We start from the raw sequence: 288,358 nt of genomic DNA, 5'->3' as shown, positions 1-288,358 counted from the left end.
TCCATCCCTTGGCTTTTAGTCTGTCCATGTTTTTGGGTTTGAGGTGAGTTTCTTGTAAGCAGCATATAGATAGGTCTTGCTTTTTTATCCATTCTATTACTCTGTGTCTTTTGATTGGTGCATTCAGTCCATTTATATTTAGGGTGACTATTGAGAGATATTTACTTATTGCCACTGCAGGCTTTAAATTCGAGGTCACCAAAGGTTCCAGGTTAGCCTCTTTATATCTTACCACCTAACTTAGCTCGCTTATTGAGCTGTTATATATAGTGTCTGGAGATTCTTTTCTTCTCTCCCTTCTTATTCCTCCTCCTCCATTCTTCATATGTTGTGTGTTTTGTTCTGTGCTCTTTCTAGGAGTGCTCCCATCTAGAGCAGTCCCTGTAAGATGCCCTGTAGTCGTGGTTTGTTGGATGCAAATTCCCTCAGCTTTTGCTTGTCTGGGAATTGTCTAATCCCGCCATCATATTTAAATGATATTCGTGCTGGATACAGTATCCTTGGTTCAAGGCCCTTCTGTTTCATTACATTAAATATATCATGCCATTCTCTTCTGGCCTGGAGGGTTTCTGTTGAGAAGTTTGATGATAGCCTGATGGGTTTTCCTTTATAGGTGACCTTTTCCTCTCTAGCTGCCTTTAAAACTCTTTCCTTGTCCTTGATCTTTGCCATTTTAATTAGTATGTGTCTTGGTGTTGTCCTCCTTGGATCCTTTCTGTTGGGTTTTCTGTGTATTTCCATGGTCTGTTTATTTCCTCCCCCAGTTTGGGGAAGATTTTAGCAATTATTTCTTCCAAGATACTTTCCGTCCCTTGTCCTCTCTCTTCTTCTTCTGGTACCCGTATAATATGGATATTGTTCCTTTTGGATTGGTCACACTGTTCTCTTAATATTGTTTCATTCCTGGAGATCCTTTTATCTCTCTCCATGTCAGCTTCTATGCATTCCTGTTCTCTGGTTTCAGTTCCATCTATGGCCACTTGCATCTTATCCATTCTGCTTATAAATCCTTTCAGAGTTTGTTTCATTTCTGTGATCTCCTTTCTGGCATCTGTGATCTCCCTCCAGACTTCATCCCATTTTTCTTGCATATTTCTCTGCATCTCTGTCAGCATGTTTATGATTTTTATTTTGAATTCTTTGTCAGGAAGACTAGTTAGGTCTGTCTCCTTCTCTGGTGTCTCTGTGATCTTGGTTTGCCTGTAATTTTGTCTTTTCATGGTGATAGGAATAGTTTGCAGAGCTGGGACTAGTGACAGCTGGAAGAACTTCGCTTCTTGTTGGTTTGTGGCCTTCCTCTCCTGGGACAGTAGCGACCTCTAGTGGCTTGTGCTGGGTAGCTGCGTGCAGACAGGGCTTCTGCTTCCTGCCCAGCTGCTATGGAGTTTATCTCCACTGTTGCTCTGGGCATGGCCTGGCTCAGGCTGCTCCTCCAAAGTAGTGGAGTTGCATTGGAGGGGGAGTGGCCGGGAGGGTATTTATCTCCATAAGTGGCCTCTATGCTCCCTGCAGCCCAGGGGATTAGAGTACCCAGAGATCCCCGGATTCCCTACGTCAGGACCAAGTGTCCCGCCCTGACTCTTTAATACTTCCAAAAAGCACCCACCAAAACAAAACAATGACCACAAAAAAAAAAAAAAAAAAAAGATGGCCGCTCGCTTTCTTTTGTCCTTCAGCACTGGCCTTCAGTACCCGCTCACCGTTCTCTAGTATACAGGGCCCCATGCTTGTGCTGTGTCTGCACTCTTGTCTGAATGGCTTGGTCTGGGTGTTCAGTAGTCCTAGGCTCCTTCTCCCTCCCGCTCAGACCTCTCTCCTCCCACCAGGAGCTGAGGGGAGGGCCGCTCGGTACCCGCCGGACCGGGGTTTGTTTCTTACCCCCTTTGTGAGGCACTGCGTTCTTGCAGGTGTTGATGTGGTCTGGATGTTGTCTTGTGTCCTCTGGTCTCTATTTTAGGAAGAGTTGTCTTTGTTATATTTTCATAGATATATGTGGTTTTGGGAGGAGATTTCCACTGCTCTACTCCTGCTGCTATCTTGGTTCCGCCCCCTCATTATGTATTTTATAAATGAGTTTGTTCAAAGAATACTCTACTACTGAAAAAAATAATTTCATTATTCTCAGGTGACTTTTGCTGAGAATGTTTGTCCTCTTTTATGGAAACAAGGTACAGGGAGAGCAGGGAAGACACCAAGCAGGTACAATTGCTGATAACTAAATCCATTCCTCCAAAATGGTCAAAAGGCAAGTTCCCTTCCTTAGCCCAGTACTCCTCCCACATAGCATTGACATCAGGTCCAAAAGTAGCCACAACATTGAGTTTATTTATACAAACCAGAAATAGATACAAACTTTGGCAAAACTCAAGAGATTCTTTATCTCACAGGCTGAGTACAGTCTCTTTTCTTACCAAAAGATACTATTCCACCCTCTTGTGATAGCATCTGTTCCTTGAAGATAGCACAGATCTATTTAAACTTTTTCTTCTGAATGCGTGTGGCTAATTGCTGTTTACTTTATTTGCATGTAGGGTTTTTTTTTTTTCATTATATTTAGCTAACTAGGGAAGGAAGACCTGTAACCACGGCAACCTGGAGAGTTGCCTGTATGTTTCAGTCTTGACTTCACCCTCTGTTCAATTTCCTTGAACTCTGAATGTATTCTTGGCTTTTATTTCTGAAGCTGCTAGGACATACATGCTCCTCAGTCTTAGCTTTCTCACTATACCAGTTCCTTTTAATACTCTCCCCCTTCAAATTAAGCGATTTAACACTCTACTTATTAAATTTAATACAGTTCTGTTCTTCAATACAGTTTATTCTATGCAACATTTTTGTCAGTATCCTAAGCCTCAGTTTCCTTATCTATAAAATCAGGTTTTGACAAGGATAATCTTTCAGAACCTTTCAATATCTGAAAATCTATGATATTTGTAATATATCAATCCCTAAGGTGCTACTCAAGCTGAAAGAATACTGCATGTCATTTTCCCATTTTCATGTGAAGATGGGGATAGTCGGCATATCCTCTGCACAGGAAGCACCTGACGAGTGAATCACACCTCCACTATATTGGACATACCATTTCTCCCATCATATTTCACGTCCACACTGACTATATCTATACAGAAATTATAGGTAACAAATTGCAGAAAAAATATAACATGGTTCATTTTAATATGGAAATATGAATAAAGTAGCTGTAGTTTTCCAAAGCCAAAATAAAGATTTTGTTTTTAAGCCCTGGTTTGAAATATTGATGAGTTGGAAATTGATAATTCCTTGTATAGATGACAGAGAAGCCAGCTAAAGTTTGTTCCTGGTTGCAGGTGATGTAGTAACAGGAATGGTGTACATCAGCAGTGACAGAGGTACTGGGGTGGTTGTCTGGTGATGGAAGTGGGGCCATGGTGAGGGTGGTGGTGGTGACAGTTAATATTTACTGAGAATGTAGTATAGGTCAGGCACACAGCTAAGGGCTCTACATGCAACATATTTCTTAGTACATGAAATAATCCCATAAAGCAGAGTTACTAATATTCCCGTTCCATAGAAAGGCATACTGAAAGTAAAAGTTTTAGTAACTTACTCAAGAGACAGCTGGTGAACAGGACTTCTGACTCAAAGATAAATCAGCCTGACACCAAAACCCAGGCTTACAACCACTGTAAACAAAAATGAAGAACCTAAAATAGATTCATTTTTTAGGGACCATTATGAAGTCTAGAAGCAAGTATAATTCTGCTAAATAATGGTGGTCTGCTTTGCTCTTCCCATTAAGAGAAGGAAAAGCCCTTTCAGATGATGTTATAGCTGTTGCTACTGAAACACCAGCCATTTTCTCCTATATTCATGAAGAAAAAGACATTGCAATAGCCATTTTGATCATTTCAACAACAGCATCATGTCATAATTATTTTATTGAATGGTAGAAAAATTACTAGTAGATAGCAGAAAATCAAAGAAATAGCAGAAAATAGTAGAAAAATTCAATATTCTTGTAAATTTCTTAACATAGGCTATGTACAATTACCAAAGAATCCTGCAGGTTTCTTAGTTGAATTGTAATATATATTCAATTCTAACATTATGTGTAATACAAAGCTCTTTGCTTAACACTTTACCACCCTGCCTTCAAAGCCCAATGCTTCATAATCTTACATTCAAAGAATACACACATATAGAGGCAGAGCCAATATGGCGGCATGAGTAGGACAGTGGGAATCTCTTCCCAAAAACAGATATATTTTTGAAAATACAACAAATACAACTAATCCTAAAAGAGAGACCAGAAGACACAGGACAACAGCCAGACTACATCCACACGTGCGAGAGCACAGCGCCTGGTGAAAGAGGTAAGAGACAAGCCCCGGCCAGGTGGGACATGAGCACCCCTCACCCCAGCTCCCGGCAGGAGGACAGGATTCGGAGGGGGGAGGGAGAGGGAGCCCAGGACTGCTAAACACCCAGCCCCAGCCATCCGCACAAGAGCGCAGACACAGTGCATGCGTGGAGGGCTGGAAACAGGGCAGGAAGACCTCTGAGCGGGTTCCGAAGCTGATGCCCCTGTGACAAAGAAAAGGGAGTGCTTTTTGAAAGTCTTAAAGGGACAGGGACGCAACAGCTGGATGGAAACAACATAGATCACAGCCCAGCAGCTGGAAATTACAGGGAAACCTGGGTGCACTAACCCCCTGGGCAACTGCTCTGAGACCACTCATGGAGGTAAACAGCCAAAGAGCCCCCCGTCCATTACCCCTCCAGGCGTGGCAAAAGCAGAGAAGCAGCCTAAGGCTGGCCACACCCTCAGCAAGGGAGCTTCCTCCATACCGGCTGGGCAAGACACAAAGACCCAATCTACATGCAATTACCCAACACAAGCCACTAGGGGTCGCAGTTGTCCCAGTAAAGAAAGGCAAGGAGCAAGTGAAAAGTTTGGCCCTACCAGCTGAGAGTCAGTAGCACCTATCAACATGAAAAGGCAAAAAAATATGATCCAGACAAGACTAACCCAGACAGCTTCGGCATCTGCTACATCTTCCCCTGAGAAGGAACCTGGGGAGATAGATTTAACTAGTCTTCCTGAAAAAGAATTCAAAACAAAAGTCATAGCCATCCTGACAGACTTGCAGAGAAATATGCAAGAACTAAGGAAGGAGAATAAAGAAATAAAACAAGCTCTGGAAGGATTTCAAAACAGAATGGATGAGATGCAAGAGACCATTAATGGACTAGAAAACAGAGAACAGGAACGCAGAGAAACTGATGCAGAGAGAGATAAAAGGATCTCCAGGAATGAAAGAATTCTAAGAGAGCTGAGTGACCAATTGAAATGGAACAATATCTGCATTATAGGGGTACCAGAAGAAGAAGAAGAGAGAAAAAGCGATAGAAAGCATCTTTGAAGAAATAATTGCTGAAAAATTCCCCAAACTAGGGAAGAATATGGCCTCTCAGACCACAGAAGTACACAGAACCCCGATGACAAGGGATCCAAGGAGGGCAACACCAAGACACATAACAATTAAAATGGCAAAGATCAAAGACAAGGACAAAGTATTAAAGGCAGCCAGAGAGAAAATAAAGGTTACCTACAAAGGAAAACCCATAAGGCTATCATCAGACTTCTCAAAAGAAACCCTACAGGCCAGAAGAGAATGGCATGATATACTTAATGCAATGAAACAGAAGGGCCTCAAACCAACACTACTGTATCCAGCACGATTATCATTTAAATATGAAGGAGGGATTAAACAATTCCCAGAAAGGCAAAAGTTGAGGGAATTTGCCTCCCACAAACCACCTCTACAGGGCATCTTACAGCGACTGCTCTAGATGGGAGCACTCCTAAAAAGAGCACAGAACAAAACACCCAATATATGAAGAACGGAGGAGGAGGAATAAGAAGGGAGAGAAATAAAGAATCATCAGACCATGTTTATAATAGCTCAACAAGTGAGTAAAGTTAGACAGTAAGATAGTAAAGATAACCTTGAACCTTTGGTAAACACAAACCTAAAGCCTGCAATGGCAATAAGTACATACCTTTCAATAATCACCCTAAATGTAAATGGACTGAATGCACCAATCAAAAGACACAGAGTAATAGAATGGATAAAAAAGCAAGATCCATCCATATGCTGCTTACAAGAGACTCACCTCAAACCCAAAGACATGCACAGACTTAAAGTCAAGGGATGGAAAAGGATATTTCATGCAAACAACAGAGAGAAAAAAGCAGGTGTTGCAATACTAGTATCAGATAAAACAGACTTCAAAATAAAGAAAGTAACAAAAGATAAAGAAGGACATTACATAATGATAAAGGGCTCAGTCCAACAAGAGGATATAACCATTATAAATACATATACACCCAATAAAGGAGCAGCAAAATATCTGAAACAAATATTAACAGAACTAAAGGAGGAAATCAAATGCAATGCATTTATTCTGGGAGACTTCAACATACCACTCACTCCAAAGGACAGATCCACCAGACAGAAAATAAGTAAGGACACAGAGGCACTGAAAAACACACTAGAACAAATGGACCTAATAGACATCTACAGAACTCTACATCCAAAAGCAACAGGATACACATTCTTCTCAAGTGCACATGGAACATTCTCCAGAATAGACCACATAGTAGGCCACAAAAAGAGCCTCAGTAAATTCCAAAAGATTGAAATCCTACCCATTAACTTTTCAGACCACAAAGGCATAAAACTAGAAATAAACTGTACAAAGACAGCAAAAAGGCTCACAAAAACATGGAGGCTTAACAACACGCTCCTAAATAATCAATGGATCAATGACCTAATCAAAACGGAGATCCATAAATATATGCTAACAGATGACAACAACAACACAAACCCCCAAATACTGTGGGATACAGCAAAATCAGTCTTAAGAGGAAAGTATATAGCAATCCAGACATTTTTAAAGAAGGAAGAACGATCCCAAATGAATGGTCTAATGTCACAATTATCGAAATTGGAAAAAGAAGAACAAATGAGGCCTAAGGTCAGCAGAAGGAGGGACATAATAAAGATCAGAGAAGAAATAAATAAAATTGAGAAGAATAAAACAATAGCAAAAATCAATGAAACCAAGAGCTGGTTCTTCGAGAAAATAAACAAAATAGATGAGCCTCTAGCCAGACTTATTAAGAGAAAAAGAAATCAACACACATCAACAGAATCAGAAACGAGAAAGGAAAAATCACAACGGACCCCACAGAAATATAAAGAATTATTAGAGAGTACTATAAAAACCTATATGCTAACAAGCTGGGAAACCTAGGAGAAATGGACAACTTCCTAGAAAAATACAACCTTCCAAGACTGACCCAGAAACAGAAAATCTAAACAGAACAATTACCAGCAATGAAATTGAAGCGGTAATCAAAAACCTACCAAAGAACAAAACCCCCGGGCCAGATGGATTCACCTCGGAATTTTATCAGACATAATACTCATTCACCTTAAACTTTTCCAAAAAATAGAAGAAGAGGTGATAGCCACAAACTCATTCTATGAAGGCAACATCACCCTAATACCAAAACCAGGCAAAGACCCCACCAAAAAAAAAACTACAGACCAATATCCCTGATGAATGTAGATGCAAAAATTCTCAACAAATTTATTAGCAAACTGAATGCAAAAATACATCAAAAGGATCGTACACCATGACTAAGTGGGATTCATCCCAGGGATGCAAGGATGGTACAAAATTTGAAAATCCATTAACATCATCCACCACATCAACAAAATGAAAGACAAATCCACATGATCATCTCCATAGATGCTGAAAAAGCATATGACAAAGTTCAACATCCATCCATGATAAAAACTCTCAGCAAAATGGGAATAGAGGGCAAGTACCTCAACGTAATAAAGGTCATATATGATAAAAGCACAGCCAATATCATACTGAACAGCGAGAAGCTGAAAGCATTTCCTCTGAGATCGGGAACTAGACAGGGATGCCCACTCTCCCCACTGCTATTTAACATAGTACTGGAGGTCCTAGCCACGGCAATCAGACAAAACAAAGAAATACAAGGAATCCAGATTGGTAAAGAAGAAGTTAAACTGTCACTATTTGCAGATGACATGATATTGTACATAAAAAACCCGAAAGACTCCACTCTGAAACTACTAGAGCTAATATCGGAATTCAGTGAAGTTTCAGGATACAAATTAACACACAGAAATCTGGCCTTCTTGTACACTAACAATGAACTAATAGAAAGAGAAATCAGGAAGACAATTCCATTCACAATAGCATCAAAAAGAATAAAATACCTGGGAATAAACCTAACCAAGAAAATGAAAGAACTATACCCTGAAAACTATAAGACACTCTTAAGAGAAATTAAAGAGGTCACTAACAAATGGAAACTCACCCCCATGCTCCTGGCTAGGAAGAATTAATACCGTCAAAATGGCCATCCTGCCCAAAGCAATATACAGATTCGATGCAATCCCTATCAAACTACCAACACCATTCTTCAATGAACTGGAATAAATAGTTCAAAAATTCCTACAGAAACACCAAAGACCCCGAATAGCTAAAGCAATACTGAGAAGGCAGAATAAAGTGGGGGGATCTCACTCCCCAACTTCAAGCTCTACTACAAAGCCACAGTAATCAAGACAATTTGGTACTGGCACAAGAACAGAGCCACAGACCAATGGAACAGAATAGAGACTCCAAACATTAACCCAAACATATATGGTCAACTAATATTCGATAAAGGGGCCATGGACATACAATGTAGAAATGACAGTCTCTTCAACAGATGGTGTTGGCAAAACTGGACAGTTACATGTAAGAGAATGAAACTGGATTACTGTCTAACCCTGTGCACAAAAGTAAACTCAAAATGGTTGAAATATCTGAATGTAAGGCATGAAACCATAAGACTCTTAGAAAAAACATAGGCAAAAACCTCTTAGACATAAACATGAGTGAACTCTTCTTGAACATATCTCCCAGGGCAAGGAAAACAACAGCAAAAATGAACAAGTGGGACTATATTAGGCTGAAAAGCTTCTGTACAGCAAAAGACATCACCAATAGAACAAAAAGGAACCCTACAGTATGGGAGAATATATTTGAAAATGACAGATCCAATAAAGGCTTGACGTCTAGAATATATAAAGAGCTCACATACCTCAACGAACAAAAAACAAATAATCCAATTAAAAAATGGGCAGAGGAACTGAACAGACAGTTCTCTAGAAAAGAAATAAAGATGGCCAACAGACACATGAAAAGATGCTCCACATGGCTAATTATCAGAGAAATGCAAATCAAAACTACACTGAGGTATCACCTCACACCAGTAAGGATGGCTGCCATCCAAAGGACAAACAATAATAAATGCTGGCAAGGCTGTGCAGAAAGGGGAACCCTCCTACACTGCTGGTGGGAATGTAAATTAGTTCAACCATTGTGGAAGGCAGTATGGAGGTTCATCAAAATGCTCAAAACAGACTTACCATTTGACCCAGGAATTCCACTCCTAGGAATTTACCCTAAGAACGCAGCAATCAAGTTTGAGAAAGACAGATGCACCCCTATGTTTATCACAGCACTATTTACAATAGCCAAAAATTGGAAGCAACCTAAGTGTCCATCAGTTGATGAATGCATAAAGAAGATGTGGTACATATACACAATGGAATACTACTCAGCCATAAGAAGAGGGTAAATCCTACCATTTGCAGCAACATGGATGGAGCTGGAGGATATTATGCTCAGCGAAATAAGCCAAGTGGAGAAAGAGAAATACCAAATGATTTCACTCATCTGTGGAGTATAAGAACAAAGGAAAAACTGAAGTAACAAAACAGCAGCAGAATCAGAGAGCTCAAGAATGGACTAACAGGTACCAAAGGGAAAGGGACTGGGGAGGATGGGTAGGTAAGTAGGAGTAAGCAGGGGGAAGAAGAAGAGGGGTATTAAGATTAGCGTCTATAATGGGAGGGTGGGAGAAAGGGGAGGGCTGTACAACACAGAGAAGACAAGTAGTGATTCTACAACATTTTGCTATGCTGATGGACAGTGACTGTAATGGGGTTTCTCGGGGGGACTTGGTACAGGGGACAGCCTAGTAAACATAATATTCTTCATGTAAGTGTAGATTAATGATAAGAAAAAAAAAAAGAAAGAAAGAAAAGGGGAATTACTCCCTGATAGGATAAATCTAACTGTAAATCAACGATTAATGCATGCTTTAAATATCCTTAATGTTGATCACTTAAAGGGTGTCAGAAGATGGGCTATGGAGGTATATTTTTCTCATAATATTCCTTTCTCTTTAGAAAAAAAAAAAAAGCAGTTCCTGTGTTGTGACCTCCAAGGAGTTCTACACAATGGTATAAAGGGCATATCAAAGTGTAGGCAAAGGGTCTGTTTGTCTTTATACAGAGGATCAAAGCCTAATTTGGCTACCCAGAAAATGAACTAAGATACGATATGAAGAAGAACTTCCAACATTCCAACATCAGCACTCTCTGGAAGAGTCATTCCAGAAGATGATCATCAAAAAACTTCAACAAAGATTCAGGTGCTGCTACAGTTGTAGCTGCATTCATCCCACTGGTTCCTGGAATTGCCATTGAAATCAAGAAGGAGATATCTAATCTGGCCTGTGCATACCGTAAAAGAACAAATTTGACTGTATCTATACTGTTGGAACTCAACCAAGAATTTGGAGAAGTGCAAGTTGTAGCGCTCCAAAAATCTTACAACTACAGACTATCTACTGTTAAAAGAACATATGGGATGTAAACAGTTCCCAGGAATGGGTTGTTTTAATTTGTCTGATTTCTCTCAGACTGTTCAAGTACAGTTGGACAATATCCATCACATCATAGATAAATTTTCACAAATGCCTATGGTGCCTAACTGGTTTTCTTGGTTTCATTGGAGATGGCTGGTAATTATAGATCTGCTTTGGTTATGTAACTGTATTCCTATTATGTTAATGTGTGTGCACAATTTAATTAGTAGTTTAAAACCTATACATGCTTATATTACTCTACAAGAAGATATGTCAAAGAAATAATCACTCTTACCATGTTTACTTCCATCTGCTACCTCTATAGCTTTTCTTTTCCTTCCTAATTACAACCCTTAAATAGAATTCGTGCCTCATATAGAATTCACCAAGTATCATAATTCCCCCAAGTGGTAAAGATACCTCAAGACAAATGCTGGGCATAGAAGCCACAGGGCATAAATCTGCAAAGAAGTAAAAAGCTAACCTTTTCAAACAATATGGCTTCTCTCTCTCTCTCTCATTTACCAACTTTACATTTCCCTGTATGGCCCCGGAAGATGACTGGTTAGCCAGAGATGGGTAAGATTCCTCAAGAGAGGAACAACCTAAGACGGGCACAGTCACAGGGGGGCCATCAGGTGAGAAATTGCGGATCAACAGAGGTGAGGCTTAGAACCTCACGCCCCCCCCCCCCTGTTCTGAGAGAAATCTTCTGCATCCGTGGATGTTTTATTGCCCTTGTCTAGCTTGGATTAACATATAGTCTACAGGCACACACCTGATCATCTACATTTGCTCTCTTACAACACTAAACTATGTTTTCTACCTTTATCTTGCATCTACCTACCACTTCAGCATTTTATTAAAAATAATAACAATAATAATAATAATAATAATAATGTTAAAGGGAGAAATGTGGTATCCTCATATAAATCAAGTATAAAAATCAAACAAATATTCATATTTGAAGTGATTGTTTATAGTTCATAATGCGTGATCAAATCCGAAAGTTTCTGTGATGACTGCCCTTGCACTGTTCACCATGTAAGAACTTATTCACTGTGTAAGAATTTGTTCACCATGTAAGAACTTGTTCGTTATGCTTCAGAAGATTGGAGACTGATGAAAATTAGGCTTGGTGTGGATTAATGATTGTGCATTGAGCATTGACTCCCTTACACAGAATTTTATTGTTGTTAACAACCATTTGATCAATAAATATGAGAGATGCCCTCTCAAAAAAAAAATCCTTAGCTAAACTCAAGAATTTGTCTTGTGCCCACATAAACAACATTGAAAGACAGATGTAATAAACAATTGGCATATTTAAAAAAACAAAAATAGACACATATATATGATATAATGTATGTATACAACTGTGTGTGTGTATGTGTGTGTGTGTGTGATACACTTTAGCAATGCTGTATCTCAGACATGCTCTACAGTATAGTTCATGGAATCCCCTTTACTTGGACTGACCTTTCTATTCACCTAGATTTTATGTCTGCCTCTGCCATAGGACTGAAACACAAACAACTAACAATAATATAATGTAAAATCCCTCATGTTATATTGCATTTGAGGTAAGACATCATGAATCTATGCATCCTTATAAACACAGGCTCTATATAAGTACCTTGTAGGTGGAGAAGGTACTCAATAAATGAATAAATTTAAAAAAAATTCTGGAAAAAGATAATTTGGGTGTATCAGGAACACAGACACATTTTCCTCTACTGAAAGGAAATAATTTAACTCTTAATTCAATAATATAGGAATATACAAAATATGTAAAGGAAGTTTAAAGAGTATGATGCTCATGAATAGATGAAAAGGTGTTTGCCCAATTCTTTATTGTGAATATTGTGTTCAAAGTTGCTTCATTCCAAATAAAATGAATTGGAAAATCTGAGTCATTCCTTTTATATGGTGAGGCAATTTACATGGGAATACACTATTAAAAATCTTAAATTATGTTCAGTGAGCACATACTGTATTCCAGATCCAATTCTGGGTATGAAGATTCAACAATAAATAAAACAGGTAAAATTTTTGCTATGAAGCCTAAATGTTGTAGCACAAACCTAATTATAATACAAATTGGATTTTAGAAAAGACTAATGGGATCTCAATGGTAAAGCTGTTGTGATGGTGGTTGTAGTGTGTGTGTGTGTGTGTGTGTGTGTGCAGGTGTGTACATATGTGTGCTTTAAGTGGCAGTGTTTCTTTTCCTTGTGCTATAAAAGCAAAGCGTGAATAGCTAATATGTGCAATTCACTAATCAGACATACTGTTTGGGAAGCCATTTGCACATAAGACCACAATATTACAATATTGAAGGTAAGAAGACCCTTTTAAATTACATTTTTCAAAGTTATTTGTTAGAATTCCAGGGGCAACATAGAATAGCCATTCACCAGCTTTCCTTCAATGCTAACTAGTGAAATTACAAATGGAAATATCTTTACAACTTCTAAGAATTACAATGTAGAAACTTCAAAATGGATAGTATATATATACAAACACATACATATATAGTTAGAGAGGATAAATAATATAGAGTTCTAAAGATACAGAATAGTTGGATTGCATTTTGTATCATGCATTTTCAATTTTCATATTAAGCAAAATATCCATATTTATTTTTTTAATACTAATTATTGTGATAATTCCCTATTCTTTATACATGCTTTGAAATTACTGCTTTTCATGAGACTCACATATGAGACTCACATTTTTAATAATTTCCTCATTGTTGGAAATTTTAGTTGTTTTGAAATTTTAGTATTATATATAACAAAGTGATAAGTATGAAGTTAATACTGATAGAATAATAGGTTCCCATTTTTCACCTATCAAGTGGTCAAATTTTTCTAGAAAAACAAAGTAACATGTAATGCTGCTGAAACTTAGAGCAAACACTCAAACTAGATTCATGGTGTGCAAACTGAAAATAATTTGATGGGAGAGGTATTAGAAACAGAAATGTTAATAACCACAAAATAAATTGCAAGTTACAAAATTATTGAAAGGTAGCCCCATGACCTAGATGATTTTCTTACAAATAATTTAAAAATGTAAGGTATGTGAACAAATGTAGTGCAAATTTTTACTAAAAATGTGATATTACTTTATGCCCCAAAGCTTCATAAATAAAATTAAACATGAAAAATAGTTAGGAATTACTAGATGTTGACTTGATAGATGAGTGCCTGAATGCCAGATTGAACGTACAACAGCATCTATAGCAGAATGTTACTTTCCTTGCCCTTACAACCACTTTCATCCCCATCATTTTGTTTTACATTCGAATTCTGCCACTTGTTACCATCAGAAAATCTTAAATCCTGTATGGCTAACTGCAAAGAGGTGAAGCCATTCTGGCTAGTTTAAGTTGTAAAGGGGTTTATTAGTTTATCAGGTCATTCAACAAATTATTGGGACAGTTGGAGAAACAGGATTAAGTTTCAGGAGAGGTCCAATGAGATGACTGCTCCCTCCAGGGCCATGGTCATTCCTGAGTCAGAAGTTTGACCATGAGTCCTTGCTGCCCATCACGGATAAATGTCTCTGCCTCCGCAAAGGCCAGTAAAATGAAAGCTCTGCACAGTCGCCTTCCTTAGGTATCTCACTTCAGATAGAAGCATCTTGTAGTGTGCAGCTGGTTGGAAGGCCAAGACATAAATTAATGGGCATTTCCCTAAATATAGTTGGACTGTTAAAGTAAATTATGGGTGGTCATGGAAAAGACCAATATTAATGAAGAGGCCTTAATTTTCTAACCTGAAAAGTAAAGATAACAGTATATACCCTTTCCTGAAAGGGTTGTTAAAATTGTCAATTGAAATAATTAATGTAAAAGTAATTTGACAAGGTTAAATGCTTTACAAAATTGAAATGTTAGGTTACTCTACCAGATAGAATATTTTCATAAGAAAGGAAGGGATGGAGAGAGAGAGAAGGAATAACAGTAATTTTTGGTGCATTAGTATCTTCCAAAAACTTCTAGTGATAATGATTATGTAGTTTGGAGAAAACAATTTCCAGAAATCTGAAGACTTATTTAGGTTCAAGCTTAACTACTGACTAGCACTGTGACCTTGATGATACTATTTTAATTCTCTGAACTTTAACAGCTTTTTATATAAAATGAAAGTATATAATCATATTTATATTTAAGAGAACTTTTAGCTCTAATTATATGAGAGCAGGCCACCCTGCTCAACAGTATCTAAACCTTTCCCTTTTATCAATTTAGTTAACAGGGCACACTCCCCAGGATGATTCATCGTACTATTCTAGATGCAAGGGTTCAGGCACCTATAAACAATACATCCCACTTGACAATAGTTTAGGGGGCTTTGGTTAACTAGTTCATATTGCCCTCCTCTTCAGATCATTGACTTCAATTCATCATGAAAAATGGTTCTGCTGCCAAGAGTACATGATTTTTCAAGTACCATATTATTTTAGCAAAGAAAATCTCTTTCTTTACATATCTTACCAGAAAAGCAACTCCACACTCAAATATAAGCTGAATTTTAAAACATAATTTTCGGTTACTATTCTATAACTTAGGGAAAGACATAATTCCTTTTAAGCTTGTTTCCATATTAACCTAGCTTATGCAAACATACAAATATTTTTATAGAAATAAATATAATAGTTTCTCCCTTTTCCATGTACAATGTAAAAGGAATTATCTAGAAGGAAAAAAAAATCCTTGAAAATGAATTAGATCTGTATATGCATAGCATATAGAAAAACAAAACATGTAAATGCACTTTTAAGTGAGAAAATGTATAAGAACCCCTTTAAAAGTGTTTGCCAGTCTTGGGACTATAATAAAATAATTTGCAAGCATGTAAATATGTTGGCTATGACTTTTTAATGCATTATTTTCATAGTTTGGATGAAAGATAGTAAAGCACATTTTACATTTACTCAGATATTTGAAGCCATGCTATTTTCCTCTCCTTTGTTTTAGCTCTCCTTGTCTTTGAAGATTCATGCTCATAGAAAAGGGAGCCCTATGCACTGCTAGTAAGAATGTAAACTGGTGCAGTCACTATGGAAAACAGTGTAGTTTCCCAAAAAATTAAAAATGAGAAATGCCATGTGATCTAGTAATTTCACATCTGGGTATTTTCCTGAAAAAAAGAAAATCATGAATTTGAAGATACATGCATCTCTATGTTTATCACAGCATTATTTATAATAGCTGGAATATGGAAGCAACCTAAGTGTCCACTTAGATAGAGGAATGGATAAAGAAGATATGGTACATAGGCACAATGGAATATTACTCAACCAGAAAAAAATAATGAAATCTTGCCATTTGCAACAACATGAATGGACCCAGTGGGTATTTTGCTAAGTGAATTAAGCCAGAGAAGAACAAATACCACATGATTTAATTTACATGTTGAACCTAAAAAAATAAAACAAATGAACAAACAGAAATAGATTCAAATAGGGAAAACAAACATGGTTGCCATGGTGGGGGTTGGAATGGCTAATATAGGTGAAGGTGATAAAGAAAGACCAATTTCTAATTACAAAATAAATAAGTCATGGGGATGAAAAGTAGAGCATAGAAAAGTACTCAGTAATACTATAATATTTCTACAAAAATATTTATGTGTTTGCATAACCTAGGTTAAAATGGAAACAAGCTTAAAAGGACTTATGTCTTTCCCTAAGTTATAGAAGAGTAACCAAAAATTATGTTTTAAAATTTAGCTTTTATTTTATTGTGGAGTTCCTTTTCTGGTAAGACATATATTGTATGGTGATAGCTGATGACCACAGTCATCATGGCAAGCATTTCACAATGTGTATAATTTTTGAATCAGTATGCTGTACACCTAAAATCAATATAATATTGTATATTTATATTTCAATAAAAAATAAAATTCATCCTCATAAATGTCCTTGATAATCAGTAAAATACATTAAAGCCAAGTAAACTATATATTATCAAGATTCAAAGCTGGACTATGTGATCATACAAATTCTAAATTAGTGCTTTCTAAAGTAAATTAGAATACTGTAACAAGTATAATAATGTTACTAAAAGTGAGAAAAGATGCAAATTAAAAAAGGAAGGTGATTTAGAGAAAATATGAACAAATTGTAGCTAAATTTCTTCTTGACTCACTGTGTCTAAGGAAAGTGGTTTAAATATCCATCCAAAAGTAAAGAATGAGCTCTAATAGACAATTGTATGAAATGAAATGAATCAAACTTACCACCTGTCACTATGATGAAATAATTGGTACCAAAATAGACCTCCCACCTGAATAAGAAAACTGGACAAAGTATGTGTAATAACTTTTTAAAAATATTAGACAAGAGGAAATACTTTATTTTATGAGAAAAGGAAGTACATGAGGTGAGCGCTAAGCTCTCTATGGCTTTCCAGCTGAAGGAAATTTACCAGACTGGAGCATAACAGATGGCTAAACTCATCTGATAAGTCAGAGGTAGGAGCCCAGAAAAGATGAGGCAGAAGCAATAGGAGTAAAGTAGAAGAAAAGCTCCAGCAATCTTCCCAGGTGCCCCTTGAGTTTTAATTGAATATAGCATATGGTTCAGATGAAACTTCATGAAGCTGGACAAAAATAATGAGAAAGTTACAACACCAAGAGCTCACACAAGGTTAAAAAACACTTAAGTTCTCAACAGAAGGAGTAAAAGAGCCTTGTGAAATACCTGGATCATTAAAAATAGATATCAAAAAGCAAACTATCACCGAAACAACAAAGAAAACAAAACAACACAAATCCTTAAGAGTAAGGCTACTCTAAACTTTGTTAGAAGTTTAGAAACAAGCCTCAAAGGAACCAGGCCAATTTTCAAGTAAACTGAAGATGCCAGGGAAAATTTCAAGATGCAAAACTATTAAAACAGAGATGTCAAACCTAGATGCACAACAATGTAACATCATAAAGTTCAGAATGCAATAAAAAACATCTAGACATGAAAAACCCAAAAGTAGGAGATATATTTCTCAATATAAATGTACCCATAAATAACATAATAAAATTAGCACTCTTTAAAAGAGCTATTAAAAGTATATTCTAGAGGGCGGAGCCAGGATGACGGCATGAGTAGAGCAGTGGAAATCTTCTCCCAAAAACACATAGAGCTATGAAAATATAACAAAGAAAATTCTTCCTAAAATAGAGACCAGAGGACACAGGACAACATCCAGAACACATCCACACCTGCAAGAACTCAGCGCCTTGTGAAGGCGGTAAGATACAAGCCCCGGCCCGGTGGGACCTGAGCACCCCTCCCCCATCTCCCGGTGGGTGGAAAGAAACCGGAGCAATTTTTTTTTGGCGAGTGCTTTTTGGAAGCCTTAAAGGGACAGGGACCCCGTTGCTAGGGAGGCAGGGCGGTGGGAGCGGTGAGCAGGTGCCTGGGACCGGCACCTGAGGACAAAGATTATCGCGCGTTTTTCCCTACGGGACCGGTGGGCGGGTGCCTGAGACCGGCACCTGAAGAAGGAGGAAATCACGCGTTTTTCCCCTTTTTTTTCTCTTTTTGGTGAGTGCTTTTTGGAAGCCTTAAAGGGATAGGGACCCCGGTGCTAGGGAGGCAGAGCAGCAGGACCGGTGAGCGGGTGCCTGGGACTGGTGCCTGAGGACAAAGAATATCGTGCATTTTTCCCTGCGGGACTGGTGGGTCGGTTCCTGAGACTGGTGCCTGAGGACGGAGGAAATCGCGCGTGTTTCCCCTTTTTTTTTCTCTTTTTGGCAAGTGCTTTTTGGAAGCCTTAAAGGGATAGGGAACCCAGTGCTAGGGAGGCAGAGCAGCAGGACCGGTGAGCGGGTGCCTGGGACCGGCGCCTGAAGACAAAGAATATCACGCATTTTTCCCTGCGGGACCAGTGGGCAGATGCTTTTTGGAAGCCTTGAAGGGACAGGGACCCCAGTGCTAGGGAGGCAGGGCAGCAGGACCAGTGAGTGGGTGCCACGGACCGGCGCCTGAGGAAAAAAAAAAGAAAATCGCATGTTTTTTCCTTTTTTTTTTTTTTTCTGTTCCCTCTCTCATTGTTGCTGTTGTTGTTTTGGTTTGGAGAGTGCTTTTTGGAAGTCTTAAAGGGGCAGGACAGGACACTTAGACCAGAGGCAGGGAATCTGGGGATCTCTGGGCACTCTAACCCCCTGGGCAACAGGGAGCACAGAGGCCCCTTACGGAGATAAATAGCCTCCCGGCCGCTCCCCCTCCAACGGGGCTCCACCACTTTGGAGCAGCAGCGCGAGTCAGGCCACGCCCACAGCAACAGCAGAGATAAACTCCATAGCAAATGGGCAGGTAGCAGAAGCCCTGTCTGCGCACAGCTGACAAGCATAAGCCACTAGAGGTCGCTATTCTCCTAGGAGAGGAAGGCCACAAACCGACAAGAAGGGAAGCTCTTCCAGCGGTCACTCGTACCAGGTCTGCAAACTATCTCTATCACCATGAAAAGGCAAAACTACAGGCAGACAAAGATCACAGAGACAACACCTGAGAAGGAGACAGACCTAACCAGTCCTCCTGAAAAATAATTCAAAATAAAAATCATGAACATGCTGACAGAGATGCAGAGAAAAATGCAAGAGCAATGGATGAAGTCCGGAGGGAGATCACAGATATCAGGAAGGAGATCACTGAAGTGAAACAATCCCTGGAAGGATTTATAAGCAGAATGGATAAGATGCAAGAGGCCATTGAAGGAATAGAAGCCAGAGAACAGGAACGTATAGAAGCTGACATAGAGAGACATAAAAGGATCTCCAGGAATGAAACAACACTAAGAGAACTATGTGACCAAGCCAAAAGGAATAATATTCATATTATAGGAGTACCAGAAGAAGAAGAAAGAGGAAAAGGGATAGAAAGTCTCTTTGAAGAAATAATTGCTGAAAACTTCCCCAAACTGGGGGAGGAAATAATCGAACAGACCATGGAATTACACAGAACCCCCAACAGAAAGATCCAAGGAGGACAACATCAAGACAGATAGAAATTAAAATGGCAAGGATCAAGGACAAGGAAAGAGTTTTAAAGGCAGCGAGAGAGAAAAAGGTCACCTATAAAGGAAAACCCATCAGGCTAACATCAGACTTCTTGAGAGAAACCCTACAGGCCAGAAGAGAATGGCATGATATACTTAATGCAATGAAACAGAAGGGCCTTGAACCAAGGATACTGTATCCAGCACGACTATCATTTAAATATGATGGTGGGATTAAACAATTCCCAGACAAGCAAAAGCTGAGGGATTTTGCTTCCCACAAACCACCCCTACAGGGCATCCCACAGGGACTGCTCTAGATGGGAGCACCCCTAAAAAGAGCACAGAACAAAACACACAACATATGAAGAATGGAGGAGGAGGAATAAGAAGGGAGAGAAGAAAAGAATCTCCAGACAGTGTATATAACAGCTCAATAAGCGAGCTAAGTTAGGCAGTAAGATACTAAAGAAGCTAACCTTGAACCTTTGGTAACCACGAATCTAAAGCCTGCAATGGCAATAAGTACATATCTCTCAATAGTCACCCTAAATGTAAATGGACTGAATGCACCAATCAAAAGACATAGAGTAATAGAATGGATAAAAAAGCAAGACCCATCTATATGCTGCTTACAAGAAACTCACCTCAAACCCAAAGACATGGACAGACTAAAAGTCAAGGGATGGAAAAACATATTTCAGACAAACAACAGTGAGAAGAAAGCAGGGGTTGAAGTACTAATATCAGACAAAATAGACTTCAAAACAAAGAAAGTAACAAGAGATAAAGAAGGACACTACATAATGATAAAGGGCTCAGTCCAAAAAGAGGATATAACCATTCTAAATATATATGCACCCAACACAGGAGCACCAGCATATGTGAAACAAATACTAACAGAACTAAAGGGGGAAATAGACTGCAATGCATTCATTTTAGGAGACTTCAACACACCACTGACCCCAAAGGATAGATCCAACAGGCAGAAAATAAGTAAGGACACAAAGCACTGAACAACACAGTAGAGCAGATGGACCTAATAGACTTCTATAGAACTCTACATCCAAAAGCAACAGGATATACATTCTTCTCAAGTACACATGGGACATTCTCCAGAATAGACCACATATTAGCCCACAAAAAGAGCCCCAGATAAATCCAAAATATTGAAATTCTACCAACCAATTTTTCAGACCACAAAGGTATAAAAGTAGAAATAAATTCTACAAAGAAAACACAAAGGCTCACAAACAAATGGAGGCTTAACAACATTCTCCTAAATAATCAATGGATCAATGAACAAATTAAAATCGAGACCAAGGTATATATGGAAACAAATGGCAGCAATAACACAAAGCCCCAACCTCTGTGGGACACAGCGAAAGCAGTCTTAAGAGGAAAGTATATAGCGATCCAGGCACACTTGAAGAAGGAAGAACAATCCCAAATGAATAGTCTAACATCACAATTATAGAAACTGGAAAAAGAAGAACAAATGAGGCCTAAAGTCAGCAGAAGGAGGGATATAATAAAGATCAGAGAAGAAATAAACAAAATTGAGAAGAATAAAACAATAGCAAAAATCAATGAAACCAAGAGCTGGTTCTTTGAGAAAATAAACAAAATAGATAAGCCTCTAGCCAAACTTATTAAGAGAAAAAGAGAATCAACACAAATCAACAGAATCAGAAATGAGAACGGAAAAATCACGACAGACTCCACAGAAATACAAAGAATTATTAAAGACTACTATGAAAACCTATATGCCAATAAGCTGGAAAACCTGGAAGAAATGGACAACTTCCTAGAAAAATACAACCTCCCAAGACTGACCAAGGAAGAAACACAAAAGTTAAACAAACCAATTACGAGCAAAGAAATTGAAACGGTAATCAAAAAACTACCCAAAAACAAAACCCCGGGGCCGGACGGATTTACCTCGGAATTTTATCAGACACACAGAGAAGACATAACACCCATTCTCCTTAAAGTGTTCCAAAAAATAGAAGAAGAGGGAATACTCCCAAACTCATTCTATGAAGCCAACATCACCCTAATACCAAAACCAGGCAAAGATCCCACCAAAAAAGAAAACTACAGACCAATATCCCTGATGAATGTAGATGCAAAAATACTCAATAAAATATTAGCAAACAGAATTCAACAGTATATCAAAAGGATCATACACCATGACCAAGTGGGATTCATCCCAGGGATGCAAGGATGGTACAACATTCGAAAATCCATCAACATCATCCACCACATCAACAAAATGAAAGACAAAAACCACATGATCATCTCCATAGATGCTGAAAAAGCATTTGACAAAATTCAACATACATTCATGATAAAAACTCTCAACAAAATGGGTATAGAGGGCAAGTACCTCAACACAATAAAGGCCATATATGATAAACCCGCAGCCATCATTATACTGAACAGCGAGAAGCTGAAAGCATTTCTTCTGAGATCGGGAATCAGACAGGGATGCCCACTCTCCCCACTGTTATTTAACATAGTACTGGAGGTCCTAGCCCCGGCAGTCAGACAAAACAAAGTAATACAAGGAATACAGTTTGGTAAAGAAGAAGTTAAACTGTCACTATTTGCAGATGATATGATACTGTACATAAAAAACCCTAAAGACTCCACTCCAAAACTACTAGAACTGATATCGGAATACAGCAAAGTTGCAGGATACAAAATTAACAGACAGAAATCTGTAGCTTTCCTGTACACTAACAATGAATCAATAGAAAGAGAAATCAGGAAAACAATTCCATTCACCATTGCATCAAAAAGAATAAAATACCTAGGTATAAACCTAACCAAAGAAGTGAAAGACTTATACTCTGAAAACTACAAGTCACTCTTAAGAGAAATTAAAGGGGACACTAATAAATGGAAACTCATCCCAACATTCTTCAGTGAATTGGAACAAATAAGTCAAAAATTCATATGGAAACACCAAAGACCCCGAATAGCCAAAGCAATCCTGAAAAAGAAGAATAAAGTATGGGGGATCTCACTCCCCAACTTCAAGCTCTACTATAAAGCCATAGTAATCAAGACAATTTGGTACTGGCACAAGAACAGAGCCACAGACCAGTGGAACAGATTAGAGACTCCAGAAATTAACCCAAACAAATATGGTCAGTTAATATTTGATAAAGGAGCCATGAACATACAATGGCAAAATGACAGTCTCTTCAACAGATGGTGCTGGCAAAACTGGACAGCTACATGTAGGAGAATGAAACTGGACCTTTGTCTAACCCCATATACAAAGGTAAACTCAAAATGGATCAAAGACCTGAATGTAAGTCATGAAACCATTAAACTCTTGGAAAAGAACATAGGCAAAAACCTGTTAGACATAAACATGAGTGACCTCTTCTTGAACATAACTCCCTGGGCAAGGAAAACAACAGCAAAAATGAGCAAGTGGGACTACATTAAGCTGAAAAGCTTCTGTACAGTGAAAGACACCATCCATAGAACAAAAAGGAACCCTACAGTATGGGAGAATATATTTGAAAATGACAGATCTGATAAAGGCTTGACGTCCAGAATATATAAAGAGCTCACATGCCTCAACAAACAAAAAACAAATAACCCAATTAAAAAATGGTCAGAGGAACTGAACATACAGTTCTCTAAAAAAGAAATACAGATGGCCAACAGACACATGAAAAGATGCTCCACATCGCTAATTATCAGAGAAATGCAAATTAAAACTACAATGAGGTATCACCTCACACTAGTAAGGATGGCTGCCATCCAAAAGACAACAAACAACAAATATTGGCAAGGCTGTGGAGAAAGGGGAACCCTCCTACACTGCTGGTGGGAATGTAAATTAGTTCAACCATTGTGGAAAGCAGTATGGAGGTTCATCAAAATGCTCAAAACAGACCTACCATTTGACCCAGGAATTCCACTCCTAGGAATTTACCCTAAGAACGCAGCAATCAAGTTTGAGAAAGACAGATGCACCCCTATGTTTATCACAGCAATATTTACAATAGCCAAAAATTGGAAGCAACCTGAATGTCCATCGGTAGATGAATGGATAAAGAAGATGTGGTACATATACACAATGGAATACTACTCAGCCATAAGAAGTGGAAAAATCCAACCATTTGCAGCAACAGGGATGGAGCTGGAGAGTATTATGCTCAGTGAAATAAGCCAAGCGGAGAAAGAGAAATACCAAATGATTTCACTCATCTGAGGAGTATAAGAACAAAGGAAAAACTGATGGAACAAAACAGCAGCGGAATTACAGAAGCCAAAAATGGACTAACAGGTACCAAAGGGAAAGGAACTGGGGAGGATGGGTGGGCAGGGAGGGATAAGGGCGGGGAAGAAGAAGGGGTGTATTAAGATTAGCATGCATGGGGGGAGGGAGAAAGGGGAGGGTGGGCTGCACAACACAGAGAGGACAAGTAGGGATTCTACAACATTTTGCTAAGCTGATGGACAGTAACCGTAATGTGGTTGTTAGGGGGGACCTGATACAGGGGAGAGCATAGTAAACAAAGTACTCTTCATGTAAGTGTAGATTAAAGATTAAAAAAAAAAGAAAGAAAGAAAAGGGGGATTACTCCTTGATAGGATAAAACTACTGGTAAATCAAAGATCAACACATGCTGTAAATATCCTTAATGTTGATCACTTAAAGGGTGTCAGATGATCAGCTATGGAGGTACTCTTTTCTGATAATTTTCCTTTCTCTTAAAAAAAAAAAATGCATTCCCTGTGTGCTGACCTCCAATGAGTTCTGCACAATGGTATAGAGGGCATGTCAAAGTGTGGGCAAAGGGTCTGTCTGTCTCTATGCAGAAGATCAAGGCCTAGCTTGGATACCCAGAAAATGAACTAAGATACGATATGAGGAGGAGCTTCTGGCATCAGCACTCTCTGGAGGACTCGTGCCGGGGATGATCATCAAAAAGCCTCCACAGGGATCTGGGCGATGCTTCGGTTGTGGCTGCGTCCACCCCATCATTTCCTGGATTTCCAGGACTTGCCATTGGAATGAGGAGGGAGATGTCTAGGCTGGCATGTGCATACAGTGAGACAACGAATTTGACCGGATCTGTACTGTTGGAACTCAACCAGGAGTTGGGAGGGGTGCAAGGTGTAGCACTCCAAAATCTTATGACTATAGACTATCTACGGTTAAAAGAACATATGGGAGGTGAACAGATCCCAGAAACGGACTGCTTTAATTTGTCTGATTTTTCTCAGACTGTTCAAGTACAGTTGGACAATATCCATCATATCATAGACTAATTTTCACAAATGCCTAGGGTGCCTAAATGGTTTTCTTGGCTTCACTGGAGATGGATGGTAATTATAGATTTGCTATGTTTATGTCACCATATTCCTATTATGTGAATATGTGTGTTGAAATTAGTTAGTAGTTTAAAACCCATACATGCTTAAGGTACTCTACAAGAAGATATGTCAAAGAAATAATCAATCCTCCCATGTTTCCTTTTATATGCTACATCTGTAGCTTTTCTTCTTTCTTCCTAATTACAACCCTTAAATAGAATTCGTGCCTCATATCGAATTTACCAAGTATCATAATTCCTCCAGGTGGTAAAGATACCTCGAGACAAGTGCTGGGCATAGAAGCCACAGGGCATAAATCTGCAAAGAAGTAAAAAGCTAACCTTTCAAAACAATATGGCTTCTCTCTCACTTACCAACTTTACATTTCCCTGTATGGCCCCGGAAGATGACTGGTTAGCCTGAGACGGGTAAGATTCCTCAAGGGAGGAACAACCCAAGACAGGCACAGTCGCAGGGGGGCCATCAGGTGAGAAATTGGGGATCAACAGAGGTGAGGCTCAGAACCTCACCCCCCCTGCTGTGAGAGAAATCTTCTGCATCCGTGGATGTTTTGCTGCCCTTGTCTAGCTTGAATTAATACTTAGTCCATAGGCACACACCTGATCATCTACATTTGCCCTCTTACAGCACTAAACTATGTTTTCTACCTTTATCTTGCATCTACCTACCACTTCAGCATTTTATTAAAAATAAAAATAAAAATAATAATAAAGGGAGAAATGTGGGATCCACATATAAATCAAGTATAAAAATCAAACGAATATTCATATTTGACCTGATTGTTTATAGTTCATAATGCGTGATCAAAACCAAAAGTTTCTGTGATGACTGCCCTTGTACTGTTTACCATGTAAGAATTCATTCACTATGTAAGAATTCGTTCACCATGTAAGAACTTGTTAGTTATGTTTCAGAAGATTGGAGACTGACGAGAATTAGGCTTGAGATGGATTAATGATTGTACATTGAGCATTGACCCCCCTATACTGAATTTTATTGTTGTTAACAACCATTTGATCAATAAATATGAGAGATGCCCTCTCAAAAAAAAAAAAGTATATTCTAATGTTAAAAGAAATATGAACATACAAAAGTAGAATTGAAAGCTATAGGAAAGAAACAAATGGAATTTGAGAGAAAACAGTATCACATGTGAAAAAATTCACAGGAGGAATTTAATATAAATTCAGATATTAAAAAAGAAGACATTGATGAAATTAAGCATATGGCAAGGACTCTACCCAAACAAAAGTAGTAAAAGAGATAAGGAAAATAAGCAGATTTAAGAATCTATGAGACAAACTAAAGTAGTCTAACAAACATTATTGGAGTCTCAGAGGAGAGAGAGAAGGCAGAAAAATACTTGAAGAAATATTGACTATTTTTTTCAAACTTAATAAGAACCATAAAGCTACAAACTAAAAAAGTTCAATGAACTTTAGATAAACAAACATACTACACCAAATATCTTAGATTTCTGAAAACCTGTTGTAAAGAGAAATTTTAAAAGTAACTAGAATAAAAAAATTTACCTTACATACAAAGGTACAAAAAACACCACTGACTTCTCACCAAAAGTAATTCAAGATGCAGTCAATGTACACATACATAAAGTAGAAAAGAAAAAAAGTTCAACACAGATATGTAGCAAAATATCTTCCAAAAATATTCTCAAGAAAAAAAAACCCTGAAAGAATTCATTACCAGTACATTTGCAGGTCAAAAATTATTGAAAAAATAATTTCTTTATGGTCATAGAAAATTATTCCAGATGGAAAATTTGAGCTATAGAAATGTATGAATAGTAATGGAAGTAGTTTGCATCATGGTTTAATATAAAATATATTTTTATTATTAAATGTTAATAATTTGATTAAAGCAAAAATACTACATATATTATGGGGTTTATAATATCTATAGAAGTAAAATGTATGGCAAAAATAGTACAAAGGATGGAGGATGGTAAAAATGGAAATATTTTTATAAGTTTCTTCTTTTATGTGTAAAATGCTATAATATTGTTTGAAGGTAGAATGTCATAAATTAATGAGATATAGTAAACTCTAGATTAACTCCTTAAAAAAATAAGATTATAGCTATTCAGACAACAGAGAAAATAAAATACTAATAAATGATTAATCCACAGTCAAAATGGAAAAACAAAACAAAACAAATATGACATGGAATAATTTAAAATAATAAAAGAATATTAAGATGGTAGGCTAAATACAAATATATCAATAACCATGTTAAATGTAAATGGCTTAAACACTGAACTAAAAGACAGAGAAATGAGAAGCTATGTTTATATCAAACAAATTAGAGTTTGGGCAAAGGAATACGTAGAATTAAAATTTCTCTTATTGAAGTAGTAGAAGTCTTCTATGTATCTCATTCCCTTCTGTCTACCCGGGCAGTTCAAAACATTTTAGATTTGCCTGTGTGTATATATACATACAAATATACCCACCACCACTACTACACCATCATAAACACATGTTTTATAAGGAATTTCTTTTACTTTAGAAAATACTCTAAAGTTAGAGTTTATGTCCACTTATATCAGCTGGGGCTTCTTTTTTTCTAAATAAGAATAACCACTGACATTGATTGCTGATTCATTGGTTCTCAAATTTAGAATTACCTGATGAGTTTTGAAAAACACTTATGTCTGGATTTACTAGATGTACCAAATTTTGAGAAACCCTGAGGTAAAATGATTGATGAATAATATGAAGTAATAAATCTTACAAGAATCTTTCAAATCTTTATCCCACTTAAGGATTGAAAATTCTGAAAATAAAAGTTTAACTTAGAATTCCTGAATAATGCTTGAATACTCCAACATGTATTCAGAGGTATAAGAGCAATCAGGTTATTAGACTATATAATCTCTAAGAACTGCATGCATTGATGTAAAGAGAGTAATTCATTTGTGCAAGAACACATTGATAATTAATGGCAGACCTGGGCAAGGAACCCACACCTCCTGGATGTTAAGACCAATGATTTTTTCACCATATCTGTTATTCTCTCAGTTGATTGGATATACTTGACATTGAAACTCATTTGTGCAAAGCTGCTTATGCTTGGCATTGTCATATAAATTTCACACTTCAGAATTTTTATTACTTAACAGTACATTTATTTCAAGTTATCAATCATTGTCCCTTTACTGTGAATGCAACATAGTGAAACACTTCTCCACAATCCAATATAATGCCATTCAAATTTTTCAATTGCTTTCAGGCAACTATGTAAATTATGACAATACATTGAAACAGGTAAACTAATTTCTTTATTCAATATAAAGTATTTATCAAAGATCATTATACATAGCTCTACTTGCAAGATAGGTCTAAAAAACGAGGCATTGTCACATTGTGTCTTACAAAGTATGCTCTTTGGAACATTAATTCTTAAAAATGTTTTACAAAGGAATGTTCCATGTTGCAGTATATTTAGCAAACAATGCATATTCTATTTTCCTTCTTGAGATTCATGAAAAATATTAAAGTCTCTGAGAAGCCACGCAGTAAAGGATCCCACTCTTATATACAGAATTTCCCAAACTTAGTTAATCCCAGAACCTGTTTTTTAATGCAGAACCTATTATATTGAAGGCAAACAATGTTCTATGGAAAACAATTGCATTGCATCTTTCTAGATTTGCTGTAGAAATCTAGCAATTATGAAGGTTCTAAGTTACCACACGTCCAGGTAATGTCCCATCTGTCAAAATCACATTAGCATCTCATTTCCCTCTGCTACCAGACAGGGTCTATTCCTGAGACTTCTCTTCAATGTCACTGTCAGTCCCATTTATACTACACAGAGAATGAATATCTGTGTCACCTATGAACTTGACAAAAACTTGCTTCCTGCCACTGCTCACCTCCACTGTCCATCTCCATCAAGTGCTCCAGTGATGCACTATCATTGCTTGTACATAAAATTACTTACATTTCTACTCTACTGTACTGTAATTTCTGTAAGAGCAGGGGTCATTTCTCTCTAGTTGTCAGCATGTTCTCAGAACCTTCTATTATTTCTATCATGTATTTTGTAATTACTGTTTAAGGTATCCTTGGAGAAAGAAGACTTATAGGTAGGAATTGGGTCTCTCATTTTGCAGTCCCACTAGCCTTAACACAATATCTACATAACAGTTTCTTCAAAACTATTATTTTTATAACTATTGTTATCCATATATATATTACTGAAAGTATAAATGCTGTCCTAAATTAAAAGGTAATAAATCAATTTTTAAGTAGAAAAAATCACATTAAAGGATAGGTATATGACAGAAATACTATGCACTGACTTTAGGCCCTCCTTAAGAAACATTAGTAAACACAACTTTTAAACTTGCTCAAGGTCCATTCCATTCTTTGACATCCCTGTAAGTCACGTTCTTTGGGGACCCTTATTCTGTAGCCTCTACTCCACCCAAATCAAATGTTCAGCACCTCATGGTTTACTGCACTCTAACCTATGTTAGAATTGACCATTCTCTCCCCCAGTGATTATATAGATGGTCCCCAATTTACAATGGTTTATGATTTTTGACTTTATAATCGTGTGAAAGCAATACATATTCAGTACAACTGTACTTCGAATTTTGAATTTTGACCTTTCCTAAGCTAGCAATATGTGGTATGACACTCTGGTGCTGTTGGACAGTGACAGTAACCATAGCAACCAGTCAGCCACGCGATCGTGAGCACCAATATATTATAATCATTCTCTACCCATTCTGTGGTTTACTATCAGTAACAGTATTCAATAAATTACATGAGATAACATTTTATTATAAAATAGGCTTTGTGTTAGATGATTTTGCCAAACTGTAAGCTAAAGTGCTCTGAGCACATTTAAGTTAGCTTAGGCTAAGCTATGATGTTTGGTAGGGTAGGTGTATCAAATGCATTTTCAACTTACAGTATTTTCAACTTATGATGCATTTATTGGAACACCACACCATCGTGAGTCAAGGAAGATCTGTACTAGTAAATTTAATTTATGCTAAAGTGTTAATGGAATATACTCCGTTACTCCTGCCAAACATTAACAATTCAACATAAACCTTTATATGAAAAGTCAGGATTGAGTATGGAATCTCAGAAACAACAATCGGGGTCTGCAATTCAGCTCTTAGGTTTAAAGATTTCATGTGAATGAATTGCTTCCTTGAACTGATTGAATATACTTGAAAAAAAAAGAACTCTTTGCTCTTAACAATTGTGAATTATATTCAGGTCGATCCTCAGTGTGTTTCTAATGATCACATCCTTCAATGTGCAACTTTTATACACATAATACAGCAAAGCCCAAAATTCATCATCAGTCAGTAAGAGAAGCCAAAGCTCCTGACAACATGGTAATTCTCCTCCTATACCAAATGTAGGACAATAAGTGCTATTTCAGTGCTCCAGCCAGTATTATTAGAGCCCCTACTATATTAAAAGCAGTGTATTAGGTTATATAGGAGGTAGAGTGATAACAAAAAAATAATCCTTAACTTCAGGAAAATATACTTAGCACTGCCAATGTCTGCCAAACAAGCAAAATACCATTTTAGATACAATGTGTTAGCTCTATCCAAACCAACATCTTATATGCTGCAATTTCCAAATTGGGAATGTATACATTATTTAAACCTTTCTAACATTAGACCCTCATAAAATGTCCCTGCATACATTACCCCAGATTCTCAATGATATATGATGCACTATATTGAAAAAATTGAATACTTTGTATTTTTTAAATGCAAATATTTTTGGAAGTATTAAATTACAATTGTTATGCATTTTTAAGATGTTAGTGTAAAAACATTTTAAAAACTTAGACAATGCTGAAAGCTATGTATTACAGATTTTTTTCCTCTTTGACTTCTCTTGGATTTATTGAATGCTTTATTGTTCATTTTTTCTCCATTTCCTTTTTTCTATTAGCTTATAATGTAAACAATACATTTTAATTAATTGAATTATTTCAGTGTTAATACGTGACTTATAAGATTTAAAGTTACATTTTTTGAGGATGATTGAAATAAAAAGTAAGGAACTAAGGATGATGAAACATTGATTACCAAAAGGTGGCATTCTCCAAATTATAGTGTATACATTTTTATCTCATTTGATTCAATCCTTACAATTAGTCATCAGTTTTATTATCTTAAAAGTCAATGGTAATTTAGATTTATCACACATGGATTAGTAATTTGTTAACAATAAATTATCTCACTTCATTCTGGATGATTATCCTTCCTTATAAATGGCATCCATTATTGTTTCTTTGTTCTGAAAATGTCTTCACTTTGCTCTTGTTCCTCAGTGATAATTGAAGGTGTGAAGAATTTGGGGATGGGAATGATTTTCTTTTAATACTTTATGCTTGTTTCAGTACTTTGTTGGTAAGAAGCCCACTGTCATCTTAACTATCATGGTAATTTCTTCTTTTCTCTTATCACTTTAAAGATCATTCCTTCTCTTTGGCGCTCTGCACTCTCTGCTACATTCTGGATACTTTCCTCAGATTTATTTTCCATATTGTTAGTTACGTCTTCAGCTGTGTACAATCCAATTTTTAACTCATCTGCTATTTTTAATTTCACTGATTTTTATTTTCATTTCTAGAAATTCATTTTAGTTTCTTAAAAATATTTCTGTTCCTCTTTTCATATTGTGATTCTTTTTATAGATTTTACTTTTTATTGTAAATCTCTATCTACAGAAGTCCTGCATGATCTGGTTTGTGCACTTTTCTTCAGAGAGTAGGTTTACATGAGCTTCTAATAATCACCCAGTGTTTTCACTAGTGTCATTGTTTCATTTCTCAGTTGGAATTGTTCAGTAACTAGGGGAGAGTAAATTTGGATGCCACATGCATGACAGGCAAGGGTTTAGAGCTTCGATTTCTCAGAAGGCATTTTATCCTCCAGGTGTAAAAGCCTAAGAAGACACCATCTTTCTTGCCGTATTCATGGCATAGGGAAAAGCTTTTCCAGCCATTTACACGGACAGGGCAACTCTTCCAGAGCCCAATTTTCCTGACAAGCTGTCTTTTCAATTGTTTGGCTAAATTATTTAATATATCTTACATTCTCCAACTGATTATAGGAAATAATAATTCTAATTTATTTTATGAAGTTCATTGATCAGTATTATATAAGGTTAATTTTTTATAATGTGAAAAGCACTTTGTAAACTTTAGAGCACTATATTTAAGTATTTTGTTAAGCCTTGTGAAACAAAACATTTAAGAAAACTACTGATGTCCTCTCTTTTTTTTTAATTAATTTTATTTTGGCATCATTAATCTACAATTACATGAAGGACATTATGTTTACTAGGCTCCCCCCATCACCAAGTCCCCCCCACATACCCACTCACAGTCACTGTCCATCAACATAGTAAGATGCTGTAAAATCACTACTTGTCTTCTCTGTGTTGCACAGCCCTCCCCGTGCCCCCACACACACTATACATGTCAATCATAATGCCCCCTTTCTTTTTTCCCACCCTTATCCCTCCCTTCCCACCCATCCTCCCCAGTCCTTTCCCTTTGGTCACTGTTGGTCCATTCTTGGGTTCTGTGCTTCTGCTGCTGTTTTGTCCCTTCAGTTTTGTTTTGTTCTTATACTCCACATGTGAGTGAAATCATTTGATACTTGTCTTTCTCTGCCTGGTTTATTAGAGCATAATACCCTCTAGCTCCATCCATATTGTTCTGAATGGTAGGATCTATTTTTTTCTTATGGCTGAGTAATATTCCATTGTGTATATGTACCACATATACACATTCATCTGCTTTATCCATTCATCTGCTGATGGACATTTAGGTTGCTTCCATATCTTAGGTATTGTAAATAGTGCAGCGATAAACATAGGGGTGCATCTGTCTTTTTCAAACTGGAGTGCTGCATTCTTAGGGCAAATTCCTAGAAGTGGAATTCCTGGGTCAAATGGTATTTCTATTTTGAGCATTCTGAGGAACCTCCATACTGCTTTCCACAATGGTTGAACTAATTTACATTCCCACCAGCAGTGTAGGAGGGTTCCCTTTTCTCCACAACATCGCCAACATTTGTTGTTGTTTGTCTTTTCAATGATGGTGATGCTTACTGGTATGAAGTGATATCTCATTGTAGTTTTAATTTGCACTTCTCTGATGATTACTGATGTGGAGCACCTTTTCATTTGCCTGTTGGCCATTTGGATTTCTTCTCTAGAGAACTGTCTATTCAGCTCTTCTGCCCATTTTTTAATTGGATTATTTGTTTTTTGTTTGTTGAGGTGTGTGAGCACTTTATATATTTTGGATTTCAATCCTTTATCAGATCTGTCATTTATGAATATATTCTCCCATACTGTAGGATACCTTTTTGTTCTGTTGGTGGTGTCCTTTGCATGCCAGAAGATTTTCAGCTTGATATAGTCCCATTTCTTCATTTTTGTTTTTGTTTCCCTTGCCTGGGGAGATATGTTCAAGAAGAGGTCACTCACGTTTATGTCTAAGAGATTTTTGCCTATGTTTTTTTCTAACAGTGTTATGGTTTCATGCCTTACATTCAGGTATTTCAAACATTTTGAGTTTACTTTTGTGCACAGGGTTAGACAGTAATCCAGTTTCATTCTCTTACATGTAGCTGTCCAGTTTTGCCAACACCATCTGTTGAAGAGACTGTCATTTCCACATTGTATGTCCATGGCCTCTTTATCGAATATTAGTTGACCATATATGTTTGGGTTAATGTTTGGAGTATCTATTCTGTTCCATTGGTCTGTGGCTCTGTTCTTGTGCCAGTACCAAATTGTCTTGATTACTGTGGCTTTGTAGTAGAGCTTGAAGTTGGGGAGTGAGATCCCCCCACTTTATTCTGCCTTCTCAGGATTGCTTTAGCTTTAACTATTTATTCCAGTTCATTGAAGAATGGTGTTGGTAGTTTGATAGGGATTGCATCGAATCTATATATTGCTTTGGGTAGGATGGCCATTTTGATGATATTAATTCTTCCTAGCCAGGAGCATCGGGTGAGTTTCCATTTGTTAGTGACCTCTTTAATTTCTCTTAAGAGTGTCTTAAGTTTTCAGGGTATAGGTCTTTCACTTTCTTGGTTAGGTTTATTCCTAGGTATTTTATTCTTTTTGATGCTATTGTGAATGGAATTGTCTTCCTGATTTCTCTTTCTATTAGTTCATTGTTAGTGTACAAGAAGGCCACAGATTTCCGTGTGTTAATTTTGTATCCTGCAACTTCACTGAATTCCGATATTAGCTCTAGTAGTTTCGGAGTGGAGTCTTTAGGGTTTTTTATGTACAATATCATGTCATCTGCAAATAGTGACAGTTTAACTTCTTCTTTACCAATCTGGATTCCTTGTATTTCTTTGTTTTGTCTGATTGCCATGGCTAGGACTGACAGTACTATGTTAAATAACAGTGGGGAGAGGGGGCATCCGTGTCTTGTTCCTGATCGCAGAGGAAAAGCTTTCAGCTTCTCGCTGTTCAGTATGATATTGGCTGTGCTTTTATCATAGATGGCCTTTATTATGTTGAGGTACTTGCCCTCTATACCCATTTTGTTGAGAGTTTTTATCATGAATGGATGTTGAATTTTGTCAAATGCTTTTTCAGCATCTATGGAGATGATCATGTGGTTTTTGTCTTTCTTTTTGTTGATGTGGTGGATGATGTTGATGGATTTTCGAATGTTGTACCATCCTTGCATCCCTGGGATGAATCCCACTTGGTCATGGTGTATGATCCTTTTGATATACTGTTGAATTCTGTTTGCTAATATTTTATTGAGTATTTTTGCATGTACATTCATCAGGGATATTGGTCTGTAGTTTTCTTTTTTGGTGGGGTCTTTGCCTGGTTTTGGTATTAGGGTGATTTTGGCTTCATAGAATGAGTTTGGGAGTATTCCCTCTTCTTCTCTTTTTTGGAAAACTTTAAGGAGAATGGGTATTTTGTCTTCTCTGTATGTCTGATAAAATTCTGAGGTGAATCCATCTGGACCGGGGGTTTTGTTCTTTGGTAGGTTTTTGATTACCGCTTCAATTTCATTGCTGGTAATTGTTCTGTTTAGATTTTCTGTTTCTGGGTCAGTCTTGGAAGGTTGTATTTTTCTAGGAAGTTGTCCATTTTCTCCTAGGTTTCCCAGCTTGTTAGCATATAGGTTTTCATAGCAGTCTCTAATAATTCTTTATACTTCTGTGGGGTCCATTGTGATTTTTCCTTTCTCATTTCTGATTCTGTTGATGTGTGTTGATTCTCTTTTTCTCTTAATAAGTCTGGCTAGAGGCTTATCTATTTTGTTTATTTTCTCAAAGAACCAGCTCTTGGTTTCATGGATTTTTGCTATTGTTTTATTCTTCTCAATTTTATTTATTTCTTCTCTGATCTTTATTATGTCCCTCCTTTTGCTGACCTTAGGCCTCATTTGTTCGTCTTTTTCCAATTTCGATAATTGTGACATTAGACCATTCATTTGGGATTGTTCTTCCTTCTTTAAATATGTCTGGATTGCTATATATTTTCCTCTTAAAACTGCTTTTGCTGTGTCTCACAGTAGTTGGAGCTTTTTGTTGTTGTTGTCATTTGTTTCCATATATTGCTGGACCTCCATTTTGATTAGGTCATTGATCCATTGATTTTTTAGGAGCATGTTGTTAAGCCTCCATATATTTGTTTGCCTTTTTGCTTTCTTTGTACAATTTATTTCTAGTTTTATGCCTTTGTGGTCTGAAAAGTTGGTTGGTAGGATTTCAATCTTTTGGAATTTACTGAGGCTCTTTTTGTGGCCTAGTATGTGGTCTATTCTGGAGAATATTCCATGTGCACTTGAGAAGAATGTGTATCTTGTTCCTTTTGGATGTAGAGTTCTGTAGATGTTTATTAGGTCCATCTCTTCTAGTGTGTTGTTCAGTGCCTCTGTGTGTTCTTACTTATTTTCTGTCTGGTGGATCTGTCCTTTGGAGTGAGTGGTGTGTTGAAGTCTCCCAAAATGAATGCATTGCATTCTATTTCCTCCTTTAATTCGTTAGTATTTGTTTCACATATGTTGCTGCTCGTGTATTCGGTGCATATATATTTATAATGGTTATATCCTCTTGTTGGACTGAGCCCTTTATCATTATGTAATGTCCTTCTTTATCTTTTGTTACTTTCTTAATTTTGAACTCTGTTTTTTTTCTGATACTAGTATTGCAACACCTGCTTTTTTCTCTCTGTTGTTTGCATGAAATATCTTTTTCCATCCCTTGACTTTAAGTCTGTGCATGTCTTTGGGTTTGAGGTGAGTCTCTTGTAAGCAGCGTATGGATGCGTCTTGCTTTTTTATCCATTCTATTACACTGTGTCTTTTGATTGGTGCATTCATTCCATTTAGGGTGATTATTGAAAGGTATGTGCTGATTGCCATTGCAGGCTTTAAGTTTCTGGTTAACAAAGGTTCAAGTTTAGCTTCTTTACTATCTTACTGTCTAACTTAACTCACTTATTAAGCTATTATAAACAGAGTCTGATGATTCTTTATTTCTCTCCCTTCTTATTCCTCCTCCTCCCTTCTTCATATTTTGGGTGTTTTTTTCCTTGCTCTTTCTAGGAGTGCTCCCATCTAGAGCAGTCGCTGTAAGATGCCCTGTAGAGGTTTTTTGTGGGAGGCAAATTCCCTCAACTTTTGCTTGTCTGGGAATTGTTTATTCCTTTCTTCATATTTAAATGATAATTGTGCTGGATACAGTATTCTTTGTTCGAGGCCCTTCTGTTTCATTGCATTAAGTATATCATGACTTTCTCTTCTGGCCTGTAAGGTTTCTGTTGAGAAGTCTGATGATAGCCTGATGGGTTTTCCTTTGTAAGTGACTTTTTTTTCTCTCTGGCTGCCTTTAATACTTGTCCTTGTCTTTGATCTTTGCCATTTTAATTATTATGTGTCTTGGTGTTGCCCTCCTTGGTTCCCTTGTCATGGAAGTTCTGTGTACCTCTGTAGTCTGAGAGGCCATATCCTCCCCTAGTTTGGGGAAGTTTTCAGCAATTACCTCCTCAAAGACACTTTCTATCCCTTTTTCTCTCTCTTCTTCTTCTGATATCCCTATAATGCAGATATTGTTCCATCTCAATTGGTCACTTAGCTCTCTTAGAATGCTTTCATTCATGGAGATCCTTTTATCTCTCTCTGCATCAGCTTCTCTGCGTTTCTGTTCTCTGTTTTCTAGTCCATTAATGGTCTCTTGCATCTCGTCCATTCTCCTTTGAAGTCCTTCCAGAGATTGTTTTATTTCTGTATTCTTCCTCCTTAGTTCTTGCATATTTCTCTGCAAGTCCACCCGCATGTTTATGACTTTTGTTTTGAATTCTTTTTCAGGAAGATTGGTCAAATCTATCTCCCCAGGTTCCTTCTCAGGGGAAGATGTAGAAGATGTCGAAGCTGTCTGGGTTACTCTTGTCTGGATCAAATTTTTTTGCCTTTTCATGTTGATAGGTGCGGTGGTATGCTATTGACTCGTCTGTCAGCTGGGAGAGTCAAGACTCTTTCCACTTGCTCCTGGCCTTTCTTTACTGGTACAACTGTGACCTCTAGTGGGTTGTGTTGGGCAATTGAGTGTACATTGGGTCTCTGTATCTTGCCTGGCCGGTATGGAGGACACTCCATTGCTGTGGGCGTGACCAGTCTCAGGCTGCTGCTCTGCTATGGCGGGGTCCGGAGGGGTAATGGACAGGGTGCTGTTTAGCTGTTTACCTCCATGAGGGGTCTCAGAGCTGTTGCCCAGGGGGTTAGTGCACCCGGAGTTCCCTGGAATTTCCAGCTCCTGGACTGTGACCTGGGATGCTTCCGTCCAGCTGTGGGGTACCTGTCCCTTTAAGACTTTCAAGAAGCACTCGCTTTTCTTTGTCCCAGGGGCACCGGCTGTGGGACCTGCTCACAGGTCTTACTGTCCTGCTTCCCTAGTTTCCAGCACCCCATGCATGCACTGCATGTCTGTGCTCTGGTGCAGATGGCTGGGGCTGGGTGTTTAGCAGCCCTGGGCTCCCTCTCCCTCCCCGCTCCAACTCCTCTCCTCCTGCCGGGATCTGGGGTGAGGAGCCTCGGGTCCTGCCGGGCTGCGGCTTGTATCTTACCCCTTTCACCAGGCGCTGGGTTCTTGCAGGTGTTGATGTAGTCTGGCTGTTGTCCTGTGTCTTCTGGTCTCTCTTTTATGGATAGTTGTATTTGCTGTATTTTCAAAAATATATGTGTTTTTGGGAGGAGATTCCCACTGTCCCATTCACACTGCCATCTTGCCTCCACCCTCCTGATGTCCTTTCTGCTCTGTTAAACTACTTAGATGTTTAAAACTTGTTACATTATTGGTATTCTATTATTAATGCTGATTATATTATAGAAGCAGTATTTGAAAAGAAATTCCCAGAGAATCAGTTCATTTTATAAAGTGGTCTATGTAAAAAACACTTGAGTAACAGGTAACTTAGTTTTGTCATTACTGTCATAAGATGGAAGAAATGTTTTTTTAAAAATCCAGTGGTTTCTTTTAATATTCTTTATTCTACTTTTCCTATTTTAATGTAATGATTATGCATTTTGTGAATTTTTTATTTAGTTATGTCTTTTGTGTGTTTCGTAGAAGGCACTATTTTTCAATAAAACTTCAAGAAAAGTTCACAGTAAGGAGTTAGGGGAAATATTGTATGCATAGACATCATGACATTAGAAACCTGATTTTAAGTACCCATTCACTAACTATTAACTGTGACTATGGTGTAAATTACTGCAGCACCTTCATTTTCCTCTTTAACAGTAGAAGAGATCTAATTATTACTGAGTACTTAAGAAGTGCTGGCTGTGTGACAAGTGCTTTCAATACATGGACTTAATTAAATGTCACAATATCACTATTGAGTTTTATCCATATTGTGACAGAGTTGAGAAACTAAGTTGGTTTTATATCAAATTCATATGTGCATTGCTCAGTAACACACTGACCGAAAAGACAGTATGAATTCCCATATCTCAATAGGTAACTTGGGTAGAGAATTTCTGGTTTCCTAGGCTATCATTTTCAATGTCAAAAATAAACAATTAAAAACAATGGAGTTCTATTTTTGACAAGACACCTAAGATATAATGTTTAAAAAGATCCTCTTCATAAAAAAATTCAATAGCATAATATATACAATGAGAACAAATTTCACTACTAAATTTTGGCAAACTTTAAAAGTGAAGTTTATTAAGTCCTAATCTAAAGCAAAATTTAGATGTTTTGTATTTATATGAGAGTCATAAGAAATACATATAGTGTTTAAATCATTGTCATGACCAAGATGCTGAGTAGTTCCTATATGCGTGTCCCCCAAACCTCTCCAACATCCTTCAATCCCTGTCACTGATCCAAGCCCCTTGGCAACCACTGAGCTCTCTTCAGTCTGGAATATTTTGGCTTTTCCAGAATATCACAAAAGTGGAATCACACAGTATATATTAATTAGTATACAGTATGAGTATGGCTTCATTTGCTTAGCATAATGCATTTGTGATTCATTCATGTCATTGCGTATATAAGCAGCTGCTCTCCATTTTCTTGTTGGTTACTATTCTGTTCTTTGATATACTGCAGTTTATTTATACTTTCACCAATTGAAGAATATTTCAGTTGTTTTCAGTTTTGGGAGATCGTGATTAAATCTGCTATAAATAGATGTACACAAGATTTGTATGAATACCAATTTTCATTGCTTTCAGGCAAAAGCTTAGGAGTGAAGTTGCTAGGTTGCATGGTGATTTTGACTTTATAAAAAACTGCTAATCCAGAGTGCCTGAGGGTATCACATTCCCATGAGCAAATATGAATATTCTATTTTGCAATATGGATACACCAGGAGTTATTAATTTCCACTTATGGTTTTTTGTTTTTTAATTTTAACCATTCAAATATATGTGTAATAGTGACTCGTTGTAGTTTTAATTTGCATTTTCCTAATGAACAACACTGTTCAACTGATCTCGTGTGCTTGTCATGTACATATTCTCTCCAGTAAGGTGTCTGCTCAGATCTTTTTCAAATTTATATTACTTTTTTAATAATAGAATATGTCTTTTACCAGATGTTTTACCTGTTCTATTATAATACACACTTAATCTTTTCATATTCTTAATACTGCCTTTTGAAGGGCACATTTTAAAAAATTTTTTTATCATGGTAAGAAAACACCACTAGATTTTTGCTCTTGACAATATTTTAAGAGTATAATAAAATAGAGTTAATGATAGGCACATGTTATATAGACTGCTAGAACTCATTCATCTTAACAAGTAACTGAAGCTACACAACGAAGTTGCTGAAGGTGAACAGCAACTCCTCATCTCCCCCTCCACTCACTCTCCTGGCAACTACTATTCCACAATATGTTTCTATGAGTTTGATTATTTTAGATACCTTGCACAAATAGAGTCATGAATCATTTACTCTTTTTTGACTGGCTTATTTCACGTGGCATAATATCCTATAGGTCCATCAATGTTGTAACACATTGCAGAACTTTCTTCTTTTTTAAGGTTGAAAAATAGTCCATAGTAGGTTTATACCACATTTTCTTTATTCTCTTATCTGTCAATGGAAATTTAGGTATTGTGAATAATGCTATAATGAACATGGGTATGTGGACGTCCTTTGAGATACTTAATTATCTGAATATTTACCCAGAAGTGGAATTGCTGGATCATATGGTAACTCTAATTTTTTCAGGGACCTCTATATTTTTTTCCTTAGTGGCTACACCATTTTACATTCCCACCAAGGTGTACAAGGATTCTAGTTTCTCCACATGCTTATCAACATTTATCTTATTTTATGTACATAATAGCCATCCTAATAGGTTGAGGTGATATCTTACTATGGTTTTGATTTGCATTTCCCTGAATGATTAAAAATATAGAACACCTTCTCATACCAGTTGACCATTGTATATCTTTGGAGAAATGTCATTCAAGACCGTTGCCAATTTTTTAATTAGTTTATTTGGGCCTTTTTCCCTATTGAGCTGTATGAATTCTTTATATATTTTAGATATTAACCCCTTATCAGATATTAGTATTGCAAACATATTCTACCAAAGATTATCTCTGCACATTGTTGTTTCCTTTGTTTTGCAGCTTGTTAGTTTGATATATTTCCACTTGTTTATTTTTGCTTATGTTGCTTATGTTGCTTATGCTTTGGCTGTCATATCTAAGGAATTAATACTGTGCCCAAAGTCATGAAGATTTTCCCCTGTGTTTTCCTAGCAATTTTATAGTTTCAAGTTTTATGTTGAAGTCTTTAATCCATTTTGTGTTGATTTTTGTGCATGGTATAAGGTAACAGTGTAATTTTGTTTCTTCTTTGCATGTGATATCTAGTTTTACCTACACCATTTGTTGAAGAGATTGTCCCTTCCTCATTGTGTATTCTTGGCATCCTTGTTGAAGATCAGTTGGCCATATATGTGTATGTTTATTTCTAGGCTCTTTGTTCTATTTGATGGCTCTATATGTCAATTTTTATGCCAGTACCATATGGTTTTAATTACTGTAAATTTTTAATTTATTTTAAAATTAAGAAGTGTAATAGCTACAGTTTTGCAGTTCTTTCTCAAGTTTGCTTTGTCTATTTGGCATCTTTTTGGAAATACATATGAATTTTAGGATTGTTTTATCCATTTCTATAAACAATGCCATTGGGATTTTGACAGAGGTTACCTTGAAGCTGTAGATCATTTTGGATAGTATGAACATTTTAGCAATTAAAATCTTCCAACCTATGAACATGGGGTTCCTTTGCATTTATTTGTGTCTTCTTTAATTTATTCATGAATATTTTATAGTTTTTGGTGTACAAGTCTCTAAACTCCTTGGTTAAGTTTACCCCCAAGTATTTTATTTTTTCTGATGGATTTTTTAAAATTTCCTTTTATAACAGTTTGTTGTTAGTGTATAGAAACAAAATGGATTTTGTATGACTTTATATCCTGCAACTTTACTGAATTATTAGTTCTAACAGGTTTTTCTGTGGAGTCTTCAGGGTTTTTTAAATGTAAAATCATGTCATCTGCAAACAAAGACTGTTTTTTAGCATTGTTTACATATATATTTTTTGCTTTTTAAAAAAAATTTTATTAAGGTATTATTGATATACACTCTTATGAAGGTTTCACATGAAAAAAAAATGTGGTTACTACATTTCCCCGTATTATCAAGTCCCCAACCATACCCGAATGCAGTCACTGTTCATCAGTGTAGAAAGATATCACAGATTCACTATTTGCCTCCTCTGTGCTACACTGTTTTCCCCGTGATCCCCCACACCAAGTGTACTAAACATAATGCCCCTCAATCCCCTTCTCCCTCAATCCCATCCACCCTCCCATACCACTCCCGTTTGGGAACCACTAGTCCCTTCTTGGATTCTCCGAGTCTGCTGCTATTTTGTTCCTTCAGTTTTGCTCTGTTGTTATACTCCGTAAATGAGGGTAATCATTTGGCACTTGTTTTTCTCCATCTGGCTTATTTCACTGAGCATAATATCCTCCAGCTCCATCCATGTTGTTGCAAATGGTAGGATTTGTTTCTTTCTTGTGGCTGAATAGTATTCCATTGTGTATACGTACCACCTCTTCTTTATCCATTCATCTACTGATGGACACTTAACTTGCTTCCATATCTTGGCTATTGTAAATAGTGCTGCAATAAACATAGGGGTGCATATGTCTTTTGGAATCTGAGAAGTTGTATTCTTTGGATAAATTCCAAGGAGTGGGATTTCTATTTTTGGTTTTTTAAGGAACTTCCATATTGCTTTCCACAATGGTTGAACTAGCTTACATTCCCAACAGCAGTGTAGGAGGGTTCCCCTTTCTCCACATCCTTGCCAGCATTTGTTGTTCTTAGTCTTTTAGATGCTGGCCATCATTACTGGTGTGAGGTGATATTTCATTGTGGTTTTAATTTGCATTTCCCTGATGATTAGTGATGTGGAGCATCTTTTCACGTGCCTGTTGCCCATCTGAATTTCTTCTTTGGAGAACCATCTCTTCATATCCTCTGCCCATTTGTTAATCAGGTTATTTGCTTTTTAGGTGTTGGTGCATGTGAGTTCCTTATATATTTTGGATGTTAACTCCTTGTCAGATATGTCATTTATAAATATATCCTCCCATACTCTAGGACACCTTCTTGTTCTATTGATGGTGTCCTTTGCCATACAGAAACTTTTTAGTTTCATGTAGTACCAGATGTTTATTTTTGCTTTTGTTTCCCTTGCTTGAGGAGAAGCATTCAGGAGGAAGTTGCTCATGCTTATATTCAGGAGATATTTGCCAACGTTGTCTTCTAAGAGTTTTATGCTTTCATGACTTACATTCAGGTCTTTGATCCATTTTGAGTTTACTTTTGTGTATCGGGTTAAACAATAATCCAGTTTCATTCTCTTGCATGAGGCTGTCCAGTTTTGCCAACACCAGCTGTTGAAGAGGCTGTCATTTCCCCATTGTATGTCCATGGCTCCTTTATCATATATTAATTGACCATATATGATTGGTTTTACATCAGGGCTCTCTAGTCTGTTCCATTAGTCTATAGGTCTGTTCTTGTGCCAGTACCAAATTGTCTTGACTGCTGTGGCTTTGTAGTAGAGCTTGAAAGTGGGGAGCATAATCCACCCAGCTTTATTCTTCCTTCTCAGGATTGCTTTGGCTATTCAGGATCTTTTGTGGTTCCATATGAATTTTACAATGATTTTCTCTAGTTCGTTGAAGAATGGTTTTAGTATTTTGATAGGAATTGCATTGAACCTGTAGATTGCTTTAGGCAGGATGGCCATTTTAACAATATTAATTCTTCCTATCCAAGAGCAGGGGATGTGTTTCCATTTATTGGTATCTTCTTTAATTTCTCTCATGAGTGTCTTGTAGTTTTCTGAGTATAGGTCTTTCACTTCCTTGGTTAGGATTATTTCTAGGTATTTTATTCTTTTTGATGCAATTGTGAATGGAATTTTTTTCCTGATTTCTCTTTCTGCTAGTTCATTGTTAGTTTATAGGAATGTCACAGATTTCTGTGTGTTAATTTTGTATCATGCAACTTTGCTGAATTCAGATATTAGATTTGGTAGTTTTGGAGTGGATTCCTTAGGGTATCTTATGTACAATACCATGTCATCTGCAAACAGGGACAGTTTAACTTCTTCCTTGCCAATCTGGATGCCTTTTATTTCTTTGTGTTGTCTGATGGCCATGGTTAGGACCTCCAGTACTATGTTGAATAAAAGTGGGGAGAGTGGGCATCCTTGTCTTGTTCCTGATCTTAAAGGAAAAGCTTTCAGCTTGTTGCTGTTAAGTATGTTGTTGGCTGTGGGTTTGTCATATATGGGCTTTATTATGTTGAGGTACTTGCCCTCTATACCCATTTTTTGAGAGTTTCTGTCATGCATGGTTGTTGAATTTTGTCAAATGCTTTTTCAGCATCTATGGAGATGATCATGTGTTTTTTGTCCTTCTTTTTGTTGATGTGGTGGATGATGTTGATGGATTTTCAAATATTGTACAATCCTTGCATCCCTGGGATGAATCCGACTTGATCATGATGGATGATCTTTTTGTTGTATTTTTGAATTTGGTTTGCTAATATGTTATTGAGTATTTTTGCATATATGTTCTTCAAGAATATTGGTCTGTAATTTTCTTTTTTTGGTTTGTCTTTGCCTGGTTTTGGTACTAGAGTGATGCTGGCCTCATAGAATGAGTTTAGAAGTATTCCCTCTTCTTCTACTATTTGGAAAACTTTAAGGAGGATGGATATTAGGTCTTCACTAAATGTTTGATAAAATTCAGCAGTGAAGCCATCTGGTCCAGGCGTTTTGTTCTTAGGTAGATTTTTGACTACCAGTTCAATTTCATTGCTGGTAACTGTTCTGTTCAGATTTTCTTTCTTTCTTTCTGGGTCAGCCTTGGAAGGTTGTACTTTTCTAGAACATTGTCCATTCCTTCTAGGTTATCCAGTTTGTTGGCATATAATTTTCCATAGTATTCTCTAATAATTCTTTGTATTTCTGTGTTGTTTGTAGTGATTTTTTCCTTTCTCCTTTCTGATTATGTTTATGTGTGTAGACTCTTTTTTTTCTTGATAAGTCTGGCTAGGGGTTTATCTATTTTGTTTATTTTCTCAAATAACTAGGTCTTGCTTTCATCTATTATTACTATTGTTTTATTCTTCTCAATCTTATTTATTTTTGCTCTAATCTTTATTACATCCCTCCTTCTATTGACTTTGGGCCTCATTTGTTCTTCTGTTTCTAGTTTCATTAATTGTGAGTTTAGATTGCTCATATGGATTGTTCTTCTTTCCTGAGGTAGGCCTGTATTGCAGTATACTTTCCTTTTAGCATGGCCTTTGCTGCATCCCACAGAGTTTGTGGTGTTGAATTATTGTTGTCATTTGTCTCCATATATTGCTTGATCTCTGTTTTTATTTGGTCATTAATTTATTGGTTATTTAGGAGCATGTTTTTAAGCCACCATGTGTTTGTGGGGTTTTTCATTTTCTTTGCATAATTTATTTCTAGTTTCATACCTTTGTGGCCTGAGAAACTGGTTGGTACAATTTCCATCTTTTTTAATTTACCAAGGCTCTTTTTGTGGTCTACTATATGATCTATTCTTGAAAATGTTTCATGTGCATTTGAGAAGAATGTGTATTCTGCTGCTTTTGGGTGTAGAGTTCTGTAGATGTCTGTTAGGTCCATCCATTCTAATGTGTTATTCAGTGCCTCTGTCTCCTTATTTATTTTCTGTCTGGTTGATCTTTCCTTTGGAGTGAGTGGACTGTTAAAATCTCCTAGAATGAATGCATTGCATTCTATTTCCCCTTTTAATTCTGTTAGTATTTGTTTCACATATGTAGGTGCTTCTTTGTTTTGGGTGCATAGATATTTATAATGGTTGTATCTTCTTGTTGGATTGACCCCTGTTTCATTATGTATTGTCTTTCTTTGTCTCTTGTGACTTTCTTTGTTTTGAAATCTATTTTGTCTGATACAAGTACTGCAACTCCTGCTTTTTTCTCCCTATTAGTTGCATGAAATATCTTTTTTCCATCCCTTTACTTTTAGTCTGTGTATGTCTTTGGGTTTAAAGTGAGTCTCTTGTAGCAGCATATAGATGGGTCTTGGTTTTTTATCCATTCAGTGACTCTATGTCTTTTGATTGGTACATTCAGACCATTTACATTTAGGGTGATTATCAATAGGTATGCACTTATTGCCATTGCAGGCTTTAGATTCGTGGTTACCAAAGGTTCAAGGTTAACTTCCTTACTATCTAAGAGGCTAACTTAACTCAATTAATATGCTATTACAAACATCACCTAAAGGTTCTTTTTTTCCCCTCCTTTTTCTTCCTCCTCCATTCTTTATATGTTAGGTATCATATTCTGTACTCTTTGTCTTTCTCATGATTGACTTGGGTATAGTTGATTTAAATTTGCATTTGCTCTGTAATTAGCTGTTCTACTTTCTTTATTGTGGTTTTATTTCCTCTAGTGACAGCTATTAAACTTTAGAAAAACTTCCATTTATAGCAGTCCCTCCAAAATACACCGTAGAGGTTGTTTGTGGGAGGTAAATTTTCTCAGCTTTTGCTTATCTTGAAATTGTTTAATCCTTCAAATTTAAGTGATAATCGTGCCAGATAAAGTATTCTTGATTCAAGGCCCTTCTGCTTCGTTGCATTAAATACATCATGCCTCTCCCTACTGGCTTGTTAGGTTTCTGCTACGAAGTCTGATTATAGCCTGATGGGCTTTTCTTTGTATATGATCTTATTTCTCTCTCTGGCAGTTTTTAATAGTCTTCCCTTATCCTTGATCTTTGCCATTTTAATTACTATATGTCTTGGTGTTGTCTTCCTTGGGTCCCTTGTGTTGAGAGATCTGTCCACCTCCATGGCCTGAAAGACTATCTCCTTCCCCAGATTGGGGAAGTTTTCAGCAATTACCTCCTCAAAGACACTTTCTATCCCTTTTTCTCTCTCTTCTTCTTCTGGTACCCCTATAATGGGAATATTATTCCATTTGGATTGGTCACACAGTTCTCTCAATATTCTTTCATTCTTAGAGATCCTTTTTTCTATCTGTGCCTCAGCTTCTTTGTATTCCTCTTCTCCAGTTTCTATTTCATTTATCGTCTCCTCCATCATATCTAATCTGCTTTAAAAACTTTCCATTGTATGTTTCATTTCTAAGACTGTGTTCTGTAATGATTGGATCTATGACTGAAATTCATTCGTGAGTTCTTGAATATTTTTCTGTACTTCTGTGAGCATGTTAATGATTATTATTTTGAAATCTCTTTCAGGAAGATTCATGAGGTCAATGTCATTTGAATCTTTCTCTGGAGTTGTATTCTTAATTTTACTTTGAACCATTTCTTTGGCATTTTATATTTGTATATGGTGCCCTCTAGTTCCCAGAAGCTCTACTCTCTGAAATTGCTCAGCCCCTGTGGCAATGTCGGGGGTCACAGGGGAGTGGCATTGGTGCCTGTGGGGTGGAAAGGGCTGTTTCCTGCTTCCCAGCTGCTATGCATGTCTCCATTGCCAGAACCAGTGAGCCAAGCACACAGGTATAATCTTCTATGCTTTGCATTTGTTGTTGCTGTAGATGCATCTTCCCTCTGGCTGGCCTAACGCCAGGGTATGGTTTGCTGGTTTGTGAGCCAGGTGGGGCTGGCTGGGGGAAGAGCAAAGCAATACTCTATGCAGCACAGTAGGCTGCATATCACGGAGGGGATCCTTGGAGCTGTGTAGCCAGCCAGGGAGCTGGAGCACCTGAAGTTCATGAATGTTTCCAACCTGCTGGGCAGAGTGCACCTGGACAATTTTTTCTACCTGTCCTTTGCATTGAGAGTGGAGTATTTTACTTTCATGTAATTAAGATTTATAACATACCTTTATAAAATATTTTCTTAGATATGTGATCAACAGTTTTGAGACTTCTGATGAAATATTTTGGAGATTCTAGTTCCATTTAACCTGAGGGAAAGATACTTCACCTGTCTTCCTCACACTGAAAATGAAGTGATAGATATTAACTAAACATATATGGTAAAGATTTTACAACATATATCGAATTGTTATGCTGTACAACTTAAACTTACACAAGTTTACACATTAATTATATCTCGATAAAGTGAGCCCATTTTTAAGATTTACTGCTCCACTGTGACTGGCTTACTATAGCGGTTAGAAAACTCCTGGTATTTCTAAATTTCTTCTATCTGAGCATAGTTCTCCATAATATATTCAGTATTTTTCCCACCACTAAATGAAAAATTCTTGAGGAGTCAGATTTTAAGAAACAGTGTATTCATTCAAAATACCATACTACTTAAAAACTCTAGCCAAGACCCTCGTAAGTGCTGTGGAGAATAGAAAGAAGAAAAATTTTGTCATGATATTGGGCAAAGTTATAATCTTGTAGAAATGGTAGGTAGCTAGTAAGGGATTTTCTCTAATGTGGTACCCAATAAAGGTAGAGAGTTATGGGAAGGTTGTAGAGAAATCAAGCACAGGATTGAGAAAGGATTGATGCAGAAAGCACATTTGAGTTAAAGGAAAAGGGTAATTGGGCAGGAAGAGAAAAAGGGCATGGGATTTCAAAAGAAATTCAGTGAGGTGAAATGTGAAGGTAGAAAATTATAGTTTCTCTTGATAACACTATGAACTACTTATTTAAAATGTGTTACTTACTTAACAATATACATGACAAACCACTGTTAACATTCCAAAAACATTTACCTATAGCAGCATTGTGAAGCAGATATTAGTGAAGATTTAGCTTCTCTTTACAGTAGGAGAAACTGAATATTTAATTAAGTTATCTCAGGTCACATAACAAGAAAGTGGCAGAGCTGAAATTTGATCTCAGACAGTTGGTTTCACACTCTGGTTATTGGTTATAATGAAATTATATGGTTTAGGAGTGACCATATAATTTATTTTTCAAACTGGGACATTTTAGAGAACAAATCAATACTCTACCAATGCTAAGGAAAATGCAATAGATGTAAATAAGGGCTGTTCAGATAAATAAGGCTATAAGGTCATTCCAACTCTAAAACCAGTAGAACAGATAATACAAAGAAGGCTTTTTTTCTCTCACCATATCTCTGATGGAAATGCCACACATTAACAGCCAAGTGCAAAAGTGAATCAATCCTTCTTAGTCTTTCTTGGGTCAAATGTGTATCTGATAATTTAATGAAGTCCCTTATCAGAAAATGAACATGTGTATATGCATGCATAAGATTTCTTGATTTCCAGGACTCCTCAAGTTCACTGTTCCTCAGAGGGGCCACAGATATCACATAGAGATTATAAATCTCTGATTTAGACAGAGAAAGTAATATAGATTTGACCATTTTATCTATTGTTAATAAACAATATCTCATTAGTTGTTAAACATGAGATTACTGAACTGACTAAAAATATCTGACTTGCAGTTTGCACACTTGTAGTATTAAATATTTTAGATTGAGATTTTTCTTGAAGAACTGTAGGTAGTGAAAATATGTAATAGATTTTCTTTAAAATATGTATCATTTTGAATATCTGAAATTCATGTACAAGATTTTTTAAAAAAGGGATTCAAGTTTCTATAATCATTATCTCAATATTTATTCTTAAAAAATCAATGCCTTTTAGAGCCCCTAAATAATCTTCACTCTCCAGTGTGAAAATTTTTATTTTTGGATATTTTAAGAGATTCATAAGTATTGCCAAAAACACAAATGGGTAGTTCAAGGAAAAATGACTGCCTACTAAGCCAATTGTTTTGGAGTACATCACCAACTCAAGATATATTATCATACATTAGTGACATATTTATTAGTTTCCTCTGTATACAGCCACTTTTAAAGGAACATAAATTGGCTGATACTACCTTTGAGACCTAAGTAGTGATAAAAAATTACTAACACTGAAATTGAAAATGATCTTTTAAATTTGATGGATATCAATGTCTATATAGAAAATGTCTATGAGGAAAATGAATTAAGACCATTGGACTAAACTCAGATTCAGAATAACTAAGTTAAAATTAGAGACTATGATTAAATGAACTTTCCATAATTCTAGAAAGCTGAAGGTAGGGCTGTTGCTCAGGAGCACCAATTCTTCTTTCTTCTCTGGATGATGTGGCTTTCCTGATGCCGAGTTTAGCTTCAGAGGGTCATGGATGCCCGTTAACATTTCCTATTAATGGAACAGGTGCATAGGTTGTGACAGTTCTTCATGAATATGAGTTACTTAGCCCTGTGTTTTGAAGGGCAATGGCACAGTTAGGACGTATCTGGCATTTATCCTTTCATGGGCAACTGCCACCCTCCTTAGCATCGTCATTGAGAAATGCTCCACTGAGCGATGCTGCCTCTGCTTCTGATGTGTGTGGCTATTTCACTTCCAGTAGAAGTCCGTATTATAGCCTTAAAGGAGGGGTTAATTTTATATAGATAGTTGCTTATGATCTCTTCCTGTCATATTACAGTTGGAAAGTGTAGTAGCTCCAAACACTGCAAACATTTAAAAAATCCTTTATTTCTTTAAAAATATTACTGATAAAATAATTTTGAAATATACATATCCTTTAAAGATAGTTTTCATTATAAGATAAAAAAGTGATTTTAATTAGCCATAATGCTATTAAAGTTCTAAAATAATTTCTTTTATGTATGCTAAAAATGTCCCTTAAAATCTTATATGCTTGAGTGCATTTTAAGGCTTTTATTTTTTAAAAGTACAACAGTAAACATATACTCAATCTAGATGAAATCTCAGCAATTCCAATTTAGGAGAATTGAATTTCTGGCTTTTAAGATACAAACTATTTCTATATTGCTATAAATGTTTTAAAGTTATAATTTATAATTTCCTATTTATAGTATTAGTCATCACTATAAAATAATGAAACTACTTTAAAATATATTGAAACTTGAACATTACCAAAAGTACTGGTCCATCTGAAACAGCTACCTCAGGACCCTGCTATCATGGCACAAAACACCTTTATAAATGCTCTTGGGGATTGCTGTTTCCTTTTATGCCTGTAATGATAGCAAGACTTTACCACCTCAGGATAAATTTACATTTTTAAAATAGTCAAAAATCATTTAGAGCTCATTATGTTCAATGACAATTGTGATCAACCAAAGTAAAATTGCAGTATTATTTGAAGAGCAGTTTTAAAGATAGCACATCATGAGCCAGCATGGTTTAATGATGAAAATACCAATCAATTAGACCCCAAACAAGACCAGGACTAAAAGCACAAAATAGGATGAAAACCAACTGATCTCCACTCCAGCTGCACTGAAGAATTAGGTGAATAGTACCTAAAATATATAGCTACTGGGACCATTCTTTATTTTTAAAATTTAATCTTAAGTGTCAGTATATTTTTGAAAACTCTTATTACTCTGCATAAAAAGGGTTACATTTGGGAAAAGTTTTGTGAGGCTAAGTAATCTCAACATTGAATGTGAAATTCTAGGAGTTAAATCTGCTGCAATGAGATATCTGAGCAGACTGGTCAATTACAGCACTGTTCAGTTTCAGGTACAAAGAAGGCCCTGATGCCACCATTTCATTCCACCCACTTTCCCATTTTCTAGAGAATGCCTAAACAATCATTAACATTTACTCACTTAACTCACTCTTTAAGATTTTGATCCTGTTTAAGAAACAGTACATCATTGAGGATAGGACATGCCACTTTCACCTATTATTAGGATACACATGCATACATACACAAGCACATGTATAAACAAGTTGTATGAATGGAGCAACTGAGAAGCACTTCTGCGGAATGAGCATATATTGAGATAAAGAGCAAATTAAAATGAAAATCTCATGAGAAGAAATTGATAGTAGGAAAATTTGGCACCAAAGGGAAGAAAGAATTATAGGAGGCTGTGGACTTCTACAACAAATATGCTTTAAAATTCTTCCCTACTTTTGACTGTGTATATAACATTACTTTTTAAAAATGTGTACTTAAAAAGATTTTGGAATATGATCAAATAGTAGAAAAAAAGAGATCAAAGTCTAATAAATTCTTCTATCTTTAAGATGACAGATCAGAGTACATACATGTTTTACTTGTCAAAATTTAGTCAATTTGTGCTCCATGTGTCCTTTTAAATGTTTTTCCATCCATGTTTATTACCTAAGCTTCACCTTGCAAAATGAAAATTCACTTTTACCTGAATATTTAATATCTCTAATATTTTATTTTCATAATTAAGATGTTTTAAAAGTTATAAGCCTGACAATATCTAGTCATTTAATTTCCACATACATTATTAAAAATCTATAGGTCTAATTATGAATTTTTGTGACATTGCATTTTATTAATTTCTATCTTAGATGATAATAAAAAATATCCCCCTTTATTCCTTCTGTGCCATCCCTGTCTCATATATAGAGGAATTATCTTATGTCTACTTGGAATCACAAGAATTAAATATTTCATTTCACTTCCTCTTCTATCCATAACTGAGTAGCAGGTGTCAAACTTGCCCTTACCATAAGCGATCAAATATCTGGACAAAAATTTGCATGGTAATTGTTCTTAATTATAAAATAACAGGTATCAAAGACTATGATAATATACTGGGTATGTGTAGTCTGTTTATCTTGATGTTTTAAAAACTCTTATTCCATTTCAGCAAAACTTAAGTTTTCTCTTCTTTCAAACTTATGTATGTTATAGAACTTTAGACTGACCTTTTGTTTGGACTATGTCCTCCTTACTAGTTCCATCTTATGGTCTGAAGAGCATGGGCATCAGTATGGTTTTGGTTGTTATCACCTCTGTAAACATGTAATACTTCCCACTGTTTGCAAATAATATAAACTGCCTTTCTAATTACAAAATTAGAACATTGTATGTCCAGAATCTTTAGTGATTTAGTTTATTTGTTCCTCTTACATCTGGAGTTAAATATACATTGGCTTTCATACAGGTTTTACTCTTTAACAAAATATTTATATAAAAATGAAATGTATACCATGGTTTTCACTTTCATGGAAAGCCCATTTAGTATTTATCTCATTGTAACATGTTTTTCACATTAAAATAATACATGAACAGTTTGTTAATATTAAAAGACAGTTTCTCTTCACCATTATTAGGTCCATTCAAAATGAAAAACAAATATGAAAATGATGTGTCTAGGTCTCCCCTCTATAAGCCTTTGAGTGTCTACAGTGAAGAACATTTTTAAGGCAAAATAAAAATGCCAAAGGATATTACTTTTAGAAAACTAAAACAGTCTTAATTGTCCTGTGTTTATATTACTCGATACACCTTAAGTCTGGCATATATAATGTAGGTTAATCCTGAGCATTCTAGAAGGTGGAGTTATTACCCAATATCTCTGTATTTAAGACAGGAGTAACTTTTATATGAAAATACAGTTAATCTGAAGCACTGATGTTTTGATGTTTTCAGTTACCCCAGAAAAATGTTTTCAGTATATTTTTAGAATGAATTGTATTTTATTTAGTGTGAAACCTTTGAAAATATTTAATTATCTCTCAAATAACTGGACACCCTGATTAAGTACCTAACATTATTAATGCTTATTAACAGAGTATATTAGATAATTCTCAACACTCTAGTAATTGCCAGTATCATTTAGAGCTTCACTTATTCAGGGGTATTATAATTTATAACTAATGATCATATATATATACATATGCATATACATATATATTTTTGCTCGATTTAACTCATTTAAACATTTCTCTTCAGATACACATATATGTATATATGTATGCATATGCATGTGTATATAAGCATATGTGCCTGTGTGTACATAAAATACACAACGATGAAACATACATGTTATTTTCAGTATGCCTTTAGAATCATGTGCATTTTATCAAAATATGCATTTTAGTATAGTTCATATACATAAAAACACAATTCACTATCAAGAAACCTTTTACAAACCCTAAGAATGAACTATAATACTTTGATTTTTATAGAACTCTAAACTTTACAGAACCCTTCCACATAGATGTGCCATTTAATTTCTTGGTATTTTACAAAACAAAGAAGATGTAATGTGCATTTCCAGTCACCGATGCAGTTATTTGCATGTTTTAGCATTCTTTTGGAAAGAAAAGCGGCACCCTAGGAAGCCACATCACATACGTCAGGTAACAGAGATCATTTAGTAATTCGAAGCATTTGTTTTTCAGTCTGTGTCATCATCTATCCCACGAACCAAGAAACAATATAATTGAAACAAAATTAACCATCTTTTATTCTACTAATTTCCACATCCATGTCAATCATGTGATGATCTAGATTACTTACAAACACATCTTACAGGAGTACACCAATTGCAACAGGATTCTTCATGTCTCTATAATTGGTACTTCTCTCACCAACTATCAATCCTAATCCAGTATTCTACTGGTAATTCTAATACATTATTTAAGAACAGTATGAAGTAATTAGCACCATTTGCATTCCTAAAAAATTGGACTAGCAATCCATCATGATGATTTGGGGATACATTTGAAAATATGATGGAAGCGATATCGGCCTTCAAGAAATATTACAAACTATAATTTGTATGAACTACAAAGAGTTTAAAGATCCCCTGATGCCCCTGTAATAATGACAGAGGGTGAAGGGGTTGTCCTGTCCGCTGAGCTTTCAAGATGAGTGGTGTATTTACGCTGAGCTATATTTATCCAGTCAAGTAATATTTCAGAAATATGTTCCTCCCAGAAAATTTAGCCTTCTCTTAAGCCAAAATTAAACTGAATCTTTTGACGGCTTTCTACTTCCTTTTCCTACACACGTTTGGATTAAATGGAAGCTGTACAAGAAGCAGATGGTCACACACCAGTGTTTTAGGAGAATTAAAACTCACTCCCTAAATTACTGGAGACAAAATAATGAAAACAAAACAGAGAAAACCTGGTGAAATTATCTGGTGAGAACTGAAAGTTTAACTTCTAGGGAAGAATGTTATCTGTGGGATAGCCATTTTTACACTAACTTCAAAGGTAGATTGGGTAACAGACCCCAGCAGAGAAAAGGTGATAGAGATGTCATTTAAAGTACACTTCCTGGAAAGAGATTGGTAACTATTTCTTTTGCTTGTGGGATTTATGTTTTCCTGAGGAATGTATAATACAGAAAAGAGGATAAAACACGTAGATGTTGAAGAATGATTATGAAGTAAAAAACCTTGTAGGTGTCCCTCAATTAAGATATCGATTATTGCTGGTATTAGAGTTGTCCACAGAACGGAACCATGAAAGAATATTACCGATATTGTCTATATATTCTATATTGGTACAGAGAGAGATTGACATTTATTAGAATGAATTGCCTTACTGATTATGGAGGCTGACAAGTATCAAATTCTGCAGTCAGCAAGCTGGGTATTTAGGAGAGCTGATGGTGGAATTTCAGTGTGAAAACTGGCTGGCTTGAAATCCAGAAGAGCCAGTGTTTCAGTTTGAGACTGAAGGCAGGAAAACACCCATGATCCAGATCAAAGGTGTCAAGGCCGGAGGTCAGTCAGTCTTGCTCTCATCAGGGCTACACACAGTAGAGGAAAGCTGCTTTGCTCAGTCCACCGGTTCAAATGTTACTCTCCTCCAAAAAAGCACCCTCACAGATACACCCAGAATAACGTTTAATGCAATAACGGGGCACCCCATGGCCTCAGGCTGACACATAAAATTGACCACTACATGCTCAGTAACTTCACGTATTCTGACGTGTTCCTTTGTGACTGTATTTCTCTACCTAACACTGACAGAAAACTAGTCTAAGATTTTTAAAAATAATCTCGCCTATTTATTAACTTTATAATATATATATATATTCTGTAAATTCATTTTTCCCAATATTTGTAAGTTTCATACATATTGATTCTTGAAACTGTAGTTAATTTTCATTGCTGCATATTATTGTATTGCATTAATGTATCACTTTTTACTAAGAATTCTGCTGCTGATATACACTGGAAAATTTTCCAGATCAGCGTTATTATGAATAAATCTGCCATCACTGTCCTTGTACCTGTTTTCTGATGTACCTGTTTTCTGATGCACATGTAATTGTAAGGTTGTAACTAGGAGATGACTTAACTAGGTCATAGGCTATACAAAAAATCATACAAACATGATAGCCATGTGTGTGTGTAGGTCTTTTTCTGGATTATTCTGTTAAAATTATCATCTGTTATCAATACTGCACTTGTTTAACCTTCATATATAGTTGAAATATTAGTATTAACAGCTGAAAGTATGAATATTTCAACTTTGTTAATCTCATTAAGGATTATTTCAGCTATTATTTATTATTTTCATATACCCTTTAGAATAGTGTTCAAAATGTTGTTGGAAATTTGCTGTTTCATTGACTCTATAGATTATCTGGATACAATTGTTATTTATAGTACTAATGAATCCAATCCATAAGCACAATAACATCTGTTCTTTTCTTATGCTTGTCAAATTTTCTTGTGCAAATACTTTCTTAGGTTTATTTCTTGGTACCTCATTATTTTGGTGATTTTATTCATTTTACTTTCATCTTTGAGATGCTTAATAATATTCAGAAATCAATCATTTCTGTATACTTTTTTATGGGATAAATTTGACAAGCTTGATTATTCTAATGATTTATCTGTTGATTCTTAAGATTTCCAATGTTCTACAATATTATTTTCCTTCCTGAATCTTTAAATATTTTATTTTCACTGCCTTATTTCACTGACTAGTTCTCCAGATATAATACTGAAGAGATATGAGAGTAATAGATTTGCCATATTAAAAATTTCAAAAGAAAATTTCTCAACACTGTATATTAAGTAGGTTGTTTGGTAAAGACATTATGAAGTATTTTTAATAGCCATTTTGGAAAGTGGCCTTTCTGATGCAATAATTGGTAAGGTCTCAGGTGCGTACATTTTTAACTTCAAAACTGCATGCCTGTAGTGTATAACTCACATAACCACAGATTAACATTACACCATCAATGCTGAACATGTGCCTTTGGGTTTTTCAATCAAATGTCCCTATTTTAGAGCTAAGAGATTTACAAAGAACATTCTCAGTGGCATGTCAAAACTGGGCAAAGACTGAATTTCTGGTGCCAAAGTTTCAGGAGTGCTACACTGGCATATAGTGTCTAATTCTACCTCTGTTGATAATGTTTAGTGTCATTTGGAAAGCACAACACCTTGCCTGGGCCAATTATGCTATGCTAGTTTATTTATTTATTTTTCTGCCTGCTTAGCCATAAATCCAGTTCTCCATGACTCCAATAATATTTTGAGTTAATTGATATGATTTTGTTAAATTTCTTTATGCCTGTACTAGTTTGTTTCTGTGATTTGTAACCAAGGTACCCTGAACTGATATACCTTAGCACTTCCAAACACTCTAAACTATCTGGATTCCTATCTCTGTATATTGTAGTAGTCACTCTCCTTCCTCCTGAAACCCTTCTGGTTTTTTCTGAATCCATACCACCTACAGGTTGGCTCTTGCCAACAGACTCTTTGCTATAATCATCTATTTTATCTCCCTATTGCACAAGCATTACCTCATCAGATCAAAATCATGTTTTCATTAAAAAAAAAACTAAATTATGCCACCATATCCCTAACCAGCTACTTTACTATTTCTTTTTGCCCTCATAACAAAGGCCTTCAAACTTTTTCTGTACTTGCTATATTCACTTATTTATCTCCCAGTTGCTCTTCAACCAACTTGACTCAAACTTTCATATACAGTTTGAGACCTCTCTCCAAGGTCACCAATGATTACCCTATGGTGAAGCCAATGAAAAATTCCCTGGTCTCTTCTTAGGGAATATATCAGCAGCATTTGATTTGAGTAACCACTCCCTTCGTGAGATATTTTATAATAAATAAATTTTGGTAATAAATTTTCCTACCTCAATGTTCATTTTTCTTATCTTTTTTTGTTACTCATTCTCTTTTAAGTGATTTCTAATTTTTGTAGTTTTGTCTGGTACAGGTTTTGCTACATAGCTGTGTATTTCTATATGCCTTTTTTTCATTATCGGTTTCTAATATCATGGGTTATGCATCAATGTGATTATTAGTGATAATTAGAATATCATTTTCAACAATATTTTCCAATTTTATTTTCTTCATATAACTTAACAGTATCAGAAATTTTATTTTCTTCATATAACTTAACAGTATCAGAAATATTTTTAATTGTTAAACTTACATGAGGGTATATTTAATCATTGTCTCCTATTTCTAGAAGTTAATGTCTTAAAGAGCAGAGGTTTTGATAGCTTTATCATTTGTATTTGTAGGGACTGTTAAACTGCTGGCACACAAAAGCCAAACTATGTATGTCAATATCAAAAAAATCAAATTCTGTGTCAGCTGTTTGTGATTAATTCATCTTATGCCCATTTGAGCACATGTAAAACTAAAAATAAAACTGAGTGAAAACTCAGCTATTACATTTTTAGAACTAATATTTCATCCAACCAATTTTTTTTCCTGAACATGAAGCAGTAATACTCATATCTGACATATATTCCTCTAAACATTTAGTTTACATGACCAAATAATTTTGGAAATGCTGCATAACATATACTCCTTTTAGAAAATTCCAATCCAAATAAATATATTACAATATCTACAGATAAATGAATTAAAGAATCTTATTTAATTATCTTCTTTTAGATTACTTTAAAACTTTATATAGTATTCTATTTTAATTAATTTCTTGGCTTTTGGGTCATATATCTTTGTATTTCTTGTAGTGGTTTTAGGTATTACAAAATATATATGTATCTTTTCAGACTACTTAATTTATAACACATTAAGTGAAGAAGCCTTAAAATCATTTATTTCCTTTTATTTTCCCTCATTTATGTTGTAATTTTCATATGTACACCACCTATAATCATTGAAGTTCCACCACAAGTGTTATATATTGTGCATTCAACAATGCGTATTTTTTTTAAAGTTAAGAGAAAATTCTAAACATACCCAGATATTTACCGTTTTCTCTCTTTGGCCTTCATTCTTGATGTTCCAATGTTCCTTCTGGTATCATTTCATTCCTGCCTGAAGAACTTGCTTTAGCATATCTCTTACAGCATGTTTGCTACTGAAAAATTATAGTTTTCCTTCATTTGGAATGACTTTCTTTTGTCTCATTCAGAGCATGCTTAACAGCTACAGAAAGCAGGGCTGACAGTTTTCTTTCAGCACTTTTTAGATGGTCCACTGCCCTCTGCCTTCAAGGTTGCTGGTTTGCAAACCCGTCTGTGTACACGGAGGGCAAGGAGAGACTGAAGGAAGGCAGGCCCCTACAGGCAAGCTAGTGAGCAAGGGAACTTACTTAGGAGCACCTGCCTGCAGAATCGTAAGGTTACCTAGGGGCCTTAACTGGATTCAGCCACAGGTACCATCCAGGTGGTCTCAACACACATTAATCTCTTGAGGCTCTGCCCTTGAAAGTGGCTCAAGCTGTGGGAATGGAGGGCAGAAACCCCTTAATTCCAATTAAGGGAAGGAGAGAAGCCTCTGATTACACTTCATCAATCAGAGTCCATGTCCGTCCTCTTGAGGATGTCTTCCAATAATGGTTACTGATGAGAATCCATAGTTATTTACATTTTTGTTTTGTTGTAAGTAATGTGCCATTTTTCTCTGGCTACTTTTAAGAATTTTCTTTATTTTGGTTTTCAGTTTTCAGTGCTTTGTTAGTATTATCTGAGCATGATTTTCTTGAGTTTTTCCTGTGGAGTTTGTTGAGCTTCTTGACACTTAAATTTGTCTTTCACCAAATTTTGGAGATTTTGGCCAGTATTTCTTCAAATACATTATCTGAAGCATTTTTCATCTCCTTTCCTTCCGGGACTCTGTTGACATGAATGGATATAGACCTCTCAACATTGTCCCACAAGGTTCATGACTCTTGGTTTATTTATTATTTTTTTTCAAACTTTATTTTCTCTGTGCTTCAGATGAGATAATTTCTATGCTAAAGTCACTCTCTCTCCTGTCTTCTCCTTTGTGCTCTTGAAGCCATACAGTGACATTTTTATTTCAGATATTATATTTTTCATGTCAAAACTATCATTCAATGTTTATAGTTTCTATTCCTTCCTGAGAACTTCTATATCTTCATCGATTTCAAGAGCCTAACATTAACTTATGGAGCACAGTTATAACTGCTTTATAGTTTTTGATGTTTCCAACATCTTAGGGATCTCAGGGTTGGCACCTCTTGATTGCTTTTCCTTAGAAAAATGGTTTATTTTCATTTTTCTCTCACATTGCTCTGATTCTTTGCAAGCCAAGAGACTTTTTTTAAAAGACTATTATTTTACAGTAGTTTTAGGCTCATAGCAAAATTGAGAGGAAGGTACAGAGATTTCCCATATACCCTCTAGCCCCATACATGCCTAGCCTTCCCCATTACCAACATCTCCCACCAGAGGGGTACATTTTTTACACTTGATAAATCTATGTTGACACACGAGGAAATACTCACCTAAAGATCGTAGTTTACATTAGGGTTCACTCTTGGTATTGTGTATTCTGTGGATTTCGACAAATGTATAATACTATGTTTCCATCATACAGAGTATTTTCACTGTCTAAAAATGTTCTGTACTCCACTTATTCACCCCTCCCTGTAGCCAAATTTGGCAACCACTGAATTTTTTACTGTGTTCACAGTTCCCATATTTGAAATCATACAATATATAGCCATTTCAGATTGGCTTCTTTCCCTTGGTAATATGCATTGAAGGGTTCCTCCATGTTTTTTCATGGCTTGGTAGCTCTTTCTTTTTAGCTTTAAATTACATTTCTTGGACATACCACAATTTATCCATTCACCTACTGAAAGACACCTTAATTGCTTCCAAGTTGTGGCAATTATGAACAAAGCAGCTATAAACATCCATGTGTAGGTTTTTGTGTGGACATAAGTTATCAACTCCTTTGGGTAAGTACCAAGGAGCCAGCTGCTGGATGGTATAGTAAGAGCATGTTTAGTTAAGAAATCATTAAACTATCTTCCAAGGTGGTTATACCCCTTTGCATCCCCACCAGCAATGAATGAAATTTCCTGTTGCTCCACATCCTCACCGGTACTGCATGTTGTCAGTGTTCACTAAGTTCATTCACTTTGCTTTGTAATAACCATTTCACAATCATTTTGTAGATAACCTACAATTAGATTAGTTGCCTTGATTCTTAATAATCAGTAAGGGACAGAGTGGGATGAAAATACCTATTTTTTTGTTTTACTTGATGAATACTCATGTGAAAAATCATGCTTTGCTTCCTTCTAAAATCAAGGGCATGTGCTGTAACAGCTAGTATAGCTACCTACAAGAGTAATGAAAGGCTATGGGGTAATAAGCGATGAAAAATTTCCTCACTGTCAAGAAATGCAAAAGTTTCTCCACAATCCTGACATAGGCCATTAAGATTTACATATTTATGTATTTATACACTTATTCATTCATTCACTATGTCATTCATTAAAAAAATGCAAGCATTTTCATACTACACTTGGTAGTATAACAAAATGTATGGTTGTTATTAACATGGGTTAGTAGGACAGAAGGACCACAAAAAGATGTATTAACTGGAGATAAGAGATAAGGGAGGAAAGCTGGAAATCAGTGATGTATAGTCATCCCCCCTTATCCACAAGCAAGGGATACATTGCAAGACCCCCAGTGCATGCCTGAAACAGAAAATTTTACTGAACCCTACATAGACTGTCTTTTCCCATACATATGTACCTACGATAAAGTTCAATTTATAAATTAGGCACAGTAAGAGATTAACAATAACTAAAAATAGAACAGTTATAATAATGTGCTACAATTAAAATTATGTGAACGTGGTCTACTTCTCTCTCTGTCATCTTATTTTACTGTACTTACCCTTCTTGTGATGATTTGAGATGACAAAAATGCCTCTGATGAGATGAAGTGAGGTGAATGATGTAAGCACTATGGCATAGCATCAGGATAATTTTTCCAGACTGCAGTTGACTGCAGGTAACTGAAACCAGAGAAAGTGAAACTATGGTAAAGGGTGGGTTGGGGGGTTGGGACAAGGCTACTGTAGCTGCAAAAGAGATGTTGCCTGGGTCTAGGGCTTAAATTGGAGCTGGTGAAGTTGGGAGGTAGCCTTTGGAATTAGAAACCACCAATATAGTCTGGAGTTAATTACCTTTCTGAGAGTCAATTGAGAGGGAGTCTTTTTTTCCACAAGTTTTTTTTTTTCTTGGTCCCATTAAATGTGAAACAGAGAAAATAATATTGCTTATTCAGGGTTGTTCTGAATATTAAATGATCTTATAGTGACTAACATATAGTAAGTTCTCAATAAATGGCATTTATGATAGTTCTTAAACTTTTTGTGTAAACACTTGTACTGAAATGTGGATATTAGTGCAAATTTTAAGTGTACATTGAACATCTGTGAAACAAGCCTGCAAATGTCAATATGAAGCTTATAGACACCAAAGACTTCAGATTGGGGCTTTTTAGGACTCTGTTGGGGTACTATTTTAAGATTAGACTTCAAATAATATGGGAAAATAGTTAGCCACCTATTATATGGCATGGATATTCAAATAAGTATAGACTTACATTTTGTTTGGTCTTGGTTGTATGGAAACATCACAAATGGCAGCCTGCTCACTAGATCTATGGTTGTTGTTCCACAAAGTGTTAGTCCAGATAGTATTTTTTTTGCTTTTGCTTTTACATAAAGTCAAGTTAATTTCAATACATACAATTGGGTACCTTTGTGCAAATCTATTTCCATATCCTGAAAAATCTGAAGATCTGGTAAGTATGAAACTGCATTCTTAGATGACTCTGATTTGAACGGGCTGTGTCAGAGGCCTCCTTGAAGTGAAGCTTGAAAACTCCAAATTTCCTATTAATTAGCAGTCGACCCTCTGTTATTTCCGCTACACTGAACAAGAGTGTAGGTTTCCTATTATCATCAACTTTTCAATAATTTATTTTGTCCATATGTGACCTTAAGATAATGAAATTTGCACAATATGCACATGTGTGCACATGCGCGCGCACACACACACACACACACACACACACTGGCACTAAGGCTTTCAATTGTGAAGTTAGGAAAAAGAAAAAAAAATCTGTTATATTTCTTTTCCTTCTACTCTATTTGGTCAGAAGATCTCTCTATAAGCATCCAAGTCTAATGCTGAATAATAGGCCATTGTTTCTCAAAGTTCAATGGGCATGTGAACATCCCAAGGACCTTATTAAAATGCAAATTTTCATTCCCTATGTCTGGAGAGGGCCTGAGACTCTGCATTTCCAATCAATTCTAAGATGATGCTTATGTATCCCAGGAAGCCTTCAGGGTCTTCCTCAAACAGTAGTGGTGTTGTTCAAAATAAACCAAATGAAAAAGCTCTCTACCCTATGAGAGACTTTAAGAGGACTTAAATAAAAGCAATTTTTTTAAAGGATCATTTTGGATACAAATAAGATACTTTCTTAACTATTTGTATAAATATGATTATTTCTAGCAGATCTTGATGGATGTACATTGACTGACAACTACATGGGGATCTAGAAAATAAAGAATACACAGTAATGAATCATGAAGGACTTAGAATTTACTATATCAATTTATGATTTTCCAATTACTACATCTGTCACAACTGAGGACTTCTACCCTAGATACTGGTTAAAGTAGGAGACAAGTGAGAAAGCTCAATCTTTGAAGCTAGTGGATTCTGAAATTTTCTTTTTGTTTTCAGTTACTAGGTCTAATTTCCCAATCACATGGTAGCTAGATGAGCCCTACCATGAGCATAAACACTAGTTTCCAGCCTTGGTAGTAACCTCGATTACGTGGGCCTGGTCTATATGACTTAGGGCCTGTCTTTGTTTACTTCATCACCTATTCTTTCAAATATTTGACAGGGACTGCTGTGTTCCAGGTACTGAGAATATAAAGCAGAGTATGACATAGCATTTTTCCTTTGACAACTTCCAGCCTGGTTTCCAAGTGCAAGCTGAGCTCTGCTAACCACCTGCCTGGAGTTGGTAATGCTGCCTCTGTCTCACCAGGCCCTTTCTCTAGGATCTAGTCTTTTGTATTTGATCTTCTTGGAATTCCATTTCACCTAATATGGACCATTTTGAACATTAAAACTCTTACCTTGAATATTTTCACCACCTGGGTAGAGACATCTGTTGCCATTTACTATCTCTATATAAAATCTTTTGGAATAGAAATCCTGACCCCAATCAGATAAACATTTTAATAACAAAATCTGCTTTGAATTTCTATTTGGGGCCAATGGCACCCTTCTCAGGCATAGCTTTAGAGTCCAGTTAAGCTTGGCCTTTACTATTCCTGACTAACTCTTTCTTCTTACCCCTCTCTACCATAGCTAACCCATGCAATACAAAGCGAGTGTGAAAAACTAACCTTTTTAATGTTATCCCATCTCTGGACAGTTTATCATCATATTGGATAGGAGTCATAATGGTTCTCTCTCTCCCTTTTCCTTCCCTGTTTTATCTCATGATAAATGAAAAAATCTTGCTTCCTCAACTGTACATAGAATCCTGAAATGAAACACACTATGCTGATTAATAGCCATGATTATATCTAGATTGCAAAATATGCACATACATGAAGCAAAAATAATATGGGTAAAAGGGATGGGGTAGATTGTTTTTATCATAATTAGGTTAAGCTCTTCCTACCTGAGCCACTTGACTACTGTTACATATGCACCATTTTCTCTATCCTGGTCCCAAAAGTTATATGAATATATTTTAAACCTGGTTGCATTTTAATACCATTAGTCAAGTGCTACAGAGTGAAACAGGAGCACTTGGGAAGTTTTGGAATAGGATGAATCTGGTGCTTGTTCAGCATATTGAAAGCAACATTCCTAAAACACCGAAAGAAATAAATGAAGTATTCAGACAGCAAAGTAAAGACCTTAAAGTTGGTAAGAAGAAGAATATTTGAGCTATGTATAAAGCATAACTTACACATACGTGCTCTTGAGTTTTGAGGGAATGAATCGTTATATACAACATTTCCTTACCCAGAGTTTACTTTCCCCTTGAGCCAAAAATAAGAATGAAAATGAGTGTTCATCATTTTCTTTCTTTAATTTTTTCCCTATCAATTCTTTATATTATTTTCTAATACTGTTCTGGGCTTTCTAGACAATAATCAAGATTTTGATGTGAATAGGTCATTTTAATGTCAGCTCCTTACCAAACCATTATTACATTTTTTTTTTTCACTGTTGTCTCCTTCCTCAAGTAAACCGACAGGAAGCATTTCCACAAGAGCCTATTCCTAGAGAAATTAAGGTCAGTGAAGGGCCAAATCAAGTGGTAGCAAATTTGGAAGGAAGGATGAATGATGCATTTCTCAACTACAACAGGGGAAGCAAGTTGCACTAAATTTTTTGTTTTTTTACAGAATTTTAAAAAGTATAGTGCTTACATATAACAGGATGCAAAATAATCTTTAATATGCAGTTTGTTTTAATAACATATGTATTTATGTTGAAACTGGTTAATTTTTCTGAGAAACATAGATGGCAAACAGGGAATTTGAAAGAACCACAATTGAGTAATTGAATTATTAACTTATTGGAAAATAAAATTCAAACAAAATCAAAATTCGATGATGGAGAAAAGTGACAACCATATAAACAAGGAGCCATATTATCTTATAAGAATGGTCCTCCTTCTACCAATGACATCATCATCTTATAGTCACTCAGGTGTGAAACCTAGTTGACTCACCTAACTTCTCTACAATCCACCTAGTCCAGTTGATAAAGCCCCAAAGCTTCTGTCGTAAATGTTCTTCCTTGCTCGAAATCCTTCAGTATTTCCAAACAATGATAGCAGAGATTCTTCATCTTTATACTACATAAATATCACCTAGTTACTTGATTTAAATGCAGATACCAGACACCGTAGACATTTTTTTTGAGAAGGATTGGAATCAGGGTCAATATTGTGTTTTAAGTAGTACTATCTGGTAATTCTAATGCAGGTGGTCCAAAGTTTACACTATGGCTAGTGTTTTTCTACAGTATACAGTTCAAGCACAGCCTTCCCCAATTCAAGGTAGAAAGGCCATCTCTAACCATATCTCTGAACCGAGCATAAGCAAGGTGTTTTTTTAAAAAATAATGTTGGGATTTTCAAATATACAACTAGTGGCTCACCAGTTACCCATATTATTAAATTCTCACTCCCTATAGTGTGGTCACTATCTATCAACATAGTAAGATGTTACAGAATCATTAACTGTATTCTCCATGTTGTACTACCATCCCTGTGATCAACATATATTGTGATTGTGAATTACAGTGCCCTTTTATCCCCTCCACCCCCACCCACCACAACCATGCCCCCTTGGTAACTACTAGTCCCTTCTCAGTGTCTATGAGTCTAGTGTTATTCTGTTCCTTAATTTCCATTTCACTTACAGCTTCTTCAACCTGTGATGATCTGCTATTAAATCCCTCCATTGTATGTTTCATTTCAGATACTGTATTCTTCAGCTCCAAGTGACTCTTTTGCAAGTCTTCTATCTTTTTGTTGAAGTCTTCCCTGAGATCTTGAATATTTTTCTGTGGATCTATGAGCATGTTTATGACTTTTAGTTTAAAATATCCATCAAGAAGCTTGGTGATTTGTTTCATTCAACCCTCTTTCTGGTATTTTGTCTGTTGTTTGGTTTGAAACATATTCCTCTGCCTCATTTTGTCAGGGTTGCTGTGTGTCATTCCTTTGGAGTAATAGCTTTATGAAGGAGGTGCCCTCTAGTGCCCAGAAGCTCAAAACTCTTTACTTTCCAATGCAGGAGCCCCAGTTGTTGGCGTGGAGTGGGCAGGGCTGCCTTTCTGTCTGGCCTGTAGTGGTCTGATTCAAGGCAAGCAGTTTTCTTTGGCTTCATCTTTGTGATCAGTGCAGAAGTCTCTGCTGGTGTTGCTGTGAGAGGGGCCATCCTCTGCCTGGCCTGCAGCAATAGTGGTGACTGCAGTGTTAATGGTGTAGGCGTGCTGATGTGTGGCTCTGCCCAGGCCCATTGCACAGGACCTGGAACCCACAGGGAGGAATGACCTCTTGGGGTTAGCTCCTGCAGGTATCTCCTGTGTTGGGCTGAAACAGAGCTCAGAAAGCTGGGACATTCTCCCTTTGCCTACCTGGCAGGAAAGTAAGACACTACTTCCAGGCTAAGTGGTTTGTCTGCTGGCCATGCATGCAGGGAGAAGCCTGGGGCTGCATTGCCAGTGAGGGGGATGGAGCGTCGGGGGCTTCTGAGAGTTCCTGATATGTTGGGCTGAGGGCATGCTGGGGAGGTATAATCCACCTGCCCTTTCTCCTGAGAAGAGAGCTCTGTCCAACACTTGCCCTTCGGGCACCCCTCCGACCGCTGGGAAGTCTTTCAAACTGTCCACTTTGCTTTCATCTCAGTGCCACAGGTGGAGCATGCCTGGTCTCCACAAGTGGCTGGAATCTCAGCCTCCCTGAGTCTTCCACCTGTCTTTGTTGTCTGTTCCCACTAATCAACAGAGCACCATGTAATGTGGGCTTGTGATCCCTGAGCAGCTCTCCAGGGCCAAGTGTTCAGTGATCCTGTGCTCCCACCACCACCCTGATCCATTTTTCTTTCTCCCACCTGTGGGCTGGAGTGGGGGAAGGTCTTGGGTCCCACTCAGTTGGCTTTTCTACTTTACCCTTTTCTGTGAGGTCTGTAAGCAAGTTCTTTAGCTAAATAATTCTTTTCACTCTGCCCAAAACACTATAGCTTTGATTCCAAAAATCTTTGCTGTGTTCAGCTATAGTTAGAGTACCATGTCCTCAATTATTTGCCTGCCAAATTCCTGGTCACCTTTATGGGTACAGATCAATTCCTATAATCCCCCATAGATGTTTTTATTGACATTAGATCCTATGATGTTTATTTCCATTATATATGTTTTATATATTTTAATGTTTTATAGCTTTTAATATATTTTGCATCAGTAGTTTTCATGGTAGTACATGCATCATAATCAGGTAAATCAAGTTTCTAAAGAGTACACAGCAGGAGAGATTTTATGGAGTCATTGCTTGTATCCCTAATATACTTAATTGTTTTATATATTGTATATTGTTTTGCAAATTAATCTTATTGAGAACATCATTGTGTTTTATATTTGTACTGGTTCTTCTCCTACTCTCTTTTTAATAATTGTCTTCCCTTGCTTTAAGAATTAAAGTATGACTCTCACTCATCAAGAATCTTCCTATAGGCCAATGAGGGGCAAACAAAATATAAGACTAACTATTGTTGTCCAAGAAGCCTGCTTTAGGGAAGGCACCATCCCTCTGGGAAGGCCTCATGACTTTCTCTGGCTCTTGCACGTATCTATTCAGGGTGGGGCATGGTACATAGACTGGGATATGTAAAATGTAGTTAGAGTGTTTTCAATTAAATTCAGTTATACAGTACTGGAAAGTGGGATAGTGGGAACATTCACAATTCTATTTTCATGACATTAACAATGCATCTACTAGCAATTGTAGAAGAGTGGCTCATTTATGAGATAGCCTCAAAGTTACTATAAGATTATTCCTCTTCATTTTTTAAAAATCAAAAAGTTTTATTAAAGGCATTCCCTGTTTTATGCTGCTAACAACTACAAAATAATTTAAGTTGTACTCCTAAAAGCAGAATAGCAAACCAAGTCACTTAGAAAAACTCCTAAAACACTCCTATTTTTATGGGATTGTTTTAAATGTCTATTTTGGCTAATTTCAACTCCATAGACAATTCATCTCTAAGAGACAGAGTACTGGATGTGATTCTAAGATATTAGTTTCAATAAAGCATATATATATATATGTATATATATATATGACATTGCCACATCGGGTGGCCTGCCATGTTTATCTACTTGTTTATATATAGAAGGCTTTCCAGCACTTCAAATATGTGCCAAAAATATAAAAAAGAAATTAAATTGATGGTGAGCTATTCTCATTCTAGCAGTAAATCATATTCCTATATTGATATTGAAAAGCTACAAAAACATTTTTAGTCTCTAACAGAATTATTTCTAGTATTTTCTTTTTACATCTACTAATGAACAAAATTTTTAATAGCTGTGCTTTTGATCAGTTCTATTTTAAAAACCATTGTATCAATAATAAAATCCAAAATTTTTACCTTGGAATATCATTGTCATAGCAGACAAAAGGTTAAATATTATATATGCATAAACATAAAAGCTTAAACTATTTATAGTTAATAAAAAATTAGGTAATTGAAAATGTGTAATGCATCATTATCAAAAGTCCTCTTTTTGGAGTATAGAGCAAAAACACTATGAGCACTGCTTTATATATTTTTTTAAATATTTATTCATACACATGTCTCTATTATTTTAAGTTACTCATATCCATTTTTCTCTCTTATGTTCTATTGCAGTAAGGGAATTGCAAGCTATTGATGGGTATGGATTTTCTTTCATATTTTAGGCTTTTTCACTGATAATGAAAAATGTATATTCAATAAATTATTGTTAAATTGTAACAAATATTGACCTTATTTCTAAGAGCAAATACAACTCATCTTTACCCATATTGAAGACATAAAATATTGAAAACAGACCTAAGCTAAAAAAAAAATGAATAATGCTCAGAGAAAAAGCAAACTTTCCTTCCAGTGGCAGCTAAATTTTGAAACAAAGTTCCAGTCAAGCAAGTATTTACTTCTTTCTAGCAAATCTTACATCTAAAACTACAAAGAGACTTTCAGAATCAAGAACACTATGAAATAGAAAACATGAGTTTAAGTCCTAGCTCTACCACTTATGTGGTGTGACCTTAAAAAAGTCAATCTTCTGTTTCTTGAATCAAAACAAGTGAACTGTTATATGTAACTAATTAAACATATTTTAGGTTAAAATGCAAAGAAATGTTTTCACTGTGAGGAGTTATCATTATAGTGTAGAGCAGAGCACACTGAACTCTACCGAAGGCAAGTCAATTTCCTGGGCATCGTTTGAAATACATCTTTTTTAGGTAGGAAAAAATGGAAAACAAATGGGCTTTAAATTAATCTACAAAATTCAGAGTTGGGAAGGGAACATTATCTATTCTTTTAAGCCTTAAGAAATGAGTGCATTAGAGATCCGATTGTATATAGTGCAAAATAACATAATTATGGATATTTTAACATTTGATGTGTGACACATCTGGTATGACCACTAAATTTACACTGAGCCTGAAGATTCATAAATGAGCAGATCTGCTATGCTTCTGTCTATTCTGGAACCTTCTATGAAAGTTTGGACTCAACACAGTACAAACTCTTTGTAACTATGCCAAAATGTAGTAAAAAAACATGTGAACTTTAATCTGTTCTCATAGATATTTGTAATCTTTCTGGTTAACTGCCATTGGAAATGACATCCCATTTTCATTTCCCCTCCTGCCACATTATCAAGTAAGCTTGTTCAACCTCAAATTCATCACATCATGGCAGCAGAAAGATTTGTTCCCACGTTTTCAACCATCATTTCCTGACTTCTCAGTGAGAAATTAATATATTTGCCTATACATTTTTGGCAATATCATTTTTCAGAAGTCATGCAATTACATAATTCTTTTGGCAATGTTAGCAGAGAAAAATACTTAGCAACTCAGATGTAATTCAAATTCAGTTTGGGGGCTTTTACCCTCTTGACTGATAGCTTGGTAGGATTCTTCTAACAAAAGCCAAAACTAAAGTGTCATTGGAATATATTTGAGCTTGGTTCATTATACTATAAGGTTTTGAATAATATTAACATTGTGATATTTATCATTATGTTTAACATTTTACATTTATAAGAGTGCCATGAAACCTCATGCTTAAAAGAGGAGACAAATCATGTTATCTATAAGGTTAAAAAAGGGAAATCACTCATTATCTAATATGTTTATAGTTGTTAATTATACATTCTTTTTCTAAAGACCAATCATGGAGAGAACCTCTGAATATTAAGGATAGGAATTTTCAAGACTCTATTGGAATTCAATGAACTCTACTAGAAGTCACAAATTTGTAGTAGCAGAGGGCAATCTTCTCTAGCAGTGTGTGTGTATGTGTGTGTGTGTGTGTGTGTGTGTATATATGTTGTACATATATACAATATATATATGGCAAAAACACTGGCCATAGTAGTAGTTCCTTCTCTGATAATATTTTTTTGTCACATTTCTCTGAATTTTCTGTATACATGGATGGATTTTGAGCATATAGATTACCTTCTGCAGTAATCTTTTATGTTTGAAATATTATTATTATTACTATTTTAACTGAGCTGTTCCACAGTAAACCAGAAGGGGCAGGATGAACAGATCTGTTATCAAATCATTCTAAGGGTAGTGCCCCATATAATGAAGGTTCAGTGTCTTGGAGACAGAATATCCATCAACTAGACTAAAAAAACACTAATAAAGATATGGTAGCACCAGGATGTTCTATATTCCATTCATATACTTACTTAAATTGGGATGAAAGCTCATCCATTATAACCAGAAGACAACTGACAGTCTAATAAACTTAAGAACAAATCCAGTAAGTAATCACCTGCTACTAATGGTAAGCGTCTGTCTTTAGCACAACTTGACCCTAATTTTTAAAAGTCAAAATGATGGATGCATCAAAAGTGAAAATTATATGGCAAGAAAAAAGAAATACACCCAGGAGAATGCTTGGGAATTCAGGCTGAACCTGTTGATCATGGGAGGAAGATTTCAGAATGTAACCTGAGCTGAACTCAAATTCTCTTTGGCAGAGTTTTCAGCAAATAAGAGTGAATTTGCTTCAATACAGCTCCATTTACTAAAACATGTGGAAGCTACTACTTTTAATGACTTGATTAGAATTTTATCTAAGGTCCTAAAAATGTGAGAACACTCTCTTTCTAACCATTAATGCGCCCATAGCTTAGACAGCTTTTTTATGTCAAGTATCAAAATATTTTAATTTTTATTTATTCTTACTTCCCTCCCATGTTTTAAATTTCGTATGAGGGAACTGAAAATTTGATTTTCTATTCACTACTAGTGAGGCAATAAAACCCAACAGCCAGAGCAAGCCTAATTTGGAAGGAGGCAGGAGAGAAATTGAGAGCACATGGCTTCTTAAAGCTGCAGAAGGATATTAGGATTGAGGATCAGTCATATTTCTGCCAGACACATTCATGGATTGCCTCTTGGTATTTCTCAGTGTGGCTCAGCCCAGCATTGAAAGTAGTAGAAACCCATGGCAAATAGCTATAGTTGTTTCTTCGCATCCCTGAAGCTAGCCTCCCATTTCAGAAAAAGGCATGTATTCAGACACTCCATAGAGATTTGTTAAGGAATCTCTGAGGATAAAGGCAGCAGGGAACTTCTTAGGATCAGGCAGCAGGGAAGACGAACCTCATATTCTGCATGTCTCTGGAGAGAGCATTTAGAACCCCTCTCAACGCAAAGGGAGGACTGGACTCTCTTTAGTGAATCTGATAGTGACAGGCAGTTCTGTGAAATAAGGAAATTTAGAATTAGAGGGAAGAAGCCAAATTAGGATTTTCATTTATTACATTTTATAGAGGCAAAATACTTTAATTATAAAACTAATTTTGTGTAAATATATTGCATGCTGTTTGTGACGTAGTAAACTGAAGAAATTTTTCTGTACTATATACTATTATGTCATGTAAATATATATATATATACACAAATGTATAACATATGTTATTCTCTAATATATATTGTTTATTAGCATGTATGGTTCCCTCTCTTGGAGTACTTCAGCATTCTGAGGTAACAAAGAAGACAGAGCCTATTCTATCTCACTGCATCTTAGAAAGTTTTCTTGGTCTTTTATTGCTACAACTATTATGGGAGCAGAGGCAGCAATTTCTCAAGGCTAGTTCCAAAAGGATTAAATGTGACCAAAATTTATTTAAGTCAAAATTTCCATATTCTGTTATAACCATATAACAGCATCTTCTCAAGCGTACCTCCCATCACTCGAACAGAAACTAGTGGGGCTATTACTACAGAAAGACCTACAAGGAGGCATGCTTGCCTTGCTATTTTGACTGCAAAACTGGAAAAGAATTTCGATAGGGAAGGTCTCACATAGCAATTGATTGTTTTGTGGGTGCTTGGTATACTTTCTTTACAAAATAACCAGAACATTACCTGAAATACTCAGTTACTCTCCCGCTTTCAGCCGCAAGGGTGAAATTTGAGTTTTTTTCTGTGGCCTGTATCAGGAGAGCGAATGAATCTCAATCTTAAATTTAAAATAAGGAAAAATGTTAAAGGAAATTTATGACAAGAGAATGAAATTTCTCTGATGTAGAATCTATCACTGTTATCCTTGCCCTGTCCCTCCACTGTATTTTGGGAACAGATATCTTGATTCTTGTGTTTCACAGGTCCACAAATTATGCCCAGGGTAGATAAGACCCCAAATCTCACTCATACCTGATATACTTGATCTAGGGGATTTAGATGATAGGAAGTGGGACTGTTGAGATGATGACAATTAAATGAAAGTTTGGATTGATGCTGTAAATGGATTGAGAGTTGAGAAACCTCTTGATGGGATGAATAAATATATATACACAGAAATGCATAGTGTATGTTATTCTCTAATATCTATTATTTATTAGCATGTATGGTTCCCTGTCTTGCAGTACTTCAGCATTCTGAGGTAACAAAGAAGACAGAGAATGTTCTGCTCACTGTATCTTAGAAAGATTTAAGTATACATCTTAGAATGTATTTTTCATTCTGGATGGACACGAATGGCTGGGATCCAGAAGGCAGGTTGTGGTAGGCAGAACAAAGGCTCCAAATAACATTCATATGCTAATTATCAGATTTTAGGAATGTGTTACTTATTTGGCAAAGAGACTTTGAATGTGTGATTAAATGAAGGAACTTGAGTAGAGGAGATTACCCTGGATTTTTTGGGTGGGCTCAATAGGTCCTTAAATATTTAAAAAAAAAAAAAATTCTGGCCAGAGTTGGAGGAAGATGTGATTGTGCAAGAATGGTCAGAGATGCGATGTCGCTGGCTTTGAAGATGGAAGGAGACCATAAGCCAAGGATTGTGGAGGACCTCTTAGAAGCTGGAAAAGACAAGAAATGGATTCTGCCCTAGAGCTTCTAGAAAGGAACATAGTCCTACACATTAGTTTTAACTTGGTAAGACCCATGTCAGACTTCTAACACACAGAACTTTCAGAGTAAATCTGAATACTTTTATGCCACTAAATTTGTGTTAAATTGTTACAACACAAATTGAAAACTACTACAAATAATAATAATAGAAACGAGTCATAGAGATTATATATATATATATATACAGTATATGCAGAGACATGCCATATATAATCATTTTTAGTTGACATTCCCCAACTTATCCAATATACCTTTATCATATTTTTTCCTAATTCCATCAGGAATATATGATTTTACCCTTCCCTGTACTCCATCTACTTTGTTTATAATAAACTTTGAATAGCCTTTAACTTCCCTGTTGAATTATATACTTGCTAATGGCAGAGTTGAAGCTTATTCATCTTTGCTGCTATTTTAAATTCTGGTATATACTCTTATTCACTCAATAACTATACAGAAGAAATATATTTTACACTCTATGCAATCTATACAATCTTTTTCTACTTTTTTCTTTTTTTTATTAAAGTTCCATTGATATACAGTCTTATGAAGGTTTCACATGAACAACACTGTGGTTTCAAAATTCACCGATATAATCAAGTCCTCACCCCCCATTGCAGTCACTATCCATCAGCAAAGTAAGATGATACAAAGTCATTACTTGTCTTCTCCATGTTATACTGTCTTCCCCGTGACCTACCTATATTGTGATTGCTAATTATAGTACCTCTTAAACCCCCTTCTCCCTCCCTACCCATCCACCCATCCCAATCCCTTCCCTTTTGTAGCCACTAGTCCCTTCTTGGAGTCTGTGAGCCAGTCGCTGTTTTGTTCCTTCAGTTTTGCTTTTTTATACTCCACAAATGAGTCAAATCATTTGGTACTTAGCTATCTCTGCCTAGCTTATTTCAGTGAGCATAAATCTTCTAGATCCATCCATATGGTTGCAACTGGGAGGACTTGTTTTCTTTTTGTGGCTCAATAATATTCCAGTGTGCATATGTATGTACCACTTCTTTATCCATTCACCTATTGATAGACACTTACGTTGCTTCCATATCTTGCCTATAATAAATAGTGTGATGATAAACATAGGGGTGAATGTCTTTTCAAATCAGAGATCTTGTTTTCTTTGGGTAAATTCCTAGGAGTGTAATTACTGGGTCAAATGGTATTTCTATTTTTAGTTTTTTGAGGAATCTCCGTATTGATTTCCACAATGGTGGAATTAATTTACATTCCCAGCAGCAGTATAGGATAGTTCTCCTTTCTCCACATCCTCGCCAGCATTTGTTCTTCCTTGTCTTTTGGATGTTGGTAATCCTAACTGGTGTGAGGTGAAACCTCATTGTGGTTTTAATTTGCATTTCCCTGATGATTAGTGATGTGGAGCATCTTTCCATGTGCATGTTGGCCATTTGAATTTTTTCTTTAGAGAAGTGTCTGTTCAGACGCTCTGTCCATTTTTTAATCCAGTTATTTGTTTTTTGAGTATTGAGGTGTATGAGTTCTTTATATACTTTGGATGTTAACCCCTTGTCAGATATGTCATTTATAAATATATTCTCCCATACTGTAGGATGCCTTTTTGTTCTGCTGATGGTGACCTTGGCTGTACATAAGCTTTTTAGTTTGATGTAGTCTCACAAGTTCATTTTTGAATTTGCATTCACTGACCAAGGACATGTGTTCAGGAAAAAGTTGCTCATGTTTATATTCAAGAGAGTTTTGCCTATGTTTTCTTCTGAGTTTTATGATTTCATGACTTACATGCAGGTCTGTGATCCATTTTGAGTTTACTTTTTTGTATAGAGTTAGACAATAATCCAATTTCATTTGCTTACATACATGTAATTGTCCAGTTTTCCCAGCACCAGCTGTTGAAGAGTCTGTCATTTTCTCATTATATATTCATGGCTACTTTATCATATGTTAATCAACCATATATGTGTGGGTTTATATCTAGGTTCTCTATTCTATTTCATTAATCTACACATCTGTTCTTTTGCCAGTACAAATTGTTCTGATTACTGTAGCTTTGTAGTAGAGCTTGAAGTTAAGGAACATAATACACCCAGCTTTGTTTCTTCTATCTCAGGATTATTTGGCTATTTGGGGTCTTTTGTGGTTCCATGTGATTTTATAACTATTTGTTCTAGTTCATTGAAGAATGATGTTAGTATTTTGATAAGAATTGCATTGAATCTGTAGATTGCTTTAGGCAGGATGGCCATTTTGACAACATTAAGTCTTCTTATCCATCAGAATGGGATGTATTACCATTTATTGGTATCTTCTTTAATTTCTCTCATGAGTGACTTGTAGTTTTCAGGGTAGGTCAAGTAGGTCTTTCACCTACTTGGGATTTTATTCTTTCTGATGCAATTGTAAATGGAATTGCTTTCGTGATTTCTCTTTCTTATAGTTCGTTGTTAGTGTATAGGAATGCAGCAGATTTCTGTGTATTAATTTTGTATCCTGCAACTTTGCTGAACTGAGTTATTAGTTGTAATAGTTTTTTGGTGGAGTCTTTAAGGTTTTCTATGTACAATATGATGTCATCTGCAAACAGATGGTTTAACTTGTTCCTTACCAATCTGTATGCCTTTATTTCTTTGTGTTGTCTGATTGCTGTGGCTAGGACCTGCAGTACTATGTTAAGCAAAAGTGCTGAGAATGCCAATCCTTGTCTTGTTCTCAATCTTAGAGGACAAGCTTTTAGCTTTTTGCTGTTAAGTATGATGTTCATTGTGGGTTTGTCATATATGGCCTTTATTATGTTGAGGTACTTGCCCTCTATACCCATTTTGTTGAGAGTTATATCATGAATGAATGAATTTTGTCAAATGCTTTTTCAGTATCTATTGAGTTGATCATATTATTTTTGTCTGTCTTTTTGTTGATGTGTTGTATGATGTTGATTAATTTTTGAATATCGTACAGTCCTTGCAATGCTGGAATAAATCCCACTTATCAAGATGGATGATATTTTTAATATATTTATGAATTCAGTTTGAGTTTGGTAGTATTCCCTCCTCTTCTACTATTTGGAATACTTTAAGGAGGATGAGTATTATTTCTTCTCTAAATGTTTGATACAATTCAGTTGTGAGGCCATTTGGTCCAGGAGTTTTGTTCTTGGGTAGTTTTTTTATTACCAACTCAATTTCATTGCTGGTAATTGGTCTGTTCAGATTTTCTGTTTCTTCCTGGGTCAGTCTTGGAAGGCTGCATTTTTCTAGAAAGTTGTCATTTCTTCTAGGTTGTCCAATTTGTTGGCATTTAATTTTTCATAGTATTTTCTATAATTCTTTGTATTTTCATGGTGTCCACTGAAATTTTTCTTTTCTCATTTCTGATTCTGTTTATGTGTATTATAGACTCTCTTTTTTTCTTGATAAGTCTGGCTAGGGGTTTCTCTATTATGTTTATTTTCTCAAAGAACAAGCTCCTGGTTTCACTCATTCTTTCTTTTTAATTCTTCTCAATTTTAGTTATTTCTGCTCTGATCTTTATTATGTCCCTTCTTCTACTGACTTTGGGCCTCATTTTTTCTTCTTTTTCTAGTTTCATTGTGAGTTTGGACTGTTCATTTGGGATTTTTCTATTTTTTTTGAGGTAAGCCTATACTGCTATATACTTTCCTCTTAGGACTGCTTTCACTGCATCCCACAGGTTTTGGGTTGCTGAGTTGTTGTCATTTGTCTCCATATATTGCTTGATCTCTGTTTTTATTTGGTCAAGGATCCATTGATTATGTAGGAGTATTTTGTTAAGCCTGCATGTTTTTGTGTGCTTTTTGTTTTCCTTGTATGATTTATTTCTAGTTTCATACCTTTGTGGTCTGAGAAGCAGGCTGGCACAATTTCAATCTTTTTGAATTTGTTGATGCTCTTTTTGTGGCCTAGTTTGTGATTTATTCTGGAAAATGTTCCATGTGTACTTGAGATGAATGTGTATCCTGATGATTTTGGGTGGAGTGTTTTGTAAATATCTATTAGGTCCATCTACTTTAATGCATTGTTCAGTACCTCTGTCTCCTTAGTTATTTTCTCTCCGTTGGATCTGTCTTTTGGTGTGAGTAGTGTGTTGAAATAAGAAGAATGTGCTGCATTCTCTTTCCCTCTTTAATTCTGTATTTGTTTCACATATTTAGGTGCTCCTATATTGGGTGCATAGATATTTATAATGGTTATATCCTCTTGTTGAACTGATCCCTGTTCCATTATGTAATGTCGTTCTTCATTTCTTCCTACTTTCTTTGTTTTGAAATCTATTTTGTCTGATACAAATACTGTTACTCCAGTTACATTTAGGGTGATTATCAATAGATATGTACTTAATGCTTTGGTAGGGCTAGATTTGTGGTTACCAAAGTTTCATGGATGCTTCCTTACCATCTAACAGTCTATCTTAAATTGTTTATTACTCTTTTTCAAACACAATCTAAAGGTTCTTTTTTTTCTCCCCTTCTTTTTCCTCTTCTACTTTGTATATATTAAGTGTCATATTCTATATTCTTTTTGTATCCCTTGACTAACTTTGTGAGTAGTTGATTTAACTTTATATTTGATTAGTGATTAATTCATCTTCTACCTTTACAGTGAGTTTCTCTGGTGACAGCTACTTTGCCCTAAGAGTGTTTCCAACTAGAGCAGTCCCTTTAAAATTTCTTGTAAAGCTGGTTTGGTGGTGTGAATTCTCTCAATGTTTGCTTATCTAGAAATTGTTTAATCCCTACTTCAAATTTAAGTGATCATCTTGCTAAGTAGAGCATTGTTGGTTGGAGGCCATTCTGTTTCATTACACTAAATATATCACACCACACCCTTCTGGTCTGTAAGGTTTTTGCTGAAAAGTCTGTTGATAGCCTGATGGGGTGTCCTTCATAAGTGATCTTTTTCCTCTCTCTGGCTGCTTTCAATACTCTCTCCTTGTCCTTGATCTTTGTGATTTCAATTATTATATGTCTTGGTGTTGTCTTTCTAGGTTTCCCTGTGTTGGGAGATCTGTTCACTTCCATGACATGAGTGACTATTTCCATCTCCCAGTTAGGGAATTTTTCAACATTTACTTACTCAAAGAGATTTTCCATCCCTTTCTCTCTCTCTTCTTCTTCTGGTACCCCTATAATGTTAATATTCTCCCATTTGGATTGGTCACAAAGCTCTCTTCATATCCTTTCATTCCTAGAGATCCTTTTTTCTCTGGGCCTCAGCTTGTTTTTCTGTTCTTTAATTGCTAGTCTATTTACCATCTCCTCTACCTTATTTAATCTACTTTTAAATCTCTCCATTGTACATTTCATTTCATACACTGTATTTTACAAAGTTTCTATCTCTTTGTTGAAATTCTCCCTGAGACCTTGAATATTTTTCTGTAGTTAATGGAGCATGTTATGACTTTTATTCTGAAATCTGTATCAAGAAGATTGGTTATTTTAGTTTCACGAAGCCCTCTTTCTGTTTTCTTCTTGTAATTTTGTTTGGACCAAATTCCTATGCCACTTCATTTTTTTTGTTTCTTTTTTTGTATTGCCCTTTTCTGTGAGTTCTTCTCTTTTCCCCCAGGGGTAGGCTGTCTATTCTGCAGTCTTCAGGTCACTTTTTCAGGATTAGTTGTATTTGCTATATTTTCATGTTTTATGTTATTTTTGGGAGGAGGTTTCTCCCTCACTTCTCATGCCGCCATCTTTTCTCCACCCACAATCTATACAGTCTTTACTTAAATAGTCAATAAGTTAGACTCTGTCACTCTGCACCCATTCATTCTTCATCTTAAACCTATAGTTTCCTTTTGAACAAGTGTTCTCAGATGGAAAACTGATTAAAATTTTACTTCCATATATTCTCATATCACTGCTGGTTACTTTTATTAGTGCCTCTTTGTTTTAGAATTAGGAAATATTAGTGCTTTTAAGCTCACCCTGCTTTAATTTTATGTATTTGCTTTTAAGAATAATGGCATTATTTTTCCTGGAAAAATATGAACATTTAAAAACATTTAACAATATAAAAAGCATAAAAAACAAAATTAAAAACTCTGTACCCATAATGAAGAGTATTCATCATTCATCATTACCATTTGGTGAACACCAGTTTGGATGTCCTAAAACAGAGAGAAATCAAGAAAAAAATAGATAAAATGATTTTATAATGAGACCATAGTTTGCATTTTATTTGTAAAAATGTTAATATTGTAAGTATTATTTTATATCATATATTTTTATAATTCAAAGTGTGTGCTAAACATTATATAAAACCAAGTATAATTGAGAGGATTATTGATATTCTTGGCTTTGCTTTTGGTTCTTTAATAATTTTACCTTTCCTGAATATATGTGAATTTGAAGTTTTCCAAGGGTGACTCTCTGAGATCTTTCCAGACTTCATGCTTATCTTGCTCCACTCCTTTTCTGTCAAGTAAACGTGTAAAACAACTCCTTAGAGGTAATCTACTTTTTATCTCCTCACCCTGCATTTCGTTATCAGAAACTTTACTTGTGTAGGCAGAAAAAATCAACACTGCTGGCATGAGTACACTTGAGATTTTGCTACTGTAAACAACCTACTGCTTTTATTTCAGTGGCTGCTGCTTAATGCTCAAAGGCTGAAATGCTGACTAAGGACAGATGACTTCACATTGACACTAAGAACACTAGAAAATATGAACCACTATGATGCACAACACTCTGAAGTTTTTATCCTCAGGTGAATAACTTTTCTCTTGCTTATCTGTATAAGCCAGTGAGACAGAAAAATATGTCCACCCTCATCAGATCCATGCTTGAGAGAAAAAGTATTCCTTAAAGTTTCATGTAATTAGACCTGCTTCCTTAAAAGAATATAATTCCATTTTCATCCATTCAGTCATTTTGTCAACAAAAATAAAAAACAAAAATAAATCCTGAGCACCTAAAATTTGTCTCTATTATAGATTCTTGTCATATAGGAGAAAAACAAAAATACTTAAAGCACTTGTCTTCATCGAGCTTACAAATGTAATGAACAGGCAAAATAAATAAATTATCATCTATGTTAGACTGTAATAAATAATAAAACACCAGTGAAACAAAAAAATGAAAATGAAACAAGAAAAGGAGATTGCTTAGAAGGTGTTGTGTTGTTTATAATGAAGTGGCTAAGGATTAAACTATTTAGCAGACCCTGTAAATATGGTTTGCACTAGTCTAATTAATTAATCCTAACACTAGCTCAATCATTAAATGGTTTTTCTACAGAGAAAAATTTCCAACATTTTTCTAGGATTTTAAGTAAACTCAATACCAGACCATATTTATTTATTTCCTGGAATAAAAAATCCCAGATAAAACTTAATGAAGTTTCCTCCTACATTTAACCTGAATATATACAATTATGTGTGGTATGTGTACACACACACACACACACACACATGCATATGTAATACATACAATGTTTATATTTCTTATATAAACATATGTCTAGTAGAGCATATATATTTTTAAATAGTATATGTATAATATACAAAAATATAATACATGTATATATTAGAGAGACAGAGAGTGAATGCCTACAGTTTCTGTACTGATTTTATCTGCTTATCAAATCAATCAATTCAGGCCATCAGACTACAAGTGCTATTGAGTGGCAAGTTAGCAAGCCTGGGTTTGAATGCCTTTCCTATGCTAACTGCAATAAATTGAGTTACTTATTTAATCTCAATGGCTTTCAGATTCTTCATTTTTAAAATGCGTAAAATATCACTTCACACAACTGTGATGGAAATGAAATATCACGTAAAAGCATTTGGCTCATAGGAGGTAGATCCTAATGTTTGTTGAATCTGAAACTACAGTTAGCAAACACTTTATAGACTGCTGAGTAGCAACAGGAGCACTATTCTTAGACAATACTTCCAGGTTTTCTGGGGTAGAGACATGAGTATAAAATTTGTAATGTATTTAATAAGAAGAGTTTAAAGTACAACTTATTAGGTTATCTTAATTGGTGAATTCTTTCCTTTCTCAAAACAAGTTGGAAAAGACTTTTTAAAAGTTGGTTTGGCTGCTGATCTCTGGTCAATTGTCTTTTTTTTTTAGAACTCCACCTGTCAACATTTACAAGGGAGTTACTGCTAGGAGAAATATAAAGGCAAGAGTAGACTCATCCATTATACTTGGAGAAATTCACAACTGAATGTGAAAGATCAACATTAAGAAAACATTTTTAAATGATAATATAAGGTGAATAAAATAAAGCCAACTCAGACATACTGGGCCTCACAGAAAAATCAAAATCCTATTAGACATCTTGTTATAACAGATCATATGTATGAATTATCTTTTTGTGAAAACTATGTGCCAATCATAATTTTATAGTAGCTAAAATTTGCAAATCTCTATTTTCACGTCATGAGTGATATATTTTAAGAATTGGCAGGGCTTTTTTCATGTTAGTCTAGACTGTTATTTTGCTTGGTTAATCTGTTTTGCTAAGTGGATTTTATCATACTTATTAGTCGGCAGTTGAGATTTTGATTTTGTGTGTACACAATATTGTGCTACAATACTGTAATAACCATCTGAATTGAGAACTTAAAACATGGTTAGGCTTTTGATACTTATAATGGGCTCAGGAATTTCCCAAAATGCCAAGGACAGGATATTAGAAGGAGAGTCTATGGAGGATACTCTAGAAACCCCTATGGAAAAATAAAAGTACATTCTGGAGTAGAAATAAACAAATGCTGCCCCAGTTTACACTGAAGTTTAGCACCCACCAAGCTTAAAGCAGTTTTTACTGGAAATGGGTAACTGGAGTGTTAAAGAGAATTTGAAATAATCAGTTTGGGCAAATAAAAAGCTTATGTTTATTACCCTGGATGATACAGCAAATGATATATGTGTTTAGTTTCATTTTCTAAATGTTCATTGCTATTGCATGGAAATTGCAATTGATTTTTTTCTATTGATTTTGTATCCTGCAACTTTGTTAAATTCACATAATTTAGTAAGTTTTTAAAAACCATTTCTTAGAACTTCCTACATGTACAAGCATGTCACAAATAAAACGGTTGTATTCCTTTCAATCTGTATGCATTTTATTTTCTTATTCTTGCCTATTGCACTGGCTAGGACTTCAGGTATTTAAGTCATATGAGCAAACATTCTTATCTTTTCCTAAATCTTATTAACAAAACTTTCCTTGTTTCACTATTGAGTAGTATGTAAGCTGTAGATTCCCCTTATGAAATTGAGTAAGTTTTCTTTTACCCTAGGTTGCTAAGAAATTTTCTCTAAATTAATGACTGTTGAAATGTTAGTTTTTTTTGCATCTATTAACATAGTCATAAGGTCATAATTCACATTTCCCTGGTGACTAATGATGTTGTGTTATATTTCATGTGCTTATTGACCATTTATGTATCTTATTTTTTAAGTGTTTGTTCAAGTTGTTTGCCCTTTTTTAGTAGTCTGATTTGATATTATTGTGTTGTAACTGTTTTTTTCTATATTCTAGAGTTGAGTCTTTTGCAAGAAGTATATTTTAAAACTAATTGCTCCTAATTGTGGCTGTCTTTCCAGTTTATTAACTGTGTGTTTTGAAAAGAATGTGTTTTTAATTTTGGTGAAATTTATGTTTGTAATAGTTTGTTCTTTCTGTGCTCCTATTAAAAACCTTTGTTTATCCCAATTACAAAAATATTTCTCCCATATTTTCACATAAAGTTTAATAACTTTAGTTATGTGTAGATCTATGATTTTGTTTTTCTATACACAGTTTTATGTAAGGGTTGGGGCTTATTCTCTACTCCCACCTTCCCCTTCCCCTAGGCTATTCAATTGTCTCAGAATAATTTATTGACAAACCTTTTTTTCTCTATTGAATTTTGCTGGTAATTTTGTAAAAAATCAATTGACCATGTAAGTGTAGGTCTATTGATGGACTGTTTTCTCCCATTTTTCTATTATATCAATGCTTCATCTTGATTACCTTTTCTTGATTACTGTACTTTTGAAATATCTTCTAAATTGTTCTTTTAGAAAATTGTTTTAACTTTTCTAGATCATTTGCATATATATACATTTATTATTTTTTCACAGTGTAGAGGTTTTTATTTTTAAATGTTTATATAAAGATGACATTCAATAAATACAATTCCAAAAGCATGATCCTTTAGATATTTCCCCACATTGTAGTAATGGTGCCAGATATGTGCTGTCCAATATGGTAGCCATTAGCCACAGGTAGTTATATAAGCATATGAAATATGATTAGTCCAAATTGAAAAATGCTGTAAAATACACATTGGAATTCTAAGACTGAGTACAATAAAAAATGTAAGATCTCTCGCTAATAATTTTGTTTAATATTAATTACATGTTGAAATGATAATATTTTGCATATATTGGGTCAAATAAAATAGATTTTTAAAATTAAGTTCACCTGTTTCTTTTTACCTTGTATAATATAGCTACTAAAATAAAAATTACCTATGTGCCTTGTGTTTGTAGTTTGCATTATATTTCTATGGGACAGTACTGTGTTGATTGAATGTTATTTTGCTTACTGATCTATACTTTTTGATTTATCCTTTATGATCTAACATCTCAATTGTATTCTAATATGATCTTTATAATATGAACTTGTTTTCAAAATATTGGTGGTTTTAGATTTTTATAAATTTTTAGCCTTTTTAAAAGAATTTACCTTGATTTACTATTTTCTTCTTGCTATGAAGATCTAACTTCAAACAAAATGCAATTAGTGTTAGTATGCATTAAATTCAACACCTATTAGTAAGTTTGACTTTTAAACTGCATACACATAATCAAATGGAATAGGATCATATGATTGTTCCCTGTTATGTATACATTTTTAAATAAGCTTGTTAATTTCTTCCAAAAAGGCTGCTTAGAATTTTAAATGGGCTTTAATTCCATCTACAAATCAATTTGGAATATCTATTTTTAGTGATATCAAATCTTTCAAACCCTAAATATAATAAATCCCTTGATTTACTTTTGTCCCATAAATTTCTCTTTACAGTGTTTTGTAATTATCCATAAATAGATCTTATACATTTTTGGCTACATTTATTCCTAAATATATTATTTTGCTGCTATTAAAAATTAAGCTTTCATTTCATTTTCTACATTTTTATCATGATATAATTTTAAATTGTGTTTTGAATGCTTATTTTGTATCCTGAAATTTATCTACATTTATATATTAGATCTGGCAGTTTTTTTTTCTTTTTTTGTAGATTCTTTACATTTTTCTATGTACTTATGTTAGCAGCAAATAAAACAGTTTTACTTCTTTTGTTTCCATCTGTAAGACCTTCCTTTTTTACCTTGCCTTATTGCACTGATCAAGAACTATAGTTAAAGGTGAATACAGATGCAAAGAGAAAACACCCATGCAATTTTTTCACCTTTCAGCATTCATTTTCTAATCATTAGGGATAATTATACACTTTTTTCTTTTATTTTTGTAGATGCCATATATCTGTTGAGTAAGTTTTGAATTATGTCAAATTCTTCTTTGGCATCTATTCAGATGATCACTTTGTTAATATGGCTAAACACAGTGATTAATACTCTAATGCTAATAGAATGTTTTTGAATGTTTGAGATAAACCGCATTGGTAAAGCTGCATTATGCTTTTAATGTAATTACTGAAATTGATTTGTTAAGATTTTATTAAGGATTTAAAAATCTGTTTCTTAGGACTTTGTTCTCTTTTCTTCTAATGTCTTTGATTTTGGCATCTTAGTAATGGTAGTCTAACAAAATAAGTTGGGAAATGTTTCCTTCATGTTTATTTTCTAAAGACTTTTTGAGACTGGCATTATTTATTCCTTAAGTGTTTGACAGGATTTACCAGCGAAACTACTCTGGGCCTGGAGTTTTGGGTTTTTTTGCACTTGTTTTAAGAAAAGATTTTTTATTTTATTTTCAATTTATTTAAGTAGACCTATTCAGATTTCTATTTTGTATCTCTTCCTGAATCAGTTTTGGTAGTGTGTATCTTTCAAGAATTTCTTTTTGTCTGTTACCAAATTTGTTCATGAATTATACATAATATTCCCATATTATCCTCTAGCATTTGTCATGATCCCGTAATTCAGGATCTAACCTGTAGGATCTGTTATAATATTCTCTTCCATTCCTGATATTGGCAATTTATACCTTAGCTATTTTTTTATCAGTGTAGTTAGAGGTTAGTTCATTTTATTGATATTTGTAAAGAATCATTTCCTGATTTCATTGATTATTTTCTAAGTTCTGTTTCATTTATTACTGCTACACTTTCCTTTCCTCTACTTACTTTGTGTTTAATTTTTTTCTTGTGTTCTGAGGTGTGAACTTGTATCATAAGATGATTAATTTTTAGATTTTTCTTCTTTTCTAGTATATATTCATAACATTATAAATTTCCTTTTAAGCATAGAATTTTTGTATTTTTATCATTATAAAAATATTTCTTTTTGTGATTTCCTCTTTGACCCATGGAATATCTAGAGCTATGCTATTAGTTTTCAAGGAATTGGGGTTTTCCTACTTGCCTTTTTGCTATTGATTTCTAATTTAATTCTGTTTTGTTCAGAGAACACACTCTACATGACTAATCTTTTTAAGTTTATTATTTTTTATGGGCCACAATATGATCTATCCTGGTAAACATCCCATGTACATCCCCCCTAAATTTTTTGTTGTAGGTATTTGATGTACTGTTCTATAAATATGAATTAAGTCAAGGTGGTCATTATTATATCTCAGACCTTTCATGCCTTTGCTGATTCTTTTCTCTAGTTGCTCTATCATTTGTTTAGAAAGGATGTTGAATTAGTTTTCTATAGCTGCTGAAAAAAAATCATCACAAATTGGGGCTTAAAACAACACTCATTATCTCACAATCTCACAGTTCTGTAGGTCCTAAATCCAGGCATAGCATGGCTCAGGGGTTTCTCTGCTCTGGGTTTCACAAGGCCAGATGAAGATATCTGCAGGGCTGTGCTTCTTTCTAGATGCTCTGGGATGAACCTACTATCAAGCTCATGTAGGTTGCTGGAAGAATTAATTTCCATGCTGCCTTAGGACTGAGGTCCCCCATTTCCTTCCTGGCTGTCATTCAGAGGTTGTTTTTAGCCATTCTTTGGTTCCTCCATCTTGAAAGCCAGCAATGACATTTAAAGCCCTTCTGGTGCGTCAGATCTCTTTGTTCTCTCTAGTCTCTTCTCATTTCTGTCTTCCTTTTCTGACGTCTCTTTCTGATTGACTTTTCTGTCTGCCTCTTCTGCTGTAAGATCTCATATGATTGCATTGGGCCCACCTGGATAATTTAGGGTAGTTCCTTATTTTAAGGTTAGCTGATTAGTAAACTAAATTACATCTGCAAAATCCTGTGATAGCAGGATTAGTGTTTGATTGGTTAACCACCAGAAATTTTGGGGTATTTCTAGAATTCTATCTTCAGTGCTAACATCTCCAATCATCATATAGGTTTTTTGATTTCTTCCTTTAATTCTGTCATTTTTGCTGCATTGCCCTGAAGCAACTCTATTAGACCATACACATTTATTTCTTCCTTATGAATTAATACTTTCATTGAAATGAAATTCTGGCTTTGTCTTTAGTAAGACATTTTGTCTTGAAATCTAATTTATGTGATTTATATCCCTTCCTGCTTTTTTATTTATTTTTGCTGTTTGCATAGCCTAACTTTTTTTCCATTCATTTACTTCCAGCACCACTATGCTTTACATTTAAAATGTTTCTTTTATAGAGAGTATATAGTTGGACTGCCACTTTTTAAACCTAATCTCACAAATAGTGAGGCATCTTGTGGAAAAGTTGGCAGATGGTTCTCTTAAGGTTTTTAAAACCAATGTGCCAGCTTGTACTTGGCCTTTAAACATTTGTGAAAAATCCATTTTTCAAAAATCCTCATCAGTAGCAGCTCCTAACTTTTCCTAATGCTCCTAAAAAGGATAAAAGCAATCTTGGGCCTCTTCTCTACTAGGAGGGGCTGAAGTCTTTCTTGTTTGAATCCCTTTAGGTTTCTATGTATTAACTTTCTGATGTTTTTTTTTAAAAATTAGAAAATTATGATGTGACTTATGTTTCTAGCAAAAATGGACTAAAGGGATCAGGTTTACCCTCTTACTTCAACAGTTTTCAAGACATTGGACATCTGGCAATGGAAGACAATGATCCCTGAGAGACAGGAAACAGATGAGCCCTACAATTTCACAAGCTAAATTGCTGAAAACAGTGTCCAGATAGCAGTAGAGGTGGAAGGAATCTAGGAGAAGCCCTGTAATATACATCAGTTAAGGACTAAATTATGGTAAAAAATTAAAATATAACAAAAGAATAATAAAAATGACACATATGAAAACTGTGGAACACAGAAAATGTAATATTTTGATAAATATGTTTAGTCTTGTGCACTTATAATATAGGATTATTAATAAACTTAGAAAACTGTATAACTTAGAAAAATAACAGAACAAATTTAAAGGGGGAGAAGGAAAAATGTTGAAAAGATAATAATACAAATTAATAAATAGAACATATAGACATAATACAAAAGTTTAGTAAAAACAGAGTTCAGTATTTGAAAGGATACTAATAAGGGAACATCTGGAAAATTTGCTCACCAATATTGAGAAGATTCCTCAAATAAGGAATATTAATGTACAAATGTGAACAATAAATGATATATATACATACACACACATATATAAATTAAACTATACTGTGGATAGCTCTTGTAATAATAAAGGCTAATTTTAACTGTTTGGGGTTTTCTAGATGAAGAAGAAAATAACTCTATACATGCTTTGAGTAGAAAACCAAATTCATCAGACCATTCCAAAGTATTTTAGGAAGAAAGGAAAGATCCCTTTTATGGCATGCATCCTTATAAAAGCTGTACTGTATAAGAGTATTTGTGTTAGGAAGGGTTGGTGAAAGAGACTAAGATATTAAAATGTCCCTATGAGGTCATTTCCAGGCTACAATAACTGGATGGTCTTTTGTGTGGATCCAGTATAGCATGGAATCTTTTGAATACTCCAATATTGAAATCTCTTAGGAGGAATCCCAAGAGAGTTTGACTCATAATTAACCCTTCCCTCCAGTGAAGAGGATTGTAGGAGCATCCATCCCACTATAATTGCCCTGTAGGGTTAATCTTATTTTCATAAAGCTCTCATCCTGACAATCTTTGACCATTTTCTACCACTTAAAAACCAATTAAAGGTGCTTGCATATTTTCTCCTGCAAGTCATTTACAAATGACACTATCTGGGAGGGTATTCTACAAAGATTGGCAGTAGATTGTCTTTTATTAAAAAGCATAAATTCTCTGAAAGACCCAATTTACCCTTAGGAAAAAGCTGATGCTGAAACACTATAACTTCCTGCAGTTGACTAGAAATGACATTTAAACTAAAGGCCCAGAGAGATTTGACCATGCTCTCCTGAAAGCACTATTACAGGAACTCCTTTAGTTTTATGAATTTTATATGAACAGTATTTTTTCTCCCTGACACTGACAGTTGGAGATAGATTCTGTTATTACTGAAAAGTATAGACATGTCCTTTTTAGTTCAAAATGAAAACAGTCATTAATGCTAGATAAATGTTTCTTTTCCCTTTACTTCATCTTTTTAGAGTTACTAACCCTCAGGGTAAATATTCCTAGAATGTAAACAAGTTTTTTTTTCTATACCAAATGTTACTTATAAGAGGATGGTATGTCAGACATTCACCTAATTCACTGTCAAGAACTTGACCTATTCTGCAGATCAGTTAACACAAAGCTACCTTAGCTTATAATGATACAAACTAGAACTGTCCTGAACACACTGTATTTTTCATGTACTTCCCTAGGTGGTAACCTCTCATATATATGCCTTATAGTTCACGAAGATGTCACTTGCCAAGCACAGAAAAGAAAAAAATTAACAAAATATGTTATAATTAGAATATCTATACTAGGGATCTAAATATCCAGAAGAAATATTTTTTAGTGATAAGGATTTTTTTCCATTAAAAATAACTGGAAAACTTTCTATTAAGTAATGATAGTAGACAAAGTGGCATCGCTTTGTCTGAAATTTGCATGAATACATTCCTTAGTTACTTTTTATCATGCAAATAACTAAGGTAAAAATGAACACTCAAATAATAAAATAATAGGAATTGTCCCCTGTGGGTAGAATTGCAATATTTCCAGAATCTGTTGCCTGGATTTAGTGCATCTCCATAGCAACAGGTGTTTCCAAGGGGTGGAGAGAAGTAGTCCATCTCCTTATCAATGGGTAATTACTTGGGCAAGTGAGGGCTTATCTGGACCTGAGAGGTTGGGGAAGATTCGCTAGCTTCTGCCACAGCAAGAGAGAGAGAGAGACACAGAACAACTACTTGTAAGCAATAAACAGGTTTTAAACTTTATTTCTCCCTTTGACTGATTTCAGTTTCAAGTTTTTTGCCCCAGGAATTCCCCTCCCTGGATTAACATCTGAAGGTAGTCAGCAGGACCTCTGAACCTGAAATCTGTCTACATGGGTGTGACCCTTGGGCGGGCTGCCCCTAGAGATGGTGGGGAGATACCTGAAACCCCCACTGTGGGGAGTAGGGAGGCCCCAGTGGCTGCAGCAGCTTTACCCAGGAGCCCCCTACCTGTGGGGCTTCCAACTGGAGAGCCCCAAGTGGGGAACTGGTCTAGGGTAAAGCACCTCCTAGAGGGGTGGGGCCTTCCCCAGAACTGGGGAAGGGTGGAGACACGGGAAGCTGCAGAATTAGCCTTCGGTGAGACAGAAGACTGCTTAGAGGCCCTGAGTGGCTGTGTAGATGCTGGTATTATAGGGTCTGTTTTCCTCGAGATAGTGGAAAATATTATCGAGGAGAGAGAGAGGGCTATTGAGGAGAAAGTGAGGGTTATCAAGAGGGTTATCGAGGAGAGAGAGGGACGTTGGCAGGAGAAACACTTCAGCATCGCTTGGAGGAGTGGGGTGATAACCTATGGGATGCCCTTACGGAAGAGAGACAGTTACAAAAAACGGGTCACACTCCTGGAAGACTCCTTAGCAGCGGCAAGGGGGAGGTGGCAGGAGAAGCTGTGTTGAAGGAGGCTGTGGGGGAGGGGGAGGAAAGAGTGGTACCTTCAGCCCTGGAGATGGCAGAGGAACCAGGCAGAGAAGATGAGGAGGTGGGGCTGAGAGCCCATCTGCTGCCAAGGCTACCGCCAGAGGCACAACCTCTCCTGTATCAAAGGCCTGCCCAGATGTAATTAAAAAAATAAATGAAACAACCGCGGGCTCCTCAGGGGGAGGAGCAGCGCACCCCTTCCCTAGATGTGGAGCACTCCATACTCCGCCCTTGCACCCAGGATAAGCTGGGGGACAGAGCATCTGGTATAGGTAGATGTCATCAGAATCTGCCTACATGGCTTTTACATCCCTGGGATATGGGGGTGGAAAACACCCCCATATCCTGAAACGAGTAGATTAGCTTCTTGAGGATTCACCTGAAGAAAAAGGTCTTGAAATGAGTACTCACCCTTCCCTCTGGCAGCAGTTGCAAAGTGCCTGTCACTTCTGAAGTGACTGACAGCTGCCATCAGGGCAGTTTGGCCTAATCTGGGTGATTTACCATATTTACCCACTATCTGGAAAACATATGTAGATCTCTAACAGGTATTGCAGGAATTGGGCATGAAAAATATCATCTATAATATGAACCCTCAGGGTCCTGATGAGTTGTTCACCATAGAAATGAGAAATCTGGTGCTGCATACAGTTCCCACATCTCTCTTTGGGCCCCTAGTGACCACTCTTGCCCCCCACATAGGGCAACCCGTAAGTGAGGCTACTCGTACTTTCGCAGATCTGAGGGAGGTTAAAACATTAATGGCAGGAAGGAAGTACAGGCTACAACTGAAAGGGGAGGTGCAAAAGGCTCTGTGAAGGTCTCAAGGACCCAGATGAAGGTTGATTTGATAGAGGCCAGGGTAGTGAAAGAAAAACTTGATGAGCAGCCCAATAGGATATTGTTAGAACTGTGGCACCAATTAAAGCCAGAGCAGCAGTTCCAGCCGCTGAGGTCCAGGACACGGAAACCCGAGTCAAAGCCTCATGCCCAGCCTGTGTCCCTGAAAAACTTCCTGGGGGACAGTCTTCAGGGTTTTCCTGGGCCTTCACCCCCACAGGAGGATGACTGGGCATTGCAGTTTGACTGAGGGGGGGTCATGGTCCCCACCTTGAAGGATGTGGTGGGGACTGGAGGCCACATGTAGAATTAGCAATTCATTGCTCCCCTGTGAACGTACAATGTGTCTTGGCAGTGGTGGACACAGGAACTGAGTGTTCCCTAATTTATGGCAACCCTGAGAGTTTTCCTGGAACCCCTGCTATATAGAGATGGCTATGTGGGTAAGGCAATTAGAGTGGAGACAGCCCAAATTCCATTGGGGATAGAGAATTTACTCCCAAAGGAGTATACTGTATACATTTCTCCCATCCCTGAATATATTTTGAGAGTCAATATCCTGCAGGGCTTGTGATTACAGACCACTGCAGGTGAGTTCAGATTGATGATACATGTGGTAAAGGCATTTCTGAGGGGACATGCTAAGCACCCACCTGTAGCTCTGCCTGTACCTCGGCGGGTGACAAATACTAAGCAGTATAAATTGCCTGGGAGACAAGGAAATTGGAGAAACTGTACAGGAGTTGAAGAAGGTGGGCATCATAAAGCCCATTCATAGTCCTTTTAATTCCTGGGTGTGGCAAGTGAAAAAGCCAGATGGCTCCTGGTATATGACCATGAATTATAGGGAACTGAATAAAGTCACATCCACTTTGCATGCTGTTGTCCCCTCTATAGAAGCCCTTATGAACACCCTCAGTCATGAGCTAGGGACATATCCTTATGTTGTAGACCTTGCTAATGATTTCTTCTCTATCAACATAGCACAGGAAAGTTAGGAACTGTTTGTCTTCACATGGGAAGGCTGGCAGTGGACATTCACTGTCCTTCCACAGGGATACCTCCACAGTCCCACCATTGGTAATGGACTTGTAGCCTAGGACTTGGACACATGGAAGAAACCACAAACGGTGTGGCTGTATCACCAAATACATGATGTTATGGTCATGTCTGATCCTCTTTCAGATTTAGAAGGGACAGTTCCTAGACTGCTGCGACATCTACAGGAGAAAGGATGGGTTGTGAACAGCACCAAGGTTCAAGGACCTGGTTTGTTTGTAAAATTCTTGGGGGTTGTCTGGTCGGGTAAAACTAAAGTTATTCCTGAAGCAGTCATAGACAAGGTCCAGGCTTTCCCCACCCCTACCACTGTGGCAGTATTACAAGAGATTTTGTGTCTTTGGGGCTACTGGGGAGTGTTCATCTTGCACTTGACATGAATTCTGAAGCCCTTATACCAATTGGTACAAAAGGGCATCAAGTGGGACTGGAATGAGACATGTGCACTTGCTTTTACTGCTGCCAAGTGAGTAGTCAAGGCCATCCAGGCCTTGAATGTAATGGACTCATCAAGGCCCTGTGAACTAGATGTTCATGTTACTAAAGATGATTAAAGATGGCGTTTTTGGCAGTGGCTTGAATGGACATGCCAACCTATTGGATTCTGGTCACAACTATGTAAAAGAGCAGAGGTCCAGTATACCTTGATAGAGATACAACTGGCTGCTATGTACCATGCCTTGCTGGCTATGGAGCACATCACCAGAAAAACTCCAACCAAGATAATAACCACATATCCCATCACTGGGTAGGTGCAAGACTGGACCCAAAGGCCATGGAATGGCATGGCACAGATGTCTACACTCACCAAATGGGGCGCATATTTACAGCAACATAGTGCCCTCTCTACGAGCCCCTTAAGTGGAGAACTCCAATGCTTACTGGAGCCAGTGACCTATACCAGTGAAAAGCAGAAAAGCTTGCTTTTGAATTCATTGGTAGCCAAGAGTCCTTATCAGGAGGGAAAATCCCCTATACCTGAAGATGCTTGGTATACAAATGGCTCCAGTCATGGGCAGCTCCCAAAGTGGAGGGCTGTGGCTTTCCATCCTAAAACTGAGACAATATGGATGGAAGATAGAGAGGGGAAGAGCAGCCAATGGGCCGAGTTGAGAGCAAGAAGACTTGTGATTACCCAGGAGCCCTCCCCCATAGTTGTCTGCACTGACAGCTGGGCCATCTATTGGGGCTTGATCCTGTGGCTATCGACATGGTATCATGCCAACTGGATGGTTGGTCACTGGGCCCCTTTGGGGGCAAGAGCTGTGGCCAGACCTATAGGCCTCTGGTCAGACTACAACTGTTACTGTATATCATGTAACTGGCCATTTGCCTTTGACATCCCCCAGGAATGATGAAGCAGACACACTGGCCCAGGTGCCTTGGCTGGAAGGAAAGCCTGCCTCTGATGCAGCCCAATGGTTACATCAGTGCTTGTTGCACACAGGGCAAAGACAAGGTGGGCTGTAGCCCATTGGTGGGGCTTGCTGTTGACCTTTGTAGATGTCAGCAGAGCCCAGAAGGAGTGCCTTGTGTGCTCTAAGAAGGACTTACACTGAGTCCCACAGCAACATGGGACAATAGTAAAGGGGCTGATACCCCTTCTCTGGTGCCAGACAGACTATATTGGGCTTCTGCCCATATCAGAAGGATATTGGTATGCCATGACTTGTGTGGACATGGCTAATGGACTATTGGTTGCTTTTCCTGCACATTGTGCAGATCAGCAAACCACCAAGACAGGCCTAGAACATCTCTTTGCAGCCTATGGCTGGCTGCATATGATTTAGAGCAATCAAGCTACCCAATTTACTGGAAATGCATTATAAGAATGGATGCAGCAATTAGGAATAAAGTGGAAGTTTCATGTACCATATAACCCTATCGAGGCAGGCATGATAGAGAGGTACAACAGTTTGTTGAAATCTATCCTGAAGTTGGACACCAATAGTCCATGGGGCTGGTCAGTTTGCTTGTGGACAGTGCTACGGTGTTTGAATGAAAAGCTTTGAAAAGGAGCCTTGAGCCCTGTGGATGTGCTCACACACATTGCTGCCTCTCCTATACAACTGTGTGTGCAAACCAAAGAGGTGTTATTAAAGCCAAGATATAGCCAGCAGAGCAACATCCTCCTGCCAGCCACTACTGAATTAAACCCTGGAGACACTGTTGAGTGGAAGTGGCCCTGGAAATTTTGACACATGGACCAGCAATGGCTGGCTCTTCTGGCACCTGGGAAAAAAGCCCGGAAGCTTGCCTTGTGTGTATTCCTGGAGTAACAGCAGAGTGGCCCACAAAGATCATAGCAGTGTACCCAAAATGTCTGAGAGGTAAGAGCATCTTACAGGGAAGTTTTGTTTTATGTTTATGGCCAGTGTATGTACCTCCTGTAGCCCTGTATATTGACCCATCTGTAACTCTCACAGGGAGAGGGGTGAAGGTCTGATACACTAGACCAGGACGAGATCCCATTCCTGCCACTGTCCTATTACAGGACCACTCTTTTGCATGCATCTTACCTGATGGACAAGATTTGCCTATGCGGGTGGTATTGAAATGCGTATCTTATTGCCCTTAAGGTTATTTTCTACTGTCCTTGTGGCCTGGATGCACCTCCTGGCTGCAGCTGCTGCATGATGATTGCTCTGAACTCTATCTCTTCAGCTACTGCCTGCCTGTGGAATGGGGGAGCTATGGACTTAATCTGCCTAGGACTTTGAACCTAGCTGAATCTTCCACGTTGTGAATTACCAGGATTTTATTGCTGTTGCTATTGTATGTCATTAGTCTGGTTACAATGCTGCAGTTTTCTCTCCCAGGAACCACTGCGGAGGATGGGAAATGAGTATATTGTTAAGGAGAGATTTCTGGAGGGCTGGCCTGTGGGTAAAACTGCAATATTTCCAGAATTTCTCACCTGGCTTTAGTGTATCTCCCTATCAACAGGTGTTTCCAAGGGGTGGAGAGAAGTAGTCCATCTCCATATCAAATGTGGGTGAACAAGGGCTTATCTGGTACTGAGAGGTTGGGGGGAATCTTCACTCACCTCTGCCGCAGCTGGAGAGAGAGATGCAGAACAACTGCTTGTAAACAATAAACGGGTTTTAAACTTTATTTCTCCCTTTGACTGATTTCAGTTTCAATGTAGTTTACTCTGGGATTTCCCCTCCCCGGAATAATATCCCCATTTTGTGAATGCCTGTGCAATGTTTGAGTTCTCAGTATTCTGTATTTAAGTTCTTATGGTTTACATGAGCGTTAGGCAGACAGAAAAAATATGAGTGTGTGGAGGGAGAATAAGGCCAGTGGAGCCCACTGAAAGGAACTCAAAGAGTTAATAAGATAAAATCAGAGGGCAAGAAAGGACTCACAGAGTTAATGAGTTAATTAGTTGTAGTTCCAAAGGCCTGGAACAACTTGGAATGTCTGATATTCTCCAGGTAAAGAAAAGTATCTGAGCACAGCCCATGTCTTCACTGTACCAATTAGATCATGCCATTGTAAAATTTATTTAGCCTGCAAAAAAAAAAGAAGGCCCAGCTTTTCTTTAACTTAACCTATATGCCATTTTTCCTCTTTTTCTAGTCCCTTAATCAAATAACTATAACCCGGGTAGGAGACAGATCTCCAAAGTGTAAATAAACCTATGTGGATAAAGAATGCTAGAATCTGGACCAACACAGTCACCTAAATTAACCCTATTCTTAAGACAAAACTTAAAAGGAATTATGAATCATCTGTATACATCATGCCTTACACTGACCCTTACCCAAAAAGCCCTATAAAATCCCAGAACCTACACCCTTAAGCACTTCACTTCTCTGAGGTTGTCTGAACTCCCCTATCTTCAAGTGCGTCACTCTCTGTTCTACTCCAGATAAGTAGAAAGGGCTACTGAGAGCTCTGATTTGGGCTTGCAAGTTCCCCTCACCTGGATGATCCAGACAAGACTGCAGCTGTATGATCATGCTCCTTAGTAGCCTGCCTGAAAATCTCCTTTCTTTGTCTTTGAGAAGTTCTCAGAATATAGTCTCATTCCATCCAGTGTTCTGTGGATGATACAAATCCTGGGGTGGTAAGGGCTTAGTTTGCACACCATGCAGATTCAAGTGGACACGAGATGCCAAGTGACCTTGGCTTTAGGAGTTGGCAAGGGATTTGTCCAATGCTGAGCAGGAGTTCAGTGGGTTTCCCCTTCCTCTCTGCTTTATTCAAGTACACGTGCCTTTGTCTACCTTGACTCTGGACCACTTCTCTCTTGGAGTACATTCAAGTAAAACTCACTCTCCTTCACTATTGTGTAAAGTATTACATTTTTTTTTTGCAGCAAGGACAAGAACCAAGGAGAGTAAACTTAACCCCTAACCTGAACATTAGTTCTTCATTTTTATAAATGGAAGTAATTGTTTCTTTTCATGCCTTCCATTTTATAGTTTCAAAGCTGACTCTGCATTTTCTTATGGAGTATATGAAACCAATTTTTCTTTCTTGTTAGTAAAACTGTTGAGACATGATGAATTTCAGTGTGTGCAATATTGAATATTAATTCTAGATATTATTTTCAAGAGAACATAGGAATGGAGAAGAGGTTGAATAATTTTACTTTCAATGGATATGAAACTTTATTTTAAAGATTTTTAGTAAAGATAGTTACTCATTTGTCAATAATATTAGGAAATGGCTTTGATGATTTTAAAATGTGTTTACTTATTAATAAATTATAGACATAACTGAAATATTGATAATAACTAACAAATGTTATAGTTATTAAGGTAGCATATTCTTGAAAGCACTCAGCTACCAAATTCCACTTAGTTTTCAATTAAGAAAAAAGGCAGATGAACCTAAAATTTTCTAATGGCACTCTATTTTCATTTGATATGAGACAAATGGAAATAATCAGTAATGTAATTAATTGTGCTTATATTTTCAGAAATTAAAAGTAGAAATACAGCCATAGAAGAGATCTTGAAGAACAAAAGTTCGGGCTCCAGCCTGGTTGTTTACACACTGTTGTATTAAACTTTTGTAGAATGCAGCTAAGTTTATATACAAAATAATGTCATTCCATCATTTAACAAACAACTCTTACTTACAAAAGGGAAAATTTATGATTGAGAATATTTTAATTTAATTTGGAAAGCAATAAAATAAACATAAAGCCTAAGGCCATAATAAGGTTAGCCATACTGTGTTTACTTTAATTCTTATTATTTCTCTCTTACCATACTCTTTAAAAAATTGATTTCTTCCCATCATTAACTCCTCAAAAATGAACTCTGGGGCCTCATCATTTTCTGGGCCATAATTCGACCTGGAAAATAAATTAAGAAAAAGAAAGTTTGGCTATTAAAGATATTTTATGAAACTCAAATGAGGCATAGCCCACGAATACTGGCTGCACTGCTTAATATGTAGCAAGGAATATCAAGTGGGAGGAAATCATTATCTTCAAGGCAGGTAAAATCTATTTATGTTTGTGAGTGTGTGAAGATTGAAATAATTAAAAACCTCTGCAGGGTCAAAGTTCCTGAACTCCTGGATGAATAATCATTCTAAGTTCAAAAGATCTAAATGAGCTCTCTTTTCCTCTCTTACTCTGTCTCTTTAGCTAGCTACATACATACATCAGGTCTCTCCTTCCTAGAAAAGTAACTTTTTACACAATTCTGCTCCTAACCTTGCTGTGATTCTCTGCTCTCCTTTGGTTGTTTTGAACAAAGTTTGATACAGAGAGATTTCTCAGGTCACCAGTTGATTGGGGAAGTAGTCTGCTGTAGTGAGAGGAGCCTTAGATAGATTATCTTTGAATAAAAACTGTTTGGATTAGTGAGTAAAGAGTTTTGGAAAAAACAGGGATGAAATGGGCAGAGAATTCAGGAGTCAATATCAAATGATGAAATTACACCCAAGAGGAGGAATAAGTTACAGGTACTTAAGACTATATCGGGTCATAAAGTGGGACCCTAATCTGATAGGACTGGTGTCCTTATAGGAATAAAAGGAGACATGAGAGATCTCTTTCTCTGCACAAGCATACAATGGAAAGACCATGCAAGGACACAGCAAGAAGGCTGCTGTCTCCAAACCAAGGAGATGGGTCTCACCAGAAATCAGGCCTACTGATGCCTTGATTCTGGACTTCCGGCCTCTAGAAAAAAGATTTCCATTGTCTAAGCTACCCAGTCTATTGTACTTTGTTATGGAATCCCAAGCAGATCAATACACCATAGGACTTATATATATATATATATATATGTGTATATATATATATATATATATATATATATACTTTTTGGGTAAGGGTCAGTGTAAGGCATGATGTATACAGATGATTCATAATTCTTTTTAAGTTTTGTTTTAAGAATAGGGTTATTTAGGTGACTATGTTGGTCCAGATTCTGGCATTCTTTATCCACATAGGTTTAAGTATATAAGACTTTCTATATATGCCAATGGCCCAGAGTTCCTATTCTGGAATTGGTTTTAAAATTGGTTTCTGATGTTCCTAACAGAAAAAAATTATGTTGATGAGGAAGAACTAGACCATGGGATGGATGAATAGGGAAACCAGTACAGAGGTGTAGGCATAGAATCAGATCCCTCTCCTTTCTATGACTTGAGGACAAAAGTCACAGCATATCTTTCTGTCCTCCTTTACATCATTAAATTTTCCCTCTACCCTTGTCATTCTCATCAAGAGACATGCTACTATTTCTCTCACTAAAACTAAATATATAATATTATAAACAAGTTTTACTGAACCTACTTGCTTCTCCAACTCCCTAATTCTCCCTTCCCTTTATAGGACAAAAATCCTTTAAAAGTTTCCTATATTTACTGTATATAGTCTAATACCTTTTCTGCCAATCTCTCTTAAACCTGACATGCTCAGGCATTCTTTCCCATCACTCTACTATTCAAGGACACTAATAACCTCCAAATTATCAAAACCATTATTTATTTCTCAATTATAATTTTACTTAACTACGAAACAGCATTTACCAAGGTCAATCTATTCGACTTCTAGGATGCCGCTCTAGTTTTTCCTCTTACCTCTTTAATGCTTCTTAGTCTACTTTTCTCAATTTTCCTATTTTTGTAGACCATCTAAATTTGAGGTGCTCAAACGTTGAATTCTTAGATCTCTTCTCTTCTCTAACTACACTCACTCGTTTGTAATCTCATCCATTCTTAGATCTTTATGTCATTTGTATGCCTATGATTTCAAAATTCATATCTCCAGTGTGGACCACTCTCCTAAAGCCCAGATGAATAGGCCAAACCTACTAGACAATATCATGACCTCAATATCTAACTTGCATCTCAAACTAAACAAGCTCCAAATTGTTGTTCCCCTGAAAGCAGCTCACCCACAGACTTGCACATCTCAATCAATAACAAGCATCTTTTACAATTTGCTCAAGCAAGACTATATAGCATCTTTGATTTCCTTTTTCCTCCCTCACTCCTTTCATCTAATCCATCAGGAAATATGTTGGATTTATTTTCAAAATACAACCAGGTTTTATCACTGCCAATGTTGTTAATCAAATCTATTCTGGATTATTTAATTAGCCATATATCCAACCCCTTACATTCATTCTTGCTTACCTAAAATTTCAAATTTAAAATTATGCTTCTGAATATATTTGGTGAATACATATATGCATTCACTATATGAACATATATGCATTTATCTCTAGTATGTACCTAGGAATGGTAGATTCAACTTTAAGACATAGTGCCAGTCTTCTAAAATGGTTGTCCATATATTCTCGCTAGCAATGTACTAGATCTTCATCCTTGTCAACATTTAGTGTTATCAGTTTTTTCAATTTAGCCCTTCCTAATGGGGTATTGCATTGTTCTTTTAGCTTTCATTCCCTGATTATTAATAAATTTGAAATAAATATTTCTATAAATATTACCTATTTATATATTCCCTTTTTCTTAGTTTTGGTTCATCTTCTGCCTAATATTACTATGTTACATGCCTTTTTCTTTTTGATATGTAGTTCTATATTCTGGATATAAGTTCTTTTTAGGATTTTTTTCTTTGCAAATATCTTCTCCCATTCTGCAGCTTGCCTTCGCATTCCAATAGTATTTGTTTATGAATACACAGATTTATATATTAATTATATACTAATTATTAATAAATGAAATTACTAATTTCAATGTAGTGCAATTTATTTTTATTTCCTTCATAGTTGGCTGTATTTGTATTCTGTTTAAGAAGTCTTCACATACCACAAGGCCATGATGATATATTCATTTGTGTGATAGTCTAGAAGTTTATTATTTCACCTTTCATGGTTTGTTTAAAAAATAAATGTAATTTGTTGATTGGAATCAACAAACATAAGCCACTCTTTCAGAAGCTTTTTTCCTCCTTCTTTCCTGAAAAATGAAGCAGAGAAATGAGAAATGCTTGCTTGCTTGATTGACTGATTTTCCGTACATCAGAACCTGTTATCAAGTTATAGAAAGATATAGGAGGAAGAGAGAAATTAATGACAGAAGTAAATAAGATGCATGCAAGATTGAAGTCCTTGTGAAAATGAGGAATGAGTAGTTGAGACCTATTACCCAAGCACAGGGATTTTCCACTGACAGGAAAAAGGGTGCTTTCTTGCCTTGTAAAAGTAGTGTAAAACAGAATATATGCATGGCTATAGTGGAAAGAGAAGAAAACTTCTAAGCACTTTTATTTTTTCAATCAAGTATGAAGCAGTGTCATTACCTGAGAGATGTTGGTAAGAGCAGGATTTTAACAGAGAAAATAGATTAAATAGTTATTATAGAAAATGGGATTGTGAATTATTGCCCTCACCCACTGTTCAGAGACGCCATATTTTATGCTTCCCCTGGGGATGTGTGAGGTTGTATGTATATGTGTGTGTGTAGACTAAATCTGATAAACTTAAAAGAATTTACCATTGTTTTGATAAGTGATTTATTATCCACTGTCTAAAGCCTCACACATATATTTTCAGGATAAAGAGCACTTTCTTTTCTCAAGAGAAGATTTCTCAAAGTAAAAATAATGGGTCAAAACTTGTATGAACTTGAAGTGAAGGATGATGGTGCTTTTGACCCAGAACCATGCTGAAATTCATTGAGAACTAGTTATGAATTGCCACTACAGTGTAAATCCTCAAACCATGACCTGTGGGCCTGCCAAGTGGCAGCCGATGAACCGTGGCAGCAAGGTGATTTCCTACCAGAGTGTAAGTCCCATATTAAAAAGGATTGGGACATGCTCTGTACAACTGTACTGTAGCAAATTTGAAAGTTCTGCAGCAGATGGAAAACATTAAGAAACATAAAAAGTTTAAAACAGAATCTCCTAAGGAAATCTTACACATAAAAATTGTAAATTGCAATTCAAATGTCTCCAGGGCTTTAATATTTTGCTTGTTCTTGGAATACATCATATAGAATTGCTTCAGAATTTGTTTCAGTCTGATTTTCCTCTTTATCATTCACCATCAGACTTAAAAATTATCCTAAAATCACACAACAGAAGAGAATTTAAAAGCCTACTAAACTTTATACAAGGGAAGGCAAGAAAGATACATATTTTCCCTTTGATATAAAATTGAGTCCAGAAATTATTTTCTTTCTTTATTTGTTTACTTTGTTGGAAGTTTTCTTGACTTATCTCTCTTTCTCAGTTCTTTTCATTTACCTCCTTCCTTCTTTTTTCCTTGAATTCTTATTAGATCCTTTAAGTATAAATCTGTAGGTTAAGTTTTCAAATAGGCAGTGAAACTTGAAAATTGAAAAATCAATTTCTCTTATCACACTTTTTTCTCTTTCATCTCCTTGATTCTTCAATTTATTTACTACGGACAAAATTAATTGCATAATTATCTCTCAGACCATCTAACTAAAGGGTAAAACTGGCAGATATATTACTATAAATAATGGACCTAACACTTTATTATTTTTCAAACTCATTAATTTATTTGTCATAATAAATACTTACTGAGGGGTAATTACATGATAGAAACAATAATTGTACAGGTTTTCCCACATCTATAGCTGAGGATCATTCAGTGGTTTGGGGCAGTAGAAAATGCTAGTGATAACCATGAGATCTTGAGCTAGATTGCCTGAGTTGAATTTTGGCTTTCAACTTTATTATTTGTATGACAGTACACAAGTTACTAAAATCCCCTGAGACTGTTTCCTCATCTGTAAGTGGCTAAAACACTAGCACTTTCATTATAAAATTATGTTGGGATTTAATCAAATGATACACGAAAGGACTTATACTGATGACTGATAATGGAACAAAGGTTGAATAATGGTACCTAATGTTATTATCAAAATGAAAATATAATTACTTCTCTAAAGATTTCCATAAATTAGTAGCACCATTTTCCAATCTTTTTAAATTGGCTATGTAGTATGTAATCAATAACAGCATTTCTACATATATCATGTGATTTTATATACATATATATATTTTTAATCAACTATCTCTACATCTGTGTTGCTGTTCATGTAGCCTTCCTTATACTTTAAAGCATAAATAATGACCGTATATTACTCTGTCTGTGAAAGACTGTAAAATGCTAAGAATTTCTAACATTATAAGGAATATTATGTTACAATATGAATTAAATATAATATTCAATTACATTAAAGCATATTTTTATGTTTATAAAATTCGGGGGAAATACTATAATAAAATTACTGATATTTGTACCAATCATCTCCAACTGGATGAGAATATAAAAGTTTTGTTTCCTCTTAGTTTTAATAGTGTTTTACATTTTAGAGCAGTTTGAAGTTTACAGAAAAAGTCTGAAGTACAGAGTTCCCATATACTTCCTTTCTCCCTGTGTCTTCACAACTTCTACTGTTAACATCTTGCAGAAGTGTGGTGAATTTGCTACAATTCATGAATCAGTTTTGATAATTATTATTTACTAATTTCCATAGTTTACATTGGAGTTTACTTCCTTTTTGAACAATTATATAGATTTTGCCAAGCAGCTATCATGAATCCACCATTACAGTATCATGCAGAATAGCTTCACTGCCCTAAGGCCCCTGAGCTTCAGTATATATTGTAAAAATGAAATGGTTCTCATAGTGAAGTGAACACATCCATCACCTCACAGTTACTTTTTTTTGTAGGGCTGGGTGGGGTTAGACCTCTTAAGATCTACTCTCTCAGAAAATTCAAGTTCAAGTATACATAATATAATTAAGTATAGACACCGGCTGTCCATTAGATTCTCAGAGCTTATTCATCTCAGACTTGAAATTTGACTAACCTCTCCTCATTCCCCTACCTCCACATCCTTTGTCAATCACCATTCTATTCTCTACTTTTATGGTTCAATTTTTTTTCCTTATTTTTTTAAAGATTCCACATGTAAGTGATACCATACAATACTATACATATTTGCCTTTATCTATAGGTATCTCACCATGATAATTATTTCATATCTGGATACCCAGGAGTGGGATTGATGGATCATACAGTACTTCTATTTCTAATTTTGAGTACCTCCATATTGTTTCCATAATGGCTGTATCAATTTACATTCCCAGCAATATTATATAAGGGTTTCCTTTTCTCCACATCTTGCCAACATTTATTATCTCTTGTTTTTGGTAATAGACATTCTAACTGTGTGAAGTGACATATTTTGTGGTTTTGATTTGCATTTCCCTGATGACTAGTGTGTCAAGATAGCATCAAAAAAAAAAAAAACATACTGAAGTATCAAAATACATGAGACAAAAACTAATAGAAAAGAAAGAAGAAAGAAACAGAAAAATCCACAATTATTGTTGGGAATTTCAACATTCCTGTCTTAATAATTGATAGGTCATGCAGACTTAAAATAAATAAGAATATAGATGTTTTGAGCAGTACTATCTATCAGCTTGACCTTACTGACATTTATAGAACACTTCAAATAACAGTGAATACGCATTCTTCTCAGGCTCACACACAACATTCACCAAGATGGATCATGTTCTGGGCCATAAAACATACCTTAACAAATTTCAGGAATATAAATCACATAAAGTATGTTTAAGACCATAGCAGAGTTAAACTTGAAATCAATAACAGAAAGATAGCTGAAAAATTCTCAAGTATTTGGACACTAAACAACATACTGTGAATAATTCATAGGCAAAAGTAAGGTGACCCAAGGAAAAAAATTAGAACTAAATGAAATTGAAATATAACACCAAAATTTTTGGAATGCTGCTTTATCAGTGCTTAGCTAATATTATATAATTAAACATACATATTAGGAAAGGAGAAAGATATAAAATCAATAACCTAAGCTTCTACTTTAGGACAAAGAAGAAAGATCAGTGGATTAAAGTAAATAAAAGGAAAGTAATAAAAATTAATGCAGAAATCAATGAAATTGAAAACAGCAAAAAACAGAGAAAATTAGCAAGACAAAAATCTTGTTCTTTGAAAATAAAAATAAAGATCAATAAACCTCTAGCCAAGGAAATCCAGAAAAAAAGAGAGATGCCACAAATTATTAATATCAGAAACAAAATATCAGTCATCACAACTAATCCCATAAAAATTAATAAGATAATAAAAGCATACTATGAATAAATTTATATTCATAAATTGATAACTTAGACTTTATGGACCAATTTACCAAAACTCGTCCAATGAAGAGTAGATAAACTGATTACCATAGTAACTATTAAAGACTAGATTAATAATTAAATACATCCCAAAAATAAAACAGCAATAATGAGAAGGCACTAGGCCCAGATAGTTTTGCTAGTGAAATTCACCAAATAGTTGATGAAGAAGTCATACCACGTCTCTATTATTTCTTTCAACAACAACAACAAAAAAAACAGAAGTTATGGGAACACTTCTCAACTCATTTTATGAGGCCAGAATTATTTCAATACCAAAACCAGATAAAGACATTACAAAGAATCTACAGACCAATATCTTTTACATATATATTAGGAAAGGAGAAAGATATAAAATCAATAACCTAAGCTTCTACTTTAGGACAAAGAAGAAAGATCAGTGGATTAAAGTAAATAGAAGGAAAGTAATAAAAATTAATGCAGAAATCAATGAAATTGAAAACAGCAAAAAACAGAAAATTAGCAAGACAAAAACCACATGCTTTGAATATAGACACAAATCTCTTTAATAAAATATCAGCAAATAAATCCTGCAATATATAAAAAGTATAATAATCCATAAAGTGTGACTCATACAATTAAATTAAGGTTTATTTAACCATTCATAAATCAGTGGGTATAATATATCATTACAAGGAAAATATCTAGAGTTTCTGGAAGACTCATAAAGATTAGGGGACAAAAAGTAAAGATAAGTTTGCTGAAGAAGTTTTCTAATAAAAATGAAGAATCTCATTTGGAATTCCTTTTAAAAGGAGTATGTTCTAAGAGGAATTGTAAACTTGAAATAGACCAGATCACTCGGCCCCATCAATTAATCTTTGACTGTGTGAATATGAATTCCCATACTCCAGCTGCCTAGTAGAACAAAGTCAATACCAAAGAAAGACAATATTGTCCAAAGGCTCAAATTATCAAAATGATCACTTCAGTTTCTCATGCACTAAGTCTGGTAGATTCATATTCAAACCAAAATACTGCTCAAAAAAAAAAAAGTACTAAGGAGAGACAGTAGGTATCAGAGTGTAGAATCACTAGACAACATTGTTCACAGCCTGCTTAGTGAAGAAATTGGGACTTAAAGTAATTCTTACTGCACAGCCCATCTTTTTGTTTTCTTTACCATGTTGCTCTCCAAAGATCTCCCCAGAATGGGAGACTGACAAATAAACAAATATAATGCATGATTGTGATTATAATGACAAACACATGTGTAATGGAAAAGAGAGACTCATTCTGTTTTAGAATCAGGGAAGAATTTCAGTGAATGGAGAGTTTGCTTTATTTGATTCTGCAATTTCCCTGAAAGCTGGCTTTCTAGTAGATTCCTGTGTCATAGACTATTATAGGTTGAGTTTTAATTTTGTCCCCCCCCCAAAACAAATGTTGGAGCCCTAACGTTAGGTACCTATGAATATGTGACCTTGTTTGGAAATAGTCTTTATTGATATAATCAAATTAAGGTAAGGTCATTAGGGTGGGTCTTAATCTGATACGACTGGGGTCTCTACAAGAAAAAAAAAACACCATGTAATGACTGAGGCTGAGATCAAAATGCTGCAGCTGCAAATCAAGGAATGCCAAGGATTGATAAGCACCACCAGAAACTAGGAAGAAGCAAGAAAGGTCTTTGTCCAGAGACTCTGAGGGAGCACGGCCCTGCTGACCCTGTGACTTCAGACTTCTATCCCCCAGAAAATTAAAAGAATGAGTTTCTGTTGTTTTAAGCTCTTAGCTTGTGGTAATTTGTTATTGAAGTCCTGGGAAATGAATACATAGACTGACCAGGAACTCTAAGCCTCTGAGGCAATTTTATAAGGTTGCAGAGGAGCAGAATATCAGTAATAACCAGAATTCTGAGTGAATGGATCCAACCAGCTAGGTCAGTATAGTAGCCTGGCTACTAAACATCCTGATAGAAATCAAGCTTAATTCATGGAGAAGGTCATTAGTTCTCGAGGCAGTATGATTGCCTTAAGGAAGAGGAGACAGCAGGCTCCTGGACACAAATCACCTACTCAGCAGGCAGGTATACCTGGGAGATGGGGTTGCCATGGAGGGGTCTGTCTAAGGTAATAAGAGTGTTTCCAGCAACATAGAACTCCCAGGAGGTAATCAACTCACAGAAGACATCCAGGAAGACAAGCTCCTTTTCAGTATTCAGGAGATAAGCAAATATTGCCATTATTCCTTGAGTTACATAAAAGATTCATTTCACTTTTCAAAGGGGGTAAAAGCTATGTCTCCCTCATCCTACCTTTCGGTCATATACGGAAAAAATGAAACTGATAAGTTTGTCCCAGCAACCTAAGGATGCACAGTGACAGTCATCACAAATATTTGCTTTTCTCCTTTCCATCACAAACCCAGGGTAGTGTCTTCAGTGTCTAGCACAGTGCCTGACACTTCACATCTGCTTGATGAATGTTCACTGACATGATGGGGACTTCTGCCAACTCTAGCACTCAGCTACTCTTCACACACAACAGATATCTAGGACAACAACCTATTGATTTATCTACCCATTCTTTGCCATTTTAAATTAAACCCAGTGCATTCACAGAGAAACTGCACTGACTGTAGCTATCTGGTATTTGATTCAGATTGATTGCTGCTGCAGTCATTCATGAGTTTTGGCACTATTCGTATTTTGGTAAGCAAAACTAGGGGAATTTATTTTTGGCCATCTACATCAATCTTTATTTGGACAACTAAATGAACCACTATAAAACACCACTGTTAAAAAGGGTCGATGTGATTTGATAACACACTGAGTCAGTGATTACCTGGTCTTACAGTTCCTTTGGGTTTTCTGCTATTGCGACTATCACCTGCATCTTTTGATTGCAAGTAAGGGGTATTGAGCCAGTTCCCATTTCACTACAGAAAGCTGATCTGAGCATGCAGAAATCATACCAATCAGCACTTTCTAGAAAATGAAACAATTTGCAAGGTCCTAAATGATAGATGGCAATGATAAATTGCATCGTACTGTGTTTTTGAAGTAAAATTTCAGAGTAACTTTGCTTAGAAGTATGAGGAATGTACATACCTATGCACCCTAGAAGGTCATAGTACACTAGTTGCCTTGTGGTTAAGTATTATAGCATTCATTTTTGCTTCCCAAATTATTCCTGTTTGATTGTAAATTATATGGTCACACTTATATGTAACACCTTCCTTAGGATTTCATAAGTGGATATATTCTAGCAGCCTGGAAGAAATAACATGCAAATATTTACAGCCTTCTGGAAGAGGCAAGAAAGAAGAGAGATAGCATATATAACACAAATTTAGCTAAGGGACTGAAGAGTCAAGAATTGTGGGTGAGTTGATAGAAGGACAAACAAATATATCCAGGCAGACAACTGAAAGGAGAGATCATAAATTGGGAAAGAATAAAAAAGTATCATGGGACCAGAAGGGCTAATGAAGTTCAAAAATACAAAGTCAGGAAAATTTTGGAGCAACAATTCTATAAACTGTTGTTTATTGAACATGTACTATGTTTCAGAACCTAGACTTAATGCTTTATGCACACACAAAAAATGTATTATATCCCCATATCAACCCAGGAAACAGGTATTTGTGCCCATGTTTTATAGATAAAAATGGAGACTTGGAGAGTTTAAGTAATCCACTGAATGACTTAATATGGTTGGACCAGTTTAGGAAACTGGATCCACCTGTCCTTTATGACCCTTCTCCAGACTCTGATTGATGACTTCTGATTCCAAGGCTTTATACTTTGTGTTGCGTGAAGCCTGGCAAAATCTCACAGGATTTTGTGAGAGCGCAAAGAGAAAAACTAAGAAATGGTAGGTAAATTATTTTCCCAAGGCCTCAGTGGGACAAGGCTAGGATCAGCTAAAAGAGGTTTTAATCTAGTAATAATATTTCTAAATAGTGACAGCTCAGCAAAAAAAGATAAAGGAAATGAATATTCAAAATATATTTATTTAAGTCACAGTTTCAGAATTACACTGAAATTTATACATAGCAGTGGAGTCCTTGTCAACAATTTATTTAAGGTTCTACTGGGGAACTGCTATTTATTTGTCAGCTTTATGAAAGAACTAAAAAATTATGTCTCTAATATTTTTTGACATGCAGAATAAAAATGTAAATATTTTCAATGATCACTTATTTCTTGATTCTCCTAATGATCTTTAAGTCTGGGTGCAAACTGTCTTTGAAGTTGTCCCCAGTTTCCCCAGGACTCATCTGGAATCTGCCTTCACTTAGTTTCCGGTTCTTTTAGTGACTTCTCTTACTCTGTTAAATCCGTAGGAGCCTTCTCAGCACCTCAGAAATCACCTACCGCCAGTACCTCTACTTCAATATTCCCTGAAAATAAACAGAATTTTGTCATAGGAAGGAAGATTGTGGTAGAAATGCATGGCTCTAGAACACTTTTGAGGATGAAAGCAGTTCCCACTGGGGATAATGACACCTCTAGTTATCAGGCAAGTGCACTTATGAATTTGTCCCATCTGCAGAGCATGGACAAGTGATCACTGAATTTACTAGGAGGAAACTCCCTTTCCTCTAAGGATTTACACCACACATTATCTAAAATTCTCAGCCATTCGGAGGTACCACTGACTAGTTCAGCAATGTCTCTCGTCTGTGTGTGCAGCAGAATGCTTCGTATTTTTCCCTTCTTCACGTTGTTCCAATGTATTCAGCAAATCTTCTGAGTCTTTCTCACACAACACCATCAACCCTGCTTGCCGAAAGCATTGAAGCAGTCTCTTCATGAGTCTGCCTGCTTTTATTTTCTCTTCTCTTAAGTCAGCAAAGTTTTTCTATAAGGGGTCAAATAGTAAACATTTTCAGTTTCGCAGGCCATCTGCTCTCTATCACAGCTACTGAGCTCTGCTGTAGTAGCATGAAAGCGGTCATAGTCAATATGTAAATCAATAGGTATGGCTGTGTTCCACTAAAACTTCATTCACAAAAACAGGAACAACCAGGGAGTCCAGTCCTCATTTGATGACTACAGATTACATTAAATCATAGCTCTTCTTAGGAAAAAAAAAAGCAAGCAGATAATATTTCAAGGCTTAGAACAAAGTCTCATTGATCTGGTGCATATTATTCTGTGCAGCCCTTTGAGGCTATTTCTAACCTACCTTTCGGGCTCCATCTTCTGATACTCCCACCCAGGGAAACCAGTTACTCTTCATTTCTAATTATTACCCAAATATCTTTTTAAAAGAACTTGCATATATTGCTCCTTCTGCTGGCATGACTGTGCTTTTTCACATATTTGTCTTACTCATTGATCGAGTCTCAGTATAAATTGTTCTTTGTCTCAGTATAAATTGTTCAATTTTCCCCGGCTTAATAGGCATTTCCTCACTGAATGCTGAAAGCACTGCGTGAACATCTCCTTCATTAGCTGTCATTCCACATTCCAGTTATTTCTTTGGATCTAGAATCCTAATCTAAATGAGCTTCACAAATCAGGAAATTATCTTTGACTTCACAATAGCATAATATCTGGCATGTAACAAGTACTTCATAACAGCATTAGTTCATAAGTCAGTCATTCTGCAAAAGTACACTAAGCTTCTACCATGTATAGGCATTGTTCAAGGCTTTGGAAATAAAACACTGGACAAAACAAAATTTCTGTTCTCAGGGAGCATGTATTCTAGTTAAAAACGAAACAGGTAACGAGCAAAAAAATAAATATAGACTATGTCAGATAGTGCTAAAAATAATAAAGAATAAGGGAACAAAGAGTGAAGAAAAATGTTCTTTCATATCAAAAGATCAAGAAAGTTTTCATGTATAAGTTGACATATGAGCATACTTGAATGAAGTAGGAAATTAATTCAACACTACTACAGTAAGTGCTGAGTGAATGATTGAATTACAAAGACAGGTGTATTTAAGTGTTCCTTGGTCTTCTGCATTCATTTGACTCTTTTTTTCTCCCAGATTTTGCTTTCTCCATACTGAGATAATAAGCCAAGCATAGTTAATTATTTGGAGATGACCTTCAATATACCTGAGTGATATGACTCACTCCATAAGTGGTTACAGCAACTCAGTGTGATGATGAGGTGTTACTATCATGAGCAGTACAGTATTCCTCCTCCACCCAGAAGAGATGTATCAGAATATTTGGAGTCATACATAAAGTTTAACCCTTCCCTCCTCAAGTGATCCCAGTGTTTTACTGATTAGATCTTGATCTCCCTGAAACAACGAATTAGTTCTTCAACTCAGCTCTAAGAGCATTTTTATAATCTGCTATTATAACGTTTAGCACATTGTTTTAAAGTTAATTGCCTATACATATATCTCCTCCCTAAGAGTGGGAGCTCTTCCAAAGCACAAACTCCATCTTATTCATTTAGAAATTTATCAGGATGCCTGGCACAGAGTCTCCATTAAATAAGTGTTTGTCAAATTAAATTAATGATTTTCCAGTTCCAAATTTTCTTTGCACCTGCCAGAACATTGAACACACAAGTAAATCCAGTGGAGAAAGTTCTTTCAGTTTTCATTCAAGGACCTCTTGAAATATAACACTTAACTGAGGAATCTTTTTACATTTTCCCTTTTATGTTTTTTCTAAACCAAAAGTCTTAACAATGAAATGAATCTTACATCTAATTGGCACACAGTAATTTACAAGTTTATTTTGAGACTTGGAAATTTGAAACATTTTAATATTGCCAGACTTTAGTCAATGAAAAAGAATCTACATATTCTGAGATATTTAAAAAAGATTACACTGCCCTGTCATTTCCTTCTAGTGTACTAATAGGTTCTTAATCAAAGAGATCCTTTGAGAATATCCTTTATCCTATTTAATTCTACATGTAATATATTTGACCAATTGCTGATGGGAATAAAGGGTAACTATTAAAGAGAAATATCTTGACTGAATTATGTTTTTCTTTGCCGTTATATGACTTCTGGAAATATATCTCAGATGTATAAGACTCAGATTCCGGATGGCATATAGGAAGTTCTTTACCAATAGATACACACACAGAATTTCTAACAAATATTTTCTTACATTTTACTAACAAATCACTCAGTTTGTGTGTGCCTTTCTGATAATACATTTTGCCTGAATCCATACCATCCAAGTCAATGGTGAATAAAATACATTTTGAGAAATGTATTAATATCTCTATGAAACAGTAAAATCCTGAGCAATTGTGTTGTGTTTTCCCATTCTTTGTAAGATGTAATGGACACCTTCTTAGAATTGAAATGACAATGAAAGAAGCATTAAATTCCTATATTAAAAGCAATATGTAAAAGATATATATATAATAGATATACATATATAATATACATAATATATATATATATATAAGAGAAAATAATATATATAAAAGATATCTATCTTTTCTCTTGGTGTCAAGAGAAAGACAAATGTTGAAGGCTCAACACTACAACCATTCACCCAGGAAAGTTTTGGTGATGTGTTCCTAGAAAAGATATTCTGTGTAACAGATTAAAATTTTAAAGGATGGACTCATGACAAAGATGTCAGACTGACTGAACAGAATGGAAAATGCTTTCCTGCTCCAAATCATAGAAAATGCTGAATGGTATATATTCAAAATATTAAATATGTAGCTCCGTAAAGAAATGTCTAGGAGCCCTAAAAACAAAACAAAACAACCAAAAAGCACCTCATAACCATTTTTTTAGCCAGGAATCAAAACTGAGCAACCCATAAAGTACTACAGCCAGATATGCAGCTTCTAAGTCTAAGATCAAATGGTGACAAAAGGAGAGTAAAGGACGGTGCGCACTAAGCGGTGAGAACAGGGACCCCACTCTGAAGCCGACTGCAGGGAAGAATGGTCCCCTATGCTGATGCTGGCTAGAGTTGTATTCTGGGGGAAGTAAGGAGAAATGAAATCATGAATAACGAAGCTCTGAGAGTAAAATACAGTTCCAAGGATCAACTTGGTACAGAAACCCTAGCTCTAAAATGCCCACAGACCATCTATTTCAGAATTGGTGAACCCAGTAGTAACGAGGCAGAGGTAACCAAGAGATGTTTTCTGGGAGAGAACTGCATATGCCACCCACGTGACTCCTCGTATGAAACTTCACAGAATTGGAACTCTCTGACCACACGTGCTACAATGGACATAAATGAGAGAGTTGAATGGTAAGGCAGACAACTAACTGGGAAGTTTTATGACTAGGAATCAGAGTAACCTGAAAAGGGACTTTAAAATAAATATTTGATACGTGTAAAAAAAAAAAGGATTACAAATATCCTTGGAAGAAAAAGGGGAAAATTGGGGAGCAAGATCAGACAATTTTGTAAATCAACAAAGCAGAAATCTTAAAAGGATTATTCACTACCTATGAGACCTTAGACAAGTTACTTAACCATCCCCCCTTCAATTCTCTCACTCCCAGTCAGTAAAATAGGATAACTCAAGGTGCTGACGTGGAATTCAATACAGTTAAAGCACTTAGTGCCGGGTGCAATGAAATCAGTCATTACAAATCACCACTTACTACTATTAGAAATGATAGCATAACTATAAAATATCAGGAGGCTGAAAATTAGCATTTAAAAAGTTACTTTCTAGAGTAACATGTTTTAATAGAAAAGTTGAAAATCAGAGAAGAGACGAGGTTGAAGACCAATATAATAATACTAAATACAAATTGGAGAAATTTCAGAGGCTTTAAAACAAATAGGTTTAGAGTTGGAGAACATAAGAGAAAGCTTAAAATATGAAGGGTTAGTTTCAGCAATGCCAGTATATTACTAACATAAATATGAAACAGAAACAAAGAATGAGGAGAATTTATCAAAGAAATTTTTCTGATTTTAAAAATCACACTCAGTTCCAATGATTAATGAAATAAATCCACAATAGACCATAGATGATCAAAATACAAAATTGCATGGAAGTAAAAAGAGAACACTTACAAAGGGGCAGAAATTAAATTTTTCATCAGTTATAATACATTAGAGACAATGAGATAAGGTCTTCAAATTGCTGAAGTAAAAATAATCATTATATTTTTAAAAACAGAATGGATATAAATTATATCAGTTCTAGGCTTGAAGCAATCTAAGCGATGCCTCAGCAGCATGGAAGTTTGCCTAGTCTCCTCTGGGAGCGGCTTGGCCCTGCATTGCGTATCTGACCAAGCGTTGAAGTTACAAGGTTTTGATAATGGTTGTCATTGACAAGCGGATCAGAATATGCGCAGAAACTGAACCTTCTTGGACATCAGTGTTTGATGATCTCCATTTTTCTGAAAGTTTAGTTTAATGGTCAGAGACAGTGCACCATATTCGTATCACTGAGTATAAAATAACAACTATACTAAATACACTGGAAGGAAAAGATGAATTGGTATTAACATATAGGACAGAAAACCTACTGTAATCTGGGAGTCAAAGGTCAGAGACTAAAAGAATGTGTAGCGGTTAACTACGTGGCATTAAAATGTGAAAGAGACGTAGAGTTCCATATAATAAAATGAATTCTATCATTTATCTAAATGTTGTAATAAAAATACATAATGAATAAATGTCAAAATTAACCTAATCCACTTGTGATACAAGCTATTTCCACATTGACACTTTCATCTTTATAAGAATATAACAATGGCCTTACATACTTGAAATAGTTACTTTTTCCTATTACTATTATTAGTAGTATTTAGACAAGAATGAAAATTCCTTCCTTCCTAAGAACATAGGTAAAAAAGATTTTATGAAAATCCTCTTTGATTGAGCATTATATGCTAGCTCATCCTTGGTCCCTAATGTCTCATCTCAGACAGGCTGTCAAAACATCTAAGGAAATTTGATATCAATCTCTCCTTCTCAATGACTTCTGCATCTTAGTCTTGATATTACTTGAATAAAGCTGTCCCTAGGTTTTCAGTATCCCATCGGCAATGGGAAGATAGGTGACTTCCCTTTTAAGGAAGAAAGTTTCTTCCATAGAGTGATAACCAAAAATCCTTGATAAAAATTAATGGAGAAGAAAGACTATATAATTGTTTCATCACTATTCTATTCTGATGTGAGCTTTCTATCTTATAATTCAAGTAATCTAATATGTATAACAATAGCCATATGAACAAAGGTTTGCTGGGATTAAGCATAAGGTTTACAGTATAAAGCATAAAGATAAAAACATTTTTCTTTAGGGGTTCTTTAGGTATTTTGATGGATTGAAAAGTTATTTTTGGTAGATTTTTTTTTTGATGTTAGAGATTTTTTTCAATCAAAATCAAGACAAGAATACACACCAAAAATGGAATATAGTTGGGGGAGGAACTTGCTAATTGTACCTTTAGTGTTACAGTAATGCTGGACTTCATTCTCTACAGATTGCATTAAAACTACACAATAGCTAGTCTGTGAGCATTCAGAATGAAGTATCTTTGTGTTCCAAGGTCAAGGCAGGGCTGAGCATGGTGGGTGTGGCCAGGACTATCAAACTTTACCTTGGAACGTCTCTTACCTTCAAATGTCCACCCAATTGTCATAATATATTTAAATAGACAATGAAATATTAGCTAGTTCTGAATGTATGCAAAAGGGGATTGTCATAATTCCTGTCTCAAGTTAGAAACAAATTTCAACAAAATGTCATCATAGATGACCCAAAAAATGCCTAAGGATAAGAAAAAGTGAGGGAGTAAATAATGGCATGTTTTGACGACACACTATCTTGGGAACTACTGAGACAATTTCCTTTCTTATTATTGTTTTGTTTTCTTTATACAGTTTGTACATAGTGTGTAGAGTGGGTATAACTATACAGCACAAATTACAAGAGGTACTTCTTTCCTTTGATGGAAAATTCTGTGCACTCATATGATTGTTTACCATGTTTCTTCAACATCTGGGAGGACAATCTAGCCCAGGATTTCTAATACCAGCTGGAGCTATCCCAAGAGACACCCTGTTCTTTTTTCCAAGGCATCCACTCACATATTCTATAAGTAAATATGGAAGAATGAGTTGACATGTTGGAAGCTGGAGACTGACCTCAGGTGGCACAATGCTTAACTGAGTCCATGTAATTTCGGTTATATAAGGTTGGCAGGAGATAGTGGAGGAAATCAGAGAATAATTCCCACCTAGTCAATCTCTCATGCATGTGAACAGATGGAGTCACAAGAAGGTGAATCTGATAATTTTTTGCGGAGCAACTTTAAAGAATTTTTAAAGGTGATAAAATTTTGTCTACACACTTCTGGAGCTATCAATTTTACCTACCAATTTCAGGGCACAATATCTTAAACAGCCAGTACCTAGGTAATATTAAATTTGCTGCCAGAAAACTGAGAATCAGTTTTATTTCCCACCACTGGTGAATTTATAGGAATTTACAATATATATATTTAGTGCTTTAACCTCATGTCCATCTCCATTATAAATTGCTACCTCTATTTAATTACTTTACATGAATGTGCAATTTGCATTTATGTAACATGCCTTCAGTCCTTTTTGAAAGTTATTTCAAGACATAATATGACATATGTCCTTAAAAATTCCCACTATGAAATTATTTGATGTTCTCTGCATTCCATATGAGTTATTTAAAATGATTTAAGGCATGGACTGTGTTTTCTTCACCAAAGTATACTGAATCCCAACAAATGCCTGGGACATAGTGCATGTTCAATTAATACATTCTTTTTACTCAATTTGGTTATTGACTTGTAACTAGGCATAATATGCTATGCTAAGAATATTTCGATTTAATAAAAAAATACCCTATATAGATAATAATACTCTCAGTATGGTGGGAATGATTAAGAAAGGCCCAAGGAATATCTGAGTAAAAAGTCCATTTGTTTCTTTCTTTTGTCTTACTCAGTTTTCAGGTTTTTGTGTTTCAATATGGTTGAAATACTAACCGTTTTCCTATCAACCTTGTCTCAAAAACAGGTTCTAATTTAAATGAAGTCTATTTGAATGTATATATGTTTTCCTTTTTAGGACCAGTTCTTTTGAATTATTTAGCAGAGTATTCTTAAGGCAATTAAAGGGTCTGTTCAGCAAGATTTAAGCCAGCAAATCAGTCAGCAGTTTTTGGTCACCTCATAAAGCAGTTAAGCATTACATCCAGTCCATGTATTTGATATTTCACATGCCTCCATAACAGAGCTATCAATTTTCTGATTTGCAAGCCAGCTGACAGAGTTAATACCCCAAAGGGCTATTGCAGTGTTAAGCTCCTAAAATTGTTTTAGACTCACCCATAAATTAGACTATAGCCCAATAATGTACAATTTTATTCTTGAGCTCCTTGAAAAAGCATGAGCTCAGTGTTCTAAAAATAACACTCTTCTGAAGAATAGCCTATTGGATCTATTTATCTTATTTTTTTAACTTTTGATGTTAAATATCAGAATCACCATAAAGGGCCATAAGTTACACCATAACAAAAGGACACTGCCTGACATCTTATTTTTGAAGTTGGTGCTTTAAATATTAGCAGACCCTTACACACAGCTCAGGACCCATATGCTGTATTCAAAATTATATAATTAGGAGGGTGAATAACGATCTGTCTATGGTCCTTTGCACTGGTCTCTCCAATAGACAGGCCTAAATCTCGGCACTGTAAATAAACCACATAAAGATTTTGACAAAAGTTATCCCTCCTAAGGAAGGAAAAGCCCTGAAAAAATATAAAATATTACAGAGCATGGTTTTTAATTTTCATGTTTCACTCATAAAACTGTCCTATGTTTATTTTTGTAGTTTGTTAAAAATCAGCTCTAAGTCTGACAAGAAATTTGTTCCTGAATTAGCATGTATGGTTAAGGTTACTAACATCAGTGGTATAAAAAAAAATAAAGGAACACTTATAAATTTTATATCACTATTTAGTACATTACAAAAATATTCTAGCCCAGAGTAATTTTAACAGAACTCCTGAGGCAATCTTTCTCTGATTTAAGGGATTTAAACATAAAGAAAAATATGAAAATATGCATAATCTGTATGTCTATACACACGTGCACAAAGCTACGTAGAAAGAATGACACAGCCTTGTTCAGCCCACTTCCCCTTTCCTTCCCACCTCCCTGTCCAATTGAAATAGCTGATGCCAAGCGATTGATCAACTGGATCTTAATTACCAAATTTTAAATATGGATTTTATCTTTATTCTACTTGACAGCTCTTCAGTGCTTGGTTTTATTGGCTGATCCCCACTCCCACCAACCCACTTTCTTTTCGAGGAGCTTCCTCTTGATGCATTCCTGGGATACTATGATTTTGCAACACTTATCTCTGTCTTTTGCACCAAGCATTCCCTTCTCAAGATGCTATGTCCTAACTCTGTATCAGTTTGCTTTATAATTAGATCTTCCTCTTCTCTTTCTTCAACTTAACTCCTTTGTCATCACCACTTTTCCATCTCCTCTTCTCTCCAAGCTACTTCCTCTGGAAGTTTTCTTCCAATAGCTTCGACTACTACCTACATGAGGATTAAATCTTAGATGGAGCAGTGAATGACACCCTTCTCCAGCTGAATTCTGATCACATGGAGAGATGAGACAGAGACTTTGGTGGATGGGAATAAAAACATCATACTTACATTATTGAAAAAGCCAATGCCTTTGAATGTAGCCTATATATTTGGAAATGTGGAATTCTGAAAAACTGAACCCAGTATTAACAAGGAGCTACCTACTCCTTCATCAGCAGCAGTATACCTGCGGTCTGCTCTGTAGAAACATGATTTTTTTTTCCAAAGCACAAAATACAACAAAGAACATTCAACAGCACATACTTTCTGTAGAGAAGATGGCACCAAAGTTAAGTGAGAATGAAAGATGCTTGGTTTCACATACCCAGTTTTTCCTTTCAAATAATCATCTGAAAGAAACTGAGAAGACGGATTGAGGGGAAGGTGTTCCAGAAGTGATCTCCCTCCACTGAGAGAAAAAACCTTTTACCCCCTCAATTTAATGATAACTCTAAAATCTACATGCCTAGTTTCACTTTCCAATCTGAGATGTAGTGCCATGTATTCTATAGACTGAAGATGTATTTACTCAACTCTCTACCAAACCTTTAAATTCAACATGTTCAGAACTGAACCTGCCATAGTCTACCATCAGTCTGTTCTTGTGTCCGCATCTCAAAGAGTAATATAATATGCAATCAGTTTTCCAAATATGAAAACTAATCATACTTTCCTTCATTTCTCATATCTACCTGGTCAATAAAATGTATCAGGTCTACTTAACCATCATTTAATCTGAACCTGCTTTTTCAATGCCTTCTTTTCAATTAAGCCATTGACTTCATTGAAGTTGTCTCAACTTATTATTTGTGTACACTTAAAAACGGTCATCTATTTCTGTCTAGCTATTCTACAAAGCTTTCTGTGAAAGGTACCTAATGTGGTACTTCCAGAACAAAAGTATAAATGTAATACTTATTATTATGGTGATACTGATAATGATGGCTTCCATTTACTCTGTATTTACTATGCATTAGGCACAATCCAACATAGGTTATCTTATTGATTACACACATACATAAACACACATGTGAAGTGATATAGGTAATAGTATTATTCTTACTCTCCTACTTTCATTAAAGATGAAAAAGTTGTCACTTGCCCAAGTTCATGCTCTATGTAGTGGAAGTAGAAATCTGACTGAGAGATTCAACCTACCATTCTGTGCTGCTTGATTTCGAAAGACCAACTGAGCAATCACTTCGTTGAACAGTGTTTCAAAGTGGTTCCCCCTTTGCCTTTAAAATAACGACAGAATATTCTTGACCCAAAAACTTTGTGATTTCACTCAAATCATCTATCACTGTTATCCTCTTTACTATCTAAATACCTCATAACTAAATTTCTTTGTCACTGTGTTAAATACTACTTTCATGATTTTGCTTGTGTTATTCTCTCTACTTCAAAAATCTTTGCATGGCTTCTCTGCTTGATAATATAGGGGATTCTTGAAAGTATCTGTATAAATAACCCTACCTTCCTTCCGTCTAATCAGTGACTAATGATTTATCTTATTTTTAGATTCTATGATATAAATGGGCCACATTTCCTAGTAAGTCGGGTCATGTTCAGCACTATACTCCCACTTACCCCAATTCACACAGGCACATACACTTATTCTCTCTTTGATATTCTCTTTATTTTTGTTCTCCCTATACTTTGTGTCTGACAAAGTAGGATATTATCAGCAATTTAACACACCTACCAGAGACCCTTCATTTTATTCTCTATTCTTCCCTCTTTGCTTCCTACCTCTTATCCATCAACCCACAATGAATTAGTAACTTCACTTCCATTTGAGCAGGACTGACCAAGAAATTCTTTCTTTCTGTCTTCTAAATTTGGGTCTCATGTGTTTCCATCAGTAGTCTCTAAAAGTAGCAAAAGAATTATCCTGAATTCAGAGGGCCAGAATTTGAATCACAGTTAGCAATTTATTAATCATATATATGTGAGTCATCTAGCTTCCACACCTCCAGTTTTTTTTTAATTGTAGAATGTTTGCAGAAATAGTTCTACCCTATATAACTATTTTGAAAATTAACTGAGATAGTGTATTTAAAAGCAATCAATTCATTGCCTGGCCTATGAAAAGATCACAATATATACAAATTGTAACTGAGTATATAATACACATACATAAGTATGTAGTATTATGCACAAAATTATTCAGCGAATTATGGAAACAATTAAGTAATTTATAAGTCAAGTTCAATTTTGGGATATAGTCCATCATGTTTGTTTTCAAAATACTGAAAATCTAATTGCAATAAATGTCCTTTATGTGATGGAATAATACTCTAAATTACTTTGACTAGAACAGTGATACTTCATAAATGTGGACATAATTCTTAATAATCTTTCTCAAAAATGGTTTGCAATTTTATCATTAGGTTTCTGAAGGCAGTAACATTTTCAAGAGAAGAGAAAAAGAAAGAAATGAGAATTTGTATTTAGATCAGCCTTTCTCAAACATGACACTCCTGACATGTGAGGCCAGACATTTTGTTGTTGTGGGGTTAACCTGCACATTGCAGGGTATTTAGCAGTGTCCCAGGGCTCTACTTTGAGATACTAGCAGCAGTCAATTCCTCCATTTGCAGTGTGACAACCAAAAATGTCTCCAGACACTACCAAAAGCCCAGTTGACAACCACTGATTTAGATCAATCCAAAATTACTCAAAGTGTCCTTCATTTGGGGCATTCTTGAAGTACTGCCGACTCTGAGGTCAAGTTACCAGTATGGCAATTACGTCATTATCAGCATGCTCCAGGGGACTTTGCTCTGTTTTCTATTCCCTTTCTTATTCTGTAATCCACAAGAGTAATACTTTTATCCTCTGATTAATTTAAAATCAACATATGCTGTGCTCTAAGTAGGCTATTACTAAACTTAAAGGGATAATGTAAAGAAAATTACTTCTTGATTTGCAGTAACTGAAATACATTAGCTCTTAAGGGTCCCTGTGTATGGTACCTCTACCCTTATTAGAATTCTCACAGGGCCACTCTTGGCAAAACATCATTTAAAAATGAATACAAAGATCTTTAAAAACAATCATCTGACTCTTTCTTTTCTTTACCTTCTTCTTTATTTATTTATTTTTAAGTTATCACATGAATTCAGCACTGGACATTGGTCAGGACAAGTTTGAATAGTTAGTTGTCGAGTTAGGCATGGCCTTGGCAGATTTTACTGACACATAAATTCTGGCCAACATAGTCATTTTTAGGAAAACCTGATTTAGAATAAAACCATTTCCTATGCTTTTCCATGTAAGTAGTACACACATGTGTGCAAACAAACATGTATGAACACACACACACACACGCACACTCTCTCTCTCTCCCTCCTTCTATCCGTCTTTCTCTCTTCAGCCCCATACTCTGGTCACCTGTAGTGTACATAACTATGACAGGCAGTCCCTGGGACCATATGAATTTGAGGTTTGCATCGCAACTGGCAGTGAGATTTAATAAAGATAAAGTAAAACCCATTATCAACAAGTGAAATGAAGTAGCTGAAAACATGTAACGGAAGAGACCATAATTATGCAAAATCTAGTAGTTTACTTGACTGATTTGTAACATGGTTGCCTGAAAAACTAATACAACTTCAGACTGCACTGGAAGAAATACAAAGTCCAGTGTACGGGGAAGAATATGGCTACTATTTGGTGTCAGTCAGCACACAGCTGTGTGAATTCCTAAAGAATAATGATAATGAATCTCAGAATGACAATGACTTTTTACCCTTAGTGCCAAATTTGCTCTTTAAAATGTCTATCATTCTATTCTTCAGAATCAGTAATATTTAAGCTCCCTTTCTTAGTGTTTTGGGCAATGTTAAGCCTCTAACTTTCATTATTACCTATTAAGCTAGATTATTCTACAAAAAGCTTAATTCTGTTATTTTCCCCGATTTTTATCTTTCTTATTATATTAATTGCTATATAAGATGTGCATAATGTTGTTAATATTAATCTAATCATACTGAAAATTGATAGGATTCAACAAGCCCATAGTGTTTATATTTATAATAAAGGAAAGTATAACTATTCAGTGGTTAAAAAGAGGGGTTCAATTCCACTTCCTATTGAAACTCACATAGTGAGTAAAGGAGACCTCTAACAATCTCATCCCCTTACTATGGCAATGTTCACAATCAATGCTTCTTTTGATAATGACAGCCTCCCAATTCAACCCATCCCTGCTCACTTCCTACCTATCAAATTCCTCAGAGTGTTAGAAAAGAAAGAAGAGAATAAACTTGGGAGAGGGTTATAAAATTCTGTGCAACAAAATAGTTGTATATCAGACCATACACATCTTTTTTATTAATTTCTTCATGGTCTATAAAAAATTGGCCTTTTTAGTTGACCTTTGTAATTGACCTTTTGTTTAGGCTTTCTCTTTTGAAAGCATAAAGTCAATTTTTTTGAAAATGTTTCCTATGCCCCAGTACAGTTCAACTATAGTGCTTACAGTATAGTTTCTTCTACAATTGTTGGGTATAGAATTGTCTAAATATTCATTAGCTCAAACTTGATTATTTTACTATTCTCATTTTCTCTTTCTTTACTAGTTTTTCTTTATCAACTTCAGAGAGGTATGCAAAATTCTTCATAAATTATAATAGACTTATTAAATTTTAGTTGTAATGCTGTCATGTTATACTTTATATCTTTTGTGTTTGATGTTAATGTCTGCTACCTGGTTAATATGCATTTGCCTGGTATGCATTTTCCCATTCCATTATTTTCAACTGTGCTGAATCATGATGCTTTAGGTTTCAAAGAAAAATATATAAATTTTGACTTAACAGTTTCCATTCCAACATAAAGAGCTTAAAGGTAATCATTCCCATCCTCGCAAGAATGAAAAAGTTTAGCAAAGTGAAAATAACTTTTCTTAGATCTATCAATTAGAAAAGACTGCTTTAAAAGTATACAGTTAAAAGAGCTCATGGAAATTAAAAATGTAGTTATCCAAGGACAAAACAATTCTATTAATATACAGAATAGGAAAATAAACTGCTAAGTTCAAAATAGGAATGTCAAAGATAAAGGTAAGAAAATTTTGTAGAATTAAGCAAAAATTGAAGATGATCAAAAATGTTTGATCAAAGATGATCAAACATTAATAACATACAATAGTTGCCTAATATGACAAATTCTAATAATGGAAATAAGAGAGGGGAGTCAATAATGACCTTTCCACAAGACAAAAGAAAATGTACTTCTTTAAACTAATGAATTCTTCCAATGTTAGATATATGAAGATTATATAGGATTGCCAAATGTGGTGAAGGAAACTGCATGCACACACACATGCACACTTTCTCTTTCTAGGCTTCTTCCTCTTCAGCTGCAAGGGTCTTTTTGATCTGTAACCTTAAGATGACTGCTAGAGCTCCATGTATAAAACCCATGTTCCATCCAAATAGGAGAAGAAACATCTGTATTTGAAGGAAAACTCCCTGAAATCTAATTTCAACGGTTATTCCTTAGTCTTTTGGATATTTAAGAAGAATAATCAAAGTGGGTAAATTTACAAAAAATAATGGAATTAAAATAGTAGATATGTCCTAACTATAACCATAGAAATAAAAAAACTCAAACTAAACTCAGCTCCTAATTAGACTGTCAACTAGTGAGCTGACAGAAGAAAAGACATTTTAATTGCCAAACATGAATATTATTTAACCTCAGTTTATACTGTTCTACATATAATGCCTATTGTTCAATAAAAATTAAAGACACAAGAAAAGCAAATAATCTACCATGAAGAGACAAAAAAATCAATAGAACTATACTCTCAAGATGACCAAGATATTGGAAATACAAGCCACAGACTTTAAAATAACTATACTCTGATATCTGAAAAATGGTAGATGACTTGAATGAGCAGAAAGGAATTTTCAAAAAAGAAGAAAAATATGAAAAGGATTGGTCAAATAGAAATACTAGAAATAGAAAATCACGATGTCCAAGATGAACAACTTCCTTGATGGACTCATCAGTAGACTTAAGAAATCAGTGAACTTGAAAATAAGTCAAAAGAAAGCAACAAAATTGAACCTAAAGACAACAGCAACAAAAACTCAGAAGAGAGGATCTAAGAGCTATAGCTTGTGGGACTGAACAATGTTCAAACAGCTGAACAAAGGATCAAGGAGCTCTGGAGGAAGAACAGAGACAGATTAAGGCAGACAAAACACAATGGGCAGGAGTTTTGTCAAATAATGGAAACTACCAAACCACAGAAGCAAGAAGCTCTCACAACACCAAACAGGAATAAAGTGAAATAAAATGCTTCTAGACATCTCATATTTAAATTGCTATACATCAAAGATAAAGGAAAGATCTTGAAAAGTAATGAAGAAAAGAAAAGCATATTACATGGAGAACTAAACTGAGAAGTACAGCAGATGTATTGGCAGAAAATATGCAAACTATAAGAAAATATGTCATGCCTTTTAAAGTCTGGAAAAAGAAAAAAACAACCTGCTAATGCAGATTTTAAACCTAGTAAAAATATGCTTTAACGTGAAGGTGAAATAAATATGTTTTTAGAAAACACAGAGACAAGAGAATTCACAGCAAGGAGACTTGTGCTATAATAACTGTTAAAGGAAGTTCTTTAAAAAAAACAGAAAATGACACCAGATCAAAACTCAAATCTCCACAAAGAAATGAGGAATCCAGAAATAATAAAAATTATTAAAGAATATGCTTTTCCTTACTTTTATTACTCTGAAAGATAAAATCAAAACCATAACTATCAGCAATATGTTGTAAGATTTTTAATAAGTATAAAAGCAAAATAAACAACAATAACATGAAGGATGGGAAGGAAGAACTAGGATATATTGTAAAGTGATTACACTAATATGAAATGGTATAATATTATTCAGAGATAGACTGTGATAAATTATTTTGCAAACTTAAAGAAAACCACTAAAAGGTAGAAAAAGAGATATAATTAATAAACTAATGGCAGAAATTAAGTAGAGTAATAAGTAATGTATAATGAATCCAAAGTTAGCAGAAATAGAGGGAAGAGAGAAAACACAAGGAGTAGACAGAAAAAAACAATTGCAAGAATATAGATTTAAACCAACCATATAGATAATAACATTAATAGTAAATCACTTTAAAAAAGCAGTTGAACGATGGAGATTAAATATTGGATAAAAAAGCAAGACCCAACCATATCCTGCTTACCACAAACGCACTTAAAGTACATAAGCATAGACAGGTTAATATTAAAAGAATGAAAAAAATGTATAATGAAAACAAAGGAAATAAATATCTGCCTTAAGTTTTGTCTTTTTACACATGGGATTTTTATTATGATTCTCCTCACTTAATATCCAGTGATCATGCTTTTATGTTTTCTGGATTATAGTATTAAAAATGTTTAATCTAAGGAAATCATCTTAGTTATTTTCAATATATGTTATGAATTATATATATATACTTTCTATAACATTTTGGGGTAACAGAGTTAAACTAACAGGTAAGATGTTCTTTCTTAAAAAGATCTCTAGTTATTATATATTTAGTTTATTTTATGACATAAAATCAAGTGTATACGTGTCTGAAAATTCAATATGGCCTTTTAGCTCCAATAATTTCTTTACTTTCCCAGCAACTAATTCATGAAGCTGTTATATAGCAATATCCTAGATCTGATTTAAAAACCAATTAATCTTTCTCTTTTCTATCAGAGTTGACTTCAAGTAATTAGCATTGGTGAATTAACAAAATAACAATGGTACGTGCTCATTTTATCAAATTAAAGGTAAATCTCATTACATTTCTTAGAAAAAGTTATTTTTTGTATACAATTATCATCTTTTTTTTGTATGTAATGATCATTTAATTGTATATAATTATCATCCCATATTATAATCTCTATTACATTTTGTCCAGCCATGGAAAAGTTTTATAGAAATACAGTCTGCAAAACTTGGTAGCCTAGAGAGTTATTCCTACCTTGATATATTGCTTTGATTATAATATTGACAAACTTGGTAAGATAGGTTTTACAGGTTGTTATTGAAATGTTTTTATAGAGTTTATTTTCTAGTGTATTTCTTTCTATTAGCTCTAACTACTACAAAACACTAGAATTTTGACTGTGGTGAGGGAGTTCATAATTAAAAAAAAGTTAAAAAATATGAGGTTTTATAGAAAAGACACCATACTGGTTAGAAGTAAACATGTTTTAGCAGCTCTCAAATACCAATGAGATGGACATACCACTGGTATTTCTATTAATAATTTATAATTTCTAAAAACCCCAGAGATGACAACAAATGTAGAACTCTGCAGAGAACTTTAATCTTTTACTTAATGTGAACATTTATATTTGAAATGTAATAAAAAATGTTTAATGGATAGTAACAGACAATACTTGAATGATTGGCATGGGATCTAAAGATTCACTATGGCCTCATCATCTGCACTGTAGAATTTTTCAGGACTTATTTTAATTCATGAAGTTTTATAGGCCTTACTATTGTAATTATCAATATTAGGTGCTAAAGTGTGTGAACTCTACATCTTATTTTGAATTTTATTGAACGTGTTTGTATTTTAGCATTAGAATGCAGTTAATTGTATTTCTGAATAAAGCCTATTGTGTCAAAATTATAATTAATTAATATATAAAGCATTGAATTCAGGGGCAATTTTAAATATTATTTATATGAAATTCAGACAAAAGAATTTAGTCAGTCATTTAGTCAAAAACCAGTTAGTCAAAGCATTTGATTAGATATTAAATATATAAAGTATTTTAAATTATGCTATTTTTATAGTGAGAATTTTAACATATATTAAGAAAGGATCCCTTTTTATACAAATGCACCTTTTTCTCTATTTGTAGGGTATTTGGATCATAGATATTTTAAAGATGGTGAAAGATCCTGCTCCCTCTAGTGATCTACCATTTATCATTTCGGATAGAATTCTTGGGAGGGTTCACAGGGCTGAGAGCCATGTCTTTCTAAATCACACGTTAATCCTGATTCTCCCCTCAAATGTGACAAGGCAAAAAATGATGCTCTTTCTCTGTCCCTTGACAGCGCTTCAAATATTTTAAGACAGCTGTCATGTTTCCACTAAGAACTCTTTTCCCTGGGGAGAAAGTCTCTAGATTTTGTTTTTTCTTTTTCTTTTTCCCCACTGTGCTTCAGACATTTTCATTAGCTCACCCTGTGGGCTGACCTTCACTGTACTTGCTCATTTGTCAATTCCTCTTTTAAAATGTGGCACTCCGAATTTAACACAATATTGGTTTATGTAGTTTGACTAGTGTAGAACACAAAGGTAAACAGTTTTCTATTCTGATCTCTGTACTTTTATTAACACAACCCGAATGCACAAAAGTTACTTTAATACTCGGTTACACTGTTGGTCTATTTTAATGTTTATTTAAAAAAATGGTAAGGTAATGATAGCTACAAGTTGATAATATCAGACAAGGTGAAGCAAGGATGGAGTTTTTATAGACTAGGGCAGTACCAGTGATGAAATTGGACTAAATGACCTAAACAAAAATCACAGGAGCAGAGATTGTCAGTGACAGAAGCTGTCAGTGACAAAAGGTAGACAAGAGATAGTAAGAAAGAGAATAAATAGTTAAGAGGGCTACTGGAAACCCAATACTTTGACAAACAATCAGGCATCAAGAAATTCACAGGTACTGAAGAATCAGAATACTTTTAAGACATTTGGGCAAAGGACCATTTTTAGAGTAACTGGATGAAACCAGTATGAACAGTCAATGGTCAAACTCTTAATCTGTAATCTGGCAGTATGCAGTATCTACCCAAGATTCCTCTCACATATGTAAACAAGGAGGTGTATTCAAGCATGATCAATACTACCCTATAATGCCCCCCCACCCCAAAAAAGAAAGAAAAATGAAAACAATCTCTTTCTCAATAAATGAATAAATAGAAGATTATTAATTGGGGGTAAAATGACTAAGCTGGATCTTTATATATCAACATGGTAAAAGTGGAAAAAATGTTTGCCAAAACATGGTAGAAATGCTACCAAATATATCCATAACCCAAATACAGACTGGATAAACCCATTCTGTTAAAGAAAGAGGGACTCTCAGATTGCAAAACAGACAATTTCTCTAACAAGAACAAACATAAAACTAAAAGAAATAACATGCATTGTGAAAGTTGTGTAGGAGTCAGATTGTCCCAAATATTTAACTTAGAAAATATCATAAAATATATAATGTCACTGAGGTCTCAAAGGATAGAATATGCCAATTTCAGAGGAACCATTAGTTCCTGTGATATACATATAGATCTTTATGACTTCCAGGGTACTGAATTTGATTTAGAACAAAAGCTTTTAGATAAATAAGCTGTATAAACTAAAGAAAATGTGATTACATGCCTTCCTGTAAGGACATGTAGTTTCTAATTCATATTCCCAAAACTGTGATGTGTTTTTCAGGTAGGTTTTACATGTCATCACTGTTTCAGTAGGGCAGAAGTTGGGGAAAAGGAAAGAGGTGGACTTTCCTCGTCTATAGATCTGTTTGGCAAGGTATGCTCATTTAGACAGGGAACCACAAAGCTAGATCAGAGTGATCTCCCTGTGTTTTTTTTTTTTAACATTTTTCCTTCCTCCCATCTTATCTTACTTTTTGGCCAGGATTCAAAACAAGAGAAATAATATCACTACATGATTTTGTACTTAGAAAAAAACATTGTCTAAGAAAAATATTTTGGCAATGATACTTTTGAGGCTAAATCTACTTTCCCTGATTTGATTACTCCCATCACCAAAGAGGAGACATTTTTTTTCCTACTCTGATATTCACCGTGAGATAATAACTCAGCACTTAGTCCAATCTGGATTCTCTGTCCCAGCACCCCTCTTTCAAACAATATAGAAAAGGGAATCTGTGAATTACATTTTATATATTTTAAACACTACCTAGAATGTTTAAAACTTATGAGAAACAAATGGCATATCATATGCCCTGACAGGGCAGAGAACAACTTGCTATCTGGCCATAGGTTTAATAAGGTGAGGGGAAATGATTGGGGGCTTTTAAAATGTCACAGTAGTTGAAGAAAGCTGGCCTGGGCAAATGCCATTTCAAATACTAATGGTAATAATTATGATAGAAACCCATGCTTAATAAAATACAATTGCCTTCATGATAAGGAAAAAGAGAAGCCTATGTAAAATTATCAACTTCCTGATAAATGTATCACTTTCAGCCTGTAAATATTTCCATTGTTACTTGAGGGTTGATCTTCACTGGAAACATATCCATTGTTATCAATTCTTTTGAGTTAGATTAGTATGTGTTATATCTTGTACCAGAAGGCCTTTTTGATTGTCATGGGGAATGTCATTAGAACACTACCTTAACTCAGTGGAGACTAGTGGCATTACTTTAGCTGTCAATACCAACTCTTATTGGTAGAATAGCAACCTATTCTTATTCATAATCTGTCGACTTCTTCTGAAGTCACTTTAATCAGGCTCCGTGTGACAGAACTTCAGCAATTTCACATGAGCATGGTTGACAGGTACAACAGTCATAGGAAATGTAGATAATTTGATCAGAAAAAATGAGTTTCATTGTACAGCAATACTTTACCCCCAGTTTCACCGTTGTTGGGTTGGATATAAATTTGGTTGACTTTTAAAGGCCTTTTGCTGTCCTGAAATATTATAGAAATACTTGTACAAAATCCTCAATGACTGGAGGATGACTGTTTCATATTTATAATTTTCTTTTACCAGGAGGCTAACATATGCACCTCAGAGGGATCAAGAAAAAAAGAGAAAAAAACATTTTCAAGTGACAATTACATAATGAGTAAGGAGAGCCTCTTACTTCACAGAGAGAAATACTCTTGAGGCACACAACAATGAAACTTGCAAAATCACTATATTTATAGAAATAGTCAACCAGATTTTGCCCTAGTCTACAGTTTATGGGTATTAACCATTGAGTAGTGAAGAAACAATTATCATTACATGGTATTAGAGTCCTCACTGAATTTTAGACAGTTGGCTTGTTTTCTCTCCCTTCCTCCTTCCATCTCTCTCTACACACACAGACACACACACACACACACACACATGTACACATATCTCACTAAAATATTTCCAGCTGTTCAATTACATATATCCTATGACATTTAATAAATTAATTATAGCCAAATCCGGTTTTTTTAAATATGTAAGCTCAAGTATTGCTTAACAGTTAAGAGTGTGAACATTCAGTTCGACAACATATACTCAGATGCCAGCTCTGCCACTGCCTAGCTGAATAACCCTGAAAATGTTAATTAGCAAGTTTAGACTTGTTTCCTCATCTACAAGATGGGAATACTAGTTCTTACATCACAGCATTGCTGTTAGGATTAAATGAGCTTGTGCCCATAAGCAGTAAGTACTTACCTTGTCCTGCAGCAACTACTCAATGTGCTGCTTTGTTCTGCTGCAGCTGCTGCTGCTGCTATTTCAGTGTATGGCATGTTTACCCTTTTTTGGTATTTCAACTTCAAGGCTAAGAAATCTAGTAAATAAAATAGGCTGATCTGGCACATTGAAAAATTTAGATTTGGTTTTCAGAGTTTTGAGGTATGTAAGTCCTCATCAGTCAGAATTAATTGTTCACAATCACAGGAGGTCTGTTAGAGCTGTGTTTGAAGGTGCAGAATGTGTTTATTTGGATCCCTCGGTTTTTCAGAGTCCCTCTCTTTTTGGAGGTTTCTTATATAAGCTTCCTGTTTCTTATACAATGAATGTTGAGTATTTTGTCTTACATTCCCAAGAGTGGAATGGCATAGTGTGGAGGAAAATCTAGATTTCAATTTTAGTTCTTCCAATAAATACCTGCATTTTCATTCTGGAAGTATGGAGTCTTAAATCTCCCTTTCTCTACACATGTAAATAGTAACCTTTACTATTTTTTTTGTTTTAATTAAGAATTAAAGAATAATTATTTTAAATGTTTGAATCATCAGGCTCTGGACTCAGGCAGATTTGGGTTTGAACATAGACTCCACCATTTCTTGGTAGTATGATAATTGATAAAGTAATTGAATTCTGTAATCATCAATTTCCTCACATTATAAATTGGGATGTTAAATGTAAGTACTTCATTGCTTTGTAAAGTATTTTTTATGATTAAATAACACCTGAAAAAATTTAGAAAATGGTCTCACAAAGATATATAGTGAATAAACATTGTTATAAATAAGTAGCAGACAACTCAGTTGAAAGTAATTGACTCTGTTCCTTTCTTTTTCCATTTTTAAAAAAAGTCATATGTTTTGGAAATGTTTAAATCTAGATTGTAAAATCAGATCCTCCAATGGTTAAGATATACCCAGGAGCCCTCTTTAGGCAAGGCCAAAGATAGTTAATGTCTCTATATGTGTATAGAAAATGGAAGTTCCTATGGCCAGGATCTTCACCTAACCCTAATCTACTTGATGATATGATTGGCCTACTGTGTAAACTAATGCTTACACACCCATTGGCAGTGAACCATTACTGTCAATGTTACTATATAAAGAGCCCCACCCACTGCTCTGCCCAGAGGCAGAGATGGAGACAGACTGCAAACTTGCCAGAGGCAGACATGATTCTGGCCCTTCAGCACTCTTATACCCCTAATATTCCATTGCTGTTATCTGGTTTCACCAAATACAGAGTGAATTTTCATGGGGGCAATCTCTCTGAGGTGAGACATTTGGCTTAGTTGGCAGTATTTACTGCAGACTGAAAAAAGTTGGATAGGTTGCCCTCATGGGAGGGGTACTTCAGTGGGCTGCCCCTATGGATGAGAAGACACCTGAGTATTCCCCAGGGGGCATATGATCTGAGGTGACTGGCCTCCTAGAGGACTGAGGGCAGGTCCTTGGAGAAACAGAGTGACTGCATGGCAGGGGAACCTGTGCGCTGGCTGTTCTTCGCAGTGTTGAAGAAGGCCCATAAAGGAGAAGAATGCACTCCTGTGAGAAGAACAAGAGGTGAAGGTCAGGAAGGCAGAAAAAAATTAACTGATTGAGATGGTGTCACTGTAAGGTGCCATGGAGACGGTAAAGGATGTAATGGTAACAAAAGAAGAGACAGCACAAGAACGCAGGCTGTGAAGCGCTATGGAGGAAGTAAAAGATTTATTGAAGAATGAGACGGCATCATTGCGAGGCACTGTGAAAGAGGTAAAGGCCACGAAGTAGAAGCGTGTACCTCTGAGGGGAGCACAAGAAGAGGCAGCCTGAGAATGCCAGTTGTGAGGTATTGAGGGGAAGGTAAGAGAGCTGTTGAAAACTGAGATAGCGTCACTGCGAGGCACTGTGGAGAAGGGAAAGGATGGAGCAGAGGAGGCACTGTGCAGGACGGGAGAGCCGCCATTGGCCCCTGGAATGGCAGGGGAGCCAGAGAAGGAAAAGGAGGTAGAGGTGGTACTGGAGGCACCAACCCCTCCTCTACTGAAATCCTGTCCAGTTGTAGTCAAGAAAATAAAGACACAGCAACCATGGGTTCCTCCAGGAGAGGTGCAGCCCCTTCTCCAGGTGACAGAGCACTCTGTGCTCCATCACCTTACACAGGTGGAGCTGGTGGATTTGGGCTCCTGGTTTTGGCAGAAACCCTCAGTGTCCATATCAACCTGGCTCCTGCACCTTTGGGATATAGGGATGGATGGGCTCTATCTGTCTGGATTAGAGATGGGAAAGATGGATTCTCTTACAGCTGGGCTGTCTATAGAGGCTTGACTCTGTAGCCACTGACATGGTACCATGCCAACTGGATAAGTTGGTTACTGACCCCTCTGCTGGCAATATTTGTGGCAAAACTTATGGGCCTCTGGTAAGATATCAATAGTTTACAGGGATAGGCAGTCTTCTTCTGGATGGTGCTGTGGTGTTTGAATGAGAAGCCCCAGAAAGGTGTATTGAGCCCCATAAACATGCTAACACACATTGCTGCCTCCCCTATACAATTACAATTACAAACTAAGGAGAAATTGTTGAAACTGGGATTTGGCCACCAGAATAGTATCTTGATAATAGCACCAACTGCAATAAACTCTGAAGACTATTCCATTCATTGGATATGGCCTTGGATGTTTTGACACATGGACCAGCAGTGGCTGGCCCTCCTGGCACCTTAGGAACAAAGCCTGGAATTGGCCTCCTGTATAATCCTGGAGTAATGGCAGAGTGGCCCCAAAGATCATGGTAGTGTACCCTAAACAGCCAGAAGGTAAAAGCATCTTACTGGGGAGTTTTGTTTGATCTTTATGGCCAGGGCATGCACCTGCAGTGGCACTATACATAAACCTCTCAGTCATCCTCACAGGACTGGGGCAGTACTGAGGGGTAAAGGTATGGCATGTTAGACCTAGACGGGACCCCCTTATTACCATGGTCCTATCACAGGACCACTCTCTTAATGCATCCTACCTGATGGACAAGATTTTCCTACATTAGTGTCATTAAAACGTGTCTTATCTCCCTTAAGGTTAATTTCCTCTTATGTCTTTATGGATTGGGCACACACCCTAGCAAAAACAGCTACTCGTTGGGTCTGCATGGAGCTTCCTATCAGTTCCACTACTGGCCTCCTGTGGAAAGTGAAAATTGTGAACTGGGACTGGTTTGAAGATAGCTGGAATGATGACTTGATGGCAATCAATCTCCTCAAGTGATGACTATTATTATAATTTTTGTTGTCACAAGTTTCCAGTTTTCTCCCACAGGGACCATTATGGAAGACTGAGGGCACATAGATTGGAAGGTGAGGATCCTGAAGGGATAGAATATAGGAGAAATGGAAGTTCCTATGGCCAGATTCTAACCCTAATCTGCTTGATGATATAATTTGTCTACTGCGTAGGCTAATGCTTACACACCCATTGGCAATGAGACATTATTGTCGATACTACTACATAAAAAGTTCTGTCCAGTGCTCTTCCCAAAGGCAGAGATGGAGATAGATTGCACACTTTCCAGAGGCCGACCTGATTCCAGCACTTTACCTGCCACCATGAGAATAAAGCTTGGTATAAACCCTTTTAGCCTTACTGCTCCCTTGTTGATATTCGGTATTCGGTCTCACCGAATCCAGAGTGAACTTTCCTGGTGGCAGTCTCCCCCAGGTGAGACAAGCTGTAGGTGAAGATACCCCTGTTTACAAATACTAAACAATATACTTATTAAAATTTATTTTCTTTGTATGCTGGAACCTTTCCCTATGAAAAGATACTTTCTATAACCATGGGTATTAGTTCTGCTAAATGAAATCTCGAAAGTGATTACCAGTAGAGTCACTTCTCATTTTTTTATCGCTATACACATTTATAATGGATACATGGAGCACGTTTTTTCCCTTTTTTTTTTTTTGATGTTAATGAGGCAAGCCAGATGTTGCAGAACTGATTTTCTATCACCTGTGTTAGAAAGTAAACTTTAAAGAAAAAACATTATCTTAAATGGGATTCTTTTACTCCCTCTATATATGGTCAAATGAAAATTTTAACTGCACAAATCAATTTATTAATTGAAGGAATAAAGGTTTTATTCAAGCTAGTTTAAGACTTAAACAGGCTGTATGTCACTCAGCATGTCAAAGTTACCCATTATAGGTAACAATGGCCCCTACAGGCATCTAGAGGTACCAACTGCTGATAACTGAGGAGAGTGAATGTATTTTCTAATTTCCCCTGAGGCATCTCTGAAACTGCAAGTAAGGCATGTAGGTGACTACAAAGTACTGCAAATTGACTTATCAACATAATGTCGATTTACATTTGAGTTGCTCAAATTATACGTTCATTTTGGGTAAAAAAATCAAACCTATAATGTCAATTAATTTATCACATTTCAAGGATCTGATTTTAAATTTACATTGCTTGATATTTCTCACTACTGAGAAAAGAAACATTATACAAATACATAAATAGTTCTATTATTACAGTAAATACAATGAATGTACAGTTAGTAGTTTAGCATCAGAAACTCATATAATTAGAGGCATGATACAGTTTTCTGGAATCTCGCACAAGGTAAACTTAATTTGAAATCAAAGCTAGAACTATGTACTGACAGACGATTTCGTGTGACCTTTTGATTCGGACGTTTTCTTCAGTAGCTATTTCTCATCAAACAAAATACAGTAACGTTTATCCAGTGTTCTGATCATCTTATTTGATCTCAGATCCTTTTCCAGCCCTGATCCATACTGCAGAAAATTATATTTCCCATAATCCCTTGTCTTCTAGCTTTTAGGAAGTTTTAGTCAATGAGAGCCTTTAGCAGAAGGCAAAGTTGGGAGGTGAGGAAAGACAGTATGTTTCTATTCTTTCTTAGCCTGAGTGAAATTGAATTTCCTTCTGTCTTCCACTAGATAGCTTTATCTTCCATGATCTCAGCTCTAACCAGGAAGGCTTCATGTATTTCCAGTTTCTACCAGTTGACATCAAGTCCTGGGATCAAGTTACATAATTTCTTCTTTATCCTGTAGTCCCTTAGCTGAAGACTTGCTTTTTCTAATCTTTGGGTCACCTTATTTGCCTCACCATGGCTCCTCTGTCCTTCCAGCACCTGTGTAACCAATCTGGAAAACCTAGAGTAGATGTGCTTTCTAACTGAATCCTAACTAGAGTACAAGTTTAAAAAGAATGCATCTGGTCCTACCCACAAGAAGTTAGATTCCTTCTTTATGAAATCTTCTGGAATTTAGTTATTATGAATCATTTCCACCATGGAGCTTGTCAGAACATTTTCCAGAAGAAGAAAGTTTTAGAAGCATATTCTATCGGTTATTTCATCTGGACAAAACAATGTGAAAAATGTAGCTAAGGAAAGAGGCCACTACCAAAATAGATCATATAGGTCATATAACAAATCACATAACATACCTTGAAATTACACACTTTAGATTATTAGGCAATAATGGAATTAAACGATCAGTAATAAATGGATAATGGGAAAATCTCTACATACTTGGCAATTAAACATACTTCTGAATAATTCATGGGTAAAGAGGATTCCTAAAGAAAATTAGAAATTGTTTTCAACTACACAAGAAAACGAAGACAAAATTTACAAGCCCCCACCCCTTACTCATGGGGGATATGTTTCAAGACTCCCAATTGATGCCTGAAAGTGTGGATAGTACCAAACCCTATATATACTATGCTTTTTCTATACATTCATATCTATAATAACATTTAATTTATAAATTAGGCATAGTAAGAGATTAACAACAAAAGCAAACAATAAAGTAGAACTGTAATGATATACTGTAATAAAAATTATGTGAATATGTTTTCTCTCTCTCTAAAAATATCCTCTTGTACTGTACTCACCCTTCCAGTGATGATGTGAGATGATGAAATGTCAATGTGATGAGATAAAAGGAGGTAAATGACACAAGCTACTATTGACCTTCTGACAAAAAGTCAAAAGGAGGATCATCTGCTTTTGGATTCGGGGTGATTGAAGACACTGATCCGTGGATCCCTGGGGATTACTGTATATTAAAATTTGTGGAATTCAACTGAAGCAGGGATTAAATGTAAATTTATAGCATAAAATAGCTACATTAGACTAGAAGAAACTTCTCAAATCAAGAATCCAAACTTTCAGCTAAGGAACTGGACAAAGAAAAGTGAAACATACTTAAATCAAGAAGGAAATAAATAATAAATAACAGAAATAAATAAAATAGAAAATTGAAAATCAATAGAGAAAACACAATCAAACCAAAAGTTGCTAATAAAATTTTTTATTGACCAGTAGGTCAATAAACTCTATCAAGAATGACAAGGTATATACACAGAAGACACAGTTTACCAATATAATGAATTAAAGAAGAGATATCACTATATATCCTGTAAATATTAATAGAAAACCAAAAGAATTCTAAAAACAACATAAATTTGATCCTTAGATAAAATGGATCTAATCCTCAAAACAACAAACAAAGCTCACCCAAAATGAAGTAGATGATCTTAAAAGACCTATAACTTAAAAAATGGAACTCTGGGGCGGAGCCAAGATGGCGGCATGAGTAGAGCAGCAGAAATCTCCTCCCACAACCACATATATCTATGAAAATGTAACAAAGACAACTCTTCCTAAAATAGAGACCAGAGGACACAGGACAACATCCAGACCACATCCACACCTGCGAGAACCCAGTGCCTCATGAAGGGGGTAAGATAAAAACCCCAGCCCCGTGGGACCCGAGCGCACCTCCCCCCAACTCCCTGCGGGAGGAGAGGAGTCAGAGCAGGGAAGGAGAGGGAGCCCAGGACTGCTGAACACCCAGCCCCAGACACCTGCACTAGAGTGCAGATACATTGCATGCGTGGGTCCTGGATACTAGGGAAAGAGGGCAGCAGGACCAGTGAGTGGGTGCCTGAGGCCGATGCTAGAGAACGAAGAAACAGGAGCGGCCATATTATTTTTTTCCTCTTTTTTTTTTTTTGGCGAGTGCTTTTTGGAAGTCTTAAAGGGACAGGGACCCCAATACTAGGGAAACAGGTCAGCAAGAATGGTGAGTGGGTGCCTGAGGCCAGCACCTGGGGACAAAGAAAATTGTGAGTTTTTCTTTTCTTTTTTTAAAAAAATTATTTATTTATTTATTTATTTTATTTTATTTTATTTTATTTTATTTTATTTTATTTTTTTATTGTTGTGGTTTGGCAAGTGCTTTTTGGAAGTCTTAAAGGGGCAGGGCGGGACACTTAGTCCAGAGGCAGGGAATCTGGGGATCTCTGGGCACTCTAACCCCCTGAGCAGCAAGGAGCACGGAGGCCCCTTACAGAGATAAACAGCCTTCTGGCAGCTCCCCCTCCAATGGGGCTCCACCATTTTGGAGAAGCAGCCAAAGCCAGGCCATACCCACAGCAACAGCGGAGATAAACTCCATAGCAGCTGGGCAAGAAGCAGAAACCCTGTCTGTGCAGCTGCCCAGCACAAGCCACTAGAGGTCGCTTTTCTCCCAGGAGAGGAAGGCCACAAACCAACAAGAAGGAAAGCTATTCCAGCCATCACTCGTACCAGCTCTGCAAACTATCTCTATCACCATGAAAAGGCAAAACTAAAGGCAAAGATCACAGTCAACACCTGAGAAGGAGACAGACCTAACCAGACTTCCTGAAAAAGAATTAAAAATAAAAATCATGAACATGCTAATGGAGATTCAGAGAAAAATGCAAGAGCAATGGGATGAAGTCTGGAGGGAGATCAAAGATGCCAGGAAGGAGATTACAGAACTGAAACAAACCCTGGAAGGAGTTATAAGCAAAATGGATAAGATGCAAGAGGCCACTGAAGGAAGAGAAACCAGAGAACAGGAATGTAGAGAAGCGGACATAGAGAGAGATAAAAGGATCTCCGGGAACAAAACAATACTAAGAGAACTGTGTGACCAATCCAAAAGGAACAATATCCGTATATAGGGGTACCAGAAGAAGAAGATAGAGGAAAAGGGATAGAAAGTCTCTTTGAAGAAATAATTGCTGAAAACATCTCCAAACTGGGGGAGGAAATAATCGAATAGACCACGGAAATACACAGAAACCCCAACAGAAAGGATCCAAGGAGGACAACACCAAAACACATAATAATTAAAATGGCAAGGATGAAGGACAAGGAAAGAGTTTTAAAGGCAGCTAGAGAGAAAAAGGTCACCTATAAAGGAAAACCCATCAGGCTATCATCAGACTTCTCAACAGAAACCCTCCAGGCCAGAAGAGAATGGCATGATATATTTAATAAAATGAAACAGAAGGGCCTTGAAGCAAGGATACTGTATCCAGCATGACTATCATTTAAATATGAAGGAGGGATTAAACAATTCCCAGACATGCAAAAGCTGAGGGAATTTGCTTCCCACAAACCACCTCTACAGGGCTTCTTACAGGGACTGCGCTAGATGGGAGCACTCCTAAAAAGAGCACAGAATGAAACACACAACATATGAATAAGGGAGTAGGAGGAATAAGAAGGGAGAGAAGAAAAGAATCTCCAGACAGTGTATATAACAGCTCAATAAGCGAGCTAAGTAAGGCAGTAAGATACTAAAGAGGCCAACATTGAAACTTTGGTAACCATGAATTTAAAGCCTGCAATGGCAATAAGTACATATCTCTCAATAGTCACCCTAAATGAAAATGGACTTAATGCACGAATCAAAAGACACAGAGTAACAGAATGGACAAAAAAGCAAGACCCATTTATATGCTGCTTACAAGAAACTCACCTTAAACCCAAAGACATGCACAGACTAAAAGTCAAGGGATGGAAAAACATATTTCAGGCAAACAACAGCGAGAAGAAAGCAGGGGTTGCAGTACTAAAATAAGACAAAACAGACTTCAAAACAAAGAAAGTAACAAGAGATAAAGAAGGACACTACATAATGATAAAGGGCTCAGTCCAACAAGAGGATACAACCATTCTAAATATATATGCACCCAACATAGGAGCACCAGCATATGTGAAATAAATACTAACAGAACTAAAGGGGGAAACAGACTGCAATGCATTCATTTTAGGAGACTTCAACACACCACTGACCCCAAAGGATAGATCCACCAGGGAGAAAATAAGTAAGGACACGGAAGCACTACCCAACACAGTAGAGCAGATGGACCTAATAGACATCTATAGAACTCTACATCCAAAAGCAACAGGATATACATTCTTTTCAAGTGCACATGGAACATTCTCCAGAATAGACCACATACTAGCCCACAAAAAGAGTCTCAGCAAAATCCAAAATATTGAAATCCTACCAACCAATTTTTCAGAACACAAAGATATAAAACTAGAAATAAATTCTACAAATAAAACAAAAAGGCTCACAAACACATGGAGGCTTAACAACATGCTTCTAAATAATCAATGGATCAATGAATAAATTAAAATAGAGATCAAGGAATATATGGAAACAAATGACAACAACAACACAAATCCCCAACTTCTGTGGGACACAGCAAAAGCAGTCTTAAGAGGAAAGTATATAGCGATCCAGGCACACTTTAAGAAGGAAGAACAATCGCAAATTAATAGTCTAACATCACAATTATCAAAACTGTAAAAAGAAGAACAAATGTGGCCTAAAGTAGGCAGAAGTAGGGACATAATAAAGATCAGAGAAGAAACAAAAAAATTGAGAAGAATAAAACAATAGCAAAAATCAATGAAACCAAAGCTGGTTCTTCGAAAATAAACAAAATAGAAGCCTCTAGCCAAACTTATTAAGAGAAAAGGAAAATCAACACAAATCAACAGAATCAGAAAAGAGAATGGAAAAATCATGACAGACTCCACAGAAATACAAAGAATTATTAAAGACTACTATGAATACCTATATGCCAACAAGCTGGAAAACCTAGAAGAAATGGACAAATTCCTGAAAAATACAACCTTCCAAGACTGACCAAGGAAGAAACACAAAAGTTAAACAAACCAATTACGAGCAAAGAAATTGAAATGGTTATCGAAAAACTGCCAAAGAACAAAATCCCCGGGCTGGATAGATTTACCTCAGAATTTTATCAGACACACAGAGAAGACATAATACCCATTCTTCTTAAAGTTTTCCAAAAAATAGAAGAGGAGGGAATACTCCCAAACTCATTCTATGAAGCCAACATCACCCTAATACCAAAACCAGGCAAAGACCCCACCAAAAAAGAAAACTACAGACCAATATCCCTGATGAACAAAGATGCAAAAATACTCACCAAAATATTAGCAAACAGAATTCAACAGTATATCAAAAGGATCATACACCATGACCAAGTGGGATTCATCCCAGGGAGGCAAGGATGGTACAACATTCTAAAATCCATCAACATCATCCACCACATCAACAAAAAGATGGACAAAAACCACATGATCATCTCTATAGATAGTGAAAAAGCATTTGACAAAATTCAACATCCATTCATGATAAAAACTCTCAGCAAAATGGGTATAGAGGGCAAGTACCTCAACATAATAAAGGCCATATATGATAAACCCACAGCCAACATTATACTGAACAGTGAGAAGCTGCAAGCTTTTCCTCTGAGATCGGGAACTAGACAGGGATGCCCACTCACCCCACTGTTATTCAACATAGTACTGGAGGTCCTAGCCATGGCAATTAGACAAAACAAAGAAATACAAGGAATCCAGATTGGTAAAGAAGAACTTAAACTGTCACTATTTGCAGATGATATGATATTGTACATAAAAAACCCTAACGACTCCACTCCAAAACTACTAGGACTGATATCAGAATACAGCAAAGTTGCAGGATACAAAATTAACACACAGAAATCTGTAGCTTTCCTATACACTAACAATGAACCAATAGAAAGAGAAATCAGGAAAGCAATTCCATTCACAAGTGCATCAAAAAGAATAAAATACCTATGAATAAACCTAACCAAAGAAGTGAAAGAACTATACCCTAACAACTACAAGTCACTATTAAGAGAAATTAAAGGGGACACTAACAAATGGAAACTCATCCCATGTTCACAGCTAGGAAGAATTAATATCGTCAAAATGGCCATCCTGCCCAAAGCAATATACAGATTTGATGCAATCCCTATCAAATTACCAGCAACATTCTTCAATGAACTGGACAAATAATTCAAAAATTCATATGGAAACACCAAAGCCCCCGTATAGCCAAGGCAATCCTGAGAAAGAAGAATAAAGTAGGGGGGATCACACTCCCCAACTTCAAGCTCTACTACAAAGCCATAGTAATCAAAACAATTTGGTACTGACACAAGAACAGAGCCACAGACAAGTGGAACAGATTAGAGACTCCAGACATTAACCCAAACATATATGGTCAATTAATATTTGATAAAGGAGCCATGGACATACAATGGCGAAATGACAGTCTCTTCAACAGATGGTGCTGGCAAAACTGGACAGCTACATGTAGGAAATGAAACCTGACCATTGTCTAACCCTATACACAAAAGTAAATTCAAAATGGATCAAAGACCTGAATGTAAGTCATGAAACGATTAAACTCGTGGAAAAAAACATAGGCAAAAACCTTTTAGACATAAACATGAGTGACCTCTTCTTGAACATATCTCTCCGGGCAAGGAAAACAATAGCAAAAATGAACAAGTGGAACTATACTAAGCTGAAAAGCTTCTGTCCAGCAAAAGATACCATCAATAGAACAAAAAGGAACCCTATAGTATGGGAGAATATATTTTAAAATGACAGATCCAATAAAGACTTGACATCCAAAATATATAAAGAGCTCATATGCCTCAACAAACAAAAAACAAATAACCCAATTAAAAAATGGGCAGAGGAACTGAACAGACAATTGTCCAAAAAAGAATTACAGATGGCCAACAGACACATGAAAAGATGCTCCACATCGCTAGTTATCAGAGAAATGCAAATTAAAACCACAATGAGATATCACCTCACACCAGTAAGGATGGCTGCCATCCAAAAGACAAACAACAACAAATGTTGGCGAGGCTGTGGAGAAAGGGGAACCCTCCTACACTGCTGGTGGGAATGTAAATTAGTTCAACCATTGTGGAAAGCAGTATGGAGGTTCATCAAAATGCTCAAAACAGACTTACCATTTGACCCAGGAATTCCACTCCTAGGAATTTACCCAAGAATGCAGCAATCAAGTTTGAGACAGATGCACCCCTATGTTTATCACAGCACTATTTACAATAGCCAAGAATTGGAAGCAACCTAAATGTCCATCGGTAGATGAATGGATAAAGAAGATGTGGTACATATACACAATGGAATACTACTCAGCCATAAGAAGAGGGCAAATCCTACTATTTCCAGCAACATGGATGGAGCTGGAGGGTATTATGCTCAGTGAAATAAGTCAAGCAGAGAAAGAGAAATACCAAATGATTTCACTCATCTATGGAGTATAAGAACAAAGGAAAAACTGAAGAAACAAAACAGCAGTGGAATTACATAACCCAAGAATGGGCTAACAGGTACCAAAGGGAAAGGGACTGGGGAGGATGCGTGTGTAGGGAGGGATAAGGGGTGGGAAGAGGAAGTGGGGTATTAAGATTAGCATGCATGGGGGGGGTGGGAGAAAGGGGAGTGCTGTACAACACAGAGAAGACAAGTAGTGATTGTACAACATTTTACTAGGCTGATGGACAGTGACTGTAAAGTTTATAGGGGGGACCTGGTATAGGGGAGAGCCTAGTAAACATAATATTCTTCATGTAAGTGTAGATTAATGATAACAAAAAAAAAAAGAAAGAAAGAAATGGGGGATTACTACCAGATAGGATAAAACTAACTGTAAATCAATGATTAATGCATGCTTTAAATATCCTTAATTTTGATCACTTAAAGTGTGTCAGATGATAGGCTATGGAGGTACATTTTTCTGATAACATTCCTTTCTCTTAAAAAAAAAATGCAGTTCCTGCGTGGTGACCTCCAATGAGTTCTACACAATGGTATAAAGGGCATATCAAAGTGTAGGCAAAGGGTCTGTTACAGAGGATCAAAGCCTAATTTGGCTACCCAGATAATGATCTAAGATATGATATGAAGAAGAACTTCCAACATCAGCACTCTCTGGAAGAGTCATACCAGAAGATGATCATCAGAAAACCTCAACAAAGATCCAGGCGATGCTGCAGTTGTAGCTGCATCCATCCCACCAGTACCTTGACTTGCTATTGGAATGAAGAAGGAGATATATAAGCAGGCCTGTGCATACAGTAAATCAACAAATTTGACTGGATCTATACTGTTGGAACTCAACCAAGAATTAGGATAACTGCAAGTTGTAGCACCCCAAAATCTTACGACTACAGACTATCTATGGTTAAAAGAACATATGGGATGTGAACAGTCCCCAGGAATGGGTTATTTTAATTTGTCTGATTTCTCTCAGACTGTTCAAGTCCAGTTGGACAATATCCATCATATCATAGATAAGTTTTCACAAATGCCTAGGGTGCCTAACTCGTTTTCTTGGTTTCACTGGAGATGGCTGGTAATTATAGGTCTGCTTTGGTTATGTAACTGTATTCCTATTATGTTAATGTGTGTATGCAATTTAATTAGTAGTTTAAAACCTATACATGCTTATGTTAATCTACAAGAAGATATGTCAAAGAAATAATCAATCTTCCCATGTTATCTTCCGTCTGCTACTCCTATAGCTTTTCTTCTTCCTTCCTAATTACAACCCTTAAATAGAATTCGTGCCTCATATCGAATTTACCGAGTATCATAATTCTTCCAAGTGGTAAAGATACCTCAAGACAAATACTGGGCATAAACGCCACAGGGCATAAATCTGCAAAGAAGTAAAAAGCTAACCTTTCCAAACAATATTGTCTCTCTCTCTCACTTAACAACTTTACATTTCCCTGTATGGCCCCAGAAGATGACTGGTTACCCAGAGACAGGTAAGATTCCTCAAGGGAGGAACAACCTAAGACAGGCACAGTCGCAGGGGAGCCATCAGGTGAGAAATTGGGGATCAACAGAGGTGAGGCTTAGAACCTTACCCCCCCTTTTGAGAGAAATCTTCTGCATCTGTGGATGTTTTATTGCCCTTGCCTAGCTTGGATTAACACGTAGTCTACAGGCACACACCTGATCATCTAAATTTGTTCTCTTACAGCACTAAACTATGTTTTCTACCTTTATCTTGCATCTACCTACCACTTCAACATTTTATTAAAAATAAAAATAATAATAATAATAATAATAATAATAATAATAATAATGATAAGGGAGAAATGTGGGATTCCCATATAAATCAAGTATAAAAATCAAATGAATATTCATATTTGACCTGATTGTTTATAGTTCATAATATGTGATCAAAACTGAAAGTTTCTGTGATGACTGCCCTTGTACTGTTCACCATGTAAGAACATATTCACTATGTAAGAATTTGTTCACCATGTAAGAACTTGTTCGTTATGTTTCAGAAGATTGGAGACTGACGAGAATTAGGCTTGGAGTGGATTAATGATTGTACATTGAGCATTGAGTCCCCTATACAGAATTTTATTGTTGTTAACAACCATTTGATCAATAAATAGGAGATGCCCTCTCAAAAAAAAAAAGTGAAACTCATTGTTAAAAAACCTTTCCAAAATTTTTTCCAAGACCCAGAAAATTTAAAGTTAAATTTCCACCAAATACTTTAGAATAAATAACACCAAATCTACATAGTGTCTTCCAGAAAGTAGCAAAGAAATAGACACTTGTAATATCATGGGGCCAGTATTTCCATGACTGATACCAAGAACATGTAAATTCATTAAAATACAGGAAAAGAAAAATGAAGTATTCTTGTTATTCCCAATTTATTGTTTTAATGGAAAGTGGAAGATGAACACAGATGGAGGCAATTAAAATGTTATTTCTCTTTGCCCTACAGTGTACGTGGAAGTACATGTACTTAGAGATTTTCCTGTTATCCTTCTGTTATTGATTTCTAGTTAGGATTGCAAATAAAGAAATCAAGGTTATATATTTGACTTTGTTAATTATAAAATATATGTTTTATTGAAAATCTATTATTTTGGGGATTGACAACATAGAATGAATTTATCTGAAATAAGTAATAAGACACAAGTCTGTATAGACTATAAATAAAATCCAGGATATTTGACAACTATTCGAATATAGTACTATTTATTTCATCTTTTATTAGCCAATTTAGCTGAATTACCTCTCACTGAACAACTTAACATTTTATGAATTTTAATAAACTATGATGCTACATCTGTGATGGAATGAGTTTTAGAGTCACATTCTCATGTTTTCATTAATCTATACCTGAAGTTAGTTCTCAAACCTTCATTTATCTCAAAAGTGAAAATTCAAATTCTATTACTTATTAAATCAATAATTGGATTATATTTGGAATGTATATTGCCTTGTTTGAATAAGAATGAAATCAGTACAAAATTTCTCTTTTTTGTTGTTCTTCACTTCTCCCTAAAATTTTGTGAGTTCTAAGAGGCTTACAAATTCTAAGCACAAAGGAATCTTTTCTCCGTACAGTACGTTGGCTTCCACTAAAAAAGACAACCGCCAGTGCCTTTGGTCATTTTTAACTCATACAATGCATCTGCCGCCGACATATCTACATTACACTTTGCTTTCCAGATGGCAAATCTGTGTTGGTCACTTCCTCCTCCTAATATAAATCACACTTTCCCAATTCTCGGTAATATAATGAACAGTATCTTCTCCCATAGAAAAGCATGTGGTCAAACCTCAGACTAAATTTGCGTGGTTATGGCTTGCCAACACAAATATTTTGTTTCTGCTGTTCCATGTTGGACATGAAGATTTCTGTAATAGACATGCTAGCTTCATAGCTTTTTCCCAAGAAATAAATCCTCTCTTCTCTCAGATCCCACAAAATTCTTTCTGATTTCTGACAATCCCTAGGGATAGTCCAGGGAATGAGACCTAGGTCCTTTCATAGAGACATTCATTGAATTTCTCATGTTTCATTGAATCTCTTTTTTTATCATCTAACCAAAATGTTATCTGTCTTGGTGTGAGGTGAAATTGATTTTCCATTTTCACACCCTTCCATTCTATAGAATATTATTTTCTAAAACTTCAATATGCTTATTTATTTGTAACTTAACATATACATATATATGTATATAAACATATATATTTTACATGTTTTTTTCAGAGAAGCTTGGATTTGACTCTATAATGAGCTTCAACAAACTATCCTTGAAATCAAAGAGTGGAATTTAGATCTATTTTTCAGTCACACTAGCTCTCCCTCTGAGTGTACACAGAAAACTATCACTATTGCTTTAATATTTCATAGAGGATATTGGAATCAAGTAACTGCAGAGCTAAGAATGCTGGAAAACAATCCTGATCAATATCTGAAAATCTGATTCTTTTAAACATCTATTCAGTGGTTCACTAATATTTTTTAAATTAGGTTCTAAAATACTACTTAAGTGGCAAAATATTCATGCTATATTGCAATGGAAAATTATTAGCGATACCTATTTTGAAATGCATTTATATGCATAGATAAAAATGGGATATTAACTACAGAGTATGAATTGCCCTTACCTGAAGGCATTGGGTAATTTTTCTTTTTGTAATCTTTGCTATCTATACTATATAAAATGTTTATGTGAAAACATGTTTTTTATTTTAAATATTACTATTCAGTATGTACTGTTTAAGTGTTATTTAAATAATATTATGTATCATGTTATTCTAATTATAAATATAATAAGTTGTAGTACAAACACCATAAACAAAATACAAGAAGCATTAAAAAGATGATTAATATAATACTAAATAAATCCCTTATATGTCAGCAAAAGTGTAGTTATACTTAAACAATATGGAATAGAGAGGTTATAAATTTTATCAGAATGTCAAATGTACCTTTGATATTCAAAAGAGATTAAAGTATTTGCCTATAGACCACATTAATTCAATAATACAGATAATGAACATTTTAAATAAATAATGGTGTCTCAAATTTCCCTATATTTCACTTGAGTAATTTACCACAAATAGTGCTTGGTCAAGTAAAAGCATGATGATTTTACTTCTAAATATCTCTGCAGTCCAAGCTGAAGCAACAAGCTTTTGTCCTCACAACAACGGAGCTACAAGAGCTGTCTTTCTTTTATTTTTGGAGCAGAGCACAAACAGACCTGCTTACTCACACACATACACAGTTTCTGTAATCAGGATTTCTTTTGCCGAATTTTTCAACTCATGAAAAGCTCATGCATTCTTCAAGTCTCAGATTAAATGTCACTGCTTCACAGGTGCTGCCCTTATTACATACACAACCTAAACTCGGGCCATTCTCCATTCATTAACATAAAACCATTTTTCTCATATATTCTCTTCAAAATATTATTTTCTCAAAACACATTTTGTAGTTCCGATTTTCATATTTCAGTCAGTTTCATCCACCATGGTTTTACTGTCCATTAGATATTTGGGTACCAAAGGCAAATTCAATGTCAAGAGAATATGAATGAATTTTATAAAGATGAATTATATTAAAGTAATGAATATATTAAGATATGTACTAATTCAATAAAGCACATCAATGTATTAGCTAATATGAAGTATAACAGTGTCAACAAAGGAGGACAAAAGTATATGATTATCATAACTTCAAACAATGAACATTTTTATTTAATTCAAATTCAATACTCATTTATAATAAAAGACACAACACAGACACACAGACACACAGACACACACACACACACACACACACACCCCTAGAAACCTTTATGGTATAGTATACTTCCTGAGCATTGGGTAGCAAGATTGGGTTCAAGTCATAAGGAAAAACACTTTTGATAGTAGAATAATAAAAGTATTCCTACTAAAGTCAAAAGAAACAAAAAAAAACACAGTCTGTTCCTGTATTATACAATTTTAAGTTTTTGATTAATCCAGTATGTCTTAAAACAAAGAAGCATTTTAATAATGAATGGAACAAAGATAAAATTTTGACCATAACAATTATATAAGAAAATCAACTCCAAATAATTAGGAATAATTAATTAAATCAAATATATGCAAAACCAATTAGTAGCATATATTCCTGTAACAAGCAGTCAGAAACATAAATGGAAATAGAATTCACAAGGGCACAAGATATGAATTTTAGAACCATTCAAACAAAACAAATGCAAGATGCATGTGTGATTAAATGAAAGCAGAGTATATTCTGATCGTATAATTTAATATTGTGTGTGTGCGTGAGATTCAATGGGAGCAGAATATATTCTGATAGTATAATTTAATATGGTATGATAATTCTTCCACATATGTCCTAATATTAAGATACATTTCAGAGCTGTAATAGTATAATAATCAGATAACATATAGATTAAGTAGAGTCTCAATGAAAAGATCTTAGATGATATTATTTTAATATTTGTTAAACATATATTTCTGAATAATTTGGGAGAAATTAAGTATTTAACAAATAGTGCCATTATCCCTTTTAATATAAAAGCTATGTTAAGTTTCTGCCTTCAGATTTTTTTCTTTATATGCTTCATTTCCTTTTGGGGGATCTCTTTAGTTTTCATAGTTTCATCTCTCAACTCCATGAAGAAGGCCACCAGATTTGTCTTTTTATCCCTGCTTTCTCTCCCCTGATAATGAGATACACATTTCTAAATACAATTGAGCTAAAATACATCACATCCTAAACTATGCTCAGCCTTTTACTCACTTCTGCAAATTGTGGACCCACTGGAGACCAGCCTCCTGTTCCATTCCCATCTCTCTATAAGTTTTAACACAACTGAGAAATTTTAGATGGCCAGTGAACACATATTGAAATGGTGCGGCATGAACTGTGAAGACTTCACTCTTTCCTTCTGTGAGTCCATCCTCTCTCACCTCCAGCACCTGCGTGATTAAAAAATAAGTAGCTCATTCTGCTCTGCTAGGAGGGACAGGCCTTTCAGTAATGACCCTGTAACCATGGTTACTAACCACCTCTTCCTATTCAGGTGTTTATTATGTACAATACTGCTCTTTCTGAAAAATTTGTTAATGTATGTGCTCTTCACAGTAAGTTATCTAAATAGGTTTTTTAAAATGTAAATTTAAAAAGAGGCAAATCATACATTCTTCCCGAAGTGAACATACAAATATAAATGGTCATATTCATAGTGATGGTATTGCAAAATACCTATTTAAGTAATTTGTTATATATTATTAATACATTAGAGTACTGTATCAACAAAATTTTCCAAAAATTAATTTCTATAGAGATATGGCTTGTATTAGCATTTACAAAATTACACATTTTGATTTCTTATAAGGTTTTAGAATGTGTACTTCTTTTAAAAACTATATTCTTTAGAGATTTATAATATTTTTAGAATACTTGCAAACTTCAAAATTTTGAGGAATGCTGCCTCATTTAATAATCAAGAAAATTAGAGTTTTTACTTCAGGGTAAGATGCAGCAGCAAGCAGAAGTTTCCAACATGACAAGCACAGTAAGTAAAGTTGTAAAAATGTCAGATCAATTGAATGAAAACAGTGGAGTTAATGAGACAAGCAGGATGAGAAGAGTTTGAACTGGGGAGAGGGACAGACATTGAAGGGACGGTTTTACCAGGGGGTGACTTGCTAAGACTGGGTATGTAAGGAGGCTGAGAATGCAGGGTTTGTACAAATTTTCTCAGGGGCAAAATATTCAGCGGAGCTTTTGCTGGAGACCAGGGCTTCGAGCATGTGACCACTTTGCCTCCTGAAACTTTTACTTTATTCGAGAATTGCATGGGGTTAGGGAGTGAACATTCACACATTCAATCTTGCAAACGCAGAGTGGAGCTTTCAGAAGCATGGGGAATAAAGACAAGAGCTCTAGACCCAACAGAGGAAGAAACCACAAAGACTATATCAAGATTTCAGTTGAAACCCCTAGGAGGCAGCTGGTAACCTAGAGGTAAATTCAGCCTTACCAAAGAAAAACCCATTCTCAGCGCATAACACCTCTGTTTGAATTAATGTGGTCAGCCGTGACTGTATTGGCTTAGTAGTGGAAGGAATGGCAACCCCAGTTTCCAAGAAGAAAACATTATCTTGAACCTATTCAGTAATTTAACATATAAGCAATAAAAAATGATTAGATATGCTTGGAAGGGGAGGCAGTATCCTGAAATCTATTCTTTATTTTTCTTAGGGATATTTTGGATAAAAAAGAAGAGATGCAAATGTGTTTCTCAAAAAAAGAGGACAACAGATCTCCTGGCTATTAACAAGAGAATTCTTACATATGAAATACTGTTAACAACAGTACTTGGTCTGTGGAGGTTTTTAATCGTAAATAATACTTGAACTTGTGAATGTATGGCTAAGCTCATTTGAAAATGTCAGCTAAGCTATATAATTAAAAGGATATAAAGAAGATATTTTATAAAATAATTGGCTCACTCTATTCAAGCAATATGCTATATGCATTGCTTATACCCATCTTTAGCTTTCTGGTTAAATTTAGAGCAGAATGAATCCTTTAATGGGAAAAAGGGCCATTTTATGAAAAGTTGTACCTGATTATTTCAGACTTCTCTAAGAGAAGAATACTTGAGCTGCTATTTTAATTTTGTGAGAATCCTCTGAATCATTAGGAAACTTGGCACTGTATAAACTCTACAATTTGGATTGAGCCTAGCTTGACAATCCAAACTTTTATTTCACAAGCTATAAGACTGAACATTATTTGATTTGGGTAGTTGTTAAGTAGTATCTAAGAAACACTCCTATTTTCAGGAAATATACATTGAAATGTAGAGGAATAAAATGGAATCATGTCTGTGACTTACTTTAAATGATTCAAAAATAGTATGTTCTGTGATGTGTGCATAATTTTACTAGTGTGCATGAGTGTGTGAATGTACATATGTGTGTGTGTGTGTATGTTTGTGAGTATGGCATATGTATATGGAAAGAAAGAGTGATAGAGAAAGCAAATGTAGTCAAATTAAAGGTATCCAGGAATTATTTGTACTATTCTTGTAATGCTTAGCAAAGTCTGAATTTTGTCAAAATAAAAAAGTGTAGGTGAAATAAATATAAGACCAAAAGTAAACCCAAGATCTTTCTTGATAGCAAATATTCTCTAAAGGAAATAATGAAAGGTAGCCCTTCAAGCAGGAGGAAAATGATACCAGAGAAAAAGTGAATTTAGGAAAGAAAAGAGCAATGAAAGGGTAAATATGTGGATCAATATTAGTAAATATTGACAGTAGTCACTGTACAAAAATATCAACTGTGAGTTAAGTAGAATTAAAATGCATGAGAACATTAATGTAAAAATAACAAGGGGGCTAAATTCAGTTGATGTTTCTGGTGCTTAGTGTCAGTGCAGAAATGGCAACTCTAATGTCCTCTTATAGTATAATAAATTAAATTGACCTCTAAAAATATGTTAATTAAATACTTCAAGGCAACTAAAAAGTAATAAAGGAAAAAAGAACAATTAAAGTATTTAATTACTCTGCAAAGTATAAAAGAAAATGGAACTGAAAACAAATGCATTAAAAGGAAATAAACAATATGTATATATAATGTATATATATATACACATACATATGTAGATATATTGATAATTACTCAATTCAAATTAAACTAAAAACTTAAGCACAGTATCCTACATAGCTCAGTTGTATGCTTCTTACAAGAGATACACACCATATACAAAGGTATGAAAATGTTGAAAAGTATATCATAGTAAATCATTGAAGATGATAAACCATGGAAAAAAGAACTGAAATAAAACATAGTTATGCTGATATCAGAAAATGCGCATTTTATAAAAAAATTACTAGAGATACCATGAGATAAATGGACAAAACCACTTAAAAATTACAATTAGAAATCTGTTTGTTTCCAATAATATAGTTTAAAAAATATATAAAGCAAACATTTACAGACCTAAGGGAACAAACGGACTAAATCATAATCATAATGGAAAATTTTAATGTACCTCTATGAGTAGATAAGTGAATCGAATAAAAATTTGGGAAGAAAGTAGAATATACGTACAGCACAATGAACAAAGTTGACATAAATGTTACATTGAATACTACATAAAATAACAACAGAATCAAGATCCTTTAAAAATGTGACAGATGATTTTATTTGGGTTCAGATGCCTGAAATGGCCACCTATCTCTGCTAGATAGTTTCCACTTGTCTATGAGTGCCACTCTATTCCCCTGTTGGAGTGTGCCACCTATTTCCTGCCAAGACCCTGTCTAACACAGCGTCTCATTTAGAGGATAAACCGAAATTCTTATGATGGTCAACCAGGCCCTCCATGATCCGGATCCTTTATTCCTCTGACCTATCTCCCCTTTCTTACCCTGTTGTGGCTACCTTTTTCTTACTACCTTGATTTTCACCAAAATGATAATTATGCTCCAAACTCAGGGACTTTGTGCTTGCTGCTTCCTCTCACTGGTGCTTGTCCCTTACACATTCCATGTCTTCTTACCACATCTCTTTCAGGTGCTCATTATCTACCTCATACTCCTTTTCCCCCTCCCTATTCTATTTTATCCCAGAGATACCTGATATACATATATAAACATACACATATATACCTACATATATAAATATGTATGTATGTGTGTATGTATTTCAATAGTTCCTTCCTCATCACCACACAAGTTCCTTGAATATAATTATTTTTCTTTCTCTTCTGTTCTCTTCTCTCCTGCAGGGTCTAGAATCTTTCCTGGCACAAAACAAGCATTCAATGAATATGTATAGAATATATAAGAAAATAAGTAAATAAGTGAGTGAATGAATTTGAATGTGAAAAAAATTGAAAATTAAGATAACCTCAAATTTATGATGGCATATAAATGACTGTACAGAATGAACTTATTAAAATGTTTCTTATTTAATATTCACACTATATAACATTCTTGATTACACCTGCTAAATACTTATAGATTTATGGAACCTCTGGCTGAAGACATAGTGGAGTTGGTGACAAACTAGAATACAGACCAACTGCCCTTAGCTTTGACAAACTAGAGTAGGGAAACTCTACAAGCTAGAATGTGTCTATGTGCATGTTAGTGAATGAGCCCCAGAGCTATTTGCAACAATTACTCTGTCCGAGGGGATTAATTATACTTACTGTCCAAAAGAACTTCTGGTTTTAGCATGCCACCATATTGAAATAAAATCCAAAATAATATGGTCAGAATGTACAGTCTTTTATAATCATAGGACTGGAAATTCAGAACATGTGTCAGTTAATTGAGTCTAATCATCTGATTTTATAAATACAGACACTAAAAAAAAAAGTGACACACAAGAAAAGTGAGATTGACCAAGATCTTGTAACTGTTTTCAGACATCCAAAACAGTATCTATCCAAAGACAAGTTTCCTAAATTTCTGAAATATTTTATTACACGTCTCCCAGTGAGAACACTTTTACAAGTCCATCTAATTTTTTATGATTAGATTGTAGTCCAGATTAGATTAGATTGGATGATTGGTCCACCATATTTTTATGATCTATCCCACAATGGATTGTAAGAATATTGATGATTCATAGTTGTTCCTTGCACATATTTTTTGACCTAGTTAAGTAAAACTACCACAGATATCCAAACCAATTCCTCAAATCTAAGATACTTATTCTTTTTTGTCGATGTTGTTATTTTTTTGCTCTTGATCTTCTCCTGGGACCTCTTTAAGAATATGACTTTTTGAAGTGAAGTGCATACAATTTGTATGGTATGCTCTGTACACAGGTAGAGCAAGCAATATTCTCTCTATAGAATAAAATTTTTTAAATTGTCGGTTCTTTTAAAGTAGAACATAGAAAGTAACCATATAATCTGGAGACATAAAAGGATATATTTTTGTTTTGTAAATAATATCACTAACATGAAATTTGTACATAGAACTATATTTTGAGATGTTATAGCAAATTGTTAACTATCCATCCAATGGTGCAAGCCAAACATGGAGGTGTGACTCTTGACTCCATTCATTCCTTCACTCCTAAAATCAATTGTAGGATTTTCTCTGTATATTACCTAACAAATATCTTGAATTTGTCTATTTTAAATCTCCTCTACCACACATTAGTCCAAATTAACAAAATCACTCACTTGAAGAATTATCATAGCCTTACAGTGCAAATTCTGATTATCATGCTGCTTCCATCATTTCAATGGCTTCCTAGTGCTCCCAGAAAAATGTCAAAACCCAAAATTCAGCTTAAAACAATCTTTTTGATTTGATCCTAAAAATTTTTCAGCTTCATCTCATATCGTATTTTATGTGCATTCTTGCACACTCCCAAATTTGAAATTTAGTACCTTTATATTTGCTGTATCATCCTTTATCAATGCACTTTGTACCTCTGTTAGGTAGAGGTACAAGTAAGCATATTTGTATGAATTTGTATTGAATAATAAGCTCTTATTATTTCCTTTCACTAGTCATCTCCTAGAAATGATTATACCATAGTACCAAAGCTTAAGTACTACATCTTCAGATAGCTTTAAATTTCATAGGTACTCTTTTAGCAGACCTTTGAACATTGGAAATTTACATTTGTATTTGCAATTACATAATTAACAACTATCTATCTAAACAGAAACTAAGCTACATGAAAACATGGACTACACCAGTCTTTAACTCATAATTTTGTGCACATTGTCTAACCCAGAGTAGCCATACAAAAAAAGATCTGTGGAAAATATGAATAATCTTTGCTCTAGTTGAGATATCGTATATCACATCGAGGCCTCCAATCATTATGAACAAGCAATGTTTTAGTTAGACTTGGGCTCTGGATAACACAGATACTCTGACAAAGCGGCATACCAACCAAGGCCAAAAATCTCAGTGCCTTAGACTAAAACAATACTTTATTTCATACCTATGGATTTTTATGTGAACAACTATTTGATTAATTTCAGGTGGATTATGTGCTGGATTAGGCTAGATGGATGACTTTGAGTCAAGTTTAGGTCTGTCGCAAGTATCTTCAGTCTAGAGCCCAAGAAAAGGTTCTCTGGGCTTGCATTTTTTACGACCAAGCCTAGCAGCTCCAGGAAGGCTGGTGAAATTTTACCAAGCCTTCTAAAGCTTCATCTGGAAGATATTATTTTTGTCTATATTCCATTGTATAAAGCCCAAATTAGATGGACAGGAAAGATACTCTACCTCACCAGGAAGCCATGCCTAATATGGGGAGAAGAAGAAGAACTGTGGGCAAATAATACAATCTACACCAGCTAACAACCCAGAATAACATTAAAAATTCTTCTGAACTGATAACACTTTAGAAAATTGAAATTCTAAATTATTATTAAAAGATGACTAAAATTCTAAATTATGACTAGAAGTCATCATCGTTGAAGGCACTTTTTAATAAGATATTTACCCTGGAGAGATGTTAGGTTCTGCCCTAGAATCTGGTTATAACTTTTGCATTTACTTGAAACCTTAATTTCTGCTCAGAATACACATTTTACCTCATTTCATTCCCTTTTATTCTGTATTTGTAAACATTTCTCTCCCTACTTTGATTTACTGCACAATGTTTCAATACTCATCTCTTCAGTATGTTTTTAGCTATGTTTGAGTTCCTAGATTTGGTACAAATGGCAAAACAGTGTCCTTTGTGCCAATATCAGCAGATAATTCTTACTCCGTTTCCTGCTGGTTATCCCCAGCCCTCAAGATAAATCCACTCAGAGCACAGGTAAGGACAAATCTGCCCAGTGATCAGGAAATGTGCTTACTTAAATGTGCTCCCACTAAAATAGTAGTCTATTAATTTGGGGGTTAGAAGAGGCACTATTTAAAATATAATAGTTCTGCAATGGGTTTAGATAAAATTTGGACTGTAGCCCACTAGCATTTCCCCAAACCCTAACAGTGATGAGTTTCCAATTAGCCTTACTATGGAAATTCTAACATAACCAGTATTCTTCAGTATTCTTGGGAATCCATGCACAAATCAATCCTACTGGACAATAATACAATATCATCTAATGTTTTTCATTTTAAAAATAATCAGAATGCCTTAGAGGATGAAATTTTATTTCTTGGGCATATATGACAAAGTGGTTTCCCTGTGTTACCAGCTATACATGTTTTAGGTCTCAGAGGAAAATTTAAATTATTATATAGAATAGTGGTATAAAAATACCAAAACAACAACAAAATCCCTCTCCATATTTAAAGGACACAAAATTTACTTGTATATCAACCACCGTGTTTAAATATAGCTACCTCCTAGCCATCAGGCTTCCAGGAGACAGAGATGCAGAGAAGAGCCCAATGCATGCACGTGGCCCTGGTGGCAGTGGCCACATGAGAGGTGTGGCATTGGTGGCCCAGGGTCCCAAGTCTACTTTCAGTGCCCTGCTGGAGCTTCAGGTGAGAACACTGGCTGTATGAACTATAAAGGCCCAGTGAGGCATCAAGGGAAGGTCATGGCCAAGTATGACTGCAAGGAGCTAGAGAGGCACCTCAACTTGGAGATGTGGATCCTGAAGCAGTGCTTTCACCTGTATGAATGCAAGAAAGAGACTGTGGAGCTGTTGATGAGCTCCTGGACGTGGAATGATGATGACACCTGGGCTGCCAGGGTCAAGAAGCTGCTGGTTTACTGTTAGAAACCCATGAGGCCTTCATTGTTGGCCCACTGGACAAGATCCAGGGTGTGAAAACGGAGCACACCCCAACCCAAAGAAGTGAGGGTCCAATGCCTGACAACAATGGGTCCCATAGGACCATCCTGGCCCACCTCCACTCCTGACATGGTAGTAAGAGTGATACCTGGGGCCCTGAAGCCAGGTCCGGTGTCGTGGGCAGGGCTCACCATGCCCCTGCCTTTTGCTTGTCACCTCAGTTTTCCATTTCATTTTTTTTTAATTGTTATTAAATTGATTGGACTTTTTGTGTTTTTATATTGACTGGAGCATGGGACCTAGCATAAAGTTAGAATATGCCTCTGGTGGAGAAAAAAAGCTGATTCTTTCTCCCCTTGAATACAACCAGTAACAAAGAGATATACTATATTCATTCTAGTACAAAAATTTTAATTTAGATTGATTTCATGTTTGGGTAAAAAATAAAAACTTGGGCATCATTTAGGCTCTATCAATTAATGGTTGTGTCTCTTAGTTGCATATGTAACTAATCTAGTTCCTCCTTCATGTAACTATTTTTCCATAGTTTGAAAACAGTTTTGAGGCCCTTACCAAGGTATATGCTATTTTCCATACTAAGCATTTTCACGTATTTCTTCTTTTCTTCTATAATGATAGTTTAAGAACAATCTTCCTCCTCTATAATCCTCTACAAATGTACTTACTGGTATACATTATAAAACTGCTGTCTGCAATGAAATACAGTAATCAATATGGCCATGTGGGAGTGTGCCTAGAGGTGACTTTATGCCAAAGCAGCCACTAAAATCCCTGCAGCATTATTACTGCAGTTACACTCAATCTCCCCATATTCTTTATCCTGAGGTAAAATTTATGTACTGAAATTCCATATATGTTTGGCCATTATATTTAGATCAATGATCCACCCATTTATATAGAAAGTGAGATGGTTAAAGTTTTCTTCCCTCTTTTTAGTTACATATGGATACTGAATTGTTCCAGCACCATTTGTTAAAGGCTTTCTATTGTATTAACTTGACTGATAATTCAAAATCAACTGACAGTGTAAGGATAAGTATATCTCTGAATTTTTCAGTATGTTCCACTTATTTCTTTGTCTACACTTCAAACGATATTACATTGCTGTGATCAATGTAGCTTTGTATTTAAAAATATAGACATATTTTCTATTGCTCTTTATCTGTACACTTATTGGCTTTTATCATATATATCTTCAGCCTGGAGAATTTCTCATAGTGGAAATCTGCTGTACATAAATTCTCTAAACAATTGACTGAAAATATTTTTTACTTTGCTTTTATTTTTGAAGTATATTTTTTTCTGGGTACAGAATTCTTCACTGACTGTTTTCTTTCAGCACTGTAAATCTATCATTCCATAATCTTTGGCCTTCATTGTTTCAAATGAAAAATCAGCCATCATTCTTACCTAGTGTTTTCTAATATATATATTATATATACATTAAAGATATCCACATATTAATATATTTCTCTCTCACACTGCTTTAAAGAAGTGTTCTTTCTCACTGGTTTTAGTAGATTGACTATGATGTGCCAAGGTATGCTTCCCCACCTACCCCCTCAGCCTTAATTTCTTCTGTTCCATTCTTTCTCTCCTCTTTTTAAAAACCCAACAGTGTATATATATATATATATATATATATATACTAATATATATATAGTAGACATTGAAAGCTTTGTTCATTTTTCACTTTTCTTCTCTTCACATATCAGATTATTCTCATGTTTACTCATCATTTCTCAAGTTGGATTCATTCTTTTATTGAGCCCTTTAAGTGAGACCCTCATTTTTATATATTTTTCTAGTATTTCAATTTTGTTTTACTTTTCTAAGCTTCTCTCTGCTGCATATTTCCAGAAGTTCATTAATATCTTCCCTTTTAATACTGAATCATTTAATATAGTTACCAGAGTTACTTTAAAAGCCCTCTCTGATAATTAGAACAGTTGTGTCAATTCTGGGTCTGTCTCCATTAGCTCTCTTCTTTCTCAATCATGGGTCATATTTTTATGCTTAATTAAATGGCTTGTATAATTTTTATTGTATGTTAGACATTGTGCGAAAGAACTATAAAGGTTTGAGTAAGTAATATCTACCTCTAACTAAGGCATGTCTTCTCTGTAAAGCTGCAAGTTCAGAATGCTAAGTCAATCTAGCCTGTAGTTAAAATGAGCCTTGGCTTTGTCATATTTAATTTGGATTCATTTCACTATTAAATTCAAATATTCTGAAGACAGAATCATGAAATTTATTTTAGTAGCTCTTGAGATGTGAACATGAACAAAAATCTGGAGAATTTCTTTTTTAATTAGCAGTTCAGCTCTCAACTTTCCAAACTGGGGTATTTCTCTCTGATTTTTATGTTGAACACTAATATTCTTGATTTTTGCAAACTTCTTCATACTTTCTCATCCCTCCCATGGCTTTCTGCACCTAAAGAAATTACTTTCTGCCTTCCTGGCTTACCTTGCATTCAAAAAGTTGTTTCAGTTCAGTAAGTAGGCCCAGAGTGTCTCAGAAATATTTCTCTGGGCTCTTCTACCCTGATTCCCACATTAAGAAGGGCTCTGATTCTCACTGTAGAAAATCCATTTTGCCTGAGAGCACACTCCCTTCACTCTCTTAGTGTGCATCAAGTCTTTATAATGCTGTGTCATGCATGTGAAAAGGCCTGTGAGAAAAATTTGGCAGATACATAAAAACTTCTCTGGTACTGCTCAGGATAGTAAGTCATCATGCCAATCCAAAAACAGCTGTTAGAAATTTATTATATGTTTGCCTTTATTTATGTTTATGGTAGATTTTTCTTTTTAACAATACTCTGAACAAGATGGAAGAAGCCATGTTTCTCTTTTCTCCAGGACAGGACTTGCCACTTTCTGTAATTTAGTTGATTTAGGTATCTTTGTAAACCCAGATCTCTGATTTTTTGTTTTTTAATATCTGATTTTCTATCTTTGGCATGACAGAGCCATACAATTCAAGTGAAAAGGACATGTTCTTGGGGCTTCCTTCATGCTAAGAAGTAGCAACAGTTTAACCTTTACACTTTTACTTACCATCTGGTTTTTTATTGCAACTTGTTTTTAGATAATAAACATTTTTCACAATTTTTTCCATTCTGGAACTATACATTTGGTTTCTCTGTATTAACTCTCAACAGTCCTTAGGAAATTTAATTTCTATACACCTTTTCATCTTTGTATTTTTTTTCCACACTAATTCTGGCCTCTCCTGAGTTTTTGTACTGATAGCTTTTAATTTTTCTTGCTAGGAGAATTTTGAATGGTTTAGATTTTTGTTTTGGACACATCATAGTTTTTATTCATGTTGTGCTTAGTATTGTAAGTCATCCTGAAGGTGAGTTCTTATACTACTCTGAGAAGCAAAAAATATTATTGATACATTAAATATTCTTGATCATTATTGCTTTTGGCTGTTGGATCAGACATATTGTCTTTGCTTAACAAATCTAATCACGGCTTTGATGCTGTGCCTTCTAGGTGAGTGATTTTAGTTAAATTGAGCATCTCTTTTTACATTTCAGACTTAGACCTAGAAATGATATTTGTGCTTTTATTGTCATACTTGCAAATACTCTAATTTATTTTTTCTGAGTTAGATATAAAGCAAGATTAGTGTATTACTTTTAAAGCAGTAAAAATATAGTGACAATGTTACATTGAAATTAAATTATGCAGAGAAATCCCAAGCAAAATCATGCATAAAGACAATGTGTTAAGGATGAAAGCTGTATATGCCATAGTGTTCTATTTTTCTTAAGTTGAAATTTATTTTATTTTTAGAAGAGCTGAAATTTTAGATTCGTGTTTTTTAAATATATCAGTATTTTCATGATGAACAGAATTTTAAAAGTTATTAAACATACACAACTTTATTAAATGATTCCACATTCAACTTTAAGGTATGTTTTACAATTCTATATTGCATACTTTTCTCTAAATTAAGAAAATAGATCTATGATAAGGCTTTATCTGATCTCTATTCCTGAGGGAATTCACCAATGTACTGGACACTAATGGGCTGTAATGATGACCTTTCTAAATCAGTATACCATGAATTATAATGATATAAAGATGACTAGCGGTATTTATTTTTCTACTGTTTAGGTATACAAGTGAATAAGGCACATATAACATTCATTAAGAGGTGAGATTTTGATGAATAAGGTATCTATGTGGCTTTCTTTACATTTGCCTAATTTGGAATTCACTGAACTTCCTGGGTCTGTTGGCTTTTTTATCATATTCATAAAATTTTCAGTCAATATTTCTTTGGTCACCTGTTTTTATGCCATTCGCTTTCTATCTATGAAATTCTAATTACATTTTTGTTAGCCATGCTGACACTGCCATAGGTTGTTGAGGTTCTGTTCATTTATTTTGGGGGGAACCAAGACAGCTCTATCACAGCTATTAGGTAGTATTAGGAAAAATATGATTGCAGGAGCTGAGATTATTCTTATATCTGTTCGCACAATGAATACTATATACTTTCAACTAAGGTATGCTTGTGTATCTGTCTGTGCATTAAGTCAATTTTATTGAGGCAAACTTTTAATAAAATAGGAGGAAGTCCTTTGATAGATATATACACGACAAATATTTTCTCCCAATCTGTAGCTTACTTTTCTGTTTCCTTAATGGTATTTCAAGAAATACCTTGAAAATGTTTTTAAAAAAGAGCACATTTTAATTTTTAAGTCCTTTATGTTGACTAACTCTTTATGTTTAGTGCTCATTATGTTTTACCAAAGAAATATTTCTATATTTCAAGTTTGTCACTTTGATTTTAAAACTTGTCACTGGCAGGGCTGATCTGCCAGTTCTGAACTGCTCGTTGCTGACATCTGTTTTTTTAAATCAGCATTGCAGATAGCAATGAACCCCATAAAACATTATGTATTCCCTCCCAACCTTGCCAGGGTCTCAGAAATGCTGTGTCTGACAGTACTGAACATTTGTGGCCTAAGGGAAATAGTGAAATTGTTTGGCAAGTCTCATTTTCCATTTTGATGGTTTTTTCATCTCGCTAAAAGAAGCTGTACAAAGAGCGATTAGGTAGCAAGACTGCAGATTCCTAATTGATGCCCTGGCCTTTAAATCTGCCTTCACACAGACTGTGATGTCCTAAAGAAACACTTTACTCTAGGGGCCATTAGGCAGAAATGCTCTTTCCTGATAAACGATGTCCTGCCCTTTCAATTTGTCTTTCTCAGGGTGGCTTCTTATTTAAGAGGTACCTTAAAGAAGGAGGAATGAGGAGGAGTCTGGAAGACCAAAATGTATTCCTTATTATTATTTCATGCCTAATAACCCATTTTTTACACTTTTCTTCATCAAAGTAGGTACTTATAATAGAATCACTTTTATCTTGAGTAACTTCAGACCAGTGATGTTTGTAGTCAATGCTTTATTCTGTGTGTTCTTTTCCGGGAGAAAGATGGGTTGTCTGTGCTTATCTCAAGCCTTGTGAGAATGGCCTCATGGGAGCCGCTCAGTGAACTTGATAAACATCCCCTGGAAATATAGGAGAACATCAGAGTAGTGTTTGACATGGACCTGAGGAATCTCACATTATGAATGTAAAAATATGTTGCAATGAGTTTAAGCTGGCAGAGAAGAGAGAAAGAGACAAAGATGGAGAACACAAGAGAGAGATTCTGTTGCACTAGAAAACAGCTACAGTTCTGATGGCAAAACATGTGTGTTTCACAGAATAGAAGAGGCACATGGAGGAGAAAGGGCCTGCTAGAAATCAGTTAATATCCTTCTCCAAAGGACCAACACTAAGGGTATTTGTGGTGCATCAGCAAGGAGGGAAACGGAGTCAAGGAAGGAGCAAGGACTGAGTTAAAGATTCAGCTTTAAACACCTGTGTGGCCCAGAGAGGACAACCCACCTATAGAATTTCACAGTCAGGTGTGAACCTCACATCCCTTTTACCTCTTCTCTCCTTCCATTTGAGATGCTATTGAGATCACTCACTTTGGTTAGCAATGTGAAGAAAGAGAAGAAATAATAAGAGCAAGAAAGAAATAAAGAGCAATCACATCCTTATCCCTGAGTGAGTTACAGGAATACCTGCATAGCTATAACCAGCCCTAGCTGCCATATGTGTTATCTGTAACAGAGATGCGTATTCTGGACAGGACACTTTGGACAGCACACTGACTTGTGACTTAGAAGGTTGGCGGAATTTCCTAAAAGTGACAGGAAAATATCATGGATACATCTGAGTCTTTATCCATTGTCAAAATGAGAACTAACACAACAGAATAATTTAAAAACAAAAAAATGAATGTATTCCTCAGGTGACATGTATTTTTTTGTTTAATTAGATTGGTAATAATACACATCTCTTAGGACTATGAGATTGTGTATATGAATATGTATAACATAAAAATCATTTTTAAAAGTTAATTTCATGGAAAATTCAATGATCTAGTTATATGGAGGAATATTTTCATATTTGGGGAAGAACAAGTAAAGTGGCAATGACCCTTGGCCTTGGGTAACAGAAAAATCATAGAAAGCCATTCAGAGGATCCAGGCTTGAAGGAGGGTGCTTAGTGGTAGGGATTCTGAAGTACAAACAAGAAAAGAAAATCTGGTGAACATCAAGAGAAATAGAGAAGGTAAGTAGAGAATGATTGAAAAAGGGATTAAGAACCACAGAGAGTTGGGAAAAAGAAAATAATACAAAACAAAATCTGATACATATTCATATTCTTTTTCACAAGTAGACTGTAAAAGACTTTTTAAAAAAGGAAGAAGGGAAAAGTAATGACAGGGTCCCACTTAATGATTGAAACTAAAGATTAATTTCCCTTAATGTGTTCTGTTTAAAGTCTTCCTTTAAAGGCAAATAGTTTATTACTCATTGATTGTGGATTTTATGGAATATATTATAGATACGACAAAGTCATGTTTAACACGTGTTCTACAACTTTTCTGAAAATACTGCAAAAAGAGTTTTTATTATGTGTTTTATTATGAGAGAAAATATTTTTGTTTGAGAAATAAAGGAAATGTCAGAAGATGTAAAACATAATAATTAAATTAAATTAACATCCTCTCTATATACTACATTCAAAGCTAAAGATGTAAATGTATTTCTCCACATATTCCTACTAGACAGTGGATTTTATTAGTTTAAGAAAAAAATACCAAAATGCACATCCAGCATTTTCAGTCTAGAAAGGTAAGCAACCTGAAGACCAACAATAGAAGATGGCTGGGAAAGGAAGCACTGAAATAAAAGGTTATGTCATTTAGATTCTCTTCTATGATATAGATTTTTTCTCTCTTTGATAAAAGTCAATGTAAAAATACCACTAAGATCCTAGTGCTGAGGATTTGTGATGGTCAGGAACTTTATTGAGCCTTACAATGGGGACTACTAATAATGAAGAAACATTTTCTTAATAGTTTTTTCTCCAAGCAAGATACTGCCACAAAATCAATGAGAAGTACAGTAAGTTAACCTAGAGTCATTTTTTAAAAATCATGAACCAATAAAAGTAAATAAGATACAAATAAAACAGTACATGTAACAAAACCCATACACTTAAAACAACTCTTCGAATTAATGCCAATGGTAAATATATATTCCTAAGTGAATCTAATTCTTAGAGAAGAACAGTCTAATCACTTGTTAAATCAATTATTGTGCAGAAAGGGTCACTAAGAGACTACAGTTTTTGATGGGAAAACAGTCCCAGAAACCTGACAGTTCAAGGGGTAGACCTGTGCATATGATTTAGACTGGCAAGGCCGGAAATCATATCAGATATTGAGAGCTTAACTGGTGATCAATATTGCTGCATGGGGAACGGGGCAGATACTGTTTCCCTGAGCTCCAGAAGCAGGCTGTAGAGAAAAGTTTCTCGAAGTCCCACAACAAAGCCCTAATTCTATTAAGGAAATATAGAGATCCACCCAACACTGAGTTTTAGAGTCACTTTGTGTCCTGGGTACTTGGATAGAGTTGGATGTTTGGGAGACTAATAAACCATCCCTGAGTCTCTGACCATAAAGCAAACAACATAGTGAAAAAGCCAGAAGAGAAGAACAACACAATACATTGACAATGTTAAAACATGACTTCTGCATAAAGGGCTTAGGAAAGGACTGTGACTATCTTCTGGAAACCATTGTGAAAAAATAAGGAAATGTTCAACTGGAAGAGAAGACAGGAAAGACAAGAGACAAAAAATTGCACAAGATAAATTCTTGGATGGCAGGGTGAAGTGATTAGAAATGTTTCAAACAATTAATGTGAATAGGAATCAAAAAAATTAAATGACTATATTTGTAAGAAAAAATTTATGCATTTTCAGGGGTAATGTATATAGAAAGGCTACAATGGAAATATATGGAAAAATGATTTGGATCAGAAGTTCACTAGAAATCAGTATTTTAATCAAAATAGTCAACTATTTGTGTTTATAACTTATTTCCACAGCATTTGATCCATTGGCCACCCCTCAATACTCTAATAATATTCCTCAACAAAGATATTAATAAGGGATTTGAGAATTCTAAAATACTCAATTCATTAAAGTTAGAGACTTCCATTTTACTCCTCTTGTGAACCTATAATTGAAAAAATTCCTGAATGAAGATTTTCATTCCCCTTTTTCTGCTGTACAACATCATTAGTGTTAATTATCTGTTCAACAGTTACCTATTATCAGTTAATTATCTGTTTAGTAGTTGGTCAATTGCAAAGATAAAATTTTTCCTCTAGTATGTTAATAACATCAGTGCAAGACAGTTTCTTTGATTTGGCCCCATAAACAATATGTGAGCTATTGCAGTCTCTGAAATTACTGAAACCTAAAAAAAACTCCTTTAATCTTTGAATAATCATTAACTGTATACTTACATGGTAAGTATGCAATTTATGGATCTATACTGACTAATATGGGACAGGATTTAGGTATACTAATGCTCCTTAGGACGCACAGTTTTAGTTACCTGTGATCAACTGGGGTATGAAAGAAGTTGATTCTCCTTCTGACCCACTATCAGGTCAGTAGTAACCTACGTTATGTCGCAATGCCTGCATCATTCACCTCAATTCCTTGCATTACACAGTCATTTTATCCTTTCACATCATTGCAAGAAGGCTGAATGTAGTACAAGATATTTCAAGGGAGAGAGAGGAAGAGACCACATTTGCATAGGTTTTATTACAGTATGTTGTGATAATTGTTCTGTTTTTGTTTTGTTATTGATGAATGTTATTGTTGTTAATCTCTTACCACGCCCAATTAATAAATTAAACTTTATCATAGTTATCTATGTATAGGAAAATATAAATGTAGGGTTTGGTACTGTCCTCACTTTCAGGTATCCACTGGGGGTCTTGGAACATATCTCCCAAGATAAGGGACTACTACTGTAGTCTTATAATTAATTTACTGGTGAATACTTATAAAAACACAAAATAATTTTTAAAAATACAAAAGCATCAGTTGAGGCATTAAGAAAAAAAGTTTTCCACCAAAAATACATGCTTTGTTTCCACAAAGTTTCAAAATTTTTACTCCATAACTTTAGTACTTGATTATATTATATACTTAATGCACTGCATGTAAGACGCTAATTCTCACCATAATAATTAAAAGTAAGTTTTATTTTCATTTTAAAGATAAAGAACTTAAGGTCCACATATATACACACTGTCTACCTAATACTTGGCATAGTTGAATTTCAAACCAGTTATCAAGAATCTAAAAGTTTATTCTCTCTACACATTACCATGCTCCATCAGATGATTCTAAGTTATTTTCATTGATTCTGTTATAACTAAATGGAAAATAAAATTAGCAAGTTAATCTATTTATAATTAAGCCTCTGTTGATAAATCTTGTTTAACATTCCTTTTTCTTAACCATTTGAAAAATTGTATTGTTATTGAAAGGATGACAAATGTGATTCTTATAAAGGCGTTATTACTTACGGTCCTCATTCAGCTGCTAGTTTGGTTTTCAATATTTCAGCTGTCACTCTCACTTTCAAGGACCACAATCAGGAAAAAAATTTAAAAAGTCTTTGGTGTAAGGAAACAAAGCACATGTGACATTTCATGACACCTGTAAATTGGTAAGGGGCATTCTGTCACTTGAAGTTGGAACAGCTAATATTTTATCAAATTACTAACCTATTTCATCATAAAAAAAATGAGGAGTATCCAGAAGAAGGTATGAGTCTAGGTGAGTCTTAAGAGTAATATTATAGCCCAGGAATTTTCTGGTCATGACTCTTTGTGAAAGCTTTTAATCTGATCCTTTATGTTTTAGGGGTTAGCTTATTATGTTACCTGTTTCATTACTTTGATTCTGAAAAAAATTCAAACATTCATACATAAAGAAAACAATGTAATTAACACTCATGTACCCAAAATTCTCTTTTAATAAAACCTAATATTTTATAATTTAACATTACATATTTTGGGTTTTTTGTTTTTAAGAATTATAGTACTGCACATAAAGTTCAAAATCCCTGGATATATCCCTCCTCAATTCTTCAACAGAAATAGCCAGTGTCAAATTAGAGTATTGAGTTTCTACAGATACTTTTTTTACTCCTGTATTTGTGTAGAAAGGTAGCTTTATGTGTGGATTTTTAGACAAAAATAACAAAAGTAAATGATAAATTATATCATAATCATTTTTATTTGATCTCATATTTTTGAATTGTGCTTGATCTTGTACATGTACCTTTATTTTATTAATTTTAACTGCATTACAGTATTTTGTTTTTTAATTATTAAAAGTTTGCTTCATCTGTATGTTAATTGATGGACCCTTTTTTCTAATATATTTAATGCCATAAACATCCCTGAACCTATCTCCTTATGACTATGTGCAATGCTGTCTCTACAGTTGTGTTCCTCAAACTTCATCATGCATATGGATAACCTGTGAAATACGTACATTAAAAATATTTTTTCCAAAACTGTCTCATTGCATAAATTAAATTTTAGCCATTAATTTATCAACATATTGCCAACAGTGCATTTGGTGTTGTGTCTAAGAAACTATTCTTTAAGTAATTTATTCATGAGGTAGTTTATTCATCTGAAATTTACTTTCACTCACGTTATTAACCAGGGATCTAAAATTTTTTAGATGAATAATCAATTGTTCTGCCAACATTTATTTATAACAATTTATTCTTTGATAATATGTAATGTCCCTTCTCTTGTGTGACAAGTTTTCATAACTTTGTGGGTATATTTCTGAAACTCTACTTGATTGTATTGGTCTTTACTTGAACTAATGACATAGTAAGTAGTAGTAATAAATTATATATATTTGGTTCTTTGTTCCTAAAAGTTATCTTAGGTCTCTTTGCTCATTTACTCTTTAATTGAATTCTAAGGTTAGTTTTTTTAGTGGCATAAGTAAACTAGAAAACCTGCAGATTTTGTACAGGAATCACAGGATACCTTGAAGATACTGTGAGTTCAGTTGCAGACAACTACAGTAAAGTGAAGATTGCAATAAAGTGCACCAAACGAATTTTTTGGTTTCCCAGTGCATATAGAAGTTATGTTTATGCTATACTCTAGTCTATTTAGTGTGCAGTAGCATTATGTCTAAAAAACAATGTACATACTTTAAAAAATACTTCATTGCTGAAAAATGTTAACAATCATCTGAGCTTTTAGCAAGTTGTTAATCTTTAATGCTGGAGGGTCCTGCCTTGATGCTGATGTCTCTTGACTGTTCAGGGTGGTGGTTGCTAAATGTAGAGGTGGCTGTGGTAAATTCTTAAAATAAGATAATGAATTTTGCTACACTGATTGACTCTTTTTTTCATGAACATTTTTTTTGTAGCATACAATGCTGTTTAATAGCATTTTACCCACTGTAGAACTTCCGTAAGTGGGGTCAACCTTCTGAAATCTCACCTTAATCTTAAACATAAATGTCAAACATAAACCATAATCTTAAACATAAAAACTAAGTTTATATAATATTCTAAATCCTTCTTTGTTATTTCAACAATCTGTATCACTTCTTTGCCAGGAGTAGATTTCATCTCAAGAAACCACTTTCTTTGCTCATCCATAAGAAACAACTTTTCATTCATTTAAGTTTTATTATGAGATTACAGAATTCAGTTATATTTTTAGGGTTTACTTCTTTTCATCAGTGAAAATATTATATCTTCATATTTAAGTAGGTTCTGTTTAAATATATCTATTAAATAGTTTTATAATTTTTTCACATAATTAGTACCTTATGGTATTTGTTACATTTCCAAACTGAACATTTTAGCTATTAACTAAATGATATTTATTACTGTACAGGAATGTTTTTGAAGTCTATGCTATCTTAATTTTTTCCAAATTACTGAACTTTCTGATATTTTTTCATTTGATTATCCTGTATTTTATAGGCCATTTTCTCATGTTGCTTCTAATTATTTTAAAACCAATTTATTTCTTATATCCAAAGTTTCCATATCCAGTACAATGTTGCAGCATCAATCACTTCTTTCTGATATCAAAAGTTCTTCTAAAGTTCTCCCTTAAGTATTTTTTCTATTGAATTTAAATAGATCCTTTTCTTGAGTTTTCTTAATAAAGTTCCTATCTCTTTCTATTTTGCTGGGAATTTTCTTTACATTGCAAATCAGAATTGAACTTGATTAAGTGATTTTTATTCATATATGGAGATGGTTTTATTTCCTTCTATATGTTAACATGATGTTTCTTTTTAATTGCTGGGATAAACTCTTGGTGATTCTAATATATGATGAGGCCTTTTATTCACTGAAGAAATAAAATTTTAAACATATAAGCTGTGATTTTTCTTTGCATGATTAAGTCTCACATTTTGGTATGTTTGGTAGAAAGACTTTGTTATCTTTACTAACCATTCAAATCACAATGGTATAAAACTAGAAACAAATTACAGAGAGAAAACAAAAGCCTACAAACACATGGAGGCTAAACAACATGCTCCTAAATATTCAATAGATCAATGACCAAATTAAAACAAATCAAACAATGCATAGGGACAAATGAAAACAAAAATTCAACAGTCCAATATTCACGGGATGCTGCAAAGGCCATTCTAAGAAGGAAGTACATAGCAATAAGGGCCTACCTTAAGAAGCAAGAACAATCCCCCTCAAAACAGTCTAAACTCATAATTAAATAAATTAGAAAAAGAAGAATGAAGCCCAAAGTTAGGGGAAGGAGGGACATAATAAAGATCAGAGCAGAAATAAATAATATAAAGAAGAATAAAACAATAGAAAAATCAGTGAAATCAAGAGCTAGCTCTTTAAGAAAATAAACAAAATAGATGAACCCTATGGATAAAGTGAAGATTCCTATGGGCAAGACCCTCACCTGTATGTAAACTACTTGATGATATAACTGGTCTGGTGGAAGCAACTGCTTCCACACCCATAGGCAATAAGCTATTACTGACTGAGTCACTATATAAAGCACTCTACCCAGTGCTCTGGGTGGAGGCAGAGATGAAGGAGGATTACAGACCTGCAGACTATTGAATGCAGTCATAATTTAGTGCTTGACCTATTGTCAGAAGAACAAGCCAGGTAATAAACCCTCTCACCCTAAGAACATTCCATTGTCATTCCTCAGTCTCACTCAATCCATAGTGAACTTGCCAGGGCTGAAACCCATTGGTAAGATAAACCCCTAGCCAGACTTATCAAGAAAAAAAGAGAAAGTACACAAATCAACAAAATCATAAATGAAGAAGGAATAAACAAAACAGATACTAAAGAAATACAAAAAATTATTAGATCATACTATGAAAAATATGCCAATAAATTGGATAACCTAGAACAAATGCACAACTTCCTAGAAAAATGCAACCTTCCACAACTGATTCAGGAAGAAATAGAAAATGTAAATAGACCAATCACCAGCAATGAAATTGAATTGGCAATCAAAACATTCCTTATTAACAAAACTCTAGGACCACATGGCTACACAGCTGAATTCTACCAAACATCTAAAGAAGAACTAATACCTATACTTCTTAAAGTATTTCAAAAAGTAGAAGTTACTTCCAAACTCATTCTATGAGGCCAGCAGCACCATCACTCAAATACCAAAACCAGACAAAGAGACCACAAAAAAGAAAATTATAGACCAATAGACCTGATGAACATAGAAGTAAAAATACTCAACAAAATATTAGCAAATCAAATTCAAAATGCATCAAAAGGAACATCCATCATGTCCAAGTGCAATTTATTCCAGGGGTGCAAGGATGGTATAATAGTAAATCAATCAACATCATATACCATATTAACAAAAAGGATAAAAAAACATGATCATCTCAATATATGCTGAAAAAGCATTTGACAGAATTCAACATCTATTTCATCATAAGAATTCTCAACAAAATGGGTATAGAGGGTATGTAAGAAAGGAATGTGAGAATGGTCAAGCTCTCTTATGGTCCTGACAAAAGTATTTAATGAACACTTACTCTGTCTTCAACACTCAACAATTTTAGCTTACTGGACAGTTCATAATAAATACCTCTATGGAACAGAAACAGAAAAATGAAATAGAAAGCAATAGGTGGGGTAAAGTAAGATATGTTGTATTCCAGGTCTCAGACTGGCAATTTTCTATCCCAGCTGCACACTAGAATTAGTAGTAACTTTCAAATACCCTTAATAGTTCCACCTCTAGAACAATTTAAATAACAAGTTGGAGAAGGAGGTGTGGAACCTGAGTATTCTCACATTCTCTTCCAAAAATGTTCCTATAATGTAACACCATTTATTGAATGTCTAATGTGCACTGAGCAATATATCAGGAGCAACAGACAGAACTAAATAAGCTTTAAAATTAGAAAGGGGGAAAGATAGGTAATTTTGGCAAACACAGTAAAGTTGAATAAATACTTAAACACTAAGAGCTGTAGCAAATGAAAGTGCTTTGTTAATCATGCCTTAAGAAAATCTGGAGAAGGATGTTATTCAAGCATAAAGTGAAGGAAATCCTGTCATATGTTACAACATGGGTAAACCTCGAGGACATTATGATAAGTGAAGTAAGCCAGCCGTAGAAGGACAAATACCGCATAATTGCACTCATATGAGGTGTCTGAAGTACTCACACTCAGGGAAGCAGAGTAGAATGGCAGTCGACAAGGGTTAGGGGAGGAGGAATTGGAGAGCTGCTATTCAACATGCATAGAGTTCCAGGCATGAAGGATGAAAGAGTTCTAGAGATGTGTTTGATGATACCCCACTTATAGTTAACAATTTTATATAATACACTTAAACATTTGTGAAGGGGACATATCTTTTGCTATATGTTTATTACAGAAAAAGAAAACCTGGAGGAGAAGGAGATAGCCATGGGAAAAGTCAGAGGCAGAATCAGCCCATGGAAAGAAAGCAATATATTTAAAAAATGGAATCCTTAAAGAGCACAGGGGAAATAAAGGTACATTAGTTCGACTTGTTGGGAGCTTAGGATGCAGGCACAGGAGAGAACAAGTGGGTTCTCTCAATAAAGGGTTCAGACCTTATTCATAAATACAAAGCATTTAGAGGTTTTTAAGGAAAAGTCAGTAAGTCAGTATTTGGATCACTGGTTTTCAACACTGTTTTTGCAGTAGAGATACCTACTTCAAATAAAATCTTATGTGAAATTACGATGCATCAAACAGGTCAAACCCAAGGTGCTCCGGTTCACACTAGAAAGGACTGCCGCTGTTTCTCTCCAGGGTGAAGCCTACTCTGAGGCTACACCAAGCAAGTCCCATGCTCACACAGAGATCAGACTGAAAACCTGATACTGATTTTTTAATCTAGCATGTGATTAAAATAAAATTTACTTCATTATCTGTGAACCGTCAAGTTATCAACCAACAGTACCTTAAATATATCTACTGTTTTCTGACCCAGTGTTGGTGGTAGCTGATTCATGATAGATCAATTATTGCTAAATATTTTCTAATATTTAGCATAATATTGACCTTGTTAATAATTAAGTACACTATTTAAAATGTCATCTTACTTATGAGAATAATTAGATTCTAGTCTCTTTATAAGTGTTTATATTTTTATAGATTGCATATTAGCTTATTCAAAAAAGTTCTCATACTATTATTTAATCCTTTTATTCATAGATTTCCCATAGATAATCCATAGATTATCATAAACTTTTTCCTAGACATTTTATTTTCATGAACATTGATCAATTTTTTAATGTAATACATATAATATGTATGTATGTACATATACATATATATGCAAATACATGATATATACTTTTAAAGTCTATATTTGTGAGTAGATAAGGCATTTACATATAGGAAACACTCTTAAAATTAGTTGTAGCTTTGTTTTAAATTATGTTTAAAATTTAAATTATGTTACAAATTTAAAGAATGTTGTATCTCTTGATACAGACAGAGGTACCAATGGGTTGCATATAAAGCTGATGAGAAATGATCTTCTATGTGGATAAAAAGTATAATATACTTTTAGGGGGAATATGTGCATTGCATATCTGTTTGCTATGGGTATGAATTTATAAGCCCAGTTATTTTCTGAACATATGATTAATAAAACATACATTTAAAATTATTGAAAGTTATTGGGTCAAATTTGCAAAAGTATTCTCTCAATTTAAGTAAAGTGTCTTTTCTATATGGATTTCAGATCTTTGATTTTGGATAATTGGAGTAGTCACCACCTAAACTCACTGCCAAGAAGCATTCTGAAATTTCTCAGACAGGGAGATTGAGAGAAAGACAGAAGAAGATGATGATGAAGAAGAAGGAGGTGGGGGAGGGGGAGAGAGGAGGAGAAGAAGGTCGAGGACAAAGAGGAGGAGGGGGAGAAAGCGGGGGAAGAAAAAGTAGTGGTTAGGGAGGACTAAGTATCTAGCTTATTAAACTAAAAAAACAACAAATTTTCAATGGTGTCACCCCCACCGTGTCTGTTTTAATACACAAACTAAACATGTAAGCTTAAAAAACTTGTATGAATATACCTAGAGAAATAAAATTCCAAACCTAATCTGTCAAAAATAATAAAAATTTAAATAGGCCATTCAGTCAGCAAAGGCCCCAAGGGAGGTTAAAACAAACGAGCATATGGGAGGGGCAGAGCCAATATGGTGGCATGAGTAGAGCAGTGGAAAACTCCTCCCAAATCACATATATTTTTGAAAATACAACAAAGGAAACATTTCCTAAAAGAGAAACCACAAGATACAGGACAACAGCCAGACCAGATCCACACCTGTGAGAACACAGCACCTTGCGAAGGGTGTAAGATACAAGCCCCGGCCAAGTGGGACCCGAGTGCCCCTTCCCCCAGCTCCCAGTGGGAGGAGAGGAGTCGGAGTGGGAAGGGAAAGGGAGTGCAGGACTGCTAAAAACCCAGCCCCAGTCATCCTCACCGGAGTACAGACACACTGTGTGCATGGGGTGCTGGAAACTAGGGAAACAGGACAGTAAGACCTGTGAGCAGGTCCCTGCAGACGTTGCACCTTGGACAAAGAAAAGCGAGGGCTTTTTGGAAGTCTTAAAGGGACAGGGACCCCAAAACCAGACGGAAGTGTCGTGGGACACTGAGTCCAGCAGCAGGGAATCTGGGAATCTCTGGGTACTCTAACCAACTGGGAAGCAGGGAGCAGAGAGGCCCCTCACAGAGATAAATAGTCTCACGGCCCTTCCCCCTCCAATGCGGCTCCACCATATTGAAGCAGCGGCCTGAGCCAGGCCAAGCCCACAGCAACAGCAGAGATAAACTCCATAGCAGCAGGGCAGGAAACAGAAGACCTTTCTGCCTGCAGCTGCCCAGCACAAGCCACTAGAGGTTGCTGTTCCTCCAGGACAGAAAGGCCACAAAACAACATCCAAGAATGAAACAGAAGGAACAATATCCATATTACAGGGGTACCAGAAGAGGAAGAGAGAGAAAAAGGGATAGAAGCTGAAAACTTTGAACAGACCTGGAAATACACAGAACTCCCAAGAGAAAGGACCCAAGGAGGACAACACCAAGACACATAATAATTAAAATGGCCAAGCCATAGGCCAGAAGAGAATGGCATGATATATTTAATGCAATGAAACTGAAGTGCCTTGAACCAAGGATACTGTATCCAGCACGACTATCATTTAAATATGATGGCGAGATTAAACAATTCCCAGACAAGCAAAAGCTGAGGGAATTTGCTTCCCACAAACCACCTCTACAGGGCATCTTCGTGCTAGCTCTGCAAACTATCTCTATCACCATGAAAAGGCAAAATTACAGGCAGACCAAGATCATAAGTATTGAAACTGGAAAAAGAAGAACAAATGATGCCTAAAGTCAGCAGAAGGAGGGACATAATAAAGATTAAAGAAGAAATAAACAAAATTGAGAAGAAAAAAACAATAGAAAAAAATCAATGAAACCAAGAGCTGGTTCTTTGAGAAAATAAACAAAGTAGATAAACCTCTAGCCAAACTTATTAAGAGAAAAAGAGAATCAAAACACATCAACAGAATCAGAAATGGGAATGGAAAAATCACTACAGACTCCACAGAAATACAAAGAATTATTAAAGACTACTATGAAAACCTATATGCCAACAAGCTCGAAAACCTAGAAGAAATGGACAACTTCCTAGAAAAATACAACCTCCCAAGACTGACCAAGGAAGAAACACAAAAGTTAAACAAACCAATTACGAGCGAAGAAATTGGAACAGTAATCAAAAAACTACCCAAGAACAAAACCCCCAGGCCAGACGGATTTACCTCGGAATTTTATCAGACATACAGAGTAGACATAATACCTATTCTCCTTAAAGTTTCCCAAAAAATGTAAGAGGAGGGAATACTCCCAAACTCATTCTATGAAGCTAAAATCACTCTAATACCAAAACCAGGCAAAGATGCCACCAAAAAAGAAAATTACAGACCAATATCCCTGATGAATGTAGATGCTAAAATACTCAATAAAATATTAGCAAACCGAATTCAAAAATATATCAAAAGGATCATACACCATGACCAAGTGGGATTCATCTGAGGGATGCAAGGATGGTACAACATTCATAAATCCATCAACATCATTCACCACATCAACAGAAAGAAGGACAAAAACCACATGATCATCTCTATAGATGCTGAAAAAGCATTTGACAAAATCCAACATCCATTCATGATAAAAACTCTCAGCAAAATGGGTATAGAGGGCAAGTACCTCAACATAATAAAAGCCATATATGATAAACCCACAGCCAACATTATACTAAACAGTGAGAAGCTGAAAGCTTTTCCTCTGAGATCGGCAGCAAGACAGGGATGCCCACTCTCCCCACTGTTATTCAACATAGTACTGGAGGTCCTAGCCATGGCAATTAGACAAAACAAAGAAATACAAGTAATCCAGATTTGTAAAGAAGAAGTTAAACTGTCACTATTTGCAGATTACATGATATTGTACATAAAAAACCATAAAGACTTCACTCCAAAACTACTAGAGCTGATATCGGAATTCAGCAAAGTGGCAGGATACAAAATGAACATACAGAAATCTGTGGCTTTCCTATACACTAACAATGAGCCAATAGAAAGAGAAATAAAAAAAAAACTCCATTCACAATTGCATCAAAAAGAATAAAATACCTAGGAATAAACCTAATCAAAGAAGTGAAAGACATATACCCTGAAAACTACAAGACACTCTTAAGAGAAACTAAAGGGGACACTAACAAATGGAAACTCATCCCATGCTCTTGGCTAGGAAGAATTAATATCTTCAAAATGGCCATCCTGCCCAAAGCAATATACAGATTTGATGCAATCCCTATCAAATTACCAGCAATGTTCTTCAATGAACTGGAACAAATAGTTCAAAAATTCATACGGAAACACCAAAGACCCTGAATAGCCAAAGCAATCCTGAGAAGGAAGAATAAAGTGGGGGGGGGGAATCTCACTCCCCACCTTCAAGCTCTACTACAAAGCCATAGTAATCAAGACAATTCGGTACCGGTACAAGAACAGAGCCACAGACAAGTGGAACAGATTAGAGAATCCATACACTAACCCAAACATATATGGTCAATTAATATTTGATAAAGGAGCCATGGACACACAGTGGGGAAATGACAGCCTCTTCAACAGATGGTGCTGGCAAAACTGGAAAGCTACATGGAAGAGAATAAAACTGGATCACTGTCTAACCCCATACATAAAAGTAAATTCAAAATGGATCAAAGACCTGAATGTAAGTCACGAAACCATTAAACTCTTAGAAAAAAAACAAAGGCAAAACTCTTTTAGACATAAAGATGAGTGACCTCTTCTTGAACATATCTCCCAGGGCAAGGACAACAGAAGCAAAAATGAAGAAGTGGGACTATATTAAGCTGAAAAGCTTCTGTACAGCAAAAGACACCATCAATAGAACAAAAAGGTACCCTACAGTATGGGAGAATATATTTGTAAATGACAGATCTGATAAAGGCTTGACATCCAAAATATATAAAGAGCTCACCCAACTCAACAAACAAAAAACAAATAATCCAATTAAAAAATGGGCAGCGGAACTGAACAGACAGTTCTCCAAAAAAGAAATTCAGATGGCCAACAGACACATGAAAAGATGCTCCACATTGTTAATCATCAGAGAAATGCAAATTAAAACCACAATGAGATATCACCTCACACCAGTAAGGATGGCTACCATACAAAAGACCAACAACAACAAATGTTGATGTTGTTGTGGAGAAAGGGGAACCCTCCTACACTGCTGGTGGGAATGTAAATTAGTTCAACCATTGTAGAAAGCCGTATGGAGGTTCCTCAATATCCTCAAAATAGACTTACTTTTTGACCCAGGAATTCCACTCCTAGGAATTTACCCTAAGAATGCAGCACTCCAGTTTGAAAAAGACTGATGCACCCCTATGTTTATCGCAGCACTATTTACAATAGCCAGGATTAGAAGCAACCTAAGTGTCCAATCAGTAGATGAAATGATAAAGAAGATGTGGTACATATACATATACACAATGGAACATTATTCAGCCATAAGAAGAAAACAAATCCTATTATTTGCAACAACATGGATGGAGCTAGAGGGTATTATGCACAGTGAAATAAGCCAAGCGGAGAAAGAGAAATACCAAATGATTTCACTCATCTGTGGAGTATAAGAACAAAGGAAAAACTGAAGGAACAAAACAGCAGCAGAATCACAGAACCCAAGAATGGACTAACAGGTACCAAAGGGACAGGGACTGGGGAGGATGGGTGGGTATAGAGGGATAAGGGGGTTAAGAAGATAGGGGGTATTATGATTAGCATGCATAATGTGGGGAGTGGGGGAAAGGGGAGGACTGGGCAACACAGAGAAGACAAGTAGTGATTCTACAACATTTTGCTATGCTGATGGACAGTGACTGTAATGGGGTTTGTGGCAGGGACTTGGTATAGGGGAGAGCCTAGTAAACATAATATTCTTCATGTAATTGTAGATTAATGATAACAAAAAAAAAGAAAAAGAGAAAGAAAAAGGGGGATTACTCCCTGATAGGTTAAAACTAACCGCAAATCAACGATTAATGCATGCTTTACATATCCTTAATTTTGATCTTTCAAAGGGTGTCAGATGATCAGCTATGGAAGTACATTTTTCTGATAATATTCCTTTCTCTTAAAAAAAAAAGTTCCTGTGTGGTGATCTCCAATAGGTTCTTCACAATGGTATAAAGGTCATATCAAAGTGTGGGCAAAGGGTTTGTTTGTGTTTATATAGAGGATCAAAGCCTAATTTGGCTACACAGAAAATGAATTAAGATATGATATGAAGAAGAACTTACAACATCAACATCCTCTGGAAGGGTCATTCCAGAAGATGAACATCAAAAAACTTCAACAAGATCCTGGCGCTGCTGCAGTTGTAGCTGCATCCATCCCACTGGTTCCTGGACTTGCCATTGGAATGAAGAAGGAGATATCTAAGCTGGCCTGTGCATACAGTAAAACAACAAATTTCACTGTATCTATACTGTCAGAACTCAACCAAGAATTAGGAGAAGTGCAAGTTGCAATGCTCCAAAATCGTGCGACTATAGACTATCTACTGTTAAAAGAACACATGGATGTGAACAGTTCCCAGGAATGGGTTGTTTTAATTTGTCTGATTTTTCTCAAACTATTCAAATTCAGTTAGACAATATCCATCATACCATTGATAAGTTTTCACAAATGCCTAGGGTACCTAACTGGTTTTCTTGGTTTCACTGGATATGGCTTGTAATTGTAGGTCTGCTTTGGTTATGTAGCTGTATTTCTAGTATGTTAATGTATCTGTGCAATTTAATTAGTAGTTTAAAACCTATACATGCTTATGTTACTCTACAAGAAGATATGTCAAAGAAATAATCAATCTTCCCATGTTTTCTTCCGTCTACTACTTCTATAGCTTTTCTTCTTCCTTCGTAATTACAACCCTTAAATAGAATTTGTGCCTCATATCGAATTTACCGAGTATCATAATTTTTCCAAGTGGTAAAGATACCTCAAGACAAATACTAGGCATAAAAGCCACAGGGCATAAATCTGCAAAGAAGTAAAAAGCTAACCTTGTCAAACAATATTGCCTCTCTCTCACTTAACAACGTTACATTTCCCTGTATGGCCCTGGAAGATGACTGGTTAGCCAGAGACAGGTAAGTTTCCTCAAGGGAGGAACAACCTAAGACAGGCACAGTCGCAGGGGGGCCATCAGGAGAGAAATTGGGGACCAACAGGGCTTAGAACCTCACCCCCCCTGTTTTGAGAGAAATCTCCTGCATCCGTGGATGTTTTAATGCCCTTGTCTAGCTTGGATTAACACATAGTCTACAGGCACACACCTGATCATCTACATTTGCCCTCTTATAGCACTAAACTATGTTTTCTACCTTTATCTTGCATCTACCTACCACTTCAGCATTTTATTAAAAAAAAAAAAATAATAATAATAATAATAATAATAATAATAATAAGGGAGAAATGTGGGATTCACATATAAACCATGTATAAAGATCAAACGAATAATCATATCTGACTTGATTGTTTATAGTTCATGATGCATGATCAAAACCGAAAGTTTCTGTGATGACTGCCTTTGCACTGTTCACCATGTAAGAACTTATTCACTATGTAAGACCTTGCTCACCACGTAAGAACTTGTTTGTTATGCTTCAGAAGATTGGAGACTGTTGAGATATAGGCTTGGGGTTGATTAATGTCTGTGCATTGAGTCCCCTATACAGAATTTTATTGTTGTTAACAACCATTTGATCAATAAATATGAGAGATGCAGTCTCAAAAAAAAAAAAAAAACAAAGGAACATATGAATGCGCTTTTCTTGGCTGAGAACATTTCTGATGGTGCTAAATACCATCTTGAACACAGGTATGGCTTGGTAGTAAAAGATTTCTGGAAAGGCTGCCAGGCTCACAGACTCTGTCTTTGCAAGTCCCTGGAAAGTTTAAATAGTTTGCTCCTTCCAGGATGCCACAGGCCATTTACATGGCTGAATAAGAGTGGAGTCCCAGAATATATGTTCTGCCTCTTACATGATCATAGGACCATATGAAACACAATGCTCATGATTGTTTTCCTTACTCAAAAATTAGGCTATAATTAGATTTTTTTTTGACAAGATAAGTGCTCTTTGTGGGAATATTCCTCCGTAACCATCCTTCTTGAATTTATTTTGAAAAGCAAACTCTCCAACAAGGTAGTGTGTCTCAATGTTCATGAAGGTTATGGAGGGGTTAGTTCTTAGAACATAGGGAGGCAAGAGAAGGCAAATGAAGTAAACTATCTTTTTACTTGCATTTATGTGGGTATATACACACATACTGTGTGGCTATGTGTATGATGTATGTTAGTTTTTTGTATACAGAAAGAAAATCTCACTTACATTAAAATGAGGTATAGTATAAAGAACCCTATATTGGAGTCAGGAGGCTTGCCCTTAGTCATTGATCCAGTCCTAATCAATTATGATTCATCTGATAAGATTGGAATGATAATAGAGCTTGGGCTTGACCCTAGTTCTCCTGATTATAGGTTATAAAACAGATTCATACTAACTGCTCAACAATTCTATAGATTTGAAACGAGGGCTAAAAGTCAAAGGATAAACTTTGTGAGCCTCTTTGCTCGCTTCAGCAGCACATATACTAAGATTGGAACAATACAGAGAAGATTAGCATGGCCCCTGTGCAAGGATGACACATAAATTCGTGAAGTACTCCATATTGAAACAAAACAAAACAAAAAACTTTGTGGGCCTCTGGATTAGGAATAGTTCAGGTCCATAGCTACTTTTCAGTATGTATGATCTCAGATAAACCATACAGCTCCACTGAGTCTACATGCTAATCTATAAAGCGATGATGTTGAATATACCTAAAAAGACTGAGATATAGACTCAGATATACATGGCAATGTTTAGACACTGGAACACCAGTGTAAAAATACCCACAAGCATTCTGGCTTCCAACTTTTCATGGGAAGACAGGATTTTGGGTGGAATTTTTTTTTACAAGGCATCTCGCAAAATACACTAATACTACAGTGTAGAAAGCTGCTTCATCTCTTTAAGCACAAAGTTGGCCTTGTTCATTGGTGATACTGAAGTCTAACCAAACAACTTAGGTCACAACGTGCCCATTATTTCTCTGTCTATGAACCAGGAACCACTCTTAAGAGCTTTACAGGTCCTGACTAATTTTATCCTCACCAACAACCTGTAATATAGATACTATTAATATCAACCCCATTTTACAAATGAAGAAACTGCAACACAAAGAGAGATAACTTGACTCAGTTAGCAACTAGGGTAGGAATTTAACTTTAGGTAGTCTAATCAAGACCTGAAACACTGGAGTAACATTTAATTCTATGTTATGCATTGTTATTCTTTTTTGACCTATGTAATGCCTGTTATTTATAAACTGCTCACTCCTGGTAAACACCTTGATTTCCAACTTCTCACAGCTAACCTCTGTAGCCGTGTACCTGATCTCTCTGCTCACTTCCATTGTCTCTCCCACAATCAATTTCACACAGAGCTACCAAGTTGATCTTTTAAGAACCAGGTCTCCTCTACTCCAAAACCTTTCAGAGTTCCCTTCAATCTTCCAAATAAAGTCTGAACTTTTTCATCTAGTACTCAAAGCCTCCCCGTATGTACTCAATCTGTATTTTTCTCTTCTGCAAATCAACCAAATTATAGTTCTGAAATTGAAGTGCTTAGCAGTCCCTGAAAATGTCTTGATCTTTCGCACATTATGTCTCTGATCATGCCATATAAATACCCTTTTTTCAAACCATATTTTTGCCACTTGGACCCCATCTCTGATTCAGGATACAATTTAAATGTAATTCTGACCATCAGATTTCTCTTTCCTCTCAGCCTAGTTTCCCCATTTTTCTCTAACCACAAAGTTCATGCTTTCATAGCATACTTATAATAAAGCCACAGTACGTTTATAGGTGTGCGTGTATGTGTGTGTGTGTGTGTGTGTGTGTGTGTGTGCTCCAATGAGTTATTTCCCTGATTTTATGACTTGTATCCCACACATTTTTATACCATCCTTGCTGAATATCAATATTCATGGATCAACTAATTATCAGTATGTGTTGAACGGCTACATCAACTGTGCAGGCACTGATGATTTTCTGTCATGGTAATTTAATTCTGTGTGCATTTCAGGGATCTAATAAGTACCTGTCAGCACACTGTAGTGGTATTAAAATACTAAAAAACGTTAAAAGAGAACTTGGAAGGCAAAATAAACTAAAGTGACATTTGTCATTGATGGTTACTGCAGAAGCCACATATCTGCAGAGACATATCCTTATCCATTCTACCAAAAATTTTTGATATATTAACAGACTTGAATAAAGACACTAGCCATCAATTAAACAATCAACTCCAACACTGAAAAGAAAAAATGCCACACAGAATTCCTAAAGGCATTGATCTTTAAGAGAAATTAGTCATTTGACAAACAGTTGTTCAAGAAAATGATAGTCAGAATTCTGTGTCCTCTAAGAAAGTCCAGATCTGAACGTAATCAAGGATCTATGAATTAATTTAGGATATATTTTAAAGTCTGTTACAAATATATTTATGTTTGGATACACATAAAATTTGTAATCAAAAGTTTTGTACAAATTCCAGACGGTAAATAAACATCCACTCTGTTGCCTCCAGACAAGATGAGAACCCTTGAGACATACAAAGGGGAGCTCAAGAGGCAGCCCCTATCTGGCGTCTGATTCCTTTGTGGCTTTGCTCTGAACCTTTGGTGACAGACACTTTGTCTAAGGATGACAGCACTTCATCAGCTTCATGAGATTAAAGCTCCCTTTCCAATATTGTTCCCACACTGTTCAAATGCTTCAGCAGAGGAGAAAATTCAATAATAATCCCTGAGCGTGAGATGCCAATTAGGCCTAAAGATGCCAACATTTGCCCAGGGACAATCAGGAGGCCACTGGAGTTATGCAAATGGCACAGATTCCCAAGCATTCATTTATTCTCTGGTACTACCAAACTTTGGGGATTTTTAAATCTCCTTGTTCTTCTTGGGGATTTTGCGGGGGATGAGTTCAGTGAGCATGCATAACTCATCCCAATACATAGACTGACACTACTCAATTTATGACACTGTTTTTATTGAATAATGTGTCAATATCACAATCAGGCTCAGAAAGTCTATTTCCAGTAATTTTTACTGAGATGTTAAATTGAAGTATTCAGAACTGGAAATGTCTACTAGCTTTATATGAGAAACAGGGAATCTTAGCCTCTTACCCCAGCTCAACAAAAGAAATATATATATATAATCGTGTATATATTTGTATAGATATGTATGTTTCTTTCTAAAATGGCCTTAATCTTTTATGTCTCTCATTTCAAAATGTTATGTGGGGTATGCAACTAAGTAACGATTAGCTTTTAGTAAATTACATGACAATAATCATTATTATCTATTGGCTATGTTGGATCTATTTTAATGGGTGAAGTAGGCAGGGCTGTGGCAGGGATATGAGGGAATGGAACCAATGGCAGGGAAGTTCTCACCAGGAGGAAAGAGGAAATTTCTTCAGCAAAGCACGCTGAAATAGCAAAGCAAAGCATGCTGAAAACCTGGGAGCATCTTCAGGTGTTCGGAGGATAGCTGGGATGCAGGATCCCAACGGGAAGCTATTAAGATATACACACACCCCACATGTGTCTTGTTGTGTAAGAATGAAAGAAATAACAGCCTGACACTGTTCACTGGGTTTTGACATATATTATCTAATTTACTACAGAAGCACAGTGAGATATAGGTATTTTGATCCCTATTTTACAGATACTCTAGAACAAGAAAAAATATCCCAAATTCACACAATTTCTCCAACAGTGAGAGAAATATGCTGGAATTCCAAGTGGAAAAATAATTACTTTCCCTCTCTTTCTCTGTGTCACATACACACAAGCACAAACACACAGAAAATTTGTAGAATGGTACAAACACTAGTTGACAGAATCAGAATTTAGCTATTTTATATCAGATAAATACCACGTGTTTTATGATTTAAAATGGAGTTTAATTAAATAATATTAAATAAATACCAATACATTAAATTCAAGCAAACTTTGCAAGTATTAGAAGAGGCAGGTGTTGTTAGTAGTAAACCATTAAAGAAGGACAAGAGAGTTGTCAGGAGCTCAGAAGGATTCATGTGTAATACAACTATTGAAATGTATTGGAATTTTGGCTGCATGAAAAGCAATATAACATCGGAAGCAAGAGAGGAGTAAATTCGCTGTACATTTAATAAATTAATGATGGCCTAATTTATAGCGTAAAGTTCTCTTTGGCATATTCATGAACAGATACAGAAAAGCTGGGACACACTCTGTGGAGAACAGTATAACATTAAAAGGACTAAAAACTCTGTAAAGAAGGAGCATTTAAAGAAATCAGGAATGTCAGACCTAGAAGAAAGAACACTCAAGGTAATGTGGTAATTCTGTATTTGAATGATTGTTGTACGGTAATTATTCAGGGAAATTTTTTTGTCCATAAAGAAGAGAGGAAAATCCTTATTTCAAAATAACATAGGTTAAAAATGCAGAATGAAGACATGTAAAGGAAACAAATCAATGTATCTTCATGATTTTAGAGTAAAATAATTTCCTAAAGCATGCATATAAATAAAATACTACACATAAAAGATAGAATACATTTGACTACATAAAATTAAAATTAATTAATACTAAAATTTCTACTGTCAAAATCCAAAAAAGTAACAGATGGCAAGATGCCATTTATACAGCTTACCACTGAGAAAGGGTAAGTGCCCAAATGTAGATAGTATTTCCCTGAATTAGTAAGAAAATATCACACAGCCCAATATAAGCATTGTATGAAACAGCAACTCACGTAAGAGAAAAATCATTTGGAAAGTACATAAAAAGATTCTAACTTCACTATTAATCAGGCAAACAACATGGAGATGTTTTTCCACATTCATATGACTGAAAAATTTACAAATTACAAATTATTAGGGACAAGTGAGATTAACATTGTTGGAGGAAATAGTTTAAAACAGATATGTTATAGGGATTTTCACAATTCCCAATAAATTGAGAATACTTCTACCTCCCCAGCAATGTTATGCGTAGGAGACTGAAACATCAAGGTTCACAGCATCCTTTTTTACTCTGAAACATAATGGAAACCACCCAAGTGCACCTTCATTGTGCAGTGGATACAAAGACATGCATGCTATATAATTACATAGTAAACTACTATGTAAGAGTTAAAATGGTCAAACAAACTAGATCAATATATGTCAACATTGAGAAATGCCAAAATGAGAACAGACCATCCTTGCAAAAATATTCTTATGGTGTGAGATTTCACATTAAAAAACAAAGTAAACTACATTTATGGATTCATATGCATGTGTTAAAGTGTCTAAATATGGACTAAAATAATGTAAATCAAATATTTATAGCAACTTTTTTCCTCTGGAAATAAGTGGAGGGAGTGGATCTGAGGAGGACTAGAGAGAAAATTTCACCTTCTCTATTGTCTCTTTTGTGTTAAAATTAATTTGAAGCACATACAATAATTTATTAACATTGGCACATTCTGAGCGATGAATATAGGGATGTTTACCTTATTATTTGGTTGACTCATATTATTTGTGTTCTATAGCCAAAAAGAAATGTATAATTTAGAAGTAGTTTAACTTTGGTGAAACGATTACATTTAATAGCTTTAAGGTCAAATTTCTCAAATACTGAAAGGCCAGCCAAAAGAGACTGTGAATTCTTACCTTCAAGATTTTCAAGGCAAGTTTGAATAAAAACTTTCTGCCAAAGTAGTAGAACTGGATGGCAATTTAGACTAAATAATTTTGAGGTTCCTATGAACTCCGAATATATAAGCAAAATGTGTGGTAGATTTTTAAATCTTATGTTGATTAATTATTTATCACTTATTTTTATTATCCAGCATTAATCAATACAGAAATTTTATTTTTTTACAATTGAATTTGTATTCCAATATAAGGGAAGGATGAGATTAGAAATTTAAAACAACTACAAACCATTTTGGCCTTTTTACTTTCAACCACACTGTGACTCTTAGATTCAGCATCACAAACTGCCGCTGAATGTATAGGTCTCAGGGAGGCAGCCTCATTGTGGTGGAATTGAGAATTTTGCATTTCAACATATAAGTATGGGCAAGCAATCAGACCCGGGATTCCTTGCCTGTCACTCTTCACTGGTTTTATTTGCCTTTTCCTACTCTAAGCCCTTCCAATTCCCCTCTGAACATCTTTGGAAAATATTATTGAGGCATTCAGTCAACCAGGAGAGCTTAACTAACAGAGAGTTGGCAGTTTTATTCATAGAGATGAAAAGCAGAGCTGCATCAATGCTCATGACATGAAAGGTGTAGCTTGAGTAAGGGCACTGCCCTGGACTCATTTCTCAAGTGGCCCAGGGAGAGCTGTGGGGTCCTGCAGGCTCAGCAGTGGAAAGTGAATGCCAGTTCAACTGCTGGGTGAAGAGCAACAGAAGGGAGCAGAGGCCAGTCGTGATGTTCTTTAAGATCTCTGAGTGTCTTTTACTCTTTCCATCTGAAATGCCGCTTGTGCAAGAATTATCTACCTAGGTCTGTGTGGGTGGAAATGAACAAGGACAAATGAGAGAATATGGCAGCTAAAGAGCTGTGTTCAAGCCCTGGGACCTGGAAAGCAGGGTGAGCAGGGCACATGGGTCAGACACCCGATGCTGCCTCAGCACTTGGCTAGAGAGGAAGCAGAGAAGAGTTGGAGGGAATGACATCTCCTTTCTAGGGGGCACTGGCCCACGTCCTCGAAGGGACTTACATAGTATATCAGATCCCCTCAATGAGGCAGATGCAGGACACATGGCATCAGCTCTTCTTTAATTCATTTGACATGAAAACAGTCTGACTATAAACTAAAGGGAGTGAGCAAAACCCTAGAATCAACAAAGTGAGCACCCTGACAGTAAAAAAAAAAAAAAAAAGAAATAGTGGATTCACTTTCTATTTTTCCATTTCTATGCTTTGGCCACCACATAGCAGGCTGAGTATTTGTGCAGAAAGGTGCAGACCTCATTATATTTGTATTTTATCATATAGGAATCTTTTCAAGAGTTGTGTGAGAAAAGGGTGGAATCTATGATTTTTGTAGGACTTTATTGTCACAATTCCAATAATCTGGATATATTGGAAAAGTTAGGTGCTATTACTGTCATTTTACAGAAGGAGAAACTGAGACAGTCATACAAGGAATGCTATTTCCATTGCTGTGGACCAAACGTTTGGATCCCTAATTCATACGGTGAAGAACTAATTCCCAATGTGATAGTATTTGGAGGTGCAGCCTTTGCGAGTTAATCTGGTCATGAGGGTGGGGGCCTCATGAATGGGATTAGTGCCTGCTATGTTCTGAATGTGTGTGTCCCCTACATATTCATATGTTGAAACCCTAGCTCCCGATGGTGATATTATCAGCAGGCAGGGCCTTTGGGAAATGATTAAGTACAGAAGGTTGAGTCCTCAAGAATGGAATTAGTGCCTTATAAAAGAGGTTCCAAAGAGATTTCCTAGCCCTTCCACCATGCAAGGGCAGAACAGGACAGCAACCATCTGCAAACCAGGAAGAGGGTTCTCATCAGGAGCTTAAGCAGCCAGCCAGCACTTGATCTTGCACTTCCCAGCCTCCAGATTGTGAGACATAAATGTCTGTCATTTAAGTCAGCCAGCTGATGGTATTCTGTCATACCAGCTTAAACTAAGACATCCATGGTCATCAAACTAATTAGCAGTGAATCTGATCTAGAATCCAGACCCTGGTCAAAGACTTACTTTTTTTTCTTTTATTATACTGAGTTGTTATTACTAATTTAAATGTTAAGTATTTATCATTTGTCACAAATGAATATTTACAGGGATTGAACAGATAATATTAATGTCTTCAATGACCATGCATGAAGGGACAGGGTAGCTATATATGAACAACTGGAGGGTGAGGCCTCCTCATTACTCATTCAAATTATTTTTTAACAATCCATGAGCTAAACATATATGTACATGTATATACATATGTGAATTTCTATGGTATTTCTTATACAGTAAACTGAATAATATTTGACATCATTATATATTGCATTTCTTCCTGACACATTGTGGGAAGTTAGGACTGAATCTGTGATGACTAAAAACAAATAAACATTAACAACAACAAAAATATACCATAGTCTTGATATACCTCCAAAAATTTTTTTTGGATAGACTTCTCCACATTATATGAACTTAAACATTTTTCACCGAATGCACACTCTTATTTGACAACGGTTTATTATGAATCTCTTGTGGGCAATATGAGTTAGGTATGCACAGAATAAGAAAGAGAATGCAGATAAACTATGAGAAAATGTGAGCATGCCCTGTATTTGGAAATGCCACATTCAGGGTTCCTAAAAATACAGTAACCTTCTTTTCCAAATTAGAACATGTTTGAGAGTGAAGGGAAGTTCCCTAGGAACACAGGTATGAACTGAAGAGTATGGTTCTAAGTAGGTCATTAGTATTGTCTTGAGATGGCAACATTTCGCCATTTAAATCCAGGGGCTTGCATGTAGGAATAGTCCTTTCTGCCTCAGAGCCAGGATAATGTCAAATGAAGCCCTGTGGCAATAAAGAGTGTCTAATATCACATTTATTTTCATTTAAATATTTTCACTACAGTAAGGAGGCTAAAAAAATACAATGCCTGATATTTATAGGCTACATTAAAATCAGTTCTTGAATCCAACATGAAGCATACAAAGATATGTCCCAGCTTATTTTCTTAGGTACCTTAAACTCTTTATTATTCTATCAAATGCCCATTGTCATTTTGACAACCTACAAAGCATTCCACACTGGTCTTGCTCAGTGGCTTGTTACGTTCCTTGTTAGCCCCTAATTGTTTCTATTTCCATTTCATCCAACTTTTTCATTCAGTGAGAAAAACACTTCTTAACTTTATGAGAATTTGAACTAATACATTTTTCAGATGTCTTATTGCACTGTTTGTGAATGAGTTTTATTTACACCTGAGGACAGTCAACCAACACAACACCATGTCAAAAATTCTCTAACTCTCCATGTTCAAAATATATGCAATTTCACGAAAATGCATACTGAATATTATCTTTTCATCATAATGATGAAATTGACAGTCATAGACCATGAAAGTTGATTATATTTTTTGCAATACTATTTCATGTTTTGAATGGCACATCATTTCACAGCATGACAAAGGTCCTATTATGACCTTCCATAATCGAAGGTAGCAGCACATTGTTGGGAACTGCTGAGGTAGAATATATTTCTTAATTTACATTGATAAATTTTATTTAAGGATTAATTTTATCTCTATTTTCAGAAGTTGTGATACCACATTCAGTGCTTGTATTCACAAAAGCCTAAATAATTTTGCTCATAGTTTTGTTCCATTTAAAAAGACATAGCTTCAAGCAATCCAGGTGCACTTTTAGAATGGGACTCCATTCGCCTGATACCGTCCTTAATTAATATGTCTGGTTTATGGCTTTGCCCCTTTGTTAATGTGGGAAAGAACAAGTTGAAGACAAGAATCTTCATTTTAGTTTCTTTGATTTCATTTTTTTTCCAACAGAAAGTCATCTGAGTAATTTTTTTCCTGATTAACACATTTCTTCATCAACTATAATTGCCAACTATTACATGAGATTGCCTTCTTTTAATCTTTGCTGGCTTCAATACTCTTATGAAGGGGAATATTATAAACTTCCAGATTTGAAATATATATGTCACTCTAAGCACTGAAAAAATATTGTTTAATAAAGTGACTTTTCATCATGATGCACCTTAACGTTACACAATTATGATAATTTAAAAACTTTAGACTTGCATATAGATGGAAAATGTTTTCATTAAGGAAGAAAAGCCAAGTATCATATTAAAGCAGATGGCATTTTCAAATGCAGCCTTCCTATATTTCTATATGACTTTAAATTTAGAGAAGACCTCAGGCAAAAATGTTGCGAAGCATATAGAATCACTTGAAAGGCCAATTTATATTCCAGTATAAAGTTTATAGAGTGAGATTTCAAAAGTAGGTTGAATAACCATGAATAGATTGTATCCTTTGAGACATAATGTACATTATGACGATTCTTGATCTAAATCTTGAAAAAAGGGGGAAAAATGGACAGCAGTACAAAATTTTACACTCCGAGTGGATTCTGTTTGTATTGATTTACTAAGGTAAGGAATTGGCAATGGCCGCTGAATAAGAAAAGTATGTCTTCTGTTATTACTATTTTTATTTAGCATAGTACTTTTTCCTGATAAAAGTAACATCTAAGCATTTAGTATATAACAGATAAAACACTTGGAAATACTAACTAAATATTAATCATTTTATTTTGTTCTGTGCTCATATACATAAATTGCAGCTGTCTCTACAGAAAGCCATTGGAGGCCTAGGTTAAAAAGAAAGCTGTATTAAAGAAGGTGATCATATCGTTGTATTTCTTTGGTTAAATTTGAAGCTAAATTTGCTTATACATGTAATCACACAGCCACCATGAATTTTTTCCCAGTCAGACCACTTCCACATAAGTTGTAGTGCTGTCTTTGGCATCTAGGATTACCGCCTGTGGAGTTTCCAATTACACATGCATGCAACTCGAGAGTCGGCATGCTCCCCTTCCCTCCCCACTGCTCCCAGTCTGGCCAGGATTGTCTTCTCCCACTGTACTGAAGAAAGACTATCATTGTCTTACATCTATTACAAAGTCATTACCCAGGTTTTGTTATTCCCCACTGCTCACAGGCCAGCTCTGGCCGCTTTTCATTTAATGCTTAGCACTTACTGAAACAACTGGGCCTGAGTTCCGTATTGGTTTTTGATCCTTATATAGTATTGAGAGTTGGGAGTAAGTTAAGGAACTCCATACAGTATGGACTAAATAGAGAACTATATGATTCACATGATAGTTTTCACAGACTAGATAAAGACCTATAGATACATCTCGACTTTGTGCTGGGAATCTGCGTATACACACCTCATGACATACTCATTGCCCTCAGAATTTTCATTCATATGAGAAAGTGCCTCTTTCAAGCCTCTATTAGACAACTATCACCATCTTTTAGAAAATCCCACCTTTTCCTCACTGTGAGGGGTATTACATACTCTTAATCATCCAATTAGGAACCTCTGTATTGTTTCAAACAAGTACCCACAAATACACACTCTCTCACACACAGTGCAAAGACTGACCACATCATTGCTCAGAGACAGTAAAAAGAAGAAAATCTTTCCCAAATATAGTATCCTCTGCTAAGTATGCTACACACAATAAACTGAAATACTTACTCTTCTCAGTCTCAACATAAGACTGTAATGAGCAACGTAATGCTCATTACAAATCTATTAATGTTTTAGTTTGTACAGTCCTCATAGAATATTTGAAATTAATACTTTTCTGTGCCTAAAGACAGGTTTCAGTGTTAGAGGATGTTTACACCAAGTTAAATTTTGTAATAATGAAGGTAAGTAGGATTTACTAACCTCATGTATAAAAATCTTCCAGATTTTAATAGAGTATTAAAGTTTGCATTCAATTCTATGAGATGTTCTATTTTCTCTACAAGATAAACTTCCTTATGGGTTGGACTTTTTCTACCCATATTTGAATCTCTGCTATTTAATAATGTTTGCTTATATGAATAATGATCATAACCACACACATACATATGCACGTACATACACAATGTGCATACATCCATTGGTGACACAGGACAGAAGGACAATGGAGAGTATATTTTAAATTATGCCCTTTCTCCCCCATGAAATAATTCATTCTCTATTCATCCAATCATTTCATGTCAAACACCAGTTGAATAAAATTATCTGCAATCTAGTAGAGAAGTCATACAGGTAAAGAAATAATTATAAAGAGAGGTTTTACCACAATACTAAGTATCAGGAGAATGGAGAACAAATCTGCCTACAATGGGAGGGAATTTCCCTGCAGAAAATTTTTGTGTCAAAATGCTTTTGCTGATTTTTCAACCATCAAAACATTCTGTCAGGAGTTTAAAGAATACCTATTATCTATTTGGTATCTTCTATGGGGTTGATGATCACAGTAGTTAGGGAGATGTTTACTGAACTTTCATTACTGGGGTCTTTACTATGAACTCAAGTGTATTCTACCCTCCTATAATTTTATTTTTCTAGATACTTGGACAGGGCATTCAACTATCAAATGGGCTTCTCCCCTTGGTTCCATTTTCTGAGGGTGTCCTTCAGAAACTTCTCCATTCAGTGACCTCACTTTAGATAGATTTGTTTTTCTTTTTGTGTTACTGTGGTTGGCTTTATGGCTAATTAACTATTTGAAACTTCCACAGATGACCTTTAAATGAAGCTTATGCCTTCATACACTTTAAGCCTCTGGCCAACATATCATATTTGCATTTTCACAAATTAAATAGTTTTTGATTTTTTTATATTTGATTCACTCAGCATTCTTTGAAAAAATCAAGATTCTGAGTGCCACAAGTTGCTTTACTTAGGGTAGATTTTCATTGGAACTGTCATATATTTAAACATTTTAAGTACATTATAAATTGCAATATAATTAAAACAAAACAAAATAAGCAAACAGAAAACACTCTTGTAGAACATACTGATTGAGGCACACCATTCAGGCATCAGTTTGACCCACTGGGTAACAAGGTTCAGATGCTAAAAACATTTGTAATGAAAGTTATGGCCATAGGACCCTTGTGCATGATTATTTAGAAGCTGTCATTCCATGCTAAGATTGTGGTTACATCTCAGAATACTTATTTTAATTAATAAATGAAATTTGTTTCTAGATGTTGTTTCTTGATGAGGAAATTATAGTAGGTTCAACTGCATCATTTGATTTTACAGATTATCTTACGCAGAGAGCAGTAGACCTGCATAAATGTCAGAGACAGAATTCAGCTTTACAAGGTGAACTCGGCCATGCACAGCAACTACACAGCTTCAGTTAGCTAATCACTGGATTGAAAACATACCACACTAGTCCTTCTGGGGAAGAAACGGCACACCCAGATAAATTCTTCTAAGAACACTAGGTGTAAAACACTCTACACTTTGTGAAAGATAAGTAAGACACAATCCCTGTCCCCAGAGGCTTCCTGGTAAATACAGAGAAAGGCATATATAACTAACTGTGTCAGATGGAAAGAAATGTGTGCTATAATAGAGGATGAGCAGTATGTCAGAGTAGACTTGACCCAATACTTGAACTATTAGCTGAATCTTGGAATATTAAAACAGATGGCCATTTTAAAGATGGAAGGAAAATCCTCTCTGACATTTTAGGATATATAAAATGAGATGAGGCTACAAAATTGGCTAGTATTAGAGGGTGTTGAAAGCCAGTCAAAATAGTTTAGATTTCCTTCTACAGGTAATGCATAGACACTGACAATTTTAAGGTAGGGAGTGATGTCTTCTATCACATATTTTAGGGAGACAAGAAGAGTTGGCTTGTGAGTAAATAATTACAGAGGCAATTAATTGTAATACAGCAGAATAAAGATGATTAGGGCCTGGGAAGCTATGGTGAATACAAAGGGGCTGAGGAGAACAGTGTTAAGCAGAACAAAGTAGGACACGGTGAGTTATTGGATGCAGAGAAAGACAAAAAAGGAGCATCAAAAGTAACTCCAAACGTGCTAGTATAGTCATCAGGTAAGCCATTTAAAACTGGGAACCCAGATTAATACCAATTTTGGGGACAAAATAATTGGATTCCAACTGGGGCCTGTTGAAATCAGGGAATCTAAAATTATACTCAATACAAAATGTAAACTTGTTCATACAAGAGGGATAGAGAGAAGATGGAGAAGTGGAAACTATTTGAGGAGGAGACTGTTCAAGTCATGAAAATAAGTAATCTTGAACACAGAAAGTCTGTCTTTGTAAATTACCTTCACTTAAGAATTTAATGAAGATGGAGCCACAAATTGAAATGTAGAAAAAATGATTAAGCTTTTTAATTCAAAGACTGTAATGAAATCACTCCCTTATTTTCATTCATTAAATTATTATTTCACCTATTATGTAGTAGGTATTTTCTAGATATTGGGTATACAGTAGCAATAAGACATACAAACACACAAAAAATACAAAAATCCCTGCCTTATTGGAGAACATATTGCCCTATAATGAAACATAGAGGAAAATATGAAATTTATAATTTATAACCCTCAAATCTAAGGAAATGTAGAAAGAAGCCAAAAAATCTACTTTTTTTTTTTTTTTTTTTGTACTGAGTAGGAAAATGTGATATCTTTGCTCTGTCTCCTGTGTATTCACTTGCCAGGCAATCCCATTATTCTGTTTCATCTCTGATAATGTCCTAGAAAGGTCTGCACTGCTCGGGAAGTATCCCAGAAAGGTTTACACATGGAGTATAAACACTTAATTGAAGAAAATATTCAATAATATCCTTCAATAGATGCTCAATCTATGATAAATCTAAGTGGGGAGGGTGAGGTTGTGGACAAGCATTGGGTTCATTCTGCACAAATCCAACCGCCAGCTCTCCTTGGAATTTTTCCAAGTTCATTCTTTAGTCAAAACAAAACAGAACTATTCTTTTTACTTACAGTCATTTTTTTCTCAAACAATGTAAAGCACATTTCAACAAACATGAAAGAACAAAAATATACTTTAGAAGTAACTTTATTTTTAGCTATTGGTATAATGCAATGAAAATATCCAAAATGTGTTTAATTTTCATACATAATTTATATCCAAAAACTACTTAGAGAACACATTCTACTATATTAAAAAAAAAGAAATTCATGGAGGCATTAATTATGTTTTTATTGTGAATTTGGTTACAATGAATTTACTTCTAGAAATTATCCTTTGCATGATCTAAATCAAGTGGTGCTACCCTAACTACTCTGTATGAATTTTAAGAGTGAAACAAAATGATAGAAAATATTTAGTTATTATCATTTTGCTTTGGTGTGGTTTTCTAAAAAAGGGGATTAGAATGAGACTAAAAAAGACAAAAAGGATTAACGTAATTTACTGCTTGATGAAAGACTAATGAATATTTGAAAATCTCATTTATGGCTTAGTTCAACTTGGATTTCTGTAATTCATTGAGTGGAAATAGTTACGCAGTTAATTGGAAATAGACGTTAATCAGATACATATCTTGTATATTTGAAACAAGTCATTTCATTCTTTAATCAAACATTCATTGAGTGTCCAGTAAGTTTCTGGTGTATAGGTAAGAAGACAGACATGTTAGTGTGACAGTATTTAAGGAAAGTAAGCATAAGCAAACAGACTAGCAGCAAACAGCCACAAATTACTCTGAACGAAGAGGAGTCGCCAAGAACCTTAGGTGCACAAGGGAAAGCAGTGTAATCAAGGCAGCGGGGGGGGGGGGTGGGGGGAGGTGAAAAAAAAAGTATAAAGAGATGTTTCCATAGACCATTATAGTCAGTTACTAGCTCTATGTAATATCAGCTAAATGATATCTAAGATCCACTCCAGACTTTCTTCAAAATCTAGGAAGTCTATAATTCTAATATATTGCTTTAAAAAAAAACTTAAACTTAAAAGAAATGAGACAAAGCAGAACAAGTAATACTTTCTTTATAGTCTTAGACCATTCGTGAGTAACTAAATAATTCATTTTTCAGCATGAGAATTATTTGGGGGAAGTTTCTAGATATCTGCTTGTGGTAATGCTGGCTGGAAGAGATAATGAATTAATAAGAGACACAATAAAATTAAAGGGTTTATTGTGCCAGTGGCAAGACTCATTCTAGTTACTGAGTTTTATATTTTATTTGATTAGAAAATGTTTTACTTTTTTTCCTGAATACTACATGGTTTTCTTAGAGAATATTTTCATTCTCCCTAAACCATATTTAGAAAATACTTAAATGCAAATAACTGAAATGTGATATCTTAGAAATGATAAAGTGCATTATTTTAACCCCCTTGACTACTACAAAGGCAAACACAACACAACTGGACAGCAACAATGAGTCAATTCATGTCTGTTCAACTCATACTGTGAAATGTCAACAATATGCTAGCCTCTGTTCTAGTACCTGAGGGATAAAGAGAGACATGTAGAATTTACTATTACTACCCTAAAGAGCAGCTAATCACTTGAGAGCTAAAGCTACTGAAATATGAGACAGTGTATAATAATAACAAAGGTATAGATGTGTGGAAGGAGGGGTGTGTGGTCGTGTATTATGGATGATGTGTTGGTGAACAAGGTATTCTGGCCAGAGCTTAAAAGGTGAATAGGATTTTATCCAAGAGAAGAGGAAGAGAGGAGAATTGGAAAGAGTTGGAGCAAAAAGAGTTGAACATGTGTATGAGCTTTTATTTATGTATAGATGATCAAGTAATCATTTTTGAATGAATAATGAAAGGTGGGGTTGTAATTTGTGATGTCATTCTCCATAAAATACACACACACACACCATTCATTCATTCTCCTCACCCACAGAAACATTATTAGCACTGATTTAAACTCAAATATAATTTACTAATGACTAAAACTGAATATTCTAGGAAAGTTTGTACATGCAACATGTAAAAAATTGATCTGCTTAAAAAACACTTATAATAGGGAGCCAAGATGGAGTGTGGGTAGAGTAGCAGAAATCTCCTCCCAAAACCACATATATCTATGAAAATATAAAAAAGACAACTCTTCCTAGAATAAAGACCAGAGGACACAGGACAACATCCAGACCACATCCACACCTGCGAGAATCCAGTGCCTCACAAAGGGGGTAAGATTCAAGCCCCAGCCTGGCGGGTCCCGAGCGCCACTACCCCCAGCTCCCGGTGAGAGGAGAGGAGTCAGAGCTGGAGGGAGAAGGAGCCCAGGAATGCTGAACACCCAGCCCCAGCCATCCCCACCAGAGCGCAGACACAGTGCATACGCGGGGCCCTGGATACTAGGGAAACAGGGCAGCAAGAACGGTGAGCGAGTACTGGAGGCCGGTGCTGGAGGACAAAAGAAAAGCGAGCGGCCATTTTATTTTATTTTTTTGTTGTTGTTTTCTTGTGGTGAGTGCTTTTTGGAAGTCTTAAAGGGACAGGGACCCCAATACTAGAGAAACAGGGCAGCAAACCGGCGAGCAGGTACCGGAGGCCGGTGCTGGAGGACAAAAGAAAAGCGAGCAGCCATTTTGTTTTGTTGTTGTGGTGGTGGTTTTGTTTTGGCGAGCGGTTTTTGGAAGTCTTAAAGGGATAGGGACCCCAATACTGGGGAAACAGGGCAGCAAGACTGGTGAGCGGGTGCCTGAGGCTGGCGCCAGAGAATAAAGAAAAACAAGTGGCCATCTTTTTTTTTTTTTTTTGTGGTTGTTGTTTTGTTTTGGCAGGTGCTTTTTGGAAATCTTAAAGGGGCAGGGCAGGACACTTACTCCAGAGCTAAGGAATCCGGGGATCTCTGGGCACTCTAATTCCTTGGACTGCAGGGAGCATGGAGGCCCCTTACAGAGATAAATAGCCTCCTGGCCGCTCCCCCTCCAACACAACTCCACCACTTTGGAGCAGCGGCCCGTGCCAGGCCACACCTACAGCAACAGCGGAGATAAACTCCATAGCACCCCGGCAGGAAGCAGAAGCCCCTTCTGTGCACAGCTGCCCAGCACAAGGCACTAGAGGTTGCTGTTCTCAAAGGAGAGGAAGGCCACAAACCAATAAGAAGGGAAGTCCTTCCAGCCGTCACTCGTCCCAGCTCTGCAAACTATTCCTATCACCATGAAAAGACAAAATTACAGGCAAACTAAGATCACAGAGACACCAGAGAAGGACACAGACCTAACCAGTCTTCATGAAAAAGAATTCAAAATAAAAATCATAAACAAGCTGAGAGAGATGCAGAGAAATATGCAAGAGAAATGGGATTAAGTCCGGAGGGAGATCACAGATGCCAGAAAGGAGATTATAGAAACGAAACAAACTCTGGAAGGATTTATGAGCACAATGGACAAGATGTAAGAGGCCATTGATGGAATTGAAACCAGAGAACAGGAACGCATAGAAGCTGACATAGAGAGAGATAAAACGATCTCCAGGAATGAAACAATATTAATAGAACTGTGTGACCAATCCAAAAGGAACACTATCTGTATTAAAGGGGTACCAGAAGAAGAAGAGAGAGAAAAAGGGATGGAAAGTATCTTGGAAGAAATAATTGCTGAAAACTTCCCCAAACTGGGGGAGGAAATAATCGAACAGACCATGAAAATACACAGAACTCCCAACAGAAAGGATCCAAGGAGGACAACATCAAGACACATAATAATTAAAATGGCAGAGATCAAGGACAAGGAAAGAGATTTAAAGGAAGCTAGTGAGAAAAAGGTCACCTATAAAGGAAAACCCATCAGGCTAACATCAGACTTCTCGACAGAAACCCTACAGGCCAGAAGAGAATGGCATGATATATTTAATGCAATGAAACAGAAGGGCCTTGAACCAAGGATACTGTATCCAGCACGACTATCATTTAAATATGATAGTGGGATTAAACAATTCCCAGACAAGCAAAAACTGAGGGAATTTGCTTCCCACAAACCACCTCTACAGGGCATCTTACAGGGACTGGTCTAGATGGGAGCACTCCTAGAAAGAGCACAGAAAAAAACACCCAACATATGAAGAAGGGAGGAGGAGGAATAAGAAGGGAGAGAAGAAAGAATCTCCAGACAGCGTATATAATGGCTCAATAAACGAGCTAAGTTAGGCAGTAAGATACTGAAGAGGCAAATCTTGAACCTTTGGTAACCACGAATTTAAAGCCTACAATGGCAATAAGTACATATCTTTCAATAGTCACCCTAAATGTAAATGGCCTGAATGCACCAATAAAAAGACACAGAGTAATAGAATGGATAAAAAAGCAAGACCCATCTATATGCTGCTTACAAGAAACTCACCTCAAACCCAAAGACATGGACAGACTAAAAGTCAAGGAATGGAAAAACATATTTTAGGCAAACAACAATGAGAAGAAAGCAGGGGTTGTGGTACTAATATCAGACAAAATAGACTTCAAAACAAAGAAAGTAACAAGAGCTAAAGAAGGACACTACATAATGATAAAGGGCTCAGTCCAACAAGAGGATATAACCATTCTAAATATATATGCACCCAACACAGGAGCACCAACATATGTGAATAAATACTAACAGAACTAAAGGGGGAAATAGACTGCAATGCATTCATTTTGGGAGACTTCAACACACCACTCTCCCCAAAGGATAGATCCACAGGGCAGAAAATAAGTAAGGACACAGAAGCACTGAACAACACAGTAGAGCAGATGGACCTAATAGACATCTATAGAACTCTACATCCAAAAGCAACAGGATATACATTCTTCTCAAGTGCACATGGCACATTCTCCAGAATAGACCACATAATAGCCCACAAAAAGAACCTCAGCAAAATCCAAAATATTGAAATTCTACCAACCAGTTTTTCAGACCATAAAGGTATAAAACTAGAAATAAATTCTACAAAGAAAACAAAAAGGCTCACAAACACATGGAGGCTTAACAGTACGCTCCTAAATAATCAATGGATCAATGAACAAATTAAAATAGAGTTCAAGGAATATATAGAACTAAATGACAACAATAAAACAAAGCCCCAACTTCTGTGGGATGCAGCAAAAGCAGTCTTAAGAGGAAAGTATATAGCGATCCAGGCATACTTGAAGAAGCAAGAACAATCCCAAATGAATAGTCTAACATCACAATTATCGAAATTGGAAAAAGAAGAACAAATGAGGCCTAAGTTAGCAGAAGGAGGGACATAATAAAGATCAGAGAAGAAATAAACAAAATTGAGAAGAATAAAACAATAGAAAGAATCAATGAAACCAAGAGCTGGTTCTTTGAGAAAATAAACAAAATAGATAAGCCACTAGCCAAACTTATTAAGAGAAAAAGAGAATCAACACAAATCAGCAGAATCAGAAATGAGAACGGAAAAATCACGACAGACTCCACAGAAATACAAAGAATTATTAAAGACTACTATGAAAACCTATATGCCAACAAGCTCAAAAACCTAGAAGAAATGGACAACTTCCTAGAAAAATACAACCTCCCAAGACTGACCAAGGAAGAAACACAAAAGTTAAACAAACCAATTACGAGCAAAGAAACTGAAACGGTAATCAAAAAACTACCCAAGAACAAAACAGCCGGGCTAGACGGATTTACCTCAGAATTTTATCAGACACACAGAGAAGACATAATACCCATTCTCCTTAAAGTTTTCCAAAAAATAGAAGCGGAGGGAATACTCCCAAACTCATTCTATGAAGCCAACATCACCCTAATACCAAAACCAGGCAAAGAACCCACCAAAATAGAAAATTACAGACCAATATTCCTGATGAATGTAGATGCTATGATACTTAATAAAATATCAGTAAACCAAATTCAAAAGTATATCAAAAGGATCATATACTATGACGAAGTGGGATTCATCCCAGTGATGCAAGGATGGTACAACATTCGAAAATCCATCAACATCATCCACCACATCAACAAAAAGAAAGACAAAAACCACATGATCATCTCCATCGATGCTGAAAAAGCATTTGACAAAATTCAACATCCATTCATGATAAAAACTCTCAGCAAAATGGGAATAGAGGGCAAGTACCTCAACATAATAAAGGCCATATATCATAAACCCACAGCCAACATTATACTGAACAGTGAGAAGCTGAAAGGTTTTCCTCTGAGATCAGGAACTAGAAAGGGATGCCCACTCTCCCCACTGCTATTTCACATAGTACTGGAGGTCCTCGCCACAGCAATAAGAAAAAACAAAGAAATACAAGGAATGCAGATTGGTAAAGAAGAAGTTAAACTGTCACTATTTGCAGATGACATGATACTGTACATAAAAAACCCTAAAGACTCCACTCCAAAACTACTAGAACTGATATCAGAATACAGCAAAATTGCAGGATACAAAATTAACACACAGAAATTTGTAGCTTTCCGATACACTAACAATGAACCAATAGAAAGAGAAATCAGGAAAACAATTCCATTCACAATTGCATCAAAAAGAATAAAATACCTAGGACTAAATCTGACCAAACAAGTGAATGACCTATAGTCTGAAAACTACAAGTCACTCTTAAGAGAAATTAAAGGGGACACTAACAAATGGAAACTCATCCCCTGCTCATGGCTAGGAAGAATTAATATTGTCAAAATGGCCATCCTGCCCAAAGCAATATACAGATTTGATGCAATCCCTACCAAATTACCAGCAACATTCTTCAATAAACTGGAACAAATAACTGAAGAATTCATATGGAAACACCAAAGACCTCAAATAGCTAAAGAAATCCTGAGAAAGAAGAATAAAGTAGGGGGGATCTCACTCCCCAACTTCAAGTTCTACTACAAAGCCATAGTAATCAAGACAATTTGGTACTGGCACAAGAACAGAGCCACAGACCAGTGGAACAGACTAGAGACCCCAGACATTAACCCAAACATTTATGGTCAGTTAATATTTGACAAAGGAGCCATGGACATACAATGGCGAAATGACAGTCTCTTCAACAGATGGTGCTGGCAAAACTGGACAGCTACATGTAGGAAAATGAAACTGGACCATTTTCTAACCTCATATACAAAAGTAAATTCAAAATGGATCAAAGACCTGAATGTAAGTCATAAAACCATTAAACTCATGGAAAAAAACATAAGCAAAAACCTCTTAGACATAAACATGAGTGACCTCTTCTTGAACATATCTCCCCGGGCAAGGAAAACAACAGCAAAAATGAACAAGTGGGACTATATTAAGCTGAAAAGCTTCTGTACAGCAAAAGGCACCATCAATAGAACAAAAAGGAACCCTACAGTATGGGAGAATATATTTGTAAATGACAGATCCAAGAAAGGCTTGACGTCCAAAATATATAAAGAGCTCACACACCTCAACAAACAAAAATCAAATAATCCAATTAAAAAATGGGCAGAGGAACTGAACAGACAGTTCTCCAAAAAAGAAATACAGATGGCCAACAGACACATGAAAAGATGGTCCATATCACTTATTATCAGAGAAATGCAAATTAAAACTACAATGAGGTATCACCTCACACCAGTAAGGATGGCTGCCATCCAAAAGACAAACAACAACAAATGTTGGTGAGGCTGTGGAGAAAGGGGAACTCTCCTACACTGCTAGTGGGAATGTAAATTAGTTCAACCATTGTGGAAAGCAGTGTGGAGGTTCATCAAAATGCTCAAAACAGACTTACCATTTGACCCAGGAATTCCACTCCTAGGAATTTACCCTAAGAACGCAGCAATCAAGTTTGAGAAAGACAGATGCACCCCTATGTTTATCGCAGCACTATTTACAATAGCCAAGAACTGGAAGCAACCTAAATGTGCATCAGTACATAAATGAATAAAGAAGATGTGGTACATATACACAATGGAATACTACTCAGCCATAAGAAGAGGGCAAATCCTACCATTTGCAGCAACATGGATGGAGCCGGAGGGTATTAGGATCAGTGGAATAAGCCAAGCGGAGAAAGAGAACCAAATGATTTCACTCATCTGTGGAGTATAAGAACAAAGGAAAAACTGAAGTAACAAAACAGCAGAGGAATCACAGATCCCAAGAATGGACTAACAGGTACCAAAGGGAAAGGGACTCGGGAGGATGGGTGAGTAGGGCGGGATAAGGGGAGGTGAAGAAGAAGGGGGTATTAAGATTAGCATGCATGGGGGGGGAGTGAGAAAGGTGAGGGATGTACAACACAGAGAAGACAAGTAGTGATTCTACAACATTTTGCTATGCTGATGGACGGTGAAAGTAAAGGGGTTTATACCGGGGACCTGGTATAGGGGAGAGCCTAGTAAACATAATATTCTTCATGTAAGTGTAGATTAAAGATAAAAAAAAAATGAAGGAGGAAAAGGGGGATTACTCCCTGATAGGATAAAACTAACTGTAAATCAACGATTAATGCATGCTTTAAATAACCTTAATATTGATCACTTAAAGGGTGTCAGATAATCGGCTATGGAGGTACACTTTTCTGATAATATTCCTTTCTCTTAAAAAAATTTAAAAAAAGCAGTTCCTGTGTGGTGACCTCCAATGAGTTCTACACAATGGTATAAAGGGCATATCAAAGTGTGGGCAAGGGTCTGTTGGTGTTTATACAGAGGATCAAAGCCTAATTTGGCTACGCAGAAAATGAACTAAGAAACGATATGAAGAAAAACTTCCAACATCAGCACTCTCTGGAAGAATCATACCAGAAGATGATCATCAAAAATCCTCAACAAAGATCCAGGCGATGCTGCAGTTATATCTGCATCCATCCCACCAGTTCCTGGACTTGCCATTGGAATGAAGAAGGAGATATCTAAGCTGACCTGTGCTCTCAGTAAAACAACAAATTTGACTGGATCTATACTGTTGGAACTCAACCAAGAATTAGGGGAAGTGTAAGTTGTAGCGCTCCAAAATCTTACGACTACAGACTATCTACGGTTAAAAGAACATATGGGATGTGAACAGTTCCCGGGAATGGGTTGTTTTAATTTGTCTGATTTCTCTCAGACTGTTCAAGTACAGTTGGACAATATCCATCATATCATAGACAAATTTTCACAAATGCCTAGGGTGCCTAACTGGTTTTCTTGGCTTCACTGGAGATGGCTGATAATTATAAATCTGCTTTGGTTATGTAACTGTATTCCTATTCTGTTAATGTGTGTGTGCAATTTAATTAGTAGTTTAAGACCTATACATGCTTAAAATATTCTACAAGAAGATATGTCAAAGAAATAATCAATCCTCCCATGATTTCTTCCATCTGTTACCTCTATAGCTTTTCTTCTTCCTTCCTAATTACAACCCTTAAATAGAATTCATGCCTCATATCGAATTTACTGAGTATCATAATTCCTCCAAGTGGTAAAGATACCTCAAGACAAATGCTGGGCACAGAAGCCACAGGGCATAAATCTGCAAACAAGTAAAAAGCTAACTTTTTCAAACAATATGGCTTCTCTCTCACTTACCAACTTTACATCTCCCTGTATGGCCCCGGAAGATGACTGGTTAGCCAGAGACGGGTAAGATTCCTTAAGGGAGAAACAACCTAAGACAGGCACAGTCGCAGGGGGGCCATCAGATGAGAAATTGGGGATCAACAGAGGTGAGGCTTAGAACCTCACCCCCCTGTTTTGAGAGAAATCTTCTGCATCCGTGGATGTTTTATTGCCCTTGTCTAGCTTGTATTAACACATAGTCTACAGGCACACACCTGATCATCTAAATTTGCTCTCTTACAGCACTAAACTATGTTTTCTACCTTTATCTTGCATCTACCTACCACTTCAGCATTTTAGTAAAAATAATAATAATAATAATAATAATAATAATAATAAACAGAGAAATGTGGGATCCACACATAAATCAAGTATAAAAATCAAAGAATATTCATATTTGATCTGATTGTTTATAGTTCATAATGTGTGATCAAAACCAAAAGTTTCTGTGATGACTGTCCTTGTACTGTTCACCATGTAAGAACTTATTCACTATCTAAGAATTTGTTCACCATGTAAGAACTTGTTCATTATGCTTCAGAAGATTGGAGAGTGACAAGAATTAGGCTTGGGGTGGATTAATGATTGTGCATTGAGCATTGAGTCCCCTATACAGAATTTTATTGTTGTTAACAACCATTTGATCAATAAATATGAGATATGCCCTCTCAAAAAAAAAACCTATAATATAAAAATATACATTTAACTGATTTATTTCACTGATTTAGTTGAATCTTAATATCTGTGATCTTTAAAATGTTGCTTTCATTTGCTTATGCTACCTGCAGATTACTTCCAATCTGGAGGAGCATATCAGAAAGATATGGAAAAAGGGCAAATCAGAGAAATGGCACATAGAACCCTTCTTAGCACAGTTCTAGGTGGTTTTCACAGGAGGCCTTATTGAAATGAGATGCCGGAATTTAGATTAGTATTTATTTATCTTTAACTCATTGGATACATATTTTCATGTTTTACAATTCCCACTCCTCGACAAAGTACTGCTCATAAACTAACAAAAAGTAGTTATTGAAGACTGAAATCAACATTTAGAGATGTAAATTGTGGGAATAAAGAAGGCAGATTATCATTTTACAAGACTATCTTAAAACTTTTCTATGCCAAAAAGAAAGAATAAAATTACAGAAGTCAAGCATATCACAATCTGAGTGATGTATGCTGCTTTGATAAGTGGAAATGAAAACTGTGTCTTAAGAGAAATGGATTTTCTCACACTGTTTTTCTGTAGGGCAGTATTACTGCCAACTCTAGTAGCTAAGGTAATTGGTGATGTGTGCAGATAATTTTAGTGACACATAATTATCTCTTAATTTCTACAACATCTAAATTAGCTCATGCTGCAATTAATTGTAACCTGTGGCCATATAGCTACAAAATACATCATTGGATTGTCTGTGAAATGAAAACTGTTGACATAAGCTTTCATACAGAAACTAGGAACCTCAGTGGGAGTCTGGTGAAGAGAACCGTGGAAGAGTTGCTCAAGCCCTTACCTGCATGCAACATGACTTTGGGCAAATCACTTCTCACATCTAATCTTCATTTGGTTAGCTGCCATGTGTGAATAATAATGCCTATCTCTTCCAGTCAGACTGTGAAATCGCATCCAGTTATTCTCAAAGAGGTATAACAGGGGTTGAAATTTCCCTTGAGGATCAATACTGCAGAAAGACAGCAGTGTATAGTTGTCTGGTCCAGAATTAGACCAAAGGTACCTCACCCTAGTATGCCCACTGACTAGCTAGTTGACTTTGGACAAATCACTTTACTTTTCTCTCACCTACAAAATGAGACAGATGTCCCTTAAAATCTTGTCTGTCTCTAAAACTATGATTTAAATATAACTTAGTAGTTTGATTTTTTTAATACTTAAACATCTAATTATCTTTTTCCTCTTGAAATTCTTCAGGTATGAGAAATACACCTTTGGTATGTGCAAAGCTAAGAAATTTTTTTATGGCCACATGACCATAATAACCATGTTATTCCAATAACCAAATGAAGAAATAAGCCCCACTATTTGTGAGTAAACCAGTATGAGGATATGCTGCAAGGATTTAAAAATAGGCTCACTTTAATCATTCAGATTGGAGGTTCTGGATGTGACTGAAAATGTAATGATCCTAAACTCAGTCTGCATCACCCACAAAGCTGACTATTAATCTTAGAAGTTCCAAAATATGCAGGTTTTACTTTGCTCTCTTAACAGAAATTTTTGCTTTTAAAAATCATTTGCTCATAACTGATAAAAAGACCTGAGTGGCCACAGAATTTTCAGTGTGCTCCAAGGTGCATTTTATGATAAGGCTAAATTGGAATGTGCTTTTAGTAGACCATCTTTACATTAAGTCTTATGGGTGAGTGCACTATGTCACTATGATTTATAGTAACTCAACTCTGCCTGGGGAGAACATGGTCTTTTGAGAACCTGCAGTCTTACTGTGGAGAATCAGTTTGAGGTTGCTAATTGGAAATTGTCAAAATGTGTTGTTTCAGTCCCATTAGAACTGACCAGGCTTACTTTACCAAACCAGCATAAATAGGATAATACCTCTGACTCATGCAAAACTGCTCATTGGTTTTTAACTTGACTGAAGATAGATTGAAAGTGAGTGTCATTCCTGGTCAGAGTATCCATGAGGGTAATTATAGATGGTTCAATAAGTACATCATAAAAAATATAAGATGGTATTTATCCCGAGACAACTCATTCATCAAATATTGGGAAAAAAAATTACTAATTCTCTAGCCTTAGAAAATTTACACCCTAATACAGTAACAAGGGTCTGTAAAGGATGAAGATAAAAAGAAATCTTTTTGGTTTTCTGGACTATTAAGTTTCTGTTGCATCTATCCAGCTATGCTATTGCTGACCCCAAACAGGCATAGATAATACATAAACAATTGGGTGTAGTTTTGTTACAATAAAACTTTTTTTTAAAGATAATGAGCTAGAATGAGCCTATGGGACATAGTAAGAGTCACATATAACAGGAACATGAATTAGATTAGGAAGAAAAGCTAAGCCAAGCACAGGAAAATAAGAAAACAATCTATATAGATGAGAAATGTATAGGAATTAAGAAGAGCAAGATTCTTTATTCTTGCTAAATTATGATAGTTCACAATTACTTGTGGCTTGGACTGAGAGTTATTATTTGATGGCTATGTTAGATCTCCATATTAGAACCAATCATAAAATCATAAACAAAAGACACTATTACATAAAACTGTTTTCATGGGCTCTATCATAAGCTAAATTGATATACCTATCATACTCAAAAACTGGGAAGTTAAATGGTTCAACCTGAGAGAGAGGAATGAATCGATTCCTAATCCATTTACTTATTACTTTCAACTCTTAAAAGGATTTCATCACATTCTGTCTCAACATCAGGTGTGATTCACAGAGGAATGAATACAGCTATCATATTCTGGAAAATAATTATCTTTTTCAGTAACTGAGTCACTTATGTTTTTTCCTGCCTACTAAACCCAGATAGTTCATCTACCACACTGAAATAATATTTTAATCTCAAAATAATAAGTTGAAACTCTTCAAGTAATCATTTACCATACTGAAATACTCCATTTGAACAATGAATTAGAAATCAGTAAGTTTTTACTAGCATTACTTTACTAGCATTATTAGTGTCACTTAGAAATTTTTATCCCATCCATCATTTACAGTATTTTTTTTTAGTACCTTTTCCACTCGTTGCTGGCTTACTTAAGTATGGTCAAGCAAAGTCTTTTGCTCACTGACAATTTCTCCAAACTGTTCTCTGAAAATGACCACTCTATGTGTTTTGCACTATTTTCTTTAATATAGAACCAAGATGAGACAGCATTTTGTTATTTTCCAACTGTTTTCTGTGATTAAAGCAGTGGGTGCAGAAGCATTCAGGTGCAAAGCTTTGTGTGTGTCACAGCATCCTTCTTTGTACGACTGCCTCACCAGACTTGATTCCAAGAACACTGTGTACAACTGCATAAGAGTTTACAAATAATAAATACACACTCATCATCTATATGCCAAAAATGGATTCATACACTGCAGTTTTAGCAAAATGGAAGTTTATATATCTGCAAATCTGTACACAGATAGTATTTGCATTTCCTATTAAAAACACTTAATATTTGATGGTCAAAGATGTCATTTGATTAAAGATTTTGATTTTTGTGTTTATTGTGTTTTGCTGCAAGGATACCAACTTTGTTGGTTATTTCATAAGATACTGTGCAAGCAGCTGACTAATTTTTGTCATAAGGAAGCCAATGTCCAATGATGACTTCATAGATTTGTTATCTTCTCTATCATTAGTGACTGTATCTATCAAAATCATTCTGGACAGCGTTACTCAGTACTTGCTCAGGAAAACCTATTGGCACAACAGAGAAGTTAGTATACTTTATGTGAAAATGTCAGGAAAATAAGCCATGGCTTCAAGACACTTTGGCCAAATTCTTAACAGACAAGACATTGAGGACTAGGGGCACAATGGTTGCCTTTATTTAAAAACTAGGGTTTTCAGATATCTCTGTTGTACACCTCATTCACTTTTTGCTCTGGATATCTATGTAAAGTCACTCCACTTGCAGATTCATTTTTTTGAGCACACACAGATTAATGTTCTTTTTGAATTAATAGGATTTGTGAGCTTTCATTATGCTTATCACTGCTTGTGTGCTTTGACATAGTTTGAGCTACTAGGCATCTAATTACAATTTAGGATATCAAGTAACAAAAACAATGAATTATCAATTTAGCAAATGAAAACAGTGGCACTCAAAAGATGGGAAGACACTTTGGTTGAGATATGGAGCAATCTGTAAACTGAAAGTTATGTGAAAGGAATTGCTCCAAGCAGTCTTTGATAAAAACAGGTGCCATTGTTAAGCTTATGATGGCATTTTGGTGAAAACCTGAATCTTACATGTAATAAAATTTGTGAAATAACTGAGGACAAATTACTTCATCATTTTTTCCTCTAATGACTAAACTGTTTATAGAACATTTCATATATATATATATAATATTGAATATACATATGTAAAATTGAAAACCCACCAGTAGCCCACGGAACACACTGTAGAAATCTCTGCTTTATGGCCTTCATCAAACCCCAAAACCTAAAAGAATTCAGCAGCTCAAGTTGCTTGCCTAGTCATTTCCTATAGCAAAAATTCCACTCTCTTGAGTGACCAGGTGGAAGGCAGATAGAAGTCTTTAATAATCCCTTTTAGGCTCCCAAAGGAGAAAAGAAAAAGAAAAAGAAAACTAGTATATTGATTAAAAGTATTTCCATAACCAGATGGGAATGCACAAGCCCTAAAGGCACAGGATTCTTTGCTGAGGAAGCCCTAAATCCTATTTTCTTTGCCTGTGTCTACCTTGCAACTTCCTATTGCCCTCTGAAGACACTTTCATTTCAGTTGGGCAGGGCTTTGAAAGAGGAAGTCAAGGTTGGAGTAGTTGTAACAACACTCACATTTCTCCCTGGTTAGCACTGCCATTGTGTTCTCCTAAATATTTGAACAATTCTACAATGAACATTAACAGCAGCACTTTTAATTAAAAATTTAGAAAAATTATGATGAAATAATTAAGTGGCTAGGGTCAGTCATTGTGTCACCAACTGAATTGAGACATTTTCCCTTTCTTGGTCTGTGGAGTGAGAAAGTCAATGCACACTGAGGAAGCAGGTTATTATTACTTATACTGGCTTTGATAATTAAGGCAAGTTTGATAAAATGACTTTACTCAGTTACAATTTCCTCAAACAATGTATAACATATAGAAGTTTATACTTTACTAAGAAAAATCCTTAAATTGACAAACTAAAACACAGTCTAAGGTGCTTGATTTGTATTGATCCATGATTTAATTTCATGATTTTTATAAAGCCTCATTGTGCTTCCAACAGTAAAAAGGCCAACCCATTTACTTTTAATTCTAAGCTAAATAAAGTATAAGAGGCAGTCTGTTTATTTTGGAAAGGATTTCATTTTAAAGATATTTTGAAACAGTAAAATTATTAATGCGTTTGAACAGCATCTATCTAGTTTATGCTATATTACTGAATTTGCAGATAAATGATTGGTCAAAATTGAGTTAGGTCTAAATTGCATCATGGATGTCCTATTATATACTGTCCTTGACTCTCAAGCAGTATCTATATGTATAGAAATAATAGCTTCCCATAATTGAAAATCATGACTAGAGGGTTGAATATCTCCTTCCTGTGCATTCTTAACACTTTATATTAAAACTCTACCTATAAGAGACAGATAAAATGTCACCTCGTGAAAATTTATCTGCAATGGTATAGCTACATGTAAACAGTGAACTTTTTCATTTTCAGAATAATCATCGTTATTTAATCAGTGCTCATTCTGCTCCAGGTACTGCTAAGCCATTATATGGGTCATTCCTAACCCTAAACAACCTGGTAAAGTGGTCATCATCAGTACTCCATGGGCAAAAATACTGAGTCAGAGAAAGGAAAAATAATTTGTCCAAACCTCACAGAAAAAAAAAATCTCTGATTTTTAATTAGTGTTAGTCTGTCTTCAAAGTTTGTGTCAAGCTCTGTTGTCATGTGTATTGACATGTGTGGACACTGGTATTACAGTATAATTGTTTGTATATGTATTTTTCTCCCTTATTGAATTAGGAAATCCTAGAAAGCTGTAAACAAGCTTTCTTTGTATCCCTCAGATATATTCACATGAACTACCTGGGAATCTTGTTAAAATGTGGATTCTGATTCAGTAAGCCTGAGGCTGACCCTGATAACCTGCATTTCTAACAAGCTCCTAGGTGATGCAGATGCTTCTTGTCCCTGGGAAACATTTTGAGCTACAAAGCCTTACAGTCTTAGTAACACAGACTTGCACATAAATATTCACTCAGTAAATGTGTGTGAATGCAAGAATGTATGACTTCATGAATGAACAAATAGCCTTCTGAAAGCTAACTAGGCAAATTCCCAACACGTTAGTAACTAGGAAGGTTTCCATGGGCAACTAACTACAAACACTTCTCCTCTTGGTAAAGGTAGGGAGTCACCAGAATATTCCTTCTGCACATTTGCATGTGTGTTAAATGCCTAGGCATCCTCTGGGCAGGCTTCTGTGACAAACATAAATACTGTTCTACAATGGGGTATACTTCTGAGTCTCTGGTCACAATATCCTGTGTCTACTGTGTCTATAATGTTCTCTTCTAAGATCACCATGATCAACTCCTACAATTTTTCCTAGACCAACTTCCTCTAATAAAGACTTCCTAACATTTCCTCTGACCACATAACCATCATATGTCACATATATACACATATACACATATTTATTTTTAAATAAATATTCATTAAGTATCTGTAATGTTCCATATTTTGTAACAGGTATTTTTTCCCCTCTATGTCAGATAGAACACTTCTTTGCACTTATTTATTTATAGGTCTTGTCTAGATTTTAAGGCTATTGAAAGCAAAGAATATGACCTTATAATCTTTGTAACCCTTGTGCTATAGTATCTTGGACACAAAAACTCATGCTTGCTAAATAAAGCAAGAGTAGTTCTTTGAAATTTATCTAAAAAATGGTCTAATTATGACATAAAAACTAAAGCTAATATCATTGATATCCATGCACATCTTGATTAGAATTTTAGCCAATAGGTGAGACCACTGGGTACACACTTCATGACACTGCTACTCATCTGGTTCTTTTGACAATATGTACTTCCAATTACTCTTTCCACTCTTCCAATCTATCCACCACCCTGTTGCAACCAATCTTTAAAGATATCTTATGATATTTTTTCTTATCTTTGTTAGAGCTCTTATGCATCTCTCACTATGTATTGAAGAGGTATGCATTTCTAAATTAGGCAAAAGTTCCTCAGTTTATTGCAAAGATTGAAGTCTATTCAATGAGAAAGTGCAGATCTACTCCTTCAGATGAATGGTTGTTCATTCCACTAGTTTGTGCCAATCACAGGATACAGTGATTACACAGGATGGGCCAGATACTCAGATGATAGTGTTTGATTACTTGAGGGCCTGAAGAATATGTGGAAGCTTCGAGGAAATCAGAAATAGAATAAAAAGAAAGAGTTACATCAAGGAGTAGTGATCTGATTTAAAGCAAGCACAGCTTTTATTTTCTCCACTGGTTTAAAGCAAGACCAGAGTTGGCTTTGTGGAATTCTTGGCCTCTTCATTCCATCCATCCATACACAGTAATCTTAGACTTAATTGTTTTCTACTCTAATAGCAAAAGTAATTGCAGAAATAGTAACTTTTGATGCAAGCCCAATAATGGAATTTTTCTAAGCCACCTAGTGCTTGTCTGGGTGGGAGCAGTGATCTCAGATTAGACAATGTCAGACTTGTCATACTCTATAAATGACATGGGAAAAAAGAAAAAGCCAACTAAAAGGGTATGACGGTTTTGTGACTTGGAAAATTAAGAATCTATTAAGGGACTCCAGACAGCATTCCACATGACAGTAGATGTGTAACCTCCTTCAGGTACAATAAAAAGTTCCTATTCCTGGACCTTATCAGAGCTCCTCCTAATTAGGAGTCCTGTGTGTTTACTTGTTGGGGTTGATAGAGTGGTGGTTAATTTCTCACAAAGTTTATAGTATTTCCATAGATGTGTCATTTTTCAGTTGAGGAAACTGGCACAGAGTATGTAATGAATCACCCTAATCAATGCAGTAAATCATTAGCTAAGCCAGCAGCAGGACTAAGATCAGAAAACTCCAAGTGTGGCCCTCTGCATATAATATTATTGTACTTTAATTATATTTACAATCACAACTGTGAAATTCCATATAAATAAAGTAAAATAGTTTTTCTGACTAAGGAAGGCAGACTGTATGAACAGAATTTTTTTACTCTATGACCTTTTAAAAGTCCTTGAATAAATGTTTTAATGTATTAAGGAATCTGAGTTTCTCTAGAGGAGAGATGAAGAGACTCTGATGAAATTATTTTCACCTTGGTTGCACATCTATCTAGGTAGATAGAGAAATATCTATTAGGAGACCACTGACTGCAAATAACAGGATGCCCAACAAAACTGGCTCAGAAAATAAGGTAATTTACTATTTCAAAGAATATTCCTGGAAGCAAATGGCAGTCCCAGAGCTGTTTTCAGCAACTCAAAAGTGTAATCAGTGACACTCATGTTTCTATTGTTACATCAGCAGCCATGAACATGGCCATAATTCCTCTCTCATTGTCACAGGATGGTTGCTCCATGAGACATACAGAACATGGCCATATCCAGGCAAGATAAAAACAGGCGTTTGTTTTTTTTTCATGTGTTGTTTAGAGACAAACTTTATCCAGAAAATTGTAATGGGTTTCTCTACTCTACTTTCCAGAACTGGATCATTATAAAAGAGGTTATGAAGAAACAATCTGGCTTTTTTGGTCCCGTGAATGTAGATGAGATCTAGCAGAAAATCAGTAGTGGGGTTTAGGTCACAGAAACTGTGCAACATATAATGGAAGAACACATATTTCAATGCACATACCATCTTGAGGGCTACTATCAGCTGAATCTTTTCATTGATAGTAGTGTTTAGAAGATATGTTAAACTTTCATCAATGCAGTTGCAAAATTTTAAATTTTAACTATTAAATTTATTTTTCTGTGCTATTTATATCTTTGTAAATGAACCCAGTGGTCTATGGAAAATAAGTCAATTTCAAATAAGTCAATAACAGGCAATTGGTAGGTCGGTCAAATATATATATATTTTGTGTGTGTGTGTGTGTGTGTGTGTGTGTGTGTGTGTGTGTGTGTGTATACATACATACACATACATATATATGTATATATATAATCTTAAACTTTTTAGCTGTCTTTTGTAAACTGGTTTCTACAGACATCAAATGTACACTATGTGAAAAATAAAATAAAATAGTCATCTTAGTACTTTAAGTAAGTGAAATTAAAACTGATTTTACCCCTATGCTTCTTAAGACTGAAGGCATAAGTTATTATTTCTTTGAAATGGCTTGTCTTAGCTCATTGTAAAATTTATATGCAAAAACAAAGGAACTAGAAGAGCTTTAACATGCTACTTGATTTAAGACTTACCATAATGCCCCAGTAATCAAGAGGGTGGTACCAGCACAGAGAGAAAGACATAGATCACTGGAACAGAATAAGTAATACAGGAATAGACCCAAACAAATATAGCCACTTGATATTTAACAAAGGTGGAAAAACAGATAAATGGAGAAAGGACAGTGTTTGCAGCATATGCTATTGGAACAATTGGTCATCCACAGGTAAAAATAATAAACTTTGGCCTAAATCTCATACCTCAAGAAGATCAACTCAAAATAGATAATAAATCTAAATGTGAAACTAACAATTATAAAACTTTCAGAAGAAAACTCAGGAGAAAATTTTCTTGACCTAGGTTTAGAACAGAAGTTTTTAGAAATGATACTGAAAGCATATTTCATGATAAAAATAGTAAATAGGACTTCATCAAAATTGAAACCTTTTGCTCTGTCAAAGACACTATCAAGAGAATAAAAAGACAAGCTACAGATTGGAAGAAAATATTTGCAAATCACACATGCACAAAGTTTTGTATACAGCTTGTATAAAGAACTCTTACAACCTGACAGTATTACAATAAGCAACTCAATTTTACAAAACGAACAAAGGACTTGAACAGACACTTCACCAAAGAGGATATAAGCATGGCAAATATTCACAAGGAAAGATATCCAGTACCATTAAGCTATTAGGAAAGCACAAGTTTAAACCATAATTTCATAACACTACCCAAATATAGGATAGCTAAGATAAAATCATGGACAATGCCAGTTACAGACTGGGATGCAGAGCAACTGGAACTCTCATGCATTGCTGGCGGGAATATGCAATGTTACAGACACTCTGGAAAAGTGTTTAGCAATTCTTGTAAAACTAAACATATACTTACTGTTTGACTCAACATTCTTATTCTGGGGTATTATACCTAGAGAAATAAAAATATTTGTTCACACCACAACATATACATGAATGCTTATAGCAGCTTTATTTGTGATTTCTAAAAGCTGGAAATATCCCAAATATTCATTCTCTCACAGCCCAGTCCTCTGTCAATTCCTTGGTGACAACATAGCAGCACAGCCACAGTGGAAAACCAAAATAGCCAAGCTCTGAGGGAAGGAACATTTCTCCAGGTTGAGTAGAATTGCTCTTCCAAAAGCGTGGGGCCAACTCCCCTGATTTTTCTCCTTCTGGTCCTCTCTCTCCGCCACTTCCTTTCACTCTCCCCACTCCTTATCAGGCTACTGAATAGCCTCAGACACAAACGAGCAATAATGGAAATTTACGGCCTCTGAATGGAGGACCAAAACAGAGAGTAGTAGGGAATGTGAAAGAACCAGGGAGATTACAAGGCAAAGGGGAAGACTTTTGGGAAAGCAATCCTATTATGTTGCTTATGAACCCTGATTTTACTTCTGTAACTGTACATCTGTGCATTTGATCCTAATAACGATTCTAAAAACTGAGAACTGAGCTAGTGGATAGACTTCCACTCAGTTCCCAGACTGACCATCGAGTTGGAGATAAACTTTGCCACTGCAAAGGCTTTGAATGCTTAACAGACCCTTGCAACCCACAGCACACAGAAGGCAGACTGGAACTTGTGGCCTGAATTTAACCAGGACAATTGCCCACTAAAACAAAAATAACCAAAATAAGAACTTCCTGGGTGAACTTCAGGAAACAGGGAGATTGTATTGCTGGGAGGTCTCAGCCCTCATTAAGTTCTCTCTAGATTCGATGAAACCGAATAATGACAATGGAACATTAGGAGTAAAGGGTTTACACCAAGCTTATTCTCATGGTGGTAGGTCAAGTGCCAGAATCACATCTGCATCTGGAAAGTCTGAAACTTCCATTATCCCTATAGAGCTAATAACAAATATGTAATATTTACATGTTCAGAGTCCCAGAAGGACAGGAGATGGAGCAATACTGAAAATATCTCTCATATCATCTGAAGAAATAGTGGCTGAAAAGCTCTTCAGAAAGAAGGGAAATCATAGCAGAAGAAAACACGAAGCATAAGAAACGAAGAACAATAGATACAATAAATATTTGAGAAGTATAATATATAATAGATTATTTTTCTCCACTTGAGTTTTTAAAAATATGCCTAACAGTAAAATGCAAAAACCATAACATTATATAATGAGGTTTTGGATGTGAGATAATATTTTAAAATTACAGCTACTCTGGGAAATGGTTTGGCAGTTTCTTATAAAGCTAAATATATACTCATCATATGACCTAGCAACCCTATGCCTAGGAATTTAGCCTTGAGAAATGAAAACTTATTCACAAAAACAAACAGACATATTTATAGCAGCTGTATTAGTAACTGCCCAAAATTAGACAAACCAAATATCCTTCAGTGGATAAACAAACTATGGTATAATCATACTATGGAATACCATTCATTAATGGTAAAGAACAAATTACTGATATATACCCACTTGGATGAATCTCATAGGCATTATACTGAGTGAAAGAAGCCAGCCTAGAAAGTCGCCATCTGAAAGATTATATGCTGGATAATTCTATCTACATGCCATCAGGAAAACAAAACTTTAGTGATGGAGATCAGAGTGATTCTCAGGTTTAAGAGTGGGGTGAACATGTGACAACACATGGAGAGCAATAGGGAACATGTTTGGGTGAAGGAATTGTCCTGAAAATATGACTGTGTGAGTCTGTACATTTGTTGAAAGCAATAGAATTAAATTATTAAAAACAAAAAAGTTTAAAACTGTACACAAAAAGAGTAAAAAGTAAATTGAATTGTATATAATTTAAATACACCCACATGAGTTCACAGGGTGTCTACAGAAATTAGATATTTTTTCTAAAGATATGTAATTCTTTACTAAGTATATATATATATGAAGCAATAGCCACCTTGTAAAATGACACTAGACTCAAACACTTGTCATAACATATAAGCTTTATATGTCATTTGGATAAGAGTCGAGACAACTGCAGGTTATCTGAATTTATTTTCATGTGTATACAACTCATAAAGATGAAGAGTGAGACAAAAATGCTTAACTCTGTGTCCCAGCCGGCTATCAAACCAGAGTGCAGAGCAATAGGAACCAGGCATTGACTGGTTCACCTGCCTTTCACCTCACCTTCTACTTTAAATTTCAGTTGCAATCTTTACTGCCATTCTTAATTCAGATCCTCATGAGATATTTAAACTGGCATAATCTGATATATTGTTTCTCTATATGCAGATGATTTATTACAGTTGTTTGCATACTCAGAACTTTCTTATCATTTTTCAAATCAGAAAAAGCTATTTTTAAAACAGTATTTATCTGTCATTTGGAATAAAATTGAACTTGCATTGCACACCATGTTCTCTTTAATGACTTAAACTTGTCAGCAACTATTATGTATGTCATTGAAGTCTTTACTGCTATCAGTTTCTTACCAGTTTAGACTTCTTTGCCTCTTCTCTCTCAAAATAAAAATAAATTTGAAAACATTTTTCATTTTCATCTCTAGATGAGAATACTAAAACACATATGTAACAATGGTTCTGGTCACATAATTTTTATTAATTAGTATTAAGAAACCTTCATTGGGTAACTTTGAAATACTACTTGTTTACTTTCTATATTGTTGCTCTACTGTCTATTCAAAAAATTTCTTGGGTATGTTTCTCCTTACTAGAATATTCACTGCTCCTTTGCAACTTTAATATTATTGTATCAAAACTTTCTCCACCTACTATTTTTTTATTAAAGTATCATTGATATACAATCTTATAATGGTTTCACATAAACAACACTAGTTTCAACATTCACCCATATTATCACCCTCTCTATTGCAGTCACTGTCTATCAGTGCAGTAAGATGCTGTGGAGTCACTACTTGTATTTCTTGTGCTCTACTACCTTGCCCAGGACCTGCCTATATTGAGATTGCAAATTATAGTGCCCCTTAGTCCCTTTCTCCCTCCCCACCCATATTTCCCAACACCTCCCATTGGGTAACCATTAGTCCCTTCTCCTGTCTGTAAGTCTGCTTCTATTTTGTTACTTCAGTTTTGTTTTGCTTTTATACTTCACAAATGAGTGAAGTCATTTAGTACTTGTCTTTCTTTCCCTGGCTTATTTCACTGAGCATAATACCATCTAGATCAATCTATGCTGTTGCAAATGGTAGGATCTGTTTTCTTTTCATGGCTGAATATTATGCTGTTGTGTACGTGTACCACATCTTCTTTATCCATTCATCTACCGATGGACACTTAGGTTGCTTCCATATCTTGGCTATTGTAAATAGTGTTGCGATGAACATAGGGGTGCATATGTCTTTTTGAATCTGTGATCTTGTTTTCTTTGGATAGATTCCTAGGAGTGGAATTCCTGGATAAAATGGTATTCTATTTTTAATTTTTTGAGGAACCTCCATGTTGCTTTCCACATGGTTGAACCAATTTAAATTCCAATGAACAGTGTAGGAGGGTTCCCTTTCCTCTGCATCCTCACCAGAATTTTTTGTTTTTTGTCTTTTGGATGTTGGCCATCCTAACTGGTGTGAGGTGATAGCTCATTGTGGTTTTAATTTGCATTTCCCTGGGGATTAGAGATATGGAATATCTTTTAATGTGCTTGTTGGCCATTTGTATTTCTTCTTTGGAGAAGTGTCTGTTCATATCCTCCACCCATTTTTTAATTGGGTTATTTGTTTTTTGGGTGTTGAGGCATTTGAGTTCTTTATGTATTTTGGATGTAAACTCCTTATTGGATAAGACATTTACAAATATATTCTCCCATACTGTAGGATGCCTTTTTTATTCGCTGATGGTGTTCTTTGTTGTATAGAAGTTTTTAGTTTGATGTAGTCCCACAAGTTCATTTTTGACTTTGTTTCTATTGACCAAGCAAATGTGTTCAGTAGAAACGTTCTCATGTTTATATTCAAGAGAATTTTGTCTATGTTTTCTTCTAAGATTTTTATGGTTTCATGACCTACATTTAGGTCTGTGATCCAGTTCAAGTTACTTTTGTATATGGAGTTAGACAATAATCCAGTTTTATTCTCTTACATGTAGCTGTCCATTATTGCCAACACCAGTTGCTGAAGAGGCTGTCATTTCCCCTTTGTATATCCATGGCTCCTTTACCACATATTAATTGGCCATATAGGTGTGGGTTTATATCTGGGTTCTCTATCCTGTTCCATTGACCTATGAATCTGTTCTTGTGCCAGTACCAAATTGTTTTGATTACTGTGACTTTGTAGAAGAGCTTGAAGTTAGAAGGCTTAATCCCCCAGCTTTGTTTCTTCTTTCTAGGATTGCTTTGGCTATTCAGGGTCTTCTGTGGTTACATACGAATTTTAGAACTATTTTTACTAGTTCGTTGAAGAATGCTATTGGTATTTTGATAGGGATTGCATTGAATCTGTAGATTGCTTTAGGCAGGATGGCCATTTTGACAATATTAATAATTCCTATCCATGAGCACAGGATGCATGTCCATTTACTGGTGTCTTCCTTAATTTTCCACATGAGTGTCTCATAGTTTTCTGGAACCCTCCTTGGTTGGGTTCGTTCCTAGGTATTTTATTCTTAGTGAAGCAATTGTAAATGGAGTTGCTTTCTGTATTTCGTTTTCTGCTAAATCAATGTTAGTATATAGGAATGCAACAGATTTCTGTGTATTAATTTTGTATCCTGCAACTTTGCTGAATTCAGTTATTAATTCTAATAGATTTTTGGTGGAGTCTTTAGGGTTTTCTATGTATAATATCATGTCATCTGGAAACAGTGCAGTTTAATTTCTTCCTTACCAATCCTTGCCTTTTATTTATTGTGTTCCCTGTGGCTAGGACCTCCAGTTACTATGTTGAATAAAAGTGGTGATAGTGGGTATCCTTGTCTTGTTTTGATCTTAGAGGAAAGGCTTTCAGCTTTTTGCCATTGAGTATGATGTTAGCTGTGGGTTTGTTGTATATGGCCTTTATTATGTTGAGGTACATTCCTCTCTGACCTTTTCATTGAGAGTGTTTATCATGAATAAATGTTTAGTATGTCAATTTTTAGCATCCATTAAGATGATCACGTGATTTTTATCCTTCTTGTTGATGTGGTGTATGATATTAATTTTTAAATATTTTACAATCCTTGTATCCCCTGAATAAATCCCACTTGGTCATGATAGATGATCTTTTTGATATATTTTTTAATTTGATTTGCCAATATTTTGTTGAGGATTTTTGCATCTATATTCTTCAAGAATACTGGTCTGTAATTTTCTTTTTTTGTGGTGTCTTTGTCTAGTTTGGGTATTAGAGTGATGCTGTCCTCACAGAATGAGTTTGGAAGTATTCTCTCCTCTTCTACTTTTTGGAATGATTTAAGGAGGATGGTTATTAGATCTTCTCTAAATGTTTGATAAAAATCAGGTGTGAAGCCATCTGGTCCAGGGTTTTCGTTCTTTGGTAGTATTTTGATTATCAATTCAATTTCATTGCTGGTAATTGGTCTGTTCAGACTTTCTGTTTCTTCCTGGGTAAGGCTTGGAAAGTTGTATTTTTCTAGAAAGTTGTCCGTTTCTTCTAGTTTGTCCAATTTGTTGGCATACAATTTTTCACAGTAGTCTCTAATAATTTTTGGCATTTCGGTGGTGTCCGAAGAGATTTTTCCTTTTCCATTTCTTATTCTGTTTATGTGTGTACACATTCTTTTTTCCTTGAGAAGTCTGGTTAGGAGTTTGTTTATTTGGTTTATTTCCTCAAAGAACAATTGCCTGGTTTCATTGATTCTTTCTAATGTTTTATTATTCTCAATTTTATTAATTTATGATCTGATCTTTATTATATCCCATTCTAACAACTTTGGGCCTCACTTATTCTTCTTTTTCTAATTTCATTAATTGTGAGTTTAGAATGTTCATTTGGGATTGTTCTTGTTTCTTGAGGTAAGCCTGTATTGCTATATACTTTCCTCTTAGTGCTTTTGCTGCATCCCTCAGGTTTTGAGATGTTGAGCTATTGTTTTCATTTGTCTCCATATATTGCTTGATCTCTCTTTTCATTTGGTCATTGATCCATTGATTATTTAGAAGCATGTTGTTAAACTTCCATGTGTTTATAGGCTTTTTTATTTTCTTTGCAAAATTTATTCTAGTTTCATACCTTTGTGGTCTGAGAAACTGGTTGGCATAAAATCAATCTTTTGAATTTATCAAAGCTCTTTTTATGGCCTAGTATGTGATCTATATTGGAAAAAGTTCCATGTGCACTTGTGAAGAATTGCTTTTGGGTGGAGTGTTCTATAGATATCTGTTGGGCCCATCCTTTCTACTGTATAGTTCAGTTTCTCTGTCTCCTTACTTATTTTCTGTCTGGTTGATCTGTCCTTTAGAGTGGGTGGTGTGTTGAAGTCTACTAAGATGAATGCATTGCAGTCTATTTCACCTTTAATTCTGTTAGTATCTGTTTCACATATTTGTGTGCACCTTTATTGGGAGCATAGATATTTATAATGGTTATATCCACCCCTTTATCATTATGTAATGTTCTTGTTTCTTGGTACTTTGTTTTGAAATCTATTTTGTCTGATATAAGTACTGCTATTCCTGCTTTTTTCTCCTTATTATTTGCATGAAATATCTTTTTCTATCCCTTTACTTTTAGTCTGTGTATGTCTTTGGGTTTCAAGTGAGTCTCTTGTAGGCACCATTTAGATTGGTTTTGTTTTTTAATCCATTTTTCAACTATACGTCTTTTGACTGGTGCATGCAGTCCATTTACATTTAGGTTGAGTGTCGAGAGATATGTACTTATTGCGTTTGTAGGCTTTAGATCTGTGGTTCCCAAAGGTTCAAGGACAACTTCCTTTCTATTTAACAGTCTATCTTAAATCACTTATTACTCTCTTTTAAACACAATCTTATGGTTCTTTTTTTTTCCTTTCCTCCTTCTTCTTCTTCTCCCTTCACTCTTTATATATTAGGTGTCATATTCTGCACTCTTTGTGTATCCCTTGACTTTGTGAGTAATTGATTTAATTTTGTATATGCTTAGTAATTAATTGGTCTACTACCTTTACTATTGGTTTATTTTTTCTGGTGACAGCTATTTAGCCTTAGGAGCATGTCCATCTAGAGGAATTCCTTTAATAGAGCCTGTAGGAACTGCTTAGTGGTGGTGAATTCTCTCAACTTTTGCTTATCTGGAAATTGTTTAATAACTGCTTCAAATTAAATGATATGATAATATTTCCCAGCAGATATTCTTGGCTGGAGGCCCTTCTGTTTCATTACATTAAATATATCATGCCTCTCCCTTTGGGCCTTGTAAGGTTTCTGCTGAGAAGTCTGCTGATATCCTGATGGGATTTCCTTTATAAGTGATATTTTTTTCTCTCTCTGGCTACTTCTAGTACTCTCTCCCTGTCCTTGATCTTTGCCATTTCAATTATTACATGTCTTGGTGTTGTCTTCCTAGGGTTCCTTGTGTTGGGTGATCTTTGTGCTTCTATGACCTGAGTGTCTATTTCCTTACCAATATTGGGGAAGTTTTCAGCAATTATTTCCTCAAAGAGACTTTCTATCCCTTTGTCTCTCTCCTTCTTCTGGTACCCCTATAATGTGAATATTGTTTTGTTTGGATTGGTCACACAGCTCTCTTACTATTCTTTCATTCCTAGAGATCCTTTTCTCTCTCTGTTCCTTGGCTTCTTTATTTTCCTGTTCTCTAATTTCTACTTCATTTATCATCTCCTCTATACCATCTAATCTACTTTTAAATTGCTCAATTGTATGTTTCATTTCACATAGTGTATTCTTCAGCTCTGAGTGGCTTTCTTTTCAGGATTTCTATCTCTCTGTTGAAGTTCTCCCTGAGATTTGAATAATTTTCTGTAGCTTTGTGAGTATGTTTATACATTTACTTTGAAATCTTCATCAAAAAGATTGTTGATGTCAGTTTCACTAAGCTCTTTTTCTGTTTTATTTCTTGTATTTTTGTTTGGACCAAATTCCTCTGCCTATTCATTTTTTTTTTCTTATGGGATAATAGATTTGTGTAGGAGGCATTCTCTACTGTTCAGAAGCTCAATTTTCTGTGTGGGAGCCCCAGGTGTTGGTGTGCAGTGGGTGTCACACATTTCTGCCTTGCTCATGGTGATCTGATTTTAGGTGGGTTGTGTGGGCCATCAGCTATCATGGGATCTAGGAGAAAACTTTCTGGAGCTGCTGCAGGTGAAGCCACCCTCTTTCTGGTCTGCTGCAATGGTGGGGGCCACAGGTAAGCTGGACTGGTGCCAGCAGGGAGGAAAAAGATCTTGGGGTTGGGCTGCCTGGGTATATAGGGAAGCACATTGGTGCTGCAGCCTGATGCAATGACAGGGCCACTGGTGAATAGGATAAGTGCCTTCTGGGAGGAAAGAGCTCCTGGGATGCCTCCTGCATGCAGCAACCTGGCTGGTCCAAAATAGGGCTGAGCAGGCTGCAAGTTCTCCCCCTGTCTACCTGGGAGCAAAGTGTGATTTCACTGCCTGCTGGTAGGCCATGCATTACTGCTAGGAATTCCTGGAGTGTGTTGCCAGCAAGCAGGATGGAGCATGTGAAGCTCCTGAGGGATGAGAGAGAGCTGGGGAGGTATTGTCCATCTGACCTTTCTCCTAAAGAGAAAGCACTGTGCAATACTTGCCCCTCTGCTGCCCCTCTCACTTTTGGGAAGTCTTCCAAACTCCCTGCTCTGCTTTCTTCCTTAGGGGGGCTGGTAGAGTGGTGCCTGTTCTCCATGGTGGCAGGAATCTCGGCCTACATGAGTGTTCCACCCATCTCTGTTGTCCAGTCCCACCAATCACCTGTGTACCATGCAATGTGGGCTCATGTTCCCAGAGCAGATTTCTAGGGCCTGGTGTTCAGCGATCCTGAGCTTCTACTCTCTCCCCACTCCATTTCTCTTCCATATGTGAGCCAGGATTAGTGGAGGGATTGGTTAATGCCAGATCATGGCTTTGACACTTAACCCTTTTCTGTAGGGTCTTCTCTTCTTCCCGAGATGTAGGTAGTCGGTTTAACAGTTTTTTGGTCTTTTCAGGCCTAGTTGTATTTACTGTATTTTCATGTTCTATGTGATTTTGGGAGGAGGTTTTTTCCTTGCCTTCCTACATAGCCATCTTTTTCCCAGAATTTCTCCACCTACTTTTATGGCTGTGTATATTTGCTTGCCTTGAACCCTAACCTCAAATCAAAATTTTCTGATGTATTTGTATATTATACACGTGTTGCATCTGTATAGTAGATATTAGATTGAATGCTTATATCATCTCTAAGATATGTAGGACAATTCCTTGTAGGCAGAGCCCAAGATTTTCCATTTTTATATGCCTGTCTCATCTACAGTGTTGATTTATAACAAAAATTTAGTAACTCTGGCTTAATTGTTAAAGTGTCTAGGCATTAAGTATTTACTTTTTTTTCTATTTGGTACTCTCTCCATTTCTTCTCATTACCATCACAAAGGGTTTGCATGTATTTGGTAGTATTACTGTTCTCTTTCCATTGTTATATATTATACTTAAAAGCACTGTTTATGAGAATATATATTTCTAAAGTTCTTAAATTCAGAAAAGAACTACATGGGCTGAACAAATATTTCAACTGATCAGTTTTTTGACCAAGGTAGATTGTCAGTGGTAGCACCAATTAAGTATGAAGTTATAATTCCTTCAAGAAATTTTTAGCACTCTAGTTGTGGCCCCCAAGCTTCTCCAGACTCTGGACATGGGCAGTATTCCACGTTCATTCTGCAGACAGTGTATATCCTGCACATATTCCTGCATATTTTCCTTTGAACCCTTAAGGAATGAAGAAGGTTCTCCATTTTTGGCTTCAAGAATTTTTTTAAGTAGTCAGACCACCATATATTTACTAAGGTATTGCTTCTGATGCTCTTAAAATTCCAATGATTCCTGAGTTGTGGCAGATCACAGAGGTCCCACTCTTCTCATGGTGAGATAGGGTTCATTTCCCCTATCCTTACACCTGGGTAGTATCTGTAACTGCTTTGAACAATATGGTAAAAGTAACTCTATGCCAGGTTTTTGGCAGATGATTTAAGACTATCAGCTTCCATTTCTTGTGTTTTTGAACACTCAGTCTTAGAACGCTCCTACCAAGCTTTAAGGAAGCCCAAGAAGTCTCATGAAGAAATCCATACGGGATGGGACTTAAGTGCCTGCCTTGTTTCCTTTGCTGAGCTTCCAGTCAGCACTATCATGTCAGAGCGGTGAGAGAGGCATCTTGAAGTGAAAGAAGCCTGGGTCCTGAAAATCTATGCTTATCTCTAATTTCTCCCCATCCTATTTAGTTTGTCTAGAGTATATATATATATATATATATATATATCTCAGAACATTTATTAAGATCAGTTCTATCTTTTGATGATTTTCACCTAATTTTTCACCCAAATTTCAATATTCATCTGGGCTTGACTCACTGGCAGGCAGCTCCACTATCCCACAGCACATATGGACATTTTTTCCTGGACCCTGCCACACTGCTAAATGTCAGCTCTTCCTATAGCTGATAGCTGAATCTTAATCTCCCTTATTCCTATACAACCTCCTGCAGTTCTCTCCTGATTTAGGGTTTCTGCAGCTTTAGCTCATTTGCAAACAAAGTGTGAGCCAAAAGGTGTTTCCTGAATCAGGAGTGTCAGTGTAAAAATTACATTTTTCTAATAAACCTACTCAACCATCTTTTTTGTACATTAAAAGAAAAATAGACAGCAATTCCCTACAAGAAACTCATTTATGTTTCTTTTTACTTAAATATTACCAAGTGTCACTTCAGGGTTTTTTCTCTTGAAGTTTATTAAAAATTAAAGAACAGAAAAGCTTTACATAAAAATATGTCAATTTTAGCTTCCAAATTGTTGTTCTAGTTAGGTTTTTGAATCAACATATTCAAAAAATTTATACTAAGTAGAAATTTCTAACAATGAATACTAATGTCTGTAAGTGGTTCTCTTTTAACTCCCTTTCCATCTTAACTACCTCTGAAAGATGTACTTCAGGTCCATATTAAACTTCAAAATGAGCTAAATACTAGAAGATAAAATAAGAATTAGAATGAAGCTTAAAGGAAAGGAAACACATAGCAAAATATATGGCTGACTGGAGCTGCCTTTCTTAGACGGAATTGGCCTTTATTATGCTCTTGTTCTTTCAGATAATGTCAATTGAAATCAAAGTGAAAATTACGTTCTCACAAAAATAAAATGTACTGCACTCAGTTCATTTCTTAGGCAGTATCTGATGAATGTCTTTTGGACCCCTTTATACATCATATCATATTTCCTACCCATAAATGAAAATATGTGGCTCCTATTCAACTCTTTCTTCATGTGCACAATCATTTCTTACACTCATGTCCAAACCTCAGTTAGCGTATATCTCCTAATGGGACTCCTGATATATTATATTAAACAGAATTGTTTTGGGGCCAGAATCTGAGAGTTAAATTCTCTGGGCAGATGGAACTGGAAAGGACAAGGTGACATTGTGTTCAGAGCTCACAAAGGGTGAGACTAGTTAGGGATTCCACCACATACAGTGGAAAACCTTATATAAAATAAGCCATTGGGGAAAGTACTCAGAAGTCTCTTTTATCTCAATAGTGGAGCAAAATTAGTTCTATACTTGAAAGTGCTCTGGTCCCACATAACAAAGCTTAAAGCAAGTCTTAAAAGGATTAAACTGGTCCCAACTAAGTTAATTGCATCCCAATTCAAAGCTCACAATTAAAGGAATGCAATATTACCCACCACTCAAAAAGCTTAAAAACTAATGTCTGAAATCTAATAAAAAATGACTGGGCATCAAAAGAAGCAGGAAAATACAACCTAAAATGAGGAGAAAAATCAGTCAATAGAAACAGAGATATTACACAGATGATATAATTAGTTGACTGGGACATAAATAATAGTTTTTATAACTATATATCATATATTCAAGAAGGTACAAAGAAGCATGAGAATGTTAAAGTATGGAAGATGTATAAAAAGCCCCAAATTGAACTTCTAGTGATGAAATAGCATATATGAAATCTTCTAGGCTAGTTGCCTATAATTAGCATTCATCTCAACTTCTCAATAGCTTACAAACACACGGCTTTTCTTTAAAATCACTTTCCTCTTCAACTTTCACAACTCTGCAAGTTCCCTGGGCACAGGAAGTGAGAGCAAGTTTAATTGGTCCCTGGTTGGAACTGCAAGTCAGATCAGCTTCTAAGTTACCCAATAGTTTATTTCTAGTTTTTAGTGTAGTGTCTGGCATACTGTAAGCATGCAATAGAAGGGATGAAAAAAAAAGGAGGAGGTGAGATAGGGAAGAAGGGTAAGGAAAAGAGGAAAAATGGAAGGAAAGGCTGAGAAAAGAGGAAAGGAAGCGAGGAAAGACTGCTGACTTAGCCATAGACCTTACAACCTCTTTCAATGGTTTAAAAGCTCAAGAGAAGTAACTCAACTCAGAGACCTAATGTAAATGTATAGGTTCATTTGCAAGATCTGATCAAACATATTTAATTATATCATGGTCCTTAAGTGACGGTAAATTCAAAGTAATCATTATACAGTAATTTAAATTCATTGATTTAAATACCAAAGTGATATATAATTTAAGTATGGAGCACTCTAAAATCCTGCAAAGCATACACTGAAGGAAAGCAATAAATAAGAACTTGTAGAGAAAAGTAAAATCTTCAGTGATGGATGGGATACTTCAATCAACTGAACCATTCTGAAGCTAAGATTCAGTACACAGGGAAACACACCTTATTAAGCTGCCTATAAACACTGACCTATGGAGATGGACCTTGTAGAAATTACAAAGGCTGCTCTACTGAAATGGGGAATGTATCCATATATTTGGAATAACTGAAGAGCAATCCTGCCAGAAAACAGAAGCAAGGACTTGAAGTGATCTCATCAGATTGAAAAATATTTTGGCCAAAATAAAAATAACATTTGGTCCAATTTTCCCTTCTGTGGAGGAAGAAACAAATTATTATGTCAGATTGAGTATTAAAGCATTATAGGCTCAGAAGGGGAACCGTGCTTCCTCAGAGGGGCTTCAGGGGGAAATAAGGGAACAAAACATACACTACAAGCTTCTGTGGGCTCTGCTCCGACTCCCCAGAACCCTACACAATGCCTCCTCTGCAAAACCCCCACAACTACCACTCCCAGTTAGATGTCTAAATGCCCACCTAGCCTTGCTACTAGTAAGAATAAATCCAGACTTGCATGTTACCTTCATCTTAATTTTCTTATTAGTGTGACATAGATTACTGTTATGAACAATAATTCAACCTTTTCTCTAATTTGTAAAATAGAGGGATTTACAAAATTTGTAGAGATCCTGGAAATTTAACAATCACATATCATCAGAGCAGAACTCTGTCTTTGAAGCCTATACCATTTTCCTTAGAATTAATGAATCCTAAACATATTTTCATGTCTTATGAAATGGGTTCTGATTCATTTTCATGTTTCCTGATTTATTACTCACACAATTGTGTGGTGTTAAATCTCAGTAAATCTAGTTGTTTTCCTTTTCTATGGCTGTCATATTTGTCTTTAGAAGTCTTTAGCAATTGGAAAAACTGTTAGCAATAAAATGTTTGGGTTTGAAAAATATTTTGGCCAGAATCATTATAGCATTTGGTCCAATTCTCCCTTCTGTGGAGGAAGAAGCAAATTATCAAAAGTATTGAGTATGTGTGCTCCCAAGGACAGGAAGCGTCACAGCTCAAAAGGGGAACAAGACTCCTCACAGGGTTTCACGGGAATTTACACAACACTTCTAGGTCTCTTTTCCTCAAGACTGACACTCAGACCCAGTGACTCCATATTGCCAACATTGTTTTTAAATTAAGGTATATGTCAAGCTAGAACAGGGCAGGTCTACCTTCCAACAACATTTTCAAGGCAAATAATCATAGGTAAATTCTTGCTTCAGGAATGTTTGATAGTTTTTATGGAAAAGTTAAAATTTTCCATGTAAATTTTCAAACACAAACAGAATTAGAGAAAATACATATTTTTCTTGTACACATCACACAATTACTATTCTGTTAATCTTGTTCCAACTGTTTCTATTTTTCATTTATTTATCCTTCATTCTTCTACCCCATCCTTCTTTCTTTCCCTTCCCCCTCCCCCTTCTTCCCTTCTCCTTTCCTCTCCAGCTTTCTGTGTTTGATGAAATATTTTAAAGTAAATCCCAGGAATCATATTATCCATAAATTACTTCAGGATATCTTCAAAAAATACATGAACCTTAAAAACAATGATCACAAATAACATGATCATAATTCCTTGCTATCTAATGCTCAGATTATGATCAAATGACCATAATTGTCTCAAAAAGTGTCCTATTTTTCCGCTAGTTTGCTCAAAAAAAGACCAGAACATTCTGTAATATTACATTTGGTTACTCTAGCTCCTAGTTAATGAAAGCCTCCACCACAAACTTTTTTCTTTTAATTCCATCTAAATGTTAATGATACTAGGACATTGGACCATAGAATTTTCTACTTTCTGATGATTGCATCATTTTTTTAAAAACCTTATTTTACCTGTTTTCTCCTACCAGGTCATTAGAGCTAGAGGCTTATATTCAGTTTAGGTTATCTTTGGGAGAATACAATATAGGTATTGCTTCATACTTCCTATAGCATCATATCAGGAGGTACATGATGTCTGGTTATTTCACTTTTAGTTATTTCAACTTTGGTCAGTGAATTTAGGTGTTGTCAGCCTAATCTATTCATTATCAATTAATTCCTCATCAGCCATTGCCTTCACATTTTTAACATCCACTGGTAATCATTGCCTAGATACATTATTTTAATAGGAGCTGCAAAATGGTGTTTTTCTAATCTCATAGTCCTTCTGCACTGATTGTTAGGAGTCAGTGCTCCTTGGGTCCCGTGTATCGGCCCACATCGAGGAAGCAGAGTGCTGATGGCCTTCGCTCCAGAACATCTCTTGAAGGGTGTATGTGTAACAAACAGACTGAAGACGGGGAGAGCAACGCCCTCTGGAGCAGCAGGTGGACCTGTTTGCCATCCAGTATGATGAAAATAATGAGCTCTTCTGGAGCAAAACTATGTTTGAATATGTTTGTTTGGAGTCCATCATAAAAGGTCATTTCTAGAGCTTAGGTTTACTCTCTCTAAACACAATCCACGGTATGTTGACATCACCTGACCCTTACCACACTCCTGTGTGGAAACTGGAGTTTGGGGAACCAGTGCAAGAAAATGGCCACTGTGATTGATCTGAGTGATAAACACACTGTCCTTTTGCTGTTACCCAGGAGTTTCATGTCTTTGCCAACATCCGCAAAACTGTGGCAGACTAACTTCCAAATCTGCAAGTAGGGAAAATCTCAGACCCTTTAGCTCTTTATATTTAGTAGCTGGAACTCTTCCACAAGGAAGAATTTCACTTCCACACACTTTGTCATATGTTTGGTTACCCCGAGAAGAAAATCATATAGGAAAAGGAGGATTAATGTTTTTCTTTCTGTATCTACACTAGTTTTCAGAATGAACTGTTTGTTGTACAACAGCAACTAAAAAATCATCAATGAGTTCCTTTCTATATATATATATTTTTAAATTTCCTAAGTATCATTATGAGCTATGAAATTTTCTATATCTATGTTGTAATTATTGAGCACCACGGTTTTAAAGCTCAGATTGTCCTACCTTGGGCCAGCGAGGCCATTCACATTGGCTCTGGTATCCATTTAACCATAATCCCATCAGTTTTTATAGATTCTTTGCTTTCTGGTTCAGATTTAATGGCTCCTTTTATCCTTTCTCTCATACACCTGGTTTTCAATGACATTAGGTTAGTTACCAATTTGCTACACCTATTACAGATAGATAGGTGATTCATTTGCTTTTATTTATATTTACTTTTTAAAATTAATCATTTTTGTGCACAGTTACATGAATTTGTACACATGCAGAGAAGATACATAATGATTCCAACACCCCAAAGAACTCCCTCCTTTGTTTCAAACCTGCTCCCCACTCTTAAATCCTCCCGAGATGTTTACTACTGAACTTACGATCTTACATAGACTTACTGACAGAATTATATGTCTCCACTTGTTGGATTTGTGATGGAACTTTTCTACCTATATTTTATTTAAATGCTGTTTAGACATTATTTTTCTTAGTTTATTGATTTTCTTTCCTTATTAAAAGGAAGTTAAGAATATTCAAATATTATGCCTTTACCACTATCTTGTGCCCATTTGAACACCAACTGTGTCTCATTGACAAGTCACAGTGTGCTTAACTTTTTGAAAATATTCAGTTTTCTCTGAGGCAGTAAGAAATTAGTAATACTTACGTGGTGCCCAATTTACACTGAACATTATGCCAGGGACATCAATATAATACCTCAGTTTTCATAACTGCCCTTCAAATTTAGCATTATTATACTCCTTACTGCCAGCAAACAGTCCTGGCAAGGTTAAATACTCAGTCTCATACCTATAGAATGTAAAGCCCATATTCACAATGACCTACTGAAATCTTTCTAGTTTTGTAACTCATACTCTACCTAGACTATTTCCTGTGAGATTTAGTAAAATTTAAACTATATCTTTGGTGGGAGAATAAAAATCACTGACCTCAAAATAAAAAAAATAAACAATGAGCAGCTTGAAAGCATTCTTTGGGATGATTGTTTGCATTTTAATATGTTGATTCAATGAATGTTGGCCTAAATTAAAAATGCCACTTGTACAGGAGAATTGCCCCAAAAAAGTATCCATCCACACCCAAAAAAAAAATCAGATAAAGGTGGTTACTCCTGCTAACTCATAATCAATAGTGATAGAAATTGCATCATAGTGGGAGGTGAGAGTTGTGTGGAAGAAATTAACTTCAAAAGGGCACAAGGGAATTTCTGGGGAGATGAAAGTATTCTGTAATTTGATTATGGTGGTACTCTCAGGCATGTAACAGGATGTACACATTTGTCCAAAATCATTGAACTATCCACTTAATATCTGAATTTTATTATATGCAAATGATTTCAAAATATTTCTGGTCCTTCACATAAAGACAGGAAATGACTAGAACTTCTGCCAACTTCAAGGCCAATGGAACCACATAGGAAAAGAAAATTGGAGCTATTAGAAAACACAGAGCTCATTGTTTGAATTGAAGTGATTTGGATTACCATAAATCCTCTACTGTCTTTGAAACATCTCTAATTAAGAGAAGAATGAGAGAGAGAATGTATAAATTGAACAGATTTTGGAATTAAAGTAAAAGTGATGAAAATAGGCAAAATTGATACAAAATTGCTTTAAAGTAATATGACACAAATAAAATTTTAAACAAGCATGTTAGTAAATGCATAAAGTAAATGTTAGTTATTACAATTATGAGTAATAAAATAAGCATACATTTAATTTTAAAATAAGCAAACTTGATGATTTAATGTGAAAACTTAATTTACTCTTAAAATAAGTAGATAACCTGATAAATCAAACTAAGAAAATGATAAAAAGTTATAAATGGTATTTGGTGTCATATGATTTTATTGGCAATTTCATTTCAAATGTTTAAAGAGTAGGCATTTTTATAAGTGTTCCTGAATACAGAATATAGAGAAAAATTACAGATTCATGTTATGCCAAAATAAGCATTCCTTATTTCAATGCAGATACAAAATATAAAAACCTATAATATCAAAATAACAATATAAACAGAGTTATGTGTGTCTGCAAATAGAAATGCAACACATTAATATTAGAAAACAACAATATAGCACATCGATATATTTAAGTTTTGTAGCAAGCATCCAAATCCTCTAATTTCAATTTGAAGAATCTGTACTACAGAAAATAAATGGAGAGTCTAGCTAATATTTGATAAAATTTATTTTCATTAATGCTATTTAAAAATGAGAAGTTTCAGTCTAATAATCATAGGGTAGCTTTATAAGATTACTCCTCCCATAAAGAAACATAATCTACTCTGGACAAAGTACACAAGGTGAACACCCAGTTTGAAGGTACTGGAGAATGAATAACAGTAAGTACAACAGTCAGTCCTGTAGCACAACAGCCCTTCTGATGCTTCAATGCAAAGCAGGAATTTACATATTCAAACTGCTTTGAAAGAAAGAACTTCAGTGGGTGGGATATTTACTTGTACACGTTTTCCCCAAGGAAACATTTCTGTTCACATGATGCAACAAATCAAGAATTCAAGCAGAAATTTCAGGCTTTAGACTGCAGAAGACAAAGTTCCAGGTTTCTTAAAAAGCTAGAAATTGAGGAAAGAAGTCTCACCAAGGAGGAAACCAAACAAGGGGAGAGTTCACAGAACTACTTATAAACTTCCCTTGAACTTTAGACAGTCCCATGAGTGGTGAAGGTGAAATTCTAAGAAATCTAGTGCAATATACCAACTGAAAGGCTAAAAAAGCTGGGCAGAAGTTTTAACTGCAGCCAATCTCAGAAAAGACAGATACTGTGGTTTGAATGCTGCCAAGTTAGAGTGCCTTGGTAAATTCACGCTTTGCATTGAAGCATTAGAAGTGCTGTTGTGCTACAGGAGTAAAGCCTATAGCACATAATTAAACAGACAAACTCTAATAAATTTTAAAATCAAGCTTCCCCAAGTTCAAGGTGATAAGCCAGTATATTATCTGTTCAATAGAACAAAAATCAGCATTGTTTAAAGAAAGATAATCGATTAAAGGATCTCTATAACACATCATCCATTATACCTAATATGAAATAAAATTTAGGGAACACAGGAAACAGAAAACAGGGAGGTGTAACATGGACAAAAGTGTCTATAAAAATAGACACTGAGATGACCCAGTTTTGAAATGAGCAGATAAGGACTTTAAAGCAGCTATTATATTCAAAGACTAAAAAAAAAGATAATAAGGAATTAATAGGTAGAGAATATCAGCAAAGAAATGGAAAGCATAAAAATAATCTCAATGGAAATTCTGCCATTAAATATGCAACATAAAAATTTTTAATTGCAAAGATGAGCATAAAGAAGAGACTGGAGACAGCAGAATTGATGCTTAGTACAATTGTTGAATGCTAAACAAAAGACAATATACAATCTGAAAGACACAGAGAAATAAGTTTGTAATAAAAGCTTAAGTTACCTGCATTCTAACATACATGCGATTTGAAGTCCAGAAGAAAAAAGAAAATGGGGCAGAAGAAATAATTGAATGCATAATAGGCAGAATCTTTCACAAATTTGTTGAAAAAAAATACATAGATATAGAAAGCTCAGCAACCCCGGGCAGGATGAATACAAAGAAAAGCACAAATAAGCACATCATATTCAAACTGCTGAAGACTAAAGATTAAAGGAAAATTGTAAACACAGCTGGAAAAACCAATCATTTTACCTAAAAGCCAAAAAAAGTATGAATGATGAGTGGCTTATCATCAAAACAATGGACTCTAGAAGACAATGGAATGACATATTTATAGTGATGAAAAAAAATATATTCAATCCATAGTTTCCACTTAGTTAAAAAAAAGTAAATGGAATATGAAATAAGATCTAAGATATAGACAACAGACCGGTTATTATTATTTTTTTTAAAGTGCTAAGGGAAGATACTCAGACTGAAAGGAAATTGTGCCAGAGAAAAGTCAGATATACAGGAAGAGAGCCATAAATTATAAATTTGTGAATAAGCATAAAACATCATATTTTTATTTTCTTAACTTCTTAAGAAAGATGTTTAATGCAAACATCATAGCATTGCATAGTAGGATTTATAATATGACAACAATGGCAAAAAGAATGTGGGACACATAAATGTAATGTAAAGTTCTTTGTGCAAGAAACATTAAAATATTAATTGTAGGAAGGCCATAAGAGAAGTTAATGATATATATTTTCAACCCTACATGAGCCATTTCAAAACACAAAAACAGTATACTTAAGAAGTCAGAGGGGTTCAAAATAAATTTTAAAAAATGAGTTAATACAAAAAATTTCAGGGAAGAGGGAAGAGAGAAACAGCAAAAGAAACAGTAAGAGCAGAGATCAATGAAGAAAACAAAGGGGAGAACAATTAAACTGAGTCAATTTTTTTTCTTTAAAAGGTTAATAAAATTGATAAATAAAAACAGGACTAATAAAAAAATTAAAAGGAAAGATTTCAAGTTACCAATTTTAGAAATGAAAGGGGTTATCACTACAAATCCTTAATAAGGTAAAATGATAAGTAAGAAATGTCATGAACTTTACCTGTACATTTTACTACTTGGATAACTGGTTCTTGGTGAGTGGAAATTTTGTCCCCCAAGGGACATTTGATAATGTCTGGTGACACTTAAAGTTGTCACAGTAGGGAGGCGTTATTGGTGTTAATAGCATCAGGTAGACAGGGGCTAAGGATACCACTAAACACCTTACAAGTACAGGACAATCACTTGTAACAAATAATTATCCAGGCCAAAATATTAATAGTGCCAAGGTTGAGAAACTCCGACATAGATGAAATAGACAAATACTTTAGAGAGCACAACAGACCAAAACTGATTCAATAACACAGAAAAACTTAAATATTCTAAAGTCTAATAATGAAGTACAATTCATAATTAAAGCCTTTCCTACTAAGAAAGGTACAGGACAAGGTGGTTTTACTATCAAGTTGTATGAAACACATAAGGAAGAAATAATAACAATCTTATACTAACTTCCTGAACAATAGGGCAGAAAGGAACACTACTGCACTAGTTTTATGAAGCCAGTATAATCTTAGTATCAAACGTGATAAAGTCATTGCAAGAAAAGAAAATTAAAGACCAATACCCCTCATGAACATAGTATCCCAAAGTAAATATCCAGCAGTACATAAAAAATAACACATCATGAACACATGATATTGTACCAGAAGTGCAAATGTGGCTTAACATTAGAAAATCAATGAAATGTATCCTGTTAGCAGAATAAATGAGAAATGAAAAGAAAATATTTAATAAATATTTAAACACAGAGGATTTGACAAAATTCAATACCTATTTATGACAAAAATAGCTAGTAAATAATAAATGCGTATTTTGTGAAAGCCCTACAGATTGCATTATACTTAATCATGAAGAATGTATTCTTTGTCCCTAAGATTTTAAGAAGGCAAAATTGCCTGCTCTTACTAATTTACTATATAGTATTGTAGGTTCTAATAAATATAATAAGGCTAAATAATGAAATAAAAGGTACTAAGTTTAGAAAAGCAGAAGCAAATTTTTTTCACTGATGATATGAGTATGTAGAATATGATAGAAATGTTATGAAATTAAAGCTACTGTAAAACTAAAGTGAATTTACAAAGTCACCAAATACAAGGTCAAGGTAAAAAACAATTGTGTTGTTATATTTTAGTGGCAAACCATTGAAAAATTATATTTAAAAATAATGTATTTTATAATTGTATTAAAAGAAACATAAAATTATCAGGAATACATTTAATAAGAGACTTGCAAGACCTCTACACAAAAACTAAGCAATTTGCCGAGAGAAATTATAGATAACAAGTAAATGAGACACATCATGTTGAGGGGTTGAAAGACATATTGCTAAGGAATTGTTTCTCCTCAAACTTATATATAAGTAAAATACAATCACAATCAAATCTCTGCAGATTTTTTGATAGAAATTGACAAATTCATTTTATCAATATAGAAAACATCTAGAATAGTCAAGAGTCTTGAAGAAAAACACTTACCTTATGTAATAATTTTGTATTTACTTTATTTATTTTATATTTACCTCATTTAATATTTTACCTTATTTAAAGATACACGACAGCCTACAATACTTACAGCATGTAGGAATGGTATAAGTACAGGCATGTATCAATGGAACAGAAAATAGAGACCAGAAACAGACTTAGATCAATGTGATCATTTGATTTTCTTCCCAAAGAGCCAAGGCAGTTTTGATGGGAAAAAATATATGTTTCATCAAGTTGTGCTGAAAACTCAGATAAATAAATAGAAAAAATCTTAACTTCCATCTTCGATGTACCTATCTCTAAGAAGTCATACATATGTTTATTTTACAAATAAAACCACTATTTTTAGGAAAAAATGTGTTCATGACCATGTTAACAGGAGATAAAGTCATATATCTACCTCAAGACAGTACATAATAAAGAGAGGAAAGGCATCAATCTTTTTGGAATAACTAAGAACACCTTGATAGGCTATAAAAATCATACCTTTTAAAAAAGATATCAGAAATCTGTAGAAGCAAAGAAGACAACATGGACCAAAATTCTATGGAAGGAAGGTTCAAGAATTCTTCTCTGTGGTGAGATCCTCTAATCCATGACGATCATTAATTTGTCATCTACATCTACAATTTTGGCATGATATTTTCCCTACAGTGCTAATAATGTTTGTCTTCTATCCCATAAACAAACATAAAATATAATAAAATATGATGTTATAAACTTTTCCTTTTTTTGGTCTACATTAGCAAATTGGTGCTTTGTAATTTACCGTATTTGATGTATCCCTTTTTACCTCATATACTATGAGCATTGTCATCATCATGTATAGCTTCAGAACACTACTCCCTAGGTTCTAAAAATTTTCATTACTGTACCCTTACCCAGCCACTTTCTTTGGAGGTCCAGACTCTTTACCACAGCAGCTGATGGATCTCTTCACTGGTATTTCAAAGTCAGCTATCCAAAATTGAAACCATCACTACCCTTCTCTGGAGTCCCAGGTTTCCTCCAATTTTAAATATGTCATATGGCTAATGTTTGGTTTCTTCCATCATCTTTATCTTTTCCACCACACTGTAGAAAAATCTCTATGTCTTTTATGGCAAATCCTTTATCTTACTACCTATTTTCTACTTAATAAGTTCCTCATTTATGAAATATCTCTATTAAGAATCTCTATGAAATGGACATAAAATTCATGCATTTATGAAATGGTATCCAGAAATGCATTTCCTTCCCCAGAATATACATGGTTTTGCTAGAATTACTGTATCTTCCATTTGCTTTAAGTCATTTATATCAAATATACTGGACAATTTGTTTTCACGAAGAGCCTTCAATCCTATGCTGACTTTACCTCACCTTTTAAAAATTTTGCAAAAAAGGTCTATGCCTGGCTAACAGAATGTTTTGTTTTCAGCCTTAATGATGAAGATTCAAGAGAAATTTGTGAGAAGGATTGATAATTCTAAATAACAAAGAACCTCTAGATCACCTGAGTGCAGAAAAGAGAGACTTGGGAGGCAGGCTTTCAAATATCACCCCTTGACATGAGCATAGAAAAATGGAGGATGTTAAATAGAAAGTGTGAGAAAGCGAATCATTTTAACTGGCTAAACTATTTTTGAGAAAACTGAATAACTGAAAACTGACAGCTCCTATGGGCTAGATTTACCTTGAGGAATACTGGGCTCCATAATTATGTTATTAAATATTCTTCCTTTAAAAAGTCAAACACTGTCTTTTGTATATATAAGAAAAGAGTTATGACAAGTAGTAGAACTTTTTATTAGCATATGCATATCACATTAAGAAACTGTGAAAGTAATTCTAAAGAGAAAAAACTGAAACTTTAAAAATTATCTAATATGAATTGTATATAATTAAATTGCCTGGAAACATTTTTCTAAAAATTAAGAAAAATATTAAATTCCATCACTATAGATGAAGAAAAAAATTCAGAATTTGAACACACAGTATAGAACAAAAAAATAACAAAATATATATTGAAGAAAAGAACTCAGTAGAAATCAGAGTGTCTCTCATACTGAGATAATTACCCCCAATTTTTTAAATAATTTACTCTGTTATCTTTAAAATCATTGTTATATCCATCATATCCCTGTAGCTCTGGGAAAGGGGGTTTCCCTCTCCAGACTAGTTCCCTGCAAATCCAATGAAACCAAAGTAAGACAAGGGAAAAGGCAGGCTGCGTTGAAGGGTTTTATTTCTCTAGCTCAGATTCGCTAGACAGGCCCTGCACCGACTGTCCCCTCCGGCCCTGGCGCGTGCTCTCTCCCTGCCTGCCCCCTGCAGCAGGAACTCCATAGATGTGTTCCTGGTAACTGGTGGGAGCCAGACCAATTAAGTATCAGGAACAGAGTGGGGGAGGAGAACATGACCTTTTTCTCTTCACCCCTTGCCCGGGATCTACCAGAGGCTCTGGTGGTAAACATCCTTGGTATGTAAACGGACTAAGGCCAAATGGGAAATTCGGGAAATTCTGGGTGAAAACTTCCATTTACTCCATAATTCCTTTACATTTAAAACAATTAAGAGAACAAATATTGGCAGTGCTTTTCTCTAAAATAGCTAAATAACTGCTAAATTTTTATAATTACTTTCATGAGACTTTTTAGGACGGATGGCCAACTGTCAGACTATTTTACTTGCTTTATTGGAAAGAGGCAGATATGAGTATATTCAAATTAGATCCATTTCTATTGAAGTATTGTTGATATACAATCTAATATTGGTTTCAAATATACAACATGGTGGTTCAACAGCTACCCATATTAAATTCTTACCCCCACTAGCTCAGTTACTATCTGCCAACATAAGAAGATGTTATAGGATAATTATCTATATTCTCCATGCTGTACTACTATCCCCATGACCAACTTGTATTGTAATTGAGAATTTTTGTGCCCCTTTATTCCCCTCACCCTCCCTACCCAGCCACCACAACCCCTCTCCCACGGTAACCACTAGTCACAGTGTCTCAGTGTCTGAGTCTACTGCTGTTTTGTTCATTCTGTTTTGCTTCATTTTTATACAGTATTATTGCTCAAATTTATAGTTGTTTTTGTTTAAGATTTTTTTAAACATTTATTTGTCACATTTATATGTTAAAGAGTTTTTCCTAATTTAATTATGCTTTGATCCATATAGAAATGATCATGTATAGGAAAGTACACAAAAATAACAAAAATAAATGTTTTACTTCATGCTCCCACTTTGTGAATACTCTTTGGTTACATGCAGAGTTTGCATGCAATATGGACCAGTAAAGTGATTGAAAGCTGTATTGCTCCTGTCAGAATTTTGCCTCTTGTCACTTAAGAACTGTGTGTCCTCAATAAATTTAATTTACTGAGCAACTGCTTCATCATTTTTAAAATGCGGATAATAACATTATTTACATTATTCATTATTATTGAACTTCAATCTATCTTAAGACAAATAACATCAAACATATATGCACACACAGAAAGTATGACTTACTATGATGAAATATTTAGCTTGCTCTGAGAAGAAAAGTAAGAATGTCTCATTTGCATTGGCTGGTCAGGAAGTCTTCCCTGGGGAGGTGACATTTATAGGTTAGTTATTCCATTGTTGCAGGTTGAGTTTGTTTTCCTTGGTTCTTGTCCCCACAGAAATGAAGAATTGAAAGGCAGAGACACAATAGCAAAGCAGAGTGAAAGTTTTATTTGAATAATTCCAAGGCAGGAGTGGGCCAGAGTCAAGACAGACAAAGTCTTCAATCAGTTAGGTGGGAGGCCTTTTTTTAAACTCTGCCTAGGAAGTACCTCTTTGACAAGGTGACGCCATTTGATTGACAAGTCCATTTATGTACCATCCCTCTCGAGTGAGCATGTCCTTTCTCATGACGAGGTTTGGGCAGTTCTTTGTTTTGTTAGTTTGCCCCCCACCGTGATCTTTCAATTGCCCATGCGTTGTAGTTGTAATCCGTTTGCCCTGGTCCCTACAGGAAAGGATGTTTTCTTTCTGCAAACCTTTGTTATCTTCACGTGGGACCCCCTACCGGGAGAGTCTGGGCACGGTTTCCCTTGAACCTCATCTTCGTCTTCCCTGGCTGCTCCTGTCTGTCTTCCTACCTAACACTACGATTGCTATTGAAAAGTGGATTGAGTTACTAGGATGTCACAGTTTACACCTCTCAAAAGACTCGAAAATAAATTTAAGAAAGTTTGGTTAATTTCTTGAAATAAACGATTCAGAATAAGCTGTTAGTGATGGTATGGAAATGTATTCCTTTACAGTTTCTCTGTCACAGGTCATGAGTTAGTTCAAAGTTCCCAAATCCAATTGCATTTCTATCTGTTTTCCTTATATACTATTTTTACATCCTAACAAGAGTGTTTGCTCTGTCCTTAAACATATCTTATGAGAAAAATATTAAAAATTGAGGATATATGGGGAAGCAAGTACTAGGGTGATAGCACAGACTTGTATATAATTTCAAATGAGAGTCATCTACAGAAATTATGGATATTTAACTTAGAAGGTTTGAGACAAACTCTATATTTGCTAGAAAGATTTGAAGAGCCGACATATCAAAAAATAAGTATGCCTATTTCCTGTAGCTCAGAATTCAAAAACAGGACTAAACTTTTAAATTATAAAGCAATGAAATTTGGCTTATTATTAGGAAATCATTGTTTATAAATAAGCAGTTTGGAATTTGAATAGACTTTCTTGCAAAAATAGTGAATGCCCAGTGATTACTGGAAGACACATACCTCTATAAAAACTACCCAGTTTAAAAAAAATATTATAGAAGAAATGCATACTTTGTATAGGAGATACAAATGTCTTCTAAATAACTCTCAAGTCATCTATGCCTTCATTAATATTATGTTATCTTTATTTTTCATATCTCCTCCATCAGTAAGCCCTCTCAAGTGCAGCCATAGTACTTCATATTTTTCCTGTCTTTTGTCAAAGTATAATTATGAAGAGTGTTAGAAACACAATTCATATAAATGTTGAATGAATATAAGTCAAAGATTTATTTAACTTACTAATGAGGAAACCAGCTGAATGGTTAAGTTGGTTCAAAGAAGAATTAGAAAAAAGGATATTGCATATGTCAACAGAAAAGATACACTGAAGTAAGTTTGCAAAGTAAAGACAAAATAATTAATGTCCTAACAACAATAAACTGTAATTTAGGTTATACTTCTAATGAACAGTGATCATTTGCATCTCAACTGGGCAAAAATCTTTAAGTTATCCTATAATTTAGTAATCTAATCAATCATAAATAGCAGGTCAAACAAGTGTACATCACAGTAAATCATTTAATAGTTCTAATAGTCCTTGGGTGAGCCTCTTAGACATTGTTCTGGTATGATAGTGAAATCACATACAGTATCTCTCTGCCATATTTATAGGTTTTGGATATCTTAACATTTTCAGTTCCCACTATCAGTTTTATTCTTTGTATTACTTGATTATGCCAAGTTTAATAGGTAATATTTACTTTATAATGTCCAAGTCAAGATTCATTACATTCAAGAACAATTTTTCTTTTATCTTTCTTTGAACTTACCTTCCCCAGAACAACCAGAGTATATACTGTTGACACCATTGTTATCTATCAGTTATATATGGTCAAATAGTCACTCAGCAGTTTCATTTCATTTGTTAAATCTAATATATAAATGCAATAAAAAGAAAATCCTTATCTTTTACTTGAAAAATTTGATGTAGCTGGGAAAACATAATAATAGAAATAAAAAAGAATAATAGAAATAAACCAGAGTGCATCTTAATCCAAACCCAAAACAGGAGCATTGGTTTTTTTGCTAATAATATTAATATAAAATATTAATAATGAATTATGTCTGGAAGACAGAATACAGCAAAATTTGAAGTTATCTATACCAGTAGTACTTAAGATAAATCACCAAGTTTCAAACCTGACTGCTAGCAAGTTTTGATCTACATGTTTGTCACACTGAATCATCAGGTGGGGAAGCTAATACTATGATCAATTTTCCTCCCCACCTTCCCACATACTAAGCTTCCATAGCTGTAATAGTTTAACAAGAGAAAGAGAGAATAAAGACAGAAGGAACGGGCTAGTTTTTCACTCTCATGAAAGAATGATGTTTAGTTTGAGAAGCCAAGATGTATTAAATAATAAGAAATGACAAACTGTGTGCTTTACCCTCCGGACAGACATTGGAATATTGAAACATCTTTTGGACAAACTTGTGGGAAAGTATCTGCCTGAAGATTAATAAGATACTTTTCATTCAAATTAAGAGAATCATAAAATTTACTTAAACATTATAAAATATAGGGAAATGAACAACCAACAGAGAAGAGTGCTGATCTAATTAATTGTAACTTCCGATGTTTCTGCACATACAGATATTTGCTGTAAATGCACTGTTTTTTTTATTATAAAGGCATAATTGATATACACTCTTATGAAGGTTTCACATGAAAAAACAATGTCGTTACTACATTTACGCATATTATCAAGTCCCCACCCTTACCCCAATGCAGTCACTGTCCATCAGTGCAGCAAGATGCCACAGTTTCACTATGTAAATGCACTGTTTTTATGTTTTTAAAAACACAGTTAAAACATTTACCACAGCATTCAGCAAAAAGACTAGACTACAAATAGATCAGATTCTGTGAATGGTTATGCAGCAGCCCAAGGTTCTCAGAGGAGGCAAAGGTTCTTCTGACCTGCCCCTTAGGCTGCCCTCATAGGTAAAATCCAACCTCACTCTGCCTCTTCTCAGGATCAGAAAGTGACTAAAAAGTTCCAGCCTTCACATCCAGACTGGTGATGACGATCCAATGAATAAAGGGGCTATTTCCTGCTGTGTTCTTTTTCCTTGTATTTTGTAAACTCATCCCTGGGATCTCATGTATTTTCCTAGCCATATCTCATGATGGATGTAGATATGAGTTCTAAATCACAGATATATTTTTCTTTTTTCTTTTAATATTTAATAGAAATATAAAGTGAATAGTTATGTGTAAAAATTGCACTAATATTTATTATATTGCTTCATAAAAGCTAATGTGTCTGTATGAAGGTAATCACCATCCAGATGAAGAACTCCAAAATCTCAAGCACACAAAATTTTGTTTCATGCATCTATGAGCCAAAACCCTCTTGAAAGGTAACCAGTATTCTTACTTTTTTCACTTCTAATTAGTTTTTCCTGTCTTTAAGTTCAAAAAGAATCATAAGAACTTTTTGTAATTCATTTCCTTTGTCAACATTTTGTCTATAAGACTTAGCCACGTTATTACATGCAACAACAATTCATTCTTTTTAATGCTATGTGACTATTCCATTTTTGCAAATCCATCACAAAATATAAATTATATTGCTATGAGACAATTGGTTTTGTTTTCCTGTTTGGGCTATGGTAAAGCTGCTGTGAATTATATATTGTTTATTCTTGCTTTAAGTTTTCAATTATCTTTTACAGAATTATTTTAAATGAGGAAAAAAGGTTTTATATTTATCTATATATTTGCCACTCACATCTTTATTATTCCTTTGGGCAGACTGGGGTATCCATGTACTGTCATTTCACTTGAGCCTGAACAATTTCTCCTGACATTACTTAAAGTGTAGCTCTGCTGGTGACTAATTCCTTCAACTTTATTTGTCTGAAAAAGAAGACTTTATTTTACCTTCATTGGGGAAGTGTTTTTTTCATTGGAGAGAAAATATTAAGTTGAGAGTGTTTTGGTTTTTGTTTTTTCCTACAGTACAGATATTGTTTCTGTCATTTGTCTTGCATAGTTTCTGCAAACAGGTTAGTGGATATTCTTATCTTTGTTTCCTTATATCAAACTTGTTTTCTCCATCTGCATTTACACTTTTCTACTTACCTCTGGATTTTAGAAATGTACTTTTGATGAGCTTGTGTATAGTTTTCTTTGGGTCTCTTGTTTGAGTGTAGTTTCTCAGATCTATGGGGTTTATAATTTTCATTACATTTGAAAAGTCTGTTGTTTTTTCAAATACTACCTTCTTTGCACATATATGTTAGACTACTGAATGTTACTGCAAGGCTCACTGAGGCTCAGTTAGTTATTTTTGACTTCTATATTTCTGTGCTTCAGTTTAGATAGTCTCTATTGCTAGGTCTTGAAGTTCACTTCTGCAGAGTCTAAACTGCCAATAAATGTATCAATTAATTTATTCAATTAATTTTTATTTCAAATATAATATATGTCAATACAATTCCATTTGGATCTTCTTAGTGGTCTGCAATTCTCTCATTTTCATCTTTTAATCCTTAACAATATTTATTATAGTTGTTTTAAAGTTGTTTTTCCTGCAAATTCTATCATTACTGTTGTTTCTATGTCTGTGACTACTGATTAATTTTCTTTGTGACGTTAGATCACAGTTTGCCCTGCATCCTCTGTCCCGTATTATTTTCCCCGATGAATGCAGTGCAGTAGGTATATTACATGATTGAATGTCTGTATTTTATTATCTTCATTTAAAGAGTGCTGTTCTGGTAGACAATGTTACATTTAGATCAGCTTAATACTTTCAAGACATGGTTTTATACACTTAGTTGGATGTTTCTATAGTAGCCATTAACTCAGGATTATTTAACATCACTCACAAACAGGTTGTGAGTAATGTTATTTACTTTTAGATATTCAATGAAGTATATCCATTATTACTGGTAAGAATCTGAGCATCTCCTGTTCTGGCTATCACTTCCCAGAAATTGGTCTTTTCCTGGCCTTTCACCCTACATAGGAGCAGCTTTGAATTCTGTGATAGTCTGAAGGGTGCCCCTATTAAGATTTCTAGAGCCCTTTCTCTAACTCCCTGCTCTCCAACTACCTGCTACACAATTTTCAGATGCCAAACTGTCCCCCAATTTCATTTCTGTCTCCTTAGCTCAGTAAGACTCTCATGCTCCACTAGATCTTCCTCCTCTGTTACCCAGACCGCAAAATGTGTCTCAAGTCAGAAAGTCAGGATGATCACAGAGCTTGCCTTGTTTGGTTGTTGTCTCAGAAATAACTTTCTTTCACTGCCTGCTGACATGTTCAGAAGGAGTTGTTTTGTATATTTTGTCTAGTTTTCTAGTTGTCTGAAGGCTGAGCTCTTCAGTAGTTGCTTTAAAGTCCTTGTTTGGTAACTCTAAAATCGGCATCAACTGTGAGTCTGCTCTTATAACCTTTTCTCCTCTTGATTGCCATTCATATTTGTATGGGTCTTGTCATATCTTATAGTTTTGTGCTGTATGATGGCTATTATGCAAAAAATAACCATAAAAACTAAAAATAATGTTTCCTTTCTTGTAAGAGTACTCCATTCATTCTTTTCCTTTGGCAGAGAGGGAAGAGTTTGATCACCTTAATCTAAAGATTGAACTGGTTTAAGTGGAAAATAAGTTCTACTCGATCCACATATTTTCCAATAATCTGGAGTGCCAAATCTATCACGTGCTTGTATAACCCCCTCTTCAGCCAGATCATCTCTTTCAGTGCCATGAGACTGAGGGAAATAGCATACGTCTTTTAGTCCCTGCCTGCCAGGCTCCTGTATTGCTCATGCTCTCAGAAGATTTTTCCATGGGGTAAAACAGACATGAGCTTGGGTATACTATTGATTCCAAGCCATCATAGTAGCTTAGTCATAAAAAGATCCTTTGTGTTAAGATGTTGCCAGATGTTATCATTGGGGGAAAGAAGGTAAAGGTTTCATGGGATCTCTCTGTACTATTTATTACAACTACATGTACATTTATAATTAACTCATCATAAAAAGCTTAATTTGAAAAATTTATGAATAATATATAAATAAGGATTTTTAAAACAGCAAAGCCTATTTATGTGTAGCACATATTTATATAACTATATATCATATATAAAAATATGCAAGTCTACATTACACGTAATTGATTATATATGCATTCAAACATTGCCCTTAAGGTTTTCTCTATGAATATCAGGCTTACTGAGCTAATGATTTATACATCATATATATCATTTATGTGGGCCACTGTCACTATGTACAGTTTCTTGCACAGAGCTTAATACTTTTAGAAATAAATCAGAGAACACATAAATGAATATGGAGTTGATATATGGGTAAATATTATATAAAATTTCAATAAATCATCTTTGTATTATTTATATTTATTTAATTCAACAAGTTTTTAAAATTAATAACCAAAATAAATTTTCATGAGAAATTATAATAAAAACACAAGTTCACAATGCTGAGAGATTAGAAACTCATTGCTAACTAAATATCATCTGTGTACTTATCAGCAATATATTGCATATGGTGGCTTTAGTGTGAACACAGACATCATGGAAATCTAGGCCAGATTTTTAAAAAATTGTTGCTAGTCCTAACAAGGTAGGCTTAGATTTGACATATTATCCATTTTTTCTTTCATGGTCCCACATTCATTGTGCTTGTGAGAGCAAGCCCTTTAACTCCTTCCCAGTGAAAAATGGGAGTCCTCTACTGGATCACTGAAGTCCAAGCTCTCCCCTGACTACCCAGAGTGCTCCAGGGTCTTCTGCCTTGGCCTTCTCCTGCTGCTAACTTGTTTTTTTTCTTTTCTTTTCTTTCTTCTTCTTCCTTTCGCTTTCCCTTCCCCTTCCCCTCCCCCTCCCCCTTCCTTCTTTTTTTAAAAAATATTTTAAAGGTCTTCTAATTTGCTTTTGCAGTCATTAAATGACAAGTTATTTCATGACAAATGTGTTGACTGATACCAATAGCTGGTGATTGTCAAGGCATTTAAAGACCAGAGGGACACAGGGACCTGCCATTATGGATCTTGGATATAAGTGATGAGACAGTGTATAAAGAACCAGTATCCTGTGAAGGGGGAACCTGTGCCATTAATGATGCATGCCTGATAACAATACAGCATTATTTTCCAGGTTTCAATACACTTAAAATGTTATTCCTCCTGACCATACTTGTATTTCAAGAATGGTTTTCCAAAAACTATCTTTCTCAGGGACAGAGATTGGCTGATAATGAGAAGAATTTCCTGGGAAAGTATGCCTTTTAATACTCCTCCAATTACTCTTTGTAAGTGGTTCCTACTCTGTCTAGTTCTAGGTAATGATCCTCAACCTTGTTGTCATACCACAAATATTCCTCAGATATGAGGAGTATCTGAAAATCCTGACACCTCGCCTACAGATCTGACAAATTATATTGGCATCTCTGGAGGTGTCATAAAGGCATCAGTATTTTAACGTTCCCCCAACTGCTTCTAAGGTACAAAAGAAGTTGAAAAATAGTTTTCTAGACATTTTCCTAACTCCTGAAGCTCATATCTAGATATTTAGAATATCATTATGTTAGAAACCTGTGACAAAATTACTTTTCAATATCTTCCTTTACTCTATATTGGTTCATCTCCTAGAATTTTTTATGTGACCAGAGTTTTGTCTATATTGATTTGCAAGTGTGTGTGTGTGTGTATGTGTGCCACTAAAATGTTCTTATCAGTTTTTCACAGGTGCTTTTTTGTCACCCACACAAGATTGAAAATAATAAACTTTTGGTTGATTTATTTCTTCATAGTCTTCTATATCTTCTGCTCCCCCATGTACAATGTGCTATGTATTTTAGAGATTTAATTGATGTCAAAGGCTAAAAAATCTATCCTACCTGTCTTTTACTTAGAGATCATACATTACTTTTGCTGAATACTCACATGTTAAGAAAATTCCAGGGCTTGTTTGAGAATCTGTTCCATTACAGCATTTCCCACAATGTGGAAGAAAAGAATTAGAAAACATGACACAAGGTCCATGACTGATTCAATGGGAGTTCTCCTCAAAATAGAAACTCTGAAATAATGCCAGTCTAGATCCTTCATGTATTAATAACTACGATTCTCTGTATTTCTTTATGTTCTTCCTTCCTTCTTTCTAAACTACACTTTTATTAACATTAATGTCATAGAGTTTTCTCATTATCCTGATTGGGTTTCTTTTTCTTTTACTCCCATGTCCTCAGACTTGAAATACTTTTAATTCATGATTATTTTTTAATTGTAAAAACAAAGACTTCTTTTAGGTCTATGGTGAGGCAAGTGGAGCATTCGAAAGATTACAGATTTCTTACAGATTCTGAGTTAAGTTCAGGTGATTCTGAGACCATGCTCAAAGAAACACAAATTTGAAAGTATTTGTAAGTATTGATTGGAAGGCAATAATAAAGTTGAGAACTGGGAGGGGTGGAGAGTATCTCATTTCTGCCTCTTTAAAAGAAAGAAATGTAATTTCTCTAAATCACCAATCACATATTCCTTTTAGCTTTCCTTCTATGTCTGTAATTCAACAACTTCTCAAGTGAAGTTTTTTCTACATTTGGAATTCTCCTGAGTGTTTGGGTGGACAATTTATACTTTTTCATATGTGCTTTCAAGTGGTGTTTAAAATTGAACAAGATAATCCAATTGCTGTAACTGGTACAATAAGATACTTAAATGGCACTCTGAGGTCTGGATGCCAGTCTACTTCTTGTATTTTCAAAGCCCTGATGCTGGGAGTAGTTCTCCATGGCCCTCTCCCATTTCCACATGGCTTGCAAGTAAAGACACTAACTGCCCTTTTTGTTCAGACTGTCTTCTCAAGGATGTTTGTATAGCAGACAGCCTTGGGAGATAATTTGCCTCCAAAGCCACAGCAGGTTAGTTTACTGTTCAGTATAATCAAAATAATGTCTCCCTCTGGGTCAAGAGGCAAGTTTGCTTACCGACCATTATAAACTCAGGGTTTCTGTCCTGTAATACAACCTCTTACATGTGCAGGTGTTGCCAGCCACCCTCTTTACCTCACCCTGTGGGAACTGGAGGTCAGGGAACTTACAAATGATGATGTTTGGTCTACCATTAATGGGTAACAAATTACCCTTTGTCTCTACCCAGAAAGCTCACTCATTTGAAACACTTCAGGTCCTTCCTGAATTTTACAGGAAGTGTACTCTAAAAAAATTACTTTAATGCCTTTTTAATTATTCTAATAGCCCTGATAAATCATATTAGGTATATTTAATGGAGGAAGTAGTTATTGGAATATGCCATGTATTAAAAATGTACTTAATTATACAAAGACATAGTTCAGCTTTCAAAGTATTTAGAAAGAAAATAAATAAAACAGGTATATAGATAATTATAATATGAAGCTGACTTTAAGAAATACCATAAATTAGGTATTACAGAAATGAGTAGACGCTCAAAGGGATTATTTTCCTTTCAAGAGAAATGAGAAAAGGTACCTGAATGGTCTATAATGGATAAGCATTGGTCAGGATGTTATAAATATTTGGAAGATAACTGAATGGATCTGTGAAAACTCTATCCACTTTTCTTCTATTCCTCTGTAATTTATTCTTCTCCCTCTCCTTATTCTTCTTCAGATTTGAACATCCAATGTGTAGTGTTAAAGGTGCCATGATAATAATATTAAATTACTGATTTTTCTCAACTTAAAATGTTCAGTGAAGCAGCAGAATGACTTAATTTAACTCAAATATATCCTAGTTATCAATGCAAAAATGTACTTCCTTCTTAAAAAAAAAAACCATACCCATAGCCATTTAAAATGTGTATTTTTCCAATGAGATTGCTAACAAACTAATAACTGGAAATTTCTGTGTTCAGTTAGAGCATTGTCAATTCTTTATTACATAGCTTTTACTTTATTGTATGGTACTGTAGTTGTGTATTTATTTTTACATTCTTATTACCTGGACTCTGAGTAATGAAGCGGATGCTTAAAAATATTTAGACAATGCAAGAACTAAAATTAAAACAGTTTTTGGCATGTATTTCAGTAAGGACTTCACTCACTGAAGAATAAAAAGTTTTAAGAATTATTTTGACAAAAATAAACACAAAATACTTGAAATTCAAATGGGAAACAGAAAGGAACAGATGAAGTTTTTAATCCATTATCTGACTTTTGTGAGCACATAGTACCCACCTGGTAACATGCAAAGAACTGAAGAATATTTGGCCCCAGGGTCATGATCTCTGACTCTATAGTAATGATATCCTGAAGAGGCATATGTATAAAGATCCTCAACAGAGACAATGCAGTCCACCAGAATCCAGTTCCAGTTCTAGTGGTTATTAGTTTTCTGGCCTTGGTAAAGTCATACCACCTCTCTAAGCCTCATTTATCTCACCTATAAGAATTCACTTATAATGCTATATGAGATAATACATGTAAAGTTCTTTGCAAATTGTCTAAGACATAGAAAACACCTTGTATATATTAGCTGCTATAATTAGCCATTAACAAGCTATTTTGTGTATCTGCTAAACGTGGTCTTTCACATCATACATACTCACTTCCAAAGGAGTATTTCAAGTTGAAGAAAATTAAAGACATATGTATAATATTAAAGAATGTTTTATAAATATTAAATTATTGCTTAAAACAGCATATTCAGCATAGCTACTGCTATATAAGCTATAATTAATACACTTCCAATCTCTTATGCATATAAATGTGTGTGATAATTCTTTCCTTAATATAAAGATATGCATTTAGTGTGCCCACAAGTATAGAATCATCATTCAGTGGTGCTCAATTTATGGAGCACTCTATTCACAATTTCTTTCATACTTCTGCTTTTACTCTTCAAGTAGCTGGCCTTATGGATAATATATACCATGTGTCCCTATAATTGCTGGATAGCCTGGTTCACTAACAATTCAAATTAAGATAACACAGTCTAAACGTTAAGAGAATGAATTGATTTGACAGTGCTCTATTAAATCAGTGTAGGCTACCATAAAAGCAGCTGTAAAACAATTTTCAGTATTTTATGGTGCTAAAATTCTATGACCAGTATCTCTTGAGAAAACTGCAGTTTCCTGTAGATCAATACATAAATCTGTGTGGTATTCCAAATTTTGTTTCTGCCAATTTCAACTTAGAGAATACAGGCTTGCCTTCAGCTAAAATCCAATAGAATATAAAACCTTCCTTATCTAGGATTCTCAAGGAATGCACCTTCCGGAGGACTGAGTCATTTTGTCCTAGTCTATTTCATTTTAGCGGGTGTTCAATAAACCTCTGAATTATCTTGTTTGCATTCCTTTTCATAAATAACTGTGCTAAACTATAGATTTAGCTGAGATTTTAGATTTCGGTAATGTAGGCTGCAAACTCAAATGCCAACCAGATCCAGGCAGGTAATGTCCATGATTAAATCTCTTTTCTTTAGCTAGATGATTTGGAAGTTTTTTTGGCTCATTTGAACAGGGATAGCTGCTCTTCAGTTCCTTTCAGATTGACATACAGGAATATGGGTCCAGTTTTCTCAGATATGACATCTGAAGATATGCTGCCTGTTCTTATTTTTATTGGAAATATTTTATATGTTGTCTAAATGTAACAAAACAGAAGGATACAGTTTGTTGTTCTTGTTTTACTGAGTTTTGCTAAAGCAAATTAGCTCCCAGTTCTGTAAAATAATGTTGGTTAATAAGACATCGTCTCAGTAAACTGATGTTCTTATGAGTTTCAAGATTGGCACACTAGGTATTATTTTCCCTGAACCCTCTACTCACCCTCCTGGCTGATACCTTGAACAACGCAACCAGTAAAACAGAATCTCAAGGGATGATTTTATAGTCATTTTTTTACTAAAAACTGGTTAATAAACCTATGTCAGTAGATGACTGAAGGCCATGAATGGAAGGAAAAAAATAGTTTACAAATAGATGGTTTTCAATGAGAATCTGAAGTTCAAAGTTTTACAGGAAAACCAGTATGGCAGATGAAATAAAAAAGAATGCCAGAGTTTGGACATGGCAAAGAATATGTGAGCCCTCGAAAATCAACCCTTCTAGGAAAAGTTGGGAGTTAATCAATAACTGAAAATGATTCTAAAACAGACAGCAAAGAAAGAAAAGCAAGGCTTTCAACACTGCCTATAAAGGACATGAGAATTCAGTTTCTTGGTGGCATCTAATTAGCAACCCAAACTGCCTCTCAGTTTACTAAAATAAAACACCGCTCTTCTCTGAATGTAGTATAATGATAAACTATCAATATAAAGACTATCCTGGGCCCATCCACTCACTTAATAAACATATATTGAATACTTTTCTGGGGCAAACACTAGATCCAGTGCTGAAAATACATCAGTGAACCCTTCCAGAAAGGATCTCTATTCTTGCCATAGTTAATTCTGACAAAAGGTATAAATATGGGTTATGTGAAGATTTGCGATGCTTTATATCATGAAATAGTAGATGTTACAAATAAACCAGAATTTTTCTCAATGCATGACATGTCTATTCACCAACCAATAATTTATGTAAAACTATTTTGTTACCAGCTAAAACAAAAACAAAAAAGGAAAACCTTGCAAGGTGAATTTTTCTATTTAGCTACTAGAACAGAAAATAAACAATTACATAAGAATATGCAGTATATGAAAAAAGGATAGAAGTTCAGAAAATACAAAGAAAAGTAAGGAGAAAAGGAATGCTGGGAGTGTGTGCAACTATATAAAAGGTGGAAAAGGAATGTCTCACAAAAACAGATGGTGTTTGAGCAGATACTGAAAGATGTGGGGGTGTAAGTCTGCTGGATGTCAGGAGGGAGGATTCTGGCTAGAGGGGAAAGTAAGAATAAATGACCCTAAGGCAGGTCTGTTTGATAAAGTCGAGAAATATCAAAGAAGTAAGTATAGCTTTGAATGTAGTAAGCATAAGGGAGGGTGGTGGGAGATGAAGCCAGCAGTGGTGTTGAGCCAGATCATAGAGGGCTTGTAGACCACTGAAATCACAGTGACTTTTATGCCATGGATAAGGGGGAGCTATTAGATGGTTTTGATGTAAGAAGTAAGCTCTCCTGACTTGTTTTAAGATTATCACTCTACTGTGATGAAAATATTTAGACACCAAGCATGGATAAAGGAACCCAGTTAGGCTTCTTTTATTAATCCAGGAGTGATGTATTGGTAGTTATTAAAAGTCTGGTTACAGCAGAAGAAGTTGAACGTGAGTCAGAAGTGGAGTTGACAGAATTTTCCAGTGTTTTGAATGAGGAGTGTGGGAAAATGGTGGGGATGAAGGGAGATCCTATGTTTTAGCCTGAGCAGTGTGAAGCTGTGGCAAGAAAAGAGGTCAGTTCAAGGCATAGTAAGTTGAGATGCTTATTAGACTTTCAAATTGAAAGGTTCACTAGGCAGAAGTCATGCAAGCCTGGATTTGAGGGAAATGATCTGGGCTGGAGGCATAATGTGGCACATAGCCACATTCACATGTTTATTGAATCAGTGAGTGAATATCCATAGAAAGGTAAGTTAATTCTGTAGTAACTCATCCAATATTGGGTAGTAAATAATAACAGCTATGTGCCAACCTACTACTGCTGCTTTTATGTTTTCACATGCTGGCCAAGAGTTTAACAAAGCTAATGGGAAATCTGTCTGGACCATGTGCAGGAAGTGAATCTTCCACATCTCTGATTTTGGTCAGGATATTCTGAGAGATGGTATTAACAAGTAAAACTGTTTTGAAGCACACTGACAATGTGATTTTCACAGAAGTATCAATTTATATTCAAGTTCTACCTGCACCTTAGTCAGGACTCTGTTTTATTCTTCTTTTTTTGCTCATTTATCACTACACTGGCAAGGAAAACTTACTCATTAAGGCAGTAGGTGAAGACGACACTTACATTAATACAATTCATCAGATATAGATAATGTATGTCTTAGTCTCCTTAAGCAGCCGTAACAAAATACCACGAACTGGGTGACTTAAACAACAGAAGTTTATTTCTCACAGCTCCAGATGCACTCAAGGTGCCAGCTAATTCAGTTCCCAGTGAGAACTTTCCTTCTGCTCTAGAGAGCCACCTTCTCACTGTGCTACCATGAGAGCCTTCCCTTGTTTTCCTGTGATCCTGCTGAGCTCTAGACCAGAATTAGGCAAAGGGGGCTATGATCTGATCTCTAGAAAAGAGATAAGGCTTTCAAAGAGCCTCACGGAGGAAAATGGAGTTTTGGCCATTATTTGAAATTAGGGGTTCATCTGGAATTTCTCATCCTAAAACACCTCCCATACATTTGTACAAAGGAAAAGCCTGTGATTAATTGCAGTCTGAGGCTAGGGCTTATCTAAATAAACCTCCTTACCTAGGAATCCTAGGCAGGAAGAAGCAGTGAGTCTCAAAACAAGGACAGGAACCTAATACATTACCAATTCTCTCACATGTTCCCTTTTTCCCGTTTACTTATTTCCCCTTACTTATTATAATTATTATTATTATTATATTACTGTAAGTTGTTCATTTTCCATAAAATTTCACTTAATGGAAAGTCTTTGGGGTAAGGTAAAAATTTGGTTTCCTCCCAAGATTTGCGTTTCTTCCTCTTCTAGGAGACAGAGGATACCAGTGATGTAGATCATTTAAACTAACTTCTCTTGAGTGTTTTTAGACCACTGCATGATATATATTTGGCCCACAAAACTGGATGAATATTCACTTGTTGCAACTTCTCAGGGGCTCCCCAACCATTTCTCCTATTCTTCTTAATAACTAGATTTTTAAATGTTAGATTGTTCTTTTGTTTCCATTTGCGATGGAATGGCTTCATTTTTGCTTCCCCTCATACTAATTTTGCAGACTTTCTAGTCCTAGCTTCACAGATCAAGACTCTCAATACATTATCCAACTTAGATGGGCCCTCTCGTTGCCTGTGTACTTTGAGACTTTGCAAACCAACACACAGGGTCATATTGTTCAGCAAATGTTGACAGGGTAACAAACCTGACACAAGGCTCTGCTTATCTAACCATATTCATGTGATCTTTATGTAATGACCATCTTCATGTAATCTTTTGATCTGAGAAATGCTTTCTTTCCTGCTAGCATATTAATACATTGAAAATATTTTTAAAATATTTTATCCTAGCTTTTAGTCAATGTTAGTAGACAACTCATACATTTAGTTCATTATATTACTGAAACTCAAATCTAAGTTGAGAAGGAAAAAAAAAAACATTCAAATGGTATCCATTTGAACATTTTCCTCAGGGAAAAACATTATAACCAGTTTTCTCTTGGGAAAGGAACAATTATAACTCTCTTATTTTTCATTCTTGTAGTCTATTAAGCTTACCGAAACCTCAAGAAGACATATGCATATCAAAGAGAATAAAAACATGATGATTTTATCATATGATAAAAACTAGCAAATTTGAAATTATGATAACTCCTCTATTAGAGCTTGCAGCAAGAATATAATAATATGGTTTATAATTATTGTATTAAGTACATGTGTTTAAATGGATTTTTAAGATATCTGAATTTAGGCTATCAGATATATTAGACTTGTAATTTCAGTTCAGTTTTCAGAAGAAACTAAATAAATTATAAATTCTGTCATATATTTGGGAAAACATGATATTTTGTATTTAAGTTTTACTGCATGTAAAAAGCATTTCAACATTTAGAAGAAAATCATTTAATATTTTTTAAAATCCTAATTTTGAAGTATTTTTATGAGATTAATACATTGAATAATAAGCAATGTATAAAAACCATGAGTGCTTCCTTGCAGACCACGCCCTTAGAACCAACACAAAATGCGATTGTTAGTCTTGGTGATTAAGAAATCCTTACAAGGATGGTGTGTATGTTTGGATCTGTGTGTTTGTGTGTGTGTGTATGTGTGTGTGTGTGTGTGTGTGTGTGTGTGTGTTAGCAGGTGTTGGTGGGGATTTAGTGTGTTTGAGTATTTGAGAAACTTAAATTTATAAGGTCAGCCCTTGAGCGAGTTTAAAAGTTTAAAACTGGGTATCTTTAAAAACTTGCTGAAGGGGAGTTGTAAGAAAATGGGCTAATTTTGCTCTGTTTTTGTCATTTTTTTTATATGGCCACCAAACTTAAAAAAAAAATGCTGGGGTTTCAGATTAACTTTGAATAAATGCAGCTCCTCATTTTAAACTGTAGTCTGGTTCTGGTAGAGTTCTTCCATCTCTCAGGGAGAGCACTTTACAGCCAATAGAGGATGCGTATAGAGATGACTCATCCCTATGGGAGGTGCCCCACAGGAGCTCAGAATCACCCCTTTTTTATTGTTCTAAAAGAAGGTTATAAGAAATGTTAAGTAGTTAAACATTATTCTTCATAATGTGAGCACAGTCATAGTATTTCATCAGATGTTTATCACAACTGAGGAATACTTTAGTCTGAAATAACACAGAAAATCAAGAAAAATGTAACAAAGGTGAAAAATTAAAATCTTCAGGTACTGTTCTTGTGATGCTGAGCTCACTTCCAATTTTCTGCTTATATGTTATCAGGGTTATCTCTGAATACCCACATTGAATATACAGCACTAGCCCCACAATTTCGGGTTACTGTTTTCCTTTACAAGGTTAATTAAGAGTTGGTTCTATTGTTATATAAATGAAAGTAATAGGAGATAATCAGACTGTCCTATTATTTTCTGAAAAATAACAATACTGAATGTTTATTGACAGCTTACAATATTTTAAGGCTTCTGCTCATTTAATATCTTGTTTTATTCTTCCAGGAATAAAATGAGATAAAATATCTATCACTCTTTTACAAATGGGAGAAAACTGAGTTCAAGGAAAGTAAGTTAACTTGTCTAAAGTTCCACGGTTACCAAGAAAGGGGTCGGAATACAAACTTTGGTTCGTAGAGACGCAGTCCTTTTTTTTTTTTTTTTTTTTTTTACCACTAGACTATTGCATTTCTTTTAAACAATATTAACACAAAGTCCGATGTTATCACTGGGGAGTCTGGAAGGCTGGTCTCCGTTGTATCGATCTTGTTTCTGGTTTTGCTACGACTTCTGGGCGACCCTGAGGCTCTGTGTGTCAGTGTGGTGCCCCTGCTCCCTGGGAGACAGTGCCGCACCCATTCCCCTGACTGCCTTCTTTTCCCTTTAAGTTCCTTTTCCCAGGTTCATGTATCTGTGGATTAATATTGATCATCTGAAAGATTATCTGTAAACTGTTATTACAGTGTTAGCATACAATAAGTGCTCAATAAATGTGACTTGTTGGAACTATTATATTTTAATAAGGAGCACCAATATTTTAATGGAAAACTATGGTTCCTTAACAGTAGAGATACAACAGTGCATATAGTATCTTGAGACAATATGGTCTCTGAATATCTTCTTTTAATTTATTAAATTAATACTAATTGATCTTAGAAATATCAAAAGTCTTATTTTATTTAACATTTGAAAATTTCAAAGACAGAATGTTCTGGTTTCCTTTAAGAAATCTCTGGAAGTTAACAGTGAAATAGATAAAGAACCAATCCCTGGAGAGAGGGGGACTCACAGTACCGGCGATGCAGTACCCTTTTCATGGCTCTGTTTGAGAGGCCTTTCCGTACCTGTGATGTACATGGCCTTGTGATGCCAAGAATGTATATCTAAAGGTCGTAGTTGACTTTTGTTGTAAGAAATAGAAAATAGTGTCTCTTAGAGAAAGTAGCATGCTTCTGCACTATTTTCACTACAATGCCCCTAAAAATTTAGAAGAGCATTTATCCCTAGAGGTCAAGGAATCTAGACCAAAGCTGTCACATATCAGTATCAATTATATTTTAATTATCCTTATTTTAACTTTAAAATTAATACAAATTTTATATTCCACCCCATAATATCTCCTAGTCAGTCTCTTTGCTGCGTCATCTTCCCCTATTGACCTCAAAAATACTGTGGCATACTGGAACTCTATCCTTGATTTGTCTCTTGCAGACTTTCTTAAAGCAAGCTTTCTAATTGAGTCCATTATATACTATTTTTTATCTGAGGATGATCTCCATAATAATATCTGTAGTTGTAATCTTTATCATAAATTTCACTCTCACATATCTAACTCAATTCTTGATAAGAGTACTTGGATATCTTAGAGGTATATCAAATAAAATATTTCCAGGAAGGAACTATTGATGCCCAGTCTATCCCTCCTCACTATCCTAATAGTCTTTCCTCATGCCATGAAATTATATATACATCTAGTATTCATCCAATATTGAAGCCAAAGCTCTTTGATTTCTCCTTTTCCTCCACATCTAATTCCTAATTATATTGAGTCTAAAATAGTGGCATTAGTAGCTAATATATTGACTGACTGCTTTTTTTCAGATTCTGTTGCAAGTGCTTGATATGGAATATTTTATTAATCTTCATAAAAAACTAGGAGCTATTATTATCCCTTTTATAAGAATGAAAAACAAACAAAAACATAGATTAAGTGACTTGCTCAAAATGAAGTTTTAATGATTTAAAGCCAGGATTTAAATCTAGGCAGTTGGATTCCAGATGCTATGTTTTTAGCCTCTACACTGTATGATCTCATATAATCTGTAGCTTAATCAAAAATATTCACTTTTTTGATTGCTGCTGGACTAGTCCACACCACAGCTGTCACTAGGATTGAAGTTGCCCAAAACCAGCTCTCTGTTCTCAATTTTTTTTTTACCTCCTATCTATTCCCCTACTGAGCAAGAATATTTTAAACATAGATAGTGTGATTTCCTTTTTTAAATCCTTGAAGGTTTCCGGATATACTTGGAATAATAAAACAAAAGTTGTTAGAAAGACCTGCCTATGATTTACATGATGTATTTTCTCACATGATTTATTTTCTAACCTAACACTTCGGTTTCATCTCATACATACTGCCACCTTCCCCAGACTTTACCTGCCACATTTGCCTCCTTTTCTTTATTTGATTAGCACCATTGTCTCTCCATCTTCCTGTACTTGTTCTCTCGCCATGCAAAATTCTATATTGGCTGCTTTATGGCTCTTTCACCATGCCTCATGTTTCAGTTCAAACACTACTTAGAAAAGTTTCTCTGCTTAACTTATTTAGAGGAAATCTACCCAAAACACCCAGTACTCATTATTTTAGGTAATTTGTTTATTTTTCTCATTAACACTGTAACAATTGGAAATTATTTTCTTAATGAACCTATATATTCATTATCTGGACTGAGAAACTAAAATGTAAGCTTCTGAGAGTAAGGATGCATCAATCCCATTTATGGTTGTGTCCGATTGCCTAGAATGTTATTCAGTTGTTTTCTCATTATCCAATCATGAAATATGAGTTTCAGTGTTGAGTTTTTAGTCAAAAAATATAAAACTGAAGACATGTTTTATTTTGTTTGGTTCTATTCCAAATCCATAGGTAAGGAAAGAAAGGGAAAAGGAAAAGAAAGTTTTTGTTACAATGTGTATTCTCTTATTTCTTGACTCCTCCAGCTAAGTACAATTTCTCTCTAAGGATAATCAATCCCTAATTTAGGAGGTTTAACTAAGGAAGTAAAATGTAAAGACATAGAAGTAAAAAAATTCCTTTATGCTGTCAAGAGTCAACAAATAAAAGGAATTGATGAAGAGCTCTAAAAAACACTTGGGGCAGTCAAGATTAGGCATAAAGTCAAGCAAGTAATATGTACATTTTTTAATTTTATTGGCAACAAAATTTCTTAAATTTTTCCTTGGGTTTAAAGACAGATTAACTCTCATTTTGATATATTTATTACAGACCTTATATATAGGGATTAATCTATAAAATAATTTAAATTTATATGATTCCACTTACTTTTTTTGATACTGCTATTTATTTAATTGAAGTATCATTGATATAAAATTTTATATTAGTTTCAAATATGTACCACAGTGTTTCAACAGTTATCCATATTATTAAATCCTCACCCCCGTTAATACAGTTACTATCTGTCAACATAGGAAGATATTACAGAATCATTGGCTATATTCTCCATGCTGTACTATATTCCTGTGATCAATCTACATTATGATTGAGAATTTTTGTGCCCCTTTATCCCCATCAACCTCCCCACCCATCCACCCCAACCCCTCCCTCATGGTAACCACCAGTTACTTCTCAGCATCTATGAGTCTACTGTTTTGTTCATTCTGTTTGCATTGTATTTATATTTCACAAGAAAGTGGAATTATATGGTATTTGTCTTTCTCTGCCTGGCTTATTTCACTGAGCATAGTACCCTCTAAATCTACCTAGGATTTCTTCTTTTACAGCTGAATAATATTCTATTGTGTATTTGTACCACATCTTCTTTATCCATTCACCTATGATGAATGCTTAGGTTGCTTCCATATCTCGGCTGTTGTAAATAATGCAGCAATAAACATAGGGGTGCATATATCTTTTTGAATTAGAGATACTGTTTTCTTTGGGTAAATTCCTGGAAGTGTAATTACTGGGTTGAATGATATTTCTATTTTTAGTTTTTTAAGGAAACTCCATACTGCTTTCCACAGTGGATGCACTAATTGACATTCCCACTAATGGTGTAGGAGGGCTCCCTTTCCTCCACATCCTTGCCAGCACTTGTTATTTCTTGCCTGGATAATGGCCACTCTGACTGGTGTGAGGTGATGTCTCACTGTGGTTTTGATTTGCATCTCTTCAATGATTCCACTTATTAAACACATCATTAGGTAAGACTATATTACCATTAGACGGCTTTTCCCATTATCCAGTCATGAAATACATCTGCTTTCTCTGTCTTCTGTGCCCAGTCCCTCTTTCACTTTGCACTTGGTGGCAGCTATTGGAATTGCTGGCATAATGCTGGGAGGGCTTCATATTTTTCCGTTCTTATTCCAGTCTCTTTATGTCACTTCAATATCTTTTCTGTATCTCTCACACTTACACTACATAGGTACTCTTACTTCCTCTTCTTTCCCACTCCACAAACAATCATGAAAATAGAAAACAGAACTGTCTCTTTCACTTCCCTTCTTCCCAAGCTCAGAGAGCTGCTACAAGGATTGCTCCAGCCAAGAAAAAGGGTTATTTAAATGCAAAATTGCTTGTCTAGCGTAGAACAGAACTGGGGAGAATGAGTCCAATTACCAAATCCTTCTTCTGAATTCTGTTCACTGTATGCTATCAAATAAAATAATACCATTCTTTTTCCTCTCCACTCTCTCTTTGAAATGAAGTACCATCAAGCTGTCACCCATTTCCCAGGTTTCATCTGTTGAGAGGAAATTTCAAAATGTACTACAGTCATTCCTAAATGCACTCTCCCTACCTTGTGACTCCCAGCCCCACCCTCACACACGATGCAGTTTAGGGAGAAACGCTAAATGTACTTGTCAGTTACACAGAGTTCTGTATTTAGTGTCTGTGAGTTTATTGAGTCCCAGCTAAACCTGCTGTCTTTGAGGCACAGTGGTGAGGAAATGAATCATCACTCGGTAGGCATAAGAAGGTACCTGTGTCACAAAGGATAAGATTCATCCCTTTTATAATTGTTTTATAAAGTTCTTACGTACTAAGTCAAGCGTTAAAATCTATTTCTTCAAAATGACACCTTTACAATACATATCATTTCAGTGGGGGAGAAGGTATTAACCAGCCAAAAATGGGGTGGTAACTTATTTTTTATTCTGATGCATTTATCCTCTAAGACATCAAATTATCATGCCACTAAAATTCCATTTATTTCATTTTGTTTGTATTTAATTTGATGACATTTCCAGTGGAAGAATTCTCAGTTTCAAAGGCAGTAAATTAGGAATTGCTTTAAAAAAATTTCTCCCATAGAGTGCATCAAGTCTCTTTTTCAGTGGATAGCATTCTCTTTGCCAATAATCCTAAAGTATTGCCAAAACAGACAAATAAAAGTGCTTCAGCAACAGCTAACATTTCTAAAGGGAATTTTCCCTGAAAACTGCTTTTGTCTGCATCCTAACTAAAATGAATAAAACCCAACACATACTTCTTATGGAAAAGAACTTCTAGAAAGAATATAAAAATAAAATAAAATGGTCAGTTATTTGAGGATTGCTATAGTGTACCTGAAATGATAACAGGTTATCAAATTCGAACTGTAACTTTCAATATATTTTACTTTTGAAAAAACAGGTATTATTATTTTATTAAGCACAGCATTCTGGTTTCAATTCCTCATTTTAAGACCTGAGCAAAATCACAAGGGAGCTTCAGAAAATATGTGTCACTTACTACTTCTCAGTCAGTCCTTTCTTTGGGACAAAGTGTAATCTTTGGCAGGGCAAAGAAAGTGGTAAGATTCAAGTTCTAAAGAACGTATGCACAGGGTTTCTCAATAGTTCATTTTCCTTTCTTTTATTGTTGTTGGTTTTTATCCAAAGGGCACAGCAAGATTTTGTAGAATATTGTTCAGTGCAGCATTAACAGAGCACTTGCTGACAAGTTTAAAACATTAAATCTTAAGAATTTCAGGCTCTCTAAGTAATTATTAGCAATATAAAGTTTTCTTTCATTTTTAATCCAGTGTGCATGCAAGTATGTGAGTGTGTGTGTGTGTATGTGTGTGCATACACATGTGCATGTGGGTGTGCACACATCATTTAGTCTAAGAAAACACTGGATAGTTTCCTGTGCTTTTGTTATTATAGATTTACCAATAATTTGCTAAGAAATTGACATCATAGAGATGTCTGAACAGCTGTATCATTTAGTTCTGAGTTAATATACACTGAAGAGTAAGTACTCTTAGCCTATCCATAGATAATTTATAATTAGCAAGCATAGATGGGCACCTTATGGGGACAGCATCCTGTGAACTCTGACTCTGCTCTGTGACTCAACAAAAGCAACCAAACAAACAATCATTCATCAAGTCTTGTTTTTTTCCCTGAAAGAGCCTAGTTTCTTTGGTCCTTCCCAGGTATATTATCATATGATCATCAAAATCATTCTTATATCTTTAATTGACTCCTCTTATCTAACTAAATTCACCAAAATCTATTATATAATAGTGAGTGGTAGTGGAGACAATGGGCATCCTGCATGTTCCTTAGATTCATTAAAATGCCTTCCCATTAAGTAAGATACTGGCTTTAAGACTAAAGTGTGTATTTAAGAAACTACCCCCAATAGTTATGACTGCTCTACTTACATCAGATTTGAGCTAGTAAAACTAATGGATGGGGGAAAACATTCAGAGGGTTGATGAAGTCAAAGACCATAAGAAACAATGGCAAGGAGAGTTCTTCCCAGAGAGTAGAATTGAGAGGATGCCATACAAGAGCTGATTAAGTAAGATTTCAGACTTACAACAGACTAATGACTGCCATGTTTCCCATCCTCTCCCTATTTTTTGAGGGCTACAATTATTTGCTTCACATATATGCTCCACCACTGTGAACTGGCTGTATGTTGAAGGGGCACTAGGCTACTAGAAACCACATCAGGATCTTAAGGAGAGAACTCACTCCTTACCTGGAGAGCCTGCACTTTGACTTTGGACATACTGACTCTGGAGACCCTTTGGAAGGAGATGCGTGTGTGTGTGTTTTCCAACTGGGCACACAACTAGACTACATTTCCATTGCCCTGGTTATTGACTTGGCCAATGAATTGTAGATGAAAGTGTCATATGGCATTTTCAGCCCTGTCCCCAAGCCCCCAAAATAAAAGACCCATAATTTGTTTGATTTCAAGAAATAAGCAAATTTAGTTGCAAATACAATTTTTATTTAGAGCAGGGAAGGAAGTCAGCATTTCAGAAAAGGAAGGAAAAGGATGAGGTTATATAAATTTTGTGGAATTGGAAACAGAAAATCTTTAGTACCTTTGCAAGTGGTGTGCTAGATGCACTAGCACTTTTACTGGCCCTTGAGAATATGAAAATAATAGTATTTTGTAATATTATCTCCATGGTTTTTTGGTTGTTCATCTGTATGTATGGGACTGGAGGAGTGAGGAAGGGGTGATAAAAGAGAGAAGGAAGAACGGTTGCCTTAATGGCTAAACTTATAAGTGCCAGAAATAAAAAATGGTCCAGTATATGGTTAGATTGGTTTTCAACCTTGTCCTTTCTGCTCAACTCTCAGATAAACTGAAGCAATTTAAATGATATCAGTGCCTACTATTTATTATGTGAATTTCATAGAATACCCTGAAACTCAGAGAGATGAATGGCTTATCTAAGGTCACTCAGCTGTCATGTGACAGAGTACAGATCAAATTTGGGTCTTTTGAGACCAAAGCTCCTGCCCTTTCCACCACACTATACTGAACATCCTAATAAGTTTATGTTCAGAGAACTAAGGTCTGTCTCTTCCTGCTGAGTTTAAAATATAAAGAAAAGCACTAGGTAGTGCAGTAGGATTTTTGCATCCTGAATCAATTTAGCTGTGGTATCTTATGCTATATCTATATATGGCATCAAATCGTCAATTTTCCAGTTGATGCTTTTCTTGCTGCCATCAACACTCTGCCAGTCAAACTTGGAAAATAGTAGGTCTAAAATAGCTGCATGAGGCCATTTTTTTTTCATCTGCCTTGCAGAGAAAAACAGATTAACTTCATAACAACTCAATCCCATGATTTTGCACTGTCACCATCAGTCCAAGTAATACATATAAATAAGTCAGTAAAAGAAGTTTGGTCTTCTCATTCAAAACAGCATGACAGGAGTAATGCAAGCCAGGACATAGCCTAGAATTAAAAAGATTCTAAGACCGTGGTCAAATGGAGCAACCATAAACCAGGATCTGGTTTATGCAGAAAGGGAACAAGATAGGTCACCACACTGCGGTGTAGAAATGAAAGGTGTGAGGAAGGGCAAATGAAGAGATGAGATCAGGGAGAAGGATTTTCAGGAGCAGTTTCTGGTGATGTAAAACTCTAGAGTTCCCAGATGACTTTAATCCCCTCCTCCTCTGTGAAGCTGAAAGAAGCTACAGAAGCTCTAAATGACCACTTTCTCCTATACTGATAGTTGTGTATTTGTGAGCCATTTGGAGGATGGGCTACTTTGCAGGATATATGTAAAGATGCTAGAGAGGTGACAGGTAGATAAACAGACAGACAGATAGATAGACATACCCTATCTCTAGATTTAATTTCCTACTACTTTGAATGCTGGCACTGCATTTCTTATTTATAAACCTAAGATTCAAAACAACAGCAATACAAAACATGTTTGTCATTTATGGTAGTGATGTTTTCTAGACTAGCAGGAATGGGCATCTCTTGTGAAATGGAAATTCAAGTAAGGAAGACCAGATAGATATAATATTCATCCATGTAGTGAATGCCTGGTAGCAAAGGGTGATGGGACCTTTTGCCTCTTTTAGGCCTGCGACGGCCGCAGACTGGAGGTTTCCATCCTGGCCTAACTAGCTTCCCGCGCGCACGCTCTTGGCCCTAACTCCGCCTCCCCACCTAACCCCAAACCTGCCTAAAGGCCCTAGTGACAGATGAGATAATTAATTTCCATTGGTTTCTGTTACTTCCTTATCTTCCCCTATATAACTAAGCCTCTGATGGAATAAAGCTGAATTTTGCTGCGCCCTTGAGGCTGACACATCTCCCGGCTTGGTGTGGTTTTGTTTTTCCCCGGATCTCAGGGGAGGATGTCCAAGCCGCCGACAGTTGCCCTCTCGCTCAGCCCCCGGGGATAACAGGCTGGTCCTGCTTGTCCCCCCGCCGTCCTGTTGCTGAAGAGCAACAAAGGGTACATACAGTCTGATGACATCTACCATAATGTTCAGCTGATCATAAAATACTTAAGTGAAGAAGTTATATGTAGTTGAAAGTAAAATATAAGAAAGCATAATAGAAATATCATCAAATACTATACATTTTAAAAGGTGTCACTTCATAGTTCTCAAATTGACAAGTGTTTTAATTAATAACTAGTGCTTGAAATGGTGCTGTGAAATGGGTCATCTTTAATCCCGAAGTTGGGAATGAAAAATTATTAGAAAGACTCTTGACAATATGCACCTAGAGCCTTAGAAATATTTCCATTTCTAGAACCTGTAATTCTTTTTCTAAAAGTCTATGCAAGGAAAATAATCAAAGATAAAGACAAATGGTTAAGCACAAAGATGATAGACTAATATTATTTATATCAGTGACAAGATGATTTAAATATCCAACAATAGAGAGATAGTAAATTATGGTGCATCCAGTTAACAAAATATTATGAAAGTAATAAACATTTACTAGGTAACTTTAATGACTTGGGAACAAATTCATAAAATGGTAAGTGATAAAACCAAATAGTAAATATTTGTTCAGCATGTCCATGACTGTGTGAAATGACAGAAAGAAAATTGGAAGGAAATAAATGAAAATATTAACTGTGATTGCATCTAGGCAATAGTGTCCTATTTCTTTATATTTTCTATACTTAAAATTTTTAATATAATGAGCATGCATTTTCTTAAACCAAGACTTCTTAAATTAAATCAATTCTGATAAACAAAGCCTAAGGTAGATTTCATATTCTTCTTCACTGTACTCCCACCCCCTAAATGATAAATCAAATTATGCCAGTAAAAGATCAGCTATAACTTGGCAATGATGTAAAAGACATGAAGGAAGCTCTACTTGGCCTCCTGATGGGAGGAGAGCCAACTCCAACCCGAGCTTCTTGACCAAGATGGACCAGCTGCTGCTTTAGAAGCTATGGAGTCTTTTCAAGCTGGCAAAGGGCTGGAGTTCCCAGAAATTTCAACCCCTACACAGTACTATGTAAACAAAAAACTGCTGAGAAAGTATCATGTATGGTCTTAGCAATAACCAGGTGCAAAGTTGAAAAGCACTTTTCTACCAAGAAGTAATAAAAAATAAATTTCTATTTGCCACTCTAAATGAAAAACTAAATTAACTGTTGATTTTCTCTAGAGCAAAGTTTACAAAATCTTTCTTACAAGAACATATTAGGAAGTACCCAATAATATAGAAGTATACTAGGCAGTTAATTAATAGCAATGATAACTTTTACTTTGTGATGTTTGTGTATTCTGTCAGCTTTTCAACATTTATAATTTATAATTCTCTTCTAAATACATACTCATTTACGTACTATACATAGTCTCTGTGATGTTAAATTCTTTTTCTTAAAGAGGACCCTCAAAAAGAGTATAAACATCAAGGACCATAAAACCTGAATCTTTTCTGACTTCAAAAGGGACCTTATAGGACTGAGGCCAGAGACCTTGGACTCACTCTAATTACATTAACACAGTCTGAAAGGGGTCAAGGTTGGGACAGATAGAAGGTTAGACATTGGGTGGTATCATAAGCTGTCAAGATGTGTGCTTTCCTGATTATGTATTATACTTAGGTTGAAAACACACACACACAAAGTTTTTAAGGAAATTGTTAACAGTCAGTGAACACCAAGTGGTACCTGAGGAAGAAACATTGGGACCTGTTAGGCCATGGTATGATGTTATAGATTGCTTTGTACTTACACGGAGACTTGACATTTATGGAATTATTTAATTCAATGGCTCTGAAATCTTTTAAGCTTTATTTTCCTAGAAGTCATCATTGATGGTATTCACATATGTAACAAACTGGGATGGGAGGGATCAGGGTTAGACCCAATTTTAAGAGCAATACCTGTAATTCTACCTACCCATTTCTCTCCCATTTAAAAAAAAAACCCTGCATGATAAAGATAAACACATGGAACTCTTTTTCTCCAGTGGTTATGTGGCTATAATCTTTTATTTCATTGTTTCAAACTGATTTATCTCTCATTGCATTGGCCAAAATTTTTGAACAATGTTATGTAATTATAATGATTATCATTATCTTGTTCTGATTTTAGTAAAGATGGCTTTAAGAATAATGTGATAATTTGCTTTAGAAAACATTTATTTTTATCATTAGAGGTGTGTATTTCTATCCTACATATATGAGTTTGTTTTGATCTTTCTGAAACAAAGGCTAAAATACTGTTAATGTTCTTGCAACATATCTTTCAACCACCAACATGCCTATTATATGCTGTCATATGCATGTACTATCACAGACATGTCATATGATATAGCAAGCATCACACACTCCTTTTAATCAGCTTGAGGCTACATATGTTAACCACATTATACCACCTAATATACTGATTTTTATGGCTTAAACAGTTTATTTTTTCTATGGTCATTTCAAATTAGCTTTTAATTTTACAAGGAAGATGTTAATGTTTTCCTTATTAAAATCTAGGCTATGTCAGGTAAGACTCAAGTCCTCATTTTCTCCTAAGTTTCTCTCAAAACCTTAATTATCTATGTAAGCTTATATATATATTTTCTTTCTATATGCTTTTTGCACATTTACACATATAGCCATTGAACATATGTTTCTCACTGTGATTCTTTAGATTTCATATAAATTATACGTAAGTTTTCTGCAACTTTCTTTTTTTCCAAAAATACATGTTTTGGAAATCTTTTCTTGACAGTACACATAAATCTTCCTTAGTGCTTTTAATTACTGCACAGTATTCTATAGGATTAATCACACAAGAGATTTTAGGGCATTCCCTTATTTAGGCTGTTTCAAATAATTTACCATATATATTATTTTTACAAATTAACCTCCTTGTTTATACTTTCCTATGCATGGGATCTAGGATAGATAGCAAAAAATTGCTTTAAATTTTTAGGTCATATGGTATATTAATTTTTAAAGTTATTAAGGTATCAAAATTACCTCCAAATTTGCTGCACCAAAAGCTGTGAATGAGAGCATGAGCATCCCATATCCTTGCCAAATGGGTGTTCAGTGACTCTAAAACCTATGCTAGTCCAGTGCACTGAAAAATGGTATCCCACTGATTTAATCATTAGCGTGATTTTTACTACTACTACCAAGTTTCAATCATATTTTCATATTCATTTGCATTTTCTTGCTGAATTGATTATTCCTGCACTTCACCAATTTTTAAATTGGACTCTTTGCCTTCAGTAAAATTTTGAACACTAATGATTTTTCTGTTTCAAGTATTTTCTTCAACTATATCCCCTTTTATATACTGCATGTAAATGTAATATTTTAAAATTTAGAAGTTTTAAATATTGAGGTATAATTTATCTACTTTCATCCTTCATGCATTTTCTTTTTTTTTCCTTTAGAAGTTCTTACCTTCCATAAAGGCCTTAAGCATTCTATTTGGATTTATTTATTTAGTTAGTTAGTTTTCATGTTAATGTTTTGTTTGCAATTATTGTCATCCTTTTAAATTGCTTAAGTTGTTTACATATCTGGAATTTATTTTTGTGAATATCTAAGGTAAAAAGCTAATTTAACCTCTAATAGGCGATTTTTCTAACATGATTTATTGACTAATTCTTTTATTGACTAGTTCTTTTCCATATAACATTACATGCAGTGTTTATGTCAAATCCCTTTATAATTATGAATTTCTAAGCTCTATATTATATATCACATTAATTGCTATTTTTATGTATGAATATAAGTGCTAATAGTACAACTCTATTTGCAATATACTTAGTACTAGGTACAATAAGTCTTTCTGCTTTCAAGGAACCCAAGCAATTGCTCTCCCCAGAATTTTCCCCCAAAATTTTTTTGGCTATTATTACACATCTATTTTCTCATGTATTTTTTCAAATTAGATGTCAGGTTACATAAAATCTTTCTGCGGTTCTAATGAATACAGCCCCCACAGAGGGGGATGGGACAGGGAAAATCCCACATGAGTGAGGAGCATCCTGTCATGCTGGAAGGTAACAAGCAAAAGGATGCGGGCGTGTCACAAGCATGGACTCGGAAGCCAACCTGCAAGAGGCCCCAATGGGCAAAGGCAGAAAAACTTGAGCAAGAAAATAAATAGCTTAGTCCTGGATTATACTCAAAATCTAAAATAAATGTATATGGGTCCACCCAGATACGAATAAATGAAATCATAAATATATAATTATAAATAAATAATAAAATGTTCCTTACAGAATAATCTCAAATAATATATGTAGAGACCTCACCTACTACAGGTTAATTCTCTATTACTCTTGAGAAAATGTAGACTTTATTATTTTAGCAGGCAATTAACTTAGTTGGACTCAAACTGTAAACTCTGTTCTTGGGGGTCAACTCAATTCTCAGTTCAATTGTTTTGTCTTTAGCTGGGCTATTGGGAGCCCACCCACATGTCTATGGTTCAGGATTCATCGAGAGGTTTGGGCTGAGTTTATGTGCAGAATTTGGTGCTTTCCTTCCGGCTCTCTCCTTTTCAGGATCCTGCCTTTTCCATTTCAGTCTAACTGTGGTTTCCTGTACCCTGTCCTTTGGTTCTTTAAGGCCAGGAAGAGGTGACTGAGGACTTTTCTATTGGAGTGCCAGTCACTCTGCATTAGGTCTGTGGCTTTTCCTCGGGCTGAGACATGGGTAACCCTCTGTGTCATCCCCTTTCCCCAGGGTTAGTGCTCCTTCACAATCTGCTTACATTCGTTCATTCTGCAGTGCCTTCAGGCAGTCTTTACTCTGATTAATTTTGTGCAAGTTTATAGTTATTTAGGAGAGGATCAATCATACCGGAAACAGACTCTATTAATACATATTTTCAAATAAACTTTTAATTTTAGAACAGTTTGATTTACAGAAAAGTTGCAAAGAGACCACAGAGAGTTCCCATATACCTCATCCCAATTTTCACTATGGTTAACTTCTTACATTAAAATGATGTGTTTGTCTCAACTAAGAAACCATTGCTTTGTGCATTACCATTAGCTAAACTCCAGAATGTATTCATAGTTCACTTGATGTTCAGCTAACAAAGTTTTTCTGTTTTGGGATCCAAGCCAGGATCCCACATTGCCGCTTTAGTTATTATACCTCCTTAGTCCCCTCCAATCTCTGACAGTTTCTCACTTTTCCTTGTTTGAGGAGCACTGTTCAAGGATTTTGCAGATTGTGCCCTCAATCTGGATTTTGTATAATGATTTCCTCATGGTTCTATGGTGGTTATGGGTTTGGGGGAAGAATACCACAGAGGTAAAGTGGTATTCTTTTCATCAAAATATTTTAGGGGTAAATGCCATTGTTACGACTTATCACTGATGATGCTATCCTTGATCAGATGGCGAAGGTTTCTCCACTGTTAAGTTTTCCCCTTTCCATTTGCTAGCCTTTGGAACTACGTCACTAAGTGCAACCCCCACTCAAGGAGGAAAGGGAGAAATGAAATTAAGCTTTGTGTTGGGTTGGGGGTAAGGGTAGGAATCTATATAAATTATTTAGAATTTTTCTATAAAGAAGCTTTGTATCTTCTCCTACATTAATGTATCTATTTTATCATTTAGTTATATCATATGTACTCCTGTATGATTTATTTTATATTTGAGGCTATAATCCATTACCTTTTTGCTCAAACTGTCCAGTGTTGGCCACTGGGAGCTTTTACAGGTTGACTTTAATATACTTTCGACATCCACCCATCCCTTTCTTTTTTTTGAATGCTTCCTTACTTTCTGACACTATCTTCTCTATGAAATGGACTATTAAAAATACTAAACCTACAGATTGATTATAGGAATAAAAGACCAAACATGTGAAGTACAAAGAAGAGTCCCTAGCACACAGTAATCCCTCAATAAATATTAGCTGCTATAAAAACACATGTCTACTTCATATTTACTGTCTGGTGAATCATCATTTTCATCTTTGTGCTTTTTAATTATAGGATAGCTTCCTCAGCGTATGATACAAACTATTACTTATATGGTCACAAAGTTAATTCTTCTACTCTACCTCTTCAATGTAGATTTTAATTGTATTCTTTTATTTTGTATTTCAGTGCAATGTTTTTTTTCAACCATATTCCTTTTTCTGATGTTCTGCTCTTTCATAAAAACTTTGTCTTCTCGCATTTTTTTTTCAAGATGCCAACAGATTTCTAGATATTTTCTGTTCATACCTGAAATAAATAATGTTCAGGTTCTGCTATTCTACCAGACTGTCTCTATTATAATATATCTCTCTTATCCTGCAGTAGTTTCTTTTCACAGATCCTACATTGCTGCTAAATTTTCCTGGACTCATAATCAGTCAGGATGTTTAGTTTTTTACCTTAGCTATACTTCCTGCTGATTTGGCTATTGCTGCTTTCTCTTACTGGATTAACACCTGCAGGGCTAATAGATGTATACTGGTTCTGGCCCAATTTCTTGTGCCTAACAAACATTTGTCTTCTCTGGCTGTCCTCGGTTAAAGTGGGCTAAAATTCACTAGGAGCATTAAATGGTATTAAAAACTACAATCTCCAATGGGCATTCCTTGTGGAAACTTTTCAATCTTCACTGTTGCCTTTATTTAACATGCATAATACAATAAATCATTCCCCCTCAATTCTACCCTAACTGCCTGCTCTTTGATTTACTGACTTTGTGCTTTCAGAATGGTATAGAATGGAGAGTATTAATGAACTACAGGGTTTGAGATAGAGAGAAGAATGATTGATAATAAATGAGGCTCAAAAATCTGTGCTTATGCAAGAAAGGATCATGTTTACTCTTCTCTGCTGAGGCCATTGGGAAGGTGGGCAGCATGGACAGTATGTGACAGAGTGTCCTTATACCCAAATTCAGGCCTCTGGTTTGCCCGATTTAGTGATTTAAACACTAGATATCAATATAGCTCAATTTCTTGTCCTACTATTTGGCATTTGAAGAATTATTGGTACTATGTTATTGCTGCTAGAGAACTAATATTCCTATTACATATTTGAAATTTTTAGTAATCTCAAAATAATGTGAAAAAGTCTAATTAAAAAGCAATAAAGACTACTTTAGTCTTTGGTAGACCTCTGGTACATAACCTTTATAGATGATCAACAATACAGCATGGAGAAGAGACATTAAATTATACAAATACACAATGGCATTAAAATTTTCAAATATGCAATGGCAGGAATTCTAGCATGGGCTTCAAGAGTTATGGCCTGACCCAAGATTCCCTCACAGCTCATGTGGGGTACAGAGGGTTATGGAAGATGCTAGTTTAAAGAGGATAGTCAGTAAAGCTGGAAACATTTATATAAACTTAACACATTATACCTTAAGGTGCTTTTTCTCATTGTCTTTTGAATATACTACAGATAGTATATTCAATATACTAAATTGCATTTTCTGCCTCTCCTAAATCCTGTCTTGTGCAGCAGTGTCAAACTTGGGAGAGCACTATCTATTTTCCAACTGCTAAGTCATAATTGGTTACAATATAAATCATTAATTACTTAATTGAATTATTAACATCTAACTATATCCAGTTTTCTAGTTTCCTAGTACTGAATTCCCAATACTCTCAGAACCCTACTATGTTGACTAATGCACTGATTTTTTAAATGCATTCAAAATTAACTGTTAATAACAGTAATATGTAATGCTATAAGGATTAAATGAGTTAATAAATTTAAATTCCTTTGTGTCATGTCTGGTATGTAGGTGCCAAATATATGTATAGATATATTTTTAAAAAAGTAAAACTGTACTCTCTTGCCCTTTAATCACAGGATATTTTAGTGAAAATGTGAGATTTTAATGAAAAAAATACTTCAGAGGTAAAGAAAGCATTTTTCTGAGGGCTCTTGCATTATGAGTTAGCAACCCACTGCACTTAGGTGTTTGGTCAGATAGATAATTGTTATTACCATTAACATGAATGATATTAGAAAATGTTTACTTAAATCCTAGTCTCTGCCAGATACTGCATTAGGTAGAGTATCTACCAAATAGCCCTCCAGGAAGTTATATTTGATTGATGTATTATTTCATTCTATTGTGCAGATAAGGACAATATCTTGTCCTGGTAAAGTCCTCATTTTGCAGGAAAAAAATATTTTTTAATGTTTGTTTCTGTTGATCACCAAAGCCTTAGACGAAACGCTCCTATTAAAATGTAGAATGTCTCTGTCCAATGTAATGATAACATCAGCAAATTTTAGAAGCACTGGGGCAACGAAAGCTAGAGAATTGATTAACTCTCTTACAAAGTAGCTCTAATGCAACTAATTAGATGTTGAATGGGTGTTAAAGTTCAGTTCCAGTGATTCATTGCTTTCATCAGGAGCTCTACCTATCTCATTTAAAGTTCCTAAAACTTGAAACAGTCCATACAAATACTTATAAACATGAGGTCTCATTGTACTAGGAAGCTTATCTATAATAATTCTAATATGCATGCAGGAAGCTATTTGCTAGCTTCAAAGCTTAGTACGCAATGCAGACCTGTGGTCTTTGCCCATTACTTTACTGTCATTTGGAGAGGCCATTCTCACTGTGATTTATCATTAAACACCAAGACCTTGACCCATTTTAAATTGTGACTTGAAAATAGAGAAAGCACACAGCACACTACATGGATGAAGGACTCTAGAGAATCAACTTTTAACTTTCTACACTAAAAATGTCTTCGGGGCCAGTAATCACTAGGAGATAGGAAAGCAGATGCAAGCTGCTCACTGTTTCTATTTCTAGTTGTGTATTTCTCTCTTCTTTACTGTAGTAGAAAAAATAGAAGATAACAACGTTTCCACATTCAAATATTTTAATATCAATAGGCCTTGGTCAATGAAGAAAATAGGCAGCAGTTATGGTTTTATTATCAATAATAAATACATTAATAACAATAAACTGTTTAAATGCATGTTTCCTATGTGCTGGGGAATATTCTAAGCCCTTTAGACACTTTTATTGATTTAAACCTTATCTTTACTCTCTCTTGTGGGTATCACTATACTCATTACAGAAGAACCCACCAAAATTCAAAGTCCAGTAAGTGAAGGAACAGAATCAAAGGCACATACTTTCAAACAATATACTACAAGTTCCTCATTCCCTAACTCCACGTCACATTTGAGCTGAACAGCAGAGAAGGAATAAGAGAATCTGGACTGGAAATCTAAGAGTAAACCTCTGTATTAAGATGTCAGTGCCCATGCCATTCCAATTGGGATTTCACATACAGTTGCCACAAACACTGGCTGTATATTCCAAGAGGGGTCAATTTTGCATATTTCTACTGTTCCCATCCCGTGTTCTCAGCTTTCCCACTTCTAGAGATGTTTTTTTGGGTCTTGCCTCTATTGATGCTGTGCACCTCTCACCACACTCCTGAAATAAATTCTTATTTACTCTTGATTCCTTGGGCTGACATGAGCAAACCCCTTAGATCATAGTACCAATTTCCTCCTCATTTATTTATTTATTAATATGATAGCCAGGGACTATCTGTTTTTGCACCTACCATCATGATGGAATTTTCATTGCCAGCAGGATTTGGGTGCTCTTTCTAAAAAATGGCACCTAAACATACATTTTCTTAGACTATTCCAGTCCCCAACTCTAACAAGAAGCAGGACTGAGATGAAGATTAGTATGTAATGCAAAAGTGCTCTTGGGATCAATACTTTGGGGATAGGAAGGAAGCAAATTAGAGGGATAATTTAGGTTAAGCAGCAGTCATAATTAGACTTCAACCAACCTTACATGGAAATCTGAAGCCAGAATAGCTCTTCAGAATTGTCTCCAGTTGGAGCAAAGGACCCAGTCCTTTATACAACTTATTGACCAATTAGATGGAGGCTGTCCTGGGAAGAGGGTGTAGCTTTGGAAAGGGGGACTCTCTTTAGCCAAGGGCAATTTCTTGAGAGGTCTGACAGCTGACACCTGCCAACCTTCTTTCCAGGGGGGATGAAAGGAAGGATGAGTTCTTCACCCTTGAAGAAATACCTGAGCCAACACCACATCCCTGACACTTTCAAACATTGCTTCACCAGGCAGGGACAGGGACTTTAAGTCAAGTTTATTTGCTTATTCATTATTTTGTTTTAACACTGAAACCTTTGATTTCTACGCCAACAAAGTTATTTGCCTTTCTATAAGTACTATTAAATAAAGTCAAAATGTTTTCCAAAGGCAGAAATGTTATATATATAGTCATAATCATTATTGACATGCAATTTTTATTCTACTATTCTCACTTAAAATGGTATTTTTAAAGATATCCTTTCGCAAAACAATTATGTTTGTTTTCCTCTTTGATATATTTTTAAAGTTGAGACTGTAGAACATTTTTATCATGTTTACATTATGACTGTAGGCAGGTAATTCTGTGAATTATGTGTAAACAGCTGCTAAAAAGATTATAGGTCCAAAGTGAACATAATCAAAACAAATCAATCATTTTATAGTCAATCTACCTTTTTTTTTTATGGAAATTGCAGATCAATGAATGATTGATTAGACTGCCACAGGATCACTTTGATTTAGTTTGGGATTGATTAAAATCACATGAATCACTCAGAATCCCCATAACTTCCATAATCTGTTGTTTGCTCTGAGGGATACAGAAGGTGAGGTAGTATTCCACCTGAAAGGGTAAGACCGACAGCCCTCTCCTCACAACCACTGCGTAATCGGGGTCAGGCCCAAGAATGAGCAGAGGAAACTGAGCTTTGTCTCTTTCTATTTCTTAGCTACGAGGTCAGAAGAGACTACGTCTTGGTCTGAGCCACTTCTATTTCTCTGAGTTTTCAATAGTATCTAATTTTAAGTGTTGTCCTCAATAAAAGTTCATTTAATTACCAACACACCAATCCCTGAATTGTCTTTTATGACTGTTTTGAATGCCATTATTTACCTTTGTTTCCTTGGCCTGAGGAATTTCAAATTTTAATGTAAGACCTAACTTTTAGCATTACTTTATTTTTTATGATACCTCAACAAAATATTTGCAACTTATTATAAATAGAACATGGGAGGTACACTGTTTTGGTGATAAGCCATATAGTAAATGTTTTCAGCTTTGTGGGCTACATGATTTCTGCTGCAAGGACCTAATTCTGCCATTGTAGCAAGAAAGCAGCTATATATAATGCCCAAATGGGTAGAGCTGTGTTACAAAAAAGTTTTTATTTACAAAAGTAAGAGGTAGGCCACTTTTGATTCATGGACCATAGTATACCCATAGATAGAGTCTGCCAACTCCTAATTTATATAATGCCAAAGAAAGAGTTAGGTGAGAAATGAGCCAAACCATTAACTGCATGTTTGGTTTACTGAAATCCTGAATTTTGATGCCTGAAAATACTCAACAGATGGAGTGAATATCCTTAGCTTATATCTGACTATCTGACGTTGTATAAGTGGAGCCACCTGATCCATCACAGAACAGACTGTGAGTGAAGAATGCAGACAAACCAAATCTTTCGACCTTCTGAGTGTCCCTGTGAAACTTAGCAATGAAGTCCATTCACCATAAGTTCTAGACACTGTTCTAGACACAGGGGTTTAAAATATAGCAGTAGTCTATACGGCACTTCATTATATGCTTATTTTTGAGCATGTCTAAAATCAAGTTGATCAGAACACAATTTTTATCATTCTAGCCTTTCCCCTAGGCATTTATTTATTTATTTTTTCCTTTTTGGTAATTTTTCTGGAAATATGTTTGTTAAATGTCTCTAAGAGTTAATTTTTTTACCATGAATAATCATTTCCTTTAATGACCTACCACCTTTGCATGGATTTTTCTTTTTTCTTATATGACTGGCTGATCTATTGGATCTGAGAATTTAAAAATCCTGTCACATCTTCCTAAAGTGATCTATCATTTCTCTTTTGAAAATATGGAGATAGCTTTTGAGGTGGAATGGCTCTTGGATTTATTCATTATTATATTTAATTTTATATTTTTGGCACATCAAATTCCAAGCTAATGTTTTATGCTGCTTCACACACAACTTGCAGTTCAATTGATGTCATTAGTATATCATTTCTCTCATCTGCTAAGTGTATCTCAGAATGTTATATGACTTTTCTCTAGATCTCTGAAATCATCACTGTAGTTTATGTGAAGCATGAGATTTATCCATTTTTGACTAGTTCACCTCTAGAATGTAAAATTTTCTGCTGGACAGCAAAATCTGAGACAAAATTATATCTGACAGTTAATAGTGCAATCCATCCAATCCTTGTGCTTTACGTATTTTCTTTGTTTCTGCTCCTACATATAAAAGTTTACATACATCAAAAACATGACTCCCTTTCTAATGCTGCATTTTCCCCATATTATGCTTAGAGTATTACACTTAATATAATTAATAGTAATAACTGATTGAGGTCTCATCCTCAGCTATGCGTTTATGTAGTATACCTAGATCTTTTGGATTTTATTGAATTGAAATCTAGAGATTATTTATAAGTAGTCCATCTTTCTTACACTACTTCACATATTTTTTTTCTATTTAGCACTCTAAAATAACTCCGTGTATGCCTGGTAGAAGAACAACATGATAATCTTACTCTTAGGAAAATAAACTACACAGACAATATTAATTAATCAATCAGGAACATTTCTTGAAACAATCAGATCTCTAAAATTTGACATCACTTGTTAAAACTAAATATTCACTATGACAGCTGCAGAGTATAATTCAAGTGTGCACATGTTCAGGAGAGTTCATGGATACCCACTGAAGTGCGCTGCCGCAATGTGAAACTAGGGAAACTCTTCAGATAAGCCACCTTTGCTGTCCTCATCTGCAAAGACCAGACACTGAGCTGGACCTGTCCATTGGCTATGGGACCTTTGGTGCTTTCTGGTTGAAAGAGATACAAATGATACAAAAAGAGTGTTCCTAAAAGGAAAGTCCAACATTCTCCAGGCATTAAAGTCATGAGAGAGAGAGAGAGAGAGAGAGAAAGAGAGAGAGAGAAAGAGAGAGAATGTGTGTGTGTGTTTGTGTGTGCAGAAGAGAGGGATGAACTAGAATGAACATTTGCTCATTTATTTAATTTTATCAGTTCAGAAAACCTCCTCCTTTCAGTTGTGAACAATTCAGGCAATATTATTAGAGTCTGACAGTCATAAATGCTTCTTCCTGTTCAAAAGAATAGTCATGTGACTCATGTTGAACTAATCACAGTCTCTCAACCCATGGTGATGGTGATTTGTTCAGGGACTGGGAACCAAAATTGGTAAAAAGGTATCTTTTTCCTGGGACCTAAAAACTCAAGTTGAATGTTCATCTTTCTTACTAGATCTTTTGTCAGATGCAGTACAAACAGACTGACCCATCTGATGAAGCTAACCTGTAGCAATGGGTAGGGACAAGAAAGAAAGAGAAATAGAGGGAAAGAGATTTTACTCAAAACCTACCAGTAATAGTTTCCTGGAACTGCCAGAAACTGGGTGGCTTAAAACAAGAGAAATTATTGTCTCACGGTCTGGAACCCAGAAGTTCAAAAGCAAGGTGTCATCAAGGCCACATTCTTTATGGAGGCTCTTCAGAAAAATCTATTTCTTGCCTCTTTAACTGGCATTTCTTGACCAGTGGCCACACCACTCCAGTCTCTGTCTCCATGGTCTCATTGCCTCCTCCTCCTCCTTGTGTCTGTTTTCTTCTGTGTTTCTCCACCCAATCTCTCTATCTATCATAAGGTTACATATGATTGCATTTAGGGCCCACCAAGAAAATCCAGGATAAACTCCTCCTCTCAAGATCCTTAACTTAATCACATCTGAAAATATCCATTTTACCAAATAAAGTAACATTCAGAGGTTCCAAGGATTAGGACATGGACATATTTATGTAGGAACCATCACCCAGGCTCAAACAATCCTTCCATGACTTGGTTATACAAGTCAGAACTCTCTCTCTCTCTCACTCTTTAAAAAATTTTTTTTCACTTATTAACTTAGTTAAAATTATATTTCTGTCACCAACATCATACTAGTTTCCCATGTTTGAGAAATAAAATGGTGTAATAATAATTATATCTAGTTTCTTATCCTGTTTCTATGCCTCTGTATAGTGGTTAAACTTACTGATGGTCAATTTCTCAGTACAAAAGGTTCTAAACTATATACATGCTATTTGACCAATCAGTTTCCTTTCTGAATTATTCTTAAAAATATGTTTAAAAATGTGCACAAAGATTTAGTTGTGTTTATAGTAGAAGATTGGATATATTGAATGACTCTTGATTAAAACAACTAAAATGTTGGATGTATTTTTAAATACAGCATTAAACTAGCAAGGAAAGAAGCACTCTTCAGAGGCCAAATACTAAGTGAAAGTTAGAATCCAGAGAATTAGAGCAGTGAAGCTATGTTTGCCCTGTGGGCATTTTTCAATTCCAAGTAATTTCAACATTGCTTTCCATGGCCTTGCAGCCCATGAGACATAAGCTATAGAAGAGTCTAGAAAATGCTCTGCATAGAACTGGTACCACAATGGTCTAATCTCTCACTTTCTGGTGAAGCAAAAAATCCCATCAGCCTCCACACCCCATACAATATATTCTTAGAAGAGGAAAATGGAAAACAAGAAAAAGCTTGATTAATACCTTGAGTTTTGTTCCTGGTTAGAACGTCAGAGAAATCCTTCTCATGCAGTTGTGACTTCCAAATTCACACTAATTTAGTGGCCTAAAAAAGATCAGACAACCCACCTTCAACAGAATTCTCAAAGTATTGCCTCATTTAAGACTCTAAATGATAGGAACTTAACAACTGAGAAAAAAAAGAGTGAAGAAACAAAGCACAAATGAGACTAAGCAGGAAAGACAAACAAAAATGAATTTCCATAGGCACAGAGTATAAAAGAAGCATTTTTATTCCATGTATAAACATTTTAAATGAGGAATTATATATGTATAATCATATATAGTGTATATAATTATATATAGTGTATGTATATGTATATATATGTATATGTATATGTATGTATGTATGTATGTATATATGTATGTATATGTATATATATGTATAACCAAACAGAGTGATAAACTTTTTAGCAATTAAAATGATGGAAATTGAAAAGTCAATAAATGGGTCAATAACAGATGAGATCTAGGAAAGTCAATTAATTCCTTTGTGCCAATTTCTTGATTTATACAATTAAAATACTTATAAATTGATATCTCACGTATTATGTGAATCTAATACATTATATGCAAAAGCATTATAGAAGAAATGAAGCACTATTTGCATTCAATTATTTGTTTACTATTATATAGCTACATATTAGTTGCTCTCTATAAGCTTCCCATTAACCACCAGTTTTGGTAGACCAATATTCTACTCTCCTTGTCCTAGAAAAGATACAAGAAGGTCAAATAGCATAGGAAAAAAAATCAAGTTTAGATCTTGGGCGTAAGACCAAAGATTTGAAAGACTATATAATTAATCCTAGCTATTCTGAATAATTCTGTAAAAAGCAGTAAGAACTCACTGCTTACTGCTCTTAGCATAGAGCAGGGAGAGGGGTAAGAGGTGACAATGGTTCTATCTAGGCAGAGAGAGACTGGGACACTTCAAAGCATTTCCTTCTTGATCCAGTAATGTGCTATAAGTAGGTGACTGGATTCCAGTGTGCTAATATGGGACACAGGTAAGACGTGCAATTATGAAGAAGACTTTAAATGGGGACAAAGGCCCACAAATGAAAACAAGATTGGATTGGATTACAGATATCAATATGGATTCCAGCATGAACATATGATGACAGAGTACTAGAGTGATCTCATTCCTACCAAACTACTTGGTACTTTGAAAGCTCCAATATAATTTAGATTTGTTTTGAGGAATGGGTAGAAATAACTTTAAGTTAAATGAAATTTTATTTTTTTCCAGGTAGAATGAAAGATAGAAATGACTGTTAGGTTTGATTATCAGTATCAAGGAGTAAGTTTTATATTACTAGCATGCTTGAATTAGTGGCTTAAGATTCATATTCACCACATATGCATTATTTATTAAGTATTTAGTATAGTCATGATAGTGTATACTTAGTTGTTACATAAGGATTAAGTGATACAAAGATAAGCAACTCAGAGAATGTATCTTCAAAGACTTTATAGTCTAATAGAAAAGCAACCCTTATTACTCAACAAATTTTATTTAATAGTGGAAAAATGTAAACATCAATTCATTATACCTTTCCAAGTCTAGTATTCTCCCCACCTATTCAGCTCACATTTGATATATTTTTACATGCATCTCATGCATTACATAAGAATCTTTGCCTTAGAAATAGTTTACTTGTTGAAAAGCATTCATCAAACTACAGAAAAAAGAAAAATGTCCAGTGACTGTTTCAGCATCAGCAGTTTTTCAGAGGTCAGCTACTTATATTAAATGCTTAAATATTTATATTAAGTAATAAATATTTAAAGACTACAATCAGGTTGAAAGGTTTGTGTGAAATAGAAACTAGAATGAGATTTCAACATAGGTATACAGACCAGACAATGTTTCCATCTCAATGGGAGTTGTACTGAATTCTTCAATATATATCCTTGGTTATATTTGCATATATGAATCAAAAAACAAAGTAGAAACAAAATACTCTTATAGATAGATGAGTGGTCAAACAATTTAACGCCCTCAAATAATACTACTGTTGAAGAAACTATAATGGTCAAATATGCCTGACTAATGTGAGCTGAATAGGTGGGTAGAATACTATATTTGGAAAGGTATAATGAACTGATGTTTACATTTTTCCAATATTAAATAAAAGTTCTCAGAAAAATGATACTGTTCATGTAACAATAAACAGCCAATATATATAAAGAAAGGTATTTTAACAGCTAATGAGGGTGAAATCTGAGGACTAGAGAAATGTTTACTAGGTTATTATTCTTAGTCTTAATTAGAAATAAATGTTATTCTACCTTCCTCCCTTATTTCAGTTTTTAAACCATTTATCAGTTGTTTATTCAAAATATATTTCAATATTCTCCTAGTTATTTATGCTTAGAGGTTTGGTTCCTTTAGATAGACAAAACATAAAAATCTCAATCATATCTTTTCCACACATTATTTACTCACTACAATAAAAGTCAAAGAAAGTTAGCTCATTTACGTGATCCTCCGCATTCCTTTCTTTCAATGTATTATAGTTACAGTATTTCTCATATGCTCTCCAACATTTATAACTTTAAATAATATTGCTAAATCTTTATTTCTCAGTTTATTAGCTTTCTAATCTTTACTCTCCACTCTATAGGATAAAGCTATTATTGCTCCTATTCTAGTTTTCTAAACCCTGTCATTTTCTAATCCTTCCATCTCACTAGTACCAACACTGTCATCATTATTAATAGATTATTATTCTCATCTAATCACAGATCTATCAGTCAGATTGGTTTTAGCCACATATAATGGGGGTGGGAGAGTGACATTATATTGGATTAAAGAAAATAGAAGTGTATCTGTTTTACTTTATAAAAGAAATCTAGATGTAGACAGTCCTGGGTTCAAGGCCAGATGCCCTTTTGCCAGGGTCTCAATCACTTTTACAACTCTGCTATAATGGTAATTCTGGTACATAGACACTATCTTCAAGATCAAACATAGTCCAAGGCAACTAACATAGCTATAGTTGTCAGGAAAGCATTGCAGGCAGGAACTAAAATAGTCAGGAGAAAGTGGTAAGTCTCTTCTTTAAAAAATAAACTTCCTGAAGTTTCACCACACCATTTCCACTTTCATCTTATTTCTTAGTCATATGGCCACACTCACACAATTGCAATCTATGGTGGGCAACCTGTTTGTCTAGCAAGATAGATTATAATAGTGAGTAATTAATTAGTAAGTAATAGAACAGAATAAAGATATGAGGAAAATAGTACTCCTTTATCCAACAGTCAACTTTAGTACTTAGCTCATTGGTTAAGTTTTAAAATTGGAAGTAAGGAAATAACATTTTCAATACTAACTTAGAAAAACATTTTCCAATGCCAGGTTAGACAGTTTTCTAGTATTATATTTTCTTCTTCCTGAGTTGAATGTCATGACTCCTAATCCACTCAAAAGAGAATAGTTCTAATGTCAGATCAAATAATTAGTATCTTATATCTAAACAACTGCCTAAAATTATATCATATCTTTGCTCCATATGATAGTCTTGTAATAATTATATATTTCCTGGAATTTCAAATGATCTCCTTTTGTTTTATATTTAGTGCCTTTCCATCTCTTCAAATAATTTGTACTCTAAGTACAACTCTAAGTTGTACTCTAAGATATAATCATATTATATCTAGTGATCACTTTGTTTTGATTTTTGTCTTACTTATGTCCTCTTTTTTGTCATTTTAATTTCTTCCAGTACTCTCATTCTTCCTACAAAAATTTGAATTTGTTATCTAAGGTTATAATACAGATTTCATCCTAAGACTTTGGATCTTTGATCTGGAGTTGAATCTTCTGTTTGACTCCAGATCTGTCTTTCTTTTTTCTTGACTTTCTATGTTTTATAATTTTAGAAAGTACCTCTTCAAGTAACCTTCTTATAAAAATAGTAAATACAGCAATTTTTGAGTTATGATGTAGTTCAAAATGTGTGTAGTGTGTCCACATAAAATATGTCCTCATATATTATTGAGAAGCTGACAGTGAACAGATTTGACATTGAAATTTGTTTCCCACAGATTATTCAAGGTATACTTTCTGTTTTTTAATATCAAATGTTACTCATGAGCAGTTCATTGCCAACTTGATGTTGTTAATTTGTGAGAAACCAGATTGCTTAAACAAATAAAGGAAACAAAAATATAAACAAGAACGAAATACACACTGTATTTTGGTATTCAACTAAAGGAAACCATTTCCATTTTTTTTTAATCTATATTTTTCATTGTCTTGGCTTTTTCTTTGCAAAGTTCCTAGACATGGTGTGTTGAACTTCATAACCTGATTTTCTATAGGTCTTATCTTCTTCTGTAATTTTTGC

At 35.3% G+C, this 288,358-nt stretch overlaps 1 non-coding gene across 1 annotated transcript; it reads left to right on the top strand.

Annotated features, from left to right (window-relative positions):
- The first annotated feature begins 183,238 nt into the window (after positions 1 to 183,238).
- Positions 183,239 to 183,345, top strand: LOC140844610 (U6 spliceosomal RNA). Its single transcript, XR_012123172.1, has one exon. It is a non-coding gene; the product is annotated as a U6 spliceosomal RNA (small nuclear RNA).
- The last annotated feature ends 105,013 nt before the right edge of the window (positions 183,346 to 288,358 follow it).

Source organism: Manis javanica, chromosome 1, assembly GCF_040802235.1.
Source record: "Manis javanica isolate MJ-LG chromosome 1, MJ_LKY, whole genome shotgun sequence".
In the NCBI taxonomy this organism is placed as follows: Eukaryota; Metazoa; Chordata; class Mammalia; order Pholidota; family Manidae; genus Manis; species Manis javanica.
Note: the sequence above shows the minus strand (reverse complement) of the source record. Positions and strands in the feature narration are given on the sequence as shown.